We start from the raw sequence: 250,360 nt of genomic DNA, 5'->3' as shown, positions 1-250,360 counted from the left end.
CTGCCAAGATCTTCCTTTTTAATTTTTTTTTTTCCTAAACCCCCCTCCCCCCCGATTTCTGCAATTTGATTTAACTTTGCAAAACGTGCATTTAAGCAACACGACGTGAGGAGGCTGAGGGTAAAACGCCCCCGTCACTCCGTACAGCCCGGCCTGTTGCTTCTTGCCATAAATACCTACCCACCATGGCCAGCCCAGCCACTTTGGCTGCTGCCGGGTCGGCACCACATGCCTGGGGCCAGGAGCCTGGTGCCGGGCCCCTTCGTCCCCCGTGGCAGTGCTGGGAAGGGCAGCAGGGCCGGGGGGAGAGCGGCTGCACCCCCCAGCCTCCTTCAGCCCCTTTTGCAGGAGCTGAGATGCTCCCGTCCATCAGAGATGCTCCTCTGGGCAGGGGTTGTGTATCTGAGGAACAGCTGAGCATCAGTGAGCAGTGCTGCGTTCCCAAAGGCTGTGCCCAGTCCCCCAGACCAGTTTGCACGGCCTGCCCTGTCCCAGAAGGATGCTGGCAAACTGGGAAGGGGAGGGTGCTTGCTCACGGCACAGGGAGCAGGATTGCTTTTGAAGGCAGATAGCAGTGCTCAAAGCAAACTCTTCATGGCACTGTGAGCCGCCGGGCACAATCCCCACGGCCACCCCGCATCCCCGCACTTCTGCCGACTCAGCAGCTCCAAAAAATGGGTGCCGCTGCCCCCACATGTGGACGATGCCCCAGCACATCCCCCAGCCCCTCCCCAGCTCCTTCCCCAGCGCAGCCCATAGGACACTCTCACTGCTTGGCCGTGCCCTGCTTCCCTCCAGCTCACAGCATTCCTCTGCAGCGGTATTCCTAATGGGAATTTTGGGCTGGGGGCTCCAGCCTGCCCATCCCCAGCAGGAACATCTGCTCCCGGAGAGGCTTGGGTACCACCGGTGCGGAGGTGCACACCTGCCAGCTACAGTACACCCCTCTTCGGTTGCAGCTGCAGGTTTTTTCCTTACATTTCTGGCTCATCCACCGCATCCCCGGACAGTCTTGGGAGATGGATCGGCGAGGGTCCGATGCCCGACTTGTCCATCCCGCTGCTAGCGCAGACAAACGCTGGTGTGGGTGGCTTTACGCCAAGGCGTGTCTTGTGCTCACCATCATTACCTGGTGGAGAAGGGATTGTAACAGGATTTATAACGACTTACTGAGAAACAGGCTCTGATTAGCTTGATGGGAAGCGATGGGTGCCACGCGAGGGGCGCTGGCAGCTGCCGGCAGCAGGGCAGGGCTCCAAAAAGTGGAGGGCAAAAGAGCCCAGCCCCCTTCCGCGGCCCCCCACCGCAGCGGCTGGGCCACAAGGGTTGTGCTGTGCGCCGAACGGAAGCCCTGCCAGTCACAGGACGTCGGCTTTGAGTCTTTAATTGGATCCTAAAGCAGTAGGAAATCACCCGAGCCGGTGGAAAGGCAGGACTGCAGAGCTGGCGTAGTCTCCTCCTTGTGCCCTTCCACATTTAGGGGGGATTTGGCAGCTCAGGCAGCACCCCCCTACCCGTACGCTCCCCCCAGCCCCTCCGCCTGCTCGCGCGTGGCCTCACGCTGCGGTGACAGCCCAGCCTCTGCGGTGGCCGCAGGTCACAGCCGCTGCGAGCATCGCCTCAATTCCCACACACCCCCTTCAGTCCGTGAATACCTTACTTTTCCTGACCTTCCACTCTGTGCGCAGAAACGCCGTCCCCCTTCCCCACCAGTTAATAAACCACCCAAACAATTCACCCAGTTTGGGGCCAGGGTCACATCCCCTACCCCGGCCCCCCGCCTGCCCCGGGTGCAGAGCGGGTACCACTTCTCAGCATCTTTCAGCATATCCCCATCCCTCCTCAGCCCCTGCAATGATTTACCATCTCCCCGGCTCCCCTTTCCGCTGCGACTGGATCACATGCGGGCTATAATTAATAGAAATTAGACTGTCGAGACCTTGCAGCCCCCATCCCGTAATTACTTGGCCTTGCTGCATTCGAGGCACAGAGATCGGCAGCGAGCTCGCAAGCCACCGGCACCGGCAACGCATCCCGGCACAAGCTATTTTTATTAAGCTTTTAATGCAGGTACTTGTGTGGCGCTGGGGGATGTGCAGCATCTCCACCAAGCCTGCTCATGGGGGGACGCACGGGGGGATATTTTGGGATGAAATGCCAGCATCAGAACTAGAGAAAGCAGGATATTAGCCAAGCGCCATGTCCTGACCACGTCCATCGCTTGCACATTAATTCCCGGCGCCCAGCTGCTCCAGATGCCCGCCGCCCAACCGTACAGATTTCAGGGGCTTGGCAAAGCGTTGGTGCTCAGCAAGCGGTAACCCCCCCCGCCCCGGTCCTCAGCTGCCCCACATCCCCCCGCGCCCCGAGATCCGCACAGGAGCGTAACGACACCCGACATCTAACTGGGCACACAGCAGCTCCCCACCGGCTCATTAAACCTCCTAAGGGCCCCCATGTGGGGCGCGGGTCGGCCCTGGATGATGGGCAGCGGCGCGGCGGAGCGCAGCTATTCACATGGCTCTGCTTTTATCGCTGTGCTTTTCACGAGCTGCTAAAAAGTCCGGTGCAAAGCACAGGACAGGTCCCTGAAAGGCAGCCGCGCTCATGACCCAGCATGCCGGCGCACGCCTCCGGTGGGGATGGGGTTTTGCTGGTGCCTGCGATGCTCGCTTGGCTGCCGACCCGCAGGGACGTTCACTTGGAGGGCTCGTGGCATCACGCACCCTGAGAGTTTCCCCAGGGCCCGGGGAAAGGTGCTGCTGCCCATTTTGGGTGCAGGAAAGACATGAGGCTGCGGGTTGGGCTCCAAATGACGCCATTGCTTTTTATTTTTTTTTTTTTTGTGGGAAGAAAATGTGACAGAGGCGGTGGCTTTGATGCCCGCCCGTCAGTCTTCCCCCCTGCTGCCAGCAGAATGATGTGCCGCTGAATGGGGAAGAAGGTACATGACAGGCTCCAATTTGCCCTCTTCTCCACAAAACACAAGGACATCCAGTAAATCTGAAATGCAGAAAGACTGAAAAGGGATGAAAGGGAGCCTATGTGGCACAGTACGTAATTGGCTTGTGGATCTCGGTGGCGCAGGACACCGCTGGGGTCGGGACCTCAGCAGGATTACACGTTTATAGAGCTAATTCTCTCCCTATTAGCCATGCTAGCATAAAAACACTGCAGAAGGGCCCTTCACCTCCCTGTTTCGGGCCGTCATCCACTCCCTGCTCCATCCAGGTAAAGCTCTGTCCCGGCCAGTCCATCCAGCTCATCCCTGGTTTTCTGCAGCCTCTGCTTTTTGCATCTCCTGGGGACGCAGGCTGGACGGCAGGGCAGCCGAGCGTGCACCGAGAGCCCGGGCAGCTGTCGCTTTGCTCTTCCACCTCACATTTGCTCTGTTCTGGCTGTTTTTCTGATCCTACAGAAACTCTTTGCAGGTCCCAGCCAGCCGCTGGCAGGGAAACGAGCTGGTGAATCTGCTTTCACCACACATGAGCTTGTTCAGCATTTGATACCGATCTGGCTGGTGCTCATCTGGGGTGGGTTTTGTCATTTCATCTGCAATAGTTTTGCTGTAAAGCACCTCAGAGGGTTCGCTGGCTGGTTGTTTTACAAAGGACACCGTCCTTATTACTACTGTGAATGAACTACTTTGCATTTCTGTGAATGGGAAGGAAAACTTGTCACCTCAGGACAAAAAGGGAGTGGAAGTATCTGATGATCCCCTGAGATGCCTCAGACAATCCACTAAGCTCAAGTCATCCTCCTGTATTTCTCTCTCCTTGGGGGCAATTGGAATTATGAGTCCCTTCTCAAGGACCTCAAGATGTCTCTGTCCTTTGCCGGTTCGCATCCCAGCTCCGCTGCAGGCTGGTGGCGAGTCCCGCCGGAGCCCTGTCCTGCGCCAGGGACCAGCAGAGGATGCCTGGTGCCTGCTGGGGGTCGGGGCCGCAGCGCCGGCAGCCAGTGAAGCCTCGGCCGTGCCTGAAATCTATGCACACCGTGCTTGGGGTGTCCCCTGAGCCACGCCGTCCTCCCCAGGAGGAGCGGGAGCATCATGGTGTCCATCGACACCTCCAGCCACGGCTGGACGCCAGGACTCGACTCATCCACCTGCGAAGCCAGACGTGCCGTTTCCCTCCTGTGTGCCCCTGCTACGGGAAGATCCCAGTGGCTTTTGAGATGCTGGTCCATCATGTGCCATAGGAGGAGACGCGGGAGCACAATAAATCCTCCAGCAGCAGGGAAAGGAGAGTCAGGAAAAGAGGATGAGCTCTTCTCCCTGGTACTGAGTGACAGGATGCGTGGGAATGGTTCAAAGCTGCACCAGGGGAGCTTTAGACTGGGCATTAGGAAGCATTTCTTTACCGAGAGGGTGGTCAAACCCTGCAACAGGCTCCCTAGAGAGGTGGTCGATGCCCCGACCCTGACACTGTTTAAAGAGGCATTTGGACAATGCCCTTAACAACGTGCTTTCGCCGTTGGTCGGCCCTGAAGTGGCCAGGCAGCTGGACAGGGTGATCGTTGTAGCTCCCTTCCAACTGAACTGTTCCGTTCTATTCTATCCTATTGATCCGCCTCCAACCCCATGCAAGCAGCAGCCCGGCCTCTGATTTAGACCGTTTTCTCCCAAACGCTGGTTTTTAGGCTCTGCACCGAGGTGGTGGGTTTGTGCCCCGGGCCTGCAGCCGTAGGACCGGCAGCATCCAACTGCAGCTGTACTCCAAGGGCATTGCTGCAGCGGAAGGCGTACCGCAAACTGGGATTAAGCAGAGCAGAGTACACAGGGAAAACACACCCTACACTCCCTCTGTTTCTGCATATGTTAGTCCTGAAACAAGCATTTAAATTAAACAAGTTTCTATAGCTGAGTTTCCAGTCCCACCGCCACTTCCACTCTTGGCCTCCTTTTCCTCCCCCTTTTTCTTTAGTTGGAGCAGAGGGAGGAGGAGATGCAGACACAGAGAGAAGTGCTAATTAAACAGGGAGTTCCACATTAGGGTACAAATCCTCTGGACCAGCACAAACCCTGCCAATTTCTGTATTTATTTATTATTTTTTCAGTACAATTGTAATTTCCAGTGGTGCCTCCAGCAGCGGGAGAGAGTTCAGGGGCTGCTCTCAGAGAGGATTAGTGCGCTGGAAGCATTATTACTTTCCTTCGCTGTGAATTCAGGAGTGATTCCCTGATGGCTGCACTCTATATAGAAGTGAATCGGTGCTAATTTGTTTTTGAGGATCACACATCCACCAACATGTGAAAGACAATCCTGCCTCTCGATGTATATTTCGAGTCAGTGCTACAGCAAACAACGGAAAATAAGCAAGCAAAGGAAGCCAGACCTCCTTTGCCCAGAAAGCCAGAGCTGGAAAAGAACAGACTTCACATTGTTTTGATGCTGGTGTGAGTTGGTGCTGCATCTTTCCAGGGGTGTTTTGGGGTTTTGGCTGTGCTGCCCGTGGCGATGGGCAGCGGGGCATCGGGCGTCCCTGGCGTGGAAACCCTGCGGGCTGCTGCGTCGGATGGGATGTCAAAGAGACTGAGCATAAAAGGCTCCCTTTTAAATTTTATTTTCCTTTTAAATCATCCTCGAGTTTAACTGCAAGAGAGGAATAAATTAACTAATGGCATCTGTAACGACGGAGGGGCCGGGCACCTGGCGGGAGAGCAGCCGCCCCGCCACCCATCGCTCCTCTCTTTATTTGTGTGATTCAGAGGGACGCGGTCCGTGGGGAGACATCAGAGCCGGCTGAAATGGAAGACAAAGCTATTGTTTCAAAGAGAGTTATTGATTTTTACATTATTACACTATGAAATTTATGGTCTGGTTTCAAACTGCAATAGGAGTTAATGACCACCATCCAGAAACTTCCAGGTGACCTTGGCCTTGACTTTGGCGGAGGAAGGTGAATACTCCAGACACCGGGTCAGCAAATGTAAAATGAGCTTGCGGCGCCCTAAAGGACTTGATTTTGGGGTGCTGCTGACCCCAGGTCTCTGCCCTGAGCTTCAGCTCACAGTAAAGTCTCAGCTGACAGCAGTGATGGAGGAGGGGAAATTGGACCTTCTCAGCTCCAGACAAAAGCCGCTTCTGCTGTTAAGCACCATTTGGCTCCTCTTGAAGCGCCATGATGTCCTCATTGCTCCTGACCACGGTTCTCCATCCTCAACCGCCCGCCCGGCGCGGCCCGGCTGACCAAGGGTTTGCTGCGGTCACTCACCGCTGGAGAAACGCAAACCAGGGGGCTCTGGGGTGGCCGAGAAGCACCCGGGAGAGGAGGCACCACAGCCCAGAGCAAGAGGAGCCCCGTAAGGGGGGAGAGCGACGGGCAGTGCCTGCGGAGGGATGGCCCCTTCCTGGTGCAGGCTGGCTCTCCCATCCCAGCCGCGCGAGGAGGAGTTGCTTTTTAATGTTGGGGCCACCAAAGCGGGGCCAGGAGGGGGTCCAGTTAACACACGAGATACTGGTGCTTCAGAAGGGTCCGCAGGGGCTGCAGCACTTCCCGGTGTAAAGCCTTTTTCTGGGTTTTCTCTAAAAGGTACCTCCCGATACATCTTTTGGCACCAGCCTCTTCCCAAAGCTTTCCTTCGCAGTATTCCTTCCAAATTTCCTTGTATGCTTCTTCCTCTGGGAACAGTCTTTTCACTTGTCAGCAAAGAAACGCAATTTCCAGCTGCCAGAGGAGGGTTTTTTTCTTGTAGTACCTTCTCCCTGGAACATCCCTGTTGCTGCACCCCAAGCTAAAGCCATGTGAAGGCAGTAGCCTCCAAGCTCATCTTCTGCCTCGGAGGTCATAATTGCCATTAAATCACAGCTTGCCTAACCAAATTATGCAAAAGCGAAATTATCTCCAATGATTTTTATGTTGCTGAAATGTTCCAGAACTGCCGGGGTGATGACTGGGGGATTGGGAGCAGCTGTCACTCCATCAGAAACCATAACTCCAAACAGCTGGGATCTGTCAGTTATTTATGACACCGTTTGCAAAAAAAAAAAATAAAAAATTTAAAAAAAATGATGAAGGTGGATGGGTGGTTGCCACTCTCCAGCTGAGAGGCAGCTCGCGCAGAGGGCGAAGCCCCGTGCCGCGTCCCGGCACGGGGAGCTGCAGCCGGCGCTGCGGGGAGCAAACCCGGCGAGGACGTGCCCGCCGCCGCGCGCTGCAGGGCTGCACCTAAAGGGCTTTGCAGGGAGGCTGAAAGCAAGATGCTGCTCGCTGGGGAGTTTAGGCTTTGTGACAGTCAGGATGGGCTTGTTTATTTTATACTCTGTGTTGCACAAAAAAAGAAAAAAAAAAAAGACAAAAAGGAGGGAAAAACCCCGCAGCTGCTAAGCACAGGTCTGACACCGCGTTGTCGAACCGTCCCAGATCTGAAGTTTCGCTCTTGGCTCACGCCCCGTTGCCGTCGCTGCTCCGGCCTTGCCTTTCATCGTCCTTCACTCGGCAGATGAAATTGTGAACGTTTGGGGCTTCTTTCTCGCCCTGAACATCAGTTTATTTCCGTGGCGGTGAGAACATCCCATTCGGAGTTGGTTCCCAAGTTTCAAAGTATGTTTTCCCCCGGGGGCTGTAGTCGTGCCTCTGTGCTCCAGTTCACTCGGGGTGGATTTGGAAAGCATCCTTTGATAGATCCAGGGTGTGAAAGGGGCTGGAAAATCTCTCTGTGGAGCTCGTTGACAGTGACACGGTGGTGCTACGCCAGGTGTGAATTTGGCCTCAGAAGAGGGTGAGTGATGAGTAAGCTCCTGCCTTTTTGATAACGCCGGCTGTGAGCAGAAGCCAGATGCTTTGTCCCCACTTGTAGCTCGCTCTGGTTAAGTATTATTATTTATATTATGTAGTAGCTATACATAGTGTTTTATGGCAGTAAAGATACATAAATCAGCAACCAGAAGACGAGGGCTTTGCTCTAAAGAGCTTATAAATCTAACAGCTTGAGCTGCACCGGTAATGGACACAGTAAGCAGGCAGTCAAGTCGCATGTAGACATGAGCTAAGACGGGTCTCCCAAAGCAGATGGTGGTTTAGGAGAGATCTGAAAGCAACCTGCTCCATCCTCGAGACCAGATCCTGCCGGAGAATTAGATGGGCCGTGACCCATCTAGCCTGTCCAGGTGGAGAGGTGGACGTGTCTGCCTGAGACACGCGGCTCGCAAAGAGGGAACGGGCAGGGGGCGGCGAGGGCTCGTGGCAGGGCTGCCTTTTGGGGGCTCTGCAGGTGCATCTCCCCTGGGGCTGGAGCATCTATTCTTGTTCTAAGTGATTTCTTCCTCCTGAGCCTGAGCCTCCTAATGAAAATAAGTGGAATTACATCTTCCTAAATAAACCAAGGCTCTGCCTTGCTCCGAGACACAGTAAAGCATTAAAAGCCTTGAAGTGCAAGAAAACTGCCAGCGCAGGTACACCCTGCTCCCCGGATCGAGCAGTGCCGTGGGGACAGGCTGCCTGCAGAGCAGCGCCGAGGCCGGCGTCCCTGCCGCGGCGGCAGGCAAGTGCTCCAACCCTTTGAACCTTCCCCCCTCCCCAGTCCTGGGTATCAAACCAGCTTTTTTTTTTTTTTTTTTTTTAATTTCTTCCTGTGCTGGCACCGGCCCGGGAAGAACCTGGGCTGGGCTGGAGAGAGATGTGCTGTGTCTGGCCGAGCACTCTGGCTCCGGGCGTCTGCATTCCTCTGGCCGCTTTCAGCTCTTGCACAAATTGAGGCTTCACGCTAAATGCATTATGCTGTATAACAATTAATCCCATGCTACATATAGAAAGTCCTTACTCATCAATAATGCATGTGGGAGGAGTGATTTTCACTCTCAGTAATAAGGCTAAGACAATGGAAACAAGCAGGTAATGGAGAACATTTATAATGATGTTAATCTAATAATGAGTCTAATGCTGTTAAAAGTAAGACTGCAAACTGGACGCATCCAAAGATAAATTATTTCAAGCATTCATTAACTGATGTCTAATTAATGCCCAATTAGAGAGATGCTGCATGGGAAATGATTTGGACAGTTGGACGAATTCATTCCAATCACTGAAACCTCAGTCAAAAGCAGGAGGCGGCAGAAGGACACGGCGAGCAGAAGCCGGGGTGACACGGCGCATCCATGGGAGAAAGCCAGGAGATAAACACCCCCTTGCTGGTTTTATCTGTGTCAGCAGGGCTTTGTTTTTGTTCACTTCACCAGCAGGTTTCTGTAGGATTTTTCCGCGCCGCTTTTGAAGCTCTCCCTCCCTGGTGAGCTCCGACACACGTGCTGGTGACCCTCCATCTGCTTCGCAACCTTTACAAGATGAAGTCAAAAGGGCTGTGTCAGGAATAACAAGTTAGACAGGGTCTAACTCTCTCAGGAGCCAGGCTGCGACCTCCGGGATGCTCCCACGAGTGCTTTCCAGCCTGGGAAGCCCAGTGAAACCCAAGCGCTCCCGGCTGCCTTGTCCTGGTGGGCTCGGCTGCTGGCTAGCACGACGCTCCTGTTGCCAGCCTCAGTAGCTTCACGGCTCCATGACCACAGCCTGTTTGTTTCTAGGGTGTCTCATACCTGGATCTAAACTGTGACCAAGCCCAGGGCGTCGCAGGAGCGGTTTCTCACAGCACTAGGCAATCGGCAGGTTTTGTGGGCTCGGAGGGAAAGCATCGTTGGTGAGACCACACGCCCATAGCGCATCCACACATTTCCTCTTTCCAGGTCCTGCCCGTTATTTTTTCTAAGCATCCATCCTTCTGTTTTCCTGTTCTGCTCACTCCCAAGTCGCACTTAGGTAGAAAGGCCTCCCCGGCTTTTCTTCCTACCATCCTACCCTTGGGAAGCTGGGAACCAGAAACACCCCAGACCGTCCCCACCGCCACCCACGACTGTGGGAGTCGCACCTCCCTCTCCGTAGGGACTCCAGCCATTAACTCAGAAATGCCCGTTAATTAAAGAGGTGGACTCAGTTCCCTCCGAACTTTACCTCCGGAGTCATCCCTGCAGGCAGGGAGCCGTTAAACGCTGCGCTCCCTTTCGGCAGGAGCCTCTCCCTTGGCCGTGCTCCAGGGAGACCCCGGCTGCCTTCGTCCTTCGCCGCCCATTGCTAACAGCCGCCTGTCACCACCATCCCTATATGTGAAATCGTGGATGCTCCGAGGTCCCTGCCCGGCTCCACCCCTCGTCGGTAATCCCATTAGCCTGGCAACTGTCGTGTCACAGAAGAGCGCATAAAACTGTTGTTTGGAAGCAATATGTAATCTTCCAACCTGCTGCTTATAGCTGGGAGATGGTTTATTGATTCAGACCCTTGTGATTTGGTATTTGCAATAACAGACTCCGCATGTGGGAGATCGTCACAGCGCTTGTGCCTGGCAGGATTTTGCTAATAAACATAAGACCTACAGAAGGCTTCGTACTTCAGTGTCACCGAGGTAAGACGGGGAACATGAAGCCATCCCACCTTGGCAAAGCACATCTGCGGGTAAAAAAAACCCAGCAGAACGTATCTGCAAACAGCTTTGTCTTTACCATCATTATCTGGCACTCAGATCATCACAATATCCTCAGGATACCGCTGTTTCCCAGGCTGCGCTTGCACGGCGAGTTGCAGCACGGGCTCCCGTTCTGGCAGGGAGCGCTCAGCCGCCAGCGCCGGCACGGTGCTCCCACCAGCACAGCCCCTCTCTCATCACCAAGGCACGACAGCAAAGCCAAAATGGTGCGGCAGTGACTTGGAGAATGTTCCCTTTCCTACACAGCCGTAGGAGTTGTCGTGAATTAAACGTTCCTGACTTACAGCCCCTTTCTGGCAGCGGCGCAGGAATGAGACATCCCTCCCGGTAGCCGAGGCTTAATTCCTGAAGGGCAGCGCCTGGAAGAATTCCCCCCTTCTCACTGCAGCCCAGGCTTGGTCCAACCCTTTGGCTAGCGATGCTGGTTTTTCTTTATTAACAGCCCAGTCAGAGATGACTGCCTCTTACTGGTGATTCATGGAGAGTCTGAATAACCCAGTTTATCTAAAAATGTGACAACTTTGCCTTGAAAGGAAGGCTCCAGGTGGACAGGTCACCTGCTGTTAACCATACGGTAACAGATCTCCATACCAGGCAAAAGGCAACGGTAACGACAGAGTTATATTTCAAATACAATTAATAAGAAAACAGTGAGGGTTTTTTGTCTCCCACTTGTATTCAGCTGTAGGGGCTGAAAAGAGGGACTGTAAAAGCCCAAGGGGTCCGAGCTCACGGACTACTTGCTGATACTGACGTGGAGTAATTAGAGGTGAACTCCACTTCCACTCTCGTTTTTCAGATTATTACAAGCCGAGTGCGAGGCGAGGGCTCGTGGGCAGGATGGCACCGGCAGCTGTACGCTGCTCCAGTGGTACTCCTTTCCCCTGTAAAGTCCAGAGGCAGAATTCATTAGACATGAGCAAATTTTGCATGTAAGAGGAAAAAGCCAAATCTAGGAGGAAAATCTGAATGAGAAATGACAAGCCTGGTGCAATGAGTCTGAAAAGCCACTCGGCGCAGAAGGAATAGCCTGAAAGCAAGCCTGGTGCGAGGAGTGGGAGCGAGACGGGAACAGGGCGGCGAAAGCGGCGCTCCGAGCCGAGCAGAGGGAGGGGATGATTACTGCCTTGCTCACCGCTTCTCCTCTGCAGCGAGAAAGCCCCGGTCACAGGCACATACTGTAGCATTAGAGGATGCAATATGCTTTGCCACAGGACATCCATTTAAAAATATGTCTGAGCATCCCACTTCCAAACGGAGTTTTCAGCTCAGCCTTTTCCACCAACTGCTGACAACATATTTCCCTGTAAATCGCTTGGTTTTCAGGGTGGATGGTGGTGTCTAACAACTGTAGCAAAAAGAGATGGCGGGGATGGGTCTGTGGCTTTGGGGGAGCTGGGCGCGCTGCGCGGATACGCTGGACGCGTGTGTTTTAGGTGATTCGCTGGGAATCGCTAAAGCTTTTCCTCTCCGATATGTGAGCGCGGGTGATTTAAGCGATGCATTACAGGAGGGGTGGACACCAACGAGGGTTTGCACCTCCTCTGTTTGCTCTCACATGTTTGTACAACTGCCTCTCCCCCGGCTGGGCTGCCTGCCTGCAGGCAAAGCGCTTTGCTGCCTGCACCGCCAGCGTGAATTCCCCCGAGAAAGTTTCCCTGCCCGGCTGGGGCTGGGACGCGACCGCCTGCCTGCTGCAGGTAGGGCGAGGAGGCAGGGAGTACCCCACGCATCACGTTTAAGCCCACTCATCACAGCTGCGTGGGTAATTCACGAGCAGAGAGGAGGGCTGAGTTATCTGGGGGCGTTTTCCACCTGGAATAGTCCCCGCAGCAGCGATGGGTGGGCGGAGGGGTGCCCGAGTCCCCGCTGATGCCGTTCTCCCCTCTCTCTGCACAGGGGGGTTTGCAGAGCTGCTCCTGGTGCTGCTGGGGCTGAAGGTGCCCAGCGCCCTGGGCTGCCCCACCGACTGCGTGTGCTACCCGTCCCCGATGACCGTCAGCTGCCAGGCTCACAACTTCGTCACCATCCCCAAGGGCATCCCTGAGGACAGCGAGAGGATCTTCCTCCAGAACAACCAGATCACCTTGCTGCTGCGGGGCCACTTCAGCCCCTCCATGGTCACCCTCTGGATCTACTCCAACAACATCACCTTCATCGACCCCAACACCTTCGACGGGTTCGTCAACCTGGAAGAGCTGGACCTGGGGGACAACCGCTACTTAAGGGCTTTAGCGGCAGACACTTTCCAAGGGCTGGTGAAACTCCACGCCTTGTATCTGTACAAGTGCGGGCTGAGCTCCCTCCCCAGCGGGATATTCGGTGGCCTCCACAACCTGCAATACCTTTACCTGCAAGACAACCACATCGAGTTCCTTCAGGATGATATTTTTGTTGACTTGGTTAACCTCAGCCATCTTTTTCTCCATGGAAACAAGCTCTGGAGTCTCCATCAGAACACATTCAGGGGACTAATAAACCTGGATCGCCTGCTCATCCATCAAAATCAGCTGCAGTGGATTCACAGGCGGGCTTTTCACGACCTCCGAAGATTGACCACCCTCTTCCTGTTCAATAACAGCCTCTCGGAGCTGCAGGGGGACTGCCTGGCCCACCTGGGTGCCCTGGAGTTTCTCAGGCTGAACGGGAACCCGTGGAGCTGCGACTGCAAAGCCCGTTCGCTCTGGGAATGGCTGCACAGGTTCAGAGGCTCCAGCTCCAGCGTCATCTGCGAGTCCCCTGAGCAGATGCACGGCAAGGACCTCAAGGTGCTAAGAGCAGAAGACTTTAGGAACTGTTCGGGGTCCGAGTCGCTCCATCAGATAAAAACACATACGTTCTCCACAGCAGACAGAGGAGCCTCCAAAACCCACCACCCTCACCACTCCTCCAAGGAGAAGGGGAAGGAGAGAGGGGCCGAGAACAGTTTGCACAGCAGCCAGCCCGCCGCCCCCCCCAGCTCCCGGCCGGGCTATCGCAAACCCGGCAAGAACTGCACCAGCCACAAAAGCCGTAACCGAACCTTTAAACCGGTATCCTTGGGGCCGCGGAAAAACGGGCAGGAGGTTCCAGACTATGTGCCTGATTATCAGCACAAATTCAGTTTCGGGGTGATGCCAACGCTCCCCCCCAGACGCAAGGGTAAGTGTACCCGGCGGACGCCCATCCGCGCCCCCAGCGGGGTCCAGCAGGCAGCCGGCTGCGCGGGGCTCAGGGCATCGCTCCTGGTTTTTATGATGGTCTTAGCGGCCATCATACGCTGAGCCCCCGGCGGCCGATGGAGCGAGTCTGTACTGCCACCAATCTACAAAGGACCAGAGTTTCTTTTCTTCTTCTTTTTTTGTACGTGGCGAGCGTTGGCCTGGCGAAGGGAAGAACGTTGTCTCGGCTTCTGAGTCTCTCCGTGCCCGGCCGGGCTGCCAACGCGGACTGTGCCGAACGCAGCGGGAGCGGATTAAAAGGCATTATCACACCTTGTCACAAACAGCCTAACCGAGCACCTACAACAAAAAAAGCCAACCTTACAAAAACCCAGATAACAGGGATGGTAGCCAACCGGACAGATGGACTGTATCCATGCTCTTGTGAAATCCCGTTCATTTGAGAGCGCTCTGAACGACCCCTCCAATTACCGAAAGGAACATAATTGCTGTAAAAACGATCACCAGTTAAGCCTACACCGTTTCTCTGAAAGTGAGTGCAAGGACACTGATACTCATGTAATAAGGACATTGGTTCTCCCACGTTTTAGCCCTTTCGGCTCCAAACCCAGAGGTCAAAGTTGGCTGGGAATCTCTTAGAAGACAATCTCAAACCCCTGAATATCTCAGGCACTACAGCAGAACAGGGCTTGCCTGCTGGGCTTGGAGTAGCCAACAACCAAAGGAAAGACTGATTAGAGGTGGAATTAAACAACAAACCCAACACTTAAAGAAATGAGGTATCCACAGGAGGTGCGTTTTTTTTTGTAACCATGTTCACACGTCTGAAAAAAAAATCAACCCCAACAAATGCACAGGCTCCCCCCTTCCCCTCAGTTATCCATATGTATGTCTTATAATGTTTATAAACTATATGGAAACTATATCTTCAGAGCTAAGGATTGTATTGTTGAATTTATAGCAGACCAGTATATGATTTTTTTTTTTTTTCTCAAGAAAACAAACCGGCAGCAGTGCCTACAGATGCTGAAAGCCATCAGGCGGGCTCAGTACGCGCGGGGGAACCACAGCGGACCAATGTTCTCAGCAATTCAGAGCACTAAACTTTGGGAGGGGTGGGGGGGGTTGTGTACGATGCAGCAAAGCCCACGTCCAGAGAGCCAGACCTCACCCTTACTTACATCCTGATTTGTAACTGGGGGGAGAGCGAGATTAATTAGTCCAAATAAATAGAGCCATAGAGCTCTGTCTCCAGAGAGCGCTGCGAGGCCCCGGGGAGGAGAGGGGCTTTTTCGGGGCTGGAGGCAGAGAGGGGCTTCCCAGCCGTGTCGGTGGCGTGAGGACCTTTATAGCTGGACTAAGGTTTTCACTGGGGCAGCAAGGAGCAGTTCCCAGGCTGCAGATACTCCTGACAGTGTCAGGAGAGGTTTTATTTCTTAAAAGAATCAAGTTGTGTCACAGGAAGAGGCAGAAAGGGGGAAACTGCAGCTGGGAGAGGACCAGCGAGAAGCGCAGTGCCCAGGGTTTCTGGTCCGCCATAGGAGAGAAAAAATACATGGTCCAAGAGAGCCATACGAAGGGGGTTGTGGCCAGGTGGAGGAGAGGGAGCAGATCTGCTTGTTCCCCTCATCCCGAATTGAACCCCGTGGCAGAGCGGTGCATTTGCTGGTCGGGGGCACGGCGGAGCCGGCGGCATCACCGATGGCAGCCCACGGGCCCGGGGAGGTGCTGCCCAAATTCCGCAGTCGGTGTGAATTCCCTGTCAGTGTGGATATGTGAGACCAAACAGACACTGAAGTTAATGAAACAAGGGAAATAAAAGTGATCTTGGACAAGAAAAGGCTGCTGTTCTTTTCGTAATGATATCCCAGCGACGCAACGTTTCTAGCCCGTAGCTCACGTGTGGGGCTGGAAAGCCCAAAGGAAACGGCTCGTGTTTTCCATCAGACACACCACTAGCTTCAGGAAAAACGGGCCAGCTCAGGACATCCGCTCTCCCAGCCGCTTTGGGGATGGGGAGAGGGTATTTACGCAGCAGCAGATCCCCTGGAGGCATCTGGAAATGAAAAGGGAAACTCCCAAGCGAAAAAAAAAAGAAAAAAAAAAAAGAAAAATTCCCTGATACGCTTATTTTTAAGAGCAGTTGGGTGCTGGGAGCGGCAGCTGGGGGGGGCCCGGTGTCCTCTGCCCACCTCGCAAGCGAGGAGGGGCAGGGGCGTGGATGCTTTGCTTTTAAATACCCTTCTTGGGGAACAGCAGGAGTAACTCTGGGAGGGGAAAGGAAGAGGTTACTTCATCAAGCCCTCTCCCTTCCAGCTCCTACCCAAACTTTTCTGTCTACAGGGCTCTGAAGCTCCACTAAAGGGATGTCCAATGCAGCCAGAACAAATAATCCGTGATCTGAAATAGCTCCCTCATGTCCTACTCTCTATAACCAATAGCAACTGAATGAGTCTGGCACTGTCCCTTAGAAGTGGAGAATGTTGTTATGTTGGTTATTTCGTTTCATACTCTGGAAATCAAAGCTCTCTGTGGGAGAATGAAGAAGAGAAGCACTTTATTAATTTTTTTTAAGTCCGTGTGTAACTTCTTTAATATAGGAGTGAAATGTCAGCACAGGAGATGCTAATGTTTTATAAATGATTTGGGTGCAGCAGGCACAATGGATAGTCTTTGAGATGAATTATATTAGAACAGACTATGCCTGGCTCAAAACCATAATTGTATTTTTAGTATCTTTTCCTTTAACATGTAGGAAAAATAAAGGCAACTCCGTGGTGTATTACGAGCCTTGTCAATCAAGCGCTCTAACTCCTAGCAATAAAGGCTACTGTTTAAAAACCAGAAGGGAGACATGATACACTGCTAAATAGGAGGCGTCACTTGACATGGACTATAGGTTTCTGATGTTCCTCCTGCCTTTCCCTTAGCGGCCATCCCTCCCCGTGCCCGTCCTTCCTCCTCGACCACAGCTCTTTGAGGATAAACCAAATTTTTATGGCATGCTCTGACACTTAGCCTCAATAACTAACTCCCCATCTGCATGGTTCAGCTCTACCACGGCCCCGGTTCGCTGTCATGTGTTTTTTCCCCAATCCCTTCATACAGCATGTCTTCGTGCATTTTGAACGCTGCTCGGAGGGCTGGCACAGATCCCCTCTTCTCCGAAGCAGCACTCCCACGACCTCAAAGCAAACACCTCTCCAGCTGAGCGGGCGCAGGTACAACCACGACTTGCCAGAGCTAGTCTGGCTCAGGCTGGAGATAAGTTGGAGAAATTTGAGATTTAATTAGAATCGCTCCCAGACACCAAAAGTTGGGCGGGGAGGTCCCTGGGGTGAGGGCTGAACCGCCGAGGTGGTGGTAAGCACCATGGCCCCTCTGAGGCAATGCTGGGCAGGGGTCCACGTGCTCCCGTTTGGAAAGGCTGGATTGATGGGCCAAGGCCAACTGTGTGAGGTTTAACAAGGCCCAGGGCCGGGTCCTGCCCTTGGGTCACACCGACCCCAGGCAGCGCCCCAGGCCTGGGGCAGAGGGGCTGGGAAGTGCCCGGCGGAGAAGGCCCTGGGGGTGCTGGCTGACAGCCGGCTGGGCATGAGCCAGCAGTGCCCGGGTGGCCAAGGAGGCCACCAGCCCCCGGGCTTGTGTCAGCCCTGGTGTGGCCAGCAGGGGCCGGGCAGGGATGGGGCCCCTGTGCTCGGCACTGGGGAGGCCCCACCTCGAGTGCTGGGCTCAGGTTTGGGCCCCTCGGGACAAGAAGGGCCTGGAGGGGCTGGAGCGTGTCCAGAGAAGGGCAGCGGGGCTGGGGCAGGGTCTGGAGCACAAGTGTGCTGGGGGGCGGCTGAGGGGGCTGGGGGGGTTTAGCCTGGAGAAGGGGGGGCTGAGGGGAGCCCTTCTCGCTCTCTGCAGCTGCCTGAGAGGGGCTGCAGTGAGGGGGGGGCTGGTCTCTGCTCCCAAGTTATTAACGATAGAACAAGAGGAAACGGCCTCAAGCTGCACCAGGGGAGGTTTAGATTGGATATTAGGGAAAATTTCTTCACTGAAAGGGTTGTCAAGCGCTGGAACAGGCTGCCCAGGGAAACAGTTGAGTCACCATCCCTGGAGGTATTTAAAAGATGTGTAGATGTGGCACTGAGGGACATGGTTCAGGGGTGGACTTGGCAGGGTTGGGTAAAAAGTTGGACTCGATGATCTTAAGGGTCTTTCCCAACCTAAACGATTCTGTGATTCTATAAACCTAAACAGCTCCGGGCTCCACAGCTCTGCCTGGGCTCCCCTGGCCGTGCCACCGTACCCCTTCCCGGCGACGGGGGAACGAGCTGTGAACTGTAGTTCGCTATCGCCAGCTCAGCGCGTGGACGTGCACCGACTCCCCTCTCCGGGGTCCGGGCAGACAGGCTGCCTGTTGCCGACGTGGTTAGACGCTGCCGATAGCTCCCCACAGCTTGGCTGCAAGCTCTAAATGCCTCCCTTGGGAAACATGTCACTTGAGCATTTATTTGCTCATCGGTTTCCCATTCCTTCAGCGTTCTCCGGTCTGCCGCCCGCACCACGCGCTGCGCTGGCAGACGAGACGAGTCCCTGTCGGTGCGGCTGCCTTCCCCTTATTTACCCGATTGCATCAGTGAGCTTTAATGCTCACACTTTGGGCTGTTCATGCAAATCCTTTCCATTAAAAATAAACGCCAGAGAACGCAGAAGAAACCCCAGACTGTGCCGCTGGAAACTCACCCCCGGCGGCAGAATCCCGTTTCCTGAGTCGGAGCCAATTTTCTCTCCATTGTACCACTTTTCCACAGTTTCATCCCATAATTGCTAATACGGAGCTTTTCATACATGCTTTGAAAACGCAAACCATACGACACTGCATCTCTTTTATCCTCCCAGGCAGGATAAAAACCAAACACCTCTTGGATATTGAGAATAAATTTTTAGTTTTATCAGTCTAAAGCAAGACCGCAAGTCCGCAGTTTCTCCTATGTTCCCCATCGCCTCCCAGGCAACACTTGTGCCCCCCCAGCACCAATTCCAAATTACTTCCTTTGCCTCAGAAAGCTGCTCTGCGACACGTAACCCCCTTCAGAGGGACGGAGCAGAACAAAAGCATCGCTGCACATTTCTTATAAGCCAAATAACACTTTTTGTGGTCCTTCAAGTTCACCTTTCCCTAAACCCTCCGCGTTTCCCTTTCCGTCGCTTACTGTCTCCTTGAGGTCTCGCAGGCTGGCATCATTCCTCTGTCCCACCAGCCCCCTTCTCTCCCGTAACGCATCCAGCACCCCCAGAGCTCACGACTGCTTTGGTCGTGAGATCTCCAACACCAGACAGTGCCGATGAGAACAGGGATCACAGGGACGCTCTTGTACTGGAGTTTGTGGGCTACAGATGGAAGCAGACGCGCCTGTGAGAACAGGCCACGGCGACCGCCGCGGCGCTCACGTTCTGCAGCGCGTGTTTTCGGGAAGGTGTCACGCTGGCATCGCCGGCGAGCCAAGCCACCTCTCCAGCCACACAAGAGCAGCCCCAGGAGCAGCACCCCGCCGGAGTCCCCATCCATCTCGCCATCTCCCAACACACCCCGCCCTCCCCTCTCCCGGAGAAACTGCCTTCAAAGGGGAGAAGGGTCTTTCATCTCGGTGACCACCTCGGTCCCTGGCCCCTGCTCAAAAGCAGCCAATTAGGTGAACAAAAGCAAGCGCGGTACCACAAGCCCGTCGCTGCCTGGCTCATTGCTGAGCGGAGCCGCTCACTAAAATCCATTTTTTCCCCCCACCCTGAGAATATGGGTGAAATTCTCCGCACGCCCAGCGCTCTGCAGACACATCTTTATCTCTCTGCAGGCTCCTTGGCTCATCCGCACACCGCGAGTCCTTTCTGGAGCTGCCCTCCATCCTCTTCCTCCTTTGTGAAAACAGAATCAAAATAACTGTTTAACAAATCAGCCATTACCTTCTCCCATGTCACCAATTCCCCGCTATCATTTCGTAATTGGCCAATTTTCTCTTTTACCTTCTCTCTGCTCTGAATACGTCTCTGGAAGCTCTGATTGTGTGTTAAAATATCCTCCCTAATTCACTGCTCAATATCTTTTTCTGCTCTTCTAATTGCCCTTTTAACTTGCTTCTAATTTTTTTATAAATCTCCTAATCCTCTTCCTGCACAAGTTGTTTACACGCACCGGAGAATGTATATGTATTAGCAGCTGTTCCTGGGTAAATAACGCACAAAACAATATTACTGCCTCACGCAAGCTGCAATTACTGCTTTTCTCAGAATAAGCCCTGTTTAACCCTCCTATTTAGGGCACACGCCCCTGCTCTCGCTGCACATCTCCAGGCTATTTCACTCCTGCTGCAGAACATTAACACCGCCAGCTCCACCACAAATCGCTCGCTATCTTCTGGAAAAAAAGAATTAAAAAAAATAAAATAAAAAAAAGAATCAAAGGATAAAGGGATAAAGGGAATGGTATAGTTACGTTCCAACAAATCTTTTTTTGGGGGGGGGAACACCGCTAGAAGAAACGAAACGAAATAGCTACACGACTCGAACACAGCGGCACAACCCCAAGTAATAAACAAATTTGATAGTCTTGGTGCTTTTGATTTATGGACAGCTTACCGTGCTCCCTGCTCGCAGGGAGTCGGCTGTCAGAGCCCTCGTGCCGCAGAGAGGCAGCGGGTCAGGCAGGCGCTGTTTGCCATCCGCTTGGTAAAAGACTTCCTAAAATTACTCAGAATTTCCTTTCTCTTTTCTATTTTGTCTCTCAATTTGTTTGCGGTCTCCTCCTCACAAAGCACTGCAGTGCCTGCCAGATGCTTTGAATTCTGTATTTTCCAGCTAAAGGGTGATGCTAAGTCATGGATTTAAAGTTGCACACCTCGTTCAGGTGAAAAGACGCAGGCCATTGCCCAGGGGACGCGCCCCTGGCTACAGGCAGAAGCCAGCGTTTTGCAACCCGACCCTGACCTTGCTGGGGGACAAGGGGCCGGGGGCTATTTTGTACTTAGAGCCAACACTTGGGGAGGCACCTTGTTGCTGCCTAAACACCGAATCATGATTTACAACAGTGTCCTGGCCACCAGAACATCTCCGGCCGCCTCTGTCACCTCCATCCTGCCAACCCCAGGTCCTGCTACGCCCCGCGAGGCCGCCTGCACCTGCGCCGAGCGTCGCGCCCGCCTGCGGCCGCCCGCCCAGGGGAGAAAAGATTAAAAAAATAATAGTAATGGAGAGGGAGGAAAACCAAAATCAGGCGGAAATAGTAAAAGCTCACCTCCTGCTTTTCAGAGGCTGCTCTGCCACGCAGGGTCATAAGCAACACACTTCTAGTAAAATACAAAATTGTTCCTATGACAGACTGTGGATTTCCGAGGCTGTTATAGAATAACCAGACTCTTGGCTATTTGCTGACTTGCCCAGAAAGATTTCCCTTTCTTCCCCGCCTCCGTACACTTTATTTCCCAGAGAAGTGGATCCTGCTCCCAGCAAGGGTTGCCTCCCCCAGAGACGGATTTTGTTTGCTTCAGTCTGAGCTGCGCCGGTTTCGTTTGATCCCCCTCCACCCCGCGGCTCCCGCGGGCAGGTATCGCAGCATCCTCAGCACAGGGCTTGGTGCTGCACCTTCCCCACCTCGCAGCCAAGATTTAACACCTCCGCTTCAAGCCTGCCAGCGTGACTTGGTTATTATTTTTCCTACAGACCTAGTGGAACTTCTCTCAGACCTGATTTCTCAATAGTGCATACAAATTGCTCTCCCTGGAAAAGGTTTTCATAGTTATTCCCTCAGTCAATCCTTCTACAGCTAAAACATGCTGTAATCAAAGGTCTTGGCTGCTCACAGGTCTTCTCTAAAGAAGCGTTTCCAGGTGGGCTGTCTCATGAACTGCCTTGCGTGCCCTCACGTCCTCAGAACAAGCCCTGTTTAACCCTCCTGGGAGTTCACAGAGTGTCTGTATCATTTTCAACTCATGCATTAACCTCATTCTAAAATATAAAAATTAAAAAATTAAGAAGAAAAGCAGAGTGGCCCTTGTGGCACGTACCCTGCCAAAGGCTCCTGAGAAGGACCAAACGTGCAAAACCCCAAAGCCATCGGCACACAGAGCCGGCTGCCTGCAGGGCCCCGTTCCACAGCCCTGCGTGCCCTGTCCCCTGGAGAACCCCTGTCGCTGGAGAGGCCTTACCACATTTTCGGGGGTTCCTGACAGGAGGGGACCCTGGGACACTCGCTTGTCTCCAGCTCTTACGCTAATGCTTTTCTCAAGGCACCGCTCAGGGAAGCAGCCCCGCAAAGGACAGCGGCACGCGGGGCGGCGAAACCGCATCCTTGCCGTCGCGGGAAGACTTCTCGACTCCTTCCTGCATCTACTTAGCACGTAGAAAGCAAAAGGAAACAAGAGAACACACACATATGGAGTCCCCGTTAAACCTGAACTAAATATACCACGGGATGCTAACAGCCTGCCTCGACTCGCTGGCGCTTCAGCTGGCGCGGCAGGACCCCGACCACCGCGTTCGCCGGGCAGCTGGAAGGGGTTTCCGCAGAGCAAACGTGGGAAACCTCCGAAACCCGCCTCCGCACGCGCCGCGAGCGCCGCTGCCGGCACAGCAATGCCCTGAAATCCTGGTGCAAGCATCCAGATAAAGGCGTGCCGGGAGGGACGGGGCAGCCCTGCCTCACGGCATCTCTTCTGATACTCCACCATCCCGCGGGCTTGTCGAATCCCCTGCCCCGCGGCGCCGGGGCACGCTGGGTGGGCAACAGCACCGGGACCGGCCAAGGGCACCTGCGCAGCACGCCAAGGCCGGGGAGGCACTCGCCATCGACCGGGTGGGTCTCCAGGAAGGGAGATGGGAACTCTCAGGATTAAAACAACGGGGCATGAGGCAAGCACGCAGGAGAGGCAGGAGCAGCAGGAAGGAGAGCATACGTGCAGGCTCGAGTGGGTGCGTGCGGCTTAAAGGGGGGGGGGGGAAAGGTGGTCATATTTGACTCGAGAATGAAGGGAAGCCGGCTGAGAAATTATTAGAGGCAATTATGTGAGCAGAGTACGTGAAAAGTAATCGCAGCTGCAGGGAGCTGGCGGGGGGGAGAAATCATGATGTGATTCAAGGGGGCCCAAGAGAAACAGCGCAAGAGCAGCGATGACCTGGTTTGCAGATGGATCCATTTCTATTTCTGCTCGGATGCTGAAGCCGAGCCTCATCCAGCGCACTCGGCTCTCCCGTGGCTTGCGTGACTTCTCCTCCGACTGGTGCAAGTGTCAGGCTCGTGCATGTCCTGCGCGTCATCTGGGAATCCTATTTGCCTTAACAGTCTGCACAGATGCAAGTGCAAACAGGAATTCACTATGAACACGGGCCGTTCTCCTTCCAGCAGGGCTATGGTTTTTAGTCCAACATAATACCCTGCCCCTGGGTGTCAATATTTGTGACATATGCTAATCACTTTATTCCTATTTTCTCTCTTTCTTATTTTTCACATCTTTGGAAATAAAAGCTAATTCATTGTGCTGATTCTGATAATTTCGAGTCAGGCACTAAACAGAGCGATTCTCAAAGAGATTTTGTTTCTCTCCCCCCACGGCGTAACTTCCCCCAAGTCACGCTATATACAGAAAAACCAACAACAGCTTCAAACACCAGGGCAGGAAAACAAAAAGCAGCTCCTACGTCAAGCCAGATCCCAGCTCCTCAGGCTCCCAGCACATCTCAACACAGAACTAGAGCAAAAGGGCAGATTATTTAAAGCCATTGCATGTAGGCCAATTTTCACTGCAGTTCCTTTTGGCTCTGATTTTCAGGCCCCAGTGGAGTGGTGAAGTCATGAATAAATGCAAGTAAACTGAGCTTATCCACTCTTATTTTGAGCAGTGGAGTTTACTCACCTCATGCTGTTTCAGCTGGAACACCAAAAGGTAAGTTTAAAGGGGAAAAAAAAAGGGGGGAGCAGGGGATAATCTACAGCTGCCCTCGCCTGCTGCCTCAGCGAGTCCAGCGCGGAGCAAGGCAGGGCCAGGACGCTGCAGACCTGCGGCGTTTCACGCTCCAGTATTGAACATCCACGATTATCTCCTGGTGCTGCGGAAGGGCCGGGGTCGGTCCCCTGCTGCGTGACGGGCAGGGCGAGGCTCCCGCGCCCCCGCCGCGCAGGGGGGGTTTACAGCAGGTCCGACCTAAAACGCTGCGCGCAGGAAGCTTCGTTTAAGGAGAAGACATCCTCAGAGGGTACTCTCCATCAGAAGACAGCGTTTGGTGGAGGAGGGATGGGTTTTGACTGCAAACTATATTACAGCCTTCCAAACTGAAAATAAACAGAGCCAATATTTGAGAGTTCAAGAGCCCGCCGTCAGTCCCAGAACACTTCAACTGGCCCTCGGTGCCCTTCCAATTAACAAAGCAGGAGCATCGACCCAACAACGCCCACCCGAGGGCTTTCCCCGGGGGCACGGCAAGCCGAAGACGCTGTCAGAGCTGGCCAAATACAGCACCGCAAAGGTTGTGTAAAGAATTAAATATGCTAAAAACCATATTCTGCTCCTCGGAGCTGGGGCCGTACTTGCCCACTCGCTTGGTTCGTACGACCTACAAGTCCCTCCGAGCTCTGCCCAAGACTGGCGGAGCCTGCGGAGAGCCACCTAGGCAGGATCTGAAGTCTACAGAGATAAATCCATTATGATTACCACGTTAAGGAAAAAAAGAAAAAAGAAGGAAAAACACCCTGCAATTTATCTCCCTGCAAGCACCCCTTCCGCTTAGCTTTGACCATCGCCGAGTGACTGCCGCACGCGTCTCCTTGTGGTCAAAACAGCGGCGAGAGCCAGTTTCTTCAAAGTTAAAAGAAAATAATAATAATGGAGTCCCCACGTTCCTGCTGTGTTTATAAAGAGATGTTTTCTTCCTGAGCTATACAGCATGGCAGGCTTAATCTGAAATTTCTTTTTAATCATAGCGGGAGTCCCAATTAACATGTTGGGTAATCGTTCAAGTAGAACTGGAGCTTTGCGGCTGCAGCAGGGTGAGGAAAGGCGCAGGATCAGGGTACCGGGGATGGGCAGGGACCAGGAGCTCAGCCGGGTGCTGCTGCTGGCCTCGCGCCCTCCCCGAACCACAGACGGGCTGCCGGGGAATGGGGGCACCCCCCCACCCCCCCAAATACTAACATGCAAACAGGTCCCCCAGCTCCCCAAGCATCGGGGCTGCGGCAACTCCAAGAAGAACCGCATGGCGAGAGCGACTGCACCGGCACGCCGTAAAGCGCCAAATTGCTTTTACACGCACCTTCCCAAAGGAAAAAGAAACCCATCAGAGTCGCTCCTGCTTTAATCTGCAGGCGTGTAATCCAACACATGTGCTTCCAGCGCGCAGGCGGGGAGGGGGACCTGCCACTGACCTACTTTCTTTTGTTGCTGGAAGTGCTGATCTCTATGCAGAATTCAGCCAGCAGGCAGAAGCTGTTATTGGGATCTGGCTTCACCTCCGCTTTACACCACTTCTTACATCACTGTAACCACCAATTCCGGCCCAATTCCTCTCGATTTACACCAGTCCCGCCGACAGGAGGCTCAGACCTCGTCCTGCCCGCAGGCAAACAAAATTGCCGCCCGTCACACCGCAGATGTTGCCCGTGCAGGGGGGTTACCGGCAGCCTTAGCAGCTAAACGCTGTACTGGCCCAGAGGATGCTGCTGCGGCCGGCGTTCCCTAACAGCCTCAACCAGAGCAGCGCGCGGGCGGCCTTACTCTACACCTTATTTTTCATTCCCCAGGAGGGTGGGTACGAGTTCGGCACCGCACCGGCCTGGAAATCAAAGCCCTGTAGAAACCGAAGGCATACGCCCAAGGCGGAGCTCGTCGGCAAGCGTTGCAGAAACCGCGGGCGCACAAGCTCTTAAACGCGCCGGCTTCCTTCCCCAGGTATAAGGGGTCCGGCGACCCTCCCCCAGCACCTCCTGTTAGGACGCCGAGCCGCAGCCCTGAGGTTTGGGAGTTACAGGCTCGCTGCAGCCACCGGGGCGTGCGTAAATCGGCCTTCAGAGACAACCAACTCCGTCGCGTTACGCAAAAACCACTCCTCGGTAACCTACTAAAGAGCTGCCCCTCGGTTCCCCTGCCCGGCGCTCCCAGGTACCTGGGTAAAACGTGCTGCCTTGGTTTTGCAGATTTGAAGGTAAAAGGATGATATGTTTAACTCGCATCCTGCAGACCTCGTAAGGCAGCTGTTCGGAACAAGCCTTTCCTCCTGCCATGGCTTAAGATTTTAATTGATTAGTTTGCCTATTCTGGATAAGCAGAATAACAGCCTTGCAATTGAACTTAGGTGCTTGAAATGCAGAAACACATCAGCCTGCGGTGCATTTGCAAGCCTCGGAGGCTAATTTCTACCCTTTCTGCTGTTCCACTCTCTCAGCCTGGGATTTACCTAAGCACGCAGGATGCATCTCTACGCCAGGCGGAGGGAATTGCTTCGCATTGACGTTCAGTCAACAGATTCTAATGATAAAACGATTTCAAATCCGCACTTTGATTAAAATCAAAGCCATGGAAAAATCATGCTAAGGTACATCTAATGAATTTTTCTTTCCAAGACTTTAGCAGAAGCCTGCCAGGGACTAAATCCAAGGGGCTGAAGCTAAATTTGATAGTCTGATAGTCATCTTCACCCCAACTCCTAGAGCAGGCTTAGCAGTATGAATAAATCTGACATGGCCACCAAGAAAACAATTCTATCTATTTAACAACAAGTCTACTGGGAGAGGATGAGAGACATTTGAAGACAAACGCAACAATCTCAAACTGTACTTATACATGAAATTGAGGGATGCAGGTAACTAATTGTTTGATAAGATAATAAAATCTGCGCCAAGCAAGGGCCGTATGAGTCAGAGAAACAGGAGATAGAAAACATGTTCATCACTCAGTCCACCTCTTTACCAACACATATTTTCTAGCATTTGTCCAGTGTAGGTTTTGTTTTGTTTTTTAAGTCAATGAATCAACTTTTTTGATATTCAGCCCAATGCCAAACAGGAGCTAATGGCATTTGCCGAGGATGAATAAATAACTAGTAATGGTGCAGTCTCGTGAGATGGTCCAGGAACATCCTGGGAGAGGTTTCCCCAGGACACAGCTCGCTCGGTCCCGCTACCCTCTGCCTCCTAAAAGAACATACATACCTACATATATATATATATATATATCTCTTGCTACACCGACCGCCAGCCACAGCCGCCCATCCTTCACCTCTCCACTGCTGCCTTTTTCCCTGCTGCTCCCATCTCCCCTAAATACCAAGCGACTTGTTTTGAGAAAGCTCATTTCTCCCGGCACCCTTACCTCACTCTTAGCAACCTTCTATTTAAAGTCGCAATCTGTTGCAGCAAGCCAGCTTCGGAGTGTATAAACAAGCTGTTATGACCCCGCTGCAGGAAGGGGAGGAAATGGCCTATGCTTTAAAGTCAGCTGCCTTCAATAATTAGAAGCAAGTAGACAAACATGAAAGCAATGATGCTTCAGCGTTCTGTTATTTAAAGGGTACGCTGGCCCTCAAGTCCCTCGTTAGCACCTAGGGACGCAGGCCCAGTGCAATTAGTCAAGCAAAGATGAGCGTCACCTGCCGCGGGAGGGGGTCACAAGCTTTTCCACCGTCGCTGTTACTGGAAGGACTATGTGGGGCTTTTCTTTAAAAAAAAAAAACAACAAAACAACCACCCAGTCTGTTTCTTAGCATGCAGCATCAGCTGTTTCTCGTATCAGAAACCCTGAAAGGTTTTTATTAGTCCTAATGCTCCGCAGAAGAATTAAGAGTAACAGCACATATGTTCTGCTCTGCCCCGAAGAGTGGGAAAGGGAGGAAAACGAGCTCTCCTGCAGCGGCAGAGCTAAGCGTGCCTGCCTTGCTCGGGCCGTAGGCAGCTGCTGATGAAGTGAGCGCTGCTACGCACAAAGCGCTGCCTTTGCAAAGCAGCAGCCTCCGCATTATTGGCCTGAGAGGGGGAGGCTGAAGGTCCCACACAGAGCAGCGGGAACGTTTCTCCTGGAGCTGTCAGCAGAGGAGAGAGTCTCCTTGCGAACGGCAAAGCGGGGCTCTGCTTTATTCCACCTCCCAGATGGAGAGGGGAGAAAAAGGCAAGATCAGCACTAACACCACACCTGGGACGCTTACGGTGCTGCGCGGTTTAAAACCGAACGGGGGCACGTGTCTCCCATTAGGCTGCCTTGACATTACACTCACAAATAACCCTCAAACGCTCTTAGGGTAAAAGCCTGGAACTTGTTTGCTGAGGGACTCCCTCCCATCAGCATCCTGAGCAGGGAGCGACTTCTTCAAAGCATCTTTCTTTGGGGAAACACAACGCCAAGGAGAGCAGGCACTCGGCTCTTCCAGGAGAGATTAAAGAGGAAAATTAGCGAAGCTACAGTTTATGCCCATACTAATAAGAGCAGGCATTTACCACCACTTAAATAATTAAAAAGATTTTTCACCAGTGACCAGGTTGTCACTGACTCATCTCCCAGCCGCCCATGGATGCAGGCTGCGGAGTGACGGCCGGGGGCTGGCGCAGGGCCCCGCTCCGAGGGGGTCCCGCAACCCCCGTGGCCCCGGCACAGCGAGACGGAGGGACGGGAGGAGGAGGACGGGCTGGAGGAAAAGCTCCCCGCTGTGCCCAGAAAGCTCTGACATGGTATCTCCTGGGACGGGACCCAAGGTTTGTTTTGAACAATTTTTAGCGAGACCGTGTAATACCGACTACGCTAAAATGCCGAGACTTTGGGAGCAATTATCCCAAAAAAAGAGCATGTCAGGCAGCGCAGTGCGAGAGGCAATTAGGCTGCATGTGAAGAGGCAGAATCCAGGCATTCGCACACAAGCCAGCGTGCGCGGGATGCACACCGCATTTAGTGTATTTACAACACATGACCTAATAGTAAAAGCAATAATTAGCTACTATTAATACCAATGGAAGAAAATAGAGGGAAAGGGAAGCCGCGCAGCTAAATGCGAGTTATTTATACAGAGGTGGCTAATGCAAGCCAGGAGCAAAGATGGCACGGTGTCGCGGTGCGAGCGGCTCGTCCCAAGCCCCGGCCACAGACGGGGGCACGGGAGGGTCCACGGGTGAGGGACCTCTGGAAACGCCTGCAGCTGCGTCACGGGCGCTCCTGCTCGCCAGGAGGACGGGTACTCGAGGCTGGAGGAGGTGGACTGAGTCCCACCTACCTCGCCTCTCCACGTACCGAGCTCGCACGTAGCAGCCGCTTCCCATGGAGAACCTCTCCCAGGATTTCCAAACGAGATTAAGTCATACGCAACCAGTGGAGGGTTGGCATCCCCCACCCTTCTTTTTTCTTATCCAAAATATTTCCAGGCAGCTGGGCAAGGCGGCCCCCGCCCCGGCGCACGGCAGCTCCCGCACCGTCTCCCAGAGCAAGAAACAGGACTGGCTCAAAGCTTTTGTTAGAGAGAAGAGGGTGCTTTCATAATACAGCCCTTTGTTCTGCTGGAGGAATTCAACTGCTATAAATTCATTCCCCTGGTAAATGCAGCAGTTATCAGGCATTTTACCACGGGATTCCTGGTCTCCTAGTGAAGTTAAATGCAGTGCCATTACAGCAGCACTTTAACGTGTAAATATTACATTCCTGGTTCTTTAGGAGATGTTCATTTAGTGAAATAAAATCCTGCTAGTAAAACACCTGATCAAACCCTTCAGCTGAACTGGCCCAGTAATTGCTCTAGGACTGGAGGGAGTCCAATGGCTGGTTGCAATTTATGACCACTTTAGAAAAAAAAAAAATCTACCTTGAAGCATCCGCTAAGGACTGAGTTGTAGATGAGATCATGGAGTACATTTACATCGAGCTTTCTATAACGTTAAGTGGCCACTAATTCGTGCTGAATTCCTTTGTAATTCTGACGGAATTGCATCTGACAATCACATAAATAGCAAAAAATTCCTCGGGAATAATGTTACTACAACAAGGAGTAAAAGGCAAAGGAATGATTCATCTTTCATGGTGAGACATGCCCTTTTCTATCATCTCTACTCACCCAAAATAATTTGCCCAGCCCAAATTTCACAGCCAGGGCTGACAGACACCAAGTTGTAAAGGGGTCGCTCTCCCGAGCCACAACCAAGCCACAGTTGCAGTTTGAGGGAAATACAGTTAAAGCATGAAGCTGTGAGAAAGCATAAAGACAATTAAGCAACGAGATGAGCTGCCTGAGGGAGGCTGCAGGAAAACCTTGATGAAGATTTTGCTGCAGGCAGGGGGCTGCATTAAATGACCATCATCTCCGCTGTTATTAAAAATCCAAGGGTCGTGGTTGGAACCGGCCAGAGAGAAGGGATGCAAAATAAGACCATTTTAACCATTTCAATTCACCACAGAGAATCAGGATTAGAAAAGGGGGGATAAAAGACCACAATGCAGGAAAAAGCAGAGAGTCATAAGCCTTCAGTCCAGCTGGAGATCTGTAAAATGGCAGACCAGAGCTCAGGACCACGTCAGCGGTGGGATCTAGGCAGACCTGAAGAGGTTTGGTGCTTTCTCCTTCCTGCGGCGAGGGTGCATCCCCAGCGCACTCCGGGGCCCCGCAGTGAAGGCGGGCTTAGGCTCTCTGCCTCCCCCCGGCTCCGGACAGCAGACGCACTGGTTCTGCCCTGGAAGGAAAGCGGTTTCATCACCTTCAGCAGCACAAACCCACTCCGAAAGGCCTTTCTAATAAAGGCCACGATCCTTTGGCGCTTGAACAGCACCAAAATTACAACGCCAGCTCAGCTCCCCTCCCCAGCGGAGCCTGTGCTCGCACAGCTCGGGGGACAGCAGATCCCCCTCCTGCCTCCACGTCCTTCCTCGGAGAAGGAACGCCTGGGGAAGCCGCCGGGACGTCTCCTCGTCTCGCTCCCAGGACCTGAGAAGCCTGGAGATGCTGAAAAAAGAAACCATATTTTGACGGCCTCAATTAACCAAATAGCTTAAAACTTTGTTATTTGCCTGGAACCAGTAGAAACAGGGTCCATATGCTGAACTAGAACAAGAACTTGTTTGAGGAACTGCTGCCTCAACCGTGAGATGCCAAAAGCCAGATGGGGGATTTATAACAGTGCAAGGCTGGCTTAGCGGGCAGGGCCAGCTACAGCACAGCGTGTTCCTGGAAGACAGCAACAGTCGCCGCAGCTATGGGAAAGGGTTAAAAATAAAAGCGAGCAACTTTCTTATCGTGCAACTCCTTGCCTTCCGCTAAATTAACGCCGGAATCAGAAATCAGACGGCACTCCAGGCTGCCTGAAAATTGTTTTTACATTTCCAGTCCGCCCGTGGCCAAAACCTAGACAATATACGTTCGGTGTGAGGTGATTATTTAATGAGTTAAAGGAGCAGGTACATCAGGAGGAGCCGAAGCTCCGTTCTGCTCTTCACCTCCTGGACAAAGACTTGAGGAGCAGCTTCACCCAAACAGCAAGAGCATCGCTGGCAAGACGACTGGCTGATGCCCCAGCTCTTCCGCAGAGCGAACACGCCTCCTGCCTCCTGCCGAAGCCAAGGGGCACGGGTCTGACGCGAGGCTGCCGGTCGTACGTCGGGAAGTTGCGTTTTCAGATTCCCATCGGGCGCCATAATTACGAGCGCGGAGCAGCAGCAGCATCTCTCCTTAAAGCTGTTAATAAAGTTCACCTTCGCCAGCTAAGCCCATTCCTCTTTCCTAAAGACTGGAAGAGATTTTATAGCAGATTCATCACCTCCACCCTTTAATTCTATTTTTGGAGTCTATTGAACTTTTGCATATGTTGAAATGAAAAGAGTCTATATTAACACAACCACTTTTTTGTTACTGTAATGAGAGCCTTGAAACCACCACAAAGAGAAACATGCCTTTTAGCAGCTGAAACAAATTATTACAGCAACTGAGTCTTAAAAGGAATTTCAAGTAAAAATATAGTATTGCATGAAGTTGTTATGGCAACTGATGTTGTAGAGTAACTGCACTGGGGCAAGTTTTCCTCCTTCAGCCTGCTCAGCAAAGTCTGGGAAAAACTTTACGATAAAACCGTGCCTTAATTAGTCAAATAAGTCATAAATATAGCTTATCCCAAAATCCTTAACATTCCAGCCTCATGCAGTCTGCGTGCAGTTAGTCTGCTAATGAGAAAATATATCTACCCCACTTACCATTAAAAATCCTATCCAATATTTTTCTAATACAATTTATCAATTTAAACACATTGCACAATGTAATATTCTGCAGCATTCCATTAAAATGATAAATAGCTATGGAAAAAACAAGGGATTAAACATACTGTAACATAATATAACAGTATTTAAACGTAAATAAAAACTTAAGCACAGGCGGGGCAGCATACCGTATTTGAGAGCAAAAAGAGCGCAAGTTCGGCTCTGGCTTGGAGTATTAATAGGACAGAGGAAGCAGGGCAATGAGAAATGACAGTCAACTTCAGAGGATATAAAATTTCCATTAGGCTTTGTTATAAGATTACATCAAAGCAGTTCATATGTTTTAATCTGGGGAAAGAGAAAGCAGCTACTTGGGGTCTGTGCCTGGGGGCTGCCTCTGTGTACTGAACCAGACAGTTTGCATAATGAACAATTTTTATTCAATCAGGATTTCGGCACAGATAGCTCCCACTCAATGGGCTCCAGCACAAATGGGGTTGGCAATTGATGCTATTCTTCAAGCTCCACCTGCTGGCTCCGGAAGAAGTGCCGGTGGCTTTCCGAAGGGCCGGTATTTGGAGGGACACCAAGTTAAAATCCCTGCATTAAGTTATCGGGATAAAAATCCAAGCCCAGGTTCTGCACTTCTTGCCCTTCTGAGTTAAAACCAAACAAAAACCCACAAAAATAAGGTAAAAAAAAATCCCCAAGCCCTAAGCCCGTGTTCTGCTTGGGTTGTGCCAATAATTCAGCTGATGCAAGTTTGCTTAGGCAGTTCTCGAGCAGCAATAGCGCTCCTAGAGCAAAGGTGCGGCAGCTGCCAAAACCTGCCTGTTTGAACCCACCGGGCTGCCGAGGGAGTCGTCTCGCGCTCAGAGTGCAGCCAAAAGGGCAAAGCAGCCAGGGGAATCATTCCATTTAGCGTGCGCCTTCTGCACGATAATTACTTATTTAAATTTTACTCCGCCGGTTGAGCCATTAGAAAATGCACTCTAAACAAAGGTGATTTCATGCAGACAATAGCTGAGCCAGTCATTTTTAAAGACAGGCGCGTGATGACTTATCTCCCAGGATAAACAGCTCTTATGAGATAGCCGAAATGAGGTTTACAGCCTACACCCTGTTTCCAAGGGTTATTCCGGAGGCTGCGCTGCCAGATCACCTCCAGCTTTAGCAGCAGCACGGAGCTCGCCTGCCCCGCTGGTGCAAACCGGGGTCGCCAACAGCTTTATGGAGAGGAAGAGCCCAGGCAACACTTAGCTGCGCAAAACTGTTTGCTAAATCCTAGGCTGATCATTTAAAGGCTTCAAATATACACCTGGTAATTCAGAGTTAATTACCGCGGGCGTATTAGAGATGTTTCTGCCAGCGCCTCTGGATTCTGCCGATTGATTAGGCGCTGCGGCTGCTCCCCGCCTCTTAGAGAAACTGTTGCAGGGAATTTAGCTTCCTGCCTGAATCGGGTAGGCTTTGCCTCTGACTGGCACCAAATCCCTTCTTCCTATTTCCAGAAGAAAAATAGCTACATTTTAATCTAGGCCTTCCAAAGCTCCTGCCATGCCCGTGACGTCCTGAATGCAGAATTACGGCTTTCCCTGGCTCTTGCTCATTTCTCTGGAAGCCGGTAGGCTGTTGTATCGCTCCCCCGGTACTTTTTGGCTCAATCCAGAAATATTCTGTTATCAATTCCTCTGACAGCGATCCAACAAGAAGGGTGTGTCGGAAGATGATGCTAATCCAGAGAGACTACCTCTTCAGCTGGGGCGTTCGTGAAGCCTAATGAACTATTGGCAGAAAGGGACTTCTGTAGCACAATTAAAACTTGCTTCGGCGAGATACAAGAGATTGCAAGTAAAAGTTAACCGTGCCAAGCAGGGGAGGTGGATTAGCTCAAGGAACATAAACTGGGGAGAGAAGCCACTTCCCTCCCCCCCCACCCCCCAAGCCTTATGCATTAAGCAAAGCCAAAATAATGAAATAATGAATATGCATTGCAAGGTGTTTGCTACCAGCCTACGTACAAAGCGCACAGCCAGAAGCTCCTGGAAGGGGATTTATGGGCGCAGTCACACGCAGCTGGCACGCTCTGCTCTGCAGGCTTCAGCTGGGGCGAATGCCCCCACCCGTAAGCACTTAGCACCCACCACAATACGCTAAGGCGTGTAAGCAGAGCCTAAAGTTTATTTTCGGGAGCATCCCTTGGGGGGAACGCTAAATCCTCCCGCTTAGGTCTGGCTAATTCAATGAGAAACCTGAGCTGGGAGAAAATCCAATGAGAAACCATCAGCTGCTCCCGGAAGGAAAGCGGGAAGGGCAGGAGACGCACCGCGTGCCCTCTCCCAGCTGAGACCCCAAACGTCCTCGAACCGCTCAAAGAACAGCAGGCAAGGCGCGGGAAGAGGTTGCTGCTTGGGGACCGGACCCGTCATTAACACCAGATGACATCTCATTAGTCATAGGAAATGACACTAACAGGGATCATTAAAATGCCGCGATCTTTCACCAGTTTTGTTAACTGGAGGGAAAAAAAAAAAAAAATAACCCACCAGAAACTAAGTTTTAAAGTTTCAGAAAGAAATTCACATTCATTGTTTTTTTGTATTTGTTTCCAAAGATGGTAAATTAAAATTCTAATCAAAATACAGTTACCCTTTTCCTTAAATCTTGCTTAGTAATGAGCATGCTCTCTCCGGAACCTGATACAAGACCAAAGTATAATGACAGCGAGTCAAGCAAAGCTTTCTGCAAGGTGGAGGCAGCTCCTGGGGCTTTAGCACCAGCAAGAGCTGCGGCGATACAGGCTTCCCGCTGCAAAGGCTGGCTTTAGGAGTGACGCTCAGGGCCATGGCCACTGACGGGTGGTGTATTAATGCTGTTCCTTTCTTCAAACTCCGTAAGGCCGTATTGCTTCATGGGAGAGGTTTGAAAATTAAGAGACTTTTTTTTTTTGTCTTGATAATCTCTTTGCAGAAGCTGTACATTTGGAGACAGCGCAGAAAATAGGTTAAGGCTCACAATAAGCTGAATGAGTTAAATCAGAAGCAGGCAAGTCTGCTGACAGCCAGTTATTGTGGCTCTTAAGCTTACGGGCCAAGGTACGAGTACGAAGGAAACTGCAGTATCAAGACAGATAAAATGAACACGTTGGTTTTGACTAGTCTATAAGAAAGGGTCAGGCACTGGTTTGCTGGTGGGACCTGTTGCCAACGTGAAACGACTGGCTGAAGCAAAGAAGGACTGACATTACTTCTCCAAATTATAAATTCTGCTTCCCAATCTATCTGAATGGATTAACCTCAAAACATGAGATCCAGAATTTAAAGATTCAGAATTCAGAAGCTATTATGAGTCAAGAGCAGGAATTAGCATTTGAGTTATAAATATGCTCTAACAAACTGACAGGAGTCGGCTTGCTGTTCCTTCCCTTTTTGAAGATGGTGGCATCAGCCTCGCGGTATTGAGAGATATAAACCCAGAAGTGATTTTCACATCCCAGCTGGATGTTAACAACACAACTTGTTGGAAGAACACTGCTCCTCGTCTTCTAACCGGTGCTCCCGTGCCGTAAGCTGTTAGGGCAAGGGAGGGTCTTTGTTCTCAGCGCAGGGATGGGGTTTGTCCGAAGAAAAAGCACTTTCCCGGGACACGAGGCTGTGGCGCGCCACCACGAGCTCCTACAGGTCCTCAACTACCCGAAAGACAGGCAGGAGAGAGGCAGACACAAGCACGCCCTGAATAAACAGGAGCCACTAATATCAGAGAAAGTCTCCAGGCAGTAAGTAATGAAGGCACTAAATAACTGTACCCGCTATTCGGATTTTCTGCCAAACATTAGCCAATTTAAAAGGCAGCAAGAGGCCTTTTACACAGAGAGAATTTCTTTGAGCGCTGACTTAAAAGCTGGAGTTTGGCAGGAAAGTGTCTGAGAAGGATGGGGGAGAGGTAAAAGCCAATTTTACCTGGTAATCTGCTACACTATTTGTGTCCTACCCAGACCACACTTCATGCATTAAGAATACACTGCAGCTCTCCTCTTTGCCGGGGTAGCAGAGAAGCTAATGGTTTCTATTACAGGCGTGTGCGGAGGGTGGCTGTGGCATGCACATCTGTCTGCAAAATAGATGTTAGCTTTGGAAACTGCCTAAACACCTTCGTTTCCCAGCAAACGGGGACGGCAGCGGAGCTTTTTGGGCCCCCTCCCGGTGACAGGCAGGTGATTGACAGGCCTCGGAGCTCAAAGCCCGCACGTGCTCCCACTGTAAATAGTAATGCTTAAAAGCAGCAGCCCTAACAGACTATTTCACAGGCTTAAACTCAGTTACTTTAATGAGGATTTCCACACACACACACACACACACACGAAAAAGAGTCTACACATTCTCAGTGCAAGGGGGAAAAAAAACCCAAATAGCTAAATAAACAGCTGGTGAAGTGAAATACGAGGTTAGAGCCCTCTCTGATTCAAGAGAAGATTATTAAAACAGCTATAAAGATGGTGTTGGCATCTCTTGAAATGAGTTTGTTACATTCAGAAGAGGCAGTTACACATGACAAACCATTTTCTGTTTAATTAGAGGGCTCTGTGTGGAACACTTCCAGGCGGAGGAGGGGAGCAGATTGCTACCCAGCATCTCAATTATGGGACAGCGCCTTAACGATTCAACATGCAAATGTTTTTAACTGACCGCAGGGAGGAGGGAGGGGGAAGGTTTTGTTTGTTCAGCAGGGTTAAGGAACAGGAGCTTTCCGCTAACCTCCAGCAAAGTTGGGCTCTCTTGCAACACCTATTATTGCTTAAGGTTTATTTCTGCCCAGAGAACGGCTTCTACTCGCTGGCTGAAAAAAACTTCTAGAGGGGAAACGACGACAGAGCTACTCGGCTCTCCAGCCCCGCTTAAAGCGTTCGATTCTTCCAGCCGATACGCGGCTCCTGAACAGAGAAGGACCCCGGTATTTGCACCAAAGCTCTGGAAGTAAGCAAGCATGGAAAGGAGATTCTAGCTAATACAAGTTAAATATAGGTTATGTTAGCTGCATTTTACAAGCACTAAGAATGTTATTGGAGAAAGCTGTCATTTTTAATGACAGCACAAGCTCCAATTACCAGATAGCTGATACACTTGGGATTTGGAAGGGTTTTTTTTAAATCACTTGAAATCTAAAAAAAACACCTTCGTTATCAGCTTCTGAGTTCGATGTAAATAACTTCACCTGGTGCTAAGAAGTTTAACATTTCACAGGGCACACCGACAACTTAAAGCCATTTATAAACGTAGCTCCAGCTTCCTCGCAATTTAAACACAGTCTGTGGCAACTCAAGCGGCAGCAAAGAACGCGAGGCTGGGCGCAAGCAGAACCAGCTGGGGACGACAAGCAAGGCTCAGGGAGCTGCGGCGAGCTGCCAGCCCGAGGGCAGCCGAAACGACGGGGACGCAGCACCACCGAGCCCTGGAACGAGGCAGGGACGCACACCCGACTGCAGATCGTCCGCCACGTCAGAGAGGAGACTAAATCTTGCTGCTAGGCTTAAGAAAGGCCTGCTTTAGCTTAGAACGAAGCCACCTATCTCCTTGAGCCTAAACCAGAGCGTACGCTCCCCAAGCATGCACGAGGGCCGCTTTAAAAACACACACGCGGCTACAGCGATAGGAAACCCTCCGTCTGATGGTACCCTCCCAGGCCTATCAAGGCGTCCCTCGGATCCCCCGTGTCTTTGTTGCTCACCAAGGTTAGCAAAACCAAAGGCGAGTCAAAAAAGTCTGCAAACCCGCTTACAAAAAGCGGAAAGCTGCTTGGAGAAGCCTGGTTTCCCAGCTGCACGAAACAACGCCGCGCACACGGATGCTCCGGCTCCCAAACCTAATGCAATCGGCAGCAAAGGTAAATGCTGAAAATTTTAGTTCCCCACAGATAATACGAAAGCCTTACAGTCAGCAAGAACAACGGCAGCCTTCTAGCTTGTGGCAAGCAGAAAGTGGGATTGAATCATTACTTGAAGAAGAACGTGTTTCAATGTCTATAAATAAAAACCTGCGAGGCACGTTGCCAAAGAAGCGCAAGTCAATACAGCTTTTCTATATGCGCTGTCAAACTTTACTTTTAGACAGTATATTAATTACATAGTCAATAACTGTGGGTTTCATTAGTGTATTAAATACCTCAATCAATAATATTTATCCTTCTCAGAGACAGTCTTCACCAAAAAACGAAAAAGAAAAGGAGGAGTACTTTTTGATCCTGCAGTTCAAAAAGTCAGCGCAGCACACCAGCAAGGCTTTAATGGAAAACATAAAACACTAGAAACAGCCAAAAATCGGATTATTACTCTTATTTTTCAGCCTTTTGTACAATAAGCCATGAGGGAATTCCGAGAGCTAAACCGAGAGCAAAAAAATTAGATTTCTTCCTCTTAATTGCTCAGCGGCGATGTCAGAGTAGACATGACAAATGTTCCCATCTTTCTTTCCTACATCAGATAAACCAGCAACCCAGCCCCGCTCAGCCAACTTTCCAAGGAGAAACTCCCCCAGCAACCAGCCCGCTCCTGGCGCCTGCCCCCGTGGCTCCCTGCGGCCGCGCAGCCGCCGGGGTGCTCTCGCCCTAACCTGGGCCACCCCTGGAAAATACACCCCTGTGAGAGGCACGAGACCCGTGCGGGACCTGCACTCACCTCGGCCAGGCTGAGCCCAGAGAAAAATCACATCAGGCAACAGCAAAGTAGGTCAGGAGGATTTTTTTTTTTTTTTCTTTTAAAATCTCCCTTTAAAGGGCAAGAGGTTGGGGACAAATTTAAAACATGCCTTTGCAAGTGTCCAGTTTATTTTAAATGACTTGCAAGAACAGTTATACACAAGGATGGAAAAAGCAAAGTACTACAAGCAGCCCAGAAACACTCCCAAAGGCACGCTTTTGGCACGGCAGAGAGGCTGAATTTAACAACAAATCAATGCACTATAAACAGGAAAAAACTAAAAACAAACAACACCCCGCCCCCCAAACACAGACACCTTAGTATTCAAATAAAACACACAGAAAAATGCGTAACAGTCCTCATGAAAAAATCCATCTGGCAATTCAAACCACCTTGTTTTTTTAACAAATATGCATATCAATGAAATGTAAAAATGTAAACATGAAAAACAGTCTAAAAAAACTGCGAGGAGGTCTGTGGGCCTCTTGCATCCTCACAGATAATATATTAAAGAGAATTTCGACTCCCTGTAATAAGATTACTACTATTTACTGCACTACTCCAATATTTATAATGCATAATATGCTGCAGACCACTCCCTTCCCCGAGCACGGGCTTTGGAAGTAGGCAGCCTGCTCCGTTTCACATTTTCATTGAGCTTTTATATAAAAAGTGATACGAAATTTCTCTTTTTTTCCCCTCCGAGTCACCTAAGCAGCCCCGCAGCTGCCCGAGAGGCAACTCCTCCGGGCAGGGAGGCCGGCCCCGGCGAGGACGAAGCCCTCTGGGGTGGCTGCTCTTCCCCGAAGCAGCTAGTTTGAGGGCTAGGAAAAAAAAAAAAATAAGGCAAAAGGAAAGGAAAGATGACGAAACAGGACACGGAAGGAAAGTACGTCTTCCTCCCCCCCTCAAGATGTTACGCTGTATCTTGGGCAGCAAATGCAAATATCACCAAGAATCAAAACATCAGACTCATCGACTTCCACTCTCACGCCCGTTGCACTAAAAGGACAATCCCATCGTGCTGGAACACGGAAGCCCACACACGCGCTCATCCAAGCTGCCAGGCATAGCACACACAGCGTAAAGCAGCCAGCTGCCAAACACAGAGCAGGCGCCTCGGGTCCGCCCGAGACCACCATCTATTTTTCACAACAGCTCTTAGAATGTATTCCTCCTCAAAGCTTTATTGGGGGGGGGACGACGGGACGGGACACGACACCACAAGCCACCCGAGGCATCTTAAAAACCAGATCTGACTCCAACAGAACCTCGCCTCCAGAGGCCCGCAAGGGTCTCTAACAATTAATTTAAAATTCACACGCAGGGAAAGCGCAGTTAAATCCTAACGGGGGGAATTAGCACGAGCGGCAAACGACCCGGCCGCGCACACCGAAGCACGCTCCGGATCCTCCCTCGGCCACGCAGAACCTGATGTTCTCATGGAATTGCCCTTGCACCTGCCTGTTCAAAACCAGCAGCCTCCCAATTTCATCTTCGCTTTGTACATTTGATTGAAAGCAAAACACCAGCCGCCGCGGGAATCTTCACCTCGCGGGGATCTCGTTACAAAGCATTCCAGCGTCCTTTCAATGGAGCAAATACATATTCAGCCCAGATAATGGTTGAAGCCACTCAGCGATAACCTGGACACCAGCAGGGGGAGATTTATGATGAAGGGAAGGTAGGCACGGGCTTGTTTGCCAATAATCCCAATTAGCGTTGTGAGTCCGCTCACTTCGCCTTAATTAGCACAGCCAGAAGAGCCCAGAGCCTTCTCAAGAGCCCCGTTTTCCGCATCGGCGCCTACAGGGCCCTACCAGGGCTTGGATGGCCGTGGCCACTGGGCAACGAGGTGGGAGGAAAGAGCCGGGACACCTCCGTGGCCTCCCTGCCCTCGCTCCTCAGCTAAGATGGCTGCTTCAGAACCCCTCTCCTTTGATTGCCAAACTGTCTATTAACCAATTATCTCCAACAGCTCTAGCCCATGATCAGGGGAAGGAAGCAAGATACATAGATATATGCATATATATTTTATGTAAGTGGGAAATCATATCCCCCTCTCAGGATTCATCTTGCTAAATTAGCTCTTCCAGGCCCCTCCTAAAAAAGATCTTCATTCTCCTACTCAGCGGTGTAGTCCTCCTCTGTACTCGCCCCAGCTGAGACTCTTTTTTGCCTCCATGCGTAGCAGACCAGAACTGTACATAGCATTCGAGATGAGATCTCACAGCAGAGGCTTATATAATCCTATGGTACTTGTATAGCTATACTAGAAATACCTCGCCTTACATAGCTTGATGTTTTTCTCATATACTAGCTGATTAAAGCATGATTAAAACCCTCCAACTCTTCAGTCACTAATGAGCATCCACTTTAGAGCAGGGTTGGGTTTCTTTTTTTTATTAGTCCTCAAATAAATGACTTTTCACACAAACGGTTTTAAGCTGATTTGCTGTTCCAGTTCTCAAGGTCATTCGGCTGATCCTGTAAGATACCTTAATACCCCGGAGCACTGACAACGTCCACGGCTAGCGCCGTGGCCGGCGGCGTAGCGAAGCCGGCGGCAGGGAGGCACGGCGGTTCCCTCCGGGAGGGCGAGCCGCCCGGCAGCGGCGGGTGCGCAGCACCACCGGGCACAGCCCCAACGCGCCGCCCGCGGGCCCGAGAACTGGCAGTAGCCTCAAGGAACATCTTGCCTTGCCACTTGCTACCAGTCCCCTCAAACTGGGAAGGAGGGACGGGAAAGGAGGAGCAGAGCGGAAAGACTGGTTAGCGGAGTGGAAGGATAGATTATCACCACTAACCTACCATTTGTCAATCCGGGACCGTGCTGAAGACTGTAATTTTATAGTCAATGTTTCATAAGCAAGGTCAGAGGGAACAAGTTCTTCAATAAAAAAAACACACAAATTCAAGACATCAGCAGAAGAACCCAGTCACGATCCTCAGAATCCACAAAAGAGGAAGGGGTTGTTTGCGCAATTAATGGTCCCAGAATAACGCCCTTCGCTTCCATCAATGGAAACGGCATTTACAGTTCTTAAACATGAAGACTTAAGGTGACAAAGAGGAAATTACGGGAAATAAAGGGCAGCAACTGAACACATGAAGAAACAGCGCTCTGTGGAGCAAAATAAATAAATAAATCTCAGGTTTGCTACCAGAGACCCACTTCAGCATTGCCTGGATGCTTGGAGCTGCGCAGCAAATGCCAAGCTGTGAGCTGCAGCCAGGGAACACATAATTAATGTGATTAGGAGCACACAGAGCTAGCATGCTCTGCTGACTGAAAAGCCCAGTAGCATAATTACTGTTTTCTGTACTAGCTCTATGTCTGAACAAATCTCAAAGCCTGGTTAGTTTTAGACTGCTGTGTAAACGTCAATAAAAATCCCAGAAGTGCCAGCTCATCAGCATTCTCAGGCACAGAAATGGTGAAAATATCACTGCATTTCCATGCTGTTAACATCAGGCAAAGAAGTCTCCATTCTTCAGTCTAACCTTAGAGTTTGTAATAAGGTAACATCTCCCCCAAGTGAATGCTTATTATGAAAGCTAATTAATTGCTTTCCAGTAATGAGAAGTCTTTGGTGTTCAAAGAAAGCAAAATTCACTACACAGGAATTCAACAGCGTTTATTGAAACAAAGCTCCCCCCACCTAAAGACCTGCTTCTGATTAACATCATTACAAATAAAACCGAAGAAACTGAACATACAAACATACAAAATAAGTATAGGCAGGAAGGCTGTGCTAAAATTCGTAACATAGCATTAATTGAAGAGAAAACTGAAGCAATGCTTTGTAGTTGCCTAGATTTCCCTGGGGGGTGGAGAGTCAATGCTTATCTGCCTTCCTCAGAAGAGACAATTTTGATTAATATCAGACCCATCTGACTCAGCCTATTAAACCCTGAAGGAAGGATATTCTTCAGATATAAGAGATATGTCTTTGATTAATAATTCTACCATATTGCCATTCCAAGCGTTAACAACTGTGTGGCACCTGTGGAAAGAGAAAGCCTTTGAATTCTATGGAAAGGAACTAAGTTGCACTAATAGACCTGTTCTCCTTCATCCATACCTGAAAGCTGTGTGACACTCCTCCTCCTCCCCTCTGCTGAACAAGCCCAAGTGTCAGGTTGTCACTAGTTTCTTGCACAGAAGACATAACGGTTATATAGTTCAGCTTTGCATATAGTAAGAAAGCAAGTTACTTCAGACATTCCAAACGGTTTGTCTAAAGACCCTGGCAATCTGTCTAGAGATTCCTCTCTAGAGCTGTCACAGCTTAATAGACCACAACAGCCTACGACATCGTGGCCGTTAGAGTGCACTCCTACCTACCAGGGGCATATCTTCAGAGAAATGCATTAAATCACTTAGCCCGCTACACTGGACTACCATCATGCGCGGTGTAACTAATGCCAAATTGTCACACACGGGGTGGAGAAAAAAGTCAGTGTTATATCATCTGCTGAGATTTTCCTGGAAGTCAGCCAGTCAGCACCAGCCCCCTCACCCTAGCTGAGCGTTTCTCCTGATGTTTGCGATCAACCTCTTGCAGTATTCTCTGTAGTTCACAGCTTTGACGTCCACTGCTGTAGCCTTAATACGAGATTCATCCTGTGAAAGAGAAACTCGGCATGTAAAAGAATACCAAGCATTCAGACATTTGGTCCTAACCTCCTTCTGCCCCGGGGACTTACTGCTCTTGGCGTCAGGGTTAGGCGGGAGCACAAACCTGACCCCCAGAGCAGCTATGTTGTTTTCATCTGAAACAAGCCAGGCTCGACGAACCCAGGGGGGGAACAGCGTCAGTGACAGCGGATCCTGCCCTCAGTGCTCAAGTCTGACAGCACGTGTGTGAGCAAGTACCCTCAGACACTTCTCCCCGCAAACCTAAGGGGAGGAAGCCACCTCCTGTGGAGACAAGGCAAACCACCAAAGCAACGTGCTACGTTATTTGCCTTTTGGGGGGTACTTACATTGTAAGTCTCCAGTTTTACTCGGATCCTGAACTCATACGTGTTGAAGTTTGCATTTTGGAACACTTCTTCAAACGCCTGCTCGTTCTGTGAGAAGGACAAAGACAGGTATCAGCTGCAGATACTCCAGGCTTCTGGGAGTACCAGGAACTTTCAGAACCGCTCCTCTTTCGCTGATGTTGGGAAAACGGTGGAGCTAACTGGATTGTGTAGCAGAGCTGAATCTTCCATCGCATTTTAGATGCCAAAACCATAACTTAAAGTTTTTATGAAAAAGTTTATTTCAAGGCAAAAACCTTCCCAGCTACCCAACCAAAATAACGTACAGTTGCACCGAATCTGCAGCCAAGAGCACAGAATGAAAATATTATAAATCTACGTGAGATCCTCTCATGCTACTTAACTGGCTAATTCTGATGCTCTGCGACGCTCACAAACGCTGACAGTTAACCATTTCCCCATTAATTGCCTTGTCAGGCATCCCGTTTCTCTGTTTATCCATCAAGGCTGCAGGTACCCTTCACATCCTGACCCAGACCTATTGAAGAGGACAGTCTATAAAAAGTGGATGCATGTTTTGAACATGCTTTCATAACCATTAGAAGATTCTGTCATATTTATAACATAAGCTGCTTCTAATTACCATATGAACACTAAACATCATCATTTATAAAAGACATTTTGTCAAAACAGTAGAAAAGAAGCAGACGAGTTGCAGAGACTGTCAAAAAAGTTTATTTTTGTAAAAATCAGTTGTAGAAACCTTTGCTGACATGCCCCAAAAATCCTGCAGCCCCATGACGATACAGACAAGTAATTATTAACGCATTTATCTACCAGATACACTTGACTCGATCAGTCACTCCAGCAGCAGACAGAGCATCTGATCTGGAATTGAACCCACCTCAGTTTCACTCATATTCCAAGTGTTACATCTGCTGTTTTTAAATGCGCACAGCACTATTTTACACTACACAGTGATTCTACTAAGCTTTAGAAAAGCACAACAAATGAAGGTGAACAGGAGTAGCTAGTTTCACAGACCGCAAAATCTAGGCATATCCTTCCTGAATATTAATAACTCTGTCTTCTGACCATCGTATGGATTAGAGGATAAGAAAACTCGCTTAATAAAGCACTTGGCTTCTGTTTCCAGCTCTGCCACAAACGATGCTAACCATTAGCGAGTGGAAAATGCCATCAGTGTACCAGCCACTGCTCCCCTACGTTACCTCCTTTGGTAACAAGCACAGCGGAGAAGCAGGTGAAGAACCGCGCGTGCATATCTATGCTTAGCATGGTCACTCGCTGTACGTGGACTCGATAGATACTGTGAGCAGCGGAAAGACTCCCACCAACTCCACAGGATACTGCATCAGGTCTTCAGAGAAAAACCACTAAGAAAAGCTTACTGAAAATGCACCAAGTACCATTTTTAAAGGCTCATAAAAGTGTCAAATCAAAAACAATTTCTCCTGGCACACAAAGCATTCCCGCTCAAGGGCTCATTCCATATTATGTTTCATTTTCTATCCTCAGCCAGAAGGATATGAATGTCTTTTGAAAGACATTACATGTTTCTACTGTTACATAGGATCTGCTGTCTCTCCTTCCCCACCCAGTTCTCCTCAGACAAAATTTCTTAGTCACTTTTAATGCTGAACTCTAGCAGAGATTAAGGACGATCAAACTAAGAAAAGACTGACAAGTTAAGAACGTCTGAAAATGGAAATGTAAGAGTGCAAGCACGTGTAATTAGCACGCCCTACCAAAACATCTTCCTACAGAATAGAGGTGTCCAGCCTTCATAATATCACCAGAACTCTTACCACAAAGGCTTTGTACCACTTAGAGAGCCGATGTGCAGGAATGGGTTACCAGCAACTGGTGTACCTGTGGAGCCCTCGTATCAACCAGCCTCGGCCTGGGAGCACAGCAATGCTCACGTGCAACCCAAGAACTTATTACACTTTCCACATCATCATTTAAAAAAACCAAACCAAAACCACACAGATTTTATACAGGAGACAACTAAAATTCAGAAAAGATTACTTCGGCTGGAAGAAAGGAAAATACAGCAGAGAAGCAAACAGTGACAAGGGGAGGAAAATACTGTCTGTCAGTGTTTAATGGCTTACAACCTTAAAAACCATTCTAATCTGTCAGAGAAAGATCACTTAAGCATCTCTGCCAGTGACCCATTTTACAAGTCATGGCTTTTGTATGACCCACAAAGTTTCTGATGATATTTAGTGGGGAAGGATAGAGTCTTCAGAAGTGGGCTAACACACGTTAGTTCAAAAAGCTTCCTGCCTACTTACAAAGATACATACAAAGCGTTCTGGAACTTTTTGGTTTTGTAAACAAATTTTTGGAACACATTAGGGATAATGTTGTTAGCGTTCCTGGCTAAAACAGGGGGGTTTTGCAGATTCTTCCAATCTAGGTACAATAATAAAACAGCCAGTCCTTTCTATTGGAGTCAACGTGTGTGAAAGCTGTCAGCCCTCTAAAGGCTGCAGGACTATCAACAAGTAACCAGCTGTCTCTGGAGGTCCAGGTGATAAGGACAGGCTGATCCCCAGCTCTGAACAGCCAAAAGAGCTCAGAGGTAGACAGACTGACTGTGGGAGCGAACTATGGGGGAAACCAGGCAAATCTCTGTTCTCCAGGCAGATGGCCTGTGGAAAATAATCCTGAGGAGAGTAAACAAGTCCCTGCCAAGAACTTCACACTAGGGAGAAGCAATGATTTGTGAACTTGTAGAAGATACTGAAGTCCAATATCTGGAGCACGATCTCAGGCTGCCACGCCCCTGAGCTGGCCTGTCACTCAGAGAAGGGGCGAGATCAAATTCTTGCCAAACGAAGCAGAATATCCCTTTCCTGTGGCACTTTTGCATCTGTTTTGAGAATGCTGTTCATTTCCACAGCAGCTACACGAACACACCCCACTGCCTTTGCCACCTCTGCAGACTTAGGAGCGCCACACGTGCGCCCGCAGGGATGAGAACACGCTGACTGATGAGCACTGGTGTTCCACACGCACATTACATCTTTCTGCAAGTTGCCTTCAAAGTCAACGTTCCAAGAATATCTCCTTACCAGGAGGATCAAAAAAAGCAAGAAGTTTGAGGGCAGCCCAACAACAAGATGTGTGAAGCACAGTTCAACTTCTAGACATTTACTAAAAATACAATAAGCTAATTGACTGACCTTTTCCTTCAGTTCTCCCAGGAAAGCTGCGTTCTGCCCAAGAATGAATTCTGCCGACTCTTGAAAACAAGTCACCCACTGATACTCCAGACAGTCTGCAATGGTCACCTGAAATAAAAAAAGAGAAAAAAGAAAAAAAAAAAAGAGTCACTTCATCCAGTTCTCTGCTCCTCAAGGAAGGCAGAGACAGTACAAAAGATAGATTTATTTCACAGCTAAAGAGAGCGTTAAATTCCCAGCAGCTCTCAGAGCCCTGCGCGCCATAGGTACTGTCCATCACCGAGGACAGAAAGCAGTGACATACTACCTTGGTTTTTTTTTAAGCTCCGTAGAATGACACAGTAACTTACTGCAAGTTAATATTGCCAGTACAGTGTGTCAGAGGAAAAGGCCAGCAGGACCACTGGCGGACAGTCAGCTCTGTTCCACTGTCACTGATGAGCTGCGAGCAAGAACAGGTAGCCCAGCCAACAACCAACGGGGACACCAGCAAAACTGCAACCTCCGCTTGCTTTGTACGTACCCGAGTACCTGACCACAAACACACGTAATACTATGCTATAAGGAAACTATCAAAACGTCCAAGGACAAGACAGAGCAGGGAAAAGATCAAATACTAGCCTCACTCGCATTTCCTGGCTGCTTTGACAATTAGGACCGGGAAAATAGGAGACGCACTGTTCTGAAGGCCACGACTGTACCCTCACTACCCCCTTTATATACTGCAAGAATGATTCTGCTCTGTAAAGTAGTTCCTGCATTCCTAGAAGTTATCTGCTAGGAATTATTCAGAAGCAGTCTGTGTTTTAGTGAGACTGCAGGGACGGTCCCCTTCTCTCCGCGTGCCCACCTGGCACAGCACTTCTGAGAAGCAGATACAACTCTAACTCGTAACGCAAAAGGTTCATTGCTTATGGTGTAAGCGGGCATCACAATAATAGTCCTCAGACAACTTTCTGAAGCAGGCTCCATTAAAGCATGAGACAGAACAATACCTACCAAAAAAAAAAAAAAGGTACTAAATATAGGTAGGAGCTGTAAAAGTGCAATTACTGCTCTCCAGAAATGCCATTTTACTTCAGTTTATCTTCACTACTGAAGAGGCGTAGGCCATCTGTACTCTGCACCGCATAGTACACTTGGAAACCAGAATCAACTGAGCCAGCATCAACTTTTTGGCAAAGAGAAAAGCTTTTAATTGGAGCACTAGGAAAACAAACTGCTAATCAGCTCAATGAAACATCCCTCACTCAGGTACAGCACACGAGCAATTTAAACGCCCTCTAAGCCACGGGCACTGCAGACGGGCGAACGGCACTAACGCCCCCTTCTCTTGAAAGGTTTCTAGTTGGACCGAACAGGGGAAACGGCGAGAAACACGCCCTCCTCTTCTAATCCATTTACTTACCAGAAGCATCATGCGGTACTTGAAGTTGGGGAATTCACGATCACACTTTTCACAACGATACAGTCCATTTTGTTGGTCTATCACTTTCTTATTGCAATCCTGAGAGGGACATGCCTGGTACATACAGTTCTCTTTGCGCAGATGTACGACTGTGCCCACACAGCTAAAATAATCCGCCTAGGAGAGTGAGTGTGCAACATTAGCCTCAAAATACTCAATGTTTTCCAATTCTGAATTAACTACAAAGCAAGACACCCATACTTGGATATTTAGGATTAGAAAGCTTAACAGCTATGGATTACTGGGAAACTGTAAATCAACCCCTCTCTTGCAATCATTTTCAAGCTTCCATTATGTTAAAGAAAGCCCCTACAGCAAGATTATTTTGTGTTTCCATTGCAGGAAACTCCAATTGCTAGGTTTTCTTTAGATAAAGCATATTTGCTTCTCCATTGTGTCTGTCCAAATCTCTACTTTTTCACAGGATTAAGATTCTACGCTTTCCTGTGCTTCTTTTGGGAGCCAATGCAAGAACCAGAAAGCCTACTGTGTAGTATTACAGATAAGGATTTGATTAAACTATAGCCTACGGAACAAAATACCCACTCACCATACCAAAATAATCATCCTAATGGTTTAAGACCGCGGTCAAGTCTTTCAACAGATAAAGAGAGGTTGCTTAAGCAGCACGTGCAAAAAACCTCACAGGAAATAGCTGAATTACAGGTAAAGTTTCTTCCTTAGATAGAAGTTCTTGCATATCTCAAATGGCTTAGCACTTATGTTTGGGGGAAAAAAAATTAAAAACAAGTCAAGCAGCAGCATAAGCCTAGAGAGGTTACTGGACTGGAATGCCAGAGACCTGGGATTTATTCCTAGCTTTTTCTATTGCCCAAGTGTGCGCCCTTGAAAACCACTTCCTCCTAATGCACCTGTTTCTCCTAGAACACTTTGTGCTATTTATATAAACATCTTTGGGGCGAACCCCCCCTCCCCTCCCCCCATTTAAACAAGACTTAAGAATTCTCTTGCAAGCATAGTGTCATGTTGCAACATCAGCAACAAGCTTGAATTTATTTGGAAAAAAATTATTTCCTAGCACAAATCCTGACAGAGTAAGCACGTACCGCTCAACGACCGGACTACTTCAATAAGCAGAATGCCTGCATAAAGGCTAGCTTTTTATTTCCTCCCCAACACACAAGGCTTGCACCCAGCGGCCAGGCTTTACCTTATCTCCTTGTCCCAAGTTCTCAGATTTGGCTTCAAACAAAGTCTTCCAATTGGTATTTGCCCCAGACACTGGCCCACCCCTCACGTCAGAGATCGAGGCACATTCCAGAAGCTGCCCCTCGGAGTCAAACCTGGAACCACAGAGACGCACTTCTATTTTTGGATAGCAGACCATGCAGACTTATCAAAAGCTTACATTTAGTTTCACGTACTTAGTACCAGGGATTTTTTATCAATGATTGCAAAGGAAACAATTACAGTAATTTGTGTATATTGCAAACAAAAATAGAATTTCAGAATAAGTTAATAGCCTGACTTAATTAGCACAGTATATTATAAACCCACAAAAGGAGGACAGCTTTGTCTATATAACTGCAATTTGTTTGCCAGCTAGTGGTCAAACCACGCACTGCATGCTTCTTAAAGGCAGTCAGATAACAAGATTTAAGGGCATCAAGATATTTCCATAATTAAAATTAAATTACATGGTACCATTATCTTCACAGCAGCTTTGAAAGAAAAAGCAAATAGCATTGAACAGATTATGCTTCCTCTGTTAAAGAAAGAAAGCACTGCTTTTCAGCAAAAGGTTGTACTGCCATCCCATTCTGGTGGGTTTTGTGATTTGAGAAACACGCCAACAAGACTCAGAAACTGAGCTTAGTTAAAGTGTGACAGTAATAGCTAAGACCCACCATCCATTTTACCTTCAACAACCCTCTGAAGTATGGGAGAACCACAGCTCAACGACAAATGGAGAACGCCATCATATTTTATCCATGTTTGGGTGATTTAACTAGAACCTGAACCCCCAGCATTCACGAATCTGATGCTGTCGGTACTTAACCCTATTCACACATACGCCACATCTCACCACGTTAGTAGTTCTAACGGACAGTTTAGCAACTACCTAGAGTAGAAGCAATGAGCCACCAAGAAATCACTTTGTTTTCCTAACAATAAAAATGTTATTTTTTCTATCTGAAAAATATCTGATAGCTAATAGACACTGGAAGAAGTCAACATAGCGCCTCCAGTCCATGCTAACAGAGCGTGTATCAGATTCCACGCGATGGAAAAAGCCTCTGGAAAAAAAATATTGTTCTCTCAGATAATGCCTCAGAGAGTGGAGCTGGTCAAGTCTGATTTCATGCTGCCTTCCAAGGCTTGGGTCAGCATGCACTACTCCTATTTCAATTTCTCAAGGTCTGTCATGGAATTAGAAGTTTTTGAATTGAACAACTTGAAAAAGACAGCCTTTCAGGCTCTAGTGCTTTCAAGGAAGAGAAGTTTCTCTAACCATGGAACTCATATCCTCTGCTACCTTCTTCAGTACTATACAGACTGCTCAAGTACAGAGAAACAGAATAAAACAAATACTCTGCAGCAGGCTGGAATGAATCAACATAAACACACACTCATACCATCCTCGGAGCTTAAAAGCCTCTGGGCTATCAGGGTTGATGACAACTGTACTCGAGGACAGGACAGACAGGCTTCTACCACCAAAATCAGAGACTCGGGCTCCTTTGATGGCTACCACAGGTTGTCTAGAACCATCAAACTGTTCAGCCTGCATGTGTGAAAAAACAGACCACATTAGTAGCACGCTGCAGTAAAAGTACCGAACTTGAGGTCGTAATTCACAGATCACGACAAGAGACCAAATCTGAAACTCTCTCATATTCTGTTTAGAAGGTAAGGTTTTAAACGATATCACTAGGAGTTTAAGAAAAGGTGGCTACAGTTAAAGCCGTAATCCTAACACCTCCTTTCCTGAGGAACCAGAGAATCCTCAAGTCACACCACTGGTTTGGAAAAAAGGACTGGTCCCTCCATTAACAGTTTTTACATAAGGATTTTAGAAACAGAGATGGGTTATGGGCATGGAGGTTTCTCCAAAGAGGAGAAGTTATTTGGTCAGATCAGACATTGCAGGAGATGAAACAACTCAGTTGGCTTGACTGAGCCAACCTTGTCTATTCTACTACAAGTCAAACAGCAGAAGTGTAGGTATGCTGACCAAACACTTCTCGACTTTCCATTTTCTGTTTTTAATCTCATAAAGCTGCTTTAATGCTGTTCAATAGCTATCAGTTGTTATCTGAGTAAAGTCTGACACTAACAAAGAACCTCTTGGCATGAGAGATTTTGAAAGGCACAGATTTTCTGGAGCCCACACCACTTAGCAAGCATGGGGAGGATCATGTGCTTGAAGATTACACACACGCCAGAGTTAGCAGTAGCATTCACTATATCCATGAGATGCAAAAAGAACACAAAACATATCCCAGCAGTTAGGGCAACGACTGTTACATGGGAGATTCAGAGTCTAAGCCTCACTGTGCCAGCTGCAAGCCATGCGTCGCTTGCCCTCAGTGCTTGTTGCTGCCTCTACTCTACAAGCAAGGGAACAGATTCAACTCTGTGCGACGCGGCCACTGATCCCTGTCGGAAGAGTTATGTCAGGCGTTGATTACCAGGAGCCTCTCCTATAACCACCTGGTTCAGCCTCAAAACTTTGTGATACTGACCTTCGGTTTACTTCATTTATATCAGCAGATGGTTAATGCTGTTTAGCTACCTACGATATCAGTGCACTTGATTAGTTAGCCATAAAGCATCACTGTCAAGCTGGCAGGATCACTCCCATTTTACAGACTGGAACGTAAATCCCTAAGTATCTACAACACTGCTGGAAAACAAAGTAGCCTGTTAAAAGGATAAAGCAGCAGTTGACTGCAACTCCTCGAACTTTCCGTTCCAAGGCTCTGATGCTTTAAACTCCTAGTCTGAGATACAGCGTCTCGACCGCCTAGTTAAGCAGCGATTCATGCAGGGTAGCATGTATCCATCCCACCCTATGAATAAAACTTATCTTAATGAGACAGCCGTAGCCACCGGGCTTTTCCATAATCAAACTGCAACTCGTATCCTTTCCTAAACTAGAAGCCTGTTATCTTCAGTCTTTGGGCTTGAGACACAATGTCTGCAGTTGTTCAGAACACATTACTCAGATCATGTCAGCAGTTTGTCAGGGAACAGTTAAGAACATCACACCTGAATGAAAACAGACAGTCTTTCACCTTCCCTCTGCCCCTGATCCTTAAACACCCAGGACCTTGTCTCAGCGCTATGCCCATCTCAGATGACAACAGCCCACTCATTTCCTCACCCTACACAAAGGAAGCTTTGCTTAAGAACAGGTAAGAGAGCACATACCTCGTTTCCCCACAGCGTAGCTGTCACCAGTTTCCCTGATGTATCCACCAGATGCACGTTCCTCTTCGATACCTCCCTATTGTTAGCTTTCACTGTAATTTTAGTGACATCTTCATAGCTCTTACAAATTCCAATTACATCTGAAAAACAGTTACAGTTTAGGTAGAGTTACTCAAGGGTCACAACTGGGGAATACAAGATCACAGGAGAAGAATTCAAACCTAGTGTCACGATTTTTTACCTTGCATCCTTGCTCCCTACTCAGATCAAATCTGATATGGAAATTAAGTGTATTATGGTAGGAATGCTCCACTACAGAACTCTTCAGTGCTTTAATTTTGTTGACGAATTCATTAAGATATTCATGAATGCAAGCCTCACCACATTAGTGAGATCAAGGCATTGTACTATCCTTCCCCCTGATGTTCTGTCAAAGGACTTCAGCCCTGATCCTGTAACACACACTCTTGCTGTTTAAGCACCAGTCTCTCAGGCAAGGAGTTTCAAAGTGACTTTAACGCAACAAAGCAACTGCCTAGTGCCTTCGCTGTAGCCCCGCAACTGTAAGCTGCGGCTTAAACAAGTCTGTATGTTTGGGTAGTAAAAGCTAACGCAACCCTCTTTGCCCTCCCTAAAAATATACAGTTTTTAATATTTTTAATATTACAGATCTACCTTTAAAATTCCTAGCTGAATGCCTCTGAATCACAGGCGTCTTGTGCCTGCGAAACCTGAGAACCCTCGCCCCCACCCAAGCCTCTGATTTTTCCGGAGTCTTCTGCCCAACACATTACAGAAAAACAAACCTCCAATACTTCACAAAGCAAGCCAAAACAGTCATGCAACTTGGACTTGGATGCAATGAATTATGCCAAAATCACTACTGAGATAATTAGATAGTGAAAGAAAGCAAGACCAGGGAAGGTATGAGACGCACACGTGCTGAGCAAGGGCGTTTTCCCTTCAGCCCTTTTCTGTGGAAAACGATGATCATAGTACAATAAACAAGTAGCATTTATTGTCTTTAGTTTGAAAAAAAAAAAAAACATTCTATATTGTCAGCAGAACAGGGCAAACATCTTAATAGGAAAACTGCCCGAGGTATTTTTAATGGCAACCCTCACTGGATAACTTCGTTTAAGAGATCACAACAGTCGAAGCACTGCACGCTCACTACCTCCCCAGCATTCAGGAGACAAAAGAAACTCAAAAGCTTTAGTGCTTGCCATTTTGCTACTTAGACTGACCAACGATCGAGTCTTTGGGTGTGTTCTCCAAGTCAGAGATGGATACAAACTCAAACTGAACAGATGGGAGATGCTGGGCATCGTCACAGGGCACAACTGTAGTCTCATTAGTGAATGTAATCTCATAGTCATTCTTAACAGCCGTATATTGCTTGTTAGCATTCTTCAGACTGCCTTTGGTAAAATAATATACCTACAGGAGAAAGCAATGAAACAGAGGATATTATCAGAAATCAGACAGAGAAAATAGGTTGCATTCACCTTTAAAAATCCTTGCTATGCTGAAGCTCCTATTTTCTAGCTCCTGTCAGCCTATGAAAGCACAATGCTACCATACCTTGTTCAGTTCAATGAGGGGAAAGAACTTGTCTGCTTGATCATTGAATGCAGTAGCTCTAATCTCGCCCTGCAGGAAAATAGGAGAGCTGGTCAGAACTGAAATTCGGTATGAAAAAAAAAATAAAATAAAGGAATCTTTGCAATGTTAAGTGGCATCAGTTCTGCAGGCGCAGCGTGGCCTGCCAGGCGAGCTCCAGGCGCCTGAGAAGCAAACAATGTTCTCCTCACATTCGTAGTTACGGCTCAAACGACACATTCTACACCTGACCACCAAATCTCGTATTCACGCCTCATTAGTATTTCAGGAGCTTCAGAATGAAATGCCCAAGAACTACGCATATCGTACACACACCTCTGGAAACGTACTCTTAAAATTGGATTAATTGCCGTTACATGCAAAAAAAAAAAACCAATAGATCACGCAGCTCCCTAACTTAGCACACGGTATATTGTGGTATCTCCCACTCATACCTGATGTCAAGCCTTTAAGTAAGAATTAGTAACAATTATAAACTCACTAGATACAAATATTGGTTTTAAAAATAAAAATCTGAGGACAGACCGTCTGCAGAGAAAACAAATGGCTGATGACACACGTTACCTTATGAACCTCACATTTTATACTAAACATAATCTAGCAGAATCTTGTTTGTTTTCACGACAGAAGGCTGTAATTTGATAAGAGGTTTGACAAACTGCAAGTTTAGTTAGACTAACCAGACACCATTCCCCAAACAAACCACAGATGAAATTTCCGAGTATTACAACAATTTGTACTCCCATTTCCTCATGAAAATGAAAGCTTATAACTTGGAGGCAATGCTCCTCTCGCTTCTTGCTCTGTAACGCGTATCTAAGCGAGGATGAGGCCTCGTTCTCAATCTACAGGCAACCACCACAACCCTCAGTATTAGACTGTCACTTTCCATAAACAACTATATTTTGAAGCTGCAAAAATTTAGTCACACACTATAGACTTTGATGAAAAATAATCAGTAATGCCATACATTTAACACTTCATTCCGGATAAAAACTGGGTTGTTGATGCTCAACTTAATGAATACAGGAGTACAACCTTCAGTCATAATAAAAAACACCATTTCGTATAATACACTTTATTTCCTCTATTCTGTCTTTATGAAGGGTTCATCAGCATCTGACATACATTATCTTTTTCTCAACATACGACACTTACGCTTTCATCAACCAGCTCTATGGAAAAGAGCTTTCCTTCGCCACGGGAGTTGCTCCATGTGCGGATCTGGCCTTTTTGGGTAACACGAGCACAAATGGTCCACCTGAAACAGCGCAAGAAATCACTGTTCTGAGTCTTTCTTTTTTTTTTCCTCTTAAGAAGAGATTGAATTTACAAGCCTTTGGAACTGGAATGTCACTGTTTAAAAGCCAGAAGCTTTCCACTGCACCTCAGCAACTCTACCTGCTTTTCTGCTGCTTTCTATTTTAATGGCCTAGACCATTAAACGGAAAAAGTTGTAGAGAAAGCGGCAACAAAGCCAGCCATAAAGCATCTAGTATGATAATAGCAGCGAACAATCCTTCTGCATAGAAGCAGGCCTCAAATCTTTTACTCTTCTAGGGTACATTTCTCATGCAGCAGTTTGCCTGTTCTGAAAAGCCATGCTAGAACTCAAGAGCTCAATTATAGGATTCGCATTTAACTTGGGTAATCAAGTCAGTTTGCATAACTTAAAAATGTCATTCACGAAATAATTACATCCTCATGCTTTTCAACAGAACAGTAGCCAAAGTGAATAGCTTACTGAGCTGTTTTGTCATTAAGTTACCAAAAAGAAGGCTGCTTTAGGAAAAAGAGAGAAGTCAATTTATCTTCAACTGAAATATTAAAAACCCATCAAGCTCAGCAGGGTAGCCTCACCAAGACAATGCAAAGGCAAATCTCAGATTGTCAGTGTTGATGATATAATTTAAAAAAACAAAACCCCAGACAAAAAAAACCCCACACCAACCAAAAAACCCCAAACAAAACCCAAAACAAGAAACAAAAGCCACACCAAAGCCCATACAGCTGTTTCTATGGAGGTTTTTTGTTTGTTTCTCTGGGCAGTGTTGCTATCACTGTTGGTTTTGTGTGTTTGAAGTTAACCAGTGAAGTCAAAAGAACTCAAAGAATGATTTGACAGATTCAAACACGAGAAAGCAAAAAGCCATTGTGCTCCTTCGCGCCCGTGACATCAAGTAACACCTGGCAAACCACCACAACTCACTTCAGCTGGTACGGGTTCAAGCTGGCAATCGGCACTACTTTGGCCTGCAGCGGCCCCGGTGTCTTCGCCGAGCTGGGAGCGCTCCCTTTACCAAACTGGATGGAGGGAGCAAGGTACTTCGGAGCAGCAGGACCTTTCAAAAACCACAACAAAGCATAAAGCATTTCAGCCTTGCAGACAGAAGCCAAGTTAAAAACATCTCGTGGTGCAAGGTCAGGCAGAGCTTCGCCCACCACGCTACGGGGAGCTGCGCAGAAGGCAGAGTTATGCCTAACACCGGGCAGGCACTCAAAGCGCCATTCACCGCGCCACGCGGGCCCCACGGCGCGGCTGGAAGTCTGTCGAATCACTTCTGCTCTTGGTTGCAAGTATTCTCCAGGCTGCAAACTGCTGCAGAAGAGACTCTCAGCCCTTCATAGCACTTACACTGGAAGTGGAGATGTGTCCAGAGTCAATCACTTAAAGACGGTCTAAGCGGGAAACTCCTAGTTAGCAGTGAATTCTCTAGAATGCGGCACACCAAGCTTTAGATCTACGCCATTTGGGGGAACAACTAAGGAATGGTCCCCCACCGTCAAATGACTTCCTCACGTAAAGCAATACTGCTAATTCTAAACTGAATCTTGTCGATGTTTAAGCACAGAACTCTTACGATCAGCTTTAAGTACAGGAAGAAAGAGCTTGTTTTCTGCTGCAGTATGCAAGTGCCAACATTTTACTATTTCAAAACACTTAAAGGCCGGGGTAAAGAACACAGACAGGTTAAAGCAGCACCAAGAGCTGACAACTTTTTTTGCTTCAAGAAAGTTTACAGGCTGACATTTAAATTGCCTTTTTCAGCATCTCACTATTTAAAGTCTTGATCAAAAACCATTATTTATAGATGTACTATCAAATGAGTTCAGTCCTGTACCACCTAAACTGCTTGGCCTCAATATCTCAGCATCGCTAACACCTCTTGGCCAGCTCCAAAGTGTACTTGGGTGTCCACAGAGCACTGTTTCAAGAATGCAGGACTGCATCAGACTAGATGTTCAGTTTATGCTGCTTTGTAAGAGTCGTTTCCTATTTTTGTTCCTTTTTCCCTTTTTAAAAATGCATTACTAAATCCAAGAGCACAGTAGCCTCTTGAGAGAATTCCCCTTGTCAAGCTATGGGTCAGTCTAATGGAGCCTTTCTTGTGCAACACCATTATAGAAAGGATCTGTTTTAAATTTAAGCTCTAGTTTTGCAGAGCACAAATGGAAACCAGGACTGCTGCCCAGGATTACCCTTACCTGCTACAGACATATTGCCATTTTGTTGCTGGGGTTTGCTGGGTGCTGGGTTTGCTGCTGGAGCTGAAGAACGTTGCTGCGCTTGCCCTGGTAATCAAATGGAAAGAGACCATGTAGTACAGTCGGGAGCACAATAATTAAAACTACTTTTAAGCCTTTTTAGGAAATATGACTTGCATGGGAAAAAAAAAAATCTAACACACAGAGGACACACGCTGAAATTCAGGTGTTATAAGACACAGCAGTAGCAAGCTCTCTGTGAACAATATTGCCACGGAGGAATTTCAGTCAGATCTGTTTCCTCAAGCAACTGCTTCCTACTTCGAAAGAATTCAGGGTTGACAGTTATTTGAAAGGACACCTCTGAAGTAATCTTGACAACTTCTCAGTTTTTACAGGCTTCTATTGCTCTGACAGGTATTTTCTGCTACCACCTAACAGCTAGGATAAAAACTGTAGGAGAATTCCCTCTGAAAACTCAGAAAGGGCCAAAAACCCCCTGGGTCAAGTTAAACCTGGTGTTAACACAAGGCAAAGAAAACACCTATTTCCCAGATATGAAGATATTTAAGGCTCAGTCATCACCACATTAATTTCAGCATTCACCAGGGCTCCTCTTGGGACACAGCAGTATATTGCACAGGGAGCAAAGCCATACCACAGTAAGTACATATCATACTTTTTTTTTTTTTTTTAGATTCCAGGACTTTTACTTGACTTATATTGGTGATAAATTACAAGAGAAAGCAGTTATGTATCTAGAGAAATAGTACATTGAAGACTAATCTACAGTTCAAAAATGTGAATTACTTTACAGAGCAATTGCTTTATCATATTTCACCTCCAGATGAGAAAACATCCAACATTTTTGTCTTTTGGGATGCAACTAACTCTTAAGCCATCAGTTTGCAGAATTTCCAGGCCTGAGCAGGCAAAGCCCCCCTGATCTGGGGTGTGAGGAGTAAGGTAGTCAGAGAAAGTGGAAAAGGAGGTCAGGCCCAGCCCATAAGCATCATGAGGAACAAAAGCAGAGAATCCTAGAGAGAATGGCAAGGGAGGATGGCACAGAAGCAAGGTAGAGAGCAGAAGCGACACAAGGAGACCCTGCTGTAGCGTTGCCGGACGTTGCGTAGCCTACAGAGGTAACCCTCTGGTTACTTTCAACCCAAAATAAAGTCCTTGCACAAAACCAGTCTGCTCCTCTAACTTGCCGCAGTAGAGTCACATCGGTGAACCAGTGACAGCGGTCTCCCTGGCAACAGAGTGACGTCAAACAGCAATGTGTATTTACTGCAGAATCCGCTAGATGGAGAAGCCAGGTTTCGCCCTCACTCACAGCCTCAGGTACTCAGTGGACCCCGTTGGGGTCAGTGCTCAATACCCCAAATGCAGTTTGTGTAAGAGAAGGAGGGAAAAAACCCAACAAAATACATTAAGAGAAAAATATGTCTCGTCAGGGAAAGAATATTCAAGAATAGGAATGTGCATATGAAACAACAAAGGACTTCTTTGCTGCTTTTGTTCCAATTCCCCCCCGGCCCCAGGACTTTTTAATTAAAAAAAACCACCAAAACACAAACAAAAGGCCACCGCATACATTAGACCACTTGGGTATTACAAATCACAAATTCACATTTTAATGGCTGCCTACCCACAGCCTAGTGTTTCTCAACGGATTAAGGCTATATTAACACACCTGTGCACGTGTTCAAATACAGAAGTAGCAGAAATATCCCTCAAAGTTTCTCGCTTGTAGAGCCTAGGGACTCTAAGCTATAATTTTTGGTGGCTGGTGGCTTACAGATCACATAAGGTACTCAGAAAACTGACCCAACTGCCTAGTTTTCACTGTTAGTTTTTATTAGCAGAAGCTGAAAAAAAACACGTTTGAAACACCTGCTCACGTTTCCGCTATATACACCGGGTTAGTCAAACCCAAGACCTTTGGCCAAAGCTAGCCACAGAGCCCACTCTAATGTAACAGCTGTGCAACGGTAATCCTCTGCTTCCAGTAATTCCGCTTCCAAAATACCAAGAGGCACTGCCACAGGGCGTGGTGACAGAAGGCCTGTCCCAGAACGGAGCAGGGGGCCAGGCGAAGAGGAGGGAAGAAAACGCACTTTGAAAAAAGGCACACCAAATCATGATGGTTGGAAGGGCAAGAATAAAGGGTTCAAGTGAATGTGTAAGTATACAAACATTTCAACACTGACAGCCTAATGACCAAAGTTAAACGTAAGTGGCAAGTGTCATAGCAAGAAGAAAGTCCAGCATCAGAGTAAGTTGAATGAGATTAATGACAGTAATAACATTATCACCTAGTTCTCTGCCAAGAACTAAACTGCTCAATCTTAATTTTCAATACTATTATGAAGTGCCGCCTGAAAAGTTTTTATGATGAGTATTAAGCAGATTGTGTCTCCAGCTTCCTTGTTAGGCCGATTAACCTCCTACTGCTCAAGTGTAAGGTGGCCAAAAGCCAGCTTCTCATGCCCCAGGTCCTATTGTGGTGTTACGGTCTAGGAAAGACTATGCCTTAATCCTAGGTCTAGCAATTTGAGATCTGTATTTCAAGTAAGACCAAAATAGTATATTAAGGATACAAAGCTACTAGAGAGTGTCCAGAAGAGGCCAGAGGGTTGGGGAAGGGTTTAGAGGGGAAACCGTATGAGGGGCGGCTGGAGTCCCTGGGTTTGTTCAGCCTGGAGCAGAGGGGGCCGAGGGCAGCCTCATGGCGCTCTGCAGCCCCCTCCCGAGGGCAGGGCTGGTCTCTGCTCTCTGGTGACCAACGCCAGGCCCCGAGGGAATGGCAGGGAGATGTGCCAGGGGAGGGTTAGGCTGGGCATTAGGGAAAGGTCCTTCCCCCAGAGGGTGGTGGGGCCCTGGCACAGCCTCCCCAGGGAGGCATCACGGCACCAGCCTGGCGATGTTCCAGAAGCCCTTGGACACGGCCCTCAGAGACACTGTGTGAATTTGGGGTGTCCTGTGCAGGGACAGGAGTTGGGCTTGATGGTCCTTGCGGGTCCATTCCAGCTCAGGGCATACTAAAATTCTATGAAAAGCAGGACTAAACATTCTTTTTAGAATACTGGAACTCTTTTTCCATGAAAACCACAAAGTGCTCTTAGATACTCATTTTGCATTAGCTGAGTGTTCCTCAGAAATAGAGTCTCTCAATATGTACAGGATCTTGAAAGAATCTGCAACTTGAAATACACCTCTGCCATTTTATCCAAGCCTTCATGACAAATCAGGCAGCCCTGCAGAGCAGAGGCTGGGTTTAGCATGCCTAATCTAAACTATTACCGTCTTCTGTAACTGAAGCCTTATTTAGTGACAAATAAAAGGGTATGAAGTCTGCAGAACGACATCAGTGTTGAAATGAAATCCGTATCACAGCAAATGTGGCATCTCTTAACTATCTAGTGCAAGACTACGCTTACTATGATCATAGACCTGTAACATCTCCAAAAGCATTTAGATTTCAAAACTTCATTGCTGAGTACTTTTGTAAGCCCAAATAAAGAAAACAACTTTGATCAAGGTCGTGGTAATTTTACCAAAATGTATACTCTTAAAGGTATACTTTCAGTTCTGTAAAATATCGCATTCCCAGTCGTTTCTAAGCAACAATATGGTAACTGAAAGCCACTATAGCTCACCAGCCCTCGTATCACACAAGCAGGAGGAACGGGAGAAAGACATAAAACAGCCTGCTCAATAGCTATTCTAAAAATCTTGGTCTCTACAGCAACTGTGGGATTAAACCATAAAATCTGAGATGTCAACACATTTTTTAAACAGCAATTAGCTAAGTAACTATCAAAGGAACAAAGGATCCTTTAGGCTTATTTAACAAACGCCCCTCTAATTCCCTAGGAAAAAGAAAATTTAATGAAGAAAGATGTCTTTGCCTTTGCAACAAAGTCTAATTTCTACTTCAATTAGTAAAGTAGATTTTTAACCAGAACGGCAGTGTACCTACCACCGTTTGTCCAAAATATCCTACAAAAAAAATTGTTGCCACTAACCTGTGGTGCCTTAGTAATAAAGATATATTCATTCATTTCCACCAGGAAAAAAGTAATTCTTCAAGAAGAGCTATTTGCTATTAAATTTCAGCCATTATCTGTATATACGTCAATGACAGGGCTGTTCAAATATTTTCTTTAAGTGCTTATTATCCTCTCTCTTTTTTAAAAATCAGAACTGGAAGAACAGAACATACTTTTGAGCATATCTCGGGGTGGGGGTGGGGAATATATTAATTCAAAAACATTTGCCCGAGACCTGTAAGCGCAGCACATGGAAACGAGGAACACAGCTACTTATGCAACGTAATAAAAACAAAAGATCCCTGGCAGGTCAGGTACAGGTCGGCCCAGCACACCACCGTTTTTCAGAGGGCAGGGCAGGAACGGATGCTTCGGGAAGTCTGTATGCTGGCCGTGCTTTCCTACCCGTACCTCATCTATGTACTTCGAGCAATCTAAGCTTTAGCGCTTCCTGAACCTGACATTCATGCAGAGGATGTATTGTTACGTTTAACAGCCTGTAATGGATTTTTCTTTCACGTCTAATTGCTTTTTGAACCTGTGCCAATTTTTGGCACCTACCTTAACAAGTTCCACGATTTAACTACGCGCTGTTTGGGGGTGCAGTACAGCCTTTGTTTTAAAACCATTACTTGACAACTTAAGAACTGAAGAGCATCAAATGAACATAGGAAGAGAGAGACTCATCATTCTTTATTCATCCCCTCCATGCCATCTTATACTTTCATAGATCATTATTACATCTTCTTCCTGCTGTTTTCTTTCCAGACAGAGAAATTATAATCCATTTGATTACTCATTATGAGGAGACATAAAATAGCTTCCGCATACTTACTGGAAGTCTAGGTAGAGACCACTAACGTATAATAAAAACCTGCCAATGTTATCATAAGGTATAGATACTTCCCAATACCACATAGAGACTAAAGCTTCAGCCATGGTGTAGAGTTTATGAAAACATTAACAAAACCCGTTTTATGTTGCACAAACAGAAAGGATTTTCAAGATCTGGACGTCACTGTTCCAGGCATAAGAAAGCTGAAGGTGTCTGACTGCCTCTTTTCAAACAAAACGAAACAGACAGCTGAAAGACTATGGTAACAGACAGTCTGTTCAGAAAGGTGTTTGTTTACAGAGAACACTCACCTTCATTGAATGGCACTGGATTGCCAATAGTCCCGCCAACCTTATCAGCAGTTTTCAGAACATCTAAATCCATCAGTATAACCACTCTCCTACAAACACAGAATAGACAGCAATGAAGACTTTCGTTCCCGCTGCAAGTCTAGCGGACTATGACTATCCTTTGTGCAGATAAGGGAACCAACCATTAGGGGCTGGTTCTTTGGAGGAGGGATCTGGAAGACAAAAGCTCTCTGCTGTCAACCTAATGCTTCCTTAAGGTACAAGTAGGTTTGAAACAGCGTCACATTTCATCAAGGACAGCCCATCGATGGCAGGCTGAATGGGCAGGCAAAAATGGCTTGAAACAACACAGTGTTCTAAAAGTATCAAAACCATGCCAGGTTTTACAAGAGAGAATATATCCCCTGCCTCAAAGAAGTTATATTCCCTCCACAAAAGCGCTGAATAAAAAGGCATGGAACCTCAGTTCATATTCTCCCAGGCACATACATAGTTTTTCTACAATCGCTTCCCTCCGATCCCTTCCCATTTTGCAGTATCCTACCTCCCTTCCCTCCAATTTTCATCAAAGACAGACCAGATTCCACAACACCTAAGCAACAAGAAACCTTCACTGTTTCTTTTCCACAGAGATAATTTTAAGTGAGTTTTAATTAAGCTTTGTACAATTTGGAGCATTTCAACTGGAAACTTTAAATCACTAAATCACTGTACTAGATATATCTGAACCCACTGCAGTCACATTCTGTAATTTTTTGTTTCTGCTATTGCTTGTGCTGTGTACTTTCCCTCCTGCACCTAAAGACTGAGTATTTCCAGATAATCCCAAACAAAAACATGTGGCCTCTGCTTAGTCACAAAGGACAGAGCATCTACTGGCACAGCTGCCCTTCCATAGAGCCATACTTTAAGAAACATACACACCTTCCATCTTTCAGGCTGTTGACAATGAATCTGTTGACCTGGCAAATACATTGGGCTGATAAGCGTTCATCTTCCACCAGAGAGTTCAGCTGCGTTGCCAACATGAATGCTGCAGAAAGAAGAAAACCAATTAAATTATTAATGCATGTTAGCCTTAAACAGGGCTGCCATGCCTGGCCGCAACTTTTCCAGCCCATCTGCTAGCGTTGCATCAGATCTACGACTTGCTCAGTTAGCTCACACATGGAAAACGGTGCAACCACTAACAAGTCACCAAAACTGAGCAGAAACTATACTGTATTTATTCCCCAAACTTCAGACTGCAGCAATAGCTGAATGATCCTATAGCAAAGAAGTGAGATAAAGATTAAACTAAATTACTTTAAAATCACCATTATAAAAACATGTATAGGTTTCTATATTTCCATTATACCCTACAGCGAGTTAATCCATTACAGCTCACAAAAAAGAGGATTTTGTCCAAATGTTAAGTGTCCAAGGGACACTTCAGAGTCCGTGGTCCCCACACAAGCCACGTTCTCCTTCAATACTCATTTCATTGCTACGCACCAAGACACTAGACCACAACTTTAGCACCACTGGCATCACCACACAGAAAAATCTCGCTACAGCTTGTCATACTTACAGGACAGTGTGTTGACCCCATCACTCATCAACACTCGGTAACGCGGTGGCCCGTTTCCTGTGGCAATAGCCCGTGTATTCTGTGTGGAAACAACCGATTTTGGGTTCTCATTTGTTCAGAAGCTCTTCAAGAACACGAAGTGATGTCGTTAGCAAACAACCTATCACTTCACATTTTCTTTTTGAGCACCGATACCAACGGCATAGCCCGAGTCACATAAAACAAAATTAAGAGCACATCAGCCTCGCTAGTTTTGGCCGCACTCAGAAGTGGGCGCAGAAGCACACGCAGCCACTGACGAACAGGCACAAGAGGTGACGGAGGGTACTCACGATGACTTGCAACACGGGCTTGGAGATGTTCTCCCCTTGCATTATGGCCTGGAGAAAAGAGAGAGACCCTCAGAGAGGTGCCACCACCTTGCACAGGGAGCCGCCAAGACCCACAGCTGAGGAGGAATTGCTGCATAACGGGGGGGGACCCCCAAAGGGACGGTACAGGGACCCGGAAAGGGACCGGGGAGAGGGGAGGGGGACGGAAGGACGACGGACGGCCCCCCGCGAAGGGGGGAGGGGACGGGACGGAACGACGGGGGGACCCGCGAAGGGGGGAGGGGACGGGACGGGACGGGACGGAACGACGGGGGGACCCGCGAAGGGGGGAGGGGACGGGACGGGACGGGACGGAACGACGGGGGGACCCGCGAAGGGACGGGGTGGGGGCACGGAGACCCGCGAAGGGCCGTCACCGCTGCCTCCCGGGAGCGGGCCCAGCTCAGGGCCCGGTGCCTCCCCTCAGGACCGGGCCCGCACTTGGTGCCCAGCCGCCGCCGCCGCCGCCGCCACCACCACCACCACCACCACCACCACCGCCGCCGCCGCCGCCTCCTCCCTAGGCCTGGGCCCGAGCGGGCCTCACCCCCACACAGGGAGCCCGGCCGAGCCGGGCCCAGACCCCCCCCGCGGCGGTACCGAGCCCCTCACCGCGATGGCGCCCTCGCTCAGCCGCACGCTCATGGTGCTGCGCGTCCCGCCACGCTCCGCCGCTGCCGCCAAATCCTCCCGCCGCCCGCCACCCAGCCCCTTCCTTCCGGCGCGCCCTGACGTCAGCGCCTGCAGCGCTGCGCTCCTATTGGCTGCCCGGTGCCGTACGGCGGAAACGCTCCCGGGCGGTGCCGTTGGGCGCTGCCATTGGGGTACCGGCGATGGCGCTGCCGGTGGAGGAGTGGCGGCTGTACGCCGCCCGGCGCTGGGCCGCGCTAGAACCGGCGCTGCGGGAGCGCTTAGCGGCGGCGTCGCTACACGAAACGCTGCGCCTGGGCTGCGGCCTCCTCCGGTGAGGGGCGGGGCCGGGCGGGGCGGGGGGGAGTGGGGCGCGGTGCGGAGCTGACCTCCGTGTCCCACAGGCCCGAGGCGGAGGCGCTGCACCGGTTGTGCCGCCGGGCGCGCGCGGGGAAGGAGCCGGCGGCCGCACGGTTCTACCGGGAGGAGGGAAACCGGTTGTTCGGCCGCCGCCGTTACCGGGCCGCCGCGGGGCTCTACTCGCAGGTAGGTGCGGGGGGGGCCTCACGGCCCGGGGCCTTTGTGGAAGGGCTCCCGGTGGGGGGGGGGGGGGGGGGGGGGGGGGGGGGGTGGGGCTGCCGTGAGGGGGTCCCCGGGGAGGGGGACCCCGCAGCCCTGGCCGGGAGGGGCCCCGTGGGGGGCCCCCCGCCGAGGCAGCAGCTCTCCGGTGTCCGCAGGCGGCGTCCCACGAGCTCCCCGGCAGCCCCGAGGTGTCCGTCTGCTTCGCCAACCGCTCCGCCGCCCTCTTCCACCTCGGGCGCTTTGAGGTAAGGGGCGCTGGGGCAGCGGGACCCGCGGCAGCCACCCCCCCACGCCCCCCCCCCGAGATCCTGGGTGCCCCCGGGCAGGCCCGTGCACCCCGCGGGCGGCCTGGGGCCTCCCCTGCGGCGGGAGCGGGACTGGGGCGAGGAAAGCCCAGGCGCCATCGGAGGCCTGTTTGCACGCAGGGTGGGGTGGGCGCTCCTGCAGACCCCGCCACCGCCGGTGTTTGGTTGTCAGCACGAGAGGCTGTCGATCAGATGTGCTTCCAAAGCCTGCTTGAAGCATCCGTCGTCACTTCAACTTTTTGAGGCGTTCCTGTTCTACATCAGGAGGCTTTATCCGGCCAGCAGATTGGCTGCGCACGTGGGATTTGCTGATTAACATAGTCTTATTAAAATATTTTAGGTGGAATAAAAGAGCACGAGTCTCAGATGGTTTTCAAGTATGTTTGAAAGGCCTCGTCTTTGTTTCTAGGTTTGTTTGGAAGATATTGCCAGGGCTGAAAGTCATGGCTATCCAGAGAGGCTGCTGCCCAAAGTCTTGCTGCGGAAAGCTGAATGTCTGCTGTGTTTGGGGAGGGTACAGGATGCAGCAGACGCCCTCAGCGTGGCGGAGAATAAAATTGCTAAGGATGGGATCGTGACTAGTTCTTCACACCAGACACTGCTGAAAAAGTTAAGTCAACTGAAGATGAAAATACAGGAGAAAGAGAGTTGTCCAGAACCTGCACAAGAAGCATCTGGTGACATTCAAAGGAAGTCAGAGATCTGGGAAGAGAATGACAGTATTTCAGGTGCATCTTCATCTTTGAGCTTGAATTTCAATAGAGAGAGAGGTCGTCACCTGGTGGCCTCCCAGGACATCCTGCCAGGACAGAGCCTGTTGAAAGAGGAGGCCTTTGTAAGCGTGCTCTGCCCAGGGGAGAGTCACCTGCAGGCCAGCAGTGAAACAGCGTGGGACACTCGAGTCACTAACGCAGATCTTTATTGCCACCGTTGTCTGAGGCAGCTCTTGGCCTCAGTGCCTTGCCGTGGGTGCAGTTACGCAAAGTACTGCAGCCAGAAGTGTGCGGAGGTGGCGTGGGAGCAGTACCACAGGACGGAGTGCCCCCTGGGAGCGCTGCTTCTCACGTTAGGGGTCTTCTGCCACGTTGCCCTGAGGACTGTTCTAGTGGCGGGATTTGCAGAGGTTAGCAGGCTCGTGGAATGGTCCCACAATGGTGACAAGGATCTTCATAACCCTGAGGCAAGATGCAAAGGTCTCAGTGAGGCACCAGATACAGGAGCTGGTACCAGAGGTATCCCTGGTTGTAACGACAACGGGCAGTACCAGAGCTCTTACCAAGCTGTCTTCAACCTTTTGCCACACGCTGAGAAGCACAGCCCTGAACATAAGTTCCTTTGCATGCTGAGTGTAGTAGCTATATGCAAACAGCTGCAGGAAGCTGGCCTAGAGGCTGCTGTTTTGCGTCAGGAATCATCTGAGAAGTGGTCCAAACCAGAGACACGTGAAGAAACATCAGGTGAATTGTCTCCAGAGCTGAAGACTGTGGCAGAAGCGATGCTGAGGCATGTGTTGCAGCTGCAGTGTAATGCACAAGCGATCACTGTAATGCAGGAGTTGGGTAAGATGGAAACTTTTAAGCCTTTCTCTGTTGCCCTTGCCCATCTAGCTTGTGTGAAGAGATTATCAGTTGTAAAAGCTCCCATTGCAGATGGGAAGGACTGGCTTAAAATTTACTGGCCTTGTGCCATGCTGGCCTGTTCTCTGGTGCACGTGCAGAGGGTATTCAGCTATTATTTATTGCAGTGATACCAGAAACATTTCTGCTGTTATCTGCAATTGGTCACAGTGCTCGTTGCATAAGATGCGTGGGTTACTGAGCATTCATTCTCAACCTGCTTGTTTTTCCTCTGTCTTTAGGGTCCAGAGATGGTGCTGTTGTAAATAAGAAGCCTGTGCGCCTGGCGACAGCCTTCTTTCCTGTCCTCAGCCTTCTGAACCATTCGTGCAGTCCCAATATCAGCGTGTCATTTAGTGGGACAGCTGCCACTGTCAGGGCATCACAACCAATCCCCAGCGGCCAGGAGATTTTCCATTGCTATGGTAAGTATTAACTCTCTGTCTCAAGGCACAGACATTCTTTCACCTCTACTTGGCCTGTGAACTGATCGCTGTTAATATCATAATTCCCAGTGTAATGTTGCTGGAGTCTTTGTGTATGTGTAAGCTTTGATCAAAGATATCAATGCAAGAGTGTATCTCCTGAGCCCACTGTTATGTTTTCAGTCTCCAAAATATGATATATTTAGTCTCAGTTATAACCGTCTGGTGTTAAGAAATGTACCTTTAGTGATTTCCACCCTTGCCGTCCCTTTGCAGGGCCTCACCGATGCAGAATGAGGGTTGCTGAGAGACAACAGCTTCTCAGTCAGTATTTCTTTGAGTGTCGCTGCCAGGCATGCCTTGATGAGTTAGAGTCTGATGTCAAGAGTGTGGTGTCTGTGAGAAACTCATTCTGCTGTCCTAGCTGCCAGGCTTCAATGCAGGTAGTTACAATTGTGTAACTTACTGGGATGTGTAGCATCTGGGTCTCTGGGAGGTTCAGGAGTTAAAGACCCGAGCCTGTGACCTCTGCTCGGAAGGCAAAAGCCCCTGTAGAGTCAAGACAGTATATTGCGGTTCTTAGCAGCTTCCTTGTAACGTTCATGTATGCCAGTCTTCCAGCATTCTAGGGAAAATAACGCCTTTAATAGCGAGTTAAAATCCCTTTGAACTTGCTGAGAGAACCTTAGAATATCAGATCGGGGGAAGGGGGATATTTAGGAAAGAAAATGGAGGTCTGGGAGGTGTAAATCCAGGGGCTCTCTGTAGTGACAGTCATGCTCTCTGCAGTTCACAGGATGTAAATGAAACCACCTAGTGTGGGTTAGATGAGGAGAAGTCAACACAGTATGTATCTTGTATGAACGTTAGTTGTACCGCATGACCCTGCTTTGGTCTCATCTATAGCTCACATAGTCAGAGCTGCTCCTGGAAGTTTCTCATAAAATCAAATAAGCTGGTAGCAATTTGCAAGCAAGTAATTTTGTTTAATGAATGCAACTGAGAAACTACTTAGCATCTCTGTAACATAATACAGAGATAACGGAGATGGAAAGTAAGCTTTGAGTTGCCTGTGAGCAGGAACGATCGCAGGGATGATTTCCACAGGGGGAAGAAATGCTTTGTTGTTCAAATGAAGCTTGTGCAATCTCAGTCAGCAGAGAGAGCCTGTCGCTGCGTTTACGAGACCTTCAGCACCAAATGGAGAAAGCATTAGAACTGCTAAGAGACAGGAAGGCCGGTAAGGCTCAGCTTTCTGCTTTAAGGTCAGCAAATGAGCACACATCGGGAGACGTTGTTCTAGCCATGAGATGGCACTGTTGCTTATGCAGTTGGGGTCTTCTGGCATGCAGCCTGGTGTCCCTGGGGACTTGAGCTTTAGGGTATTTTATACCCCTGATCCAGGTGTTAATCTAAGTCACACGTTATTCCATAGTAACTAAAAGAACTCAGGGTAACATTGGAGTTATACGTTCCCAAGCAGGGAATAAGCAGGGTTGCAGATGAAGTTGATGTTGAATCCTAACCAAATCCAGATCTAGCCGTGTAGGATGCAGAGGTGAGATTGGACTTATTTTATTTCATGGATCATGGAAAGCTGGAGATTGGCCAGTAGGATGAATTCTGTACCCTGTTTGTTATAGATCAGGCTATCAAAATGCTCCTGAAGTGTCAGATGGATGCTGGAAACTTCTTGTCTCCAGAGCATTTGCTGATGGGAGAGATGGAGGATCGTCTGGCTCAGGTCTATGCTACGCTTGGTATGGCATTGTCTTCTCATCATCTTTAGTTTTCTGAACTTTGACTTTAATGTGACTGGCCTTTTCTCTGACTAGCCCTTTCACTTGTCTCCTACTGCACTTCTCTAGTTTTGACAGCAGGGCTCTCACAAAGACTACTTTAGCCAAAACTGAGTTCCCAGCAGCCAGTGAACACTAATGTGATCTTGTGTTCTTTTAGATTCCCTGTCCTGGTTCTGAGGTCTGCAGCCTTCCAAGAATGCTGTGGACATAGGTCATCACATTTTGCATAATGCTGTCATATTTTTTGGGTGGCAGTAGCTCTAGAAAGTATTTATTCATTACTCAGTTTTTGGTTTGTTTTGTTTTTTCCATCAGGGAAGTGGCAGGAAGCAGCCAGGCACCTGGAGAAGAGTATTGAGATTGTGGAAATGCATCATGGCTCATCGAGTGTGGAAATAGGTCATGAACTCTTCAAGCTGGCACAAATTCTCTTCAACGGGTAAATTTGCTTTCATTATCTGTCTCTTCCCTGCACCGCTCCTGTGTGTCTGACACAATATCGTGGCAGGTGGCCCTTGGCATCTTGCAGGGCGTCTGACGGGACCCTGGGCAGTCTGGCACGGGTACCGAAGTCGGGCATTACTCAAGTTCATTAACCCCTCTGGGGTTCACTTATACCTCGTGACTCCCTTTGGATCCATTTCTCTGCTTTGTGCCTCTCTATTATTTTCTTCTCCCTGTCCTATTTACTATTTGACAACTAGTCACCCTTGGTGTTTATACCTCGGTTGTATAATGTTGCTGACATCTTGTCAAAGGAGGAAATAAAATCCTCTTGCTCTGTTTTGGCCCTCTTTTGGCATGCAAATCCTGACTGCTGCTGAAAATCTTCTCACACCACCCCCCTTCAACGGAATTAATTTTAGTGGGAGCTGTAGTGAGGAAGCAGTGGGTACCTGTACTCAAAGATAACATTCCAAGTTTTTGTCCACATCCTTACCTTTTTTCCCCACCCTGCCTTTGCAGCTGAAGCGCACGCTATTTGCCTGGCGCTGAAAGGCAGTGGAGGGGAGGACCTGTCCCCGTCAACAGGTTTAGGTTTTTTTGGGAGGGGTTAAAGGTTGTGTAAGTCAAGGAGCTGAATAAAGTGGTTTGTGTACTCTGTTCTTATTCTCTTCCTATTTCAGATTTGCAGTTTCTGAAGCTCTGAGCACAATTCAGAGAGCAGAGGAGATCTTGTCAGTGCACTGTGGTCCTCAGAGTGCTCAGATCCAGGAACTACAAGAGATGAAGACCTGTCTGTTAGAGCTTCCCAGAAACATCCTTCAGAGGACTTAATTTCCCTGTCAAAGGAAGCTGCAATGTGATCTTTCATCAAAGCTAAGTTCCACGTGGTAAGGTAGTCATGTAGTACAAGCTGGAAAATCGTATGTAACAACTTGAATGAAACCTAAAATGCTCTTTAGTGAGACTGTTGTAAATAAAATGACCGGTTCTAACATGAGGGGTCTGTGTGTGGTATGGTGGGAACAGATGCTGTTGTACCATTTCTGCATGTGAGTTTGAAGCAAGCATTCGAGGTGCCTGTGGATGCGTGTGTTACTGGAGTTGTGCATCTCCCGTGTGTGGTACCCTGATGGTTACAAACACGCAGTCGTCCCAGCCACGCTGCCTTTTCTTTCTAATGCTAGGAAGCACTTTTCTTCTTGCCAGTGTGAAATGTAAATGGCTGGAATGGGTGAGGCAGCAGGCTGGGAAGTGCAAATTACAAGCTGTAAGAGGTGGCACTGCAGAACTGGGAGGGCTACCAGCACAGGCCTGTCAGTGACGAGGGATTCAGTGTAAACAACTGGCGTCAGGTTGGAAGACGGGATAGGGAAGAATGCAGAATACACCAGACAGATGCTTGCGTACAGGACACAGGACTGCATTGTGGCTCAGTCTGGGCAAGAGGGGAGTGTGAAGGCGTATGACGTAGGCAGGCAATCTTTCAAGGGAAAATACTGGGGCTTGCTGAGGTTAATAGCAAAAGCTCTTTTATTGCAGCATGAAGGCATAAGATTTGCAAGTTGTGTCTTTGTGCAGCAGAGCAGGGAGCCAGTATCCCTCCCAATACCACCCCTTCCATTTGGGCCCTACCATTGCAGATTATTGTGAAGGGATCTAAACACTCCTGGGGTCCAGGATCTTGCCAATGAAGAGGAGGGTTCCAGTGGTATCATCTCGCAGTACAAGAAGGAAAGGTCTGTCCACGTGATATTCTATGGGGAAGGTCAGGCGAGCAGCACTCACCCCAGGGTTTGGTGTGGTTCTTTCCCCATCTTCACTAAGCTCCAGAACTGCCTTGTGCTGCACGTGAGATAGCTTGATAGGTTTGGTAGAAATCTTGCCAAAATCAGGTGATGTGAAAAGTGATTGGAGCCCTGGAGAAAGGAAAGAAAATTCCATTAGCTGAAAGCATCGATTGCCAGTGGGGGAGCAGTACTGCTAATGCTGTGGTCCAGGAGGGTGTGTGGTGGCTCTGGTGGAGTTTATTGGGGGTAAGAGGGAGAAGCAGCTTACATCTGTTTGTACTGAGCTTCTCAATCTCAGGAGCGTTGTATGAGCTTGGTGGAAAGACGTCATAAAAGGTTGAGGAGTCCTGGACCAAGGTGATTTAGTTGCTGGTGAAATCTCTATTGACTGACAGCAGGACCTAACTAATAACCCACCAGCTTCATATTCTGAGAGCAGGAAGCAACTTGCCCACTGCTTTGAGCCCTGGCAGTCTGTAGAGGGTGTGTGAGGTACATACTTGTCTCCTTTAGTGTGCTGCCAAGTGCCTCTTCATAGTTTAGCTTTAGTTTGGGCAAGCTGAGCACAGCGTGGACTGTCTTCAGCTCCTTGTCTACGTCGTGGACAAACTCAGAAGTAAGGCTTTCCTCAATCAGAGTCATATTCTGGGTCACCTTCGTAGGCAGGAAGAACATGGCACTGATTCCCTCTGTCAAGGGCAGCTGGGCAATCTGGAAGGCCAGTTATAAATAAGAAAGGGTCATGTAAAGAATAAACAGTTTTACCCGTCCTGTAGCAGGCACAGGCCTGAATCTCGACTGCCTGGGCAGCCTTTCCAGTTAACGTTTGGTCATCTTCCCTCTTTGCTTTTATCGGCATGATGCTTCCTGAACCTTCCGGAGCCCAGGCTTTCATCGGCCCGTGCTGCACTCTGTGAATTCTGCCATTACATGGCGAGTGCTCTCCCTCGCCTGCTGAATCCTGTAATGAACTGTGGTATTGCTTTGGGGGATTCTCAGCTGGAACACCTTTGAGCTCATGCTACAGTGAAAGACTTGTTGAAAGAGGTAGAGATGGAAAAGTTTTGAGGAGTGTGCCCTGCCCCTCTTGCCCAACTTTAGGTCAAGCAATACAGGCTAGCAGGACCTGTGCATTACTTAAATTCTGGGCTGCTTGTCACACAGCCAGTGTAGAAGTAGGATATTCCACGGATCAACATACTGCCTTTCAAAACAGGGATTGCAAAACTAGCCTGATGGGAGGAGCAGGGCTGTCTTCTGGAATGGGTTAACAGGTAAAGTGTAGCCGAGCCTGTTCCTCAGTAGGGTTAGGAGACCTTGTGCAATATTTGCTCTCTGACCTTGCAGTTGAGTTCTGAGTCAAAACCATATCGCAGTATGGCTTTGGGGTCCGACATCATGGGCACCTTCACCGTTCTGTCCTCATGCAAATGGAAGTCCTTCAGGGCAGTCTTCTTGGTGTCAAACTTGGTTTTCCACGTCCCTGTTTTTTAAAAGATAAAATTGAGGATTTTCTGGAGTAATAGCGTATGAAACCGGGCTTGTGTCTGTGGCCGAGTAATCTCACGCTTTATATATACAGTATTTGTACTTTAGGAGTTGAGGCATAACTGAATGATGGTAGAGATGGAAATAGACTGATTGGAGCTACCGATTTAGTGCCACTCTTTGGCCCCTCCTTTTCATCTGAGAATTGGCTGAATGGGAAATAAAAAAATCAAGCCAGTGTATGGGTGGAGTAGCTATTGGGAAGTTGATGTCTACTTATGTAATTACAAAACTATTTTAAAGGGTAACAGTTGTGTCAATGCATATAAAGTGCTTCTCTCCCCACCCTTTATTTTGCTGCTTGTCTCTAAGCAGTAATTCTACAGGACACTGGCTTACAGCATATTCTAGAACAGCTCTCTAGTATCTCCCTCCATTCCCTCTACCGGGGCAAAAAGGCTCAGTGCGCTCCTTTAAGCTGTGCCTCCCCTAATGGGTAAGACTCTCTCTCTTGCGTTGCAGCTTTGTGAGCTTAAATTTTCTTCTCTGGTCTCTTACTGCAAACAGGTCAAGATTCAGCTTCCCAAGAGTACTAACCCCTCCCTTGAGGACTATTTCTGTTCAGGTACCATCCATTTTTCCTTCTTTACTAAACATTCTCAAACCCTTTCTCCCTACACTCTGGCTCTCTGGGGGGCTGTTTGCTCTATAGGAAGTGAGAGCATTCCCTTGCATCTCTTCTCACACGTGCTTTGTAGACCTTCTCTGTAATAAAGTACACAACATTCTTACCCTTGAAGTAAGCAGCCCCAGCAAGGAGAATACTGACATCCGCGGGCATGTCCTTCATAAACCGCATAATCCTTCCCTTTGTCTGCTGTCGTACCCAGTTGTTGATTTCTTGGAGGTCTAACTGGGTATTGCCACTTAGTGCCCTCAGACGCATCTTGTAGGACTTCTCTAGTTCGCTGTGGAAAGCAGGCTTCACCCTCAGTCCTGGGGAACAAAAACACCGGTATTGCAGCTGGCTCCCTTATCAAGACAATCTCAAGGCAGCAGATTGCAATCCAAAGCCCGGCAGCAGTTCTCTCGTAAAACTTCTGTGGCTGTGTGTATACAGAAACCTGCTTTGAAGAAGAATGACTGAAGGCCATTGGAGGAAACTGATCCAAATCCTATTGCTACCCGTGCTGGAGTACGGGATAACTCCCTTCTGAAAAGTAAAGTAAGAACAGAAGGCTTGGACACAGCTATTCCTACATCAGTCTTTCTTCTTTCTCCAGCTCGCTATATGAGTACGGCTTACTCAACCTATTGGATTCTTGGAACCAGCAGGTTCCAAAAGATAGCTCTTAGCTTTCTCAGCAGATGTTTATTCCATGCTGAAAGCAGACATTTCAAATAGTTCTGCAAGGAATTAAATAAAGGAACATGGCTGAATGCTATCACAAATAGAAAATGTGATTTGTGGTTCCTGGAAGTTAGCAACACCTGCCAGAAAACCTAGAGCGAAAGCAAAATTCTCAGCAGGTTTCTTCTAGGTCTTCCACTTGTTAGCTGCTCTGTCAGCAGTGTCTTTGTGTGCATAGGTCTGGTCTTTTATTTATGCGCACACAAACTTTCCAGGGCTTTTCTGGAGCAGGAAGAGCATTCCATGCACTGTCTGCGTCCTGGCTCGACAGAATGTCAGAGCCAAAGCTGCTAGCGCAGTGTTACTCAGTGTGTCCTACCTCTGCTAGTTGTTTAGGTAAAATTTGAGAGAGGGGAAGAAGGGCTTTTACTTTTCTCCAAGATGATCCTGGCGGCACTTTTCATGCTCTTCTCTGGTCCAGACACGCTGTTCAGTAGGTCCTTGTAAGTGTTGTGGACCTCAGCTTTGTTAAGCAGATCGTAGAAGAGAGCGCGAGAAATCACATCTTCTGTTCGTTCTCCAGCCCCTGCCCACGACAAGGACAACAGCATGAGGGGAGGCCCGTCCAGCCAAACAGCGCCTGAGGAGAAGGGGCAAGGACTCACCAAGCGAGAGACCAGAAAGGGCAGTAGCCAGGCTGAACGGAGACAGCAGCACGTTGGCAGTGGCTGTCCGGCTAGATTGCTGACGGTACAGGTCATAGCCAAAGTTGGAGACTGCAGCTGCCAGCTTGTTCACAGGGCTCTTATAGAACGGATCTTCCTCTTCGACCTCTCCGGCGTTGGCCCCATCAGCGGTGGCAGAGTTCTAGCAGGTACAGGGAGCGCTTCGGTTAGACTTGCAGTTTTTAAGAGGAGGCGCAGCTGTGATAAACATTCCAAAGGCAAGCAACTTACAGATACTCTCCTACGATCTACACAAATACTGGCTTAATCTTACTGATAGAGAGTGTAGGAACAGTTTCTTTACAGTGGCCCAGTAAAATGGAAGGCAGCGCTTGGATTGGAATCCACTATTTCTGCCTCACGGTCATCCCCTGATGTAACTACTGTGGTTTTATCTAGGTAAAGCAGGAGTTAGTCTCATTATGTTGCTAAATAAAATCCTAGTAACCCTCCTAAGTTACTAACTCCTTAACTTAACTCCTAAGGTACTAACTCCTTACTAACTTACTCCTAAGTAAGGAGTGCTTAATCCTTCCGTAAGATTCTCTAAAATTAAATTACCTGCTCCAAGTATCTTTCCCTCACTCTCCGCACGTTGTCTCCTACTCACCTGCTCAGCAGCTGAGTTCTGGGATCTGCTTGGGACCGTTAAGAGACCCAGGAAAAGGAGAACCACTGGAATCTGCATGCCTGAACCTACAGAGCAAGAACATGACAGAGGTGGTTTGAGCAACCGAGCAAATACATCTACTACTGCTACTATTCGCTGTACCTGGTTGTGACAGGGACTGCAATGACACGTGCTGCTGCTTGTCCTTCCCAACTGTGAAACGCACACCTGATCTCAGCGGGGTTTTCTTCTTTAGTCCGAAGTATTCGGCCAGCCTGGCCCCAATGACTTTAAAATTGGGCAAGCACACACGCCCGGGTGCGCCTGAGCACAAAAGCAGATGTGTGTGGCCCAGACAGCACTGATGCTGGCAGTTTCTGAGTGCCAAGGGCCGGAAAAGCACTAAACCTTATCTTCGGAGTTTTAGACTTTAACAAAGTCAATACTTCATTTATAAAAGGTAGCAAATCCGTATTGTTGAATGGGGCAGAAGGCGAAACTGGCTGGTTACTGCTCTGCTGTGCGAGCTACCTGCCTCAGGCAGTAGTTTGTCATGTGTCTGCGTGTACCGGGAAGGCTGTACAGCCTACGTCTAGTCTTTGCTTCTTATCTGCGATTCGATAAAGTAAAAGTAGAAGAGCTTTCTTAAAAGACAGTAAGGGAAGGGGGCTGGGAGTAAATACCTAGCGCTGGGCCAGACCTAGAGAAGAAGTGAAAGGCAGAGCTTGGCTTATTCAACGTTTTTAATGGAAGTGGGAGAAAAGTACCAAACTCCCCAGGGCTGTTCCTTCTGTGGAATCTGCTTTTAATCACTCCAGCACTGGCATATGTGGCCCTTCCAGACAGATCTGTCTGGTCCAAAGGACAGCGTGTAACCCAGGGTTTCACTGCGGGTAAACCAGAGCTACTGCAGAAGTGTCATGCCCCTGAGAACAGACGCCACTGAGGCTGGTCTGAAGCAATGTTTATATAGATTCCCAGAAATTAAAGGAAGAGGGTTGTATTTAACTAACCCCTGTGATCCAGGCATCCAGTGAAGTAGGAGAAAGAACATGTGTTTCAGATTAACTTCAGCTATAAAGAAAACATTCCTGCTGGTAGAAATACAACTTAAAGCCACGTGGCTACAACAGCCCCAGTGCAGGACCCAGTCTGCTCAGGCAGAGGTTGTGCTTCAGTGGAAGGCAGTTTGCTGTTTCCCTTTCCTGCCAAAACCCTTTTTTTCTGGAGGCAGTTCTGCCTTGGAGAAAAAGGTGTCATGGTGGAGGTTTTAAGTTTTCATCTACGGTCAGGCAGCGTAACGCGGGAGTGGTACCTTCTCCCTGTGCACTTGCATGCCGTGACCTGCTGCCGCCCTAGCTGCCGAGCAGATGGGGCGTTCTGGTGCAGATGTGCATCGAGAGGATTTACTGTCCTGGAACAGACCGATGCGCTTGGTGGTACGACAGTGGATATGATGCTGGCATTGCTCATATCATTGCAGAGTGTTACAGGGGATAGGCACCATGCTGAGAGAGAGATGACAGAAGCCCTGCGTGACTCTAAGTTAAACAGGTCTTAGCGAGGGCTTTGTGAGGATGCCTGCACCGAGCAGTGCTCTTGCATGCTGAGCCAAAGAGGTTTGGTTCTGTCTAGTTTAGAGATGAAGGTTTTCCATGGAGCACAACCTTTTCTCTGAAAAAAAAATAATCATCTCAACACAACCCCTGCTTCCAACTACGCTGAGCTCCTGGGAGCATGAGAGCGGAGATTGGTTTTGCAGATTTGTATTGTTTTTGCCAGTACTGTCACCAGCTTCATATTTCTCACACTTTGCCAAAAAGCAATTTCCATTTTAGAAAGACAAAGCCTTTTGCGTTTGATTTGGCCTGGACATCTGGATTCTATTTGCACATCTCCTAGCACAGCCAAAAGTGCAGAAAAAACTAATTTGGTGGGAGCAGAGGTGGGATGGTTTCGGGCACGACACTAAAACCTGTGGCTGTCTTTAAATGGAAGAGAAGGAGCAACAGCGTGCAGCGTGTGAAGCTACCGTCGGGAAGGCGCAGGAAGAAAGCTTTGAGAAACGAGCTGAGAAGGCACTTGGTGCAACGGGAACATCCCGCTCTCCCGCTGCAGCGGGACGAGTCTCACATCATTTATAAACAGTTGTGATTTTAGGGGTGCTATGCACCATCCCCCGCGAGTCCGGGCTGCTGGCTGCGCTCGCTCCACCCCGCGGCACTACCTCCTGAAGCACCCCTGCGACCACTAGCTCTAGGGGGTCTGACCGCCACCAAATCCCTTACCCTCGCAAGGAAAAAGCGAGCTCCCGGCTGCAGCACAGGCGCCAGAGGCGCAGGAATCCACGCCGGTTCCCAGGCGCGGTTGGGTGCGGGGGACGCTGCGGCGCCCGGCCCGCGGGGCGGTGTCCCCTGGGCGCCCCCGCCGAGCAGCCGGTGCCCCCCGTCCCCCCCCCCCCCGGTGCCCCGAGCGCTGCCCGCCCCGGGGAGCGGGCCCTTACCGGCGGCTGCTCCGGCGGCTGCGAGGCGGCGGCACTGCGGCTTCGCCGCGGCCACATCTGCTTTTTGCCGCTCCCCCCGGCCCAGCCTTCGGCAGGCTTCAGGTTACAGCTTCCCGGGGCTCTCTTAAAGTGCTCTGCCCCCATTTCCCGCGGGCGCAGCGGCTCCGCAGCCCCGGCCGCCCCCCCCCCCCGGCACGGAGCCCCCCGCGGCGGGCGCGGCCCGGCGGGGGGCCCGGGCTGGGGGCCGCGGTGCTCCCCGCCCCGCAGGAGCGAGCCTCACCCGCAGTGCTGCCGGCCCGCACACGAGGGGATTCCCCCCCCCTCGCAGGTGCGGCGGCGTGCGACGGATCGATGGGTCCGTGCCCGAGATCCGAGGGAGACGCGTGTGAAGTGGAAGCAGGATGCTGTTGCTGTTCAAAGCGGTGAAGGGGAAGATGTTCCGAAGCGGTTCTACCCCGCAATAGTCGCTAGTTAACAAGAAGTTATTAACTGAACCGGCTTGAAGTTTTTGGCCGCAGAGAAAGAGACTAAAAAGCCAAGGGCTCTTGGTAAAAACGATGAATCGACAGAGTGCTGGGGGAGTTCACAGACGAGAAATGATCTGGAGAAGGGAAAGGGGCAGAGGAGTGTCATTATTTTTTGCAACAGGAGACTCTAGAGAAGCACCCATCAGTGCACACTTAAATCAAAATAGTGTATTTTTCGTAAGTATTAAATTGTAAAACGCATTGTAACTAGGCACTGCAGAAGATTAAAGATAAGTAGTTGGCGGGGGGACATGACCCAACCCAAATTAGTGCAAGACAGGTCCCACTGAAGGCTGGCAACAGTCGGATGTACCGTCAGACTCGACAGCTGGGCAACGCAACCAGACAACAGTTGGTTTTCCTCGTCCTTAGTCGTTCTTGGCTTTTTTTCCCCTGGCCATTAGTTACTGGCTACCAGGAGAGCCAGGATGCTGGGCTAACTGGACACGTAGCTAGCCTGATCCGGGGCAGCTGTTTGTCTGCCTGGAAATGCTGCACGTAAATGGTAGCCAGTAACGTCGGTGCGCCCAGCCTAGGCTTGCGCTGGGGCCTCTCCCCTTTGGGCTGCCAGCCTGGCCGCTGACAGGTAACGAGGAGTTACTCGTGCGTGCTGGCACGGAGCTCTCCAGTCCCTCTCGGGGAGGAAAGGATGGCTTTAGAGAAGCGTTACCCGCTGCTTTTGCAAGGTGGGAAAGCGAATCGGGTAGCCTGCCCCGTGATGAGTCGGTGCTTCAGGGGTGACCCCTTCTAACGAGAAGAGTAACCGCTCTGCTTGCAGCTGCTGCGCGGCTTGCCCTGCGAGACATCGTCTGCAGAGAGGTGTTTGTACTCGTTAGTCGTCCGTCGTCGGCCCAGAAGTGGGGGTGTTGGCTGTGGAGGTGTCTTCTGGTGGTTTTCATCTCCTTTTGATACCTTATTTGTGGTACTAAAATGCCCTTTATGGAAGGACCACTAGAGAAGTTTTTACATCTCGTCTCTATCTTGTTGTGAAAGCCCATCTGTTTAAAGACAGGTTCACTGTTAAACCATTTAAATCAGAGTGGCGGTTGTACAGAATGTTATTATAGACCAAAGCAAGCTTTGTGCCCGTAGGTGAAGGGTGTCCCTGAAATGGTGCGTTATACTCTTCTAACTAGATGCAAGGGCTTAAATCAGGTTTGTTAAATCAACAGAAGCATTTTGCTGTCGTTCTGGTTTGGGTTCAAGAGAGCAGGCAGCGTGCTGCCTGAACAGGGCTCACCCCTGCTATGGAAGTACCGATCGTGTTCACAAGAATTTGCTCTGGTAAGGAAAAAAATGCATCTAATATTAAAGATACTGAACCTTATTTGATATTCTCAGCCAGTGGTGCAAATAAGCTATAGAGCCGACGCGCTGTGCTAGTCATGTCTTTTCAGAATAGAGCTCAGTCAAAATGAAAGCTTAGCAATGCAGAGTGGAAATTCCTGAGCAGGACATTAATAGTCCTTTGCGTTTTTACAAACTGCCTCTTCTGGGGAGCCGGTGGAGCGAAAAAGAGTCTTAAGGTTGGTGTAGCTTACAATTTGTTGGGCAAAGCGCAGTCATGGAGGGCTGCTGTACTGTCAGAGAAGATGAAATTAAGAGTTTGACAAGAATAGCTTGGAGGAGGAGGGATGGCAGAACGATGGAAAATAGGAAATAAGAACCAATCTGTTCATGAAACTGCAAATGAGGTGAAAAACTTTATAGAAGAGGGGGAGCTGGAGGGCAGAGGCATGAAAAGGAAGACTTAGACTTCAAATTTTGCATGGGTTGCAGCGCAGCAGGGCGGAATTCAGGGAGGTTAGGGCTGAGCTTGCAGTAGCCAAAGCGAGACTTACCTAAGCCATGGGGTGGTATTGCTGAATGTCAGAAGTGAATCTGTATAAATAAATAAGCTAAAATGTTCCCTGTGGGCTAGAGCTATGCCCTCATAGTAGGGCTGAATTCTTGTGGGTTTACTTGTTAAAATTACATGGCCCCGTAATTACACCCTCTTTTTGAAGGGTACATGTCATTGCATTGGTTAGAGGGGTAGGCATTATCTTTAGCCGTTTTTCCCCTTTTAGACTGCAAGAAATGTGTAATTGCAGGTTCGAGCCAGGACTTTTTATTCCCCAAAGTCTCCTGTATCCCCAAAATTCATGGGTAGTGAGTCAGTCCTTCTCTTATTCCAGCAGATGGTGCAGACTATTCAGGGACAGAGGCTCCCAGAAGCATTCTGCTCCTTCCTTTGAGGGAAGGCAGACTTCCTGAGTGAGGAAAACACTGCCAGAAGGATGGCCCTTGTGCTCTGTAACTGCTACTTTGCAAAACAGAGCACCATCCTCTTTACCCAGAAGCCGAGGGAGTTCGGAAGCAGACTCTCCTATGGACAGCAGTTGTTTTGTACAGAAATAGCTGCAGCGTGGCAGGCTATGGTGAGTTAGACTAATATTTTTAAGTGGTAGGGTGGTTTGGTTGGGTGGAGGGTTCCCAAGATTCCTTCACGGCAGCTTATTTCAGACATGCGCTGCTACCTCAGAACAAGGACCCGGGGGGCTGTGCCCCCATCTCAGACAAAAGTGAAGCTGTGACGGGACATAGCCTTTTGCCAAAACAGGGCAAAAGCAGTGACATTCAGCTACGCGCATCAAAATGGGCCCCTCCTTCCCCTGGAAGCTCTCCCAGCCATCCATAGCATTGTGCTGTGGAGCCAGGAGTATCCCAGTGGAAGGACAAACCGCAGATAGCACGTGCCAGACCAGCACCTTGGAACCTCCTAGTAGATACCAGGAGTGGTCAGGGTTTGCCCACGAGAAAGGTTAAGAGCTGTCACATCACCGCTTAGCACTGCCTTGCTGCTCGCCGGCGGAATAGCCTCCTGTCCCTTTGCCACTGAGCTCGTGCCCTAATTCAAGGAATTCCGCCCGTTTCACAGAGCCAGCTCTGACCCAGTCGGTGTTCCCTGCACGCCCTGCAGGTGAGATGCCCAAAGCTTATTGGACTCGGTCTTTGGACAGTCTTTTCAGGTCAGCCATTCCACCTCACAGCCCCTCTTGTCCTCTGTGACAGGGTGTAGCAAAAAGCAGATCCTTTGCAGGAGCCCCTCCTAGCCTTCCATCGATCACACCCAGGCTTCTTTCCCCTCCCAATCTTGGCAGTTATTCAAGTTCTGTGCCTTTTTCCTTTCCCTGTTTGGTCTTTCAATGCAACACCTTAAGCAAATATATTCTGCTTTACTCTTTATTATTCTGCCAACATAAAAATTACTAAAAAACACGTTATAAAATACGTCTTGAACAATCTAGCATTACCCAAGAACCTAGAGTTTCCCAGGAAAAGGGCTGGAGATAAGGATCCAAAGGGGTTTCCCACTGCAGACCCTCCCACAACAGATCCTAATAGCCAAGGAGTGGGAGAAGGGAATCTTTGAAAAAGAGCCTGTGCCTGGAAATGGCTGTGACACATCCAGGAGAAGACAACTGGTTACTAGTCCAGTTGATCTAGAGGTCGTTTTCTAAGTGAGTACAGATGGTTTTCAGAGGAACACTTTGAGGGAGACGTTCACGGGAACTGCGGAAGGAAGAGCCATATTAATATCTCTGGCTGTTGTCCAAGCTGCCAGATGCTAACGATGATTCCAGGCTATGGGGGACTCTAATAACAGCTTAATAAAGACTCTAATAAGAGTCTGGGGACAAGGAAATGTCCCTCCCAGGACTGAGAGCCCTGGAAGGGAAATCCAGGCAGAGCAAGATTTTCAGGTTCAACAGAGGGGAACCCCAGCCTGGAAAAGCTCGTCAAGGCTGGAATGGGCTACCCCAGGACTGGTCTCTAGGGATCTGTAAAGGGAAGCAGCAAGGGTTTGCCTCCTGTGGCCTCAGAGGGAGGTCTCCAAGGACGGGAGGCCTCTCTCAGCTGGTCCAAAGGGTCAGGTAGCAGTCCCAGAACGCTTAGGCTCTACTCCTCTTTTATTTGGGCACGGGGTACTCGTCGACATCTGTTGATTCACTCGAGTCCTGTGCCTTTTTTGTCTGGGGAGTGGCATTGGGGTTAGGGTTCTGGACACTGCCTATAAAAAGCGGGATGCCTGTTTCATCTTCAAAGACTATGAAGAGAAAGGGCCGGTCAAGGCTGAAGGCAGAGACCGAGCGTGAAATCGCGATGCTGGTAGCAGCAGATGCTTCCATCCCGTCCTCTTTAAGCTGCAGGGTAGACTGATGCTGGATACTGGATACAAAGAGAGGCTCATCTGTGATCTTGTGGAGATCTGGGCTTGTGAACAGCTCCCACAGGCCTGCAGAGAAAAGAGGCTAAGTTAACCTTTCCCAGTTGGTGCCACCACCTCTGGTTTTTCTCAAAGCTGTCCTAAGAAAGCAATTCCCTAATCTGTTGCTACGTGTGTTCTCCACCATGGAGCACTGGTGAAATGGCAGGCAACAGGACCAAAAGCTGCGGTCCAGCCAGGTTCCCCAGCCCCTCTCTCTATGATGGGCTGAGGATGCCAACACGAGAACAGTTTTCACAAGCTTTGTCCACCTTTTTTAGAACAGTAGTGCAAGAACTTAAAGCCTCCCTTAAAAAGCAGCAGCAAGTCTGAAGGCTCGCTCTTGCTAGGCTCAAAACACTTTTACAGAGGTTATTTTTTTAAGCAATTCTGCAAAACAACGTGAATTCTTCATTTATTCTCATTTGGAAATGCAGTGCACGGTGTTTTGCTTCAGTTAGCTCTCAGCTCCGGGTTTTGTGATCTGCACTCTCTTTATTGGCAATCTCTGTGTCCTGGACGCTACGCTTAAGGACAAAGTAAGACATAAAGGGTGACGCACGGGAGGAAGTCAGTCTTGGCTACACATAGGGGAATAGGAAGAACTCGTAAAGATTGTGGGGAACTGTGAATGCTGCCTTCTCCATAGTATCCTCTTGTCGGAGCAAATCATTTGGTGCTAGGCAAGCAACGAGTAAGGAGGAGGAGAGGAACAAGAGAGGAAGAGTTTGGATGTTACCTGGAGCAAGCTGTGAGGCACAGCTTCAGAAACAAGGATGGCAGTTTTTAGTGTCAGTGAACAGATGCCATATAGATTGATCAGCTTCACTTATTCCATGCAAGTCCTGTCAGAGGCCTTACCCATTTGACTGAGGACCTTGTTGAGTTCCAGCCGGTAGTCCAGTTCCATTTTGGGGATCTTCACTGCGGTGGGCACCTCTTTGGGGAAGAGCCCACACAGCTGTTTATAAGGGAGGTTCTCCAGCACGTGAGAGGTATTCCAAGTGTACTGGTTTGGTACAATGACCACAAAACTCATGTTACCCTTAAAGGGAAACTTGGCCACCTGGAAATAAAACCAACCAGAAGAATTTATGGAAGAGGAAGGGAAGTCCAGCAAGCGACACTTTTAGTTTAATCTTTTTCTAGTTGGTCTACAGAGCCAGTCTAGCTATCGGACGAAAACAGCCTGGTGGGAAGGAGGTGTCTGATTTCTTTGGAGGATAAAGTTTGTTGGAACAGCAGCATTAGATTCGAGTATTCAGCCACTGACTGGCAAAGACTGAACAACGGCAGGGTGGAAGCCCACGTGCACAAACACTGTACCCACTCTGGCAGTAGCTGTATTCCAAAGGGCTCCAGCAGGACGTTGTCTGAGGGAATTCCTTTCCATATTTCCTCATTTATTTTTTAACCCAGGGCTGTAAAACTCCCATTAATTCCCACTTGGTGGGAATATCTCTCTGAGATATATAGATACAGATATAGATAGTATCTATATGATATGATAGATAATATCTATATGATATGATATAGAGATAATATCTCTAGGTTTTCCTAGAGATTGAGAGTGAAGACTCAACATTCTTGCTAGCAGCAAGGACAAAGGATGCTTATGAAATTTCTGTGTGCTACGGCTGTTAAATGACATTTGGTTTTCGGGGGGGATACTTGCAGTCCGTAAAATGCCATGCCAAGAGGAAGGTCTGGCTGGAAGGTCAAAACCTGTAGTGCTCCTAATAGAGCCCTACCTGAACGTCCTGGGACTCCAGTGTAAACCAGCTCAGGGAGTACTTCTGGGCTTTCATCATCTCAACCGGGACCATGTACTCATTGTCAAGGTGGAACACATCTGGCCCAGTGAAGCTAGCGTCAAACTTATTCCTCCAAAACCCTATCAAAACAGAAGTTTAGAAATCAACGAAGTTAAATTTGTGTAGGGAACCAGAAACTGCCTAGCTGACACGTGTCCTGTCGTGAGCTCTCCAACAAGGCAGGTAGTGACCAGGCAAGTAGAAATACAGCGAAGACAAGTCAGTACCAAGGCTGGAAGAGCCCTAATAGCAGGAAGCTCTTCTCTGCCAGAAAGGGACTATGGAATAACAAAAAGAGCAAGGATTAACCCTCATGCCTCAGCGTGGGAGATTACTGAAGGCTATGAAGACAAAGTAATGGATGTTTGCGCTTTGAAAAATGAAGAGTATTGCTTTTGTGCTCCGTAGCGTGAAAAAGTGCTCCAAGACCAAGGTAAAACATTTTCAGATTTACACTGGAAGTAAGCGTTTGGTCTGTGTTTCAATGCACAACCCTCAGGGAGTTAAAAGGGGAAGATGTGCCTGACCACTGTGCTGTAGTCAGAAAGAAATCCGCAGGAGCTGCCTCCGAGCTCTGTGCTGGGTGTGTAGCGAGTTGCGTGTGACCTGGTTAGGACGAGCAGTGATGTGCCACTGTCTGGGATCCTCAACCAGGAGGCAAAAATACTGCCGGTTCCACCTGCTGCGTTCTGGCTCTGCTGTCAAGTAACATTTTTAGCACATGTGAAGCAGTTGGGAATCACTACTGCAAAGAAATCTAAGCAAGAGGAACAGCAGATTGACTAGCAGGAAGCAATGAAAGGAGATGCCATTCAGCTGCCGCGCTTGCAGAAAACTAGTAGATTTCTGACTATTCCTCTTTAGAAGTAAGGCCTGTGGAGCTCACCATGGAAATGGAGTGCATTGAGCAAGAGCATCACTGTGTTTTCGGGGAGCTGCTGTAGGAAGGCGGGTATTTGCCCATTAGTTGCTTCCTTTACCCACTCGTTTATGGCTACGAGGTCATCCTCACTGATCCCAGAAAGGGTCAGGGGCTTTGCTCCGTAGAATTTCTCTGAATCCTCCAGGAACTTCTCTTTCACCTCAAATCCTGGCAGAGGGGAAGAATTCCACATGAAGTCAGCAGACATTGAAAAAACATTGCCCAGCGGCGTGACACTCCGCAGGAGGAGTGCTTAGGAAAGCAGAGACTTCTCCCAGTAGGGCAGCGGGCTTCCATCGCTCTGTCACCGAGAGTTTTACTCTACAGCAGTACGGACCCCCCGGTGCCAGCTCTCACCTTTCTGCAGGTACAGGCGCGATGCAAAGGTGAGCGCGTGTTCTGTGAGCCTTCTGCGAAGGGTGCCCAGCGCGTGGTGGAGACAGGGCACCGACTCCAGGTGCATCACCGCCAGCAAATGCTTCTCTGTCTGGTTTGCTGCTCCTAAAAAGCAAAGTCAAATTCCTGCTAGGTCACGCCCCTGTGTTAGAAAACAGGGACGTCACTCTAGCTGCCTCCTGTTAGAAACGCTGTGCCTGACAAAGGAGGCTGGAGAAACCCAAGAGCGGGAGCCTCAGCAGGGCCACGGAGGGCAGCTTCGGTTGTAATCGTACCTAATTAAAGCTGCAGGAGCAAGATTAAGCGGAAGGTGCTGTATTTAATCTTTGCGTTTTGCACATTGGTTCCTAGCGCCTCGGGGGGGTCAGAGGAGGGCAGGAAACGGTGCTTTTGTAACTAAGGAGTTACCCAGTGCCAGGTGAGACAAGGCGAGGGCGATGCTGAGGGGCGACAGGATCACGTTGGTCCTGTTGGACTCCAGCTGCACCTCCCTCAGGAGATCGATGCTGAATCTCATCAAGCCATCTGCTAGCCTCTGGCGCTTCTTCCAAGTCATCTCACAGCTTTTGTCTTCAGCCTCTCCTTCCTCTTCAGAAGAGGCCATTTCCCCATGCGGTTCCTGTTCACGGCAGCCTGCAGCCACAGATATGGCTTCTTCTTCTGGGATCCAGCCATCCCTCGTGCCTGGCGAGCCGGTGGTGAACGGTAACATGGGTTCATCGACCTCCTGGAAGTTGTCATAGGTATTGTCTGCCAGTTCTGCATTCGGCAGCGATGGGATGGCTTCCAGCAGAGCAGACTGTGCGACTCCAGCGCTTTTCATACCCTGGGGAGAAAGGAGAAGGATAGCACTGGGAAAGGAGGAGCACGGCGCTACCGTCCCTCATGGGTTTTACTGCACACCTGAATGGTTGAGAAAAGTCTCCAGCTTCTCTACTCTGGTGGAGCATTTTCTCCAAGGCCTTTTAGCCTTGAGGATAAAAGCACCTCAATAAGTATGGAAAACAGAAGGTCTTGTATCCTGGGAAAATGGCCTGAGTGAGGGTCTTGCAGTGGTTCCTCCTCCACTTGCTTTCAGGGCCTGCCCCAGGCAAACAAGCCCAACGGGCATGCTTTGAGGGTGACGTGTCCTGTGCCTTCACCGTTTATAGATCCGTCATCCTCAACCTTGACTTCACCACCTCCTCTCACATATTTCAGGGCTGCTGATCTGCCTCATGCATCGGTCAGAGCCTCGACTGCTGTCACAGCCTTGATCCATTTTGGCTCAAAGCCTCCTCCAGGCATCTGTCTCATCTTGACTTCTCTGTTCTATTCAATCCCTTTTCTCTCCAAATTCCTCATTTTCCAGTTTTCTAAGCTTTAGCCTATAGCACTGCCGCTACTGTCCTTACATTTGCGTGGTCTTAAACACATGCTTTTTTCCTCAGATCTCTCTGTTCCCACCGGCGTCCGGACGACGTTCCTCTACTGCAGGAGTGCCGCACTGTCGGAGCCGGGCTCAGTGGGTAGCACTGGCCACGGGTCTTTCTCCCTGTCACCCTGAGAGCTAGTTGTTTTCTTCATCACCCCTTATCAACCAGAAATTAAATAATCCACCTGCCAATCCTGGTACCCACCAGCCCGGTTATTTAGGCTGGAGCGTCCCGCACGAAGGAGCGCGGCGTTGGCAGCAGCAGGGAGCGAGGCGGGGAGGGAAGCCTGCTCAAAGGTGGACTTTCTCATTGCACTGGCGCTGCTGGGTGGCACTGCCTGGACTCATCCTGTCTCAGGACAAACTGGAAAACCACTGCAAATGCCACAGCATAACTTCAGTCCCCTTGGACGGAACCGGTCATTGCTTACCTTCAGCTCCCCATCTTTGTCTAAGAGATGCTTTTGCTCAATGGCATGTGCCGAAGAAAACTGTAGGGGGAAAAAAGAGCAAACCAACAACAAAGAAGCAAAGTCAGGTCCCAGATCATTTCCTCTGAGCTCCCAGAGTCAGTCTTCTCTGCTCCTACTCCTAGCACTTTCCCGTGGGGCCAGGTCAGAGCCTGGCACCAGCCTGGCTGTAGCAGTGCTCGCATGGCCGCAGCGTGGGCAGGGCTTTGGGACGCAGACCCAGAGGCAGCGGGGTCCGCCGAGGGGAGGTGGAAGCCAGCGGGGGCTGGGAAAGAGTGCAAAGGCTGGATTTGTTTAGAAAGGGACCAGGCCAGAAGGGTACAAAATAACGTATCCTCCAGAGGGTGAGCAGTGCGGTTTTGCAATCTCAGATCTGACGGGGATCCAGATTTAAAATGGGAGGGGAAAAAAAGCTGTTATTAAACAACCTCCTGTTAACCCCTGAAGGTCACGGTCACTTAATACGGTTGAAGCCAAGTTTCCAAAGCTTTTCTACAGAAATCTACTTGAATAATGAAAATATACGCAGCTCTTTCAGCTGGGAAAAAGGAGATTAGAAACCTTGCTGCAGCGGGGCATAGGCTAACCCCGTAGCAGGGAAGCAGTGTCCTCCGCCAGGCTGCCTGCCAGGGCTTCTCACACAGAAGCAGCCGGTGGTATTTGCCCCGTGGTCTGGTGCAGGAGAGCCACCTCGCTCCCCTTGCCCGTCGCTGGCTGTACTCGCACCGCAGAGGCCCCCGCCGTCGCGGGAGCAAGGCCACTTACCCTTAGGTGACTGTGCAGAGCAGATAGGCAGAGCAGCAACAGACCCCAGAGGAACACCATATTTCTGGAACAGAAGCACCGGCCGAGAGAGAAGTTATTTCCAGCTGCCTGGCAGCAGCAAGCGGAGCCTATTCAGGTCTACGGGGAGAACATTATCAACCTGGCCAAACAGGTTGGCGCAGGAGCTTGCAGAAAGCAATAGGGAGATGAACAATGCTGCAAAGAAACTACACAGGACTCCTGGGTCCAACGCCAAGGCAGCGAAATTGGAGAGGAACAGGGAGCTGCACCGGAGCAAAGCTGTAACCACAGCCAGGCTCCTACATGACACCCTCGGGCTCAGATCCTGCATTTCTGACCCCGTCACCCTCATTTCTCTGGATTGCAGACGGCATTCCCCTAACCGGTCCTGCACACGTGGAGCCTCTGGGAGAAGACGAGAGCCTCTGCCCTTTTCCTGTGCAAAGCACCAAGGTATGGGCACAGCGTCCTCAGCTCTTGGGAGAAGGGATACTAACCTGCCTCAGAGGGGCTGCAGGCACTCAGCAAGTGCTGCCTGGGAGGGACTTTGCAGGTAGAAAATGCAATACCAGGGCAGTTTCTCAGTAATATGTCCTGGAATAAAGAGTCCTCCCCTTCCCAGCACTCGCCTTCCCCTTGGCTGGCAAACCCAGCCTCTCCCACCCCCGCACTCCGGTTCCTGTACGGGACAGCGGGAGCAGGGCTTCCAGGGCCATGGATGAAACCCCACCCATTCCCTGGCCACCGCTTCAAGCAGCCACTTTTCCCTTTGAAACAGAATTAACATATCTTCTTTTTAACATAAAGCCTCCATGCCAAAGCCCAGCCATTGCAACAGCTGCCATACACTTAATTCCTGGGGCTGGTTTCCACTCCCCAAGCAGTCCTTGCTTTCACCCAAAACTGCTGGGCTGCAACCCCAGCTGCCAAGTGGAAGAAGAAAAACTTGAGGCCATTTCATTCCCCCTCACCCCAAATCCTGCAGCCGCACAAAACCCTGACTACCCCTTCCCTCCCTGTGGTGCCCATCCTTTAACTGCCGAATTCACCCCCCCCTCTCCCAGGCAAACAGTACTGATTATTGCAGACCCCCCATTTACTGTCAAATCCTGCTTTATTTGCCCCTTACCTGGGGTTGTCCGTGTCCCCGTTGGAGCTGGCACCTGCTTTAGCCCAGCCGGTAGCTCTGCGTGGGGCAAACGCTGTCTCTGGTCCAGGCCACCCCTCCCACCCGCCGGCAGCGACCTTCGGCACCACCCCCTGTTTGAGAATTTGGCAGGCAAATATTGACCTACAGCATCCGGTTAAACATTTGTTTGGGGGAGAAGAGTGGATTTGCGGTGCATTTGGAGGTGGGGAGGCACTTTGGGCTGCTGTACCCTCAGGACAGTGTTAACACTGAGTTTACCAGCTCCAAAACTCCCATCAGCAGAAGTGACGTGCGAGGTCAGGCGTCCCTAGTAGTGTCTCTGCTTTCCACATACTCCCTGTGCTGGGAAGGTGTTCTTTTATTCAGAACCTTTAGTGAAAACATAGGGCTTGGTATTTATCGCCACAGGGCTCGCTCTGTTTTTGGAATGTTCACTGCAGAAAACCCCAGATATTTACTCCCTGCATCCCAGCTGCTTCTGCTGCAGCAAGTGCGAGGCACCGGTTGTAGCAGATGGCAGGTTCCCAAGGCCCCGTGGCTGCGTAGCCGAGCGGGAGGCAGCGATGCTCCGGCTGGGCTGAGCCAAGAGCAGCTGGTACCTCCTCCGGGGCACAGCACGCACCGGAGCCCTGCCGGGGGAGTTGGCCCCAGTGCCGGGCTCCTCCGCACGCACGCACCGCTGTGGCACGGAGGGAAAGTCTCGGGGATGGGCAGAACCCCAGCGGTCCCGTTCTGTGCCCTGTGCAGAAGCAGTGGCGATGCTTCCCGGCTCTGCCCATGTCCTCAGTGCGAGAGGAGGTACCCGGGAGCAGTGGGAACGCAGCGCTTGCAGCCATCCTTTCCCTGCAGCAGCTCTTGGTTCCCAAACTCGCGCCAGGCAGTGAGGGGGAGTGGAAAGGAGACAGGTCTGTGCTCTGCAACCAGAGACCGCTTTGGGACACGCCGCTGCAACGTGGGGAGCTACTTCCCTTCGGAAAGCAGATCCCAGTCCCCGTGCAGCAGAGCCCTGTCTTACATCCAGGGCATCTTCACAGCACCCCTCCTCCAGCTCACCCAGGCACACAGGAGGTGCCCGAATGCAGAGCTTTAGCTTTGGCTGCCAGAGCAGGAGAGCTGCAGCCAGCACACCCAGCCCCATCCCGCACCGCACCTGGGCCCCCCCAGCACAGAGCTTCCCCACACACCCGTCTCTGCATCGCTTCCAAAGAGTTTATTAGAAGTATTTACATCTATTGCAAATGGTTAATAGGCATCACAGGACTGAGAGCTCCCCTCGGGTAGGGAAGGATAGCAAGGGCCGACTGCTCACCTCCCCGCCCTCCCTGGAAGCAGAGGGCAGCCCTCCCAACTGCGGGTCCGGTGGCTCAGAGGAACCGGCTGCTGGACGACAGCCCTTTCCCCTCCCAGGACAACCCAGAGCATGCTCCTCCTCTGCCCAAGGTAAGAGCTTCCCACTCCCCGGATACTGGCTCTGTCTAGGCTGAAGGATGGATGGGAAAAGGGCTGCAATAGATGTGAGGTAACTGCTCCTGCTGCTGGGTCAAAGAGCGATCTCCTCGCCTCTGGGGTGGGAACAGAAAGTGCTGTCCCCAAGGGAAGGTCGGAGGGAGACCACGCTGGACATGCCTCCTGGCTCTCACCCTACAAGGACAGGAGGGGACCAAACCTAGCACCTTTTTGCTGTCCTGTCTTCCCCAGGAGTCCAACCAGCACAAAGGAGAGGATTAGAAGGAGAATTTCTTGAGGAACACTGCCAGTGTGTGGTGCACAGGGCATTCCTCACGCCTTAGATAATCACAAATGCTGCTGGGGCAGGAACCAACAACAGTCCATCCCTACCCTAGTGCTCCAGAAGCCAAAATCCTCATGGAAGCATCTAGTTCTGGCCTTCCTAAAGGTCATGCTCCCATCCCAAACTGTCCCTCCGCAGCAGCCCGTTCCTAAATGGAGCAGCGGAGCAGATGGGATTTGTGCCTTGGCTGACTTCCATTCCAGTCCTTGCCCCGGAGCCAGTAAGGCAGCAGAATTGCTCTAGTTAACCTCTCCTCCTCCTCCCATACAGGCTCTAACTCAGCCAGCAGAACCTGAAGTTAATAGAGTACGTCCTCTGGGCTTTGAACACAGACAGGAGGAGGAGATGCCCAGCACCACGCAGCTCCGAAGGCAGCAGTTCCCAAGCCCGGCTTATGCTATCCTAATAAGTAAGACTGTTCAGTGGTTCAGGACTGGAAGTGAAGGGTAAGTGCAGACGGCAGTAGCTATACTGTCGTGTTCTTGTCAAGGGGCACCTCTGACGCCCTAGCTGAAGGAGGTGGATAGCTAGGTGAAGGAGGGAGGATACCTGTGGTCCACATTACTCTGGAAGGCAGCTCACAGTCCCTGGGGATCAGGCACACACGGTACGGAAAGCTCCAGGCCTCTCTGCAGGGGTGACAGTGACCTACAACGCTCAGTATTTCTCCCAGCAGCAGTGGAGGTTTCTCAGTTATGGCTTTTTTCTTTTTAAAGATACAGAAAGAGGTTAGAGATGCTTTACCGAGTGCTCGCTAACAAGTACACCTCCCCCCTGCATCCTCTGTCAGAAACATCTCGCTCTGCCTCCTCCGTAAGCAACGCTGCCGGCTTTCAGCTCTACCACCAGCACCGCGGGACAGCCACCAGCTCCGGGGCCGGGGGTGGCTACGCCAGGAGGCGTACGACGCCGTTGTCCGAGCCCAGCAGGAGATGGCATTTCGTGGGCAGCACCGCCAGGCTGGTCAGCGTACCCCGAAAATTCTCCGAGCTCAGCTTGGTCGTGCTGATGGGCAGCGCCGAGGACTCCAGCATGGAGTAGACGCCAATCTTGTTGGCCACAGTGCCAGCGACCACTTCGTTGCCATAGAGGTCAAATGCGTGGATGGGCTCAGAGGCAGATTTGTAGTGGTGCAAAGGCTTCTGCTCCAGTTCCTTCCAGACAGTCAGGGAATGATCCGAAGAGGAGCTGATTAGCACATTGCCCTCTGCAGCCTGCAGGAGAGGAAAGGCCAGTGAACCAACAGTAGTTCTGGTTTTGGTTTCAAAAGTTTTACCTGTTTCTCGTGACAGTTTTACCTGCAGTAAAAACTCCCAGCCTCATCCTGGAAATGATATTAGCAGGGAGCTGCCGATAATCCAGCAGTCGCTGCGCAACCCCTTGGGACAGCCCCAGCCATTTCCAAGCAACCGATGGTACAGAGCAGTATTAACAAGGCACCCAGGTGGACACCGCAAGCTACAGGACTCTCTGTAGCTGGCAACCTCCTCTAGTGCTATCAAAGTGTCCAAGAGATGGGCTGTGTCTCTTCTCGACAACATCCTGATACTCAGCACAACTAATTTATCATCTGTTATTACTGCAATGGGTAGAGATCATCATGCAGTCTCCCTCTCTGTCAAACCACCTGCCAAACTGTTTTCATTCCCAGAAAAAGGAACTGGGAGGCTTCTCTCGTGGCAGAAAATACTGCCGAGGGTAGGAGAAGCCTGGAGCTGCTTATTAGGAGAGCTAGTGAGAAGGCAAACAAACCACACCGCTGAACTTTGTTTAACCTGCCTTTGGGTCGAGGACACTGGAGCCCCAACACTGCTCCCTGAGGGCGGGTAAATATGGACAAGGGTTATTCATTAGAGCGACACTCTCCCAGGGGAGCTGAGAGCCCTGCAGAGAAAGCAACACATTCGCTTCTTCACAGGAGACATGTCTCCTCCCTGCCCCTGCTGCAGGCCTGCTCAGCAGGGACTGACACCCGGGAGGGCCGATCTCCATTTATCACAGGCTGGACCAAGAACAGCCGCCTGCAGCACAAACCATGGGGCAAGAAGAGCTTGAGCAGCCTCTTAGGGACACAGCAAAGGATGGAAGAACACCCAGAGGATGGAGCAGACAAGCCCTGCCAATCAGTGCGTGCCAGAAGGATGCTCCGCACGACCCCAGAGGATCGACGAGGCCCACAGAGCAGCCCCCCTCCCTGATCCCCGCGGAACCTCTCACCTTGATCTGCAGGATGTCTCCCTCATGGGCAGGCCACCCCCGCATGATGAGTCCTGTCCTGGTGTCCAGCAGCACGATGAACCCAGAGGAGAAGCCAGCCATTACACTGCGCCCGTTAGGACTGACAGCCAAGCAGCGGATGAGCCCAGCGCTCACCCCGCTGGCCAGGCGAAACTCGTGCTGCAAGAGAGAGTCCAGCTACTGGGGAGGTGAAGGTCTAGGGGAACCAGCGTTTAGGGGACAAGGCCCAGCTGGCTTTCGTGGAGGCGTCACAGCTGGCTTTGGGCCAGCCACGACCACATCACGAAGCACACGGATGGAGCAGGGTGGCTCACAGAGCACCAGCCTCCCTACCTGTAGTCCTGGCTTCCTGTGATCGATGAAACGCAGCACGGAGTCTGCGCTGGCCACAGAGATGCTGTGATAGGGAGGCGGCATGGTGGTCACAGCTGTGATGGGGACTTTGCTGTCTAATTCATCAAAAGTCCGGAGAAGTTTGCCTGTGAAAACACGACAGAGAAGTTACAGCAGTAGATGTACAGAGAAGGTACGCAGCAGATCTCCAGTTCTGCACTGGTTTTATCAGGAGCCAACAAAACTCAGTACGGCCCCTCTGTCTTTAAGGGCTGGACCAGTTCACTCCAACCAGCCCTCGCCCTTTCCATTCTTACCCGTGAACTGGTCCCAGATGTGCACGGTCCCATCACAGCTCACCACGTGCTGCGATGCCTCCAGCTGGCTCACGTAGAAGACTGACTTCTTGTGCTCGGCGTACGTGAAGCGCGGTGGCACCTCGCTGGTCCCATCCCCGTAGTTGTACAAGGGCCAAAGGCGGACGGTTTTGTCCTTGCTACCACTAAGAAAGAAGTCCTCGCTGCTGAGCGGTGCCACACACTTGATGGCCCCTGAATGCCCTGAGAAACTCTGCAGCTTGATCTGGTGGAAGTGGAAGCGGGGGTCGTGTTGGCTCACCCCAATCTCATACTGCCAGTAGGCCAGCCAGTTCCCGCACAGCATGTGGGTGCTGCGAGGAAGGTCATGCTTCAAGGCATTCTCCTCGCTGGATGAGCTGGGAATAAAGCCATCAGTGCCAGCACCGAGGCGAAGTAAGCCAAGACCCTCACGCTGCGTGTCCACTGGGACCTGGATGCGGTTCCCTACCAGCACGCTCCCAAAGGTGCCGGAGTGACTGTCCTCATGGTGGCTAGAGAAGGGCTCAGTCCCTCGTGTATCTTGGTCTGAGCCCGCCGCACTCGGCGTTTGTTCCAGGCTAACCACCTGCAGGCTCTTGGGGTTCACGTTCTCCAGGTAGAGGCTGGCCAGCTTCTCAACCAGCGAGTGGTTGGGCACAACCGTCCGGATAACGTCACCTGAAGAGAGACAATGTGGCTCCAAGGGAAGGAATTTTCCCATCATCATCCCCCACCATCACCAAGAGAGCAAGGGTCAGCACAGGGCGGGGAACACAGCGTCCCCCACAAGCCCCTCCCAGCCAAAGCAGCCCGAAGCCCAGCAGGCTCCCGACCCAGCAAGCACACCAAGCCACAGTGGGGAAGCCACGTGTTTCCCCCGGCAGCCCTACGCCCTCTGACTGCCCCCGAGTTCAGGCCACGCGTGTGCAGAGCCCGGGGCTCTCTCACAAATCCCAGGAGGTGGTGGCCAAGCCGTACCTAGCAGGCAAGAGAAGGGGATGTAGGTGATGTAGGCCATCTCAGGGCTAAACACCTTCTGTAACTCCATCAGCACAGCCGGATCCAGGGCCAGCAGTTTCCCGTCTGAGAGGGGCACCTCCATCACTGGCACCTCACAGCTGCTCAGCGACTCCGCTGTCAACCCCTGGACAAGAGAAAACAGGAAGATACTCAAGACCAGATGCTCTCACCACACAGTTGATCACACAAACACAGTCTGGGATGGACGCTGCTGACGCCAGCGCTGGTGTACGCAGGCAGACGTGCCCACCACAGTCCTGCGGCTGGGTACTGGGGGATGGCGGGAGGACCCCCCCCCACATCACTGACCTGGTCTTCCAGCTCCTGCAGCAGTGAGAACGCCCCAAAGAAGTTTCTCACCGTGTCACTCAAATGCTGCTGCACCATCTCCTGCCCGATCCGCAGGCAGATCAAGGCAATTAGGCTGATTGTCTTAACGCACAGGACAACGCGGGCCTGGGCACCACTGGGGAAACTGAAGAGGACATCCATTACCAGCTTGCCCTCTACATCTCCCTTCTCCCTGCCTTTGCTTCATGCTTCCTGCCTTGTCCGTGTTACCAGGTGGTCTTGAGCAGCACAAGCTCTACGAGGATGCGGTGTACCGGTGCAAGGAGGTGCACATCGGGGCAGGAGCAGCCCCACAACCCCAGGAGCACTAAGACCCTCACAGAACCATTTCCAAATCCCCGATTTGGAGTTGTGCCCGTCCTGGCTGAAGGCACGGCAGACCACGGTGCTTACCCGACAGCCGGCGAAGTGAGGAAGCCCAGCACCGGGAGCAGCACCTCCTGGCTGATCTTGGGGAGAATGTCCATGAGCGTGGTGTCCGAGAGACATACCACGATCTTCTGAGCCAGCGTCACGGCAGCCAGGAGCCCTGCCTCCTTCCGGCTGTTCAGCCGGCCACCACCGGCCCCGCCGCCCGGCGCAACCTGCAAAAGGAGTCCTTCAGCGCCAGGGCCACCATCTCCCCCGCAGGACACATCAAGGGTGATCCCAGGATTGCCCAAGCTCAGCTTCAAAATCCAGCACGGTAGTGCTGGTCACAGCCCCTGGGAGAGGAACCCGAGCGCTGAGTCTCAACAGCGATTCATGTCTTGCACTCAGGGGATGAGCCTGAAAAGTGACAGACGGATGCCAGCGCAAGGCACGAGCCCGGAGAGAACGGGGCATGACATCCCCGTGCTTGCAGGCATCCTCCAGAGGCCATCTCCCTGCAGGATGCTCCCACAGCTGGGAAACTCAGCGGGGAGAGAGACAACCCTGGACTGGCCCACAGCATCAGCAGCCTGGACCCCGCAGAGCACCGTCTGTCAGCTCAGGAAGCGGGGAAGCCTATTACATACATGCGACTTAAAGCAAGAATTGGTGTCTTCATCCCACGCTATGTTGAGCCTGGATGCACAGGCTGCAGAGGAACAGTCCCTGCACGAATTATGGGCAAACCTGCTGCTGACTTTGAGAAATCCAGCTGTTAACAACATCATTAGGCAGAAGAGCGCATCCTTTTTTGCTGACAATGTACCGATGCTGGTTACAGCAGTGCCAAAGAGTTAACGACAGCGGCAGCAGCGCTGAAGGATTTCTTTCTAGATTGTCCTATTTCCTAACTCCTAGATGAACCAAAACTCTCAAGAAGAGAGAGCCAACGACAAAAACCACAAACAATCCCCAGCTTCCGCTATATTTCTTGTACACCTGCCATCTTCCAGCTCATCACAGAGGCTCTTCCTCTCACAAAATATCGACCCTGCCAAATCCTGCAAGACGGATTGACTTTATCCTATTTGTGACCTGCAAGTTTCATCGTTTCAATATCAGGTTGCCAAATGCTGTTCACGGGGGTATTAATCCCCCCAAGGGCCCCCAGGCAATACATTTAGTAAAGCGAAGCAGAACAGCTGGAGCTATGATTGCAACTGGGTGGAGAATGATTTTGCTGAAAAATGGGATTTTTTCCCCTGAAAAATCTCCCCTTCAACACTGGAAAAACTGACAATGCCTTTTTGTTTTCTTTAAATGAACAGCTGTGGCCTCTTTTCCTCTATGTTTAAATTATCAAAAAGCTATTGAAGTTTTCCATTTAAACACGAATCCATAACCAAAGTGTTTATAGCCACCAAAAAAGGGAGCAATATGAAAAATAAGCCTGTTTAAAACATTCAGAAACATTTTGGATGAAAAATTGGTTTGTTTTTCAACCAGCTGCATTACACACATTTTATTCTTGCTATTCAGCTATCAATTCCAAGCTGAAAAGTTTCAAAGTCTTGCCAGTATTTTTTATACAGTTGAAAAACCTCCTCTCGCCTCTCCCCAGTTCATCCCCTATCTACCCATACAGGCCTCTAAAAACACTTTTTCCAGCAATCCCACAGCAGCCCGAGCCGCTCCGCCTGCCCATTATCACAGTCCCAGCCTCGTGCCAGCTCCGTTCCGGCACGCTCGCCCAGCAAAGCAAAAGAAAACATCTTTCTCTGGTTTCGCCCTCGCCAGCAAAGGGTCCGTCAGGGAAAGCCCCCGGCTGGAATGGGGAAGGAGGGGCTGCGGCAGCCCGACGCGCACCCGCGGCGGACGAGGCTCGCTCGAGAGCGAGGCCCACGCACGCAGCCGCGCGCCTCGCTGGAAGCGGAGCGGAGCTCATGGCCGGGCTGAAAGTGCCTCTTCTGGCCGCACCAGCACAGCAAGAGCTGCTCAGCCCGCTCCGGCCCCGAGGGAGCTCATGCGAGCACAGGTTTCTGTGCGGGAGGCTCCTGGTGAGGATGTTCTGTGCATCCTCCTTTTGCGCCTAGAGACAGCTCTTGCCCCAGCAAGCGCAAGAAGAGGAGAAAAGGCAACACTAACCAGGTAGCTGATGTAGGGCAGGTACTGGTAGGTGAGGACAGGCTCTCCGTACAGGTACGCCACGTGCACAAGACAGGCCAGCACTGGCTTGGACACCTGATCTCCCAGCACTGGCCGTTTTTGGTAGATATTTCCTGTACTCAGGGGACCGTTCTCGTCGTTGCTTGGTACAAACTGCTGCCTGGTGGGGCCTGCCCAGAGACAACATCATGAGCTGAAGCAGCAGGCTACCGCCAAGCCGCAAGGCGCCCAGCAGGCTGCTTTGGGGCACAGCCCACCCCGGGACCTGGGCTGCGAGGAGCAGATATTACCGATGTAGCAGGACGTGAGCAGACGGAGCAGGTTCCTGGCGATGAAGCGGGACGTGACGGTAGGGCCCAGCTTGGCTGAGAGCCACCTCACCATCTTACAGGCTGTGTCTGCAAAACAAAAACAGTTGCAAGGACAAAGCCTGGCACGGCACAGATTAGCTATCACCTGGCTGCTGCCCAGACCCTGCCTGCCCCGCAGGCAGCTCCCTGGGTCTCAGATCTACATGCCTTTGTGGAGACCTGGCCTTTTACACTGGTTTCATTGCTGTCCCCAGGCTGGGACCACAGAAACCCCCAAATCTGGGCCCGCTTCTTCCCAGCCTCTCCCCTTCTCCCCCTCGCTGCTTTACTGGATGTTTGCCACGCTCGGCAGAAAGGCTCAGCACTAGCAGGGTCTTACCCAGGAGTATTGTCTGTTCTTTGTCATCGGAGTGATCTGGCAGCTCCTCTCCCTCTCCATCCTCTGGCTCGCTGCTGTCATCAGCCAGCGTGACATCCACAGAGGCACCAGCATCCACGGCCACCGTCAGCTCTGCATCAACCGCAGCGTCATTGTGCTCCTCTTCATCGTGCTCCTCTTCCTCCTCCTCTGAGTCCTCGCTCTGTTTCAGGTCCTGGCTGCTGTCCATCGACTTCAAGCTGCTCTTGTCCTTCTGGGAATCCCCGTCCGCAGGTCTGTCCTCTCCCAGGGACACCTCGCTGGCGCTGCTCTTGTCACTCAGCCGCCCAAGGCTGAGCGATTCCTGCTCCTGCGGCTGCAGGGACTCCCCGACATAGAGGCCGCTCTGGAAGTCCTCGCTCTCGGGCAGGTAGGCTTGGTCGTGGAAGCTGACACCAGAGGTGTAGTCGAGGAGGTCGAGAGCAGCGGAGCTGTGCTCCACATCCATTTTGATCTCCTCCCCAAACACACATGACACCGGGCTTTCCCCTCCACTTTCATCATCTTCAGCCGTGCCGAGGAGGGATTTGCTCTCCTCCCGTGAGCTCTCAATGCCAACGAGAATCTGCAGGATGTGCGGCAACAGGTTCAGGAGGAAGGACTGCAGCCCCAGGCGCACTATCAGCTGGGCGACAAAGCAGTCTGTGTAGAGGTAGAACCTGCCGTGGCGGTAGCAGGGGGTCTCGTATGCTCCGATCAATGGCTTGAGCAAGTATTTATTGGCATTTTTTGGGCCTAGGGATTTAGCTATAGGTTCAAAGAGATACCACGCTGCGTAGACAGCGGTGTTCTCCTCGGACATCAGAGATAATATGAAGGGCAGAAGAATCTCCAAGCCTTCCGGAGTGATATCAGAAAGGATCCCCTCCAGCTGCTGCCACAGCTGGAAAACAAGTTCCCGGCCCTGACCTTCATCCTCTATCTTCTTTGCCTGATAGGTGAAAATGAATTTGTGCAGGGCTGGGAAGTACGTGGGGAAGGGGACAATAGAGCTGAAGGGACTGAGGAGCTGGGTGGGAGAGGGCGGGGGGAGGCCCTGGGAGATGGGCTTGTACTCAAACAACTGCACCGCGCCCTTGCCCAGCCTCGTCTTCAGAAGCTTCTCCACCGGCACGTTCAGCTGCAGCAGGACGTGCAGCACGTGCTGGAGCGGGGCCGGGATCTCCTTGGGATGGTAGCGACACAGATTACGCACCATCAGGAACCGCTCCAACAGGGACGCATCAGGCTTTGAAGGACGAATCCTTGGTGCAAATATAATCTCAGCTACCAGAATGCCCAAAGCTTGCATGTCCCTCTGGAAGAGGTCTGAGAGACCCAGGGGTGGCTCTTCCCACGGCTGCTCCATTAGCTGCATCTCACTGCTTAAGCCTTTAACCAAGAAATTGTCCAGTTTCTCCAGTTCTTCCAGGGCCTGGAGCGGATTGAAGCCTTCAGGAAGCGTGATCTTCATGTGAACCTGATCCACAGCGCCTGCCTTGCTCCGACGGAGAGGTCGGACACCTGAGGTTTTGCCTTCGGTGGCATAAGCCGGGAGGGCAGAGGGCTGTGCTGAAGGCGCAGTGGCACAGGGCTGATCAGCAGCTCTACCAGTAGCAGAAATCGAATCCAGGGCTTCTGTGCCTTGCTCTAATTCATCCTCACCAGCGATGGGTTTCTCCCCAGACCAGGTGGTTTCACTAGGAGTAGCCTCCAGGACCAGCCCGTTAACCACATCCGCCACCTGGCCTTGGATATCCTCCAAAAACACAGTCTCCCTGATGTGCTGGAGAAGAGGCCGGGCAATGGCTGGGGCTTCAGCGGGCGTGTAGGCAGGTCCCACCATGCGCCTGGGATGCGGCTGGTCGAAGAGCTGCACAACCCCGTAAGTCGTCAGATGCGTGTGGTTGTCTACCAGATGGAGGCAGACATTCTTCTCCTTGACAGCATCCTTCCCCAGCAGCTTGTACCCAAAAGTGAGATCAATCCAGTGGTGGAGGTCCTGAGAAACCTCCCGGCTCTCAAGCAGCATACGGTGGACTTCGATGAACTCCTCGTAGGAGCTACACCAAGATGGGACGTCCAGGTCGGGCATGTCCGGGTGGATGGATCGGAAGATGGAGGGGTCTGTATAAAACTCCGGGATGCACTCATCCGGCGTCCAGCTCTGCATGCGCTCCATGCTGGCGGGGTACTCATTGGGCTCCCACTGGGACCTCACGTGGCAGCACAGCACTGCCTTGGGTGTCCTCCGGGCTGTGTACACATAGTAGGTGATATCCGAAAGGACATCGGAGATGTGATGGGGGACATGGAGCTGCTCCCCACTCAACCCGCCAGCAACAAACGCCTGCTTGGTCATCTCATAGGTGAAGTCCAGCTGCTTGTCTCCCTTGTTGAGTCGGAACTTGGATTTCCTTAGGTCCCTGAACTTGCCATTTTTCGTAGTGAAGTCCACCACCCACGGAAGAACCGGGTGATAGTTGGGGTCTCCCATTCTCCTCCCAGCCAAACTGTTCAGACGCATAAGGTAGTCAAAGTTGCTGACCTGCCCGTGAACCCACTGTAACACCAGGTCTCGGAGGTCCTTCTGGCAGGCGGTGCACCTCGCCCCCTGCCCTCGCACGCCAGCGCTGCTTTGCTCGCTCGTTTGTTCCAGACCGGCCTCCAGATTCGCTTCCTCCTTCTTCGGCCCCTCGTACTCTCTGAAGTTCATGCGGAGCCGGCTGCACAGCTTCTCGTCCACAGCCACATCCCGCAGGGAAAAGGCGCCGCAAGCCAGACCCACCTGGTGACAAGCCTTCATGGCCTGCAGCACGTGGAAGAGGAGGAAGAGGATTTTGGCGTGGCTGTTGGTGAGCTTGGCGGGGCTGAAAGTCACAATGTCGTGCAAACAGTACTGCACGTAAGGGTAGACAACGTACAGCATGCTGGCCGACTCCAGCAGAGCTTCTGCCTGCAGCACGTTGGGGCAGGAGGGCACCCCCTTGGCGGCCGCCACGCTCTCCTTGGCGGGGGAAGCACCGGGCGCGCTCTTGCCCACCTGAAGGACGGGGCAGCCGTAAGCCTTCTGCAGGGCAGCCCGCAGCGCATCCAGGGCCGGCACGGTGGGCGGCGCGTCGGCGTGCCAGTACGGCCGCGCGTAGAGGCAGTGAGCCCGGCACCACAGGTTCCGGTAATTCTGGGAGGCGACGCTCTGCATGAAGCCGTGCAGGGTCTCCGGGCTGCCGTTACGCTGGTCGGAGGCGGGGGGCTGCACCCGCAGGGGGTACGCCAGCCGGTCCTTCTGGAGCCCGTGGATCTCCACCCGGGTCCAGCCCGCAGGCAGCTTCTGCACGGAGTGCTGCAGGAACGTCCGTACCTCCACGTCGCTCAGCCCCTCCGGCCGCGGGCACAGGCCGGGCAGCGCCCGGCGCTCTTTGAGGCTCGCCAGCCATTTCACCGGGACGAAGGCTGTAACGTGGGTCCCCTCGGCAGCGGCGGCCAGCTGCCGGCGGTCGATGTTCAGGTCCTTCTCCACGCTCTGGAGGAAGCCGTCCATATCGGCTTCTGCTGGAAGAAAGAGGGCCCAGAGAGGCGGCGAGTGAGCAGAGGAGCGCAGCACCGTCCCTGCCCGCCCCGGGGGAGCCCCAGCTCCCCTGCCGAGCAGATGCCACGCAGCAAGTCTCACTTCCCCATTACCACTTGGGGAAAAAAATGCTAGTTTTAGGAGCTTGCTCAAAAGATGCTATATCTGGGAAGGGTGGGAGTTGAGAATGGACCAGCCCTGGCTGGGGGGCACAAGATGGGACCTCCACAGCCGAGGAGGGGGAGCTGGTGGCACCTCCACAGCCCCAAGGCCAGGGATGGGAACACAGGAGTGGGGGGGGGGGGGGGGTGATGGGACCCGGACAGTCACAGAGCTGGGGAAGGGGACACGGTGGGACCTTTGCAGGTGTGGGGGGGACACGATGGCGCCTCTGCAGCCCCCGGGGGGGAGACCGAGAGCTGCCCATCAGCCGGGGAACACGAGCGGAGGGGCTGCCCCGGGCCCCGCCGGGCACGCGGTACCGGGGGTGGGTGGGGCAGAGCCCAGGCTGGGCACCGAGGGCGCGTCCCGGGGGGCCCCGCACCGCCCCGGGAGGGGGAAGGGGGGGGGTCTCACCGCCCCGCAGCGCCCGGCCCCGCGTTACCTGGCGGCGGCGGCGGGCTCAGCCGCGGCGGGCGGCGGCGGCGGGGGCGGCGCGGGCCCCGGCCATGTTGGTCAGGTGACGGCGGTCACATGCGGCCGCCGCGCCGCCATGTGCGGGGGGCCGGGGGGGGGGGGGGCGGCGGGGGTGTGCGGGACACGGGCCCTGGAGCGGCGGGGCGGGGCCGGGAGCCCCCCTCGAGCGGCGGGGCCGGGCTCCCTCCAGCGGCCGCCGGGGCGGGGGGGACGGGGGGCGGGCGGTTGCGCAAGGCCGGGGCGCGGTGCCTATACATGGGCAGGCGGCGGGGCATGACGCGGCGGTGGCGGCGCCGCCGCGGCTGGCTGAGGTCACAGTGACGTCAAAGGCGCTGCGGGCTGTCAGCTGGAGTCGGGCGAGCCGCGCTGACGAGGCAGCCGGCCTTAAAGGGGTCCCCGCGGCGGGCGGCGGCAGGTGGACCCCACCGGCGGCAGGTGAGTGCCGGGTGGGCCGGCGCGGGGGGAGCGGGGCCACGCCGCCCCCCCCCCGCCCCGGGACCCTCTCACCCTCTCCCCGCGGGGCCCAGCGCGGTCCCCGTGGGCTGCGGGGCCGGGGAGGCCGGGCAGGGGCAGCGCCCAGCCCCCGTCCCCGTGAGCCGGGCCGGGTCCCGCAGCCGCCTGGCCGTGTCCCGCAGCCGCCGCCCGACAGAGGACCGGGTTCTGCCACCAGGCGCGGGGTGCGGTGCTGCCGGCGGCGGAGACAGCCCGGGCACCCTTCCGCAGCCGGAGCCGCCCGGCCCCTTTAAGGCCGCAGAGGGCTCCCGCCGGGCAGCGACGGCATGGCGCGGTGGCGGCAGCGCGTGGGAGTCACGTGGGCGGGACGTGGAGGCAGCCCATTGGCCCCCCACCCCCTGCCGGCTGCAATCAGCTGTTACTGGGGCGAAGGGCAGGAAACGTCCTTAAAGGGGCGCCGCAGCCGCCAGCCCCCGGCTCGGCCCGCAGCAGCCGGCCGGGGGCGGGAGCGGCGGGGCTGCGGCGGGCCCCCGCCGCCAGGCTGGGCCGCCCCTGCCCTCCGCCCCCCGCCTTCCCCGCGGGAGGGCGCGGCCCCTTTAAAGAAGTTGTCCAGTCATCGCGCCGCTCTGCCAAGTCATCGGGGTCAGCCGAGTTCCCGCGGCCCCGCCCCCCGCGCCCGTTCATTGGTGCACGGGGCGAGCGCTCACTTCTGATTGGCCGCCGACTTAGAGCAACTTCTCGGAATCCGGGGCCGTGTCACCGGGCCCCGGCGGCGCCGAAAGGCGGGGGCGGCCGAGGCGGCCGCGCGACAGGGCCCCGCGAGGGGGGGGCCGCGCCCCGCGAAAGGCGCCGTCCCGCCTCCGCTATTTCCCTCACCCTCTGGAAAATGCCAACTCACAGCGGGCGGGGCGGGCCGGGGGCGCCGCGCCGCACTACACCCCCCGGCGTGCCCCGCGGCGGGGCGGGGCGGGGCCGCCCGTTCCCTAGGCAACCACCGGTCGGCCGGGGGGAGAGCCCGCCGCTCCCCCAGCCGGGTGGGCGGGGCAGAACGCCCGCTTTATCTTCTCATTGGCTGAGCGGCGGGCAGTGCTGGGTCTCCATTGGCGGGAGCGAGCGGCAATCGCGGCGGGGGGCGGGGCGCGGCGGGGGCGGGGCGCGTGCCGCCCGTGCCGGGAGGCGATTGGTCGGGGGTGGGGCCGGTGGGTGGCTGCGTCATGACTCCGCCAGCTGATCCGAGACGGGAGCCGGCGGCGGCAGCACCGGGACCGGCACCGCGATCGGCACCGGGCCGGGCGGAGCGGGGTGGAGCGGGGCGGCGGCGCTAGGCTGCGCCGCGTAGGTGGGTCCGGCGGGGACGCGCTCGGGGGGGGCGCGAAGGGCAGCCGAGCCCCGCGCGGGGCCGGCGGGACCGGGGGGCCGGACAGCCCCGCCGTGCCCGGTGCTCCCGCCGGGGAAGGTCACCCTTTCCCCGGGACAGGGTGGCGGTGGCGGGGTCTCGGTTCGGCTTGGTGCTGCTCTCCCGGGGCTCCGCGGGCGCCGCCCGGGCCCGGCGGCCTCGCCCCCGCTGGCGGCGGGGCGGGGGGGAGGGGGTTGGGGCCGGGCCCGGGGCGCGGCCCCCGCTGTGGGGGGTCCCGGTGGGACGGGCGGGGCCGCCGCCAGGGCCGCCCCGCGACGGGCGGTGGCCGCCCCGGGGGTGACCTTCACTCCAGGACCGGGCGGGGCAGACTTTGCCCCGAGGCCGCTCCCGCCGCGGACGCGGACCGGAGCATCCCGGGCGGCGGAGGGGGCGGGGGAGACGGCGGCGGGGTGCCCCTGGGGGGAGCGGAGGGACCGGCGGGGCGGGGGTGGGGGCTGTCTCCTTTGGGGGGGAGGGGGAGTTGGTTTTACCGAGCGGGGAGGCGTTTGGAGGGGGGGGTGACCCGGTTAAACCGGGAGGGGGCACCCGCTGGGGGTACAGCGGGCTTTATCGGCGGGGCGAGCTCTCATCGGGGCCCTTCCCAGCGCCGGTGAGGTCGGACAGTGTCGAGGCGTCGGGGACGGGGGGGAGCTCTCCCGTTACCGGCAGGCCCCCCCGGTCTGCGGGGCCGGTGGCTCGGCGGCGGGTGCTGATTCACGGGCCGGCGGGGGTGGAGCAGGGCCGGGACCCGCTCCCTGGAATCCGGACCAGATGTACCCGGCACGCCAGGAATGCTCGGCATTCCCGCCAGGCCCCGCCGCCGCCGCTGCGCCCCGGCCGCCGCCACCGGCCCCGCACCGTGAGCCGCCCCGCAGCCCCCCGCCACGGCGCCCACCGGGACTCCGGCCTTCGCCCGCCAACGCCCGGGCCCCGCCGGGATCCCCAGTGCCTTTGGGGTGACGCTGCGGGAGGATGATGGGGGGCAGCTGCCGCGGTGGCCAGCCGGCGGGGTTCCCGGGGCCGTCTGTCCCCGCACCGGGGCCGTCTGTCCCCCCCGCAGCGGGGCCGGACACCCGGGGCTTTCGCAGAACTCGGTCCGCACGGCTGAAGCGCTGGGAGGTGGAAAAGGGGTTTTTTCCCTGGGTGGAAGGGGAAGCAGCGGGGTCCCGCAGCAGGCCCCCGGGGCTGGCGTCCTCATTCTGTGACAAAATGACAGGGAAAAAGGCTGCACTCTCCGAAATTCCCCTGGCGCTGCCGTGGCGGCGGCCGCCTGACAAAGTGTCTTCCCCGGCAGGCGGTGGCTGGCCCCCGGCCAGGTGGGACCCTGCCAGCGCGGATGCCCGAGGTGAGCAGCCGGGGAATGCCTTAACCCCGACCTGCCGTAGCCTCCTGCCGCAGCCGCCGGTCCCTGCCGCAGCACGTTACCTTATCTCTTACTTTCTGGCAGAAACGGCCTTGATTTCCCTGCCCGTCGCTTGTGTTTTAGGGCCGGCTGCAGGTGCCGGGGCCGGTGCACCAGCTGCCTTGGGAGAGGGGAGGGATGGGGAGAGTCGTGGTCGGAGCTGCCTCTGGATCCCCTGCGACAGGAGGGCGGTCCTGGGGGGAAGGTCGAGGAGGAGGACCAGGATTTGGTGCTGGGGTGGGGCAGAGGAGCAGCTCTGCCACCTGGGGTGGCTGCTCTGGGTGATGTCTCAGCTCAGCACGGTTCGATCCTGGCTCTGATGTGTGTGTTCCCTCCCCAGGTGCTGCCCCGCCGCCCCGTCCTGGCTAACCGGCACCAGTTCTTCAGTGGCAAGCTTTATGTCCTTCTCTAGTAGCTAAAGCTGCCAGTTGAAGAACTGTTGAACGTAGCCACTCTCTTCTCGTCACCGGCACCTTGGATGTCAGCCGGACCCGTGCCCCGAGCGACCGGGATGAGCCAGTCTGCAGCCTCCCGTGGATTTGAGGGCTGAGGGTGAGCCCGACCGGGATGAAGAAGTCTCCTTGCAGCCTCCAGACAGAGCCTTGCCTGGGGGGTCGCCAGGCAGCAGGGCTGTCAAGTGGGGCCCTCCTCGCTGGTGGGGTGATGCTGAGATGACTAGAGAAGCCGAAAGAGGCATTAAACTTTCTGTTTGGCTCAACAGTTCAGTTTTAAGTTTGTTGCCTATGGGGTGCTGGACCTGCCGGGTGGGAGGGTGGTGGGAGCTGTGGACCCCACAGGGTGTGCTGGGGGGCCCACAGTGCCAGGGCTCAGCCCGATGCTGCATTGGGGTCCGTGGGTGGAGGGTTGGCTGTTTGTGCCCCCTTGGTTTGTTCCAAGCTAAAGAGGTGACCTGAGGCTGGGTGTGGCTCACAGGACTGACCTGCTGCTGAGCTCAGGAGCAGCATTAATCCTGCAACATGCCAGGCACTGGGATGGAGCCAGAGGAGAGGGCCGGCTCAGCACCGGTGCTGGGTGTGGTGCGGCCGGGCCGCCGGGAGCGGGTGACTCGGGGCCGAGTCACTCGCTGAGCCAGACAGATCCGCTGCCTGGCGAGGCTGGGCAGCCCTGTCTGCGGCCAGCCTGGGGCAGGGCCAGGATTCTGGGTATTTGGAGCTGGCAGCGCTGAGAGGGGCCCAGATGAACCTTGCTGGGCTCCTCTGTGGTCCAGGCTCTTGCCTTGCTGGTGGACAGAATCAGGAGACTGCCCTGAAGGGCTTCTGGAAGCTGCTCTCCAGGGATGGAGTCCCTCCTGCCTTGTGCTGGCCAAGAGGGGAGCATACAGCTCTCCTATGGCTCGGTGCAGGGTGAAATGTGTGGACCTGGCAAGGGCTCCTGGGAGCCTCTGCACCCCCGGAGGTGCCTCTCCCGTGGGGCCGCCGGGACCACTGCCTCCCAGGCTGCCTTGGTGGCTGGGAAGCAGAGGAATGTCCAGGCGCTGCTGCTTGGGCCCTGCCAGAAAGATCACGCTCATCCCAGCTCCGAGGGCGGGCGGGGAGGCATGGCCCTGTGCTCGGGTAAGCCTGCACAGTCTCAGCTCAGTCTGCCCGTCCAGCTTCCAGCTGCCCAAGGTAAGGTTGCTACCAAATTTTGGCACCCAGCAATGCGCAGAAAGTGGCCTGGTGTCCGTTAAGTGGTGGAAGTAGAGCAAATTGGTGTCGTGGGGGTCCCTCCTTATATAAAGCTGCTCTGCTTGATGTGTGCTTGCTGACGGCTGCAAGAAGCCGAGTTTCTTTGGCGTCGTCACCCAGAGAGAGTGGGGCTGCTCGAGCGCCCTCGGCTCGCTCTCTGAGCAGAAAGGACCACGGACGAACACCTCCAGCCTGAGGCAGAGCTGGACTCCTCTACCACAGCCACCCTGCTGCAAGTCCACACGAAACAGCTGGCGCCTGCCCAGCGCTCGGCGAGCCCTGGGCTGCACCGAGGGGGCACGAAGTCGTGTGCGTGTGTGCAGGATGCACCAGGGCAAGGAGGAGCAGGTCCCGGGCCGTGCCCCTCTGCCGTGCTTCGCAGCGCTGTCGATGCTTGGCACGGAGGGGAGCGGTGTGCTCCAGCCACCAGCGTCTCCACTCTTGTGTGCTCCAGCGTACAGGGTAGTGAGTGCTCACACTTGCTGCTTCCTCCTGTTGTTGCAAAGGACTGACCCGCTGACTTTCTGCTGAAAACCAGATCTTTCCTTGGTAAGACGCGGCTGTTTCAGAGCAGAGAGTTGCCCTGAGCAGCAGCACCAAGGCCCTGAGGTCAGGAAATGTAAAACACCACATTTGAGTCAACTTTTCATACACGAGAAGGTTGCAGAGTGCAAGCTTGTGGGTTTAACACAAAACCGGCATTGCAGTAGCTCACCTGCTGAGCCAACAGGCTTGGGCTCTGGCTAGCCTGTGTTTAATGTAAAAGCAGAGGGGTTTTAGACTGATGAGGTAAGTGTCCCTGCGGGAACTTGCCTGGCTCTTGGGGCTTACCCTTCCTCCTGCAAAGCCCCATGTGACCAGTGAGTAAGTGCAGTGTTTCCTGTAGAAAGCACAGCCTTGCTCTCTGTTGCCTTGCAAAAATCTAGTAACTCCTTCCTCTAGCACCGAGGCTGTGTCTCCTACAGCACCTGGCCGCCTCCTCAAAGCATCCAGCACGCAGGGACACGGCAGGAGGGGGGAAGCCAACCAGGACTGAGATGTCCCTGCCAGAGGCTGGCTGCTGTCAGGGGGTGGGAAGTGCTTGCTGCAGCAGCTAATGCAATATTCAAGACAGCTGCAGCAATGCCAGCAGGTGCTGCTCGCTCAGAGGTCGGACGGCAGCCTTCTGTCCTTAGGAGTAGGGTATTTCACCAGTTCCTGCACCCAGACTGTCTGGTTCCTAGCTGGGAGAGCTGCCTGCCTCCCTCACAGCAACTCTTGCTGGGAAAATGTGCTTTTGCAAAGCAGAAGGTCAGCGTGACCGGTGTGCTGAATGAAAGCTTCCTGCCAACCGCCAGCGAGAGGAGCAGGAGGGGTTGGGGCATCCGTGAGTGTGCGGCCACTGCTGCCTGCTCAGACCCTCAGCTGAGCCCCAGGGCATGGGCGTCCTCCTCTTATCCAGCCCAGCAGATCCCTGTCTAGAAGAGGGGGAAAAGTGCTGCTTCGCTTTGCTCCAGGGTGCAAGCGAGCAGCCGAGGGCTGGCTGCAAACACAAAATGCAGGCGTTGGGTTCAGCTTTGCTCGTGATTTTATTTCTCTTGTGCCAGGATGGCAGGATACGAAGCTGTTAACACTTGGTTGACTCTGTGCCCCTCGTGGCAGGGCACACAGCGAGCTTAGGTTTCTGCCAGTGAGGGTATGTTGCAGATATCGCAGGCCCTGCAAATGAGAGGTATGTTGGGGATTTGCAGTAAATAGTCTTGACTTTGTGTCTCTCGGTGGGCTCTGCTGGCATGGGGAACGTAGCGCAGAGCCGCCCGCCGGCTCGGCCAGGGTGTCACTTACTCTGCTTCCTCTTTAGAGATTCGTTTCCCAGAGTATAAAACTTCTGCAATCAGAGCCACCATGGGGTCAGTGTTCAGGCTGGCAGCTGCAGTCACGATCCCGTCCCTGAAAGGGAAAGCAGAAGAATGTGGATCTCTTCAGCGTACATAACTCAGCACGGCAGCATCCCTGTGGCACCCTGGCTGGAGGCCAGCTGTATTTTGGAGGGCTCAGGGCAGGGTGGCTGGTACTGCAGGGCTCTCAGGGACTTGTGGCAGATTGCCTGGCACTGCTGGGAGCCGGGCACCGAGCCTGGGAGCAGTGGGGCAGAGGGAGAGATGTGTCCCAGGCTCCCTGCCCAGCTGGTGTCTTCATCGAAGCTCATCCTCTTCCCTGTTCTGCTTTGGTTTGTTCTGAAACCATCTCAGTGCTGGTTCAACGGCCAGCAGCTGCGGGAGGTGATGTGGAGCCTTGGCGGGAGCTCTGCAGGCCATAAGGGAGAGGACCATGCCCCGTTCCCAGGGCACCGCTTTGTCAGGGCACAGACTAGCCACTGATTCACTCACCTGATGTAAAAGATCAGGAACTTCTGCTGCTCCAGGCTGCCCTTCACAACAGTGTCCGTGTATCCCTTCCCACAACCTGCAAGAGAGCATCGCAGCCTGCTCGGGGAGCCCCGGTACACCAGCTGCCACCCATCCCACCTGAGTGCCATCGCAGGTAGGGGCAGAGGGGACAGCAACTGGCTGGGGCAGGGGTCTGGGCTGGGGCTGCGACAGGGCTGCGGAGCAGGCAAGAAGGCCCTGGACAAGCAAAACTGACCCAGAGATGCATCATGACCCTGAGCCTCTCCTCGGCTTGGAGAAGGAAGCTCTTCCTCCTTTGTGGCCTCTAAGCCACTGGAGATCAGCAAAGAACGAGAGCTCTGGGTAACCTGCAGGCCGGGAGCTCAGAAACAGTGGTCACAAACCCGCTGCGGCAGCCCGTCCAAAACTTGAGCTGCTTCAGGTAAACTTTGCAGCTGCTGTGTGTTTACAAGCCCCAGACCCAGCTGGAGGATGAGCGGATGGGCTGGGAAGTGGTTCGGCTGTTCCCATCTCTCTGCCCCCTCCTACCTGCGTAGCGGATGCTTTTCCCAAGCATCGTGGTCCAGAAGAAAGGGACAGTGTGCAACTCCTTCTCTTTCTTCAGCATGTTCAAGGCAGCGACGTGACCTGTGATGAACCAGCAGAGCAAATATTTATGTTTCTTGTAGGTCCTCAAAGAAGTGCCCCTGCCTCTCGTTACCCTTCTGCCCCTTCTGCCCCGTTCCCTCGATACCCATCTCCAAGGGGAGCTGGAGAAAGGTGGTGGTGCTGCCTCACCGTGGGCCTCAGCCACCTGTTGGTGATGGATGCTGGAGTGGTCCCCGTTGAGCAGCGCTACAGGAAAGGAGGCCACGTCCCCCGCAGCGAAGACGTTGGGGATGTTGGTTTGCATGCGCTAATGGGACAAAAAGCAATTAGTGCAATGATGGGACTGGGTGTGGAACGGGGATCCTCCGCTGGCACGTACCAGATCCACCAGGATGGCACCGCTGTCGTCTCTAGCGATGGAGGTGCCCTTCAGAAATGCTGAGTTGGGGAACACCCCTGTGGGGAGAGGAGCGAGGACAACTGCAGCAAAGCTCTGCAAAGGCAGGGAGGAAACTTGGTGCTGCCTCTAGAGCAAGCACATGCCTGTGGTACCTCTTCAGCCTGCTCGGAGCAGAGCAGCTCGCGGCAGTGACAAGTGCTTGGGCTGGTGCTGACCTAATCCGGGGCAATAAAACCAGGCCCAGAGGAAGCGGTGCTCTGTTGTGCCCAGCGACCTACAGCGCTCAGCAAGCATGCCAAAGTCATACTGAGAGTGTAAGTAGCTCCTTCCCTCCTGCTGTTGCTCGTGCGCTGCTGACTTTCTCCACGTGTTTGGGGCCAAAAGGTAGGGTTGGATGATAATGGAGTGGGAAAGAGACTGCAGGAAATGGCGTCCTGGGAATGCACTGGGATGCTCTGGGCTTGCTGGCTGTTCTCCCCATTCCCAAAGCCGCCTCCCTCTCCCAGCTGGGGTCTCTTACCTATTCCCACCACTACCACATCTGCAGGTAGTTTCTCTCCACTGGCAAGAACAGCCTCTGTGACCTAGGAGGGAAGCAAGAATCATTAACAAAGGGTTAAAAGCTGTGTCCTAATTCCTGAAGCCTCCCTGCTGCCTCATTCTTTACTGTCTTTTTTCTTCCCCAGGTTCAGATCACCTTGTCCAGCTAATGTGTGTTGCCAGGAATGTAAGAAAATCACGCTGTTTTCTCTGAGATACGAAGACATATTGGTGCCCTTTGAGCCCAGAGTTGTGCTCAGTGGAAAGAAATGTGAGGGTCTAGACTGGGGAGAGGAAAGCCTAGATGCTAGTTGTAGGCACTGAGTTATACCTCAGTCTGGGTTTTTTTCCCCCTAAATGTAGCAGTTCAGGGATCACAATGGCATGACTGACCTTTCCATCCTTTCCTTTCAGCTCAGAGACTTCTGTTTTCATGTAAAACTTCACCCCTTTATTTTGCAGCATCTGTAAAGGAAGAGGAAGCTGGTTTGAGTATTCACTAGGACATTCCAGGCCGTACTGCTGTAAAAACAGCCGTACCCAGCCAAAACCCAGGCCGGCAGCTTAGCTGCTGCTCCAGGCTGCAGAGAGGTTTCATCTGTGTCCCTGGCTGGCACAGGCTGCCTGGAAGCCTGGCTTTGCTCTGCTGTCCCGGTCAGGACTGATGCGTGAGGTGGGTCTAGGACGAAGCAGGGCTTGGGGATGAAGATGAGCTGGAGAGCGTGCCGTGTGTGTGAGGGAGGTTGGGACCAGCCCTGCGTGCACAGCTCCCTCGGAGAGCCGTGTGTGAGCAAGGTGGCTGGGCACACGGGTATGCCTCAGCGCAGGGGCTGGATTTCCTGGGCTGCTGCGGATCACGGCGCTTGGGCAGCATGTGTCCTCCGTCCTAGAAATTAGCACCAGGTTTTCCTAACCTTCATGGCGACACCTCCAACCTCAGGACCTAACGCATTCTGGAAAGGGAACTCCTTTTTTTCCACCACTGAGATGGCAGCAGCCTTGTCTGACAGGAAGGCAGCTGTCTCCATTCCTGCAAGGGAAAGGCATGCTCAAGGTAAGTCTGCTGCAAGCATGAACCTGCACCCTCCTCCTTGGAAACCTTTTCCCCTTCCAGGTGAGGAGAACAAATCTGATGTAGTGCCAGCGCTTAACTGCTCTTCTATGCATTTCTGGGCTGAGGTATTTACCCCCCTGGTTCTTCATTCTCATGCACTATGGAGGCAGATATTAGGAAATGCAAAGAACGGCTCCTGGCTGTGCACCAAATAGCTCCCTTTCTGTGCCTTACCCCCTCACTTTCCCAATGCTCCTGGGGAGTCCAGCTCCTCTGAAGGCCAGTGACCTTTCCATAAGGCACATTCCCTTCTGTCACTGCCCAGGAACTGTTCATAGCTTTCAAAGTTTCTGGCTATCAGAGGAAAGAGTGGTGCAAAACACATACCCCCACCAGCTACGGGGCTCAGGGAAGGAACCCAGGCAGGCAGTGAATGAACGTCCCTTCCCCAGGGGCCTCTAGTTAATCTGCACATGCACCAGAAGTGGGTTTCAAGGCTATCACGGATGACTTGATATCCACTCCTGCCTAGTACCTATGAATGACGCTCCTATGAGCACCAGATTCTTCCCAGTTGCCAGCTCTAAGATCTTGCTGGAGTCTTCTGGGGTTTGGAGAAGGCACACATTCTGCAGGTCTGCACCTGGGACTTTGAGGGAGCTGGAGCTGAAAGAGAAAGGATCCAGGTATGTCTCATGATTAGAAGTGAAACAGAAAGAATGAGGGGGGGACCACAAACCCATGCAATCTCTTGTCTGTGTCATCCCATCCTGTCCTTTTATCTCATCTCCTACTGCCTCCCTCTCACATGCCCTAGAAGACCTCTAAGCCCTCTCGTCCTGCCTAAAATCTTGTGTGTGGCAAATGCTTTGTGCACTCACTGGCTGCCTGTTGCAATGAGCAGCTGATGGTACTTCTGAGAGGAGCCATCCATGAAGCAGACCTTCTGTTTCTGGAAATCCACAGACACTGCCTGCAGGAGGAAGGAGGCAAAGACCAGGCAGGTACCTCCGGTCCACTGGTGTCCTGCCACATCAACCCGTTCTGCTTGCCTGTGACTGCAGGCATGATTTCTGGACACCCAGGTGAGATGAGGGACGCTGGAGTCCTCTCTCTCACTTCCTACAGGCCCTAGGCTTTAGGAGCGCTAAGTATCGCAGCACCAAATGTGGGTTCCCCTAAGGGGTGTGCAGGCTAGTTTCAAGGCCAGCCTGTTTGCCTGTGACGGGCATATCTGTCCATGGGCAGCACAGATCGGTGTTACCCCCAAGGCATGCACACCATCCCTAGCACTGGCCTTGGAGTGATGTCCCAGAAGATAATGCGCGTATGTAGGCAGAGCTCTAATTTCTATATAAATATAGCACGATGCCTGCAGGTGTGGGCATCCCCTCCCATGGCAGGGACAGGACCACCCATCGAGGACTGAGCTCAGCTGCTCTTGTACCTCTTTCTCTGTCCAGAACTCTATGCCATGAGCAGCAAGGAATTCAGGTTTTCTCAGGTAGATGTCCTCAGCTTTCAAGTTCATTTTCTGGAAACAAAACAGAAATATGAAATAAAGCAATTCTTGCAGCCAGCAATACTCTTGCAGTGTTTACTGGGAAGTAAGTTTGCGTAAGAGGTAAATTTTGCATTAGTAAATCACAGCTCTCCACACTGCCCCATCATCATTTTCTTGTCCCCCTCAGAAAAAAAAAACATCAAGTCAAACTCCAGTGGGAAGAACTCAATGAAAAGGGATAAAACCATTAGCTTGTGGTGGACTCTAATCAAAGACTTTCTGGGAGGAAGAAGCGAGATGTTAGCTGGAAATTATACCCCTTTTCCTCATGGGTGCCTCGGGACTCCTGCTGCCTTGCCAGCATGTCTCGCTTGATTGCTCAGCCTGGTCCTGAGCGTGGACCACATCCCTGGTTCACACTGGGTACCCAGGCACCGTCCTGCCCTTCTCACGTACAAACCTTGCTCAGTTTGGGCTTGTCATACGGAACATGTTTCTCTTTGGTGGCCATGATGATCCTGCCAGTAAAGCCCTCCTGGCGAAGCGTCTCTGCACACACCAGGGCAGCCACACCTACAAGAGATGCTCATCTCAGCCCTCTTACCTGTCACTATGGAGTAGGAGGAAGGTGGCAAGTCCTCCCTGGAGGAGAGAGTGGCAGCTCACAGCATCTGTGGGGAGGGCAGAGTACAGACCACTGCACTGACCTCCCCCTAGCAGCAGCATCGTGTCCTGGTTGAGGCGGCATCGCTTGCTTGTGTCCTTCACCCTCAGGCTGCTTTCAAGATCCTAGAAGAAAGCAAGTGAGAAATGCTGAAATCACACCTAGCCCAAGGCACTGCTTGTGCTCGGTGATAGCAGGTAGGGTCAGTACCTTCTTTTTTGCTGTAACAAACACCTTTCCATCTTCCACTGCTACCTGCGGGCGTGAAAGGAGGGTGCATTTAAATGCTGCATTCATGAGGTGGTGGGAGGAGGGTCTGCTCCAGTGGGCCACCTGTCTCTGATACACCGAGAGTGACTTGTAGGGATCTTGGATGTCAAATGATGCTGAGAGGCTCATGAGCTTTTCTCCTTATCACAAGGGCACTCAGGAAGAGATGTAAACCCTTTTTTCTTTCCAGAAGGTGTGTGCTGGCTGTGATGTGTACCAGGAGGTACAGCATCACCTCTGATTGAAAGGAGCTTTAGGACAGGGAGTTACATGATCCCAAGAAGTTGTCCCATGTGTAGCTCTGTGTGACCTGGACCACGGAGCTGTGGCCAGGGCAGGATCCTTTCAGCTGGTGTCAGGAACATGGAGCTTGTGGGAGCAAGTGGTACAGAGGACATGGCCCAAGCTGGGAGGAGGAAGAGGCAAGAAGTCACCTTAAAGCGGGGAAGGCAGTCCAGAGAAGGGTACTCCTCGATGTCTCCAGTTTTGATGTTAAAGCAGGCACCGTGCCAGGGGCAGCGCAGCCTCTCCCCTTTCAAGACTCCTGCAGTAGAAAAGCCCCCACGACCGAGCGGTGAGAGCTGACCTCCCCGACGTGGCCGCTCCCCCTGCCCAGCGCCAGGGTTACCTTTGCTGAGCGGGGCACCATAGTGGGGGCACTTGCTGCCCAGGGCACTGAACTCCTTCTTGTTCCTCACCAGCAGCACCGGGTAGCCGGCCACCATCACCTCCCACAGCCTGCGGGGGAGGCGGGGAGGTGGGTGCCCCAGGGAGCCGAGGACCGGTGCCTCGCAGGAACATGCTGCTCCCTCGACCACCAACATGGCGGCCGCCAACATGGCGGCCGTTGCCATGGCGCTGTCGCCCCTGCTGCCTGCAGGCCACGTCTCGGCCTCCCCCCGCTGGGTACTCACTCTCCATCCCCGACGTCAGCCTCCTTGCAGACCTCGTCGGTTACAGTGTCATCGCAGTCCATGCTGCGGGCGAGCAGAGGGAGGGGATGGCTGCCATGGATGCTGGAGCCTGTAGGCACTGTCCTTCGCCCCCTCAGCAGACGGTCCTCCCCGCGCGCCCTTGTGCTGCAAAATCCCACCCCAGCGTATACGGCCACCGGCGCCCCGGCTGGCAGCGGGTCAGCACCGTGTGCTCAAGGGGTCCCAACCTCCCGGTACCGCAGGAACAAACCCACAGCTGGCAGAAAACACACATCCCCCCCTTCTAACTTTGTCTCAAAACCCAAAGCCTGTTCCTCTGCTCTTTTTTTCCTCCAGCTTAACCCACTTTTTTGTGTTCAGCCTCTTGTCCCATTAAACTCAACTGCAGCACAGAGTGATCAAGCAAACATGACGAACAACAGTCGTGTTGTAAATCAATACAATTATTTATGGTGAGGCACTGCCACCGTAGCCCACGGCTCCCTCAAATTGGGGGTCTGAAGAACCGCTTCAGCCTCTCCCAAACCTCTCCAACATTTGTGCAGAGTCATTGTTTACACTAATTGCCATGAAAGCAGTAATCCCTGGCCAAAATGCCTCCTGGGCTAGAAAGGAGCCAAAAACCTTGGTCCTTAACACTGTCCCTGACTTAGCAATCAGCTGAGAGGCTGATTAGAAATCTCCCTCTCTGTTTTGGAGAAAAAAAGAGCAAGAAACGGAGCAGAGGAGGGTTGCTCAAGGCAGGTTTCAGTGCAGGGTGGTGACTTGCTCCTGCAAATCCCCACCGTGCCACTGCCCCGCTCCTGGGTCCCTGAGGAGAAGTGTCGGCGGGTACTCACCCGGTCCCGCCGTGGGGGGCTCTGACACCCGTCCCCCGAGTCAGAAAGCTGCCACCACCACCGTCCGCAAGTTCCTCCTCCGCTGAGGTGACACCCTCGCGTCTTATTGCAAGTGCTCTCCCTGCCGCCAGCCCACGGCTGGGTGATGCTCTCCCCGAGTTGCACAACGTCCCCGTCGTCAGGAGATGCATCTCCGGGAAGTGGCCACCTGCCAGCCAGCCTTATCTGATTTCTGCAACTGGCCTGCAACTAATTAAGTGTATTTTGCTCAGGTTTAGAATTGCAAAACAATTGAGGGCACGTAGGAATTACGGCGCAGGTGTGGTGTAAAGACGGGGTGCGTTGCGTGCAACGTGAACAGAGACTTGAGTGGATGCAGTGATACGCTGCTGCGGCTTCCCATTGCCCCTTGTCCTGATGGAAAGCGCTCTGGCTCTGTCCAACATGGTTTTGCAGCACTTTGGAATGATATCACTACTCTTTATGTATTTTTATAACATTTAAAATTATTTAATTTGATCTTTCTGTAAGGCAGAGCCTCTCTCACATTGATCTTAAGGAACACAAAGAGTTCGGCACCTCTGCACGTGCCTTAGGTGCCAGCTCTGCTTCTGGTTCAGTCCGCCAGCGTCCAGGCACGTGGCCCCATGGTCCGTGAAGGATGGCACGGAGCAGCGTGCTGCTTGCTGTACTATTTTTACAACAGAGTGGGAGTTGCAGAAAAACGGGAGTAACGCCTACGCTGTTTGTGTCTACTCCCGTTCTTATCTCTATTTCACAGTCAATATGTTTCACAACCTTAAAATATGCCTCAAACTTTAGTGGGGGGAAAGGTACTAGCAGTGTGCTTCCATCATCTCCCTTGCAGAACCGAGCTTCACAGGGACCAGCTTTCTGCCACGCAGCACGTTCCCAAATCCAGCATGGGGCGGGGGATAAAAATGCTTCGGTGGGCACGGCCGGGAGAAGAGGGCGCACACAGGGATGTTTGGTAAGCACAAGCTGGCTTATTTGCGAAGCAGCTCGCTCCGTCAGACCCACCAAGCCAAGAGCACAGCTTCGTTCAGTGCCGGCTGCTGGGGCGCTGCTGTGTAAGGGGTGATCTTAGCCCCCGGGTGCTGCACGCCCATGATGGGTGCAGGTGCCAGGTATTTTCTCACAGCGCCAACGAGCGGCTTTCGGGCTCTGCCTTGCTGGCCAGGAGCCTGAATGTGAAGCAATCTGGCTGTTGAACATCCCCGTCTAAACTCTCTGTAATTGTTCCCCAGAAGCGCGTTCCCATGTGGAGAAGCAGCAGCCCTCGTGGATGCATTCTCTGACTCAGCAGAAGTCGCTGGAAAACATTGTTTGCTCACAGATAAAAGCTGCAGCGCACCAGCAGAGTGGCAGGTACAAAGGCATGCCGCTGTGGGAGGCTTTGGGGTGAGCCAGATGGAGCTCGGTCCTGCGCGTTGGCGTTCGCACTATGGGGCTGAGCAGCTAATTCGGCTGCTGGGTGTAGCCAAATACCCCGGGAAGGGCTTTTGTAAAATGCAAAGAGATAAAGGCAAACCAAAATGCCCATCTCTGATGGGGACAAAGATGATGGCAAAGGATAGAGAGTTGAAAAGGGCATCGGATGTAAGAGGGAAGGTTTGGGTTAGCTGCAGGGGTGCTGCGTTACTATGCCTCTGAGAGCCAGCACCTAGGAACACACAGTATGCCCCCGTGGGGCATGGACCCCATTCAGGCAATGGGATGGTATCGGAGGCAGATTTTTGGGAAGATGCTCTGTGAACACCTTTGTTAGGTAACCCAGAGGTGGATACTCAGAGCGGTTAAGACCTTTGTTTGTAACACACAGCAGGATAACCGTAGGAAGGAAGAGAGCCAAAGGAAGCAGTGCCTTCAAAGGCGAGCAGAGCCCAGGTAGGCATCAGAAATCTCTGGCCGACCTGCTGCCGTGTTGGTGTTGACTCACACAAACCGCTGAGCTGCCCTCCTATTTTATTAGATAGCTTTGCTTTCGCTGTGTCTCTTTTGCTTTCGCTGTGTCTCTCCAGTAAGGTCAGCACTCCAGAAAATTCAAGTTTGGAGGTGAAGATTTAATGGGGGTAGCTCTCCTCCTCTCAAGTCCCTACTCCCATCAGCTGGTGTAGCACATTTTGTCATGCCATAGCGCAGCCGTGGCTGTGTGGAGGTATCCTCATCCCACCTTTGCTTCCCCCAGCCTGCTCAGGTCAGGGTCCTTCCCTGCCCTCGCAGACTTACTGATTTTAACCGAGCATTACCCACAGAGTCAAACGTTACTGAAGACTGTTCAGGCGCAGGAAGAGGAAGTGAAGTGAAAACTGCAGCAGAGCTAAAATGATTAATGGGACACCGCTCTCAGAACAGCTTGGTTTGTGATATTAATACTGACAGAATTCAGGAGGGAACCTAACCTGTTCCAGGCTGTGAAACTGGCAGCAGCAGCAGACGTAGTTAGGAAGCTCCCGCGCTTTTATTTGTCATGCAGGAGGAATCGAGTGGGCTCAGCAACGTGTGATGCTGCACAGAGCGGGTGTAGGGGCTGAGGCGTGCTTCCACCTCGCAGGGCTCACGCTGCACCTGTCTGGATTGCAAAAAAAAGCATGCGGTCGTAAATACGTCATAATGTAACCAGAAAGCACATAGATGTCCATCAAAAATCACTTAAGCTTGAGAATGGTGAACCAAACGGGAAAAAGATGTTTATCCCCCAAGGGAAGAAGACATGGAAAAGGAAATACTTAGCAGGAATGAATTTGCTTACAGAGTGAGAATAATTATATGTGCTGTTTCATATTTTCTTCCTAAGCATTCATGCCTGGCGATGGTGAGACATGGGATACAGGCTGGGCAGACATGTGGCCCTACATTTCACTGTTCACCACAGGAACCTGAAACCTCACTAACAGCAGCAGATAAACAATTCAGAAAGTAGACAAATCTGGGGCATGTCAGCTACGGAAAGCAGAGGAGGAATAGAAGGAGCTGCCCATGCTGCTGTGCTTGAAGGGGTTTTGCCGGTCAATGAGTCTGGCAATGGAATTTTTTTTTTATCCCACAGCGCACCTGTGCAACTGGAGTGAAAAGGAGAGAGCACATCCTTTGCACAACCAGCTCGTGGCAGCTGGTCCAGCCCAAGCCCTTGAGCAACAGCTGAGCCTGCAGCATCCTTAGGGGTGCTGTGCTGTTGTCACAGATTCCTCCTACAGGTCCCTTGTGCCAAATCCTGAGAAAAAAAGACATCCAACCCTGGGAAAACAGAAGGCGGCCAAAAGCAAGAGCATCCAGAGCAACCTGCCAGGGGGTTGTTTATCGCATGGGCAAAGCAGGCTCTGGCTCTCGGGTGAGGGGGCATTCCTGCACGCCCGGCTGCAGAAGGCAGCATGCTGTGCCCGGCCAGCCGGCAGCTGGCACCAGTGTCACCCAGTGCTCTGAAGCTCCCAGGAGACACTGTGTTGTTCAGGGAATGATCTCAGGAAGGATGACCAACCTGGGCAGCAGAACACCTGCAGGGTGGAGGGAAGGGAAGAGTCTTCCCCTCGTGAGGTCAAGCCCAGGCTTGATGGAGCAGGGTGAATGGACGGGCTGCGGTGCAAAGCCAGATGATTTCCTCTGCTGGACAGGGCCAAATCCTGAGGTCAGTGGTTAAGCGACGCACACTTTGGCGTTTCATGCATTCAGTCCTGGAGCTCTGTGTGTGAAATGGAGCTAAGGGACGGGGAAAAAGGTAGTAAAAATTCTCTGTGGTGCCAGTGCCAGCAGAAACCCTTCTGCTCACCACGCTCAGAGACTGGCGTGCCTTTCTCCTGTGGCTGTGGCGAGTACCTCCCCAGTTCCACCTGGAGAACATCCAGCTTCCGCATCAGGAAGGTGTTTCTGGCTGGAAGGGATACACGCTCGAGTTGGCATTGATTTCAGGTCTCTTCGTGGCTACCCCTGCAGTACCTGGGCACGCTTTGCCATACACGGCATGCATTTTGCACAGTAGAGCCTTTCATAAGTGTGGAGTTACAGACTTTCTGAATGAACAAGTGTATATATAGAGTAAAGCTTTCCTATATGGTCTGACTTCCTACAGCCTAGCAGATAGAGTAGTGCCACACTTCAGGTAGGGATGAAGACAGCGGCTAATTAAAGTTCAGAAGCCGAGCCATTTGGTTTGTTTTGAGATCTTGTACTCCTCAAATTATTGTAGATGTGAGCCAGGTCTGGCTTTAGATGAGCAGATGGGCTTAATGCCTCCCTGGCTGGAGAGAGGCAGGTTAAGGGGACAAGGCTTTCCGAAAACAGGACTTTGCTGTGGCAGGGGCTCTCACATCCGTGGCTATGGGGAGCCCCGGGAGGTGTCTGAGAGCAGAGCAGGCTCCTTCGCATGTAAGGGATGGCAGAGCTGCGAAAGCACACCCGTCCAGAATAGCGGGGAGCATCTGGGGGAGGACACAGTTCATCTGGCAGAATTCGTTTTGGGGGATTATCAATAAACTGCCAGCCCTTTAGTGCAGAAAACGAGTTATCTCTTCCAGATGTGCTGAGGGGAAACTCCAACCTGTGAGAGGAAGAAAAAAGCCACTGTCCAGCTATTGAAAAAAAAGCTTCACCTCAATTTAAACCCCGGCTGCTGCTGTTAAGCCCCTGCTATGGGATTAGCTGTGGTCCCCAGAGCGTTCTGGGGTGGACCTAGGCATGTCCTTGGTGGTATCTGGAAGGAGTCCCCTGCCCTCCTGGGGTCACCAGGCCGAGCTGCCCCCTTGCAGAAAATGAGGCCGTTGGGGACCGTTGGAAAACTCGAAATTTGGGTGAAAAAGGCAATATCTCCAAATAAGGTGGGAATGAAGAGTCCCGTCGGCCCGGGCTGCTCTGCCCGGCTCTCCAGCGAGCGTGCAGGGACCTCTTGTGGCAGCTCTGCCCGAGAGCTCCTGTCCCCGCTCTTCTGTGCGGCTTCTTCTGGGACAAGCCTGGCCTCCGAGCCCAGCCTGTGCTATGTGGCTGACTATCTGACCTGATCTGGTGTCAAGGGACCCGCTTGTAACGGGGCTTGGAAGTCTCCATCTCCGAACCTGTGCCCGGTTAACGGCGTTGCCGCAGAGGAAGGGAGAAAAGGCTGGAAACAGGGCTGGTGAGAAACCGCTGCCCAACGGCAAGTCCTGGCAAAAGTACATAAAAACTGGGCTAAAATTACCTAAAAAGTAGTATTTATGCAGCTGGTGCTGTAGCAGTGGGATCAAAGCCCCTGAACAAGAGGCTCAATTAATCGTGGCTTAAATTCCTCCCATGCAGAAGTGGTAGGTAAAAGCTCTCCAGCATCCAGAAGCATTTTAACTATTCCTGTCCGCGACCCGAGCCTGGCCAAACGTTCGTGTTTAGCTGAGTAACACGGTGGGTGGGGGACCCCCTGGGACAAACGGGGCCGGGCCCGCAGGCGTTCCACGGTCCGGGACTTCTCCCGCAGGCGGGCGAGGGCAGGGTTGTCACCGCGGCAAGGGTTAGTCGAGATTTCTGAGGCTAAACCACTGTAGACGACTTCTCAATAGGGATCTTCTCTCTGCAATTTTATACTGCAATTAATTGTTAAATTATTTTCCTCCTCAGTGCCCTGAGCAGCCTGGCATGTCTCCAAGGCGTCTCCCTTTCCTTGTCATATCTTATGCTAAGCAGAAATGTCTTTGTATTTGGCCTTCTCAGTAACAGATTAGCCGATGTGATCCTTCAAGTCTTAATACGTAAGATTACGTATAATCCCTCAAGCAGTCAGGCCTGTGGATCACCTCAGGCAGCACCTCCCTGCCACTAAACCACTATGAAATTACATCGCCATGTCCAGCTTTTAAGCAAATTTCTGCAGGCTGAAGAGACTTTTCTATCGGTTGGGAGTGTCTCGCCCCTCTCCTTCTGATCTGATTTAATCGCTGCCCTCCTCAGTGTCCTCTCCATGAGCGTATTCCTTGTTGATGTTTCGGTGTCCGTCACCCCAACCAGGGCAGCGGCTGAGAGCTCGGGCTTCACACGCTCCTGCTTCGGCAAAGAGAAAGTAGAAGATTTAGTCCAGAGTGAAAACCTCACGGGAGAGGCAGGGTCTGATGTCAATCGGTGCGTGCACGGTGATTCATCCCGGCTGCAGAAGAGAAGCAAAATCTGTGCGGCGGCCGCGCTTCTGGTGGAGACTTCGAAAAGCAAGACGGGAACGATCAAATTACGGGCAGCTGGAAAAGCAGCGTAGTTGTGGGCTGGAACTAAAAGTAGTTGTGGGCTGGAACTAGAGAAATGGTGGGTACGGGATCCTGGATTCCCACAAAGCCCGGACAGCAGAGCTGGGCTATCCCAGACCCCGGGGAACTCCTCTGGGGACGGGACGGGGGATGGCGGGCAGGGGAGCTGCGGGCAGAGCGGGTTGTTTGGCGGGGCAGTGGGACCCTCCTGCTCGCCTGCGGTGCGCTGGGACCCGGCGGAGCGTGTGCCCGGGAGGGACGGCTCTCCAGCACGGCGCGACCGTGCGGCAGCTTCCCTGCTCCCAGGTGGGGCGAAGGCCCGCCGGCCGCAGCACTTCACGGTGAGCTCTTCAGCCAGCCGGTGCCACCGGGGCGGACGAGGAGCCGCAGGGGGACGGGGAGGCGTCCCCAGCCCGGCGGCGGGACACCCGCGCCACGCTTGCAGCCGGCTTTTGGGCCGGCCGTCGGTTGTGCCGCGCTCCCGGGAAGGCGGGCGCGCACCCCGGGGTGCCCGTTGCCGTTCCCCCCTCCCCTGGGTGCCGGGCTCGGGGGGAAGCCCTGCCCAGCGTGTCTGCCGCCCGGCGGGGGTGGGGCGACCCCCGCAGCCCACCCGGCCCTTCCCTGCGGGGCCGGTGCTCGCTGGCTCCCCGCCCCGGGGCCGCGCATCCCGGCCGGGGCGGTGCCGGTGCCCGGGGCGGTGCCGGTGCCCGGGGTGGAGCCGGGCGGTGCCGGTGCCCGGGCGGTGGCGGTGTCCGGGGCGGTCCCGGGGCGGTGGCCCCGGCGCTGGGCGAGGCGGAGCCGTCGGGCGGCGCGGCCGGCGCCCATGGGAGCCCGGGGGAAGGCGCGGGCCGGTGGATGCCCATGGCTTTCAGCCCGGGGCTGCTGCTGGTGGCCGGTTCCTTCGCCGCCTTCCGCCTGCTGAACCGGGGGCTGGAGCGGCTGGTGCCGCCGCCGCCCTCGGCCCGGCGCAACCGCTGGAAGTGGCGCAACATCTGGACGTCGCTGGCTCACAGCGTGCTCAGCGGCGGCGGGGCGCTGGCTGGGTGAGCGGCCCGGGCCCCCCGCGGCCCCGGGGGGCACCTGGGGCCGGGGGGGACCGGGGATGCTCCAGGGGAGCGGGGGCGTCGAGGGACCCCGACGGGAACCTGCGGCGAAGGGGGCACCGAGGGAGACTGAGCCACCGGCGGGGGGTGGGGGGGAGGTGTTGGGGGCCCCTGAGGAGCATCGGGGAGGGTGTGGACCTGGAAACTGGGGGGCACTGAGAGATGGAGGAGGGATTAAGGAGCACGGGGGACCGAGGGACAGAGAGGCACTGAGGCGGCAGGGGACGGGGAGACTCCGGGGGAAACAGGAGGACAAGGGTGGTCGTGGGGGGGGCAGGGGACAGGAGGGGTCCTGGGGTGTCAGCAGCACCAGGGGAGCACCAGGGACACTGGAAGGGAATTGGGGGACCGAAGGTGCTGCCCAGCACTCACAGACCCTCTCCCCGCAGGTTCTGCTTCCACCCTGGGCTGGCCGAGGACCTGGTGGGCACGCATCCGCCCGGGGCACACAGCCTGGTCGCCGTGTCCGTAGGTGAGGGTGAGGGAGCGAGCTGCTCTCTGTTCTGCCCCCCAGCGAGGTCTCCAGGGGCTCATTGGTGCCTGACACCAGGCCCTCAAGCCACATCGTGGGCAGCGATGTCTCAGGCGCCCCAGACAATCACCCTATTCTTGGCAAAGGACAGTGGCTCCTTTCTGTCCCATGGCACCCGCGGCCAGGAGGTCCTGGGCACCAGGCTCCCCGCCACCATCCTCATGGGGCAGCCAGGGCTTGAAGCATCCCAAAAGTGCCCATGATAGGGGATTGATGCAGATCTCCCTAAAGCCTCCAGCTAAACCTGCCACTGTGGAGGCCAGGAGCTTTGAGTCTTCCAGCTGTGCGAAGCCTTTCCTCCTCCCTCCCCCTGTCACCTTCTTGCAGATCTGTCACCTGCCCTGTGGTCAGCGCTAACAGGCTTCCCAGCATGGGTACAGCTCAGCAAGGAAGTTTGAGTACCTAAAATACCAATGTGGCGTTGTTTTGGTAGCAGTGAATCCTGCAGCTGTTAAGGGCTCCAGGCTGGAAGGATGTGGGGTGGGATCTGATCCCAGAACAGTAACAAGGGTGAGGGTCCACATGCTGCCTTCGCTCTCACCCTTCTCTAGGAGCACATCCAAGCAGTTAGTTAGCACCTCTCCCCATGAGCACGTCCCACAGAGCGACTGCAGGAGGGACCCAAAACACAGCAACTCCCTTCTGCTGTGTGTGATCCTGCTCTGTGTGTGATTCACCACCCACCCAGGGCATGGGCTGAGCTGTGGCCACTACTTGCCCAGAGGGGCTGCTCAGCCCAGTTAGGCGCAGAGCCTGCGCTCGGGGTGCGGCCCTTCGTGGCCCCACATTGCTCATGGCCTCTCTGTCCCCAGGTTATTTTCTTGAAGACTTTGTGGACATGTTGTGCAATCAGAAACTTCACCAGTCCTGGGAGCTGCTCTTCCATCACTCTGTGGTGAGTCTACCAGCAGCTCTTCAAGGGACAGACCCCAGCCCTTGTGCCACCAGGGAGGCTGGGGCTAGGGGACCTGCTGCTGCTAGTGCGGGTGTTTGCTACCTGCTACAAAATCTGACTTTTCTGCCTGGAGAGAGGAGCCTGGCAGCCCAGACAGCAGGGCTCAGAGCTTTGCTTGGTCCTGTGGGACTCATGTACTCTTCCAGGACTTGCAGAAAGGCACCCAAAGATGGGGTAGGAAAAAAACCCAAGTATGCACAGAGTAGGGGGGGCAGAGAGCTGGGCCAGGGGGCTGATCCGTAGCAGTGGCGTGGGCAGGCAGTGAATGACCCAGGTGCCCCCGCTGGCGCAGGCGAGCAGCTCAGCTCCTGCCAGCTCTCGCCCACTTGAGCAGCTGCCAGGAAGGGCCGCACATCGCCTCCTTCCACCTCCTGCTCCCCGGGGTGCTTTCCTCTCATTCGGGTCAGAGTCATGGCCACAAGGCTGGGGTGGCCAGAGCAGCCGTGGTGCAGGATCCCCACAGAAGTGCCCAGTGTGCGTTTCTCCTTGATCGCCTCCGATGTCCAGATGCTGGAGTGTTGTGGATGCTGCAGGGAGGGCTTGGCACAGCCCGGAGCTGGGCAGCAGAGATGCTGTGGGGTGCAAGGGAGGCACAGGGGTCTGCTGGGCCTGGGAATGGGGGACAGGGACAGCGCTGGGACCTACCTGGGATGAGGCAGGGGAGGTGATGGTCAGACCTGCTGCCTTGCAGAGCCCAGGGAGCCCTGTGGCTCTGCTGGCCACTGCTCCCGAGTCAAAAGTTCATCTCCACCATAGAGCTAATTCAGGCCAAGACAGCGACTTAACGAGCATAGAAGATAATCTTATTAAAGAGCCAATACAGAGAACAGCATTAATGGTATAAACTGAAGAAAGGACTGAGAGTGCTAAAGCGCAGGCAGGCAGAGCCTGTCCCCACTGCCCAGCGGAGAGGGTGCGGGGCAGGAATCACGGCCACTCTGTCCCATCCAGTAGCCCCAGGGTGCTTCAGGCCAGGCTCGGGGCATCCCACCGGGCTCTCTCATGCACCAAAGCCACTTAATCCCTGCAGTGTGCCTCTCCTGGGGAAAATCCCTGAGCCAGCAGCAACCATAGCCCTGGGCTACACGTGTCCCTTCCTGCCCTTTTCAGCTGTTCACTGCGTGTGGAAAAACCTGCTGGGCCACAACCAACTGCATTCCCCAGGGCATCAAAGCAGGGTTAAGTCTGGCTGCTCTGTCTCCTCTGCCAACCTGGAGTTTACAGAATTGTTTCCCTCTCCTCCCACTGAAACAAAACAAAACAAACCTGCTCAGGTTTCATGCAACGGTGGGGAGGTTTTATCTCATGCCCACAGCTCTAGCGGTGGCTGGAGGCTGCAATGCTGCAGAGATACATGTGAAGTGATGACCAGCGGTTTGGCACTGGCGTGATAACCGTTTCCACCTCTGCTCCATGCTGCCCCCAATAATAGAGGGCCCCAGCTTGTAGCAGCTGAGGGCAAACAGCTCCCACGCTCAGCCCCTCTTCTTTCTCCTTCCCAGGTGATTGTCTGCTTTGGTATTGCAGTGCTGCTCCATCAGTACATCGGGTTTGCCCTCGTGGCTTTACTGGTGGAGATTAACTCCATCTTCCTCCACCTGCGTCAGATCCTGCTCATGGCCAACCTGGTGCACACCACTTGCTATCGTCTCAACAGCATCATCAACCTGGGCACCTACGTGGTGTTTCGCATCACCACACTGGCCTGGATGACTCGCTGGCTCTTCCTCAATCGGGAGAATGTGCCCCCAGCGACGTACGCCGTGGGCACGGTGGGCATGGCAGTCATGACGCCCATGAACATCATCCTCTTCTACCGCTTGCTGCGTAGTGACTTCTTCAAGCCCAGCCGGGCTGTGCAGAAGGAGAAGGAGCAATAGCCTCCTTCCCCGCAGGGTCAGGGGATGAGCAGCCCAAGCCTATGGAGGACAGCAAAGCGCAGTGCAGAGTGAGTGTGGCTGTGTCAGTACCTTGCTTGGAGGGTCTACACTAACAGAACAGCTGGGCTATTGTTGTGGCTGCAGATCCTGGGCGCTGCACAGCAGAGAAGCTGCTCATGGACCAGGCACTGGGGCTCTGCTCCTGCCGTGCCTTTGGATGACGTGGTCGGATGACCAGGAGCTGCTCAGAGAAGCTTTGACAGCTCTCACAGCATCCCGAGCCACCACTGAGATGCGAAGGGAGGAGAAGAGCAGTTTCCCCACTGTTCTTCCAGACAGCCAAACACCTCAGTGTGTTTCCAACCCCTTTGGTGCTGCAGCCTGCAACGTCCCATCAGCTGGGGGATGCTGTGCTCAGCCATGCGTTCTCCGTGGCACTTCCCATGGGAGCACCACCAGACAAGAGAGGCTCAAAGGCTTCACCCTCGAGGCCAGGGCCAGTAGAAGCCAAATCCTGCACTCCTGAGTCCTCCCTGAGGAGATTGTCCCAGGTGGGTGATGGAGGGAGAGGCTGAGACCTGTCTGGGTGGGATGCTGCCTGCTGTGGGGTCCAGGTCAGGGGCAGAGCACCAGGCAGTGGGTTCTGCGGCGCTGTGCTCAGGGACAGGCGCCCAAATTCTCCTGACAGCTGGAGCTTTTCCTGTGTTGTTTCATTCCCGGATATGTTAAGTGCCCATAAATGAGTGTGGGAGAGTGTGAGTCTCTGGCCAGGATGATGCTAGGTGATGATCACTTCCCACAGATGTGGAGTTTTCAGGCATAGGCATCTATTAGGGTTTAGGCATATATTAGGAATGAAAAGTTCTGCTGCAGAGCCCAGTGTAACGCTCTTACCCAGCAGCAAGGGCTTTTACTAACATGAGCTTTTAATAAATGGCTGCAAAAGAAACGGCTTGAGGGGAAGGGGCTTAGAGGTAAAAGGGACTGAGCAGCCCACCCTGCTCCAGGGGTGTCCCTGCTCAGTACCCTGCACAGAAGCACTGTGCTCAGTGCTTCTTACCCTATGTCTCCCCGCCACAGAGTAAAAATACACTGTATACTGGCACAGCCTACCTCTCTTGGGGTGTCCCCCCGCCTCCTTTCTACGGGGGCTGACACCCTCCTGCCCTCCTGGGCAAGGGGAGGCTGTGCTTCCCTGGGGCTGCAACTGGGAGGCTAAATGGCAGCAGGACCAGTGCCAGCTCCCGCCAAAGCTCTGCCTTTAGCCCTGCTGCACCGAGCTGCTTGTGACTTGCAGGGTTAGGAAAGTGCTGGCTGCGAAATAGGGCGGGTGGCAGCCTGAGCACCCACCACGTGGCTTTGCTGCTCTCATTCCCGATGCTGGAGGCCAGCTTGCAGCAAAGCTAGGATCCTTGTGGTTTGCTCTGCCTGTCCCTGGAGGCTTCCTATGATAAGGAATCAGAATATTTTAAATTTTTTTTACTCCACATTTCCTTTTCCCCACTGATTCCCACACACTGAACTGTTCCCCAGTAGCTCAGCACCCTGTATAAAAGCAAGGTCATTCCACTCAGCGTTACGTGTACTGGTTTTGAGAAATCCACTGGATCTGACATGCTTTCTGTGTGGCAAATAACCTTTAACTCAAAATCCCTCCGTTGGTTTGAAAAGCTGGGGGACAGGCTGAAACAATGAGCTGCTCAGAGTGGGCGACACTTGTTTTGAGGCGATAAATAAGGGGACACATTTCTTCCTGGGCAGGGAAAGACAGGCAATGCGTGTGGGCAGCAGGAGGCCAAAGCCGCTTACATTTCTATTTGTGGAGAGCGCAGGGAAGCTTGCAGGTGCTGGAGACACCTACTCCATGTTTGGGTTTGTCACCTCGAGCAGTGGTTACGTGCCCGTGTGCCGCTCACGGCTCTGAGCTGGAGCAGAGCTGGCGGCTGGGGCTTTTTCTTTGCTTTGACCCATTTGCACCCAGCTTTTGAGGAGCTGCTCCACCGATCCCTGTCCTTAGCACAGCCTCTGCACCCACTCAGCAGCGCTGACTCTTGTCCTCCAGCCTCTGCCCACACCAGGGATGTTTCTCAAGCCTTGGATTGTGTTATTGCATTCCTGCCATCACGTGGAGGCCGGGTACCCCGGGTTTGTGGGGTTGAGGCCACGGAAGCCTGTTTTGGGAGCCTCTAATCAGACGTGACTTTCCCGCAGTGCTACGGCGGGATAAGCTTTGCAGCTCGCTGCTGCTGGGCGCGGGGGTACCCTGTGCTTGTCCATCCTGATGACAGATGCCACAGCCTTGGCTTGAAGGGCTCTGGGAATGGACCTGCCCTTCTAACCCCCCGTACGGGGGTTCACGGGGCTGGAGGGAGCATCTTTGTCAGGGAATTAGTCCCTATGCCCCAGCCACCCCCTTCAGCCCCATCCCAAGAGCCAACACCCCCTCCGGCAAGCCCCTCTCCCCATGGGGACCCCCCAGGGACCCCCCACCCTGCCGACGCCCTAAGGCGGGGGGACATGTGTGCTGTCGGGGGGGCTGCAGGGGGGCACTGAGCCTCTGGCTCTTGCTGGGGCGTTGCGGGCCAAGGCTGGGGGCGAGAGGGGGGCGGGGAATGGCTCCCTGGGGGTCTGGGGTGCAGCGTGCTCCTGCCCTGCCAGGCGCCGGGAACCGGAGGGACACAGACCCGGGACGTGGCCGAGGCGGGCAGTAGCCCCGCCGGGGGGGGAAGTACAGACCCACGCCGCCCCGTGGGGGGTTCCCACACACACCACTACCACCACTCCCCCCCCCACCCCCGCCAAAAGAAGGCCCCACGGCGGGGGAAGGACCAGCACCCGCGGCGCCGCCTGCGCCGCAGCACCCCCTAGAGGTAGCGCGTGCTAATCCGCTCCACACGTTGTCCAATCAGAGCCGGCGCCGAGCTGTCACCGTAGCCGCCCTCACCAATCGAAAGCAGCGAAGGGCGGGACCGGAGAAGGGCGGGCCTCCCACCGGAAGTGTACTCCAGACACAACTTCCTTTCCTCTTCCGCCCTCGGCCCCGCCTTCTGCTCCTCCTCCGCGTTCTGATGGGCTGCGCCTGCGGTCTCCGAGGCTGCCCGAAAGCTGATTGGACAGCCCTCCTGGCTGCGCGCCCCGCCCACATCCGGGTCTCTGAGGCGCGGCGGCGGCGGCGGCGGCGTAGGGCCGCCATTGCGGTGGGGCCGCGCGGGGCGTCGCGGCAGCTGGTGAGGGTGGGGGGCGGCGGGGCCGGGATCGGGACGGGTGGGGGGGGTCGCGGGGGCGGCGGGGGAGAGGCCGGGTGTGGCCCCGTCCTCGCCCTGAGCCCCCGCTCCGCCCCCGCAGGTGCGTCGCCATGGCCGCCGTGTTCCCGTACCGCGGGGCCTGCGCCCCCGTGCCCGCTCCGCTGGCGCCGCTGCCCGACTACATGTCTGAGGAGAAGCTGCAGGAGAAAGGTGGGTAGGGTCGGCCCCTGCGCCCCGCCCTGGGCGGCGGGACCGGGGCTGAGCCCGCCGCCTCTCTGTCCCCGCAGCCCGCAAATGGCAGCAGCTGCAGGCCAAGCGCTACGCCGAGAAGAGGAAATTCGGCTTCGTGGACGCGCAGAAGGAGGACATGCCCCCCGAGCACGTCAGGAAGATCATCCGCGACCACGGCGACATGACCAACAGGAAGTTCCGTCACGACAAGCGCGTCTACCTGGGGTGAGGGATCCCCGCGCTGCGCGGGGAGCCGAGCTGCCCCCTCCCCGGCTGCCCTGCCGGAGCTGCGGGTCGCGGAGGGCAGAGGCCCCTCTGCAAAGGGCTCTCCGTGATGGTTGCGTGCAGGAAGCTCGTAGTAGCTTGGGGAGGATGGGGTGGTGGGTTGCACTAGGGTAGCAGCGCAGGAGAGGATGAGCAAAGGAAGTCGTTGCTTTGAATTTATGAGAAAAACGCTTCCCTGGATAACGTGTTATCTTAGAAGACTGGGGGAGAGCATGGAGTAGCCAGCATACGTTTTTTGCAAGATCAAAAAGCATCGCAAGTGCTTGGGTTCAGAGAGCTATGTCATACATATCATCCACGGCACCAACTTGACCGTTACCTGTAAAAACTCCAGAAGCTCATTTGAAATGTTTTGTTTTCATCTGTAACATTCTTAATGCATAACAATCTCTTGGGAGCCAAACCAGTGGAAAACGTCTTGGAAGTGCGATGCATGAAGCACAAGGATAGAATAGGAAGTTTGTGGATCTGTCACTGGGGGCCTTTATGAAGAGGTTAGATGAGCGGTTTTCAGGAGTGAAAGGCGTAGAGGTAATTGGGCTTGTGGCAGATGGATGGATATGCTCTTGAGATCCCTTCCAACCCTGATTTTCCTTGATTTCTGATTGTAGTGCTCTGAAGTACATGCCTCATGCTGTTTTGAAGCTCTTGGAGAACATGCCCATGCCCTGGGAGCAAATCAGAGATGTCCCGGTCTTGTACCATATCACAGGCGCCATCTCTTTTGTGAATGAGATTCCCTGGGTCATAGAGCCGGTGTATATTGCTCAGTGGGGGTAAGTTCCTTCACCCTGGCGGGAACTTGTGAGCAAATGCACGTGCATCGCAAAAAAAGCAATGTTTGATGGTCTCTGGGTTTCCGCCAGGTCAATGTGGATTATGATGAGGCGAGAGAAGAGGGATAGGCGTCACTTCAAGAGGATGAGATTCCCTCCGTTTGATGATGAAGAACCTCCTCTGGATTATGCTGATAACATCCTGGATGTGGAGCCCCTGGAAGCGATTCAGCTTGAACTGGATCCAGAGGAGGATGCCCCTGTGCTGGACTGGTTCTATGACCACCAGCCGCTGAAAGACAACAAGAAGTACGTGCCTTCTTGGTAGCACAGTCACTGGGAGATGGGAAAAACAAATGCAGTATATAAATTACCTCTACATAGCAGTGTATAACCTTTGGTTGTGTTATGCTGGGCTACGTGTGATGTTGGTGGGGGGAGGAAAACCCTCCCTCAGGGGTGGGAGGGAGAACCTGACTGTGGTAAAGCTGTACCTCTTGTCTTTAGCATCCAGTGAGGGCAAACAAGGCCTCTGTATCCAGGAGGGCTGCTGCCCAGCTAACTGCTAAAACTCTATAATGTTTCTTGCCATGCCATAAAGGTGACAACCTGGATTGTGTAGTTGGAATTTGAATTGATATATGCAAAGAGCACACAAATATTGTGTATCAAGTTGGATATGCAGGAGGACAGGAGCTGGAGCAGTTGGTATTTTCTGGGCAGGTGTAGTCCTTTGTGGTCTTCAGCGGTCCTGCAGCCTTTCTTTCTGTCTAGAGGGGCCCATGTGTTAGCTGTCATTAATATTTTCAGCAAACGATGGGCAATGAAAGGTGTTCGGTTATTTCTGGTCCTTTGGTAAAGGCCGGGTTGTCTTCTGACTGCATAGTGAGTGTCTGTGCTTTGCTCTTTTGCAGGTATGTAAATGGTTCGACGTACCAGCGTTGGCAGTTCACGCTCCCGATGATGTCCACGCTGTACCGGCTGGCCAATCAGCTGCTCACTGACCTTGTGGATGACAACTATTTCTATTTGTTTGACCTGAAAGCATTCTTTACCTCCAAAGCACTGAACATGGCTATTCCTGGAGGTCCCAAGTTCGAGCCTCTTGTTAGAGACATCAATCTTCAGTAAGTGTTTGGTTTAGGAGGAAAGATAAGTGGTTGTCTGGCAAAAGGGCTGGGAGGGTTAATCTGTTATCAAATGTCTTGCCTTGGGTGAGCTATTCCTGGGTGTTCGCTCTCTTTAGCATTAAGTCTGCGAAGCGCTTGCTGCTTTGGGCGGCGCGTGCTTGCTAGTGTGAGGAGAAGGCTAAAGGAGAAGCGCTGATGTCATGTCGTCAGTCAAAAATGTTTGGATGCTCATATAACAATTTCTTTTTGTCTCCTTTGAGGGATGAAGACTGGAATGAATTTAACGACATCAACAAAATTATTATCAGGCAGCCGATCAGGACAGAGTACAAAATTGCTTTCCCATACCTGTACAATAACCTGCCACACCATGTGCACCTGACCTGGTATGTGCAGCAGCCTCAAGAGCAGGGAGAGGAGGGGAGAGCTGTCAGGATGCTCTAATACGTGTTTTCTATTGCAGGTATCATACTCCAAACGTCGTTTTCATCAAAACAGAAGATCCTGATCTCCCAGCTTTTTACTTTGATCCACTGATCAACCCCATTTCACACAGACACTCCGTCAAGGTGAGCCACTGGCTAAGAGAGCCTGTGCTAAACCCTGTGTGTGTGTGTGATTTACTTTCTTCCTTTGCTTCTGATAGTGGCACACACGGAGGTATTTCAGGAGATAGCAAGAGCCCTTTCACAAAAAAAAATCCCACAGTTGCCATTTTAGTATTTTTCTGTTTCTGGAGTTGCACGAAGCTGTCTCCTTTGGTCTCTGTAGGATAAAGCTCAATATGTAATTAACAGCGTTATTTTATAGTCTTCTGATAGGTTATTTATCTTTTTGGTTGCTCTCAGAGTATTTATGGAACTCTTCCTTTAGTTACCTCCGTGAGGCAACTCCCTGAGTTACCAACACCTACCTCAGGGTCTAGTAGCCAAAGTTAGTTCTTGGGCCCATGGGGGCCTTGTGGAGTGCTTTTTGCTTCTCTGCTACTCAGCACTGTCACACTCTTTCCTTGCGAGCAAATAAATGATTTTTACTTGGTTAACTCAGAAAACTGAACTGAAAAAACCAGGTGTTTCTGCATTTCAGAGTCAGGAGCCGTTGCCTGATGATGATGAAGAGTTTGAGTTGCCAGAGTTTGTGGAACCTTTCCTGAAGGATACCCCGCTCTACACAGATAACACAGCCAACGGCATTGCCCTGCTGTGGGCCCCACGGCCCTTCAACTTGAGGTCTGGGAGGACTCGGAGAGCTCTTGATATCCCACTGGTCAAGAACTGGTAAGTTCTTTCCTGGGAGAAGGGGTGTTCTAGTGATTGTGACATTATCTTGTTACAATGAAAATAAAAAGAGCAGGTGGTGACTGGTTTCTGGAGATTTTGAGAGACTTTCTGGAGACTCATTATTTTCTAAGGAACATGAGTTATCTGAAAATTTGAAATGCGGTTTATCCCTAGGTATCGTGAGCACTGCCCGGCAGGCCAGCCAGTGAAAGTGCGAGTCTCCTATCAGAAGCTACTGAAATACTATGTTCTGAACGCACTCAAGCACAGACCTCCCAAGGCCCAGAAGAAGAGGTGAGTTGGGAGTCTGGTCAGTGGGGAACTGCTGCTCTGTGATGAGATATCAGCTGCTGATGGCCTCTTCTCTCCCCAGGTACCTATTCCGCTCCTTCAAGGCTACAAAGTTTTTCCAGTCGACAAAGCTGGACTGGGTGGAAGTGGGCCTGCAGGTCTGTCGCCAGGGCTACAATATGCTGAACTTGCTGATCCACAGAAAGAACCTGAACTACCTTCACTTGGATTACAACTTCAACCTGAAGCCCGTGAAGACCCTCACCACTAAGGTATTGCTCTGTGTGCAATGGTACTTGAGTAAAGTTTACCTGAAGATGGTTAAGTAGCTAGTGTGGCAAGACAGGCCACAGTGCCTCAGCTGTTGAGCTGTTGTACAGACTGACCAAACTGGAGCTGCTTCACTCTTGTATAACATCGTTACATAAATTCTGGGTTTTTGTGTCTTCCAGGAAAGGAAAAAATCTCGTTTCGGTAATGCTTTCCATCTGTGCCGAGAGGTTCTGCGGCTGACTAAGTTAGTGGTGGACAGCCACGTCCAATACAGGCTTGGAAATGTGGATGCGTTTCAGGTGGGCTCAATTTTTTGTATTTGTTTAAAGATGAGGAGGAGCAGTGAGAGGAGGAGTGGAATATCTGGGCAGGCTTATGTAGGATGCACAATATGACTGAATGTTGCAGTGTTAAGGAGAAGAGGGGGAGCAATGAAAGCATGCGGCATTGCATGAAAATCTGCATTTACCCTAGCTTATAAGACTTGATCGCTGTGTGAGCCAGTGTTAGGAGCTTTGTGTGGCCTCATACGCTCTGCTCCTGGCTGTAAAATAGACCTGGCCTCTTGAGGAAATGTAGTGTTCAGTTATCCCTGACTGCGCTCCCTGTGTTTCAGTTGGCAGACGGCTTGCAGTACATCTTTGCCCATGTGGGTCAGCTGACAGGAATGTACCGATACAAGTACAAACTGATGAGGCAGATTCGTATGTGCAAGGACCTGAAACATCTCATCTACTACAGGTTTAACACGGTAAGTTCCACTTTTCCACGTGATGGTGACCCCACAAAAACCGAGCGACTGGGGAGGGATTTTGGAGTATCAATAACTGACCTGCTGTTTACCATGTCTCTCTTCTTCCAGGGGCCTGTGGGCAAAGGTCCTGGCTGTGGCTTCTGGGCTCCAGGCTGGAGAGTGTGGCTGTTCTTCATGAGGGGCATCACGCCACTGCTGGAACGCTGGCTGGGGAATCTGCTGGCTAGGCAGTTTGAAGGTCAGCACATTGTGTAAATCTTGGACATGGGAGGAGTGTGTGGTAAAAATTAATACTATTTACTTGCCAGCTCAAACTCCAGTTTTCTGTTCCAAGTGGTGGTCTGTATCCATGCTCCATGTCAATCCCTGGAGCTGTGGATGGGTTTAGAGCTCTTACAAGATCGGTGCCCCCAGAACAGATTCCAGACGGCAGTGGGATTCGCTGCTGCTTAGCTCTCTGGGGTCCACAGCCTCCTAATCATCTACTCCAGACTTGACAGTGACGTTGTGGCAGTGTAATTTCTTCAGACATCTTGCGCCTCTGTGCAAAAGACTCCTGTGTTAGGAGTCCTGCCCAGTAATGTCTTGAAGGGCTGAAGTATTTTGCTTTTTCCAGGCCGTCACTCAAAGGGTGTGGCAAAGACTGTCACGAAGCAGCGTGTGGAGTCTCACTTTGACCTGGAGCTGAGGGCAGCCGTTATGCATGACATTCTGGACATGATGCCAGAAGGAATCAAACAGAACAAAGCCAGAACCATCCTGCAGCATCTGAGCGAGGCCTGGCGGTGCTGGAAGGCCAATATCCCCTGGAAGGTAAGGCTCTCGCTTGGCCTTTCGGTTCCATTTTAACATCTCCCAGGTAGAACTGCTCACTCCTGCTTCCCTCGTGTTACCATCCCTCCCTAGGTGCCGGGGCTGCCAACTCCTATTGAAAACATGATCCTGAGGTACGTGAAGGCAAAAGCTGACTGGTGGACAAATACAGCTCACTACAACAGGGAGCGGATCCGTCGGGGTGCCACTGTAGACAAAACTGTCTGTAAGAAGAATCTGGGCCGGCTGACCAGACTCTACTTAAAAGCTGAGCAGGAACGGCAGCATAACTACTTGAAGGTACTTCTGCCCTGCCTGAGGTTGCCCAGAGTAGTGCTGTTTTCATAGGGAAGCTTTCACTGACTAATGCTGGTGTTGTGGTTCTGCAGGATGGGCCTTACATCACTGCGGAAGAGGCTGTTGCTGTGTACACAACCACAGTGCACTGGCTGGAAAGCAGGAGGTTCTCACCCATTCCCTTCCCCCCGCTGTCCTACAAGCATGACACCAAGTTGCTCATATTAGCCCTGGAGAGGCTGAAGGAAGCTTACAGGTAGGCAGCAGGAAGTGACCATGTTCCACCAAGGCACAGACATCGGCACTGGGAGAGGCTTCTGAAGCTGTCTTGTTACCCATTTTTCCCAGCACTGAGTCCGCTGTAAAACTTACTCTGATGGCCTGGTAAAGGCTGTAGGCTGTGGTACTGCCAAGGCCGCCGCGGGTTCTTCATGGGCTGTGCCGTGGGGCAAAACTAATACCGTGCTTGTAAGGGTCACTGGGCGCCTTGGGGATGTGGATTGTGAGGAGTCACGGATCTTGTCCTGATCCACTTGGCTGAACGGTGTCTTTCATCAGTTTAATGCATTGGCCATTAGTTTGTTCGTGCTTGGGTGCGTGAGCGGTTCTTTCTCACTTGCAGTGTGAAATCTCGCCTGAATCAGTCGCAGAGAGAAGAGTTGGGCTTGATTGAGCAGGCTTATGATAATCCTCACGAAGCTCTGTCCAGAATCAAACGACACCTTTTAACTCAGAGAGCCTTCAAGGAGGTAAGTTTCCTGGTGAAAGCCAGACAGTACGAGAAGTTACACTGCATCGGGAACTAAATGGTGCTAAGGGGACTTTGTGGTCTCTGTCAGGTATAAGCCTCAGTTTTGCCTCTTCTTTTTAGGTGGGTATTGAGTTCATGGATCTCTACAGCCACTTAGTTCCTGTTTATGATGTTGAGCCCTTGGAGAAAATCACAGATGCTTACCTGGATCAGTACTTGTGGTATGAGGCCGATAAGCGGCGACTCTTCCCTCCATGGATCAAACCTGCTGACACTGAACCTCCTCCACTGTTGGTGTATAAGTGGTGCCAAGGTTAGTGGGCTCTTGTGTTCTGTGCAAAAATGAGGTTTCTTATCGGAAGCTTGCTTCCTACAAGCCCCCTCGGGAGCCGAGTTTTTCTGTTTGCAACTTGCAGTCAATAGTCGTTACAATCAGAGGCTGTGTTTTGTAGGTTAACATATAGATGTATATACTGGAGGAGGAGAATTCCGTAGCATTTGTGATTGATTACGTATTTCTCTTCCCATTTCTGCATGGACCAGAGGCTGAAAAATCGCATTACAGGAAATACGTCAACTTTCTGTGCCCAGAAGGGTGCTTCTGCACTCTGATGTGTCAGATAGCACGGCAAGCTTATTTGTCTCCTCAGGCATTAATAATCTGCAAGATGTTTGGGAAACGAGTGAAGGCGAATGCAACGTGATGCTGGAATCTCGTTTTGAGAAGATGTACGAGAAGATTGACTTGACGTTGCTCAACAGGCTGTTGCGTCTTATTGTTGATCACAACATTGCTGACTATATGACAGCCAAGAACAACGTGGTGATCAACTACAAGGTAATGGTTGCTGTCAGGAAAGGGGGTGTGTGGACTAAAACTGGGAGCTTTTGGACCTGTGGGGAGGAGGGGACACAAGACTTGCCAGAGAAAGTAGTAGTGAGGGAGGAAGAAAACCCTTCTGGGTCCCACTAAAGAGCAACTTCTCAGGTAAAAGGTCTTTCATGTATTGTGACAGTCAGATTCTCACTATTCTCCTTCATTTCCTCAGGACATGAATCACACAAACTCCTATGGGATTATTCGTGGGCTGCAGTTTGCTTCCTTCATTGTGCAGTATTATGGGCTTGTGATGGACTTGCTGGTGCTGGGTCTGCACCGTGCCAGCGAAATGGCTGGGCCTCCCCAGATGCCAAACGACTTCCTCAGCTTCCAAGACATTGCCACGGAGGTGGCCCATCCCATCCGCCTCTTCTGCAGATACATCGACCGTATTCACATCTTCTTCAGGTGAGAGCTCTCTCGGGCCCTGCTTTCCTCAGGTGAACTTCTGGCATCTTGTAGCAGATGCTGTGGAAGGGGGAATTAGTGTGCTCCTACTCCAGGCTTCTCTTCCCTTTGCTAAGAAAGATTGACAGACTTTCCAGAAGAACTGGGTGTCCAGGGGCCTCCTCTTCCTTTCTCCATTTGCTGTGTTAATAAAGGAGAGCTTTTTACAGCTTCACAGGACCAATAGAAAAGCAATGATGTCAAAAGTCCAATTGTTACGGATTTTCCACTGGCAAATAAGCCTTTTCTGGCTTCCCAGGAAGTGGACATAAAATTTTATGTCTGTTCATGGAAAGATAACCCAAACAGTCATGGGTTGGACTGTGCTAATGCAGTCCCCTTCAGTGGGAAGGTACGGGAATTGGGTATTTACCTTCAAACGTGCTATGGCAGACAGCTATCGACAACCAACTCCCTGTCTGCCTGGGTGTTCGGAGGAGATGGTCACGTAACTCCAGGTCCTCTTCTCTACATTTCCAGGTTCACAGCAGATGAGGCAAGAGACCTGATTCAGCGGTACCTGACAGAGCATCCGGATCCCAACAACGAGAACATCGTAGGCTACAACAACAAGAAGTGCTGGCCCCGGGATGCTCGGATGCGCCTCATGAAACACGATGTGAACCTGTAAGTGCTGCAGCCTGGAAAAGACAAGTGGTGTGAGGGTGGGAGAACTAGTTGTAATAAATAGCTGTTGGAGACGGATAGGCAGGTGCTCAGGAGGAAAAGTAAGAGCTGAGGGGTCTGTGCTGTAATCGTGACAGTGAGTGATGGGTGTGAGAGACTATAGTGCTAGGAGAGCACTGAGAACTTGCCCAGTTTCTGTTTCATTTCGGTAACAGACCACCTGTCACTGTGCACGTCTTGTTTTTCAGTGGTCGTGCTGTATTCTGGGATATCAAGAACCGCTTGCCTCGATCAGTCACCACAGTGCAGTGGGAGAATAGCTTCGTGTCTGTTTACAGCAAGGATAACCCCAATTTGCTGTTTAACATGTGTGGTTTTGAGTGCCGCATTTTGCCCAAGTGCCGCACCAGCTATGAGGAGTTCACCCACAAGGACGGTGTCTGGAACTTGCAGAACGAGGTAGGGTGAGGGTTTGACAGGGTGGCAGAGCAGTCCCTGCTGGGCCCGTACCTGGCATCAAAGCAGGGTTTATACGGGCTGGCGGCGGGGCGCCTGGCAGCGAGAGTTTGCCAGCTGTGTAACTGGGACCGCTAGCAGGTAGAGTTAAAATGAACTGGGTGTGAACTTTCCTTCCTGAGAGGGATGGGAAGTCCTTGGTTGGGGATGAGCGGGGGACCTGAAACTGTAGAGGTGCTCTTCAGCCTCTTCTATCCCTGTGCTTCATTAACGCCTGATGGCAAGAGCGTGCCTTACTGCCTCTGTTGGGGAGAGGGCTCCCGGGAGGGAACTGATGGCCCTGTGCTCTTGCAGGTCACCAAGGAGCGCACAGCACAGTGCTTTCTGCGTGTGGATGATGAGTCTATGCAGAGGTTTCACAACAGAGTAAGGCAGATCCTCATGGCATCTGGCTCCACAACCTTCACTAAGGTAAGGTGGGAGGCAGAAGTGTGACAGAGCTTTCTGCAGATGCTTGGAGAATGGGCTGAGAACTGATCCTTTGCTTTCCTTTCCAGATTGTCAATAAATGGAATACAGCTCTGATTGGCTTGATGACTTATTTCCGGGAAGCTGTTGTAAACACTCAGGAGTTGCTTGATTTGCTGGTCAAGTGTGAAAATAAAATCCAGACTCGAATCAAAATCGGTCTGAATTCCAAAATGCCCAGCCGTTTTCCACCAGTGGTGTTTTACACCCCTAAAGAGCTGGGAGGGCTGGGCATGCTCTCCATGGGCCACGTTCTCATCCCGCAGTCTGACCTGAGGTGAGTTGTGCTGCTCTAATGGCCACATGAGTTAGGTGTGTTGTTAGATACTCTTTCCTGTGAAAGTACATGAGAATGCTAAACTGTGCCTTACTCTAGAGATATGGTGCCTTTACAGTAGGTCACGGCAGTGTGACCTGTGAAGTCCTATTGCTCTTACCTCAGTCTTGTGCCTCTCTGCTGCAGGTGGTCCAAGCAGACAGATGTTGGCATCACTCACTTCCGCTCAGGAATGAGCCATGAGGAGGACCAGCTCATCCCGAATTTGTATCGTTACATCCAGCCATGGGAAAGTGAATTCATTGACTCTCAGAGAGTCTGGGCAGAGTATGCCCTTAAGCGACAAGAGGCTATAGCCCAGAACAGGTGTGTTTCCATGTACAGTCAGATCTGTGTGCATGTCTGTGTGCAAGGATGGGCAGCACTGTGAAGCCCTGCACTGTCTCGGGGTTCTGGAGGCCTTGCTGGCCCCGTCATACATGCCCTAGGCCACCTGCAAAGCTGCCCTCTTGCCTCTGGAGGAGGTATGGACTCTGCAAGCATATAGTGCACCCGTGGCACAGTTTGAAGGAAACAGTATGCCAGGTGGTGCCAGGAAAAGCTGACATCAGACCCATTTGCAGTTAGTTCTGCGTGCTCACAGGGGCAGGCTTTTTCTTTTGGCTGCTTGACACCAGGGTGTTCATAGCGATGGCTATAGACGCTTTGCTCAGCCTGTGAGCGCTTGGCATTTTAGAACCTCTCCTGACAGAACACCCAAGTCTGGATTGTTTCTGTGATCTCATCACCTGAAATACTCATTAATGCATTGCTGTAAAAACGAGAGGTAACAAACTGTGGGGATTTTTTTTTTCTTCAGGCGTCTGACACTAGAGGATCTGGAGGACTCGTGGGACAGGGGAATTCCTCGTATTAACACCCTTTTCCAGAAGGACCGGCATACTCTAGCTTATGATAAAGGATGGCGAGTCAGGACTGACTTCAAGCAGTATCAGGTATTGACTGGGAATTTCTCTGGGTGTGAGGTTCAGATACCTGTTCCAGACAATGTCCTTTCACTGTGCATTATTGCAGGTGCATTTCCTTGTCTCTCTGCTGCAGGAGGAGCTTGGAGCTGTGTGTGGGGACTAGTAGAGGCTGTTGAGAACCAAGTGCTCCAAAATCGGTAGCTAGCCGCTCTGGAAGCATTTGGATAGATTGCAGTGTCTTGGGGAACACTACTTAGCGCAGCTGAGTATGAAAAAATCAGTTCTGGAGAGGGAAAAATAGTCCCAAAACAACCATTCCAAAATCTTAAGTTTTAATAATGGTGCAAAAATGTATTATTTAAAGCCTCTAATGGTGGCTCTGTAGAAGGCCAGTCCCTGAATTGCATGGTAGTGCTGACTGAACTCATGTTGTAGATGAGCTGTGTCCTCCAGGACTGGGGGCATGAGGTCCTTTACTTGTTAGCTGACATAGTCATCATCATCTTAGTTCCTACAGTTAGCGCAGCCGGGTTAAATGATGCTGCTCACTACTGCGCTGTTGTCCCCAGGTCCTGAAACAGAACCCGTTCTGGTGGACGCATCAGCGCCATGATGGCAAGCTCTGGAACCTGAACAACTACCGCACAGATATGATCCAGGCACTCGGTGGAGTGGAAGGAATCCTGGAGCACACCCTCTTCAAGGGCACTTACTTCCCCACATGGGAGGGTCTCTTCTGGTAAGAGGAACGTTGATGTGGCCTTGTCTCGCAATCTGGAGCGTAGTGGTGCACCAGGAGTCCTTGGCTCAAGCTGTACTGATCCTGCTGAGCCTTTTCCCTTTTTCAGGCATCACTGGAGCATACTGTATAGTTCCATTGTGAGGGCGCCTGGGTTGGGCTGTAGTTGAACTTCAGCATGCAAATCCATGGAAATTTCTTTGCATGGAACAATCTTTCCCGCTCGCCGCGTGTGTGTTTCCTGCCTCTATTTTATGTGGCACGTGCCAGTCAGGAGAGATGAGGGACATCTTATGCAATTGATTGTCTTCCCTCTAGGGAGAAGGCCAGTGGCTTTGAGGAGTCCATGAAGTGGAAGAAGCTGACGAATGCCCAGAGATCGGGTTTGAACCAAATTCCAAACAGAAGATTCACCCTCTGGTGGTCTCCTACCATTAACAGAGCCAACGTAAGTATCTGGAGTTTGTATCTGTAGAAACTTCCACTAATTGAGAGCAGTTAATTGAAGCAACTAATTCTTCCAGAACTTTTCTTACAGATGAACTACACCTCCTGAACTGTAGCTGTTCTGTTTTCTAAACTTCATCAGTTGTGCTGTTGCATGTTCTCATAGCTGCTTTTCCTTTGCAGGTATATGTTGGGTTTCAAGTGCAGCTGGATTTGACAGGCATCTTTATGCACGGCAAGATCCCCACGCTGAAGATCTCTCTCATTCAGATTTTCCGAGCTCACTTGTGGCAGAAGATCCACGAGAGCATTGTAATGGATCTGTGCCAGGTGAGCGGTTAACCGGGTTTGTTCCTGCACGATGCACGTGTGCCTCTTGTGTACCAGCAGCCTCCTGCAAGCAGCAGAGATTGTCCCAGGGACTGTAGCAGAGCTACTCCTTCTTCAGCAATTTGACAGGGAAGGGGAGGAAATGGGATTTTTCTGGGTGCCTGTTTTAGCTCTGTATTGAGGATAGATTCTTTAGCTAGGTTGCTTGAACACAGCTCATCTTTCACTGCCTTTTCCCCAGGTGTTTGATCAAGAGCTGGATGCTCTGGAGATTGAGACAGTGCAGAAAGAGACCATCCATCCCAGGAAGTCATACAAGATGAACTCCTCATGTGCAGATATCCTTCTCTTTGCTTCCTATAAGTGGAACGTGTCACGTCCATCATTGCTCGCAGATTCCAAGTGAGTGTTTCCCTCTTCCCTCTCCTTGATCTTGCTGCAGCGCAGAGCTGCTGAGCCTGTCATCCTGAGCCCGTCTCGCTTGGGCACCAAGGGTTGGTTTTCTCTGGGGACACAGAGGACACAATCATGCCTGGACTCATTTGGGTAGGTGGTTGCAGCACCTCCTAGCACTGCGTTCTGCAAAACACAAAGACTGTCTTTGCTCCTGTGCTCTCCTCCTCCTGACCTTGCCCCTGAGCCAGAGCTCAGGAGCTCTGAGGGGTTCTTCAGGAAACCCCGCAAAGCTGTGCTGTCTTAGGGCTAGAATCTGAGTGAACTGAACACTACCTGCACCTGTGCTGTGTTCAGTTTGACTGAATCCTCACCAGACAGTCCCGGGGGAGATGACCCTTGTGACTACACAGTAGAGGAGTAACTGTGCTGCTTTGTTTAGGCCTGCAGCTGAACCCTGTTGGCTGAGGGTTTCTCTTAACAGCTTCTGCATTCAGCTGCTCCATGAAGAGTCCCTTTTCAGGACGGTTTGCAGATAGTAGCTGGCTTCAGTGTTCGTGCTTGGTGGCAGTTACTCTCTCTCAGAGACATGCAGTAACTGGAAGAGAGTTTTGAGCAAGATTAAATTGTTCTGGCATGCTTTCTCCTTAGAGATGTGATGGATAGCACCACCACTCAGAAGTACTGGATAGATATCCAGCTGCGCTGGGGAGATTACGATTCCCATGATATCGAGCGCTATGCAAGAGCCAAGTTCCTGGACTACACTACAGACAACATGAGTATCTATCCATCTCCTACTGGTGTGCTCATTGCCATTGATCTGGCCTATAACTTGCACAGGTGAGTTCTGCACCTTCTGTGTTTTAACTGTAATTGGTAGTTCCTGGCTGTGTCTTGGTGTGGCTCCGAGCTGGGTTGTGTTCTCGGCAGGGGCATGAGGGAGGAGGCAGAAGCTGGAGGTATGCAGTGAGTAGGACAAGGCATCTAGGCGCTCCTTTCAGGTTGCCTGATGTCTCCTCATTCAATAATAATAGTTCGGTTCTCCCAGCTCAGTAATCATCTGTTTTCTTAGGCGATTTCTGTCAGACTGTTGGAGCTGAAGGACAGGCCTTGTTTCAAGGCCCCCTGCAAGTGGGGAGAACTGTTCTCCACCAGAAAACTAGAGGGAAAGTCCCAGCAAGCAGGCCTCTGCTCCAGTGTGCTGGTTAGAGAAGATGCAGTTTTTCTGGGCTGCAGCATGTGTGGGCTGTGGCTTCCCACTGAGAGGAGGTGTAGGGAAAAGCTGCAGGTGAACAGCTCCCGAGAGAAGCCATACAGTAGTATTCAGCAGGCAGAAAGGTGCCTGGCTGCTGCGTGGAAAGACTTGTGCGTGGCTGTTGTGTTTTCATCTCAGAGCTGATGGCAACAACTTGGTCTCGCGTTTGTTTTCTTCTTCAGTGCTTATGGGAACTGGTTCCCTGGGAGCAAACCTCTCATCCAGCAGGCTATGGCCAAAATTATGAAAGCAAATCCTGCGCTGTACGTGTTGAGAGAACGCATCCGCAAGGGGTTGCAGCTGTACTCCTCTGAGCCCACAGAACCATACCTTTCCTCCCAGAACTACGGAGAGCTCTTCTCCAACCAGATCATCTGGTTTGTGGACGACACCAACGTGTACAGAGTGACCATTCACAAGGTGAGGCCAGAGGTGTACCTGCAGGAGGGGAAAGGGCAGGGACTGCAGCTGTGCTGTGCTCAGGGTGGTTGTGGAGGCGCACATGATGGAAAACTAGGAATCAACGTGGACCCAGATCCTTGCAGTGTGCGCAGAGCACCTCTTACATTTCCCATACAGTTCCTGCTCAAAGCGCACAGCAAGTCGGCTGTTGTGTAAAAGCGTGGATTGCCTGTATTTATCTCCCTGTACCTTTCACTTTTGCTTGTTTTCTCAGACTTTCGAAGGGAATTTGACCACAAAACCCATCAATGGAGCCATTTTCATCTTCAATCCCAGAACGGGACAGCTCTTCCTGAAGATCATCCATACGTCTGTGTGGGCAGGACAGAAGCGTCTAGGACAGGTAGGGCCTGGCTGCAGGTAGTGCTTTGGGCTGTGAGCTGGGACGGGCTCTGACTGCTTGGGACACTCACCTGAGCAAGAAGACATCATGAGGGTCCTCAGCTTCCTGCCTCTCAACAAGTTTGGAGCTCCGATTTCCAGAGTGTAACCTGTGCTCAGGCAAGCATTAGTGTGGGATACAAAATAAAAGAGCAGAGATATGGATATTGCAAGGTTTTTCAGGCTCTGGTGTGTCAAGAGTTTACATCCTCAAGTAGGGCTTGAGAAACAGTGCTGTGCTCACTGTTACAGCACACCACGTTGCACTTGGCCGTACATCCAGTGCAGTGAGGAGACTCTCAGGTGGCCACGCCAGGGAGGTGGTGTAGCCAGCTATTTTTTCTGAGCAGTCAGGAGTAACTGAACTCCAGGAGAAGGGAACTGCCCTCTGTGATCAGTAGGAAGGAAATGCTGGGCCTTGTCACTGATCTGGAACAAGCCGTAAATTCTAGTTGTATTTTTAAAATTAGGTTTGAGTCTCTGTGATTCCCAAAGGCATGGAGACACCGCTGTTGGCAGAGAAGTATTTCTCTAACTCTGCTGTCTTTCTGTAGCTGGCCAAGTGGAAGACTGCTGAAGAAGTGGCTGCCTTGATTCGATCGCTTCCTGTGGAGGAGCAGCCTAAGCAGATCATAGTGACGCGGAAGGGCATGTTGGACCCACTTGAGGTAACAGCACAGATACTGCTCTGTAAGGACATGTGAAATCTTTGGGAGATTAAAGGTCCCATGTTCCTGTGAAGGGCTTGATCTGGACCAATGTTCTGCAGTAATTGTGAGCTAATTCCTCTTTTTGCTAAACCCCAGGTGCACTTGCTGGATTTCCCCAATATTGTGATCAAAGGCTCAGAGTTGCAGCTGCCCTTCCAGGCCTGTCTGAAAGTGGAAAAGTTTGGTGATCTCATCCTGAAGGCTACCGAACCCCAGATGGTTCTCTTCAACCTTTATGATGACTGGCTGAAAACCATCTCTTCCTACACGGTAAGCACAGCATGCCTAGTCTGCGTTTGCTGTGCTGCTGATAATCATAGAATCACTAACGTTGGAAAAGACCTCTAGGATTATCGAGTCCAACCACCAACCCCACACTACCATGTCTCCTAAACCATGCCCTGAAGTGCCACGTCTACATATCTTTTAAATACCTCCAGGGATGGTGACTCCCCCACCTCTCTGGGCAGCCTGTTCAATGCCTGACCGCTCTTTCCTAATATCCTGTCTAAACCTCCCCTGACTCAGCTGGAAGCTGTTTCCTCTCGTTGTATCGCTAGTGACTTGGGAGAAGAGACCGAGGCAGGAGCCAAGGCTTCAGAGACCCCTCACAATTTGTGGCTTGGTAGCACTTGGCCCTGAGCCTGCCTGGATTTTCCCTCAGATTGATTCCATTGGCACTTCCCATGCAGCGTCAGTGTGCCCAAACAGAGGAGTGCTGTGCTAGGGCCTTGTATATCTGGTTTCCTTTCTGACTGGCTGCATCTTTTTTAATTCTCCAAGGCATTCTCTCGTCTGATTCTGATTCTCCGGGCGCTACATGTGAATAACGATCGAGCCAAAGTTATTCTGAAACCGGATAAGACAACCATAACAGAGCCTCACCACATCTGGCCCACCCTGACAGATGAGGAGTGGATCAAGGTGGAGGTGCAGCTGAAGGATCTCATCCTTGCTGACTATGGCAAGAAGAACAAGTAAGCCACTGTCAATCTGCAGTAATCCTGTCAGCCTTTCCTTCCTGCTCTAAAGACTGTGTGGCCAGAGTGCTCCTCGTGGAGAGCAGAGACTTCGAAGGGCCTTTGGCAGCGAACTGTCAGCTTTGTAGGGAAACCGGCTGCTATTGTTGTTACTAATTGCTTTCTAGTAAGGCAGATAAAAATGTCTGCACCAAACCTTTTCTGATCTGCACATCACGTGATTTGGTCCCTCCTTTAGTCTAAAAAGCTGTGGTTTCATTTTTCATAGTGGATGCTCTGAGCTTGTGCCTTGGTGAGGGGGTCCGGAATGTATTTTGAAAAGCCTGACTTGGGTGGATTTTCTCTTTCAGTGTGAACGTTGCGTCCCTGACGCAGTCGGAGATCCGAGACATTATCCTGGGCATGGAGATCTCTGCCCCCTCTCAGCAGAGACAGCAGATCGCAGAAATTGAGAAGCAAACCAAGGAGCAGTCACAACTGACAGCCACGCAGACCCGCACTGTGAACAAACACGGGGATGAGATCATCACCTCTACAACAAGCAACTACGAAACCCAGACCTTCTCCTCCAAGACTGAGTGGCGAGTCAGGTAGGAAGGCAGGCGGGGCTGTTGTGCGAGGAGGTCAGAGCGCTGGGGAGATCTGTGCGCCCTCTGATCGTCGTCTCCTCTTCACAGAGCAATTTCTGCTGCCAACCTCCACCTGCGAACAAACCACATTTACGTCTCGTCAGACGATATAAAGGAAACGGGCTATACCTACATTCTTCCCAAGAACGTGTTGAAGAAATTCATCTGCATCTCAGATCTGCGAGCCCAGGTGAGCGTGCAACCAGCGCGTTACAGTTGTACTCCACGCTGCTGGGGCACGTGCCTGCCCTGGGCAGCCAGGAACCCATGGCGAAGGGCTGGCAATGTGCTGCTCTCTGTTTGAAGCCCTCTGTGCTCAACACAGACACTGGCATTACGGCTGAGCAGGTGGGTTCTAGCCAGGCCGTGGTGGCTCCTCGTGGGCCAGACTTGGGGGGGAGCTCAGCACTGAATGAAACTGTGATGTTCTCCTCTAGTGAGAACCTGCCGCCCAAGAGATGCTCGCCCCAGGAGCTACTCTCACACGGTTATGCGGAGGTCTCTTCTGAGCTTCTAAGGGGGTGTCTGTGTTCCTAGATTGCGGGTTACCTGTATGGAGTGAGCCCTCCCGATAACCCCCAAGTGAAGGAGATCCGGTGCATCGTGATGGTGCCGCAGTGGGGAACACACCAGACCGTGCATCTCCCGGGGCAGCTGCCGCAGCATGAGTATCTCAAGGTGAGTTGAGCTTCTGCTCCTGGCATGGGTGGACGATCAGAGCCTCGAGTAACAGGGCCCTAAGGTGATGGGGCAGCTTCCCTTGTCCTTGTAGGACTGAAGGCAGCCTCAGATCAGGCTGGAGGGGAAGCCTTCAGCCCCTGTGTGCTTTTTGCCAGGCTAGGAGCGGTCTTGTTTTAAATGTCTTTCATTTCTCTCAAACACTCTACCTTTGCCAGGAAATGGAACCTCTGGGGTGGATTCACACCCAACCAAACGAGTCCCCTCAGCTCTCGCCGCAGGACGTCACCACTCATGCCAAGGTCATGGCTGACAACCCCTCCTGGGATGGGGAGAAGACTATCATCATCACCTGCAGGTGAGAGGCACGGCGGCTTCTGGGCGCCCCGTCTGCAGAGGGGGCCTGCGGGAGCCGTGCTCAGGAACATGCTGAGGTCTCAAACTAAAGGTTTGTCAGGAAGGGAGCGTTTGCTCACTTCTGGTTTCCCTCCTCACCCCGGGTCAGTCTGACTCCCCCCGCCTCTCCTTTCTTTCAGTTTCACGCCGGGCTCCTGCACGCTGACAGCCTACAAGCTGACCCCGAGCGGCTACGAGTGGGGCAGGCAGAACACGGACAAAGGGAACAACCCCAAGGGCTACCTGCCATCCCACTACGAGAGGGTGCAGATGCTGCTCTCGGATCGCTTCCTCGGCTTCTTCATGGTCCCGGCGCAAGGGTCCTGGAACTACAACTTCATGGGTGAGCTGCCCTGGGAAAGGGAGAGGGGGCAACGTGGATAGCCTGGGAGGAGAAGGAAAGGGCTCCGCAGGGAAGCGTTCTTTCGTACCCTTTCCAAAGCTTGACCTTCCTTGGAGCGGCTGGCAGGGGTACTTGCCCTGCGCTCTGACCTTTCCTTGGGGTCAGCGCTGGGATGTCCGTTCTCAGTGATTTTTTGGTGGCAAGAGAGCAAACTCTGATAGAGGGGAGAAGTAGGCTTCTTGTCTTTCTGCACTGTAGTGTCTGGTCTGTCACCACCTGATAATTACTCTCCGTCAGGCAGACGAGAGGATAATGGAAGGTGCAGAAGAAGAGCTGTTCTGGGGAGGGGGAGTAACAGGAGCTCCTGCTCTGGTGAACCACCGGCACTTGTAGATGGGGTCAGGAAAGGCAGAGAGGGCAGAAAAACCACTTGATTTCCAGAAAAGGGCTGTGGGGGTATTGCTTTGTAAATATCAACTGGGAAGAATGTGAAGGGTGCTGGTTCTGTGCATTGAGAACCCTCTCTTCAGCCATGGTTTGCTTAAAAATTACCTTGTGAGGGTAGAGGGCTTCACTGCGCTCCCAGGTGGGTGACGGCCGGCGGGGGTCCCGGGTGGGTGACGGCCTCTCTCTTCCAGGTGTTCGCCACGACCCCAACATGAAGTACGAGCTGCAGCTCGCCAACCCCAAGGAGTTTTACCACGAGGTCCATCGCCCTTCCCACTTCCTCAACTTCGCCCTGCTGCAGGAGGGGGAGGTCTACTCCGCCGACCGGGAGGACCTCTACGCCTAGTCCTGCCCCCGCGCCTGGGACTGCTGATATTCAACAGCCCTGTTGCTCCTCGCCCCCCGCCCCGTGACCGCGGGATGTGCCCCCCCCCCTTCCAGTTCAGAAATTAAATAAATTTTTTAGGAACGGGAGCGCTGGCGCCGCGATCCCGCCCCGGGGGGCGGCCCCGGGCGGGCCGGGGCGGGCCGGGAGCGGGGCCGGGCGGGGCGGCGGCGGCCATGGCGGAGGCGCGGGGGGGCGCGGAGCCGCTGTGGCGGACCCCGCCGGGCCGCCTGGCCCCGCCGCACGTTTACCGCATGGCGGGGGCGCTGGGCAGCGAGCTGCGCCGCCTCTCCGGCCGCTTCGGGCCCGAGGCCGTGGCCGGGCTGGTGCCGCCCGTCGTGCGGCTGCTGGAGCTGCTGGAGGCGCTGGTGGCCCCGGCGGGCGCCGAGGGGGACGCGGCGGCCCCGGCCCCGGCGGGCGGGCGGCAGGACGCGGAGGTGAGCGGGGTGGGGGGCTCGGGGAGCTTGGGCCACCCCTCTTCCTTCGGGGGTCCCCTCCGGGGCGGCGCTGGCCCACGCGTGTCCTCGCAGGAGTCCACGGGGTGGCTCTGGCCCGGCTGTCCCCGTCCCCCCCGGGGTGGCTCTGGCCCGGCTGTCCCCGTCCCCCCCTGCGGTGGCTCTGGCCCGGCTGTCCCCGTGCCCCCCGGGGTGGCTCTGGCCCGGCTGTCCCCGTCCCCACCGGGGTGGCTCTGGCCCGGCTGTCCCCGTCCCCACCGGGGTGGCTCTGGCCCGGCTGTCCCCGTCCCCACCGGGGTGGCTCTGGCCCGGCTGTCCCCGTCCCCCCCGGGGTGGCTCTGGCCCGGCTGTCCCCGTCCCCCCCGGGGTGGCTCTGACCCGGCTGTCCCCGTCCCCCCCGGGGTGGCTCTGACCCGGCTGTCCCCGTCCCCCCCGGGGTGGCTCTGGCCCGGCTGTCCCCGTCCCCCCCTGCGGTGGCTCTGGCCCGGCTGTCCCCGTCCCCCCCGGGGTGGCTCTGACCCGGCTGTCCCCGTCCCCACCGGGGTGGCTCTGGCCCGGCTGTCCCCGTCCCCACCGGGGTGGCTCTGGCCCGGCTGTCCCCGTCCCCCCCGGGGTGGCTCTGACCCGGCTGTCCCCGTCCCCCCCGGGGTGGCTCTGGCCCGGCTGTCCCCGTGCCCCCCGGGGTGGCTCTGGCCCGGCTGTCCCCGTCCCCCCCTGCGGTGGCTCTGGCCCGGCTGTCCCCGTCCCCCCCCGGGGTGGCTCTGGCCCGGCTGTCCCCGTCCCCCCCCGGGGTGGCTCTGACCCGGCTGTCCCCGTCCCCCCCGGGGTGGCTCTGACCCGGCTGTCCCCGTCCCCCCCGGCGTGGCTCTGGCCCGGGTGTCCCCGTCCCCCCCCGGGGTGGCTCTGGCCCGGCTGTCCCCGTCCCCCCCGGCGTGGCTCTGGCCCGGCTGTCCCCGTCCCCACCGGGGTGGCTCTGGCCCGGCTGTCCCCGTCCCCCCCGGGGTGGCTCTGGCCCGGGTGTCCCCGTCCACCCCTGCGGTGGCTCTGGCCCGGCTGTCCCCGTCCCCCCCGGGGTGGCTCTGACCCGGCTGTCCCCGTCCCCCCCCGGGGTGGCTCTGGCCCGGGTGTCCCCGTCCCCCCCGGGGTGGCTCTGGCCCGGGTGTCCCCGTCCCCCCCTGCGGTGGCTCTGACCCGGCTGTCCCCGTCCCCCCCGGGGTGGCTCTGACCCGGCTGTCCCCGTCCCCCCCGGGGTGGCTCTGGCCCGGCTGCCCCCGTCCCCCCCCGGGGTGGCTCTGGCCCGGCTGTCCCCGTCCCCCCCCGGGGTGGCTCTGACCCGGCTGTCCCCGTCCCCCCCGGGGTGGCTCTGGCCCGGCTGCCCCCGTCCCCCCCCGGGGTGGCTCTGGCCCGGCTGTCCCCGTCCCCCCCGGGGTGGCTCTGACCCGGCTGTCCCCGTCCCCCCCGGGGTGGCTCTGGCCCGGCTGTCCCCGTCCCCCCCCGGGGTGGCTCTGACCCGGCTGTCCCCGTCCCCCCCCGGGGTGGCTCTGGCCCGGCTGTCCCCGTCCCCCCCGGGGTGGCTCTGGCCCGGCTGTCCCCGTCCCCCCCGGGGTGGCTCTGGCCCGGCTGTCCCCGTCCCCCCCGGGGTGGCTCTGACCCGGCTGTCCCCGTCCCCCCCGGGGTGGCTCTGGCCCGGCTGTCCCCGTCCCCCCCGGGGTGGCTCTGGCCCGGCTGTCCCCGTCCCCCCTGCGGTGGCTCTGGCCCGGCTGTCCCCGTCCCCCCCGGGGTGGCTCTGGCCTGGCTGTCCCCGTCCCCCCCGGGGTGGCTCTGGCCTGGCTGTCCCCGTCCCCCCCGGGGTGGCTCTGGCCCGGGTGTCCCCGTCCCCCCCGGGGTGGCTCTGGCCCGGCTGTCCCCGTCCCCCCCGGGGTGGCTCTGGCCCGGCTGTCCCCGTCCCCCCCGGGGTGGCTCTGACCCGGCTGTCCCCGTCCCCCCCGGGGTGGCTCTGGCCCGGGTGTCCCCGTGCCCCCCGGGGTGGCTCTGACCCGGCTGTCCCCGTCCCCCCCTGCGGTGGCTCTGGCCCGGCTGTCCCCGTCCCCCCCGGGGTGGCTCTGGCCCGGCTGTCCCCGTCCCCCCCCGGGGTGGCCCTGACCCGGCTGTCCCCGTCCCCACCGGGGTGGCTCTGGCCCGGGTGTCCCCGTGCCCCCCGGGGTGGCTCTGACCCGGCTGTCCCCGTCCCCCCCGGGGTGGCTCTGGCCCGGCTGTCCCCGTCCCCCCCTGCGGTGGCTCTGGCCCGGCTGTCCCCGTCCCCCCCGGGGTGGCTCTGGCCCGGCTGTCCCCGTCCCCCCCGGGGTGGCTCTGGCCCGGCTGTCCCCGTCCCCCCCTGCGGTGGCTCTGGCCCGGCTGTCCACGTCCCCCCCGGGGTGGCTCTGGCCCGGGTGTCCCCGTCCCCCCCCGGGGTGGCTCTGGCCCGGCTGTCCCCGTCCCCCCCCTGCGGTGGCCCTGACCCGGCTGTCCCCGTCCCCCAGGACCCGGAGCAGAGGCTGTGGGAGGCCGAGTGCCGGGAGCGAGCCCTGCGCAGCCGCCTGGCCTGCCTGGAGGAGCAGAACCGGCAGCTCCTGGGGCAGCTTGCGGAGAGCCAGACCCAGGAAGGTGGGTGTTGCAGTGGGGTTCAGGGTCCCCTGCCACCACGGGGTGTTCCCATGGGGGATGGCAGGCTGGGTGCGGGGCTGTACCCATTCTCTGGGCTGCCCAGCCCAGGAAACCTGTCCCACCTGAGAGCGTGAGCGCTGCCTTGTTCTGCAGGCTACGGGGACCCCAAGTGTCCCGAGCACCCCCTCAGCCCCCAGGAGGAGGGGGCAGACACAGGGTGTGGGCTGCCATTGTCAGCGCAAGGATGCGTCAGGCACAACCTAAAGCTCTCAGCTTCCCTCTTTCCACTGTTCCTACTCTACCATCTACCCAGAACAACGTAGAAAGATGCTCTGTAGAAGCATCGAGGAACCTCAGTGTTGGGGTTGGGGGGTGTCCTGGGGCCCCGTGGGACACTCATGCCTGTCCGCCCGTGTCCGGGCTCAGTTAACACAGCGCGGAAGGAGCGGGAGGTGATGCTGCGGCTGAAGGAGGTGGTGGACAAGCAGAGGGATGAGCTTCGTGCCCAGGCCCACGAGATCGTCTGCAAGAGCCGAGACACGGAGGCGGTGAGCGTGTGGGAGCTCGCGGGTGTGGCGTGTGAAGGGCCTTGGGGACCTGCTTTCATGTCACCTCGCCCTGGGGCTGCCGTTGTGGCCCGTGAGCCGGCCGGGGCGCATGCCTTTCCCGTGGTGGCTCTCTACGCGCTGACGTCCCTGGGTGGGGACCCAGAGGTGGTGCCGGGCCTCACGCTGGGCTGCCCTGGGCCCTCCAGCTGCAGGAGCAACTGCATCGCTTCATGGCCATGAACGAGGACCTGCGTCACAAGGTGGCCGTGGTGCAGGCTCAGCTCAAGAGCGCACTGGAGAAGAAGTCAGACCTGGAGGCTGCGATGCTGCAAACCCAGAGGGAAACGAGCAGGAGGAGCAGGACTGCCTCTGAGATCCAGCGGCCTCCGCCCAGCCTGGTGAGTCCGAGCCTTTGGCCCCGCTGCTGCAGGGCACTGGTAACGCTGACCCGACCTCCCGGCCCCGCGCGGGGCTCCTGGCGGGCCCGGACCTGCCGGCTGCCAGCTGGACACGGCTGCTTGAGTGAGCCCCGCTGCTGAAAACCGAACGGTGCGGTGTCTGCGATGCCGATAACACCTTGTCTGTAAAAATCGGTAGGACGGCAGTCCTGGAGGCTGGAGCGAGGGAGGCGAGGTGATGGGAGGAAAAGCTGGGTGGGACTCAGAGGATGAGGAGGGTTTGCCATGCGTGGCGATGGGTGGCAGGTGCCGGCTGAGCTGGGGAGCCACCAGGGTCTGTGGAGGGCTGCAGCAGCTCCAGGCTAGCAAACTCATTCCTGAGACTTTTCCATCTCTCCCTGCACGTGGTGCCCAGCCTTCGGGGTCTCTGCTCGCCTGCTGACTCTTTCTGTCCCTGCAGGAAGAAGCGCCGTCACCGGCGGAGGAGCCGCAGCACCCGGACGCCACCGTGGGCAGGAGCACTACTCACTGCTGCTTCTCCAAGGAAGAGCTGCAGCAGATCCTGCAAGAGCGGAACGAGCTCAAGACTAACCTGTTCTTGGTGCAGGAGGAGCTGGCCTATTACCAGCGGTGAGTCCCGCCGCCGCAGCGTGGGGCAGCAAGCAGGGTCCCTCCTGTCCCTGCAGCCCACCAGAGGCTGCTCCTGGCACAGTCGGGGCGGATTTCTGTGCCAGGCTCTTGGTGAACCAGCTGGCTGCTTTTTGCCAGGGAGCTGCTGAATGAAGAGAGAGTTCCCAGCTTCTTCTTGGATGCAATGAAGTCGACTATCAAAAGACAGAGAAAAAAAATCAGAGCCAAAATGCTGGGAACGGTGGAGGAGTCGGCGAGCAGGTGAGTCCTGCTCTCCGGGAAGGACAGGGTGCCTCCCGTGCGGGGTGGATGCTGGCTGGCAGGCTCTGGCTGGTGGGCTCCGGTGTTTCCGTGTGGTGTGACGCCCTGGAAGGGCACTCCCCCAGGCCAAGAGCCGCCTCCTCCCTGCCTCCGTCCAGAGATCAAAGGTTTATTGTCTGCAGTGGATGTCTTGCTCTCGCTTAGCCCTGGGAGCACTGCAGGGGCTGGGCTCTTCTCTGCTGCCACTCGCGTGTTCCTGTCACCAGTCGCACCCGGCCCGGCCGCTCGTCCCTGCGTGGTTGTGGCAAAAGGGAGGCGAGGTGGTGGCACTGGGACCACTGGGCGAGGCAGGCTGGTCCCTGCGCTCTGCGGCCGGAGGCTGTCAGTGGAGAGCCTTTGAAGAGGACAGCAGAGATGTTCCCTGGAGGCTCTGCAAGATGTTTGTGGGCAGCGTTGGCTCCAACAGACTTCTCACGATGGGGAGGGGAGGACCGGACCCTGCCAGGCACCAGCCCCAGCTCTGCGTGTCTGCCGCCGGCGGGGGGCAAAGCCTGCGCTAAAGCTGCTGTATGGCACGGGGACAGCGGGATCTCACTGCCTTTTAGGGGCTTTAATAAAGGTCTGAAGGGGGCTGGGCTCTTCTGTGCTACTGAAACGTGCTGCTTCCTTGCGTCGGGGTCTCTGCTGGTAGTGGGGGTGTCTCGGGGTGTCGGGTCCTGCCTGCTTGCCTCCCTGCCTGGCAAGGATAGCCGCTGCCATATGAATGGTGCCCTGCGGTCACCTCTCGTGTGTCACCCTGCTGTCCTGCGAGGCCTGGCTGTCACCAGCCTCGGCCCCGAGCTGCGGCCGGTGGTGCCAACTGTCTGCCTGTTCCCCTGGAGAAGCGTGTGCTCGCACGAGGTGCCCAAAGACTTCAGTGCTGTGGGGACCGGGGCACGCTGCTGACCAAGCGCTGGGGGTTTGGAGCTGGTGTCTGAAGAGCCTTGTGGCTTGAGGTCACCAAGCCAGGGCTGGGCTTGCCGTGAAACGTGGCGTGTCCGGGACGCGAGCATCGCTACGGCCGGCTGTGGCTTTGTGGCAGGTCACAGCCCGATGGTGATTCATGGGGAAAGCAGCTCCGGCCCGTGTGCCTCCGGCTCTGCGGCCGTCTCCGCACGTTTGGCTCTGTGGGGGACGCTGCTCGGCTCGGGAGGGAGCCCCGGGGTCACTCTGGCACTTGCTCGTGGCAAGCTGTGACTCAGCGCAGGTTTTTCCCCAACTCCTTTGTGCTGCAGCGATGAAGACGAGGGCTCCTGGCTGCCGGCTCACGGCGCAGACTGCGTGGATGCTCAACCTCCCGAATCCAAAATTAGGAGCTTGTAAGTTCGCTCCCGTGCTCCAGTGCTGCTGGGACGGGTGGCTCTGCCGGTGGAGGTCTGGGGCCCGGCTGTGGCCCTGGCGCCTGCTGAGGCTGGTGCCTGCCCCGGGGGTGCGAGGGGGACGGAGCCGGGGGCGCGGGGCTGGCAGGGCTGCTGCTGCAGCGGGGTCGCTTGGTTCAGGGGGGTTCTGCCTCGCAGGCAGCCAAGGGCAGGCCTGGCTGCCGCCTCGGGGGTGCTGCACGTCCCCAGGGGCTGCGTCCCGCTGCTGCTACCGAACGCAGAGGGAGGTTGGGATCTGGCTCCTTCCCTGGGAAGGCTCTTCTCCCCCATAGCCGTTATCTGCTCTCTCTGCAGTTTTGGGCTGTGGTATCAGGGCAGCAGCAAAGACCCCCCCGCATCCAGCTGCTCTGGAGCCTGGGAAATCATCGACTCGCTGGACACGCAGCTGGAGCAGGAGGCAGCGAGCGAGCCGGCGGCCGGCGCCCCCGACAGAGCCGCGCCGCCCCTCTGACCCCACCTGAACAGGAGCCGGGTCTGGCCTCGCAGCAGCGCTTCCCGACTCCTCTTCTGGTGTTTTCGGGAGCGGCACTGCAGCCCTGGCCGCCTCCCCATGCCATGGCGATGGCGGAGCCACAGCGTGGGCAGCCTTCCTGCAAACTTACCGGGACGCTTGGCCGTGGGTGACGGCTTGGCACGGGCGGCTCGGCACCTCCAGGCATCTCTGCCCGTCGACCACCCTTTTGTTGTGCCCATGGCTTAACTACAGGGGTTCTGCACAGCTGTGCCCCCACTCCCTGTGCTGCTCAGCGCGGTGGGGGTCTGCACCCACCTCCCGCTGCCGCACCCTAAAGGGTCTTCCCGTCTGCTGGTGGCTCCTTCTGCCAAGCACCTCTGCTCGCAGCCCAGGATCCCGTCACCGGATACCTGCGGGGGTATTTCACTGCACCCCTTTCCACTCATCCCTCCCCACCATCCCTGCAATGTGAAGGTCAAGTTGGGGTGCCCGGGCTGGCTGGGTGGGTGCTCTCCTGGGGTCACCGTGTGGCTGGGAGGGTCTGGGCACGCTGCACCAGGTGTCCGGATGCTCCCGTGTCTGGGAGCAGGCAGGAGCAGCACGGCGAGTGCCACTCCTGCACTTTTCAAGCATGGGGTGAATTGGTTTTGTACTGGGACCTCTTCCTGCTGCTACTGGGAACTGGAAAACTGGAACAATCCTCGTGTTCACGGGGCGAGTCGGTCCCCTCGGGTCAGGTACTTTCTAGCTCTAGAACTGGAGTCAGAAATAAATGCCTCATGTTTCTCGTCCGAGGTTCCCGCTGCAGCCCGCGCTCTGTCCTTGCTGGGGAAGGCGATGGGCCAGGCTTCGGTCGCAGTTTGCTTTTCGTGCACCAGTGCAAAGGGCCGCGGCCAGCTGTGCTGCGCCAGACCCCAGAGCCCCTTTCGGGGTCACCTATGATGGGGAGCGGGGCTACAGGGACTGAAGCGCTGGGCGCGGAGGAGTTAAGTCCCGCGTGGCGGGGGCAGCAGCGCACTTCCAGCCCAGGGCCCCCCTTGGCCGAGCCGGCTTTGGGTAGGAAAAAGGTGTTTCCTGTGCATCTGCTGACACAAAGCTGCTGGGGAGATGTCGAGGTGGGACAGCAGCCAGCAGCGGTTCAAAGGCCAGCCTGGGGCGGACTGTGTCCCGGGGGGTATGTGGGGACCCCACTTCTCAGCCTCTGCCAGGGGTCGGCAGCGCCGTGGGGCAGATGACACGGGTTGGGGCGGGGGAGGCAGCGGGTGCCTTGTGTGGGTTGGGGGACATTGGCTAAAAGCTTTGGGGGTGATGGAGGATGGCACGGCGGGAGCGGGACGACCGTAGGTGGGATGTTCTGGTGGGTGCCAGCCCCTGCGTGGCCATGCTGAGCCTCTCCGGCCACTCATTTCTGGTATTGGGGTGGCAGCAAGGGCCAAAAATAGCCCGTGCGGCGGCATTCCCTGCCTCCTCCTCCCCACCGCACCCCTGACGTCTGGATCGGGGCACCTCCTCCTGCGTTTCCTCAGGAAGAAACCCAAGGCTGGCAGGAGGAAGAGGCCGCACCACGGGAGGGACGGGACAGGACGGACGGGACAGACAGACGCCAGCGCAGGGCTGGGGAGCTGCGCGACTTGGGCCCTCGTGCCCCGGCGGGATGGGGAGCGCCCGGCCCATCCTCTGCCTCCAGCTGTGGCTGTGGGTGCAGGGCTCTGCCCAGGAGCTCGACCCCAATGGCAGGAACGTCTGCAGGTACGTGCCGCGAGGGTCCCTGCTCGTGGCCTTCTGTCTCTCAGGGCCTCTCAGTAGCCCCAGAGGGGTCATTGTCCATCTGTCCTTCCACGGACAGAGAGCTGCCACCTGGCATCGCATGGGTGCCGAGCCTGGGGTGATGCTGGGGAGCGTGGTCAGGGCACACACAGGTAGTTGGGGCACCCAGACCCCTTCTCTAGGGGTTATCTCTCACGCATCTGCAGCACACGGGGCAACGGGGAACGTGGGAGCATTGGTGAGACTCTCACCATGCACCAGGTGGGAAACACAGGCATAGCAAACCCCGCCGGGCTTTTGGAGCTGCCATCCCCGCCGCTTTGCTGCTGCGTCGCCTCTCCCGTTGCGCCGGCCCTCAATGGCGGCGCCTTTGGTCGCCTCCGCTTCAATGCCTTTTTCCTGAGATGCTGGCAAAGCTTTGAGCTGCTCCCAGAGCACCGGGGACCCGGCACGGGCTCCGTAGAGCCAGTCCCAGCAGTGCCGGGCAGGCCTGCCCCACTGCCCAGCCCCACCGCCCGCTTGGGCTGCAGCCTCTTAAATTTCCTTCTATTTTGCTGGTTTCCTTCCGGAGCAATGCTCCTGGGGCCGTGCTGCTTCCCCGCCCGCCAGGCCCAGCCGGGGCAAGCGCCCACGTTCGCTTTGCCTTAGCCAAAGCTGCAAAGCTGCATGTGAACCCGTGCCGGCCCCGGCACCCCCTGCCCCGGCTGACGGCCCCCGGGTCTCTCCCGCAGGCTCCCCACCGGCCCGGCGTGCTGCCCCGGCTGGAAGCAGGACGGGCGGGAGTGCACGGCCGGTGAGTGATGGGTGGCAACGAAGCCCAAAGCTTGGTCCCTGCGCTGGGTGGCTCCTCCACGGCGTGGGTACTGGGGGGAAGCGCTACAGCTCTCCCCGAGCAGTGGCGGTGGGGTCCTGCGCCGTGGGGACCCCCAAACGCCCACCGAGCAAGCTGCTAATGGTGCCGTGGCTGGGATGGCGCGGGAAGCGGGATGGCGGTTTCCCTGGGAGGGCTGCCTTGGCGGGAGGTGGCCGGGTGGTGGGGGGTCTGGCGGAGGGGTGTGAGCCCGGGGTGGGGGCTGTCGTGCGCTGACGTGCCTGCCCTGCCACCGGCAGCCCTGTGCGAGGGGGAGGACGCCTGCGGGGTGGACGAGGTGTGCGTGAGACCCGGGGTTTGCCTCTGCAAACCTGGCTTCTTCGGAGCAGACTGCAGTTCCCGTGAGTATGTGCCCAGGGCTCAGCCCTCGCCATTCCCTTTACAAGCCGGGATGGTCGGGGGGCAGCCAGGCTTCCCGGCACCCCCCATTCTCGCCGTCTCCTTCCCTTTGCAGGCTGCCCCGAGCAGTACTGGGGCCCCGACTGCAAGCGGAGCTGCCCGTGCCACCCCAACGGGCGCTGTGACCCGGTCAGTGGGCGCTGCACCTGCGACCCCAACCACTGGGGAGGGCTCTGCCAGTTCCCCTGCCAGTGTGGCCCCCACGGCCGCTGCGACCCCCTGACCGGCGCCTGCCGCTGCGAGCCGGGCTGGTGGGCACCCACCTGCAAGAAGCAATGTCAGTGCAACCCCGCCAGCTCCCACTGCGACCCGCTCACCGGCCACTGCAACTGCCGGCCGGGCTGGTGGGGCAGGAGGTGCAGCTTCAAATGCTCCTGCAACCTCTCGCCCTGCACCCAGGAGACGGGCAAGTGCGAATGCAAGGCTGGGCTTTGGGGGCCGACGTGCCAGCGGCACTGCGACTGCTTGCACGGCTCCTGCAGCCCCCTCAGCGGGCACTGCAGCTGCAACCCCGGCTACCAGGGCAGGAGCTGCCAGGACCCCTGTCCGGCAGGGAAATACGGGTCTCAGTGTGTGCACAGGTGAGCCGGGGGCGGGGTGGGGTCCCCGGGGGCTGCAGTGAGACCTTGCAGGGGGAAAGTCATCAGTCATGTCTGTCCCTTTGGCTGGGCAGGGACACCCATTCTGGGGGGCATTTGAGCATCCCTGGCTGGATGCAGCATTAGTATTTCCCCCAAAGAAATATCTGCTAATGCCAGCAGAAAGCGCTGGTGTCACCCCAAAATCTGGCCATCCTCAGTACCGCTCGCCAGGGCGATAAAGCAGCATCTCACCTCCTGCCCTGTCACCACCACAGTGCATTAAGTGCTGTAAGTATTTCCCTGTGAGCCAAACTGGTGCTGAATGCTGATGTGGGGTGAAACCTGCGTTTTGGGGAGGCCAGGGTGGGTGTCAGGACCTCACCGCCCCTCTGCCCGTGCAGCTGTGGGAGCTGCAAGCGCAGCCAGCCCTGCTCGCCCGTGGATGGCTTCTGCCTGGCCTGCCAGCCCGGCTGGAACGGGACCCTCTGCAAGGAGCCCTGCGTGCCCGGCTTCCACGGCGAGGGCTGCCTCCAGCCGTGTCCCCGCTGCCGGCGCGGGGAGGCCTGCGACCCAGAGACCGGGTCCTGCCCGCACTGCGAGCCCGGCTGGACGGGACCCAGGTACGCCCGGGATCAGGCCACCGGTCCTTGCGGGGGGGTCCCTGCTCCGGGGCGCAGCGGGCTGATGCTTTGCTCTCTGTCTCGACAGCTGCAACAGCTCCTGCCCCGCAGGCACCTTCGGCGACAGATGCCAGCTCCTCTGCCCTGAGTGTGTTGCGGGGAGCTGCGACCCCGTGTCAGGAGCTTGCGTCTGCCAGGCAGGCTACTGGGGAGCCAGGTAATGCTGGCAGTGGGGCAGGGCTGGGGCCCCACTCTCCTCGGGGGCATTGCCTCTCCTTTCCTGTCTCTTCCAGCTGCAACGACACCTGCCCGGAGGGGTATTTTGGTGTGAACTGTTCCTCGCCTTGCCAGTGCTCCTGGGGGACCTGCCACCCCGTGCGGGGTGACTGCGTGTTGAGTAAGAGCAACCTCAGATTTACTCGTTGGCAGTGGCCAAGGGACTGTGACATCCTGCCTGGGGATGGCGGTGCTGGGAGGCTGCATTGCAGCCTCCCGGCCCTGCCACGAGTTGCCAGCTCCTGCGCTCTCAATGCAGAGCATCTCTACAGGCTTGGCAGCCGCAGGACATGCTGACTCAACCCGTCTTCTCCATGCAGGTTTTAAGGACCACGGGGCCCTGGCAGCCGCCATCCTCGTCCCTCTCCTGCTGCTGCTGCTCTGCATCGCCTGCTGTTGCTGTGGAGCCGGCCCAGCAGATACTAGAGACAGGTATTTGTTATATTTTGCAACCTTTGATGCAAAACCCCATCTCCCGCATCGCTTCACACCCGTCTCCCCTGCACAGGGCGGCCGTGCCGGACGACGACGTGGTGGCCCGGATGAAGCACCACGTGCGGGGGGTGCTGGCGAACCTCAGCGCTATGATGCCGTGCTTTTCCCTGGGTGGCTACAAACTTCCCAAAGTCACAGGTAAAAAAAGCAGAGCCGCCGACAGCCCTTCGAGGGTGTCACCCCCACCCCATGCTCTTTGCATCATCACCATTTCGGGGTGGGGGGGGGAGCCTGCACTCCCCCTCGCCCCACTGCACAGCTCGGGGCAGACGTTGCTCTCCCACCCCAGCCCCGAGCACCCTGGAGTGCCCAAGCTCAGCTGCGTGTCTTCTCCTCCCCAGTTTCCCACCATGACACAGAAATCCCCTTCAACCCCAGCTTCATTGAGCCGCCGTCGGCTGCGTGGGTTTCAGACAGCTCCTTCTCTTCCTTCGACACCGACAACGAGGGACCCGAGTACTCCATCCCTCCCAGAGAAGGTGACGCCGCTGGCTGCTCCTCCTCTCCCTGGCCACCCACAGCCCTTCTGGGCCACCTGGGGTCAATCCTGCCCCGCTTTTAACCTTGGGCAGCCCCGGGATGGGTGCTGGGTGTCGTCAGCAATTATTTTCATCCTCTTGTTTTCCCGTCTCAAGGACACACCGGGGCCGTGCTTGGCCTCGTGCGATGGGACGTGCCCGGTGCGGGCAACACCATTTCACAACCTCGCCCCAGGGGAACGCTTCCAGGGACGGTCGTATTGCATCAGCCCCTGTCCCAGTGCGTGTCCCTGGGCAGGGGGGTGGCTCCAGCAGCCCTAACCCTCGCCCCTCTCTCCCGCAGGTGTCTCGCTGCTGGGGGGGGCTGAGCTGCAGGACGGGGTGTCCCCCCTCAGCGAGGCGCTCCCAGACCCATCAGCCTTCGACTCCGAGGATGTCTCGCAGCCCTTCGCCATCCCCCGCACCTCCAGCATCGCCAAGGCCAAGCGGCCCTCCGTGTCCTTTGCTGAGGGGACAAAATTTGGGGCAGCGGAGACCCCCAGCCCCGGGCGGAAGCCAAAGACCCCATGGGGCCCATCCAAGCTGTCCCCACCGCCGGGGGACACGGCAGCTGAGCCCCCCACTGAACGACCAGCCAGCAATTGCTACGAAAGCCCCGAGCCCCTCAGCAAGGGGGAGGAAAGCCACCGGCCATCACCCCGGGCCACCCCGGGGGGACGCTGGCGCATCGCCTCCGGCACCAGGCACGTAGCCCAGAGAGTGGAGGCACTTGAAGCGGCTGCAAAATCTGGCAGCTGGGAGGTGAAGGGGAAGGACCCCAGTGTCACCACCATCTACATGATGGTGGGAACGGCCGGGCAGGACCCCCAGGCGGAGGGGGGTGGCGAGGGACCGGTCCAGGCCGTGCTCAAGCGGCTGGGCAGCTTGCAGAGGGGCAAGTGGGCAGCAAAGGAGGAGCCCAAGGTGAGGAGGAGCGTTGAGGTCATCCAGAAACCGCCCCGCCGGGCCCTGGCGCAGTGCAGAGACTCGGTGAATAGCTGCAAGCAGAGGGAGAGTGTCCCAGGGGCTCCCGCCGAGCCATCCCCTGGCAAGCACCAGCACGTCCCTGGGAAGAGACAGTCCTTCCTTCTCACATCTCCCTTGCCAAAAAGCACTGGCGCCCAGGATGAGACCAGCGATGCTGTAGGTGCCACGGAGGGGGGCAACAGCCCTGAGATAGTCCTCAGCCTCAAAACGAAGGGACAGGCTGACCCGGAGGAAGAGCCGAAATACGAAAACGTGATCAGCGGCGGTGCCGATTCGCCCCCCGGCCCCGCCAAGGAGCCGCCGGCTGCCCCGCCGGCCACCTGAGCCACCGCCGCCGGGGCTGGGGCAGCGGGAGCCCAGGAGGCCCCTCCGACCCCAGCGCGGGGGGAGCCGAGGTCCCCCTCCGAGCTGTGAACTGGAGAAGCATCGAGCCTTCCCACTGACCCCCTTTCCTCCGCGCCGCGTTGCCGGTGTGGACCCTCGCTGGCCGGCACAGCCGGCAGGACGGGTGAAGCTGAGAGCTGCAGCGGTGGCAGCCCCAGGGCGTTGCGGTGCTTCAGGGCTGTTTTCTGCTCCCCCCAGCCCTATATGCCCCATTTTGTGTCTGCCGCAGCCCAGGGGGACAGCGATGCTCTGGAGGCAGTGGTGGCACCTTCTAGTCCCTGCCAGCGTTGGGCTTGGGGACACGTCTGCCCCTCACAAACGGGAGCGGGGCTGCTGGGGGCTCAGCTGGGAAACACACAAGCAAAAACCAGTTTCACCCCATCAGCCTTTGTCTTTCCCGGTCCCAGCTCTGGCAATGCTGCCTGGAGCCTCTTGCTGTAAAGGTGCTTCTTGCTGTAGGGGATTTTGTGGAGCTGGACTGGGGAGAGATGTTGAGCTGTCACAAGCAGCTTCAGCAAAAATTAATTTTAGCTGCTTATCTCAAAGGGTATCTGGGTCTGCTGGCGTTTATCTGCGTGGCTCTGGCTTTCGTGGCAGGCTCTGGCTGCCTTCGTTTCTATGTGCATGCGCAGCACATGAAAGGGCTCGTGGCACGGCACGGGGTTTATCGATGGCCTTTTAAACTCCACACGATACCAAGCTGCAGTTCTGCAGGAGCAAACGTGGCAGCTGGGCTGTGACCATCAACCTGTGCACCCGGCGCTGTGCTGGCCCTGATAAGGACGAAAGCTGCTCGGAAAATGGCATTTCCGTGGGTGCCCTGAGCTCCTGCCATCTCCCACGCCTCATTCCTGCTGCCGCACCGTGTCACCACGGGCAGCTGAGATGCAGTGAAGGGGCTGCAGCATCTGCAGCGCAGCCAGAGGACCTCGAGCAGCGCGGGCGAGATGGGCACAAGGGCTCTGCCGCTCACGCCAGGCGGTCGAGGTGCCAAAGAGGATTTGCAGCACGAACTGGTTTTAGATGTATCTTAAGTGATAGAATTTTCTTGTATATTTTCTGTTATGTCGTGTGGCATGAAAGCCTCTGAATGAAAATAAAATTTTAACAAAGCCCTTCAGGATTTGGGTTTCCCCGCTGCCCTCTGCATCAAAGACATGGTGAGAAATATCCTCCCAAGTGCGGAAACCTTTGGCAGCCTTAGGCTTTCAGGTATTTTTTTTTATTATTATTTTCTGGTTCTGTTGAATTCTGAACTCTCACTTACGGAGCTGAGCCCAGAGCAGTGCCAGAGACCGCAGGGCAGAGGGAATGTGAGGGGGCTCTGAGCAGCCGAAGCGCCTGTGCTGCAGGCTGCATCTCATGCCCCACACGCAGAGCTCCGCATGAATCCTTCTGGTCCGGCACTGCTGAGTTGGGGCTCAGGCTTCGGGGTGTTTCAGAAAACAGAGTGGGGATTGGTTTTGCCCGTGGGCTTTTTGTGGGTGCTTCTCCGCAGTGCAAGGCACCGAACCCCCATGGTCCCACATGGGTGAGGCTTCCAGTTTTGCAGAGAGCGTGCAGCACTCCTTCCCTCACTGGTATCACCCACTGCCATGATTATAGCACCAAATATTCTGGTATACAAACAAAAATGCTCATCCAGGCAAGACTCGAGCAGCAACCTGACCAGACCTCTGTTCAGCACAGGCTAGTTTGTGTTTTGACACTATTTTATTACAGTGGCAGGGTCAGCCCCACATTTTACCTATAAGCAGCCATTTTTTTCCTACTCGGTTGGGTATTTTCAGCCTGTGAGCTGAGCAGTGTTGTGCCAGAAGTGAACGTCACGTGAGCCGGTTTGCCCTGGGTACAGTATGTGAATAGCTGACAACAACCCAACAGCCTTCCCTGGCACTGAAACAAGCACCCAGCTTTGAGCAAAGGCTGCTGCGAGAACCTTTCCTGTTCACAGGCTGAGCTGTGGGGCAGGATGTTTCCCCTCCTTGAAGATGAAGCATCTCCACCCTGCCTGGGCGGTGCGAGGAAAACAAGCGGTGGATTTTCAGCGCATGGCTGCCCATGCACCCGCCTGCAGCATGGTCGCGCTGGTGTCTTCTTGTTAGGGATGCTTTGGTCCGGCTCTGCCGCGGTTTTAATTCTGGATGCGGGAGGTTCCCTGAGCCAGAGCTGGTGGGTGACGGAGGGGTTAATGTCTTCCCCTGCTGGACCTCTGACTTTCCGAATCCCGCTGCAGTGGTTTGGAGGCAGCCGGTGGGAAGCGGTTCCGTGTGCAGGTTAGCAAAGAGGCGTCTGTGCTCTGCTGGGGCAGCTCTTGCCCTCCTGGAGGTAGGAGCAGAGGCTGGACCCACCTGCCGTGGCCACAGGGGTCTGTCCCCCATCACCACAGCCTTGCCAGCTCCTTTCCTGAGCTGTCCGAGCTCTGCCTTTGAGGAGGACCACGTCGTTTACCCCAGGGGCTCTGTCGCAGCCTGCTGAGGACCCCCGGCGTGGTGGGCAGGAGCTGTCACCTCCCTTCCAGCTTAAACTCACTCCTGGCCAGTTCCTATAAACATGTCTTTGTGCCAGCGCTCTTCTTCAGCCTCACTTTTTTTCTGCCCATGATGTTTACTCATTCCCGGGTGTATTTATAGATGGCAGCAGATCACCTGATAGCTTCTTTTCTCCTTCTAGGATAGGAAAACTGAGCCCCCACATGCTCTGGCTGTAGCAGAGGGGTCCCATGTCCCCAGACAGCCTCCGAGCCCTCCTCCTGCTCCTTCCGTCACAGTTCACGTTTCTTGGACACAGCGACCAGGTCGGGGTGCTGAGGTCTCCGGGGTCCTCGTGCTGCCTCAGCCTGCCTCTACCTCTGCTAAACCCACGGCACCGATCAGGCTGCCTAGGTTTCTTCAGGCTTTTTGTTTGTTTGCTTTGGCTTAAATCCACTTTCCAGCTGTTGCAACGTTTGACCCTTACCCCGCAGCTGAGGCCGAGGAGTTTCCTCTTCCCACCCGCCACAGCCTATCCCTTTCTCAGGGATGCAGTGATGGGTGCGCGTCCGTCTGTCCGGGCCCTCGGACAGACTCGAGCAGCTCAGAGATGTTTACCTGCCGCAAGCACCGCTTTCCTCTCCTTTGGCCGAGAAAAAAAAATATCCCCTATAACGATTTCCAGGGCTACGTGGCCGCCCCCCGGCCCAGGACGTCGCTGCTGCGCGGCGGGGCCGCGGCAGCACTGGGAACCCTGCAGGGGAACCGTTTACCGGAGGGCAGAGCCCGGGGGCAAAGCCGCCCGCCTGGCCTGCGGGGACTTCACCGTCGTTGCACGGACAGCCGGCCGTGCTCGGGGCCCGGTGCCGGTGCCGGTGCCGTGCCGGGGGTCAGCCCCGGGCGGGGGGTTGGGTGTCTGCTCCCCAAACGGCCCTTTGAGCGGGGGGACAGCTTCGCCGCTCCCCCCTCGGGCGGGGCAGCGCGGCGGGTGGGCTTCGCAGGACGGACCCGGGGACCGGACCCGCGGCGGTCGGGGAATGCGGCGGGGGCCGTTACCGAGCGGCTCCGTGTGCCCGGCCGGGGCCGCCGCACCCCCGCTGCCGCCCGGCACCGGCGCAAACCGGCGGCAGCCGGCACCGAGCCCCGCAAGGCACGTCCCGCTGGCCCCGCGCGGCCGCGCCGTGCGGGAGCTGGGGCGGGCGACCTCGCCTCACCCGCTCCGCATCACCCCCTGCTCCCCCCTTTTCCCGGGGGGCCGCCCGGGCGGCGGGTAGGGGGTGTCGGTGTGTCCCCCCGCCCCCCGGTCTGCCTCGTGCACGGCCCCGGGGCGCCGCCGCGGGCTCCGGCCACGGGAACAGCGGTTGTCGCGTCCGGACGCTTGTGGCCGTCCCGGCCGGGAGGGGCCCGGTGCGTGACCGGGGGTACCGGGAGAGGGGATGTGGGGTGATGGAGGGGGGTACCGGGAACCGGGGTGGGGGGGGGGGGGAGCGCAGCCCGGCACGCGCCCCAGCGGCAGCAGCACGCGCGTCCCGGGGCCCCGCACGCGGGCGCGGTGATTGGCCGGGGGCGGCGACCAATCAGCGGCGGCGCCTGTTTGCGGCGGAGGACCCATAAAAACCCCCGGGTGGGAGCGCGGCGGCGCGAGGCGGGGGCGCGCGCCGGGTGAGCGGCGGGAACGCTGAGGGGGGAGAGCGGGGTGCGTGGGGTGCAGGCGGATGGGGTTTGTGCGGCGGGAAGGTTTGCGTGGGGTGGGGTTTGCATCGGAGGGGGGGCAGCGGCGTGCGGAAGGGGGGTGTGCGGAGAGGGAGGGGGTGCGTTGGGGGGAGGACAGGGTGTATTGGGGAAGTGGGGTGCACGGGGGGGGGGTTCACGCGTGGGAGTGGCGTGCGTTAGAGGAAGGGGGATTGATGGGGAAGAGCCGGGTGGGTGGGAGCGATCTGTGGGCGGGGAGCAGGGCGCTGGGGGGGTGGTCGGGGAGGAGAGAGCAGGCTGCAGCAGGGGTGGCTGGGGCGAGCTGGGTGCGTGGGGGGCTGTGGGCAGGGGGAGGGTGTGTTGGGGAAGAGTGGGGCGCACGGGGGGTGGCTGGAAGGGGAGGGAGCGGGCTGCAGCTCTCGCCACCGGGAGGATCTGTGCTGAGGAAGGGCGTGCGGGGCTGAGGAAGAGGAGGCGGTGGAGGAAGCGCGTTGTAGGCTGTGCTGCGGGGGGCGGGCCTGCGAGGTGGTGGGTGTGCGGGGGGACGCGGCTGCAGCCTGGCTTCTTGGGGTGGGGGCCTCGGCACCAGCTCCCGGGGCTGGAGGGTGGCCCTGTCCTCCCGGCACCTCTGCAGGGAGCCGGGCCAGGCTCCCATCCCCCCGAGCAGCCCAGGGTTGGGGCCTCTGCCCTGTGGAAAGCCCTGAGAAACCGCCTTGGGCCGTGGTGTGTAGCCAGCTGGCTGCCCCGTGCCTGATCAGGGCATCCTCTGGGCTGGGAAAGGGCTCGGCCTGTCTGAAATGGCCATCTGCCTTATGACCCAGGGTTGGCCCCGGTGCTGGGCACCTCTGGGCTCCCTGGAGCAGCCCCGTGGCCAGCCAGCTCTGCTCCCGAATCTGCCGCTCGCTCCCGTGGGCCCCAGGGACGGCGACGGGTGGAGATGGAGACAGTTACCTGGCTGCAGCATCTGCAGGGCAGCCTGCGGGTGCCTGTGTGCCATGGGCTGTCCCGGCTGGTGCACCTGGCTGTCTGCACAGCTAGGATGGGGCAGGATGCAGCCCGCCTGGTCTCCCAGCTGGATGGTGTGGCAGTTAGCAAAAAGCTCTCCTTGATGAGCCATCTGCAGTATAAACTGCATATATAGGACCCATGCTCACCCTCCAGAGCAGATCTGTGCTCCTGTGTGGGGCAGAGCAGACCATGTGGGTCACTAAAGCCCGCATTAGGGCTGTGGAGCTGTCTCCCTGGTCCTAGTCTCTGCCTGCAAGCAGCTGGGAGACTGGGGTGCTGGCTGAAGTCCCCTGCTCTGGCATGTGTGTCTTTGCTGCCTTACAAATGGGCTGCCTGCCCTGTGCAGGTGACAGGGGAGTGGGCTCTGGGCAGTTGATATTTGCTGCATTTTCATACCTGTTGCTTGGGAAGTGGAACGGAGTCCTTGAACGCTCCTCTGTTGCACAGTGCGTGCACTGGAGGGGCTGCTCCAAGGGTACCTGTGCTCCCCCACCCCTCCAGGTAACTTGGCAAGCTGGTACCTGCAAAAATGAGTTTTACACCTGAGTGCCTTACATTCAGCAGGCAGGATTACTTGCGTTCCAGTGGAGAGATTTCTTAAGCCATGCTTTTTTTTTTTTTTTGCACTCTTTGAGCAGCATGTGCTGTGTCTGTGGACTCACTGGATGTTGTTCTGGTCGCTGCAGGTTGAGACTCTGAACGAGGCCATCCTCCCACACAGCAATGGCACCCACACTTGCTACCGCCCATCGCCGGCGCTGGTGGATGGCGTTCACAGCCATCATTGAGAACCTGCTCTTCTCTGCCGTCCTGCTGGGCTGGGGGTCCCTCCTCATCATGCTGAAAGCAGAAGGATTTTATTCCTACCTGTGTTATGAGTCAGGTAAGGACGTTCTGGAGACTTGTGTGAATAAGTTGCTGCTGAGGCTTGCTGGTGTGGTTCCCTGTCTTAGGGTGGTGTGGAACAGTCTAGAGTGGGGTGAGCTCCAGGTCAGTCCCGGGGTAGAAGGAAGGGATGTGTGCTCCTTACCAAAACCAGTGGCATCCTTGTGATGGTGTAATGTGCTTGTAGTTGCTGTTGCTTTGCAGAGTGATTGGAAAAGAAGCTTAAAGATCAAGTAAAGCTTTTCTGGACAGCATTTTCTGCTTGGCCGTGAGTTCTTCCTCTGCATGGTGGCCTGGCTGATCTCTGCAAGGGAAGGCCTGATGGGTTCTGGAAGATGAAGATTTGTGGGGATGGTGTCCTGAGTTTGTAGGAGAAAACTGTGGGCACCCTTTCCTTAGTGGTAGGAGAGAAAAGAGCATGGGTGGAAAATGAGATTGGGGGACTCCAGTGGTGCTGTTAAGAAGTTGCAGAAGTAAATGCTACTGATGTTTTGTTCCTTTCCCTTTTCAAACACCTAGGACTTGCTCAGACGAGGCTGTGTCTCTGTGAGGGCTTGAGATCCACCTTCTAGAGGCCCAGCCAGAGGAAGCAGTTGTCCATGTTGCGGACACAGCCTTGCAGGGAAGGAGGCAATCTTGTGGTGTGGGAAGGATAACCCTGGGAAAAACAATGTGTAGGTGGACATATATCCCCAGCCTGGGCACGGAGAGGATTGTGGTCTGGGGAATCCCACAGTGTGGTAGGGTGGAGAGTAGAATTAAAAGGAACCTGAGGGTAAAGGTGTGTGGATTTGGAAAGCTGCTTTAGTGGCAGAAGGTTTGCCTGTGCTCGGAGAAGGGAATAGCAGAGTGAAGAGAGACAGGAAGCTAGGTGTTTGGGCTCTGTCCAGAGATATGTGACGGTGGATAAGAAGGTGGGTCAGCCCATTCAGGGCTAGTGGGCATGGAGATGGAGCAAGAAGCAGAAGGGGAAGAAAGAGGTGGAAATAAGAGCATGGACCTCAGAGCTCTCAGTGGGTAATGGCTGAGAGTAGCGGGGGAAATCAGAAATATAGAGAAATAAATTCCAAGCAAAAAGTGACTGTGAATAGTTGTGATGATACTTGTTTGCTTTTCTCATTCATCAGCTGCTTGCTATGGTCTTCTCTGCTTTGTATGCCTGTGGGCAGCTGCCTCAGCCTTGTAGGGCCTGGGCTGGTGTTCCTGGCACAAATATGCATGTGTTTCAGTCTTCAACCAGCTGTTGCGTGGCTGCTTCATCTCCTTCCTATCCTTTGCTCATAGTGCAATGCTTCCAGGCGTGTCTGTGGCACTCCAGAATGCGTGAGGGAGAGTCCTGAGCGGCTGGAGACCGTTTAGGACTTCTGTTCAAGGCCGCTCTGTTCTTGCCAAGCCATGGTGACTGCGTCATGGGGCCTGTGTAAGAGATCTCATTAAACCTATCAGGTGGAGGCTTTCTGCCCCCAAGATAAAACACTTGACAGTTGATAAGCAAACGCTGACTGTCTCTGAAAGCAGCTATTTTCCTATCTGCTTTTTGAGATGTGCTCTGCTGACAAGAGCCCTGCTTCACTTGGGGCCCACCTCCTACTCTTTGCTTTGATTGCTTTCAGTTCATCTGCCTTTGCTCCAAATCAGCGAGATTCACCTTGGCTTCTCACCCATGTTTGCTGATCTGTGGTCTGTCTGGCTCTCCCTGTAGGAGTGCCTGTTCTGCAGACCATGGGGAAGATGCAAATGTGCGGACAGTGGTGAAATTGCTGTCCTGGGGGCAGTTTCTTCCTCCCAGTGACCAACCTGTGCCCTGAGGCAGGAAAAGTTAATCCCAGAAAAGAAATTTCATGTAGTCAAATGTTCTCATTGTCCTCAAATATCTGGCCATCACTGCTGAACTCAGTGACGGGCTTGTGATGAGCATTGAGGACCAGTTTTGCCGGTTTCCTTGTTCATCCATGCTTACTCACTTTCCGTTCTCTTTTTGTCCTCATTGTAATAATCTTGGCGATTTGGTAGGGAAGAGTCCTAGTTCCAAGTGTGGGCATGGCAGACTCCCTTGCAGCTGCCCTGCAGTGGTCACTAAATGACCGGCACTGAGCTGAGTTTGCCCTTAGCTGGGATTAGGATGGCCCAGTGGTTGCCTTTCTCAGCATAACCTATTGAATCCTGCAGCCCGAGTAGGTACTTGGCTGGAAGGTTGGTGCAAACAAATAACTAGTAGCCTTTGGGCACCTCTTGTTCCTAATGCTGCTGTGTGCATGTAAGTATTGCAAAAAAAAAAAAAGACTTTTCCTAATGAGCCAAAGGTTCTTGGCAGGGCTTTCCATTTGTCAGCAAAAGCTCTTGCACTTTGTGATGCCTTCCAACGAAAGAGAAAACTAGACCTTGTCCCTTCTGCAGGCTCTTCTCTGAAGGTAGCAGCAGCTGCCCAGAAAGTGCCTGCAGCTCATGAAGGGATCCTTGTCTTCCTTTCCCTTCCTGCCCTTGGCGTCTGGTATTGGATTTTATGCAGCCACCATGCAAACATGTGGGGTCTGCCAGACTCTTGACTTGGTTGCATGAGGGTGGAGATGGACACCTAGGAAAAAATGCACATCAAAATAACATATATTCTTAAAGCAGTTGTGCAACAGGGTTTGAGTGGGGGGTTGTACCTGTTCTGGGCAGCGGGTTTGGCCACATCCTGAGAGGTATGTTGGAAATTTGCTGACAAGGAGTCTGGTAGTGGCACTTTGTTCCCATTTTAATTTTACTACACTACTACTTGGCCTTTAACCAACTGATGCAGCATCTTTTACTCAGCACAAGTGCTGATTCTGCAGCCTTTATCAGGATTTGGGCATTACTAGCTGTTGGGGAACTTGATCTGTTCAGGGTCTTGCATTGCTGTGATGTTACTGGGTTTGGGAAGCTCAAGGCTTGGGTCTGAGCAACTTGAACTTGACAATCTGTTCACAAAGAGCAGAGATAAGGAGCCAGTTGAACAGAGGGCCTTCCTCTAAGACAGAGCTGCAGAAAACCAAAGGGATGATAACATAATGCACTTACAGCAGGTTAATGCACCTTAACACAGGCATAGGAGGAAGCTGCTGCCTTACAGCTCTTTGCTCTTGTTTACTTGGGGTCTGTGGAGGGGAGCTTGCAGTCTGAAGGTCCCTGCCAGACTGGTAAGATGTGATGATGGTTTGAAAAGGCTGTGCATGTGACCAGTAAACAGGAAAAGAGTGAATGTGGTAAATGTTCAATTTCTACAGGAAACACACTGTGTTGATTAGCAGCTGTTGGTGGTATCAGAGAGCTGCATGGGAAGGTGCTGGCCCTGAGTGAGAATAGCTGCAAAATGAAACTGCAGCTGGGGAGAGAATGTGAGTTTAACTGGAGACTGTGGCTCAGTTATGAGGCTTTCAGCTGGGTGCCTGGAGAGGGGGTACTGGAAGTGCAAGTGGATGGGCAGGCAAAGAGGGAAACCCAAACTAATTGCATTTGCAGTGGTATAAAGCAAGAACATCTCCTCCCAGTTCCCAGAAGTATGACACCATCCTGAAAAGAGAAAACATGTTCTTATGTGGGCAGGCTGCAGAGCAGTTGTTTGCACATGTCTTTCACTGGGATTTTTTTTAAACCAATGCTCCCAGACTCTTTGGCCCTGATTATTTTTTCTTTTCTTTTAAAAAGAAGAAGGTGAGGCCATGCAGGCTGTGTCCCACAGAGCTACTGCCAGGGTGGCTGGGGGTGTCTTCCCTGCTTGGCTCAGTCTGATCCATGAAACAAGATGAAAGGAAACCTCTCTGCAGCCTAAGAGAGGGCAGCCACTCTTGAAAAAGCCAAACTCATTCCTCTGGTAATGTGGTGTGTGCCTGGGATTTGAAGAGGTCAGCAAAGAGCAGTTAATGATTGACCCTCTCATGAAACCTGCAGCACTTAATTTGGGAGGAAGGATGACTTAAATGTTCCTGTAACAGCCTGAGCAAATCCCAGTGATGAGCTTGACATAAATGATTACCGAGGCAGCCTTCCTCTCACCTAAGCTGTCATTCTTTAAATAGTAACCTCAGCTACTAATTGGGCACTAGAAGTCCTGCTGCTTGTAGGGGGAGCACTGTAAAAACAGGCTTTATGTTCTTGTAATTGCTGATAAAGACTTGTAGCTTCTTCTAGCCTGACAGTGAAAGACCAGTGAGCATATGTGGACTGAGCCTGTGCTGCTGGCTTACCCAGGTGGCACCCTTGCATGCCAGACCTGGCACGCTTGCATGCAGGTGGATTTGGCAGGAGAATCTGGGGAGGGCACCACTGTCGGCACAGAGACAGCCCTTCCCCAAAACAGTGTGGCGGATGGAGCCAGGCACGTAGGAGACTTTTCCCAGCAATGTGGTGTGCACTGATCTGGAACGGGATCTGAGCTGTGATTGAGGGGAAACTGCTGTTTGCTGTAACCAGGTGCATTAGGTAGGTGAGTAGTTAGGCAAGTTCTCTGCCCATTAATCTCCTCCCAGCTGCATGTTATATACTACCACTAGCTCTCCTGTGCTCCCCAGTGAGATGGCTCTCAGCTGGACCCTGTGCCTGCTGCACACACCTGCAGCCCCTCCAAAATGTTCTATTTATGGAGGTGGCTCAAAGGATCAGAGGATGTCAGGGTGCCAAGGGCTGCTTGAATCATTTCCATTATGCCTCAGTGGATCTTCTCTTGTTGCTCAGGGGCTGCTTCTATTTTCACAAACAATTTGTATTTCCACATAGCACTGCCTGGCCCCTCCTTGGAGCTGGCGATGAGCAGCTGTAAACAAGGTGGTTGGTAGAAGCAGGGACTGAGGCTTGCCCTGTTTCCAGCCTCCTGACTGCAAGAAGTCTTCAGAGAAGGTCGAGCTTCCTTGCTGTTTCTGAGCTGTCCTCTTTACCTCCTGGTGTTGCCACTTATTGTGCATGCCATCGGAGGGTCTCCTAGCAGGTAGATGCTCTGGGAGATCCTTCGGGTCATGTTGCAACTGCACATGTCAGTGCATTAACAGTAATTCACCTACTCCAGCTTTAAATGCTGAATATTTCTGTTTTGAGATCTCTGTGGGGAGGGATGACAGGTTCTTTAACATGTGCAGCCAGAAGTTATCAGGTCACTGCACTGTCCATGGCCCTCCACCCTTCTTCCACTCCACAGCTGAGCTATCTCTCTAGAGTGCTGACACAGGGAAACTTTTATTACTTTGTCACTCTTCCCCTGCTGTTTTTCTGAGTTTAACCTCTCACCCACATCTGTTTCCTGTGAATTTTTCTTTGTGGAGAGCTCAAAAAGCCTTGGTGCTGTGGGTGAAGCTGTGTGCCTGTGCCTGCCTCATGGAGATGCTGTCAGAAGTCAGTGTTCAAAATCCTGGGCCATATCAAGAGGAAATTGTGAGGGAAAGATGGATGAAAAAGATTGAGATGTGGTGTGAAAACTGCAGAGAGCCTCCCAAGTCTGTCCAGGACTGATTTCTAAGGATGTGAGTGGGGAGCGTCAGGCTGGAGTGCTGTCCTTTCTGCAGAAGGGATGTTGATGGGAGGTGTGGCCTTTTTGGGGGTATCTGTTACTCTGGCTATCCGTGACTAGCAGGGCAAGAGAAGAGACAGATTATCAGTCAGGAGCACATGGCAAAGTGAAGGAAGAAACAGTCACTTTTGAGACAATCTTAGTAAAGGAGTTGGTGAGAGCAATGTAAATGGAGAGAAATGCTTTGTGCCTTCCCTGGAGTGCTGGGAGGGGACAGAGGAAGGTTTGCAGGCAGCTTGTAAGCCTTGGATATTAGCCTGAATTCCTGCTAACACCTGACATTGGGCAGGTGGAGTGTGATTTGTTTGCAGTGGACACAAAGCTGGGAGGGTTGTTGTGGCCAGCTAGGAGAAGCAGGGTGACACCAGTAACTAATGGTGCTGAGGCTGGGGTAGAAGGGAAGGAGTTGCAAGATGAGGCTGTGTGATCTCCAGAGACACAGGGTGGGTGAGAGCAGCCAAGAGGATCTCCTCCACAAGCCACACCAAGCAGTGAATGTGAAGTCATTTGTATGTGAGGGATTCCTGCTAATTAACTAACTAACCAGGGCTTGCTCTAGTCTTGTTTCATGTGGATGGTTATGTAGGTGACTTCTCTCTCTGCTCCTCCTTTAATATTGAACTTTGTCAGATCAATTATTAAATATGGAGGAGAGTGTTTTATGTCACTGGCTTGCAGCAGCAGTGAGAAAGCGAGTGCTTTGTCATACCAGCAAAGGTTACTTATAAGTCAGATAAGGGTTGGGAGAAGGAGAGGTGGAATGTACTAGAGCTCTGGGTTAATGAAAGTCTAAAGGCACATGTGCTTGCCTGAGGAGTTTTGAGCCACTGTGGGATAGGCTTGTAACGGGAGCACGGATGGCATGAGGCAGTAAAACTGCTGCTGCAAAGAAAAGGGAACTACTTCTTTCCTTTTCTTAAACTGTCCTGTTTCTGCCTCTATTACACAACATGGGTTCTGTTCAGCGTGGGAGTTTGCATGTGGATTTCCTCATGTACAGACAAGGGCAGAAAGCTGGAGATATTATTGGTCTATAAGGCCTAAACCCATTGGAAAGAATAGCAAATGCTAATTATGAGGCAGAAGGTAAAGATGCATCAATCCTTTAACAAATGGAGAAGGCAGGTAAGCTGCCAGCCCTCCTGGGAACAGGGTAGTTAAATCCAGGAAGGATTTTTCAGAGCTGGGGCTGTCAGGAGGCAGGGTGGCTGCTGCAAAGCCATTCTGTATCCCGATGCCTGCAGTGAGGGTAGGAAGCTTTTTGTCTGAGCAGGCTGTTGCTCTGTGCCAGGCTTTGGCAGCCCAGTGCCTGGACCCGAAATAACTGATTTGGCTGTAGTTACTGCGCCCAGTTTAGTTAGGGAAAAGATCTGTGAGGATGTGCCAGCTGTAGATTAGGAAGACCTTATTTTTGTATTAGTCCCTTCAGGATCTCCTGAGTTTAGTCCGCTGTATAGTTGTTTTCATAAATTAATGAATCTCTGTCCTTGGGTTGTTACCCTGCTACTGCTGCTTGGGATACTTGTTTCCTGGGTGCCTGCGCACTCCTTTCCTGCTCCCAGCTGAGCTCATCGGGCTTCTCTTGTCCTTCTGCTGCTCTTTCCCTTTTCCATTTCTCACTGACTATAATAAAAAATGAAGTGTGGAGGGTGTATGCCCAGTGTGTTGTGGCACCCTGCATGCACGGCTTTTCTCTTCCCTCCTTCCTGCAACGCTGTAAGCCTCACCCTAGCACACTGCAATGATGATCCTTTATCATCCCATGTAGGAAACACCACTAGCAGCCCTGAACGCAAGAACTGCACAGCTTTGGAGCACAAATGGCCTTCCTGCAATGCCCAGGATGAAATGCTGAACTTGGCCTTCACTATTGGGTCCTTCCTGCTCAGTGCGATCACGCTGCCCCTGGGGATTGTCATGGACAAGTATGGCCCTCGCAAGCTGCGGCTGCTTGGCAGGTCAGTGTCCTGGGCTCCCTGGGTGCGCTGAGGGGCAAATTCACTTGTCTGGGGCAGATGAGTGCTGTTTGGGTGCTACGCCTTTGTGGGGTCCCTGCAGCCTCAGGGACCATGTGAGGGATGGGGCCGGGACCTACTGGGAGCTGCTGGCCATGCACGGGGCACTGGTGCGGGTGGCTCTAGGATGATTTTGGTCAGCATGGTGAATTGCTCCATAAGGGAAGGGCCTGGGACTCCATGTCCGCAGTTCAGCTCTCCAGTGTTGCTCTGTGCTCCCTGGCCAGATGGAGCCTGAAGGGAGAGCGGAGTCATTTGTGAGTCACGGAGGGCAGCCTTTTCCTTGAGCTGGAAGCTGTGTCCTGAGAGGCACAAAACCAAGATGTTACATCATTGCTTGCAAGCTGGGAAGTTAACTTGGGGATAAACATGTCCTGCCTGTCTTATCTAGGGCCCTTCTCTGCCATGTGGTGTATGTTGCTTTCTGCCTCAACTAGCAAGGTCGTTAGCTGCTTCTGTCATGGCATGTAGGGGTTAGTGACTTGTTGGGCATAGTGGACCCCAGCGCTAATGAATTTTAATGCTCTGAACCATACCAGAAAACAAAGTGCCCTCTAGGCAGAGTGGGAAAAACGGGGCAAGTCTGACTCAGACCCTACCAGCGAGGAGCAGGTAAAGGCTGTGAGTGCTGTGGCTGCAGCCAGGGTCTTGGGGCAAAGGCTGCTGCTGTCTTTGGTCACCTCGAGGAGAGGGTTGGCAAAGCTCTGTGCTGGAAAACCAGTAGGGGATTTGGGTTCAGCAAGAGCTGAGTCAGTACTCAGAGGAAAGGTTGCTGCCTCAGCCCTTATGCAATATTTGTCTGTAATATTTGGGTACTTCCCTGGATTTTTCTTTCTCAATGACCAGCATTCCTCCCTTTTACAGAAATTGTACTGCACTTGCTTAACGAGGTACTGAGGAGGTAGAGGCATATGTAATTTACTGCTTGTAAGGCTGTGTAAAACTCATGGTTTTGGTTCCCTTTCAGTGCCTGCTTTGCTGTGTCCTGTGTGCTGATCGCATATGGTGCCAGTAACCCAGACTGTAAGTGGGTGTTTCTCTGAGCTGGGAGGGCTATTGGGCTGTGGCTTGGGCTATTTTGGGGAAGCAGACAAGTGTGCATGGCACTGTGTGCTCTGACAGTCACACCTCCAGTGCTGGACTTGGGTCCTGCTGAGGACACAAGCTGAGCATCTGCTGGCCTGTGGGAACTAAGGGCCTCTGGGGAGGGCTGGTGTCTCAGAACCTGAAGTGGAGAGCGTAGCCAGGGCCAAACATATGGGATAGCCAGGTCTCTCAGCTTTGTGTTTGGGCAGGGCCAGGTCCTATAAAGGAGCAATTCCGAACAAGTTAATGGCTTTTTCAGGGTTGGGAAATAGGTAATAGCGCATGATGTGTAATCTGTTTTTTCACCCGGGATAGATGGAGCTTGCTCCTCAAGACTAGAGACTGAGATGACAGTTCAAATCCATTTCTTTGAACTAAATCTTCCTTTTAAGACCCATTCAGACAAGCTGCATCAGCAGGTCTAGTCCTCAGAGAAAAGAAATCCATTCTGGAGAGAGATGATCCCATCCTGAACTCTGTCTTGGAGAGCCCTGGCCCTCCCCCTCTGTGTGGCTGGCGAGATGAGTGCTGGGTCAGGACAGTGTGGCAAGTCCTGAGCGTGTTGAGCCACTGAGGCTTTTATATGTCAGGGCCAAGGCCCTCAAGGCTCTGTCTCCTTTCCCTCTCCACCCCAGTAAAAGCTAAGGGTGTTGTTTTTTTTATTGTTGCAGCTCTGTCTGTGCTAATATTCATTGCGCTGGCTCTGAATGGCTTTGGTGGGATGTGTATGACCTTCACATCGCTTACGGTAAGTGCAGAGTTATTACCTGACTCTGTTTTATTCCTTACTCTGGCTGTGAGCTGGGCTAGCAGGAAAGAACAAAGTGGATCTTTTGCCTGTGGTTTGGATAACACAGGTTTTTGTTTGGTACAAAGGGTTGGTCACTTTTACCTGAAAGGCTGAGTACTTATTCTAAGGTTGTTCTAAGGCTTTTTTTTACCTGCCCCTTGCATCTCAGGTGAAGGTAGAGGAAAGAAAGGAAGTGTTTTTGCCTAGGACTCAAATTGTCATATGCCTGTACATGCAGTGCTCAGCTACCTGGCGCAGGCTGGACAAGTGTTTGCAGTGGATTTAGCACTGACATACTGCAGGAGGAATCAGCAGGGCACAAACCCTTGCAGCTGGGTATGACCAGCTCTCTGCAAGAGCGGTTTGTATCTTGCCCCAGGAAAATGGTTTTTCTTGAGCACAAAAGCTTTTGCTCTCAGAAGGGTGAGAGTCCCTTCAGGTTTCCTTAGAAATGCTGCATTGTTGAATGCACCCAGCTCCATCTGTGCAGCCTGGTTAGATCTGTTTAGTCCATGGACTGTACTGCAAGGATTGGTCAACAACTGTAAGCCAGATCTCTACATTTTGGGGTGGTTCTTGCCTGGAGACAGAAGCAGTATCGTCCTCCAAGCTGCTGCTTTATTTTCTACCTCATTACCCTGATCTTTGTCAGTGTGGCTGAAACAGGGCTGGGTGGAAGGCGTCCCAGAAAACAGTCTGGGAAGCACTGATGTGTCTTGAGCTGTGGCTGAAAATGTTCAGATTTGGACGGCATTACCTTGAACTTGCCGTTCCACTTTAAGGCTACTTCTAATTTAACAAGGCTTAGACAGCGGCTGAACTCCTGAGGCTTAAATTTGGCAGAGGCTGGGTCTACAGATCGCTGTGTACTGTGATGTTGCTGCTGCTATTGCTTTCATATATTCGAAGCTTTCAAAACTCTGTGCAGATGTCAGTCTCTCATGTTGTGCTCTTCACTGGAAGCCTTGGCCATGGTCCCAAAGAACTATGGGGCAAATGTCATCCTGCCATGCTTCAAATAAAAGCAAGGGAGAGAGGAGCACATCAGTACTGCTGTGGGAGAGGAGAGGATTCCCATACTGCTGCTGCCAGCACTGGTTATTGTTTCTCTGGGTGGTTATTAAGGGGTCACAGATTACTTTAGAGCCACTAGTGAAAATAGGAGGGAGGGCAAGGATAGGGCAGAAATATATTGGATGTTCTGTACTGTGGCTTTTAGCACCAGAAGTAAGCAAAGCCACTTACTAGCATCCTCATCAGTGAGTCAGTTCTGCAGCACTAAGGAAGTACAGTGATAGGAAAAAGGGCAAATCTTCCAATAAGAGATCCAAGCCTTAAAGAGGTGGGTCTGAAGCAAGTAGAGATGCTGTAAGTTCACAGAGGGAGACCTTGGGCAGAGACCAGTGTGTCTTGTAAAGAGCTGAGGTGGCTTCAGGCCTGACTTCTCAAATCCAGATTCAGTTGTAGCTGCTTGTGCATCCCAGCAGAGCAGCACAGAGGCATTTCGGTACCTGAGGCATGTGAATGTGATTAAAAAGTCTAAAGTGGGAGGGAAGCACTTTGTCACCTGCATCACAGCGTGGTGATGACTGTTAAAAGCAGGTGTATTTTGCTCACTGGCAGCTTACTGGTTCGTCCCTGTGCGGTTCTGCCTGCCAGCTGGGGTGCTCAGAGGTGGTGTGTCAAGAGCCCCCTTCGGCAGTGACATGGTGAGCTCTTGCGGGTCCCTTCCACCTGTGGCCCATGGAGACAGGGAGCGTGGCAAGGGAGGGACACGGGAGCAGCAGGTCGTTGCTCGCAGGCTCCAGGCGATGCGGCTGCACGTGCTGTGCGCTGCATTGTGCCCAGGAGAGGCTGAAGTAAGCGCTGGGAGACTCAAAGACCTTTGTAAGGACGTTCATTACACAGAGGTGGTGAGCACCAGTCAACTTCTAGTGCCAAGTAAGCTGCTTCTGGCCGACACAGGCACTGACTGCCGAGCACGCACGTGCATGCACACATCAAAGCAAGGTGACTTCCTTGTCCTGCCAGCTGCAAGTGACCTGAAGTGTTCCAGGAAGCGGGTCAGACCCGCTGGTGCATGAGCTGTCCTCTGCCACCCTGGCAGATTATGGCTGCTGCTTCATAGCGGGGTGGCTGCAAGGGGAGCCCCTGCAGTGTGTGGGGTTAGGATGCTCCCTGGGTGCTGCGGCTCGTGGGGCTTCATCAGGTGTTGAAACCTCCCGGGACACCTGCACGCATGGGCATGGTGTGATCTGGGAGGGCAAGAGACAGGGATCCTCAGTGCCTGTGCAAGCGACAAACGGGATCCCGGAGGATTACAGCCCAGGACATTACTCTGCAAAGCTTTGCCTCTTGGGTTTAAAGTCTTTTTCAGTAACAAGTCCCCAGGGTATCATGAAAGCACATGGCAAGCTGCAGAGCCAAAGCAAGCTGCTGCTCCTGGGTGCCTTGTGTTGTGCCTTGGGGAGGAGGGGGAGTGAGCGAGTGGTGCTGTTCCCAGTTCTGGGAACAAGGTCAGACCGTGCCTGTTGTTAAAATGCAGAGGGGAGATTTCTGCCTCGTGACTTGGTCTTAGCCAATATAAGTGAAGATTGGAAATGGAAACAGATCTGTGTTGGTGGCTCTGACAGCAATACAGGAATCTGGCACTGGTTCTGTTCCGAAGCTATTTTGTGCAAAGAAATAAACATGTGTGATAAATTACCACAAAGAGCCTTTTATAGATTGTTTTCCTTTCAAAGAATTACAGCTGCTTTGCTCTTATTTTCTGCTACAAACAGGGCCCTTTAATTGGAGCAGGGGGACATTTCTGTGCAGAGAATCTGCTCTGCTTAGAAATATTAGAAAACTTAGGACTCTGTGATCTTTGGAGAATGGGAAGGGGAATTTCCATATGCTTTGAACAAAATGGGCAGTTTGAGGCTTTTCTGGAGAACATATTTTTGATGTCTGTATAACTTCCAAATGTACCCCTGATAGGGAAAACAAAGTTTAGCTTGAGCAAAAATACCATTTTCCAGTAGTCTAGTTCTCAATCCCATGACTTTTTCTACTGTTCTTTCAAACAGTCCTTGCAAGAGGAGGGAAACTGGGTTTGGTAATATTACTGTGGTACTTCTGTATATGGATTGTCTCCAGGAAAAACCTGAAAAAATTTGTATAAAAAAAGATTGAAGGTCTTAAACTCATTATAGGGCAGGTGAGAAAATAATCTGCAAGAGGAAGTTATTTTATGAGTTTAGGATTGCATACCTGCAATAAAGGGCTCCTGGAAAAATGTTATGGTATGGCAAAATAAAGTTAGTGTCTTTCAGATGGGGCGTAAAGTTAATAATACATTCAGTGTTATTGACCTTTAAACAGCAGGCATAAGAGTTTCTGTTGTTGTAGGTCTTGTGGAATTGGGGCTGCCGTACCAGAATGGGCAGAAGTTATTTGAGGATAGAATCAGAATCATAGAATTTACAGGGATAAGATCAGAATGAGGGTCAGATCTTTTTGGTGGCAGAAAAAAGAGCCCACTGGCTCTGTAGCTTTTTTCCTCTCTGTGGTTCATTTTTGCCAGTGCTTGCTGCTATAAAGACAGCATGAAAATGGCTTTGTAACTACTGTGTGTTATTTTAGTAGCTGGTCTTTAGATGAGACCTGCACAGCCATTGCCAATGCTGGCAGTTGCTGTCTGAGAGGTTTTCTGTCTGGGTATGGACTACTATTTCCCTTCACCTCTCCTCTGCCTCTCCAGGTAGTCTCAGATACCTTTTCCTCCTAAGGGCTCGGTGTTTGCGGTTTCTGTTTTGATTGGTTTGGATAAGACCTTAAATCTCCTATGCCCGATCTTTTTAATCTAGCTGCTTGCTTGGTGCCAAGTAGGATTTAAGGAAATCTCTGGCCTTTCTAGGACTTCTGTCCCCATCGAGGCAGCAGACTTGGGTTTTCCCAGACATGACTCCTTGTTTCAGGCCTGCTCTGTCTCCAGTAGCCCTCAGAGCAGGAGGACCCACCTGGGAGTTGCTTTTCTCCTGTATGAAAAAGGCTTTTTGTGATCTCTGGGCCTCTGGGGAGAAGCAGCCTGAGCCAAGAAGCAGCTGTGTTTGTGGAGCTCTTGCCCTGCTCCGAGCTCCCCAGCAGGAGCAGCTGTTTGTTGTAATTTCTGGAGATTATTTTAGGTTTGGGGTATTTGAGATTAAATGAATGCCCTGGCTGGTGACAGTGATTAGCCTTTTTGCAACCTGCAGGGACTGTATTCTGCAGATGCTATTTTTCTGGGGTGTGTGTATTTAGGCCACTGCTTCCAACGAGATTTTGAGCCTGGTAACAGACTTATGGATCCTTTGCCGTTTCCTGTCTGCAGTTCCTGAAAGCAGCCTCTTGGCAGCTCTCCCACATGCAGGGATCTGGGGGTGGGTGTGGGGATCCTCACTGCAGAAGAGTGCAGCGTTTTCTGCCTGGGCTCATGTGTCTGCTGGGGGTTCACCAGCAGCATCAGGCTCGGCACATTGCCGCTGTTCCCTGGCTGGGGTTATCTGAGGACCTGGAGGCTGCACTGCATAGGAAGCTCTGCAGTGAGACAGAGGGATGATAAACAGCCAGATGGATCCGAGAGTGTTCCTGCACAGGAATACTTGTGTTGTAAACACACTGGTCCTGCCGTGACACAAGCCAGATTTGCTTGCCTTATATGCTACTCCTGGGAAAGATGGATTTGTTTTTCAGCAGTGGAAGGGGAATGTGATGACAGCATTTGCTTGCTCAGACTCGGTCTAATGCTCTCTGAATCACTTTGTTCAGCAGCATCTTTAAACAGATAAAATGCTGGTTATGCCTTCAGTCCTAGAAGGCACCCACAGTGTCCTGCTTTAAGGCCTTCTGAGGCTGATGTGGTAGTGATGCCCAGGTGAATTTGAGGAGTAAGTGACCTGAAAAAGGAGGTGGGAGGGACATCTGTTCGTCTGCAGCAGAATCTTTTGCCTGTTGACCAGCTTCAGGAGGTAGCAGCTGAGCTCTCTGTAGCCTACAGCTTCAAAGCTTCTCCCTGTAACTCCCAGATACAGGCCACCATTAGTTGGTGATGGAAACTTTTTTGCTTCTGGTTCAGAAAAACAGGCGGTTCCTCCTTTCACAGGAGGAGTGGGAAGGTCTCTCAGCTACCTCTGCCTGCTCCACTCTGGTTTTGGGTCCTGAGTGGAAGCAGGGGCTGGAGAGCCAGCTGGGGAGTGCTTTTGCTGTTGAGGTGGCAGAAGTGGCTGCTGTGAGCTGCCCCTGCTGAGAGCTTTGCTTTCCCAACAGATTCTTGCAGAACCAGCCTGAGCTGCTCTCATCAATGCCATCACACCTGATAGGAGCCCAGGCAGCAAAGGGGTGGGTGGCAGGAACAGCAATGTGAGGTGCTGTTGCCTGCTTCTTGCTGCAGAGTTCAGCAGCTTTGTAGCTGTGCCAGGCAAATAAAGCCTTGGATATGCAGTGTTTGATTGCCTTCCTGCACCTTGCTCCAAGCTAGCATGTTTGGGCACCTGAGCCATCCAGCTGATGGAGAAATGACCAGCTTTAGCTGCTTTTGTAGCGAGAGTCTGCTTTCACAGAAGGAGCCAGGGACCTCGCTAGAGATTGAAATGCAAACAGCAACACAGTTCGTGTGTGTCTCTGTTCCTTCATGTTAAAGAGGAACTTTCTGGTCTACTGCAAAGATCTGGGTGCTGACCCAAGATACATAAATAAACCTGGCAGTTCAAGGTGCAGGGTGTGTAACAGGCTGTGATTGCTGCACAGTCTTTGTCTAACAGCTCTTGACTAAAAAGAGGGTGATATGTAGAGAACTTGGGCACATTTTTTTGGAGAGGAAAAGATCTGGTGGCTACAGGCTTGGGGTACAGAACTCTGAAAGCACAAGGGCTGGAGCAAACACTCCTGTGCTAAAGGTAACAAATGCAAGGTATGCTGTCAGTCTGGAAGGAAGCAGTGTCATTAAGCACATAAATCTTGGGTTGTAGATGTTCCCTGACACTGGAGACACCGATGCAACCTGCAGAGCAATACCCTGAAGAGATAAGTCATTCTTGAGTAAAACTGGCTGCATTAGATTCTGGTATCCGGAAGTCTTAATACTAAATGCCAGACTTATGCCTGCCATTACCTTTAAGTCTTCTCAAGAAAGCCTCCTTCCCTCTTCTTCCCTCCTCTTGCAGCAGCCTGTTTCAACCAATTTTTCTTTCTCCAGCTGCCCAACATGTTTGGTGACCTTCGTTCCACGTTCATTGCTCTGATGATTGGCTCCTATGCTTCCTCTGCTGTGACTTTTCCAGGAATCAAGGTGAGGCCGTGGCATCAGTGACTCATGACTGGTGGTGGTGTGCTGGAGTTTTGCACTGTTTAGCAATAATGTGGCAAGAAACAGGGACTGTTTGTAAAAGCACTGGTTTAGAGATTCACATTTGCAAGATTCAGTTCCCGTCTGCTAAAAAACTTCCCAAGTGACTGCCTCAAGAGCGCAACAAATACTGCAAAGAGAACAGTCTGTTTGCTAATAGATGGTAAAATTTTAAAGGTGCCAAGTAAAAATGAAAAACTGAAGATTGTTTTGAAAGGTTGCTTTTCTAAGCTCTAGAGAGTAATATATGTATTTTTAATATACATGTGTATATTTAATCTGTGTGATTGTCACCGATGGTTGGCTTTGAACTTAGTTCAGAGTCAGCAAGCAGCACTGAAGGGACAGAAGAGATGGTCACTTGGCTGACTTGGTGGATAGCTTGAGGTTCTGAACCTGAGATGTTTCACTGCAGAGTTGGCATAAGGTGCTACAGTAAAGGTAAGGCAGTCCCAAGTGTGCAGGGAAGTTCCTGCTGGCCTTCCAAGGAGAAGGTCCTAGATGAAAACCTTTGGCAGTCATCTGCAATACAGCCACAGGCTAGTCCAGCTAGTCATTCTGTTGTTGCCATTGCTGCTCTTAAAGATGTGCATATACATCCCTTTCCGAGCCTGCATCTCCCAGAACTGTTCTTTGTTACTACTTGAGTTTTAAATGTAGCATGTTGTTCTCTCCCACAGCTTCCTCTCAGACCTCATTCAAAGAATATTGAAGTATCTTTCTGCTCTTATAGCCAAAACTGTATTCCCTTGTGATTTCCAGGTTATATATGACTTCGGAGTCTCCTTCGTCCTTATTCTGCTTGTCTGGGCAAGCTGCGCAGGACTAGTTTTCCTCAACTGTTTCTTCAATTGGCCATTGGAGCCTTTCCCAGGACCAGAAGACATGGACTATACGTAAGTGTCCTAGACTGGCCTTGGGGGCTCATCACATTCTTAGTTCTCTAGAAAGTGCTGGCATGGCTAATTTAGAGGAATGGACAGAGAACTCCCTTGCGTGTTGTTTACTGCTGCCATTCCTTCTTAGGCTGAGGATTTATGCCTGCCATTAGTGTTATGTCTTGACTGGTGAATATCTGTGGAAAGCTGAACTTTCCAAAGCGTAGGAATTAGGAGGGAAAATGATCTGTCAGTAGTAATAAGTATTTCTATATTGACCTGTGCCAAATTGGCCCAGGGGAAGTATCTCTCTGTGCTCTGGATCCAGACCATTTGTGGTTTATAGATGGAAACTAGTGCCTTAAATCCACACATAGCCTTTCTGACTCCTGCAACTTCGCTGCCTCTGATTCCCCACCCTGTGTTGCAGCTCTCATGCTCTTTACTGCCCAACAGGGTGAAAATAAAGTTCAGCTGGCTGGGATTTGACCACAAAATCACTGGGAAGCAGTTTTACAAGCAAGTGACGACTGTGGGGCGCCGTCTCAGTGTGGGGAGCTCCATGAAGGGCCCCAAGGAGCCGACAGCCTTGCAAGAGAACAACAAGCTCTGTCTGTCTACGGTGGACCTAGAAGTGAAGTGCCAGCCCGACACCGCAGGTGTGGCTCCATGAGTGCCCCAGGGATGCTTGTGCTGTTACAAGGGCGGCGGCCCCTCTGCTCTGCCCCAGACCTGTTGGAGATAGCAATACCTGATCCTTGCGTTGCCAGGGCCACATGCCAGCCGCTGTTAAATACCAGTTCAGTTATATAAGGAATCCTGTCCTTGTGTACTTGCCTAAATAAACCGTATGTTGTTGCCAGTGGTGGGGACAACAACACAGGTAACTGGTGAGGCTGCAGAAGGACAGTGCTGTTGGCCACTGCCGCTTCTTAAGCAGACTGTTGCCATTGTCACCGAGCCTCCCTTACTCAGGGGGTATGGCAAGAGCAAATGGCTTGAAGCTTCCTCTTGCTCTAATCCAGAGTTAGATGAGTCTTCTTCCCTTGCCCCAGTTACTGGTAGCCAAACTCCAAGCATCTATAGCTGTTCATTATGGAACCAGGTAGTTGCTAACTGAACTCCTTGGAGCTGCTACAGGCACACAGTGGTGTAACGACTAGCTAGGAGAAGACCTGCTAACCTAGAGGCTGAAGCTTCTTCTGAAATAGTGCATGTTTATGAAGGTATGTTGCCGCCTTCAGAGACTCTACTATTCCTTCTGCAGCTTCACCCTCCTTCATGAAGAGTGTCTTCAGCCCTATTTTATTGCTCAGCCTTATCACCATGTGTGTCACTCAGCTACGGCTTATCTTCTACATGGGCGCCATGAATACCATCCTTGAGTTTCTGTCCGGAGATGAAGATCAAGGTAGGGTAACCTGAAGATTTATCTGCTTCCTTGGAATTGGTACCTGGCCCAGACTTGGTCCTTGCAAGAGGCCAGTGAGCCCAGTCACTCAGAGGATACACCGTGTATGGTGATTAGTGGTGTCAGAGTGTGGCTGACAGCTGCTGGTAGGGTCTAGTGGAGGGCTGGAACTGGCCCAGGACAAAGGGGCAGCGAGGTAGACACTTGAATGTCAAGTTAATTTTAGCCCAGTGTCTGTTAAATACTATTGCATGTTATTTCCCGAGATGGGTTGTTGAAAGTAGCCTCTCAGGAGGGACCGCGATAATTTTTTTTAATTGGAAAAACCTATTTCATCAGGTATTTGCTTTGCTTATCCTAAGCAAGCACAAAGTACAGAGCAGCTGACTCATGACTAATGGTTGGACTAGGTGTCTCAGCCCAGCAACTGGGGGTGGGAGGAGTGAAGTCATAGCTGTTTTGTGCAGCCTGGTGTGTGCCGGGGAGGCTCAGGGGTGCTCACTGCGCTGGACTCGTCTGTATTTATAGCTCTGATTCAGTACATGGAGCAAACAGGAAAGAGTACATTAGTTTACTGTTGTTGAAAATACCCAGGATTGCAAAACAAGACTTGGCCTTTTTTTTTTGTCCTTTGTAGTAAGATCCAGTTTGAACTCGTTAAATCTGGATTGCATGAAGCTGATAAATCAAGAGGCACTCCTCTGAAAACAGGAGTGAGCTCTGGGGGAGGGAAGGAAACTCCAAGTGCCCTGGCATTCCCTGAATTGCTTTGTTTCTTGAGCCTTTGACAGCCTGCAGCATTCAGCTCTTTATCTCCTGGCTCAAGAGCCAATTAAACAGTAAACAGGACAAACTTCACACTGCCTGCCTTTCCCAACACAACTTTTCTGCTTACCTTGTAACTTTTTCACACAGATTTTTTCTTGCTTTCATTTTACCCTGGCTTGCTCTAATTCTCTTTCATTTTTTTCCTCTCTTTCCCTCCTTGGTGTTTTAGAATTAATATTAACTATATATGCTGCCAATTCTGTTTAGCTCAAGTTCCATGTTAAAAAAGGGAATGTGCCCCTTGGGTGTATTGTTTTTCTCTGCCACCTTTGAGATGTCTTCCCATTTTTTCCCCTCCTCCCCCTGAATGTAGCCTGGGCTCGCAGTGCAGTCTGCTCTCCGTCTTGGTGTTTCCATGGCATCAGCAAAACAGTAGTATTGTCTAGTTGCAGCAGTGTCAGGCTGCAAGAGCAATTCCAAGATGTGTGCAGCTCTCTTGAAATGTAGCAGAGATGCTGCTCTCTCGGAATCCTCGTTCTTCTTGCAGTTATTTACTTGAATGCGAGTTGTTTAGAGAGCTCCCTCCACCTGCCGCTGCTCTCAGGAGCACTCGGCAATGGAAGAAGAGTTGAGTCAATCCTGCAAGTGTTACGGTCAAAGAAAACTTAAATGTTGCTGGGAGCAGAACAGGAGAGAAGGATGTGGGGAAAGTCGTTCAGACAGGGAGCGAAGTCTTTAAGTTGCAGTGAGGCACTGTGTCCTTGAAGGTCCTGTGTCCTGTGCAGATTATGGTGATTTAGGCCTGTCATGAAACCTAGAGGTGGCAAAAGCAGTCAGCCTGTGGCGACTTACCTTGTGAAAACCCCCCAAAAGGTGGGGGAGAAGCTAAGGGGTTCAGGAGCTCTAAATGACTAATTGTGTTGTAGGTGGAGGAGAGTAGACTTGTGTCTAGAACTTGAAATTTTGCTGCATCTTTGATAAATTGTCACTTTGCTTTCAAATATGGTAATACTTGGAGACCTTGGGTGGAATCAGACTGGGCTGGAAAACTCGGCTGTATGAGGTGCTTGTGCAGGACAGTTTGGGGGAAAGGCACGTAGAGCAATGGATGTAAAGGGTCGTGCCCATGTGCACACCCTTTGCTTGCTCTATCCAGGCTTCCACTTCTGCCATACCTACTTCTGCTGGTATTTGCTAGGTGTTGTTCTCTCTTGGTCTCTTTTTTTTTTCTCCCCCTCCTCAGCAAAGAATGTTTTTTTAAGATGATACATAAATTGAGGAGGCCCTGTTTTGTAGCAGCTACTGTCTTTTACTTGGTGACCCCCTGAATTTCATTCCCTGCTTCAAGTTGGCTGCTCCTCTTGCTGTTTAGAGCCCAAAATTAAGTGCTCAAATAGCATGAAGAAGCAAAACATGACAGCGTGGCTTGCTTCTTACCCTCTATTAAAAAATAACCAGACCAACAGTAAATCGGCTCCAGGAGTCTTTGTAGAGGGTGATGCCACCTGTCTCTCTCGGCTACAGCAGTTGCTATAATGAGATGGGATGTGGGGCCACTTCAGGGCTTGCCTCTGAGGAGGAAATGGGGGCATGAATGTGAGTTTGGAGGTTGGAGCTGGAAGTTCCTCTTAGCTCCCTTGCCAGCAACTGGAGCCAGAAAAGTGTCATCAGGTGCCGTGCCTGGGCACAGCAAGGCAGCCCTGCCAGGGTTTGCTACAACTGTGTAGGAGAGAAAGGCTTGTTGGAAGCGTCTCTCTGTTACCAAGCTGATTTTGGTGTAAGTCCTGGCTGTACCGCTTTGGCTAGATCTAGAAGTGTGTTGGGAGGGACCAACTAACGTTCTTTCTGGTTGTTTTGCTTAGTGCTGTAACTTGTAAGTACTCTGTGCTGAGATGGGCAGTTTCAGAGTTACATCCTTATTTCAGAGCTGTGGTACATCATGACTCACCAGCCCTTCTGCATGAGGCCTGCAAATCCATCACACGGGCTGCAGAGAGGAAGTGGAAAAAGCGTTGTGGGGTGGGGGAACTGTTTAGTAACAGGAGGGGACAGTTTCTTCTAAGTCTGCTGGCATCAGCTTTCCCTAAGCAAGCCCTGTAGACACTTCTCCCATCTTTAACATATGCGGGATGTTCATCAGTTTGAGTTTTTAATGATTGCTCTCAGGTGCTGTGTTTTTTGCTGCTAATCTCCCTTCCCCCTGCCTCCAAACTTGTCTGTTCTGCACAAAATGGGTTAGTCCTTACCTTCTCACCCTGGCTTGTTCTTGCTGGAGCTTCCCAGCTGGAAAAGATGCAGCTGGAGCTCCCAGCAAGGCAGAGGGGATATGACTAAGGCAGGGTTGGCTGGGCAGGATATGTTGCTTGTAAGAATTTTCCCTGTTGGTTCTAACCAGAAGAAATCTTGTTGGCACTAAGCAGTTGCTGGGTCCCATTCCTGGAGCCCTACGTGCCATTGGGCCGATGCTGCCCACAGTACTGGTGCAGGATCAGAATGGTTGAAGCAAGTGTGCCCAGCATGTCCACTCTAATGCTGTGCCTCTGGGAGGCTGAATGATTAAGTGGGGTTTTGGTGTCCCAGCTCCTTCAGCCCTGCCTATTAGCTTGCGAGTATGTGGGGTCTGGGCTCTTAATGAGAGAGTGATCAATGGGGAGGAACAGCTTCTTTTCTGTCTTTTCTATTGCTGCTATGGTGCTACTTGGACTGAGGACTTTTTTAATCTTTTTTTCCCCCCCCCTTGCAGTGGCTCTCTACACTTCCATTTTTGGGGTATTGCAACTGCTGTGCTTGCTGACAGCACCTGTGATCGGGTATATCATGGATTGGCGACTGAAAGAATGCGACGATGGCTCAGAAGAGAATGAGGAGAGCAACGCTGAGCAGTGCGTAGTGTGCGCCACACGGGACATGCAGCCACGTAGCAGGCCCCCTCTGCTCTGCATAATGTGTTTTGTGATGAAAGACTGAAAAGAATATTGGTTCATCAGTATAGAAAAGAAAGCCTGAAGGAAGATAATTGCAGAGGAAAGGACCAAAGTATCTTCCATGTCCACTAAGATCAGTCAAGAAGAGCAGATTTGAAATATAGAAGGGGAGGCTCAGACTTCCCTTCTAGTCTAACAGTAAGCGTAACAGCACTGTAATAATTGCCCAGATGTTCCTCAGCTTCCACTGATGGAGATCCCACCACCTCCTTAGACAGGCTTCTAGCCAAACCGGTTTAGATAGAGTTGATGTGATACGTGGAGAATCTTGCTGTGAGTTCCAGTAGCTGCTGAAAGTGCTTTTTGTAACATAGGTTTTGCTATCCTTCCAGAAGTGACAAGAAAAAGAAAAAACGTGATCGTCAGATCCAGAAAATCACCAATGCTACCAATGCCTTTGTATTCACAAATGTCCTGCTGGTTGGATTTGGAATCACCTGTCTTATTCCTAATCTGCCGTTGCAGGTGAATGGGTCAAATGGATGGGTGTGCTGGAGGGGCTGCCAGTGTGGGTCCTGACAAAATGGCAGGCACAACAGTGCCAGGAGGTCCTGCAGGCCAGCAGAACCAGCCAGTGGCAGGAGGGCTTTCTGGCACTGCTGGGAGACTTCTGCACTGCTTTGGGAACCCCAGTCTTGGAGCTGCAGCAAGCAATACCATGCAGCTCACATCTCTTGGGAGAGCCTAAAGAAGCAGCTATAGTTAAAGTGTCAGTTGATGCGCAATTTATTCAAACTTAGAAGTTTCTCCAGCTGAGCTCTGTAACAACAAATGCTTTCCTACCGAGGGGCTCTCGGCAGTGCCTGTGCATTTAACCTGGGCTTGATTTAAGCTGCTGATGGTCAGAAACGTTGCTGTAAGAAGCATGACACTGATACATAAAGCAGGTTATTTCTGCATCAAATGCTATGCCCAATGGTACCCGTGGGATTATAAACCTGTTAAAATATTTATTTTGTGGCACCACCTGTCTTTGGCAGAGTTTAGTGATTTTATGCTATACTTAAACATGCCTTGATGACGCAGGCAAACAGATATAGTTTGCTCATACTTGCATATTGTCCACAAAAACTTGTGAAAAATTAACTAAATTGGCCACAAGTGCAATGAAAAAGCATTGTGACCCTGGCCGCAAGCTGCTGGGGACGTGTCCTTGCAGCGGTGCCATCTACAAATGAGAGGCCTTGTGTGCGGTTAACCTCGGGGCACTACACGTGAGCCTCAGCAACGTAAGGAAAAGCAGCACTTTCAGAGATGAGCACAAATGTCTCCCCTTGTGCTGATCTTCCATGTTTTGGTTCTGGGTTCCTCAAGCCCACCTTTGTACTAGGAAGGAGAACAGCTTTTGGGAATGGTTGTGTGTTGGGGTCTGGCACACCTAGGTGGTATCTAGGGTGTGACACTTTTCTGCTTCTCTTTCCAGATTCTTTCCTTCATTTTGCACACAGTTGTGAGAGGATTCATCCACTCAGCTGTGGGAGGCCTCTATGCAGCTGTGTAAGTATCAGCTTACCTATAGTATGTGGCTGGCCAGATAAACTGGTTTGGGATGATAAGGGAGATCAGGAAGTGGAGTCTTCATGGTCGCAGGGGAAAAATGATACAACTTGTTTCCTCAGTACCACTGGATATGACAGTAGCTGGACTGAAGTCCTAGCTGATGCTTTCCATGCTTAGAAACAGCTAACCCCTTTGGCATAGCTATATATGGGCCTCAAGTGAGACTACACTATCAACACTAAGTAAAAATATTGCATAGTAAAAATGCAAGGCTTTTTAATCCTATAATGAGTAGCTATGTGCATGTGTCCAGGTAAAACATTAACATAATTGAGTACACTGCTACTGGTCTGCTCTGAAATTACTTTGGTAAAGCATTGCTCAAGATACCATTAGTGATGCCTACTCCCTTTCCCAGGACAGATCATCCATCTTGTTTCCAACTTACCAAATTATCAATAGCTGAATCTAAATACTCTCCTCCTTATTAAGCAATGTTCTTGCTTTTGAAAGCAGATCTGCCCCTCTGTCCTGAGCTGTTGGACAGAGGAACAGAAAGAAGCTGTTATCTTTCAGAGAATCGCAGAATCGTTGAGGTGGGAAGGGACCTCTTGAGACCACCTAGTCCAGCCCTCATGCTCGAGCAGGGTCAGCTAGAGCAGGTTTCCCAGGACTGCATCCAGTTGGGTTTTGAATATCTCCATGGATGGAGACTCCACAACTCCAGAAACTCCGTCAAAGGTTTTGGTCCCAGTGTCCAGACCCATCTAAGACTCTGCTTCAAAAATACATAAACTTTTGGTTCCCTGGCAGCTAGAAGAAAAAGATTTTTGTCTTAGGCAAGGTAAATGCCTCTTGCTGTACATATCAGCTTGCTTGTAAACTAATCCTGTTTGCCCACTGCAACTCTCTGGAACTTCCTGGAGTGAGGTATTTTTGCTTTGAATGTGAGTTCTTTGAATATTTCAAGGTTTTGATCCACTTCTTTCTTTCTAAGCTTGGTTGAACCTGACCCTCCTTAAACACTGCTCGGTCCTGGAAAGAGAAAGATGTTAGACTGTTCCTGAAACTTATTTTTCCATTAGTAGTATCTGATATTCAGCACTTTCCCATCAACAGTATTGTTTAGTTTGACATAGGATTGGACTTGTCCTCTAAAAAGGAGAACCTATACTAACCTGTTGCACAGGTTTCACTCACTTCTAGAGGGAGCAAATTGTTATGATCAGATGAAAATGATTGCTCAGCTGCAAATGCTGTCACCTGGATAAAGAGGCCCTGCTTTTAACTTGTAAATACCAAGGCTCTTCTCCCTTTGCAATAGGAACAGTAGCTGTACGGCACTTCCACCTGCCTACGGTACAGCTGCAAAGCAAGTGCTGGATCTCGTACTTCTTAGGTTTTGAGAGCTCAGGATGAGAGTAGTCTGGAGAGGAAGGCTCCAGCCTTGTCACCAGCCGCATTCTGCTCTAGAGAGCAGGCTGTGCACACATTCGGGTATAACTACATACTCTATAGAAAGAGGTGGTTGTACATAAGTCCAGGAGAGGGAAGTTCTTCATATTATGTCTGTCTTGGGGACCGTGCTCTGTTGTGTAGGTTGACTGGGAATGTAATCTGATCTGTGTGATGTGAACAGTCAAGGTGACATATAATAATGCTGTTGCTTTTTCTGTTGATAGATACCCCTCTACTCAGTTTGGCAGCTTGACAGGGTTGCAGTCATTGATCAGTGCCCTTTTCGCCCTTCTGCAACAGCCTCTCTTTATGGCATTGACGGGACCTTTGGAAGGAGATCCTCTCTGGGCAAGTTCTCAAATTTAATATGAAGGTTTGGTGGTTAAAATGATTTTTGGCTCATTTCTTTGAAAGCAAAAGGACTCCGGTGCACAGACCAAGGTTAAAAACAGCTGGAATGTTACATGTCCCTGAGTCTGCTGTTACCTTGGTGCTGTCCAGGAGTCCCTTCCCTGGGTGAGTAATGAACCCCTGGGAGGGAAAGCATGAACCCTTATGCTGCTGTGTGGAAAGGGAGGAAGGGAGAAGGCTGCATGAGTGCTTCCTGCTAACAGTGTGTGTGGTGAGTCAAAATCTGTCAGGTATAAGTGAGTGAAACTGTTGATCTCAAAATGCAGCCGAAACGCTCTGTTCCCTTGAGAGCTATTAGCTCCAATTACCAGTAAACTTTGTTTTGTTGATGCTAATGTCTGAAAAGCGAAGTGGCTGTTGAGGGCAGGGCTGATGTGGTGTCCTGATGAGGGTCTGTCTGGGCAGCTTGTTAAAATCATGACATGGGTGGTCTTGGAGAGTCCCTGGTCTCTAGGCCACCTGTGCCCACCCCAGCAGCCTGCTGCTCTTCAGTCAGTGAACTTGGTGTAAAAGAACTGCAGCTTAAACAGCCCTCTGTGTTCTGTGGAGCGAGACTCCTGCGGCCATGATCCGGAGCAACAAATTCCTGCAGAATTTAGCTTACATACGTGGTGCTCTGGGCACAGGAGTATAAATATAAACACAGTGGAGGTTGTTGCCAATACACTGAGCAGGGCGTCTCCTGGTTTGCCCGCAGCTGAGTGACATGGGCTGGGTTCTGACACTTCGGCATGCGTGACTGGGTTGTCATTTTCCTAGCCTGCCTAATTTTGTTCTCTTTCTTCCTGCAGGTCAATGTTGGCTTGCTCGCCGTGAGCTTCCTGGGTTTCTGCCTTCCACTGTACCTGGTCTGCTACAGACGCAGGCTAGAGAGAGAAAAAAAACAGAAGATGGATGATGCCAAACTCTTCTTGAAAATCAACGGCACTCCCAATGAGGAAGCCTTTGTTTAAACTGGTGCTTCAAATACAACCTCCCCTGTGCAGGTTCCTACCATATCCGTGGGTTCTACCTGTGGTGTAAGCCAGGCTTTTTCTCTCCTGGCTCTGCCAGTCTTTTGCTCATCACTGGAGTGAGGGACAGACATCATGACTGAGCTTTCCTCAGATATATGTCGTGAGGAGACTTCCTACCCCTTACTCCAGAACATGGGACACTTCCTTTTTATAAAGGCCACGCTGATATTGTGTCTTAAATTATCCCCTGATCACGCTCTCCAGCAGCGGAGTTGCTGCACAGGAAATTGGTGAGAGAAGGAATAGAGGGATGGGGGAAGAGGGAAGAAAGACCATAATTTGAGCTTGCAAATATAACACACTGAAGTCTGTTTTCTCCCCCTCTTCCCCCAGCCTTGGCTGACATTCTCAGGTGCAAGCTGCACTCTCCTCCCTCCCTGAGGCTTCATAATGGTCCTTCTGCTTGATATGTAGCTGGACCCAGTGGTTTTACTGTCTATCCAGACATACCCCAGACTGTTTCAGAGGTAGGGAAGGATATTTTATTCCTATGTGTATGAGCACAGCTTCAGTCTCTTGCTAAATGTTGGCTGCCAGCACTGACAGCTCCCAAACCTTTTATTACTGCAAATGACACAGACTGTGAGTAATGGATCTGCCTTCCGTGCTGAAATGAAGAGCCTAGTGGACTGCTTGGTCCTGGAATTCCTCCTCAGCCTACAAACCACCTGTACGCATTTTAAACTGTCTGCAGTCCTGGAACCTTTGAGATAGGAATTGGATCTTGTTTACTGATGAAGTGCTTTGAGACTTGTTGCCTTTTGCCTCTTCCCTCCAACATGACCCTGGGAGGGCAGCAGCAGCGTGTAGTTAGTAAAGTGGAGAATCTTCTTGAAGTTGAGTTCTGGGGCTCCAAATGCCTTGGTGTTCATATGTTGGGAGCTGACTCGCTGTTGGAAGAATGAAGAGTGCAGAACACTCCTTTGTGTCTGGTAACGGGAGCCTGCGGACATATGGCAGGGTGATGTGGTGATGTAATTCTGCTAGCCGTAGCTTATTTACATGGTTCTGATAATAGCCCCCAAGCTGCTGAACACCAAGTTACTGTGACTGACCAAAAAGCTGCCAGTTTGGCTGTAAAGAGCCTTCTATGATGTTGATGCTCTGTCTGGACAGAGTATGTGGTGATTGATTGTATGGTGAAGCTGACTTAGAGCAATACATGTGGGTAAAGGTGCCCCAGGCCTGTTCACAAAGGGAATTCTTAACCTGCTTATTTTTATAAAGGTTTTCCTAAGTCTTGTCTAAAGTCGACTTTTCTGCCCTTAACCTTCTTGTTGAGGTTGGCAGCGCAGCCTCGGTAGCCCTGTGACTAGCGTTGCCCACGGCCCCATCGGGAGCTGCTGGGAGCAGGACGCAGCGCTGAGGGGTGCAGCAGCGTACGTGCTGCCCCGGGCTGAGCTGGCGGCTGCCGGAAGGTTGGGGCAGAAATAAAGCAGATACGAAGATGTCGTGGTGGTGCCTTCTGAACTGCCAACTCCTGCATTTCTGCAGAGCCTGGCACAGGGCAAGTCATTCAACTTTATGTCTGGTTGGAAATGTTTGAGACTTGATCACTGCCCTGTTAGCTCGCAGCTGGGGATTAGGAATAACAGTGCGCTCGGACCTTCCTTTGAGAAATTTCCTTGGAAACTCGGTGATAACTCCTTTACTGATGTCTTGAAGCATGCAGATGCTCAGCCCAGCCGGGCCTACACCTTCCCTAACTGCAAGGGCTCACCAAGCTTGTAGAGAGCCTCGGCGGGAGGCTGGAGGCCAGCAGGTCCCCGTCGCTCGCGGGTGGCCTTGGCAGCCCAGGATGACGAGGCAGCTTTGCGGGACAGCAGCGCCATCTCGAGTCATTGCCTCCAGCCGGCCTCCTGTGGGCAGTTCCGATGCTGCTCCACGTCATGGTACCCTCAGTCCTTGGTCACCTTCGCAAACGACTTGCCACCTGAGTATTTTACACACTTGTGGAATTTTTTTAATGTGTTGTCTTTATTAAATGTGTTTTGTTCCAAGACAGCCTTATTGCTTGCTGTCAAGACTTTACTCTTCTAGAACTTCTCGTCTTCTGTTGGCCTCTAGCTTTTGTGATGATTCAGTGACCTTCCCAGCTTTTCTTTTGTGTTGAGCAATAATTAAGGGGGGCAGGGTTTTGATTCATTGTCCTGTTCACCTGGCATGGTCTGAAGTACGTGTTCAGAGACCCACCAGCAGTAGCACAGCTTGCCTAGATTTCCAGAGGGCTTTCTGCAGATTTCTGCATTTCATAGTACTATATTTACTCCTAAATATTTTCCTGCTCTTGCTTCAAGGTATTTGTGACATGACAATCACAGATTAAGCATTTCTTTTTTTAGTAAGAGCTCAGACAGGTGAGTGTCTGAGCCACGGTCCTCGGATGCACAGTGTTTTAAACTAGAGACAGCTGTTGGAGGGTGCCAGTGTGCTAACTCAGCATTACTTCCACCTCAGTTTCAGAACACTGTGATGGCTTCCACTGTGTCGCTCAAATTACTGATGTTAAGGTCTCTGCAAAATGGTGGAACAGAGTGGTATATTTTCATGAGGTCGCAGTGGAAAGGATGCTGCCTTTGAAGCATGTGCAGCTAAATTAAACAGAGAACACCGTTTTATTCCTGCCATCTACCTCCCTTCTGCAGTTCCTGCCCTTTATTAGGAATATCCTCTAACCCAGTTTCATCTGCTAAAGTGGTAGATATATGTGGTTCCTGTCTCTGCTGATGTGCCATAGTGTTCAGAAGCTGCTGGCCAGCTGTGAGGAATAGAGCTCTTGCCTTTGAGTCACAGTTTCGGGCTCTGTTTGCAGACTGAGAGTAAAGCCAAGTGCCTTGGCTTGCAGTCACAAGGGCTAGTGGGTTCACAGCAAAGTTCTAGTTGTTCAGGGTTTAACAAATGGGAATGTTTTCTCATGCAGTGCAAAGGCAAGCTGGCATTCATTGCCGCAGAATATAGCGGGGAACAGAAGTATGACTGTTCTAAAAAGGGGCTGGTTAAACAATGGTCTGATGCATCCACTAACTCAGGGAGATTTTAAGTTGCTGTAAATAAGAAAGTTATGCCAAGGAAAGATTATTCTGTATGCTCTGTCTCTTAAGAATTGGTCAAAGGTGGAGAAAATAACACGCTGGCCTAGGTGAAACTCTGGTCTAGTGGGGCTTAATTTACTCTGACAGTTGTCAACCAAACTAATTTTAAAAGCAGTCTCAAATTTATCTACCAGAAAAACTATCTGCAAGCAAGATGTGCAAATCCTGATTGTGGCGTAACTGCTTAAATGCTGCACCTCCTGCAGGGGTGAGGCCCTTGGAGGATGGAGTACCCTGGCTTCAGCCTCTAGAAGAACATGGCTTGCATGGTGCAGAAACACCGCTGGGGTGGTCTGGTTAGGTGTGATTGTTCACAGGCAGTTTGCCTCGTTCTTTGATGCTTGTAGAAGTGTAATTGTGGAGTGGAAAACAGCATTGCTGCTTTCTAGCCCGGTGATGCAGGACCAAGAAAATTCCTGATGTGCTCTTCTATGTGCGTGAGCCACCTTGTGGGAAAATTAAATGGCTGCCAAAGACGAGAGCCACCCCAATTTAAATCAGTAATTCATTTACCTGTGTAGCTCATATATAGGTCAGTGTGTTTAACTACATCCATAATTCCTAAATGCTGGAATCTGTAGGGGGTTTTTATGCCCCTTGTGCCCCTTACCCTCATCTGAGAAGCAGGAGGCTGGTCATGGGGGAAAAAACTCATCTCCTCCAGAGAAGCATCCCCAACTGAACGTAACGAAGCAGAAACCCAATCTGTGGGTACCTGCTGTTTGCAGGAGCCCTCAGAGTCAAGGCTGTCGCTGTGTAAAGGTGACTGCACCTTCTGGAAACACTGCCCCTGGCCTCTACAGACTCGTGCATTTAGTGTGCATCCATATTAAAAAAAAAAAAGAGTGGGGAAGGGACGGCTTTTTCCTTTCGCTGATCTGTCAGTACCGAAGCCCATCGATGCAGTCTTTATAGTACTAATGCAATGATGCATCAGGAGCAGCAGAGAAAATCTGTGCTGTTTTGCTTAATAGGACACTTATAACTTCATTCAGTTACTGTCATAGAGTCTCTGGATCCTTGAGATAAAACTGGACGCAGATGTCTGCAGAAAAAGAGTGAATCTTGCTGAGACTCCAACTGAACTGCAGTGCTGATACAGCCATTGAAATGTTTGACTCCCACAGCAAAGCCTGCCCCTTCGTGCTCTGTCTCTGTCTACAAAGGAAAAATTGTAGGATAATGAGATTTTAACTAAGTTGGTAAATCACTAAAATGTTTTAAAATAGGAAACTTCCCTCTTGACAGGCTGATGAATTTGGAAAATACGCCACAAAATATAAAGCAGATACTGTAGGGTAAAAAGAATGAAATTTTTTAAACTACAAGGTTTTTTTATTCCCCTTTGAGTCTTTTGTGCATCTGCAGAGCTTTTTGGTATTGCCTACTTCCAAGTTTATTAGTGCAAAGTATTCACGATCGAAACTAGTATTACTGTAGGACTCTTGATGGGAAGGGACTGGTGGTGGTTGGTTTTTTTTTTAATTATTAAAAAAAAAAAAAGCCATTTCTGATTTATATTTCAGTGTTACCTTCTTGGGAATAGCTGAAACAATTATGTGCTTTGTAGGTGCATTCTTTCATGTTAATTATAAACTCTCCAGTCCTTGTTTTCCTGCCTGCGCAGTCTGTTTGTACCAACTGTCCTGTGCTCCACAGGCTCATCCTTCCTGCTGCTGCTTGTGCCTGACCCCGTCACTTGCTTTTTAGTCCCAGGGCAATCCCCTTTTTCAGGAGGCCCCTCTTTTTTAGCCTGACAGCATTACCTGCCCCACCTCCTCCTCTTCGCAAAGATTTTTGTAGCGTTTGTTGAAGTTGAATTGTACGCTCCCCGTGGCAGGCCTGCGTCACCTTCTCTGTGTCTGTAAAGTGATGTGCAATCTTGCAGTACTATCTACAAATAAATGTGGTGTTAAGTTAATCATTAGTTTTCCTTTTGAGGCCGAACATAATAAAGGTATTGCTCTGTTCCTACTGACTGTGTGAGCATGAATGCTTTGGACGGGGTCATCTGCCACAGCGCCTGGCTGCACGTTTAACGTCTCCTTGGCTTGTCTAGGTTGGGGGCTAACAGCCACATTAATTAAAACGTGTAGTGCTCAATCTCTTTAAATTTAATCTCTTCATTTATGTGGACAGCAGGTTGAGGAAGAGATCAAGCTCAGCTACACAGCGTGAGCTGGCAGCAACCAGCAGAGGGTGGGCGCCTGGGGCCCGGGCCAGGAGCGCCGCGGCGGGGGTGCAGGGGGCGAGGGGGGAGCCCGGCGCTGCGCGACCTCTGCGCGTTTATTCTCCCAGTCAAATAAAGACAATCCCTCCTCTGTCATTCCCGTGACAAAGTTTTAACTAGTGCTCTTTAGCTGGTTTTTTACTGAGTAAAGTCACGTAAAAGGGTGGGTTTTGGTTTTTTTTCAACGGTCTTTGATAACTAGGTGGGGTTATTCTTAACGCCAAGCGGCTGGTGCTTGCAGGTAGCACCGAGCAGGAGAGAGGACGTGCGAGCCCCCGTACGGGAGGGCCCGGTGCCAGGGTAGAGCCCCGCTGCCCCCGGCTCTCTGCGCGCACGCCCAGGCCGCCGGGCAGCGCTCCGGGACGAGGCGGGCCCGTGGCGGCCGCCCGAAGGCGCCCCGACACCGCCGGCCAGCGCCGCCCGCCCGCCCCGCCGCGCTGAGGGGAGCGCTCGCGCCGAGGGCGGGAAACTCCCGCTCCGCCCCGCGGCCAACGTCCTGCCGCGCGGGCGGTGCTGAGGTAAGGACGCCTGCGTGGCGCCGTGACGCAGCCGTTGCCGCAGAGACGCCCCGCCCCCGCTCCCGCCGCCGCGGCTCCCCCCCCCCTCCGTCCCGGTGCGGCGCGGTCCGGTCTGGCGGAGCGGCCGGGAGGCGCCTGTCACCTTCAGCGGGGCCGGCCCGGGCGGAGCGCGCGCCGCCGCCGCCATGGTGCTCATCAAGGAATAGTGAGTGCTGGGAGCTGTCCTCGCCCTCCCCCCCTTTCCCCCCACCCCCGGCTGTGCCCCCGGTCACCCCCTCCGCTCCCTCGGCCGGGCCTGCGGTGGTGACCGGCTGCGGGTGGGGGGGCCGGCCCGGCCTTGCGCTGCGGCCGCCGGGAGGGGACGGGAACGGGGAGGGGGGCGCTGTGTGAGGGCCGCGGCGCCGGTGGGGAAGGGAGTGAAGGTCACGGCGGAGCGGGGCGGGGGCGCCCCGGGGGCGGCCGGCGGGCACCGGCCTCCAGCCGCCCCTGTGCGGCTCCCGGTGCCCGGCCGGCTTGGGGAGCCCCGCGGCGGGCGGCGCGTTCGCGGCCCGGTGGCCTCGGACTGTGTGTGTGCGGGGGTCCCGGCGCTCCGGGGGCCGATGGCGCCGAGGGCCCTGCCCGAGCCGGGAGCGGGGCGGGCAGCGCCGGTCCATCCCGCCGCAGCGGGCTCTGCGGGAGGCAGCGGCGTCGTGCCCCCCCCCCCCCGCCCCGTAACGGGGTGCAGAGGCGACCCGGGCTCTGCCCCCCCCCCCCCCCCGTGTAGTTCCTAACTGGAGACTCCAACGAGAGCGAATGTGCCAGAAATGAGACCGCTCCAAAAAATACACGTTTTGATGTGGAAGCCTCCCCGTGGGGCTGTTGGCGGGCCCGGCGGCGGCTCTGCCCCGTGCGGGGGAGAAGGGGTGCAGGGGCGGCTGGGCGGTGGGGCTCAGCCGCTCGGGATGCGCCCTGCTCTTTTGGACCGGTGCACTTTGGCCAGGTGTCGCCCAGTTCTGCACACTACTGCACATATTTCTTTCCTGAATTCTTAAGGTTAACTTAAGTGCATTCTGTGATTTTGAACTTCTTTTGACTGATGGAAGAGGCTTTTCTTCCCCCCCCCCCCCCCCCCCCGCCCATGGAAGGTGGCTGCAATCCCAGTGATAAAGTGGGTTTTCAGGTCTTCTCTTAGATACATTCACCTACGTGACAGTGTCTTCCTTACAGCAACTACTTTGCATGGACCACGGTGTGGATTTGAATATTAAAGCTATGTTGAGGGCTGTGCTGATCGTTGTAGTTGTCTTTAATCTTGATTAACAACTTCTTTTTTCACCAATTCTTAAACACTTGCTATTTTTATGCAGCAATAGGGGTGCAGAATTTAGGAGCAGCAGCAGAGCTGGTCTTTGTGATACAGAGACACCGTTACCTTCTGTAGCGCTGAGCTGGACAGCAGGCAGAAACCTGGGCTAAGTGCTTAGTTTCAGCTGCATGAAAAGATACTTAACTCGTTCTTCCACAACATCTATTTTGTTGTTATTTTCTTATTAATTTAGTGGGTTAATGTACTTTTCCTCTTACAGCACCCGTCTGGTTTATTTCTGTTCACATTTATGTATCTCTTTCATGCCCCTGCTTACAATCTCCCGCCCTGTACTGCAGTAACGCCCGCTTGCCGGGGAGCTCTCGTAAAGATGGGAACGTATGTACTTTGAATTTTCAGATTTCTGAGAGTATGAACAGCTCATTTTGATGAGCATCGCTTCCAAAAGTAATTTTACATATTATCATTTACCTCACGAACTCAGCATAACTACTGGTCTTTCACACTGCCTGTTCCAGAAGCAAAATGTGAAGTGTAAATGTTAAGACTAAAGATCAAAGGACCAGAATTACTAAATTTTTTTCTTTTTACAGGTTTCCGTTCCTATTTGGGGAAGGGCCAGCGAACCTTTAGCTATAGTCAGGGTCACCAAACCTCATTAGCTGTGTTGTCCTCTTTCTTTTCTTCCCATCTCTGTGTTTTTGTTAAGACATGCGTGGCTCTGAGGACAGTCAGGATTGCTGCTGTACTTTAAAAGTGAGCATTCATTTTTGACTTCTCGGGATTCCCAACTAGCTCTAGGAGTTGCACATTCGGAGTTGTGTCACCGTATTGGTTCTGGTATAAATCTTCCTTGAGGTGGTATGTGAAAGTTGCCCATTTTACATACCGCTTGAGATGGTTTTTGACCAAATCTCATGTTCCAGGAAGCAGTTGTTTAAGGCATACAAAAACTACTTGATTTGGTGTCACCTGGATATCTGAAGAACTTTTGCTTTTGTTGTTTCATTAGTTCTGGCTGCGCCGGCACTGCGTGCAGGTACCTTGCTGCCTGCCGAGTGTAGGTGGTCAAAATCTCAGTGAGCCGTAACTGCATGTCATCTGAGCAGATCATTCTTCCGTCTCTGTGACCCCTTGTCACATCCCCCCTCCTAAACCTCCTGGGCGTTATTAGGTGCTCCATAGGTATTTTGGGAGATGTTACAGAAATAGAGCAATGTAACAAAAACCTGTTGTCGCATCTTTTATTGTCAGACAACCTGTATCATCTGTTCTCTACGATCTCCTGTGCTGATGGTTATGCAGTGATAGCTTTACCATTTTCGTTTGATGTCCCATCGGTCCTTCAGGCTTACTTTTCATTTCTACCTATCCACGCTACAGATAAGCTGTGTGGGTTTTGTTCGTTTGTTTGATTGTGGTGTTTTGGTGGCAGGGTTTGTAAATGCTGGTTGAGGTCTTGGTTGCTCTCCCTGTTTTGATTTAAACTGCATCAGAAGACCTTGGGGAGAATCAGAGTGTAGAGACTCGCTTCCCTTTCCGGCGAAGTGACGATAATGACACCGACCTTGTTTGCAGCTGTACTTCCCTTTGCTGTCATTTGAGGCAGATTTTAATCTGGGAGGGATCTTAAGTGTTCTTCATAATTTTCAGGCCTTTGGTATGGCAGGTGACCACATCGTGTAACTTCTCATGGCTGAGTCCCAAAGTTAGGATCTTTGTTCCCTTTGCAAATCTTTTGCTCTGGATCCTCATCACTCCTTCCTTACCACTCGCCTACCTGTCAGCGTTAGCCATCCCCACGCGTTCTTTCTTTGTGGGCTAAACCAACTGTAAACTATTTAACTTCTTTGTGTTTCTCTTTCTCTGTTCGTGAACATTGAACCTCAAGGTAATATTCAGATCTAGTGTTTTCCAGTTTCCTCAGTGGAGTTTCATTAGGTTACGTTATCTTTTTACACCAGGTTTTCTAAAGAAAAATATTTGAACTCCATTCCAAAGCCAATGTTTCTTCCCAGTTGCTTGGTCTTTTGCCTTTTCTTATCATCCTATCCCTCTTTTCATTCTTAACTGCATTTTTGTCTGGCTAACTAACCTAACGTTGTGCCTGATGGCATGGTCCACCTGTGGAAGCCCATTTTCTCTCTTTGTTCTCCCTTATGTAAGGAATACCATACTGAATTGGGCCAAAGGTCCTCTTCCATCATGCCTTCTAGCAGATATTTTTAGGAAACAATATATAAATAGTGAGTGGAATGATTGTTTTTCAGTATATGCTACCCGTAAGTGGCATACAGGCTTCCACGAATTGATCAAATCCCACTTCAAAATTGCTTATACTTCTTGTGTTTGGCAAGGAATCCCGTAACTTAAGTATGCATGAGGGAAAGAAGTACACTTGATTGGTCTTAAATCTGCTGCCTAATGATTTTTATTCTGTCCTGAGTGGTTCTGCTGTAAGGCAGTCATTGTTCCTTCTCCCTTCACTTTTTCACACCATTCATGACTCTCTAATGCTCTACCGTATCTTAACCCTTTAGGTGTTTTTTCTTCCAAGCCGAAAAGCCTAGTCTCACTACGTTCTTCTCACGCAGGAGCTTTTTCCCATCTCTGATCATCTTTTTGTGTTCCTGCTTCTGCTTGCTCTGTAACCTCTTCGAGATGAGGTGACCAGAACTATATGCAATATTCAAGGCATTGGTGCATGAGAGATTATAGTGGCATAACTGTCTTTTTTTTTTTTTTTTTTGGTGTGTATGTGTGGTGTTCCAATTTCTGACGTGGTGCTTACTTTTGCATTGCCGCTGAGCTGATGCTTCCAGGTGCTTTTCCACAAGGACACCAAGATATTTGTTGGCGACAACTAATTTGGGGCTCAGTAACCCCCGGTGTCTGGGGAAAACGAGCGCCTACCGTGCATTATTCTGCTTTTATTGACACTGAACTTCAGCTGCAGTTCTCAGTAGCTCTTCCTGCAGTGCTTTGCAGCCAGCATAAAGCGTTGCTGTCCTAAGTAATCTTGCATAATCTGTAAACTTTTGCCCCTCTTACAGCTTGTCCTGTGGTATCTTATGGGTAACATTCCTGTAGTGTAGGAAAAAAATTCGGTTTTCACCAGTATTGCTTTTCAAAATCGGTTTATTAATAAAGAGGACTTTTTTTCTGATCCCATTATATCCTAATTGTTTTGAGACTAATTCCCAAAGAACTGGGAATTCTTCCACCCACAGTAACCGTATCCGTTTCATAGCTGTGTCTTGCTTTCGTTCCTTGATTCAGCATCATCCTTACTGAAAGCAGAGGTCAAACACAAATCTAGTTTTGGAGATATATATATATAGAGAGAGATATATAGATACATAATATTTTTAAAGGCCTAAAGATGGATGCATCTTTATCTGCTTTAAATTTAGTTTTATTCTTGTCTTTTTCAAAAAAATCTCAGTGTGACTTCCGGCAGTTTTTGCTCCGTAGTCTAGTCAGTTGATTCTGAGAGGCATTCAGGAAACCACAATGTGAAAAAAAGAAGTGACTCATGTATAGAAATGGCAACACCTTTCTTCGCAGGCGGCGCTGAGGAAGCCTTCTGTATGACTCTCATGTAGCGTCGCTCCCTTCTGGACGGGACATATTAACAAATCTTGCCGTGGCTCATGACTATCGCAGATCTCTGCAGAACTGTTGAAGCACTGCAACAACTGACGAGAAATAAGATGCGACTGCCGAAAGGACGTAGTGAGGAGGAGCGTGCGACTGTTGTGGTGCGGTGCAGATTAGTGGGCTGGTGAGATATCACCAGTGAGGGTCTGTGAGAATGACGCAGTTGTAGAGTAACGTTGCAGCCATGCTATATCATGGATTGATTCTCTTTGAGGCTGTTGTATAAGTGGTCTTGGGAAGAATAAGTGCTAGGGATGCTGGCGCTAGGTGGATGCTGGAATACTGGGGGAGAGGAGAGCTGGGAAGCCGCTGCTGTGAGGAATGTGTCATGTGAATTTTGCAGTGCAGGGATATATGTTAACTTTCTGTTTCTGTATTGCCTTTCAGCCGCGTTATCCTGCCCGTGTCTGTGGAGGAGGTAAGTCCTTTTCTTGTTGCTTCCTTTCTTTAGGACTGTAAATAAACTTGTGACCAAAGCAGTTTGCATGAACGAAAACTGGAAAATGCAAGAGGAGGATATAGCTGTCTTCAGCAACCCTGTGGGCTCTTACTCATTCACCGTCATTTTCACCAAATAATTGAATTTCTCTAAGCCTGAAGGTACTGATACTCTCTCCTGTAAAGTACTTCCAGATGTGTTGATTACAAATCTTGTCTTGTCAGGCTGTTACAAAGTGCAATTTCCTTTTGATTAATACTATGGTTCTCTTTTTTTTTTTAACATAAAGAGGAAGCTTTAGGACAAATTTAAATTACCCTTTAAACTGTGTTTTGCTGGAACTCTTTTGTTTAAACTCTTAAACAAAGAGAAACAATTTCTTCTTATAGCTGTTATAGTGAAAGATTGTGTGTACCTTTCTTAGGACTCTTTAAGACCTGTCTTCTCTAGCTTTTGCAGAAAGAGAACTCTCTTTTTGTTCAGGTAAAGCTCTAATTGAGAGGACAACTGTAGCTTATAATGGAGGTGGTCATTCTGATTGCCAGACTGGCCATGGGATAGCTGTGCGAAGTCCGTGGCTGATTCCCTGCTGTTACCTCTGGGAGATGCAGCTTACCTTTCCTTCCCCCCTCCTGCACCAAACACCACTCTTGCAGAGAATCAGACTGTATAAGTGTTTTCAATTTTTTAACGTTCACGCTAGTAAGGTAGGTGAGAAGTTGAAATGACTGAGTCTATAGCGTTTCTGTCCTGGGTTTCTTCGTCTGGATGTATTTTTCCCGTGTGATCCTTGGCTGTAAGCCTTCAGTTTGTGAGCTCTGATCAAGGGCGTGCTCTAACTTTTAGGGAGAGCTGTGATAACAGCACTCATTCATTTTGCTTTCCCCTGAATATAGCAGCTACTGTGGCAGAGACAGGGGTGAGCCGGATCATGGCAGCACTGTTTTAAGCATGTGCCTTTTATAACTCTCTGCTCCTTTGACAGAGCACAGCCTAGAACTTGGTGCAGCCATGAGACTGGCTAGTAAAAGAAAAGCGGTGTCTAAGCTGAATTCTTTGTTCCTGTGGCTCAGTCTGCTGTGACAGGCATCACACGCTGATGGAAAGCTTAGACCCCTGGTCAGAGGGTGGTTTTAAGTCTATGTATGATGTTAATGAGACTGTTAATGCCGAAAGTCTGTCTGTTGCTTACTCCTTACCTGTAGGTTATATGCTTTCTGCATCAATCTGCTTCAAGCACTTTTAACAGAAGTCCAGCTGAAGTACTAGAGTAGGTATGTTTGGATCTTTTTCTGTGCCTGAGTGCTACTTGTGTGGGGAAGTCCTTGACAAAGAAAGGACTAATACAATAAGCTTTGGCAAGTACGCAAAGGATGCAAATCACAAGTTAGAGAAAGCTATGGGTAAACGGGAAGGTACCATGGAGCTCAATAAACAGAAGACTTTAGCATGACTAGCTGGAGCCCTGCCTCGCAGGAATACGCCTTCTAGGTATCAGGCTGTGTAAAGAGAAGGTTAAAGCATCAGTATACAGATTCTTTCTTTGAGGGGGTTAGACTGGACAGAACCCAGCACAGGGTTTTTCTGAGCTCTCTGATACGAGGATTAACCTTCATCCAGTTAAAGCGAGTCCCTCGCTATGCTCTTTTCCCTCCCTGCCTTGCTGTGCAGTGCCAGGCATGTCTGAGCCTTGCGTGTAGCTGCCTGTGTGGGAACTTAGGGTTTCGGGCGCTATGTAAACCTGTCGGTCGCTAGCAACCTCCTTGTCTGAGGCCGCCTTGGGGTCACCTGTTTAAGGAGGTGTTTTCCTCTCTGGATCAGAGGAGTTCCAGAGAACTGGGTAACCTACTGCCAAGTCTATAATGTGAGGAGCAAATAAACATCATTAGAAGAGAAGGAATGAAGATACTGGAGAGAAGCTTAATGTTCTTGGATTGTGGATAGACCGCCAACGGGACCAAACTCAATCTCTCCCCAAACTTGCATATTGTCACCATGTCCCCTGAATGATGCCCCTTTTCAAGGTCTGGTGGTCCTTGTGTGATGGGCCAGATTTCAGGAAACAGTTCCCTAAGTGGAAAGAGTTCTAAAGTTCGCTTAGCTTTGCGTATGCAGTACCGTAGCTTTAAAGGTGTGCTCAAGAGAGGTTTTTTCCGGTATTGACTCAAAGGATGACTCCTGTTTAAGTTTGTGTATTGCTTCACCCTGCTTCCTGTGTGGGGAGATGCTGACACATCTGTGATCGCTTGTGCAGACAGCAGTGTAGTGACCTGCAAAACAGCTGTTACAACTTTGTCACTTTCAAGGATTTTCCTGTGCACAAACCCCTTAAATAGTGCTCTGGAGACTTGTTGTGGCTCTTGACTGCGTAGCTGCTCATTCAGCATCTCTGGCTAGCAAGAGAACTTCTGATTTCACTTTAATATGGGGAATTTTTGCTCGAAAGACTTAAGAGTTCACGCCGTCAGCATGTAAATTGCTGCCAAAAGTCTGATGCCAATGGGCAAGATAGAGGATGAAATTAACTGTGACTTTGAGGCACTGTAATAGGGCTGAGGGAGTCTTCTGTGATGTGCCGGGGAGTCAGTGCTCAATCCCCTCGCCCCTAGCAAATGGAGCTTAACCAATAGTAAGGAATTCAAGGGAAAATGAGTGCTCAGGAAGACACTGGGGAGATGTGGCTTGATGAATAGAGATCAACGCTGAAGAGTTAGCCAAGTAGCTGCTAAGATGGGAACAAAACAGTGGAGGAGAAGCCCTGGTGATGACTAAAACTTGAGGGCTGGGATGTAGGAGTTCGGCTGCAGCAGACCATCTTCTACTAGGAAACTCTGCCAAAATGAGGTCCTGCTCAAGTGCAGGCTGCACTCCTGTGTTGTTTTAGACATTGTCGCACTGCAGGGAGCTAAAAGAAAAAAAACTTTGTTGTATCTTAGGTTCTAACCTTTGCTCTTGTACTCTGACCAACATCACGTTGCACGGTGCCAACTTTGAGAGCGCGGACTTGAGCGGCTGTGTGGGTGTCTTGCCAGCTGCCACTTTGAAATGCTGGTATGGATTAGAGCTGTGTGTACGCGTTCTGTGCTGCCTCTTTGTTCCTCTCACATGGGAAGGAGCTTGCCAAACACAAAGGACTCTTATTTATTAATTGTGTTCAAAGCTGCTTTCAGGAGAATAACTGTTCTCGAAGATGGCTGCGTTGCGATCAGGCCTTCTGAAAGGAGTTTGGTGTAATGAAGCTGTGCTGTCAGCTGTATAATGGGTGCTGTGGCGCGGATCAGGAGGGGTAACTTCCTGCAGAAGAGGAGAAGGTATTCGGGAGCTCTCAGGTCTGCAAGGATGGGTCTGCCTGACACTTTGGACTTTGTGGAATCTGTTTTTCTGTTAACTTTTTGCAGGCAGATGCTGTGGGATTTGTTCACTGGGGTAGTTTTATTTGGGCCCTTTCCTCTTTTATCAATGCGATTAAAGGATCAGAAATAACAGGGGAGATTAAATGGTGAAGATGCCAGACCAAAGGGCTTATCCTCTTAGTGTCTGAGCTTTGACCCAGGTATTTAAAAGGGAGAAGGAATGAATGAGACACTGTTACTGAGAGGAATTAGTTTGCGCCCCTGGACCTGTCCTGACACCTGCTGCAAAGCAGTCAAAGCCGATCAGTCCTCCCTCTAATGCTCTAGTTGCCAAACTCATGGTACGTTCTCCTCTCTACGAGTGTACATGTGGCTCTTGCTCTCCTAAATCAACTTGCTACTAAGATTTTACTCACCTCCCTCCAAAAGAGCAAAACATGAGTGCTGTGTTCTGTTTTGTATGGGTCATCCGTAGGGAGTCCTCTAAGGAAAGCAGTGTAGGGTATGAAATGTCAGCCGGCGGAGAGTTGTGTTGCAGCCCAGAACCCAGTCTGAAACCCAATCTGCCAGTGACAGTGCAGGAACTGTCCAGCCGAGTGAGGGGTCCCTGTAAAACCTGGGCCGATACCTTTGGAGAGAACCAGCAGAGCTGTTGCTCTGAGCCCCAGAGTGGTCTGTAGGTTGCTTCTCTTACAGACTACTTTTACTGGACGGCTGTTTGGTTTGGTTTGTTTTCAGGGGTAGTCTAACAGGTAGTCAGGCTTACTTAATATACCTATGTGTTCGGCTTGGGACTCTATAGAGCACTTGTTTAAACCCCTCTGGTGTGGTTTTTGCCCTGCTCCAGATTAACTGAGGCCAGGACATCTAGCCTTACTACTTTGGCTTACCAGCTGCTACCCTTCCAGTAGGAATAAATGTTTTCTTGGTCTTTGTTGGCACCAGATGGTACAAAACACCATAGAACTTGGGTACTGTTTTTATTTTGGATGCTCTGACAACAAAGTTTACCTGCTGCTGACGGTGTGCCAGCCCAGTGAAGTATTTCTGGGTTGTCAGCTCTGAGCAGTATGCCACTTCTCCAGCCTGGGTTTCGGTGTGGTGAGTGGTAAGTGCTACAGTGCTACTGCTGATCCAGACGCACAGCCCTGTGCTGGGGAAAAAGGAAGAAGGCCTAAACAGTGTTTGGTTGCTTTGTAGTTATGTTCTGGAGTTTGGGGGTTTTTGGTTTGGTTTTTTTTTAAATCATTGCGCTTCTGATGCCTGACACTTTGTGGATAACCCTTTCAGACTCCATCTCTGTACTGCCTGTGGCAACAGTTGCTGTTTTGCTCCCTTTCAGTTCTGAAGACTTAACTCTCAGTTTGAACACTTCCTTTTGTCTTAGTGCTTTAGCTCCTTTGTCCTCAAACCTTGTCTGCTCATCTAACTTTGCCTCAGAGGCCCGTGTGAATTTTCCTCATTTGATCATATTTCTTTTGAGCTCTGCATCTCGTTTTTAGCTACCAGCGGCTAGACTTAGATACACAAGAGTGTATTAGTCTTTACATCTTCAGCAGAGAAGAATGTTCTGTTTTGCTCATGTTCTTGATTTTCCTCTGCTCTTCCTGTGAAACGTTTGGGCATGCTTCTTATGGAAGAGATTGTATAGTGTGAAGAAGTTTGAGTGGTTCCTGGGAAATAAGGCTGCCGTTTTGTCAAAAAGCTTTGTGTGAAGTTCTTTGGGAGTCCTCTGCATAAAGTACTGTATGCTTGTTAATTTAGGACTGGCAGTGTGTTATTCTCCATTTCACCTGAACAATTGGGACACCTGTGTGCCAAAAGAATTTAAAAACAATGGATTTTGCTACTCTATGCCTGAGATCTGCTGTGTTTTCTTTAAACATTGTCCTGGCACTCCTTTAATCTGTTTTAGTTTCTCCTCAGTTTGTGTTGGTTTGGAGCTTGAGATCTAAGGGTTAAAGGTAACTAACTACCCTGTTGGCAGTGCTTTCCTCCGAACTACCACTCAAGCTTTCTGTATCAAAATGAAATTAAATGAGCTACTTATCTCAACACACAAGTGGATGTCCTTTTCTCTGTAACCTCCCCAGATAGTAAATTTATCCTTGGCTTCTTCTGGTAAAGTTATTACTTCTGCTGAACTATAGCTATGACAATAATGTGTCTTTAATTTCTTTAGTATCAAGTGGGACAGCTGTATTCTGTGGCAGAAGCCAGTAAAAATGAAACTGGTGGAGGCGAAGGAGTGGAGGTCCTGGTGAACGAACCCTACGAGAGAGATGGAGAGCGTGGGCAGTACACACACAAGATCTACCACTTACAGAGGTATGTGAAACGTTTTATTCCAGGGTCAGGCAAAGTTCCTCAGGCAAGAGGAGCTGGAGGAAGATGCAGTCAGGTTGCAGCAACTGTGAAATCACAGATTATGCAAAGGCTGAAGGACACAGAGGTAAGACAGGAGTATAACAGGAGCTAGCACGTGGTGCAGCTGGAGGTGAGCATCGCTGGTACGCCTATCTGCCCCTGTAAGCGTTGTCCCAAGAAAATCTGTCTCGGAGCTTTTCAAAGCAAATATGGTCCTGTTACCCAGGATTTTGGTTCTTGAATTTGGCTAAAGAGCAAAATGCCTCCTAGATTTCAACCTGGTTTCAGCCTCCGTTTTATTTTTCTTTCTTTTTTTCTTTCCTTTCATTATGTAAAGAAGGTTTAGATTAACCTGTCCAATTCAGCAGTTTCTGGAAATCATCGCACTGGGGGTGGGGAGAACCCCACCAATTCCACCAGGGTGCACATGTGCCGGACCCTAGTGTCTGCAATTCAGGTGATATTCTGCTTGTCTCGGGACATCTGGGCCATAGCTCTCGTTACATGTAGTTCTTATCAACGCCTTCCTTCCTATTTCCACATTCTGCAGCAAAGTGCCAACGTTTGTGAGAATGCTGGCCCCTGAAGGAGCTCTGAATATACATGAAAAAGCATGGAATGCCTATCCCTACTGCAGAACCGGTGAGTGCGTGGGGAAGGGTTGTGGGTTGCTGGCTTTGCTTTCTTGGAGGTGGGAGGGCATGAGGGAGGGCATAATGAAGGAGGCAACCGGTGAGGAAGATGTTTCAGCTCTTTACCTTAGATTTCTGTTCTCTAAGCCCTTTCTGTGGTCAGGAAAAGCAAAACATAGTGCTGTGGAGTTAAAAGAACTGCCCTTGTCTGCTGTGCCACTAATGAATGACAGCGGAGAAGAGCAGACCAAGAAACGGGTGTTAGTCCTACTACAGGAGCAGATGTGTAATGCTAGTGAAATGAGCGTATGAGGGATGGTCTTATGTACTCAAGCACAGCATAGCCCGGTGGGGAGACAAACGGAAGATGCAGGAGGGGAGCAGGGAAGATCTTGGTTGCCTCTTGCATAGTGCAATTTGGGAGCAGCAGCGTTATGCGGCTGATATTTGCTTAGTTGAGGTATCCAAGGTTAGTGAAGGTTGAACAGGTAACGCTACGGTTGCTTCTGGGTTGGGGGCTTGACACAGATATCCAAACCTCATCTGACAAGCGTGAAGTGAATCCATCTGTAAAGTCTGGTGTGAGGCTCTGGAAGCTGTGCAAAGTGGTGAAATAACTTCAGCGAGTAAAGACAACACTAAACACTCCTGTAGAAAATGAGTTTGACGTTATCAGCCGCAGTGTTTAACCACTACTGTTTTTCTGGTCTTTGTCGCTGTAGGGACTGCAAGTTTGACTTTGCCTCCAAACTTATGTAGTATTTTTGGCTGTGTTTTGTGCTGTCTGTAGCTTTGAAGGATGCATTTGCTGCTGTGTGGTAGTGGTACGGTTGCTATGGGAACTGTACGCTTAAAATTTCCAACTGTTCTTGAAAGTCAGTATAGGAAAATATATTTTTCAACAATTTACTTAAGAGAATTTCAAATGAAGTGTTTTAAAAGAAGGAAAAAGCCTTGCAGTGGGGGAGGATAATGTTATTTTAGTACGTGAAATGACATGCAGAGTCTAGTGGAATGGATATTTCAAATACAGAATTCGGATACTGTCATCATCAACTGCAGAAAAAGTTTTTAACATGTCACATAATTCAAGATGCTGAAACAAAGTTATTTACAACCTTTCTTTCTCGTTTTCTGCATTTTTCTTGCTGAGTATTACTTCAATTAGCTAGTAAATGTCTCGTTGATTTCCACGCTAAGTATGCTGAACTGCTTTAAACACAAACAGTTCTTTCATTGATTCTTTAAATTGTGGAAACAGATCTGACTAAATTGACTCCAGTAGGTTTTGTTAGACGTAATGCTTCGCTATATCCTCCTCCTCCTCCTCCTCTTTTCCACCAGTTTCTGAAATGAAGGTATGGAGTTAGCTTGTTTTGTCACTCTTACCTGCTTATCCTTCAGTTACACACTGCTCACGTTCTACTTCAGTGGAAAAAATGTGATACTAAAATCAAGTACAAGGCTTTTCAACACAGTTGAAGAAATTTCAGATTTTGGTATGCTGGAAATTATAACAACAAAAAATATCCTCAACTGCAATAAACACCAGTATAACATGAGATAGAAAGTGCTTTGTTGTGGGGGTTGGAGCAGAAGGCAGTTTTTATGCGGAGGCTGACAAATCTGTTTAGAGAGTCTGCCAGCCCAATGTGAATCAAGGGAAGCTCAGAAAAGTTGCTGCAACCTTCACTTGCTGGTACTGGGCAGGAGGGAAGAACACATGTACATGGTGTAGCCTGCCTTGGGCATTATCAGTTTACTTTGGGACACGCTCGGGTATTTTGGTCGTACGAGAGAAGACTTGGATGGCCTCGTGTGAATCTTTGTGCAGCACAAAATGCCATGCTGGCTTTCACTCCTCCCGCTAGAGTTTGAGCCTTAAGAGCCAGGGACGCAGTAAGAACTAAACTAAACCTGGTTTGACTGTGTAGGAGCTAGTGGTACCTCTGCCTGTGCCCTCCCGTTCCAGGGTGGTACCAGCGTGCCGCTCTCCGGAGCGCCGCTTACTTCCATATCGGCGATCACATAGAGCCTTTTAAGTCTGGGTAAAGCAGCCCTCGTAGTTAATTGTGAATCATGGTATTTTTTTTTAAATTATATGAGATGATCCTTCTTACATTTCCTCATATCTCCTCTGTAATGCTCAGTTATTACTTTAATATGCGTATTATATACCATTATCAAAGAAATACTGAAGGTTGAGGGAATTTAAATGCCTAGCATATAACTTCCTGCAGCTCTGCACACTTGTTTGTGCTGTAATGTGTTGTTTTTACGTACTTTGAATGGAAGCCTTGCTTTGCTCCTTTGAGAGTGCGGGCTGTAAATGAGATTGTCGTTGCATGCATTTACAACTTCTACCGTAAAAATGAAGTGAGGATCGCCTAGTGGTTAGAACAGCGGGCTGGTGCCAAGGAGGCCGGTGCTCCTCGTTCTTCCCTGCAGTCTGACTTCAATATTAATGTCGCTTAAAGGTTTTTCGAGAAGCAATTTGATGTGTGTTCCACTCTTCTGGGTGTCAGCATGAGATGCCTGTGGCCAAATGCGAAGAAATTGAGAAGTTACAACTGCATCTGAAATGTGTAGGAGTCGCTGCTGTAATGCCTCGAGTGCAGGCTGTAATTTGTAGCAAGCTGAGCACCCAAGTTTTAATGGGCATTTCTAAAGAGATTAATTTGTTTGCCTTACAAATGAGGAATCTTCCCCACAGAGAAGTTAGGAAGGTGAAGGAACCTGTTTTAAGGCAGCTGCGTAGTCATGGTGCGTAGTTATGGAAAAACAGACTGTCAAGGGAAGGTGGGAAGGCTCTGGTTTATAATTACTGCGGGTTTATTCAGTATTTTGTGTGGACTAGCAGGAAAAAACTCCTCCTTGCAGAAATAATGAAATGTTCTTTGAAATTGTATTCAGCCTTTTAAAAATTAGCCTCAGCTCTGCTTGCTTGTTCTCTCCCTCCATCCCAACTTGTCAATCTAAATAACTAGCCTTCTGTAAATTGCTGTAAAAAGCAGCTTTCAAATAGTTAGGGGCTGAGAGCAGTGCACGGCCCAGCAGCAGGCAGTTAAGGTAGCTGGATGCGCACGATGGGTGATAAGGGATGGCACCGTCTACAGGGTGTTGGGCTGGAAATTGCTAACGGTAGTAGCACCTTTGAAACACAATTGCTTCTTAGCAAAGCCCTCATGTTAAACTTCAGAACAGAGCAGCGAAGTTCAGCTCTAGCTCCAGACCTCCTTATTCTTAGAGTAGAATTGCTAACCTACTCCGATGGCTCAGGTGGAACAGATGCTGGCTGTTACAGGATCTTTAATTGCTTTTCTGTGTTGCATAATTGAGCCTTACTATCCAGGGAGTTTAGTTACCATGAGCGGTAGGGATGCAGAGGGTCTGGTTACTGCATGCAGGAGTGATGAGGTCTGCACTGGCCTGAAATCAAGCATGTGTTTGCTTCAGAGCTATGGAGAGGTTTCTTATCTGCAAGCTGAGAAAGGATTGGTAAAATGCCGTCAGCTGAACATACTTATTCCATCTTCTCATCCAGCTGGCTGGAGTCCAGAGAGCAGGAGTGGCAGTACATAATTAATTGCTGCTCCTCCGGGTTTCTCCAAGTCTGAGAATTTCCAGAGGAGAAGGGGGTGAAGTTAGCTGGCTTTTATCAACTTACAGGTTTTTTTCCTCAGTAGTATCAGCAGCCCCCTGGGAGGCTGACGTTGTCACTGTTTTGCTAATAGCGGGAGGATGGGGATGGTTGCTGCATGTTCTTTTTTCACTAAAGTAACTGTGTCTCTTTCTTTTCATGTGTTGATTTCTTGGACCAGTTATTACAGTAAGTATTTTTACTGATGATCTATGGAAGCATGTGTAATGTCTGAAATGAGGTGTTATGGGTATAAGAAACTCTTCAGCCTGCGCTAGAGGCGCTTTAGCTCTAGTCGTTGGAAGATCGTGCAGACTAAACCCCCTTACCAACTGTGGCGTGTCCACAAACACTTTGTTACTCAGGGCACAGGTCTGTCCTTACTGCAGCGATGCTCAGCTTTACACACGGGAAGGTGCCATTGCCTGGATAAACTGATTAGCAGAAAGTCAGTTCATACCATTATGGCCCTCTGAGTCATCCGTCTTCTGAGTTTGATATTTCCCTTTTACGTGCTGAGTGTTTTACTGGCTTGTGCTTTGGTTTCTACTCCCTGAAGGGGAGGATAGGGTTACCTTTGGAAGTCTTTTTCTCCTCACAGTAGTAATGAGAAATGGAAAGTGTTTTGCTTACTTGGCAGAACTGCGCTTTCTTGTTCCTTCCCTTCCCAGTGTCAAAAGCTCTCAACACATCAGTATAATATTGGTGCTCATTTGATGAGTTGCATCCAGATATGTACTCAGTGCTAGGCCAATAATCTCTTTGAAAAGACAATTTCTGCCTAGTTAACTTCTCGCACCCCTTCTAAACTCTATTTAGAGAGGCAGATATTGAGCTTTAAAGCAAATGCTATTTATAAATTCCAAACGTTTCACTAAAACAATGGAGCTTACGTTTTTTTCAGCGAACAGCCTGTAGTTTATTTGATCCTACCTATTTCGTGATCAAACAATTTTTCTAAAAGCAATGGTGTGTTTACAGATAATTCTGAAGTTCCCTAGGTCAGACCCCAGTCGAGTTATAATTCTTTGAGTTGACTGTCCTACTGCTTATCTAGCTAATAAGAAGACAAGTTCTATATCCAAAGAATAACAGGAAGCTTTATTTTGATGACAGAATGAGTATATGAAGGATGACTTCCTGATCAAAATTGAAACCTGGCATAAATCAGATCTTGGAACACAAGAGAATGTAAGTACTTGTCGTGTGTTTTATTCATCTCTGTAATGTCACAATGCTGCTTTCCATGCTAGACTGGGGAATTGCTCTCTGGAACTGTCTGTTTGCTGCGTTCCTGGATTTGAAATGCTTATCGCAGTAGCCAGGCAGAGACTCCCTCCCACTGGCTTCTCATACAGGCTGAACAAAATTGTCCCCAAACACTCATTCTGTGTGAGCCCCTTTGCTGCTTTAGAAGGTCTCGTGTTGTGCGTTTGCCACAGAGTCTTCTCTGCACGTGGAAGGGGAACACTGCGTGTCTGCACCTCCGTCTGGTTTTTTACGCTCCTGGAATGGGAGTGTTCTGTAGTTGAATCAGTTACGTTAGTCTTGTGCTTTTGCTGCAGGTTCATAAGCTGGAGCCAGATGTGTGGAAGAATGTAGAAGCTATTTATATAGACATTGCTGATCGGAGTCAAGTACTTCCCAAGGTATGGTAGGTGGGTAAGAGCTCCCTAGTGTGGGAGGCCTTGTGTTAAAAGAGGGGTAACGTACAAACTGTGCTCCCGGGGATGGTCACAGGTAACAGGACAAATGAGAGGATGGAAAGGGGAGAAAAGGCATTCCTTAAGTGTTTAGGCAAGCTAGAGGAAGAGCTCTTCTAAAAGCTACATCAATGCTGTCCTTAAAACGTGTTGCTTAGCCTTACAGTGCGTGTAGCAGTGTGTATATGTGTAGTTCTGCAGCACTGCAGCTGACTGTAACGCTTGAATAACAGGAAATGGCACTGCCCTTCCCATACAGGATCTTTTTCAAGCTGCCTCCTTCTGAAACTGACCCATGGCTTCACAAGTGTATCTTGAAATCACGTAGCTAATGCCTTGTTCTAAGAATCACTACAGTTACTGTAAGAAAGTAAGGGATGTTTCTGTACTGTACTGGAAAAAACCCAACTGTATAAAAATGGAATGTCGTTTGAGTTTCCCCACTTAGTATTTCTGATACCATTCAAATACGGCTAATTTACCTGTTCTCAAACTTGGCCTTGGGCATTAAACCAGAACTAGTACTTAGTTTTAGCTCTTCTTTCCAGTAAAGATGAATTGGTAGAACACGGGTAGCATCTGATTCTGATAGAGCTTAGTACCTGCCTAACCTATCTGCAAATACAAACTACTCTGAGTTAAGTGCTGCCAGAGAGCAAGGAGGATTCACCTGGAGCAGAAGACTCCTGAAGGAGATACTACCAGCTGATCGCTTTTGGCACTAAACTGATGATGTTTTGGTTTTGTTTTCATTTTAATTGAATTGGGAGTGGGGTGGGGTGCACGCCCCAGTCTTAATCCAATGTGCTGTGCAATAGGCAGCATAACTAACGCCTCCTTCTTTTTGGTGGCATTGTGAGTTTCACTGTACTTTTTTCTGGTGTGCAGCATGTGAGCGTCATACTGATACGGTGCTGTGAAAAATACTAGATACCACAGCTCCAGAGAGCATAGCTGTTTCCTGCAGCAGCAGTGTCTAGCTCCTGAAGAATGTGGTTACAGGAAACCTATCCCAAGGTTTTACAGATCTTCTGATAGTCTTACTCCAAAGGAGTCCTTAGAAAGGTCATACCAATTTGTTACCACTTCTTCGTATAGGTCTAGGACACAGCACAGGGGGGAGAAATATATTTCCTTGAAGAGTGCCTGACCTAATGTTGAAGTCTGAAAACAGTAGCTCTTGAGAAGGCAGTGAGAGGTTAGCCCACCAGGAGAATAAATCCTTTGTGACAGCGAGCAGCTGGGTAGCAGTAGGATAATTTGTGTTTAATCTTGTGTGTCTATCCAATAGGATTACAAGGCAGAAGAAGATCCAGCAAAATTTAAATCTGTCAAGACTGGACGTGGACCTCTGGGTCCCAACTGGAAGGTGTGTATTGCATGAGTTCAGTCACCGTGTCAGCTGGCATGGCTGAAGTATAGATACTGGGGCTTGGAGCCGCAGAAATGTGTGTAAAATATTGGATTCACTTCTGTAAGAAGGAAACGCAGAACTCAGCTGGTGGTCTGTTCCGAAGTTAAAGGAAAGGGAAGAGTTTGGTACAAATAGCTAGAATGAGTTCCAAGAAATCTCCAGAGCTGTGTGGTGTTCAGCCCAAGGGTTCACCAGAGGGAATTCAAGGGTGAAATACCTTGGAATCTGAAGACTCTAGAAATGCAAATGTGATACCAGTCCTTAAAAGGGACCCCGAACAAGGCCTGGGGGGCTGTAGGTGTGCAAGTCTGATCTCTAGCAGGCAAACTTAGAAGCCATGGTTGATACAGAAGAGTGGGTATAGCTCCTGTGGAAGGAAGTAGGGAAGTCCACCTTACAAACCCCGTGGTATTTTCTTTAAGGCTTGATAATTATGTGGATGATTCAGATGAGATAATCTATTTCCAAAATGGTTTAGGTAGGGACTTTATCAAAAGGCTTTTAAGGAAGCTAAATACCATGGCATAACCGTGAAGGTACTAAAAGACATAACTTTGATGGAAGAAAAAATGGAGAACAGAGAAGAGGAAGGAATGGGCCATTCTGAAAATGGAGGGAAAGGCACCTGTGGAGGAAACCATGGTCTGTTTTCATCGTGGTCTGAAACACCCTGGAAAAGGGGTGAGCAAAGATGTGACAAAACTTGTCGATAAAAGATAGGCAAGGTGTAAGGATGCAAGAGGATTGAGAGGAATTGTGGAAAGACATCGTAGTTATGACTGAGGGACTGCTTTCCTGGAGACATTTGACCCAAGTCCTGATGCGAAGGTCTTTGTGTCTTTGCAGAAGGAGCTGGGGAAACAGACAGATTGCCCATACATGTGTGCTTACAAACTGGTAACAGTCAAGTTCAAGTGGTGGGGTCTGCAAAACAAAGTTGAGAACTTTATACAGAAGGTAAGTGAGCGCTCTGACGGGGAGGGGTGTGGAAACGAGGCACGTTTCATCTCCCATCTGTTTTAGCGCCTCAGCTTCTTCTAATCGTGTATCCTGCCTAGATACTAACTTGAAACCCAGTTGTGTCGCCTCAGGCAATACAGTCAAGGCCTTTGCCTGATACTGTGCGATCGGTTAAAGTTGGGTTCAGTTTGCTGCTAATCCGAGGGCAGGGTTGACTGGTTGTTCATTGAACTGGCTATTGAATTGTTTTCACTCTAATGTACGACAGTAAACTGGCTGTTGTGCTTCGTTTAATAGATCAGAATTGCAGTCATTTGGTAGTTGATTTGTGAATGATGAGGTGATGTGTGTATACTAGCGTTATTCTGGTCAGAGGCAAGACGTGTTTTGTGTGGGGATAGCTACAGCTTTGGATCCAAATCAGCTGCGGATCTTACTGGCAAGTCCTAGAGCTCCAGTCACGTTTTCCTCTCCCAGTCCGCTGCTTGAAAAACTTGGGTTAAAAAACAAGCAGATGCTGGGAAACTTCATTAACTTAAAACAGGAGTAGTTGGCATCCTGAAAGGAGCTTTTTCAGTGGCAGAGTTCAGAACCCATGAATTGCAGCAGGACGATAGACCTCGGAATCGGTACGTGCGACATTCCAGGCAATGCCGTGTTTGTAAAATGCCTGTGACTTCAGGTCACGGAGACCTCTCGGTGGTTAATATTGATAAACTACCATGCTGCTTCTGCAAAAGCAATCCTCTGGTGATATAGTCTGAAGAGAACTCTAATGGGGAATGACCATGCTGCTGCAGGATTTCAAACACCTGTAACAAAAGCCCTGAACAAAGCAGTGTCTTGAATCCCTTTCTCTTCATGAGTGTCTCTTCAGCTACACGTTTGCGTCAGAGTAGTTGAGCTGCTTTTGATGAGAGCGAGTTACCAGATGCAAAACCGTAATTGGTAAAACTGAAGTGTCCTTCCTTAACGAGAGCTTGCCAAGAGGCATTGTATACCCCTGTCTAATATAATGTTTTTGTCTAGCTTATCTCCTAGAAAATGGAAATAAGTTGCTCCTAACTTGAAGTGGCTTGTGCACATTACTTACCTCTGCTTGAAAGGTTTTCAGCTGTGGAAAACAAGTTTAGGCTTTTTTTAGGTCATTGCAAAAGAAAAAAGCAAGATAGGTGCAAGTCAACCCTTTACACCTGCTAACCTCCAGTTTTTAGCAAGTCAAGGATTATTTTAAAAGGAGAAATAGAATAAAAGTATTTTTCTCTGCACCTTCAGGCCAAGTGTCGTGCTCTACACAAACCCAACTTGGAGCACTTCATTCAGCCAGAACAATACTGTCAAATCAAAGGAAATTACTGAAGCATTCACTAATTCTTTCAGTACACTGTGCAGGCTGCTGTCTAGGCTTGAAACAAAAAAGCATTTCTCTGGGGATTCAGTGCCCTAGGTATTCTGTTAAAAGAATAAAAACTAGCTAGCTCCAGTTTCCAGCAGTGGCGGCTATATAGAAGGGTGGGTGAGGGAGCTGGTTCTTCAGCGTATGCATCTCAGAATGTTGTTATGATTTGGTTGGATCCATATTAATTGCCCTGTGAGTCAGCTCGCTTGTATGCTTTATTCCTGCTTTTGCAGCAAGAAAAGCGCCTCTTCACAAACTTCCATCGGCAGCTCTTCTGCTGGCTCGACAAGTGGGTTGATCTGACTATGGAGGACATTCGTAGGATGGAGGAGGAGACCAAGAGACAGCTGGATGAGGTCAGTGGAAAAGCAGGGCAGGTGTGGGTTGTGTGAGAAACTGTTTCTACCCAGTACAGGGGAGAGAGGAAAGGCTGCTGCATTGTCATAGCATAGCGTGTGTCGTCCTCCTGCTATTTAGGTCACGCTGCTTGTGGTCTGAATGCTTGGCTATGACTCCGTTGTGCTGGCATCTCCTTCTGTTTGTTGTTGAGCCAACAAACGTATTGAACCACAGGTAATGAGAGTATGAGTGGCAATGATTCATTTACCTCTTTATTATCTTCTCTTAGCCTTTACCCAAAGCTGAATGGTCATTTTTGTCCTCAATAGTTTCCAAAAACCAGTTCAGTAAAAGGATTTTTAGCTCTAAGTATTATAAGCAGGTGGTGGGGGTACGTAACAGGGTTCTTAGCATGAGAAACACGAATTTGGTAATAATGAGTACTTTGTTCCGTGATTTGTGTCCTGCACTGCACCCTTCTCTTCCTTCACGCCTCAGGATATTTAATTGTAGTTTCACATACGCTCTGCCCTTTGGATAGTGGTTCCAGATCCCCAGCAGACCTGCAGCTTAACCAGAAATGGTGCCTGCATGTGCGTGTTCACAGCCGCTGAGTTGGGATGCTCAGGTGTAATCAGTGTCTAGCACGAAGGAGGTAGCTTGATGTGTTCCGCACCAGTACGCTTTGAGGTAACATCACGTGAGAATCGGTAGTTGAATTGTGTTTCCTATTTCAGATGAGAGAAAAAGATCCAGTGAAAGGAATGACGGCTGCAGATGACTAACATGACTTCTTCCTCGTGCACTGTAGGTATCAAGAGAGTTTGACAAAACTGTACTGCTCTGTTTAAGAGGAAAAATGCATTTGGGTAAGAAATTATGCTGTTCAGAGCTTCTGGAAGGCAAATGTGTGGTATTAGTTGTTTTTATAGTGAACCTGTTTCGCTGACAGGTTGACAAAGACGTTTACTCTCTTGTTTCAGAACTATTCTAAAGAAATGTCAGAGTGAAAAGCGTAAGAAAAATGTGTTAGAACTTTTTGTAGGCTTTACTGCTATTCTTATTTCTGTAACGCATGTGTTACTTCCCATGACTTGCAGAGAAACTTTTGTCAGTCCCAGGAGAGGAAGTTGTACCTGCAGATACTTAGAATATATTTGGAAATTGAACATTCCTTGCAAATACGCTTGGAATGTATTCCTTGCATTGTTTGCTAATGGTATTTACTAACGGGCCAAGGCCTGGAGCAACACTTGCACATTGCAGGAGAAGCAGCAACAACAGTTTTAAAGCTTTCGGCTTGTTTTCCCTCAACGTCACTATGAGCATGCTCCCGTGGCGGGGAGGGACTGTCGTACTGGAGAGCATATAGGAACTTGCCTTTGTTGGCCAAATCCCTAGGCTGTATTCTGGACAGCAAGCTGGGTGATGACCTGTAAGCAGTGCTGAGAATGTTGGATCTTATTTTGTTAAATGAAATCATCCTGGGCTTTGGTTTTGGTTGGTTTTTCTTAGACACTGTACAAGAATGTGGTATAGTATTAGGGAAGTAAGAAGGCGAGGAGAAAGAAGCCATTGTCCATTTATGCGGAGAAGTCCATGTTCCTAGCCATGACTTCTCTAGGGCAGGAAAACGCCATCCTAGCTGTCCTTGGAAAGAACGTGGTGGGGCAGAACCACTGCCTTTCTAAGGACTGGCTGTTTACCTCTGCTTGTCCTCTGTGACCTGCTGGTGGTAAGTGGGGAGCACAAGGTGAGGGACTGTCTGACAGGGTGTCTTCTGGTAGATGTATTCTGATTTTTTTAATGTAACATCAACCTTTTTCATTTCCTCTTCATTCACATTTACTCTAGTTCTTAAGGAAATGAGCTGGTGATCTTCTCAATTGTATTCTAGCCTCTGGACTCGTTGGACCGTTTCAGTTGCCATTTCTGTTTGTCATTTTTAGGACATGTTGGAAATTCTGCTCGGGATTAGTGCTGAAATGTAACGATGCAGTGGTGCATTGCCATTGCCTGCACTGGTGACAGTTTGCTTTCTGAAGGTTCAGTCTGACGCTTCTTTTGGCACGCCGCTCTCCCAAAGCGGTTCTAAAATGTTTTCCTGTTGTCTCTATTTCAGTTTGCAAGACAGTCATCAGGAAGGCCCGGGGAATCCACGCTCTTGACTGACGGACCATCTCCGGATCAAGCCTTCCTATATCCAATCAGCAGGCGATTTTAAATCTCCCATAGCTAATTCTAGATGCCCCTTAATATTGTGAGCAAATAGACCGTCTGGTACTCAGCACTCCACTGTTAGCACGTGTATGAAGGAGGTAGCTCCTTGGAGACGTGTGACTTAGAAATCGCTGTATTTACGACTCCTCCCTCCTTTTTTTTTTTTTCCATTGTGTTCAGACCAATTTCCATGTGGCCCTGTTTGATTTCCAGGTGACATTTTTAGCTAAAATAGTCTTGTGATGTGGTGACTTAGATTTTTTTTTTCTCTTTTTTTCTTTTTTTTTTTTTTTTTTTTTCCAAGAGGGATAAACTGCCACCTTTGTTCCTGCCCAGCCCTTCACCATTCTTTGAATGTCTGTTTGGAGAGGGAAACTGTCAGTATTTTAGAGTGCAAAACTATTCCACAAAATGCTATGCTCTGACCCTTGCTCCCAGGGTAAGAAATTTAATGGCATGTAATCTGAATACATAATCAGGAGTAGCCAGATATAGTTCTTGGTCTGCGATGAATCGTGATACGTGGCTTCTGCACGGCATTACTTTGTTCTGTCTTAGCACACGTGAATTAAAGACTGCACAGAAGCTGCATTCGGCGTCCCCGCGCTGGGGCCTTCAGCACAGAGCTGTTGAGTTTCAGTTCAGTGGCCCGCGGTCCCTGTGGCCCGCGTAGCTACGCCGTCCTTCAGCTCTGTGTCGGTCTTACAAAATCATTACGAAAAGTTGCTTGACGTATGTTGCAACTTCCTGCTTCTTTGTTTACTAAAACTTACCATAACTTACAAAGCTAAAATTATTTTAACTAGTAATAACATGATTCTCCCTGGACAAATTGGGATGTAGCAAAAGCTGGTGTACAAACAAAGTCTTGGTATCTGATTACATCCAGGTGCCTGGGTCGGTGGTTCTGCTCAGCAATAATATTCTTCCCATTAAAAGACTGACTAAAATATCTCCCTTTGTGCTATAAAAAAGCAACTTACAAGGACCCGCAGTTGTTTTCTAGGATATCTGTCAGTTACTCTACACCACAAAGGATACTATTAAACAGTGTAAAGAACTCTGGTTATTTAATGAATTCAAATACTTACTGTAACTATCCTTATGTTGATATCAGCTTTAGACAATCAAATAAGCAGAACAGAATCAAAGACATGCTGCTTTATTAAATACATATGAGAAAAAGTTTCTTTGCTTATGCCTAAGGCCCAATGATTGATCCCCCCCCCCCCCAGTAGTAATCACTTTATTTTCCACTTCTGTATTTGGCAGCACTAACTCGAACTACTGAGTGCCAAACACAGTCGTGGGTGTATCGCCACTTTTGAGGAGTCTCTTTGGTGTTGCGTAATTCACCCGACTCCTTCAGCCCTTCGCGTTCCTGCAAGCGCGAGGTCCTGAAACGATCCCGTGCCGTGCTGCGCGAGCGCGTGCTGGGGTCCGAACTGTTTCCAGTGCCAGGGAAGATGAGGCGTGCTCCGGAGGGAGAGGATGGCGCTTGGTTTCTGGGGAGGGGGCAGTTTATCCCTTTGGTTTTAGTTTGTTGTTTTGCCTTACTCATGTCGAAGTGCAATAAGCTCTGAATTGTACCGGTAACTCTGGCGGGCTCTTCTCGGTGACCTCGGACGGTTTTGCAGGGTGGGGGTGGGCTTCGAGGGATTTTTAGCGATCTCACCAGGCAGAAGTAAAACAAATTATTGCACAATAGGTGAAGAAACTAAATCTTAATCTGCGAGGCTATTTGGGACCAGGATGTTTTGTGGCATCTTCTATCTGTAGCTGTTCTAGGAGCGTAGGCCCCACGTAGAGTTCTTTCAGTTTAAAGTATTTTTAACTGAGAATTTATGCACTGACTTCTGTTCGTGTTTGTCGGTTACGTTTTGAGGGATTCTTACCCTTGAGGACAACCTGAGAACACACATAGCACACTTGTTCTTTCAGTTTGTGTTACCCAAGAGGCTTTCTGTCCGATGACGCTAATCGCTGTGGAAGCAGATTGTAACATTCCACCGTGCAATCCTTTTTTGATCCTCTGATTTCAGAGTAAGAGCTTTTACAGAAGGCTTTCCTGATTAGTGGAAAAACTGAGAAAAGAATAAAAGCAGGAACTCCAGCCTGAGACCGTGCCCCCCCCCCTCGCCCCGTGCTTGCTCTCCTCCCCGTTAACCCAGTGACAGCATCCCTCCGGCGGGGCCAGACCCGTCCCGTGAGGGCCGCGTTCCCGCCGGTGAGCCCGGCGCCGGTCACGCACCGCTGCCGTGCGCTGCGGGGGCGGCGCGGGGCTGTCCGTCTGTCCGTGCTGCCCGGGGTGGCGGGGGGTCGGAGGCGGCTGCTGCGGCTCGGGCCGCTTTGGTGGCGGGGCCGCCGGGCCTCCCCGTCCCGCCGGGCCTCCCCGCCCCCCGCGGCCGCCCCCTCCGGCCGCCCCCCGCGCTCCTTCCCCGGCGACACGCGCCTTGTACAGTGGGTTAGGTTATCTCGTCGTTTCTTTAAATGTGAGTTTGTGCCTTTTTTGTCTCCTAATCTTCCAATACAGGCATATTGGAAACGAAATCTAATAAAATACTAGACAGAGCGTTACGCCTCCGCCTCCTTTGTTGCGGGGAGCCGCGGGGTGGCGGCGCGCCCCGGCCCCCGCACCCGAAGGCCCTCCCGCCCGCCAGGGGGCGCCCTGCGCGCCGCCCTCCTTCCGCGGTCGCGTCCCGCCCCCGTGAGGCGGGCCAATGGGCGCGGGGCGCTGAGGGGAGCGGGGAGGCGGCGGGGCCGGGCCGGGTGAGGTTAGGCCGGGCCTGGCAAGGCCGGGCCGGGCCGGGCCGAGGCGAGCGGGGGCCTCCGCTGTCCGCTCCGCAGCGCCTCCCGGCTGGGCCCCTGGGGATGGAGCCGGCGGGCCCGGCGCAGCGCGGCGGCCGCAGGCAGCTCAGGTGAGCGGCGCGGGGCGGCTCGGCGCGGCTCTGAGGGCGGCTCTTCCGAGTTAGGCACAGAAGTACCTAAGCCGTTACGTAATTGGCCGAGAATTAGCGAAACTTGTGTTTCTGCTTATTGGCGGGGAGTTACGCTAATCGGCGGTGTTACGTAGTCGTGTGAAACAGGGAGGAAAAGCCGCTTTTCTGCTTTAGAAGCGTCGGTAGCGGGGTCGCTTCGGGGAGGCCGAGCCTCTCCCGCGGCCAGACCGGCGGGGCGCGGCCGGTGCCTCAGGCCCGGCGCTGTTGGCGAGGGACGGAGCCTCAGTGCGACGCTGGCTCCGCTCACGGCGCTGCCCCGTCTCCGGGACGAGCTGAGGCGTCACGCGCTAATATTTACTCAAAGATCTCAAAAGTCATCTTAACGCGGTGTTACAGGCACTGCGACCCTAAATAATTCGCTGCTACCGGATCGCGTCAGGCGTCGGTGACGCTAAATAACGCGCCCGGTGGTTCGCTCGTAGTTAGGCTCGTGTTTGCCGGGACCGTGCTCGGGACCGTGGCCCGGCGCCGCGGCGCGCTTGCAGAGCGGTCCGAGCGGCCGCCTCCCTCTGCGGGCGGCGGTCGCTGGGCTCCGGGCGAGAGCCGGCGTCGCTGGGCCTCCCGCCCCCGCGGCCGCTGTCCCCCCGGCCCCCTGCAGCCGCCGGCAGCCCCGGCAGCCCGGGGGCGGCGTGAGGCGCTGGGCTGCCGCTTCGCAGGGGCACGGGCCTTCCTCGCTCCTGTTTCTCCTGCAGACAGAGTCGTAAACTGCGGTGAAACCTAATTGCGAAGGGTGGTCTTGAAATTTTTTAAGTATTTTTTTCTTTCGGTGTAAATGCTAGCGCTGCAGTCTTTCCTGCGCTCTGATCGGTAGCGTGGATGCTGCGCGCTTTGAGGAATTTCATTTCTGCCAGTAGCGGCTGGTGACTTCAATATTATTTCAGTTCTGTTTAATCAGATGATTGCCGTGCAAAATTAGTAACCGGAGAGTGTTCCCAAGTGGTACAGCTCCGACGGCGGAATTAGATCCGCAGCACACGTACAGTTATTTTTTTCCCTCTAGAAATTCACTGTAGGGTAGCTTTTGTTGCAGTGTAGTCTTACGAAGATAAACTATTGGTAAGAGAAATGATGGATCATTTCAGCCTGGTATACAATGTCACTTCCCAGCTCTTCCACATACGTTGTGTGTCGCCTTGAGCAGCAGCTGGTTGAGGGATAAAACCGTGGCCCTAATAACGGTTGTATTGGTGGGATTCACTGTTTAACCATCAGTGGTGATAAGGTCCTTACAGGACCCAAAGATGGATGGAAAATTAACAGCTTATCATTTTTTAAGTCTGTCTGATGCGTAACAAGAGCGAGGGTAAAGTGAATCCCTTTTTAGAAGGTCTGGTAGTGAAATCGCCAACGTATAAAGAAACAGTGGTCGAGTCCTGTGAGACGTGAACGTTTCTGACGGTGCTCGAGAGGAGCAGTAGCTTTGCTTGGTTTTGGTCAGAGCTGTGTGTTTGTATGTTTGGGAGCTGGAGATTATATTTCTGCTAGCCTACGGATGGAGGCACGTGATTGATTCAAATGAACAATAAATTCTTTTAAATCTTGAGCTTACAGAATTAACCACGTTAAATCTATTATGAAGAAACAATTCGCTGTGCGAGGTGGGGTGTGACTGCAGCTTTTGTGACGACCCACTGAGCGTGGTGGGAGCGCTGCAGCTTTTTTCAGTGTCGCTGCGTCTACGTTTGTCCTTTTGCGTTAGAAGCAACGCTGAGTTTCGCATGAGAGAAAACTTGATCTGGAAGGCCCTTCGCTCTCTGTTTCTTCTACACTTAGGGTTTTAATGGGCTAGTCCTTCAGAGGGTAGTGGTTCTTTCCTTTGGAGCGAATGGCATCCTTCAGCAGTGACGATGCGCTTCAAGATTCGGCAGCCCTCTCCCTAAACGATTTAGAAAGCCTGCACAACTTCCGCAGCCGGTCTGCGAGCTTCAGCAGCACAGGGTCCAGCGGCCGCTTGCAGCTCCGGCAGCGAGTAGCCCAGCTCATGGCTTGTGTGGAGGACATCAGCTCGGATGATGAAATTCATGAAGTGTCTCGCACTCTAGATGAAGCTTTCCTGATCTGGGGGAAAAAGCTGAAGGATAAGTGGAATGAATTCAGGTTTTGTTCCCTCTAGTTGATTGGTTTTGGGTTGTTGGTTTGGGGTTTTTTTAATGCTAGCTAATAAATAGCTTTGGTTGATGAAAAGTGACAGAAAATCTGTGTTTTCTCTAGACAGACATTCTGTGGGGCAATTAGATGCTCTGGGGTCGGTTACCTGTTCACGTTTCAATTTTAGCATTGGATTTATGTGATTTTTGTTTGTTTGTAGATTACACCTCGTTACCTGGAACGTGGGCACAGCTTCTCCGCCTCCTGATGTCACTAGTTTACTTCAGCTCGATTCACTGGGCCCAGCTATGGATATGTATGTTATAGGGTAAGTATCTGTTAGAGAACTTGCTTTGTGAGTTTATTGCAAAACTGCTAAATCTCAACAAGTTATTGTCTCTTGTGCTGTGTGAGCTGCTGCCGAGGAGGCGATCCAACGTTATTGCTAGCGGCAGGTGAAGTCTAGAGTTAGTATCCTAGAACAGAGATAACTTATAGCAAGAGAATCTTCTCTCCTTTCTGCTCTTGTTTTGTGACAAAATATAGAATGTATTTTTTTCTAAACATGCAGAACGTTTTTGGCTGCTGTTTTCTTTGCTGGCACATAGAGGCATATTCATTTCGACATAAAAGTTACCCAAAATTCAGCATGTTGTAAAGAAACGAGTGCAAGCTTATTAGGCACAATCTGCCATCATGTTTTCCAAACTTTTCTGAAATTTTAAAGACCTGACCATCAGGTTATTTGTCATAACATATCTTGAGTCTAGCATTGTGTTGAACTCTCTTCAGGTGTACATAAGCTCCTTTACCTTGGCTTTTCTCAGTGTTAGATGTGCTCAGGCCTGTGGATGGTTAAACTGCTTGTAGGTGGGAACAATAAGAAATTTCCGAGTTAGGCTGAGAGAGGTCTCTTAGGATGTTGTGGTCTGCGGTCAGAAAATGTTGTGTGAATTCTGTCAAAGCCAGGTGATAAGCGCGAGTAATCTCGATGTATTCAGCTTGCAGGAGGTGAACTCAAGAATCACAAATTTTCTGTCTGACTTGGCATTTGATGATCCGTGGAGCATTTTTCTCATGACTGTATTGTCTCCATTGGGATATATCAAGGTAACTCTTTACATCTCTTAAGTGTCACAGCAGTGAAGGAAAATGTCTTCCCCAGCTCCATTCAGATTTTTTTCCCCTCAAACTCTCCATAAAGGATGAGCTGCTGGTGTTTTTCGCAGGTGTGGGCCATTCCGTAGGTACGCTATGTTAGAAGTGATTCTTCGCCACACTTATTTTCCCCGTTTGTTGATAAAGGCGATTGAAATTTCTCTCTATTAATAAAAATGTCCTTAATTTTAGCAGTAAAAATTGGACATACGGTTTTTCATTTCTCATTTGGAATAACTGGGCAGTTTTGATGCTTTTGCAGCTCAGGTGACAAACAGCAGGAGGTTGTTCCGATACACTGGCGATGGCCGGTGTAAGCGCTGCGGAACCACGCGATGAACAGAAAAATACTCCTGCCCTAGTAAGAACACATTCTCAAGGAAGAGAGTAATGAAGATTATTTAAAAAGAAATGTGATGTAAACTTGCATTCAACAGCATGTTTCTTGTGGCCACAATATCTCTGTCTCTCTCTTCTTTGTAGAAATTTTTTTTGCCCTGTGCACTATTGGGGAACTGCATTGTGATGTAGTCTGCTTAAGTACCTGCTTTCACTGTCAATATCGCAAGCAATGGCAGTGATTTTTGTTAAGATTCATAAGGTTTTTTTTTCCAACTTGTTTGCAGGTGAAAATTAATTGCATATATGTAAAACAGGATTTTAGTGTGTATATATTTCTCTGAGGGCTTATATTTTTGTCTGAAGACCTAGAATGTTGCATGATAGTTTAAATGACAAGTTTTTCTGGTAGTACTGGGTCGTAAGATCAGTACTAGCTATTTTAATAGTGCAAGCAATAAACATGGGAGGATATAGTAAGTTTCTCTAGTAAAGAGATACTAAAAGCCTTTTGAATGTTGTATTGCTTCTCTAACTCCAGCATTACTTCAGGGTGATTTTGCAGAGATGATTGTATTGTCTGCGTGCTAATCAGACTCAGTAGGTGTGCCATTCTTTTAACTGTAATTAAAGAAAACAAGAGACCCACCGGGAGTTACAAAAAGGAAAAAAAAAAAACATTTTTCATCCTGGTGTAATTCATTGCTGATGAACATTCAAAATCTGGCTGTGGACTGACATTCAGGCCCTGTATACAGAGAGTTAAAAAGAATTCCTAGTGGTATGCGTGGTTGATTTTGAATTCTAATTTATAAATGTGGCACTTTGGACACGCTAATGAATGGATGCTGCCACCTAATGGTTTTCAGCAGGACTTGATTAGCACCAATAGTAAGAGGGGACTGTCAGGCCAGGTCAAAATCAGAACAGGCAGCGAGGAGAGCTTATGCTGGGACTTCTCTGGGAGGTTGGCTGAGGAGGAGAGGAAGAGTTAGCCCTTCTTTGCTGAGCTGGGACAAGGCTGGGTGTAGAGGGGTGGTTGTGATCCTTGGGGCACTCTGTCCCTTCGTTAACAGGGTCCGTTTCCAGAGCGTTAGGTTGGTTGGAGTCAGTCCCCTCCTTCGCCATCGACGGAATCACGTCCCCTATGCAAAAGGTCTTTGCTTGATTGGGCGCTACGTGCTGGTGGGACTAGTGCTCGTTCCAGCAGAGGAGGGATCCAGCGCAGTTTGATGCTGAAGGCCTAACCAGAGAAGAGGTTTCGTATAGGTCTTGAGAAGTGTCTGGGGACTGGCCCACAGCAGTGTGAAATGTAGCCAATAATAAAGGGACTGAAAGATTCTAGTATTTCATGGACGTAATTGTGGAAAGGAGAATACTGGTTACACCAAGGGTCTGATCAGATACAAATATTTATGTGTTATCTAGTAACTGCCATCCATCATTTCACTGTACTGCTTAGTATTTTGTTGGGTTCAAGGTCAATGAAAACATTAACGTATATTCTGAAATAATTTAACTGTGTAGATGTAGAGGCAAGGAAAGGAGGAATTCTGTTTTAGGTTTTGGGCTAAGTTTGTGTACTTCTCCAGCACTGGTAGAGTCAGTGTCGTTCTTAATATCAGGTTTTATTCTAATTCAGTCTTTCTCTAAGTTCATGCAGCATAAAATTGAACTACAATTAATATATTTCAATGCCTGTATTTTAAATTGAACCATTATCATTAAAACACCTAAAATGGGTTTTGGTAGAAGTAGTAAATTTTTAATGAAGAACATTGCTGTTAGACTATTTCTACACAGACACACACAAAAAAAACCAACCCCAAAACCAGATCACAAACCCTGCCCAGTATCTTAAAGCTTAATCAGTGTTTTATGTGCTCCCTAAGCATCTTTGCTTTGGAAGTGTTGGGTAAATCAGTGTTTACAGGCATTGCAGGCAAGAGTTACTGCTGTTCGCAGCTCATTGTTTTGCAGGTGCCCAGCAGTACCTGCTGTGCTTTTTAGGCATTTTAATGGCATTTAGAACGATTAGGTACATGCTGAAGGATGTTTCAGGATGTGAAAAACTTGCTCCTGTTGGTGGACTTGTAGGTGTGTACTCTTAAGATCAGAGGTGAAAAACCAAGGGTTTGGTTCTTCATGGGCAGGATGCTTAAAGGTGGAAGCAAGAGGCTGGTGAGGCAGAAGAAAGGTCTAAAGGTGTTTGGGCAAATACTCGTGTCTTGAGGTCAACTTCAGATTTGTAATGTAATGTCACAACTAATGTTAATTAGTTGAGAGAGTCATCAAAATCGTTTGTAAGCATATCTCCAGTAAGAGTGTATGCTTTGCAGCACTGAAATGCGCCTGCATTTGCTGTGCCACAGTATTGAAGCCAGGCTCGGCCAGGGAACTGCATGGCTCCTGCTAGGTGTTCTTCACCTAAAAGCTCCTATGGAGAAGACCTGAGGAATCCCAGATACCTCCCAGGCAATGACTGTTCCCTCTTTCATATCTCTTCCAGCTCTCCTCCGTTCGCATGCAGGGATTACTGCTGCTGATCTTCGTGAAGCACGTCCACCTTCCTTTCATACGGGACGTTCACACCCACTACACGCGCACGGGCCTGTACGGATACTGGGTGAGGAGGTGTCGGAGGCTCGGCTGCCTCGGCTGCGTATGCGTGCGGCGGCGCGTGCCTCTGCGCGGTTTCGTGGTGGGGAGAGGGTATAGGGTTTACGTAGAAAGTGACGAGCAGCAAGACTGACTCGTTCGAACCTTGTGTGCAAGGGTACAGCACAGACCATAATTTTACCAGTTAGCTGATACGCAACGACTTACATAGGAAGAAATTGTATTCAGTTAAACCTAAACAGCAAGATTTAAAAATGTATAGGTAGTGTTAATGGTTAGGTCTGCAGGCGTTGACTGTAGTTTCAGAGGACGTTGTTAATCCTCCGTACCAGGGGAACAAAGGAGGCGTCACCATCCGGATGTCCCTCTATGGTCATACAGTTTGTTTCATGAACTGCCACTTGCCAGCTCACATGGAGAACACAGAGCAGCGCCTGGATGACTTTGAGAAAATTCTGGAAATGCAGTTTGAAGGAGAGAATATTCCAAGTACTTTGGATCATGAGTGAGTTGTTCATACCCTATCCTGTCTGTGTTTCTATCTGTTATATGATAAACTCGTGCACTGAAGAGCATTGGTTTTGGAGTTTTCATTAATCTTTTTTATTTTAAATGTCTTTTTAGCCTTGACCCTGAATCCTGGGAGGAAAAGATAACCTAAAAGATGGAGGTCTATTTTGAAAGATGGTTCTCTTCCCGTCCTAAATTACATTAAATTTGTTAGCATATGTGCTGCACATGTGATATGCTGGAGAGCTTAGGAAGCTAAAGCCCATTTATATCAAAAATCCTTTAGATCGCTGTTAAATGTTTATCTTCCTCCCTTTTTGGGGGGAGATTTGTGTTGTTTTGGGCCATTTTTGTTCCCGTTGTAATTTTAGTGTCTGGCTGAGGGCTTCTCAGCCTTTAAAACCTTGACTGATGATTTCTGTAGCTATATGAATTATACTTCCCTCAGGTGCCTCACCAAAAAAAAAAACCCAAACAAACCTGATCTGGGCCACTAATCGAGCTCTCTTTCCTTAATTCTGCAGGAATTATTTGTGCGTTCTGTTGTTTTCATGTGCTGGAGTCTAAAGGTGGTAATAGAACCACTTCATAAAGGGTTGAGAAAAACATTTTAGTTTGGTAATTTAAATTTTTTTAAAATACCCATAAAACCGCCAGGATGATAAATCTGGAATGGATATGTAATACCACTTTAATTGTTAATGAGTTCATTAAAATCAGGTAAAAATGTGTGACACATGAGTGTCAAAGTCATTACTTTTCCTACCTTAGTATAAGCGTTCGATATTTCAATTTAATGTGTTTCATTTTCTTGGCTGTGCGCGGGCACGTACCAAATCACCTACTGTCGTCTTCTAGAACAAACTACAAACGGCAGTAAAACAGAAGTTTTGTTTCCATAAGGTCAAGTTTGGGGTACCCACCCTGGAACGAAACGTTGGAAGTGGGGGGTTTCAGAGAGAAGTTAATTCTCTTGAAAAGGCGGCTTTCCTGTGGCATAAAACATGGCTGATAATACACCCCGGTGCTTGGTAACAGTAACTTTCTTCCCTGATCATGGTAGAACACCCGATCTGTGCCGCCGCTCTCCTAAGGCGCTACGCCAACATCGCCAGCTGGTGTGCAGGTCGTGAACTTTGTGTGTTATTTTACCTGCTGTGAAAATTTGATTTTAAATGTGTCTCTAATAGAGGCGTGAGTCGTTAGGAGACTCGGGGTAAGTAACGAGCGAGCGGCAAGAATGCAAGGGACTTAATTTACTATTTCAATTCCTTTAGATTTTTTGTTCAGCAGCGGGTTATCCCCGTGTAAGCTTATCTGTAACTACTTAATGCTTGTGTTTAAGCTGTTTAGATTAAGTAATATAAATGATTAGAGCACCTAATTAGCGTAATGGCTTATATTCTATTTAATTCTTCCCTCGTGTTAATGGATTCTTATAAATCTTTCTTGGTTTTTTTTCTCTTCTTTCTCCTCTTTTTTTTTTTTTTTTAGTGTTCTCTTCTGTTTTGGAGATCTAAACTTCCGGATAGCAGATTATGGCATACATTTTGTCCGAGAATCAATAAATAACAAGCGTTACAACCTGCTGTGGGACAAGGACCAGGTATGTTCTCTTAATTTGGGGGTTTGGCTGGTGCGTTTGGTTTGGTTTGGTTTGGGTGCACGCAAACACAAAACACGGTAGTTAGTGTTAACTCTTTGAGTTTCTAATTTCTGTTAAAGAACACAAATTCAGAGCAGTCGTGAGGTGGAACAGATCTAGCTGTCCGCTCTCTCACTTCTCGGACATAAGCCCCAAGTAATTGCAAACTTTTTCTGCTTTTCTTTAGTTTCTTACTTATTTGCAATGCTCGTGTTTGACTGAAGCTTTTTTTGAACTTCATGGCTTGTGAATTGTTCCTCACCTTAATTTCTCCTCTTTTTTTCTTCTCTCAAGAATTATTTTTAAGAGAAGCTTATTCTGGATTTTGTTTTTTGAGTAGAACAGCTACAAAAGTTTTAAACAGATCATGTCGAGAGTCCTGGCAGTAACAGGGAGGCACTTCCGAATTTACCTTCCAAATAGGTTGTACTGACTGAGGTGTTGGATTCTTCTTGGAAGATGCTTTCTCAGCTCCTTTCCCAAAGGCACTTTAAGCTGTGATTTTTAAACATAATCTTTAAAAGTTACTTTTTATTTCTACAGTTAAATATGGCAAAAAAGAAGGAAGCATTTCTTCAGGAATTCATAGAGGGTCCTCTGCAGTTTAAACCCACCTACAAGTTTGACCTGTACTCGGATGTATACGATACAAGGTAAAAGCGTATGATGAGTTTAGACATGGACTATTCGAGTGAATGTGGTGCTTTGCTAAATACCACCTTTAGTCAGCAAACCTGGATTTCCTGAAGGTACTGGTGAGGAGGGGCTGTTGAGCTCACGCAGTGGTCAAGTCTGCGTAAGCGAGTATTTCTGGCTGAAGACGCCTGAGCCTGCTGATTGCATGAGGGAAGCATGGAACAACTCAGCTTTTTTTGGGAAAGACTAGATTAACAGAATAAACCAGCGCTTGTCTGAGCTGCTCCTTTTTTGTTCTTTAATACTGAAGGTGCCCACTGGTTGTCAGAAATGAGCAAAAGATTAATTGTCTGCGATTTTTGTTTTCCTTCTCTGTTTAAGCATTTCATTTGATACTACTGGTACTTGAAAATAAATATAAATGTGTCTTTATAAATGGTTTTAAGTGAAAAATGGAGCAGCTTAAGTTCCAAAGTTTTTCTCTGACACTAAAGTTTGTTAAATATTAGTCTTATGTTTCAATAGAAGGATAAGTTCCTGTCCAAAGAGGGGTTTTGTACTGATCTTTTTCTTTATTTCCAGAGAGCAGAAGTCCCTGTTTTGGTTTAAGTAAGAAGAGAACTTTCTGGATTTCATAGATCTGTAAATATTTCAGAATCAAAACAACGCTCCTTCCTGAGCTTTTGATTTGATTTTTGTGAAATATTTGAAAATCAGATGACAGCTGATTTTCTTCAGGGATTTTCTGAACCTGTCTGAAAGCTGTAGCGTTATCTGCTCTGCTGTTGCACTTCATGTTGGAGGTTTATTCATTTGGATCCAAAGACATTTTGCTCCCTAATTGAGTGTAAAGAGATATAATGGGACCGGCAGTAAATCCAGTTAACAAATACTTGGAATAATCCACATAATAATCATAATAATCTAAGAATGAGTCATAGTCTAGTGGTCCGTATTGGCTCATCTAAAGAACGGCGTGCTTACACACACTCTGTGCGCTCTGCTGCGGCTAAAGCTAGCAGGGGTATTTTGGTCGGATGGGGGGTGATCAGTAGACCTCAAGGCATGCGCCCGTGGAAAGGGTGCTTCATATGAAGCACGCGGTATTTTGTTACATTGGATACTTTTTCAGTGTGGACTTTGAGGTTTTGTTTCCCATCTAACATGCCGTTTTCTGTAAAATAGTGCATTAACTTCAGCTGTTCTTTGGCATTTCCTTGCACAGCAGAGCAGACATATGGCAGCTCATAAAGATTTCTGTCGGTTTATATAATTACTGGAGTAAGTGGGATATGGCCCCTTAGTCATTTAAAATCTTGCCACCTTATTAAAGGTGAGTCACACTTACGTATGGGAAGGGGTAAAATAATAGTGTGTTGAATATTGAACTAAATGACATTTCCAGTGTATGATGATTTTCATATTCCAAGTTATTAAACTGACAGCTTTCCTGACACATCCCGCTCATTAACTTCTATAATTCAACCCCGTCCATGCTAATTCCTCTTCCATAGGGTATGATCTTTTCTCCATTTCAATTTGAAGTGATGCATCCATACAGAGAGTTGCTGTTAAGTCTTCCTCCCACTATGGAGAGAACCAGGAAAGGCTCGTGTCTTCTGTTGTAATTGATATGGTATAAGAGGAAACTCTGAACTCTGATTACAGTTCGATGTATTGCACAGCTGCAGGGTGCAGACGCAACTTCATTGCTCGTGGAATTCCCAAAGCCTTTTGTTACGAGAGCAGTAGCTTACAGACTTGAAATAGGGGCTAGTACAAGTTAGAGGAACTTTAAATCAAGCATTGCTGTGTCACCTGTGATTAGCATAAGCTACCTAAGTTTGTCTGGGTTTTGTTGTTAAAAGAAACTTGTTCTCAAATGCTTTGAATAATTTCAAACATCATTCAGACTCTTCCTATATCTTCCTTAAGTTTATGCCCCTTTTCTCAGAATGACTGTACATTTGAAGCTTGGGGCAGTTGCTGCATTATCTCAGTTTTCTGGCATGTTTTTATGGAGTGTTTTAGGAGAAAGTATCATTTCCTGTTCGAAGCTGGCTACTAACCCACTGAAATGCCCTTTTCCCCTTCATTTTACTCCTCTCTCAGAAACCTGTGAAACTCGTCTGTGGTAAATGGAGTTGAGTTCAAATTAAGGGAACCCTGTTCTAAAGCATATTGAACAGAGCTGTAAAATGAAGCTTGGATGTGATTGCCTTCTTTTATTAATATGTACTTGACAAGTCTGTCAACTTTTGAGTAGATTTTGCACAGCATTCTTAGTTTTTGGCAGCTGTTTTTCTTCTCACTTCACTTTTATCTTACGCTTTTGCAGTGAGAAGAAAAGAAAGCCAGCGTGGACTGATAGAATTCTTTGGAGAGTGAAAAATCTCTGCCAGCACACGTCAAAAGAAGGCGAATTCTCTGAAGAAGAACAGACAATTTCTGTTACTTTGAACAACTATATCAGTCACATGAGCTATGGCATCAGCGATCACAAACCTGTTACAGGAACTTTTGGGCTTGAGGTGCTGTCCCAGTTATGTTGTTAAGAAAAAGTTTGTTTTAAGAAGTCTTGCCTTACAGAAGCTGGTTTTCTAAACTCTGTAAGTCATAAGCTCTCTTTCATTCTGATTGTAGTGAAGGCAGCAAATTACTTTCAGGTTATTTCCGTCCAGTTAGGAGTCCCACAGCAGGTGTGGTAGAGAAGAGTAACTGAAGGAATGACAGGCTTGGCTGACTTCAAATTCTGTTCTTTTGTCTAGTTGAAGCCTCTCCTAACAGATCCTTTGGTCACGCTGAATGCTGAGGGTGAGTGGAGCGCGGAACATGATGTTGTCATCAGCTATTCTGCAGTGCCTGAATTCCCAAGCAGTGCTTGGGACTGGATTGGACTCTTCAAGGTGATGTTACCGCATCGCGGCTCTTTACTCGAATGAGGTGGTGAATATGACTGGAGGAGGTAGTTGATAGTCTTCAGGCATAGGACATTGTGATTCTTCCCGGTGCAAAACTCTCTGAAATAGCTGTGTATCCGTGATTGCCGTTAGTTCCTGTATGCTGATGGTTTCGTTGCGTAGTGTGTGAGCTCTTTTGCCTCCTTTAAATTCTCTGCTAAGATAACGTGGTAAATTATTTAAGTAAAATGGTGCAGAAGCTGTGGAAAGGAATTGTCCTCCCCTAATGCCCACAGTTCAAAAGATTTATACAGCACAGAAAGAACAAAAATAAAAGAAAGTCAGTGGAGGGGTGAGAGAACAGGGCACTTGCACCCTCTCAGAAACAAAAGATTTGTGCATGCCCCCAAAGTGTTCTGTTTCTAAAAGTGAAGTGTTTTAATTACTTCAGCGAAGTAGTAAACACCTCTCTCACACCTTTGAGTTTTCCAGGCAGCACAGTTTTTGTCTCCTTCCGACGGCTGATGGTTTGCATCTTCCTTTGCAGGTGGCTTTCAGGCATGTGAACGACTGTGTTACGTATACTTGGGTAGAAGATGATGAAATTTCTTCTAACGAAGACAGTAAACAAGTAAGCCAATTGTGTTGCTTTCTAATGTAGTTTCCCACAGAGTAGCATCAAGGCCTGTTTGCTCCATGCGCCCTTCCTCTTACGGGTGCTGTAGCCTCTTTCCCAGCCGAAGGTAATGGGGAGCGGTGTTGTTTAAAATGCCTCTTCCTAATTCTTACCGATTTTCGGGTAGTCAAGCACACCTTCTCGGTGTGATCGTATTGCTTAAGGGAACTGATGAAAAGGCAATTTATTCCTGTAGCGACTTTTCATTGTATTAGAAACTACTGTCATTCCATGTTGGTCTGTTCCTGCCACTGAAATAAGTAACTGGCCGTTTTTTCATCTGATCCTCAAAGTTGCTCAGTGTAATCTAAATATTTATTGTGTGATTTTCATTACAGTTGTAAGAACCTACTGTTACTAACACAAATAGTTCCAGATACCTAATACAGCTGCAGGTCAGGGTTTCTTGGACTTTCTTCATTTTGCCTGCTGAGGGCCTTGGTCCCCTGTTAAAACTGCTGTTATATAGCTTTCCAGGAGCGATTACCTGAAGTGGTTTAAAACAAACAAAACTTACTTTGAATACAAATGATCTGTTTCCAGAGGTATTTATCTGAACAAACAGAAATTCAAATTTAATTTTGGAGACACGGTGAGTGGAAGGATGGATGAGGTTTTCCAGACAACAACAGAAGGCAGTTATTTCTTGTTAGAGATTTTGTACGTTGGCATCAAGCTTACAACAAGAGGCTAAATAGTGTTGTACCGATACTCTGAATCTCAACGTTTCTCTGATATCGCGCTTTCCTATCACTAAGCTTAAAATTCCAAGCACTGTGAGCGTTGCTTCAGCAGGCTGCTGTGGGCTGCGGTTCAGGAGCTGCGGGATCTTCGGGGCAGTGCGGCGCCGAGGTGGGCGTTTGCTCTGCTGTTCCGTGCTTATTGCCACCAGGAGGCAGCTCATCCCCCGCCCTGCTGCTGCCGCCGCCTTGCCCCTTCCCTTCCAACAGCTCTGCGTTTCTTCTCGCCTCTTGCTGAACCAAGTCACTTGCCAACGTGGTGGTGGATATTTGCTTTTCCTCCCTGACTCGGTTTTCAGATGGTTTCAGGAGTTACTTCTGTCCTCATCCTTTTTAGCTTATGTTTAGAGACTTCCTTATAAATAGTAAGGATGGATTTTTATGGTGTCCTGAATGGCAGAGACTGCTTTTTTGTAAGGTTCTTTTCCTGTGGAAATTGCCCATCGCCTATTCTTACTCTTGTTGACAGGTTTACATGAGTGCTGCAGAAATACCTGATATGGGAGGAGAATTTTTGCTTTGTTACTATAGCAATAATTTGCGGTCAATTGTTGGTATCAGCCAGCCTTTTCAGGTAATGTGTTTGGAAGCTTTGATTAACACTGAGATTTTTATTTCTTTCGCTTTCATATGCATCTGAACGTAGGTGTGTGCAGCGGTGTTAATGCTGGGGGAGGTGGCAGCACAAGTAATTGCAAAAAGGGTACGTGCTGGCTAACATCCCGTAGAAGAACGTGCTGGTATGCTAAAAGCCTGTGAGCAGCTATTTTTGCAACATGTAATGAAATAAGACAGGTTTCTCTCTCTCAGCTTTCATTTTTGGAGCTTCAGGCTCTGTCGGTTAGGTCCCTAGTCTCTGTAAAGACGAGAACTCCACTTCAACGCTGCCAAGTTTCTGACAGATTGCGAGCGAGCTCTTTGTGCTCCGTTCTGTGGTAGATTTGCACCAAAGTGCTTCCTGTATATTTAGTCACTTGAATTTGGGAAAGACAGGACAGTCGGAACTCAAGTTACTTGTTTAGCAGGTTTCTTTGTTTAATTTCTGAAAGGACAACTTAACCTGCACAGACTAGACGAAGCGACCAAGCATTGCAGCCTCCACACCAGCACTTTTTGCCAAAATCATTTTGTTTGTGTATAATTTTCCACGCTGTCATGGCTGCGCTAATGTGTTCTAGAATGGCTGAAGTGGAAGTTCTGTGTTATTGTTGTATGAAGGGGTTTTGGAAGACTCTGAAACTCCCGCTACCTGAGGGGATACAGTAATGGAAGTTGCGGGGCTGGCTGGTGTATCTCAGTGATACTGTTCGTATTTTTTTCTGTATTGGTGAGAAACATTGCAGAGCCCAGTATTTCGGTTGTCTCTCAGATTAAGATCTGCCACAAACTCTGCAGGATGGTTGTCAGTTTCATGCGGGTACAAGACGCCACATGCCTTTCTTTTTGCATGATACTTAATGCTTCGATATCAGTTTAGTGGGTTTTTTACTAGATTTTTAAGAATTTCATAATTGCGTAGATGCATCGCTTTAATTTTCTCTTTCTAGCAAGTATGTAAGACATCTTTCTGTAACAGTGTATTGATAGTGTAGAGCAACACAGTGCTTCTGCACGTGTTCATTTGTGTTTTAACTACTGTCTTTCTTCTAGATTCAGCCTAACAGAACATTAATAGAAAAGGATCTGACACAGGAGGAGAGCGGCTGGATGCAGAAGCCTGACAATCTGGAGTCCCATGACGAGTTCTGAAGGCAGAAAGAGCATTTAGTGGTCCTGATTCAGGAGTCAGATGATTCTTTATGTCTTAGTGATTATAAGCTTTTACTCTTAGAAGATGGAGTAAGACAGGTAGGATTGTTCAGAACTTTGTCAGCTCGTAGAAGATAATTTATTATGGAAGCAGATATTTTTATTGTTACGGGGAGAGTAACCCACTTGCACTGGATGAGAACTGTAAAAATAGCACCTAATGAATGCTGTATGTTTTAAGGTGATGGATGTTTCTAATATGATGATTTAACCTAAGAAAGTTGTGGTCTGTAATAGATTTTTAGGCTCGCTCCTTTGTGCTAGAGGATATTTTATTTACGATACAATATTTACTATGCTATAACCACTTAATCATCGATTTCCAAATTTTGACTTTAAATGAAATTATTTAAAAATTATTTATTAGATACATCTAGTTAGCTTGTTTTAAAATTTTATTTGACTTTCAAATGTAAGCTAATTACCTTTTGGGAAACACGTGTGGCAACAAGTCACATGAAAACAAATCTTTGGAGTGTGTAAATTCTCCTTTGGTCGTAGATCCCTTTTCCTCAGGCCTTACTGGTGACTGTCTGGAGGATTTTCCATTTCTCATTTTCCCAGATTGAGATACATTTATCAAAACATTTTTTTTTAATTATTGTTGTTATTCTTTTATAAAACAACTTTGCCTATTGCATTTCTCTTGATTTGAAGTAAAACTACTTCTACACTGGTCCCTGACTCAGAGTTAACCAGGATCCCACAGTTTCTGAGAGAAATTGCTTAAGTTGGGAAATGCTTTAGCACACGTGAGCAGACCGGAGTTAGTGAAGCACCTGTTGGCGAAGAGCTAATGATCGTGGTGCTAACCCCGATGGCTTTCTGCTGTCATACTGAATTTAGAAAGCTAAAGCCATGCTCTAAGTACTTCCTGGTACCATCCTGCCACATAATTGCTACATGTACAACGGAGATGATGGGAATTATAAATGGGGAATTTCAGTGGAAGAAGTTCTTTCTTGTGGCACAATCTGTGCTGCCCAAATGGAAAATCTCTTGAATTCACAGCAGTCGGTCTGCAAAATTTCTGTTTTTCTAGAGGTGCTTAGGCCTCAATGTGTCTGTGCACTTGAGGGCCGAGACGGAATAAGAAACATCACGTACCTTAAAAACCTGAAAGGTAGTTAGCTTCAGAAATGGTTTTGTTTCTTGATGAGGAAATGGAGATGTTTGGAAAGGATTGGGAGAGGCACCAACATGCCACAGAATCTCAGACTGCAGTGCTGGAAAAGAGCACTTGAGTCTCCCGTGCCCAGGCGCACAGCTTCGAGCTCCCTACTGTCTCTGGTAAGTAAAGTTAGTTACTAAGCGCTGTCATGTTGGTTATGGATGGAAAAGAGAAAATCTGGTTCAAGCGGAAGAGCAAAGCGAAGGATGTTGGTGTGTTTATGCTGGAATGTTGCTTTGGAACCGAATGGATTCCTTTTTGGTTTTTCTCAAAGCCTTAGTTTTTTCAGGATTCTTCTGAGATAGCGTTAACACCTTGATAGGACATTTGTTTTGCAGTTACTTGCTTCTATTATTCACTGTATAAAACCTCCTGGGGTCTGGGCGTCTTCGTACACTGTGGAAGATAGAGCATAGGTTAAACAGTTGCAGGATGGGGTTTAAGAACACCTGGCCTCTGTAAATTTTATTTAGTTGTATCTCAGCTTAATGCTTGGTGTTGGGAACTGTTTCCAGCTGTGAGTAGTGGCGGCAGGTTCAGAGGATGCTGTGTTCGTTGCATGGATTTAAACTGCCTTGAGGTTTGCAGTTTGTACATTCCTGTTATGCTTTGGAACAAAATCAGAAAGTTTTCACATTTGTACCGGTCTTACAAGAATTTGTTTTGCACTAAATCTTTGACACGTGACTTCTCATGGCAATTAGGGCACCAGACAAATCCCTGCCGATTGCAAAGAGCTTGCCGTTCTTGAGCTGTGCTCGGTTGCTGATTTTACTTGTGTAACTGTATTCCCGTACTCCGTGCGAGGAGATTCTGTGGAGAGCTCAAGGAACAGTGGTCTGTGGATTCCAGACCACAGCTGGCGATTTATTGTGGACCAAGATCTAATTTCTTCTCATCAGGGTGCATCTGCTGTTCATGAGCAGCTCGGAGGGGGAGCCATACAGCCGCTTTACGTGGGCAAGAAACAAGATCCCTGATGCCGTGCGAGAGCGGATAGCCCTCTCGATCACTGGACGTAGAAGCTGCGTTCTGTAGACTAATCCTTTGAACCACAGGACTTCCCTGAAAAGGCCCACGGCAGCTGTGATTGAATCCGCTTGTGTTAGGAGGATGCTGCACAGAACTGTGTACTTCTTTCCTGAGTATTATGCACACAGTAGCACTTTTGTTCACTACTGTTACCTATGGTAGCTTTTCAAACTATTCCATGACCTGTAATGATGCAATTTCTGATGAAATTTATCTTTCTTAAAACACCTTTAATTGGATGTTATAGTCACTGGAAATGTTTTTATACTCATGTGTTTTCTTTTCATGTACCACTAAAATAAATCCTGGCAGTGAAGTGTTTTACATGGCCTCTCTTAATCTGAGACCGAACATGGTGGTTTGGGTGGGGAGGATTAATTTGAGCCTTTCTCCGAGGAACTTTGGTCATGTTCAACGAGCAGATATAACAGTATTTTAGAACAGAAATATGTCAGTAATAACATACGCGGTAGGGCTGTGGACTGCAAAAGAAGGGCAGGGACAGATACTATTTTACTTTTGGACAAAGCAGATTCATCTCATTTTTTTTCCCATTTAAACGAGGCCAGTATGAAATGGACTCCTGTTGTGGATTTTCTGTCCCCCAGTGAGGAGGCTTTGATACCATCCTTGCCAAAATGCTGAAGCCACTTAAACTGCTTCCTTAATCTTTAAGAACAGGTTCTTCTAAATTCACTTTTTCACAGTGAATTTTTCACAGTATGATTTGAGATGTTTTTTTGTCTTTGTGAAAGATGTGCTGCATTGTACTTCGTATCTTAAATTTTGTAGGCTTTAATATAGATTTGCTATCGAATCGTTTCCATCTGAAGGTAACTTTTCGTAATTCCCTGCTGTTAGAGAATTTATTCTGAAATAGGAAATATGCCTACCAAGGAATGTTGTCCAGTATAGCCGTCTTTAACTTCCATATATTCCTGATCCCTAGCTAACCCCAGGATGTGCAGTGTATCATTGCACATAGATAGCACGGCTCTGTGTAAACAGGAAATATTTCTAAGATGTCTTGCGTGTTTGTTAGACCCTAAAAATACATTCTGATAAAGACTATTGTTTCTACTACCACTACTTCCTTCTCTGCTCTTGGACACCAAGTGACACGCAGATGAACTTGTCTTAATTAATGCGCTGCAGTGGAAAGGCCAGTTGAACGAAGCTTGACTTAGGTTTTCCTTGAGAGAGGAAACGATACCTTTTTTGAGAACTCTGCATCGCTAACAGGAATATTTCTGACGGCCCCCTCTGCCCTTGGCTACGGGGATTCGCTGTTTGCAAGTGATCGAAATGAAGCCGTTTCTTTTGTCATAACGAGGTACGGAGACAGTGGAAATTTCCTGGTGCTCATCAGTGCATGAGCACCAACGGTGTTTAGCTTTATAACTCGTACACTCAGCAGATGATATCCTAGTTTCCTTATCCCTGTTTTTTCTTTATACCAGTCTTGAAAGAGAACGGATTAAAAGGATTTTTTGTGTAAAGATGGAAGACTTTGAGGCCAGTTGTCGATATGCACAGCTTGCGTTCTCTTAGCCTTAACTCTTCAGGCGCAGGCTCAGACGCGAGAGCTGCGCGCTCCCCGTGGCGCAGAGTAAGCGGTGCTTCGTGCGCTGCTGCGTTCCGCCGGGGCAGCGGCCCTCGCCGCCAGGCGACTCTCTGCGGCACACGGTAGTTCCTCCGGAAGCTGATCCGCGCGGGAGCTATACTGAACTTGCCCATCCGATTGCTTCAGCCTAAGGAAAGTCACGTGTCTCGTGCGTGCATCCCACCTCCCTCATTACAGCGGAACTGTCATCTTCCCTTACCAGGTCTCTGCAGTTAAAAGTGAGAACATCTCGTATGTGCAATCTAGAAAGTAGCAAGAGAACCTGTGTGGGAGCTTCTGAAGCACAGGTTGGAAGAATCACTGGAGGAAAACAGTGGAGTCGGAGGAAGAATGAGACCTGGGAATGCAAACTGGCAAGAGGAGGTAGAGGTGTGCGGAAAATTCAGAAAACAATTTACGAGCACCACAAAACGAAGAAAAATACAACAGCAAACACTTTAACGGGTTAACCATGCTTTGTTTGAAACTGGCAGGTATCAGATACAGACACCAGCCCTAGCAGGGAATGTTTCAGCATTGTTTATCAAACACGAGCTTTACTGTAACTGTGGTCTTGAAGCGTACTGCTGGGTCTGAGCAGAGACCGCACTATGTTCCCCTCTTCCCTCTTCTGTTTTGTTCTCTCTTTTATGTAGAGATGTATTTTCCTCAGGCTCTTTCTACTTCCTTTATCCTTTTCTTCCTCTTGTTCTCACTTGACTTGTAGCCCATTTTCAGATGCTTTTTTGTACATAATTCTGGTGTCTGCGTCACAGAAATCATTCCAGTTAAAGAGCCCTCACGTTCTAGGCTACCGATCTTTGTCATTTCCCTGTATCAGACGGCGAGGCAAGATGGGCTAGGTATTGCTCCCGGGTACTGGGTAGGGTGGTTTTGTTTGGGGAAGTGACAGGGATGTTTTTTCTAAACGTGATAAAATCTGTTCTTCGGTGGTACCTAATGTTGGGAACTAAGTGGTCAGGGAAACAATTATCGGACTGGAACAGTCATGTCTGTAACGGCTAAGGGGAGCGCAGGGATAATTCCAGGTACGAAGCACAGGACAGCGACGGGCTCTTCCAGTTACTGAGTAGAACGGCACGCTCTGTACCTGCTCCTGCACGGCCAGGTACTCATCAACCTTGTATCTAGGCGGTTTTTCTGACAAGGGGTGTC

General features: G+C 51.4%; 14 protein-coding genes and 1 long non-coding RNA gene across 30 annotated transcripts; 10 read left to right on the top strand and 5 right to left on the bottom strand.

Moving 5' to 3' along the window:
• The first annotated feature begins 12,293 nt into the window (after positions 1-12,293).
• On the top strand, positions 12,294-16,287 carry RTN4RL1 (reticulon 4 receptor like 1). The gene has a single exon (XM_064467932.1). It carries the CDS (start codon positions 12,313-12,315, stop codon positions 13,735-13,737), a length of 1,425 nt encoding a protein of 474 aa, XP_064324002.1. The 5' UTR covers positions 12,294-12,312; the 3' UTR covers positions 13,738-16,287.
• A 25,841-nt stretch (positions 16,288-42,128) lies between these two features.
• RPA1 (replication protein A1) lies at positions 42,129-65,582 on the bottom strand. Its single transcript, XM_064468075.1, has 17 exons — positions 65,436-65,582; positions 64,785-64,832; positions 64,453-64,531; positions 63,807-63,915; positions 62,883-62,971; positions 57,682-57,768; positions 56,405-56,537; positions 55,354-55,456; positions 54,157-54,225; positions 53,820-54,012; positions 52,573-52,712; positions 50,775-50,923; positions 49,349-49,481; positions 48,118-48,294; positions 46,710-46,817; positions 43,495-43,581; positions 42,129-43,132 (listed from the first exon to the last, which is right to left on the bottom strand). Exons 1-17 carry the CDS (start codon positions 65,466-65,468, stop codon positions 43,025-43,027), a joined length of 1,845 nt encoding a protein of 614 aa, XP_064324145.1. The 5' UTR covers positions 65,469-65,582; the 3' UTR covers positions 42,129-43,024.
• A 19-nt stretch (positions 65,583-65,601) lies between these two features.
• On the top strand, positions 65,602-71,627 carry SMYD4 (SET and MYND domain containing 4). 3 transcript variants are annotated; one of them, XM_064468072.1, is made up of 10 exons: positions 65,606-65,787; positions 65,858-65,999; positions 66,191-66,280; positions 66,750-67,899; positions 68,199-68,381; positions 68,658-68,824; positions 69,489-69,621; positions 70,025-70,141; positions 70,499-70,622; positions 71,311-71,627. In XM_064468072.1, the coding sequence occupies exons 1-10, from the start codon at positions 65,657-65,659 to the stop codon at positions 71,459-71,461; spliced, it is 2,388 nt and encodes a 795-aa protein (XP_064324142.1). In that variant the 5' UTR covers positions 65,606-65,656; the 3' UTR covers positions 71,462-71,627. The 3 variants fall into 3 exon arrangements, with proteins under 3 accessions (XP_064324144.1, XP_064324142.1, XP_064324143.1); XM_064468073.1 differs by lacking the exon at positions 66,191-66,280; XM_064468074.1 differs by lacking the exons at positions 68,658-68,824; positions 69,489-69,621 and having other exon boundaries at positions 65,602-65,787.
• Positions 71,628-72,142: 515 nt separating this feature from the next.
• Positions 72,143-79,214, bottom strand: SERPINF1 (serpin family F member 1). Its single transcript, XM_064468077.1, has 8 exons — positions 79,095-79,214; positions 76,592-76,677; positions 75,922-76,123; positions 75,687-75,842; positions 74,698-74,901; positions 73,758-73,900; positions 72,918-73,128; positions 72,143-72,546 (listed from the first exon to the last, which is right to left on the bottom strand). Exons 2-8 carry the CDS (start codon positions 76,667-76,669, stop codon positions 72,287-72,289), a joined length of 1,254 nt encoding a protein of 417 aa, XP_064324147.1. The 5' UTR covers positions 76,670-76,677; positions 79,095-79,214; the 3' UTR covers positions 72,143-72,286.
• A 3,616-nt stretch (positions 79,215-82,830) lies between these two features.
• SERPINF2 (serpin family F member 2) lies at positions 82,831-90,891 on the bottom strand. 2 transcript variants are annotated; one of them, XM_064467891.1, is made up of 9 exons: positions 90,802-90,891; positions 89,652-89,715; positions 88,848-88,907; positions 87,411-87,828; positions 86,964-87,107; positions 86,571-86,774; positions 85,622-85,764; positions 84,732-84,936; positions 82,831-83,900 (listed from the first exon to the last, which is right to left on the bottom strand). In XM_064467891.1, the coding sequence occupies exons 2-9, from the start codon at positions 89,709-89,711 to the stop codon at positions 83,575-83,577; spliced, it is 1,560 nt and encodes a 519-aa protein (XP_064323961.1). In that variant the 5' UTR covers positions 89,712-89,715; positions 90,802-90,891; the 3' UTR covers positions 82,831-83,574. The 2 variants fall into 2 exon arrangements, with proteins under 2 accessions (XP_064323961.1, XP_064323962.1); XM_064467892.1 differs by lacking the exon at positions 90,802-90,891 and adding an exon at positions 90,170-90,271.
• Positions 90,892-92,013: 1,122 nt separating this feature from the next.
• WDR81 (WD repeat domain 81) lies at positions 92,014-105,116 on the bottom strand. 2 transcript variants are annotated; one of them, XM_064467889.1, is made up of 11 exons: positions 104,292-105,116; positions 100,102-103,671; positions 99,702-99,809; positions 99,391-99,581; positions 97,288-97,478; positions 96,853-97,018; positions 96,502-96,667; positions 95,503-96,201; positions 95,186-95,331; positions 94,832-95,011; positions 92,014-93,828 (listed from the first exon to the last, which is right to left on the bottom strand). In XM_064467889.1, exons 2-11 carry the CDS (start codon positions 103,658-103,660, stop codon positions 93,502-93,504), a joined length of 5,733 nt encoding a protein of 1,910 aa, XP_064323959.1. In that variant the 5' UTR covers positions 103,661-103,671; positions 104,292-105,116; the 3' UTR covers positions 92,014-93,501. The 2 variants fall into 2 exon arrangements, with proteins under 2 accessions (XP_064323959.1, XP_064323960.1); XM_064467890.1 differs by having other exon boundaries at positions 100,102-103,668.
• An 856-nt stretch (positions 105,117-105,972) lies between these two features.
• LOC135316090 (uncharacterized) lies at positions 105,973-108,294 on the top strand. 2 transcript variants are annotated; one of them, XR_010375545.1, is made up of 2 exons: positions 105,973-106,115; positions 107,915-108,294. It is a non-coding gene; the product is annotated as an uncharacterized LOC135316090 (long non-coding RNA). The 2 variants fall into 2 exon arrangements; XR_010375546.1 differs by lacking the exon at positions 105,973-106,115 and adding an exon at positions 106,701-107,517.
• A 2,526-nt stretch (positions 108,295-110,820) lies between these two features.
• Positions 110,821-119,756, bottom strand: LOC104052029 (apoptosis-inducing factor 3-like). The gene is made up of 19 exons (XM_064467796.1): positions 118,447-119,756; positions 117,587-117,649; positions 117,301-117,410; positions 117,107-117,216; positions 116,613-116,657; positions 116,446-116,527; positions 116,199-116,311; positions 115,682-115,768; positions 115,116-115,207; positions 114,770-114,900; positions 114,095-114,210; positions 113,574-113,645; positions 113,161-113,224; positions 112,620-112,696; positions 112,430-112,547; positions 112,181-112,279; positions 111,632-111,707; positions 111,087-111,191; positions 110,821-110,960 (listed from the first exon to the last, which is right to left on the bottom strand). The coding sequence occupies exons 1-19, from the start codon at positions 118,635-118,637 to the stop codon at positions 110,918-110,920; spliced, it is 1,794 nt and encodes a 597-aa protein (XP_064323866.1). The 5' UTR covers positions 118,638-119,756; the 3' UTR covers positions 110,821-110,917.
• On the top strand, positions 119,744-130,775 carry TLCD2 (TLC domain containing 2). The gene is given in 6 exon segments (XM_064467797.1): positions 119,744-119,835; positions 121,517-125,002; positions 125,005-125,704; positions 126,154-126,236; positions 127,109-127,191; positions 128,754-130,775. Coding segments are annotated over 5 exon segments (1,530 nt in total). The 5' UTR covers positions 119,744-119,835; positions 121,517-124,716; the 3' UTR covers positions 129,132-130,775.
• A 1,479-nt stretch (positions 130,776-132,254) lies between these two features.
• Positions 132,255-152,107, top strand: PRPF8 (pre-mRNA processing factor 8). Of its 2 annotated transcripts, none has more exons than XM_064468300.1 (43): positions 132,255-132,358; positions 132,477-132,586; positions 132,664-132,832; positions 133,504-133,668; positions 133,759-133,977; positions 134,583-134,795; positions 135,059-135,184; positions 135,262-135,367; positions 135,885-136,075; positions 136,253-136,372; positions 136,452-136,641; positions 136,822-136,941; positions 137,259-137,393; positions 137,505-137,634; positions 138,013-138,209; positions 138,303-138,509; positions 138,599-138,762; positions 139,129-139,255; positions 139,378-139,570; positions 139,908-140,095; positions 140,307-140,545; positions 141,065-141,211; positions 141,460-141,670; positions 142,022-142,138; positions 142,225-142,472; positions 142,659-142,838; positions 143,332-143,467; positions 144,010-144,179; positions 144,498-144,627; positions 144,810-144,956; positions 145,198-145,358; positions 146,001-146,192; positions 146,790-147,027; positions 147,284-147,412; positions 148,005-148,118; positions 148,257-148,430; positions 148,944-149,137; positions 149,491-149,730; positions 149,818-149,959; positions 150,307-150,447; positions 150,666-150,805; positions 150,984-151,186; positions 151,825-152,107. In XM_064468300.1, exons 2-43 carry the CDS (start codon positions 132,487-132,489, stop codon positions 151,977-151,979), a joined length of 7,008 nt encoding a protein of 2,335 aa, XP_064324370.1. In that variant the 5' UTR covers positions 132,255-132,358; positions 132,477-132,486; the 3' UTR covers positions 151,980-152,107. The 2 variants fall into 2 exon arrangements, with proteins under 2 accessions (XP_064324370.1, XP_064324371.1); XM_064468301.1 differs by having other exon boundaries at positions 132,266-132,328.
• Positions 152,108-152,145: 38 nt separating this feature from the next.
• RILP (Rab interacting lysosomal protein) lies at positions 152,146-159,632 on the top strand. 5 transcript variants are annotated; one of them, XM_064468307.1, is made up of 8 exons: positions 152,149-152,455; positions 154,993-155,116; positions 155,543-155,664; positions 155,877-156,062; positions 156,523-156,692; positions 156,831-156,953; positions 158,228-158,311; positions 158,666-159,632. In XM_064468307.1, the coding sequence occupies exons 1-8, from the start codon at positions 152,195-152,197 to the stop codon at positions 158,820-158,822; spliced, it is 1,227 nt and encodes a 408-aa protein (XP_064324377.1). In that variant the 5' UTR covers positions 152,149-152,194; the 3' UTR covers positions 158,823-159,632. The 5 variants fall into 5 exon arrangements, with proteins under 5 accessions (XP_064324379.1, XP_064324378.1, XP_064324377.1 ...); XM_064468306.1 differs by having other exon boundaries at positions 152,153-152,455; positions 155,871-156,062; XM_064468309.1 differs by lacking the exon at positions 155,877-156,062 and having other exon boundaries at positions 152,146-152,455.
• A 531-nt stretch (positions 159,633-160,163) lies between these two features.
• SCARF1 (scavenger receptor class F member 1) lies at positions 160,164-166,838 on the top strand. Its single transcript, XM_064468302.1, has 11 exons — positions 160,164-160,574; positions 161,324-161,385; positions 161,703-161,804; positions 161,918-162,443; positions 162,845-163,063; positions 163,152-163,280; positions 163,357-163,460; positions 163,660-163,771; positions 163,848-163,972; positions 164,176-164,313; positions 164,657-166,838. Exons 1-11 carry the CDS (start codon positions 160,480-160,482, stop codon positions 165,661-165,663), a joined length of 2,619 nt encoding a protein of 872 aa, XP_064324372.1. The 5' UTR covers positions 160,164-160,479; the 3' UTR covers positions 165,664-166,838.
• A 2,938-nt stretch (positions 166,839-169,776) lies between these two features.
• Positions 169,777-203,054, top strand: SLC43A2 (solute carrier family 43 member 2). 3 transcript variants are annotated; one of them, XM_064468304.1, is made up of 14 exons: positions 169,777-169,856; positions 171,581-171,777; positions 179,072-179,261; positions 180,286-180,341; positions 181,076-181,152; positions 187,412-187,504; positions 188,324-188,457; positions 188,896-189,098; positions 189,707-189,850; positions 193,362-193,500; positions 193,935-194,067; positions 195,026-195,099; positions 196,785-196,908; positions 197,763-203,054. In XM_064468304.1, the coding sequence occupies exons 2-14, from the start codon at positions 171,618-171,620 to the stop codon at positions 197,922-197,924; spliced, it is 1,689 nt and encodes a 562-aa protein (XP_064324374.1). In that variant the 5' UTR covers positions 169,777-169,856; positions 171,581-171,617; the 3' UTR covers positions 197,925-203,054. The 3 variants fall into 3 exon arrangements, 2 of the variants coding, with proteins under 2 accessions (XP_064324374.1, XP_064324373.1); XR_010375590.1 differs by lacking the exon at positions 197,763-203,054 and adding an exon at positions 195,679-195,946 and having other exon boundaries at positions 169,788-169,890; positions 196,785-196,904; XM_064468303.1 differs by having other exon boundaries at positions 169,789-169,890.
• An 829-nt stretch (positions 203,055-203,883) lies between these two features.
• On the top strand, positions 203,884-229,831 carry PITPNA (phosphatidylinositol transfer protein alpha). The gene is made up of 11 exons (XM_064468325.1): positions 203,884-204,032; positions 209,181-209,211; positions 214,768-214,913; positions 215,503-215,602; positions 220,341-220,415; positions 220,790-220,873; positions 222,219-222,296; positions 223,188-223,298; positions 224,934-225,056; positions 225,777-225,846; positions 227,162-229,831. The coding sequence occupies exons 1-10, from the start codon at positions 204,013-204,015 to the stop codon at positions 225,822-225,824; spliced, it is 816 nt and encodes a 271-aa protein (XP_064324395.1). The 5' UTR covers positions 203,884-204,012; the 3' UTR covers positions 225,825-225,846; positions 227,162-229,831.
• A 157-nt stretch (positions 229,832-229,988) lies between these two features.
• Positions 229,989-247,905, top strand: INPP5K (inositol polyphosphate-5-phosphatase K). 4 transcript variants are annotated; one of them, XR_010375518.1, is made up of 15 exons: positions 229,989-230,177; positions 232,032-232,355; positions 232,567-232,674; positions 233,348-233,456; positions 236,353-236,469; positions 236,795-236,967; positions 238,467-238,578; positions 239,161-239,270; positions 239,836-239,862; positions 241,592-241,784; positions 242,022-242,159; positions 242,701-242,784; positions 244,039-244,143; positions 245,220-245,417; positions 247,452-247,905. XR_010375518.1 is itself a non-coding variant. In XM_064467768.1 (14 exons), the coding sequence occupies exons 2-14, from the start codon at positions 232,084-232,086 to the stop codon at positions 245,316-245,318; spliced, it is 1,647 nt and encodes a 548-aa protein (XP_064323838.1). In that variant the 5' UTR covers positions 229,989-230,177; positions 232,032-232,083; the 3' UTR covers positions 245,319-247,905. The 4 variants fall into 4 exon arrangements, 3 of the variants coding, with proteins under 3 accessions (XP_064323838.1, XP_064323839.1, XP_064323840.1); XM_064467768.1 differs by having other exon boundaries at positions 245,220-247,905; XM_064467769.1 differs by lacking the exon at positions 239,836-239,862 and having other exon boundaries at positions 245,220-247,905.
• Positions 247,906-250,360: the final 2,455 nt, after the last annotated feature.

The sequence above is a fragment of the Phalacrocorax carbo genome, chromosome 17, assembly GCF_963921805.1.
Source record: "Phalacrocorax carbo chromosome 17, bPhaCar2.1, whole genome shotgun sequence".
Lineage (NCBI taxonomy): Eukaryota > Metazoa > Chordata > Aves > Suliformes > Phalacrocoracidae > Phalacrocorax > Phalacrocorax carbo.
The sequence above is the reverse complement of the archived record's forward strand: the minus strand, read 5'-3'. Positions and strand labels throughout refer to the sequence as shown.

Bases quoted from the DNA above. Each gene is read 5' to 3' on its own strand.
- SLC43A2 (XM_064468304.1), top strand. From the start codon at position 171,618: ATGGCACCCACACTTGCTACCGCCCATCGCCGGCGCTGGTGGATGGCG. The intron at 194,068-195,025 runs GTGAATGGGTCA...TTCTCTTTCCAG, and splicing joins TTCCTAATCTGCCGTTGCAG to ATTCTTTCCTTCATTTTGCA. The intron at 195,100-196,784 runs GTAAGTATCAGC...TTCTGTTGATAG, and splicing joins GGAGGCCTCTATGCAGCTGT to ATACCCCTCTACTCAGTTTG.
- RILP (XM_064468306.1), top strand. From the start codon at position 152,195: ATGGCGGAGGCGCGGGGGGGCGCGGAGCCGCTGTGGCGGACCCCGCCG. The intron at 155,117-155,542 runs GTGGGTGTTGCA...GTCCGGGCTCAG, and splicing joins GGAGAGCCAGACCCAGGAAG to TTAACACAGCGCGGAAGGAG. The intron at 156,954-158,227 runs GTGAGTCCTGCT...TTTGTGCTGCAG, and splicing joins GTGGAGGAGTCGGCGAGCAG to CGATGAAGACGAGGGCTCCT.
- SERPINF2 (XM_064467891.1), bottom strand. From the start codon at position 89,711: ATGGTGTTCCTCTGGGGTCTGTTGCTGCTCTGCCTATCTGCTCTGCAC. The intron at 85,765-86,570 runs GTGAGCTCCACA...CTGTTTTGATAG, and splicing joins CAATGCACTCCATTTCCATG to GGTTTTGGAGGAATAAGTTT. The intron at 83,901-84,731 runs GTAAGGCCTCTG...TTTTCTCTGCAG, and splicing joins CAAGGTCCTCAGTCAAATGG to GCCTGTGGGAGCTGTTCACA.
- SMYD4 (XM_064468072.1), top strand. From the start codon at position 65,657: ATGGCGCTGCCGGTGGAGGAGTGGCGGCTGTACGCCGCCCGGCGCTGG. The intron at 65,788-65,857 runs GTGAGGGGCGGG...CGTGTCCCACAG, and splicing joins CTGGGCTGCGGCCTCCTCCG to GCCCGAGGCGGAGGCGCTGC. The intron at 66,281-66,749 runs GTAAGGGGCGCT...CTTTGTTTCTAG, and splicing joins TCCACCTCGGGCGCTTTGAG to GTTTGTTTGGAAGATATTGC.
- WDR81 (XM_064467889.1), bottom strand. From the start codon at position 103,660: ATGGACGGCTTCCTCCAGAGCGTGGAGAAGGACCTGAACATCGACCGC. The intron at 96,668-96,852 runs GTCAGTGATGTG...TCTCTTGTCCAG, and splicing joins TGCAGGAGCTGGAAGACCAG to GGGTTGACAGCGGAGTCGCT. The intron at 95,332-95,502 runs GTAAGAATGGAA...GTGTTTTCACAG, and splicing joins CATCTGGGACCAGTTCACGG to GCAAACTTCTCCGGACTTTT.
- INPP5K (XM_064467768.1), top strand. From the start codon at position 232,084: ATGGCATCCTTCAGCAGTGACGATGCGCTTCAAGATTCGGCAGCCCTC. The intron at 242,160-242,700 runs GTGATGTTACCG...CTTCCTTTGCAG, and splicing joins ACTGGATTGGACTCTTCAAG to GTGGCTTTCAGGCATGTGAA. The intron at 242,785-244,038 runs GTAAGCCAATTG...TCTTGTTGACAG, and splicing joins CTAACGAAGACAGTAAACAA to GTTTACATGAGTGCTGCAGA.
- PITPNA (XM_064468325.1), top strand. From the start codon at position 204,013: ATGGTGCTCATCAAGGAATA. The intron at 204,033-209,180 runs GTGAGTGCTGGG...ATTGCCTTTCAG, and splicing joins ATGGTGCTCATCAAGGAATA to CCGCGTTATCCTGCCCGTGT. The intron at 220,874-222,218 runs GTATGGTAGGTG...TCTATCCAATAG, and splicing joins GGAGTCAAGTACTTCCCAAG to GATTACAAGGCAGAAGAAGA.
- RPA1 (XM_064468075.1), bottom strand. From the start codon at position 65,468: ATGAGCGTGCGGCTGAGCGAGGGCGCCATCGCG. The intron at 64,532-64,784 runs GTGAGTACCCTC...GTTTCCACACAG, and splicing joins AGCCCGTGTTGCAAGTCATC to AATACACGGGCTATTGCCAC. The intron at 62,972-63,806 runs GTGTGTATGTTT...CTGTGTTTGTAG, and splicing joins AACAGCCTGAAAGATGGAAG to GAGAGTGGTTATACTGATGG.
- LOC104052029 (XM_064467796.1), bottom strand. From the start codon at position 118,637: ATGCATCTCCTGACGACGGGGACGTTGTGCAACTCGGGGAGAGCATCA. The intron at 115,208-115,681 runs GTACAAGAGCAG...TTCCTCCTGCAG, and splicing joins AGTTCTGGACAGAGAAAGAG to GCAGTGTCTGTGGATTTCCA. The intron at 111,708-112,180 runs GTAGGAGGGGGC...GCTCTCTTGCAG, and splicing joins GAAAAGCATCCGCTACGCAG to GTTGTGGGAAGGGATACACG.
- PRPF8 (XM_064468300.1), top strand. From the start codon at position 132,487: ATGGCCGCCGTGTTCCCGTACCGCGGGGCCTGCGCCCCCGTGCCCGCT. The intron at 145,359-146,000 runs GTGAGTGTTTCC...CTTTCTCCTTAG, and splicing joins TCATTGCTCGCAGATTCCAA to AGATGTGATGGATAGCACCA. The intron at 147,028-147,283 runs GTGAGGCCAGAG...TTGTTTTCTCAG, and splicing joins ACAGAGTGACCATTCACAAG to ACTTTCGAAGGGAATTTGAC.
- SERPINF1 (XM_064468077.1), bottom strand. From the start codon at position 76,669: ATGCAGATTCCAGTGGTTCTCCTTTTCCTGGGTCTCTTAACGGTCCCA. The intron at 73,129-73,757 runs GTCAGAGAGCAA...CTGGCCTTCCAG, and splicing joins ACTCAGAACTCAACTGCAAG to ATTGCCCAGCTGCCCTTGAC. The intron at 72,547-72,917 runs GTATGTACCTCA...TCCTTTCTCCAG, and splicing joins CAGCACACTAAAGGAGACAA to GGCTCCAATCACTTTTCACA.
- RTN4RL1 (XM_064467932.1), top strand. From the start codon at position 12,313: ATGGGTGGGCGGAGGGGTGCCCGAGTCCCCGCTGATGCCGTTCTCCCC.
- SCARF1 (XM_064468302.1), top strand. From the start codon at position 160,480: ATGGGGAGCGCCCGGCCCATCCTCTGCCTCCAGCTGTGGCTGTGGGTG. The intron at 160,575-161,323 runs GTACGTGCCGCG...TCTCTCCCGCAG, and splicing joins AATGGCAGGAACGTCTGCAG to GCTCCCCACCGGCCCGGCGT. The intron at 162,444-162,844 runs GTGAGCCGGGGG...CTGCCCGTGCAG, and splicing joins GGGTCTCAGTGTGTGCACAG to CTGTGGGAGCTGCAAGCGCA.